The sequence below is a fragment of the Anticarsia gemmatalis genome, chromosome 16 (genome assembly GCF_050436995.1).
Source record: "Anticarsia gemmatalis isolate Benzon Research Colony breed Stoneville strain chromosome 16, ilAntGemm2 primary, whole genome shotgun sequence".
In the NCBI taxonomy this organism is placed as follows: Eukaryota; Metazoa; Arthropoda; class Insecta; order Lepidoptera; family Erebidae; genus Anticarsia; species Anticarsia gemmatalis.
In genome coordinates this window covers 2,055,727-2,334,809 of record NC_134760.1, presented here as the reverse complement: position 1 = coordinate 2,334,809, position 279,083 = coordinate 2,055,727, and the positions used below count along the sequence as shown (strand labels likewise).

At 36.4% G+C, this 279,083-nt stretch overlaps 23 protein-coding genes and 1 non-coding gene across 33 annotated transcripts; 8 read left to right on the top strand and 16 right to left on the bottom strand.

Moving 5' to 3' along the window:
- Positions 1-350: 350 nt before the first annotated feature.
- On the bottom strand, positions 351-4,631 carry LOC142979145 (glutathione S-transferase 2-like). 3 transcript variants are annotated; one of them, XM_076123919.1, is made up of 5 exons: positions 4,507-4,631; positions 3,045-3,190; positions 2,308-2,475; positions 1,861-2,000; positions 351-1,023 (listed from the first exon to the last, which is right to left on the bottom strand). In XM_076123919.1, exons 2-5 carry the CDS (start codon positions 3,184-3,186, stop codon positions 853-855), a joined length of 621 nt encoding a protein of 206 aa, XP_075980034.1. In that variant the 5' UTR covers positions 3,187-3,190; positions 4,507-4,631; the 3' UTR covers positions 351-852. The 3 variants fall into 3 exon arrangements, with proteins under 3 accessions (XP_075980034.1, XP_075980033.1, XP_075980035.1); XM_076123918.1 differs by lacking the exon at positions 4,507-4,631 and adding an exon at positions 3,796-3,951; XM_076123920.1 differs by lacking the exon at positions 4,507-4,631 and adding an exon at positions 3,801-3,898.
- Positions 4,632-7,924: 3,293 nt separating this feature from the next.
- On the bottom strand, positions 7,925-12,504 carry LOC142979152 (glutathione S-transferase 2-like). 2 transcript variants are annotated; one of them, XM_076123929.1, is made up of 5 exons: positions 12,416-12,504; positions 10,097-10,236; positions 9,680-9,847; positions 9,121-9,260; positions 7,925-8,606 (listed from the first exon to the last, which is right to left on the bottom strand). In XM_076123929.1, the coding sequence occupies exons 2-5, from the start codon at positions 10,230-10,232 to the stop codon at positions 8,436-8,438; spliced, it is 615 nt and encodes a 204-aa protein (XP_075980044.1). In that variant the 5' UTR covers positions 10,233-10,236; positions 12,416-12,504; the 3' UTR covers positions 7,925-8,435. The 2 variants fall into 2 exon arrangements, with proteins under 2 accessions (XP_075980044.1, XP_075980043.1); XM_076123928.1 differs by lacking the exon at positions 12,416-12,504 and adding an exon at positions 11,602-11,721 and having other exon boundaries at positions 7,926-8,606.
- Positions 12,505-14,670: 2,166 nt separating this feature from the next.
- On the bottom strand, positions 14,671-19,068 carry LOC142979151 (glutathione S-transferase 2-like). Of its 2 annotated transcripts, none has more exons than XM_076123925.1 (5): positions 18,954-19,068; positions 17,044-17,186; positions 16,514-16,681; positions 15,888-16,027; positions 14,671-14,886 (listed from the first exon to the last, which is right to left on the bottom strand). In XM_076123925.1, the coding sequence occupies exons 2-5, from the start codon at positions 17,180-17,182 to the stop codon at positions 14,716-14,718; spliced, it is 618 nt and encodes a 205-aa protein (XP_075980040.1). In that variant the 5' UTR covers positions 17,183-17,186; positions 18,954-19,068; the 3' UTR covers positions 14,671-14,715. The 2 variants fall into 2 exon arrangements, with proteins under 2 accessions (XP_075980040.1, XP_075980042.1); XM_076123927.1 differs by lacking the exon at positions 18,954-19,068 and adding an exon at positions 18,789-18,931.
- Positions 19,069-23,483: 4,415 nt separating this feature from the next.
- On the top strand, positions 23,484-27,513 carry LOC142979149 (glutathione S-transferase 2-like). Its single transcript, XM_076123923.1, has 5 exons — positions 23,484-23,559; positions 24,464-24,601; positions 25,543-25,710; positions 26,037-26,179; positions 26,596-27,513. Exons 2-5 carry the CDS (start codon positions 24,469-24,471, stop codon positions 26,770-26,772), a joined length of 621 nt encoding a protein of 206 aa, XP_075980038.1. The 5' UTR covers positions 23,484-23,559; positions 24,464-24,468; the 3' UTR covers positions 26,773-27,513.
- A 1,710-nt stretch (positions 27,514-29,223) lies between these two features.
- LOC142979146 (glutathione S-transferase 2-like) lies at positions 29,224-32,842 on the bottom strand. Its single transcript, XM_076123921.1, has 5 exons — positions 32,473-32,842; positions 31,792-31,928; positions 31,270-31,437; positions 30,487-30,629; positions 29,224-29,645 (listed from the first exon to the last, which is right to left on the bottom strand). Exons 2-5 carry the CDS (start codon positions 31,922-31,924, stop codon positions 29,460-29,462), a joined length of 630 nt encoding a protein of 209 aa, XP_075980036.1. The 5' UTR covers positions 31,925-31,928; positions 32,473-32,842; the 3' UTR covers positions 29,224-29,459.
- A 2,859-nt stretch (positions 32,843-35,701) lies between these two features.
- Positions 35,702-48,330, bottom strand: LOC142979147 (glutathione S-transferase 2-like). Its single transcript, XM_076123922.1, has 5 exons — positions 48,175-48,330; positions 46,867-47,003; positions 37,054-37,221; positions 36,441-36,583; positions 35,702-36,148 (listed from the first exon to the last, which is right to left on the bottom strand). Exons 2-5 carry the CDS (start codon positions 46,997-46,999, stop codon positions 35,972-35,974), a joined length of 621 nt encoding a protein of 206 aa, XP_075980037.1. The 5' UTR covers positions 47,000-47,003; positions 48,175-48,330; the 3' UTR covers positions 35,702-35,971.
- A 2,751-nt stretch (positions 48,331-51,081) lies between these two features.
- LOC142979144 (uncharacterized) lies at positions 51,082-55,629 on the bottom strand. The gene has a single exon (XM_076123917.1). The coding sequence runs from the start codon at positions 55,493-55,495 to the stop codon at positions 54,527-54,529; it is 969 nt and encodes a 322-aa protein (XP_075980032.1). The 5' UTR covers positions 55,496-55,629; the 3' UTR covers positions 51,082-54,526.
- A 2,244-nt stretch (positions 55,630-57,873) lies between these two features.
- On the bottom strand, positions 57,874-61,782 carry LOC142979150 (glutathione S-transferase 2-like). Its single transcript, XM_076123924.1, has 4 exons — positions 61,531-61,782; positions 59,796-59,963; positions 58,360-58,502; positions 57,874-58,078 (listed from the first exon to the last, which is right to left on the bottom strand). The coding sequence occupies exons 1-4, from the start codon at positions 61,661-61,663 to the stop codon at positions 57,902-57,904; spliced, it is 621 nt and encodes a 206-aa protein (XP_075980039.1). The 5' UTR covers positions 61,664-61,782; the 3' UTR covers positions 57,874-57,901.
- A 414-nt stretch (positions 61,783-62,196) lies between these two features.
- Positions 62,197-64,552, top strand: LOC142979390 (non-structural maintenance of chromosomes element 3 homolog). The gene is made up of 5 exons (XM_076124269.1): positions 62,197-62,522; positions 62,770-62,941; positions 63,278-63,390; positions 63,754-63,849; positions 64,188-64,552. Exons 1-5 carry the CDS (start codon positions 62,301-62,303, stop codon positions 64,257-64,259), a joined length of 675 nt encoding a protein of 224 aa, XP_075980384.1. The 5' UTR covers positions 62,197-62,300; the 3' UTR covers positions 64,260-64,552.
- Positions 64,553-64,907: 355 nt separating this feature from the next.
- Positions 64,908-79,917, top strand: LOC142979235 (mitochondrial 2-oxoglutarate/malate carrier protein). Its single transcript, XM_076124054.1, has 6 exons — positions 64,908-65,114; positions 66,591-66,809; positions 71,120-71,299; positions 72,485-72,587; positions 73,129-73,247; positions 74,412-79,917. The coding sequence occupies exons 1-6, from the start codon at positions 65,035-65,037 to the stop codon at positions 74,590-74,592; spliced, it is 882 nt and encodes a 293-aa protein (XP_075980169.1). The 5' UTR covers positions 64,908-65,034; the 3' UTR covers positions 74,593-79,917.
- An 860-nt stretch (positions 79,918-80,777) lies between these two features.
- LOC142979603 (mitochondrial 2-oxoglutarate/malate carrier protein-like) lies at positions 80,778-83,251 on the top strand. Its single transcript, XM_076124633.1, has 6 exons — positions 80,778-80,851; positions 81,345-81,572; positions 81,927-82,100; positions 82,317-82,419; positions 82,633-82,751; positions 83,071-83,251. The coding sequence occupies exons 1-6, from the start codon at positions 80,778-80,780 to the stop codon at positions 83,249-83,251; spliced, it is 879 nt and encodes a 292-aa protein (XP_075980748.1).
- A 411-nt stretch (positions 83,252-83,662) lies between these two features.
- Positions 83,663-87,870, top strand: LOC142979524 (mitochondrial 2-oxoglutarate/malate carrier protein-like). The gene is made up of 6 exons (XM_076124476.1): positions 83,663-83,922; positions 84,410-84,637; positions 84,972-85,145; positions 85,610-85,712; positions 86,708-86,826; positions 87,376-87,870. The coding sequence occupies exons 1-6, from the start codon at positions 83,858-83,860 to the stop codon at positions 87,557-87,559; spliced, it is 873 nt and encodes a 290-aa protein (XP_075980591.1). The 5' UTR covers positions 83,663-83,857; the 3' UTR covers positions 87,560-87,870.
- A 114-nt stretch (positions 87,871-87,984) lies between these two features.
- On the bottom strand, positions 87,985-93,934 carry Slob (Slowpoke binding protein). 2 transcript variants are annotated; one of them, XM_076124474.1, is made up of 11 exons: positions 93,492-93,933; positions 92,720-92,770; positions 91,909-92,038; positions 91,577-91,645; positions 91,246-91,348; positions 90,782-90,967; positions 90,293-90,474; positions 89,698-89,872; positions 89,099-89,215; positions 88,413-88,558; positions 87,985-88,118 (listed from the first exon to the last, which is right to left on the bottom strand). In XM_076124474.1, exons 1-11 carry the CDS (start codon positions 93,784-93,786, stop codon positions 88,070-88,072), a joined length of 1,503 nt encoding a protein of 500 aa, XP_075980589.1. In that variant the 5' UTR covers positions 93,787-93,933; the 3' UTR covers positions 87,985-88,069. The 2 variants fall into 2 exon arrangements, with proteins under 2 accessions (XP_075980589.1, XP_075980590.1); XM_076124475.1 differs by lacking the exon at positions 92,720-92,770 and having other exon boundaries at positions 93,492-93,934.
- A 1,073-nt stretch (positions 93,935-95,007) lies between these two features.
- On the bottom strand, positions 95,008-98,418 carry LOC142979602 (mitochondrial 2-oxoglutarate/malate carrier protein-like). The gene is made up of 6 exons (XM_076124632.1): positions 98,278-98,418; positions 97,241-97,456; positions 96,609-96,779; positions 96,088-96,190; positions 95,615-95,739; positions 95,008-95,203 (listed from the first exon to the last, which is right to left on the bottom strand). Exons 1-6 carry the CDS (start codon positions 98,346-98,348, stop codon positions 95,008-95,010), a joined length of 882 nt encoding a protein of 293 aa, XP_075980747.1. The 5' UTR covers positions 98,349-98,418.
- Positions 98,419-102,408: 3,990 nt separating this feature from the next.
- Positions 102,409-113,634, bottom strand: LOC142979192 (sepiapterin reductase-like). 3 transcript variants are annotated; one of them, XM_076123994.1, is made up of 5 exons: positions 113,480-113,634; positions 113,215-113,341; positions 112,670-112,843; positions 105,445-105,616; positions 102,409-103,191 (listed from the first exon to the last, which is right to left on the bottom strand). In XM_076123994.1, the coding sequence occupies exons 4-5, from the start codon at positions 105,601-105,603 to the stop codon at positions 103,084-103,086; spliced, it is 267 nt and encodes an 88-aa protein (XP_075980109.1). In that variant the 5' UTR covers positions 105,604-105,616; positions 112,670-112,843; positions 113,215-113,341; positions 113,480-113,634; the 3' UTR covers positions 102,409-103,083. The 3 variants fall into 3 exon arrangements, with proteins under 3 accessions (XP_075980109.1, XP_075980106.1, XP_075980107.1); XM_076123991.1 differs by lacking the exons at positions 102,409-103,191; positions 105,445-105,616 and having other exon boundaries at positions 111,210-112,843; XM_076123992.1 differs by lacking the exons at positions 102,409-103,191; positions 105,445-105,616; positions 113,215-113,341; positions 113,480-113,634 and adding an exon at positions 112,952-113,105 and having other exon boundaries at positions 111,210-112,843.
- Positions 113,635-116,687: 3,053 nt separating this feature from the next.
- Positions 116,688-189,866, top strand: Snoo (Sno oncogene). The gene is made up of 2 exons (XM_076124696.1): positions 116,688-117,636; positions 188,740-189,866. Exons 1-2 carry the CDS (start codon positions 116,833-116,835, stop codon positions 189,265-189,267), a joined length of 1,332 nt encoding a protein of 443 aa, XP_075980811.1. The 5' UTR covers positions 116,688-116,832; the 3' UTR covers positions 189,268-189,866.
- Positions 189,867-195,363: 5,497 nt separating this feature from the next.
- Positions 195,364-201,952, bottom strand: ScpX (Sterol carrier protein X-related thiolase). The gene is made up of 2 exons (XM_076124694.1): positions 200,602-201,952; positions 195,364-196,122 (listed from the first exon to the last, which is right to left on the bottom strand). Exons 1-2 carry the CDS (start codon positions 201,706-201,708, stop codon positions 195,619-195,621), a joined length of 1,611 nt encoding a protein of 536 aa, XP_075980809.1. The 5' UTR covers positions 201,709-201,952; the 3' UTR covers positions 195,364-195,618.
- Positions 201,953-202,507: 555 nt separating this feature from the next.
- On the top strand, positions 202,508-205,928 carry LOC142979540 (uncharacterized). The gene is made up of 3 exons (XM_076124516.1): positions 202,508-202,675; positions 203,009-205,334; positions 205,488-205,928. Exons 1-3 carry the CDS (start codon positions 202,605-202,607, stop codon positions 205,626-205,628), a joined length of 2,538 nt encoding a protein of 845 aa, XP_075980631.1. The 5' UTR covers positions 202,508-202,604; the 3' UTR covers positions 205,629-205,928.
- A 205-nt stretch (positions 205,929-206,133) lies between these two features.
- Positions 206,134-224,888, top strand: Mlf (myeloid leukemia factor). Of its 3 annotated transcripts, none has more exons than XM_076123946.1 (8): positions 206,134-206,395; positions 206,571-206,746; positions 207,180-207,265; positions 208,447-208,549; positions 217,500-217,620; positions 218,052-218,186; positions 220,009-220,107; positions 221,360-224,888. In XM_076123946.1, exons 1-8 carry the CDS (start codon positions 206,343-206,345, stop codon positions 221,448-221,450), a joined length of 864 nt encoding a protein of 287 aa, XP_075980061.1. In that variant the 5' UTR covers positions 206,134-206,342; the 3' UTR covers positions 221,451-224,888. The 3 variants fall into 3 exon arrangements, with proteins under 3 accessions (XP_075980061.1, XP_075980062.1, XP_075980063.1); XM_076123947.1 differs by lacking the exon at positions 221,360-224,888 and adding an exon at positions 220,669-220,711; XM_076123948.1 differs by lacking the exon at positions 220,009-220,107 and having other exon boundaries at positions 206,135-206,395.
- Positions 224,889-225,227: 339 nt separating this feature from the next.
- LOC142979324 (uncharacterized) lies at positions 225,228-239,787 on the bottom strand. Its single transcript, XM_076124178.1, has 5 exons — positions 239,654-239,787; positions 228,829-229,596; positions 228,540-228,744; positions 227,197-227,356; positions 225,228-225,657 (listed from the first exon to the last, which is right to left on the bottom strand). The coding sequence occupies exons 2-5, from the start codon at positions 229,094-229,096 to the stop codon at positions 225,490-225,492; spliced, it is 801 nt and encodes a 266-aa protein (XP_075980293.1). The 5' UTR covers positions 229,097-229,596; positions 239,654-239,787; the 3' UTR covers positions 225,228-225,489.
- A 6,144-nt stretch (positions 239,788-245,931) lies between these two features.
- Positions 245,932-251,476, bottom strand: LOC142979221 (uncharacterized). Its single transcript, XM_076124033.1, has 5 exons — positions 251,336-251,476; positions 248,530-249,285; positions 248,240-248,444; positions 246,921-247,074; positions 245,932-246,619 (listed from the first exon to the last, which is right to left on the bottom strand). Exons 2-5 carry the CDS (start codon positions 248,897-248,899, stop codon positions 246,446-246,448), a joined length of 903 nt encoding a protein of 300 aa, XP_075980148.1. The 5' UTR covers positions 248,900-249,285; positions 251,336-251,476; the 3' UTR covers positions 245,932-246,445.
- An 8,944-nt stretch (positions 251,477-260,420) lies between these two features.
- Positions 260,421-260,504, bottom strand: TRNAL-UAA (transfer RNA leucine (anticodon UAA)). The gene has a single exon. It is a non-coding gene; the product is annotated as a tRNA-Leu (tRNA).
- A 1,838-nt stretch (positions 260,505-262,342) lies between these two features.
- Positions 262,343-265,994, bottom strand: LOC142979417 (uncharacterized). The gene is made up of 3 exons (XM_076124303.1): positions 265,871-265,994; positions 264,665-264,831; positions 262,343-262,526 (listed from the first exon to the last, which is right to left on the bottom strand). The coding sequence occupies exons 1-3, from the start codon at positions 265,914-265,916 to the stop codon at positions 262,491-262,493; spliced, it is 249 nt and encodes an 82-aa protein (XP_075980418.1). The 5' UTR covers positions 265,917-265,994; the 3' UTR covers positions 262,343-262,490.
- Positions 265,995-267,038: 1,044 nt separating this feature from the next.
- Positions 267,039-270,292, bottom strand: LOC142979455 (uncharacterized). Its single transcript, XM_076124361.1, has 3 exons — positions 269,935-270,292; positions 268,533-268,694; positions 267,039-267,463 (listed from the first exon to the last, which is right to left on the bottom strand). The coding sequence occupies exons 1-3, from the start codon at positions 269,999-270,001 to the stop codon at positions 267,237-267,239; spliced, it is 456 nt and encodes a 151-aa protein (XP_075980476.1). The 5' UTR covers positions 270,002-270,292; the 3' UTR covers positions 267,039-267,236.
- Between the last annotated feature and the right edge of the window lie 8,791 nt (positions 270,293-279,083).

Sequence of the window (279,083 nt, the reverse complement as noted above, 5' to 3'; positions counted from 1 at the left end):
ATATTCGTATCCGGTATAGTAATCATTCCTATATTTGTATCCACCCCGTATCCGAAATTTCATATCCATAACATCCCTGGTATCCTTTAACGTGTTCTTTATGACTATCGTCCATTGACAACTGACTAGCTATTGACAAACTGTTTCTAAACTGTATGCAAAACTGATCAGTGCCCCGAGCGGGTGTTGTACAAACTAGTAGTACCGTGAATCGGGCTTTTGAATTAAAACTTATCATTCCGGCTCTCATAATCACAGAGAACAAACTTTAACCTAATCTTTCTCAAAATGCTTTCGAATTAAACTAGAAACAAAATAAGAAAAAGAAACATGAAATTAAAATCTGAGGATATTAATAAAACCATTTTTTTTCATAAATTATTTTAAGTAAACAAACATGCAAACATGAATATTTTGACTTATTTACTAACATTTCCATTCGATTTTTCTCACTGGTTAAAATAACAAAATATAAAACACTGTTTTTATGCCTTTCCAACTTTAGTACAATTCAAGAGAGACATGTAAATACTTAACTGAAAATTATTAACAAAACATTTATGAACGAGTTTTTTTTTCAAAAGTAGGTAGTTCATACATGTATTAACAAGTGAAGTAAATACGATTTCGTATCGTCGACATCGCCACATAATTTTATAATGTCCATATTTGACCAACATAAAATTTAAATCAAAATTTTGTCGTAATGCCATCTGTATAATAGAATATACATTATATACAATTTCGAAAAGGGCACATGTGTTGTATCTTCCGAATGTCACATGTGCCCTTTTCGAGCTATAGCTAGTAGTAGTAATCTTTGTAGTAATTCTGTCTTTAAGTCTATAGTAATCACCAAGGAGTCTGAACTGATTTGTCAGCCCACGCCTTAACCTTAGGGATGGAGTATACTTTATCCGCAATAGTTTTGAAGGCAGGGTACTTGTCCGTCAGGTCTGGCATATGGAAGATCATCTTCAGGTAGTCCACCATACCAGCGAAGTGGAAATCAGCCCAAGTCAGCTGAAAAAATAAAATTAAATGTTATTTAAACTTCAAGTTACGTTTTGTTGGCTGATTAAGCCCCGGGTATAATACCCAGGTCGGGCAAAGTGCTGTTGGTCTTTTTCTAATTTATATTAGACTAGCTTCCCGGAGGAGCTCGTCGCTTAGTTAACAACAGCCTCGCGATTAGATCTCTGAGGTAAAGCCACGCTTGCCGAAGTTGCATGGGTGACCATGATGTGACGGATGAAAACATATAGAGTTCCTCCGTGTTTCGGAGGGCACGTTAAATTCTAGGTCCCGGCTGTCATTTTCAAAGATCTTTGACAGTCGTTAACAGTAGTCAGAAACTTGAAAATCTGACAACCAGTCTTCCCGGAGGGTATCGTGTTGTAACCCAGGTAATTGGGTTATGGAGGTCCGACAGGTAGTCGCTCCATGTAAAACACTGGTATTCAGCTGAATCCAGTGAGACTGGAAGCCGACTCCAACATAGCTTGGAAGAAAGGCTAAGCTGATCATATTTGACTAGTTATTTCCATCCACGGAATTTCACCCCCGTTCGTATTTCCAAATATCCTCACTTAGTGCTCCTTTACAAATCGAATCTACCAAATTTCAACTTCTACGCTCAGTATTTTCATCTGCGCATTGTCCAGCTATCAGTCACTCAGTAACGGAAGAGTTTAAATAAAAACAATATACATAGATCATTTACAGTAGCAGGCTCGCGTCTTGTAACCGGGACTTACATTGTAAATGGCAAAACAAGTGTTTTTTAATACCCCTTTTGCCTACACTTTCGGGTATAACAGGCATGATATTATGTATGTATGTATGTATGTATTAAATTACCTTGCCAGCGGCCATGTGTCCATTGTTCTTCACAATAATGGCATGTAGTTTGTCTAACAAGCCGGGTAACACTTTGGCATACTCCTCCATTTTTTTCTTCTTCATTTCTTCGTCTGTGTCCCAGAATGCCATTGCAGCTCCTGTTAAAAAATACAACATTTTAGAAGAATTAATATAAGTACTTTACATTTTTATTTATAACATAAGCACTAGACTTTTCCGCTAGTAGGTTTTTTGCTTCAAATCAAGACAAATATTCTAGCAGTAACTTATGTTACATGACTATCCTACATAAGAACAATAAAAATAATGATACTGACAATCTAAACAAAAAATATAGTCAAAACATGGGAGACCCCACTTTTCTTATTAGTTCCGCTATTGACCGCAAGATGGCGCTAAACAACAAACACATTCACGGCATCTAGTAGCAGGGTAAATACTTACGGATACGAATGTCGGCAAGGAAGTCCACATTCTGGTCGATCTCGAAGGCCTCTTCATCATTGTCTCCAATGAGCCCGTACTTCTTGCCAAGGTACCGGCAGATGGCCTGGACTGTAGCTAGTTGTTTGCCGTCAATCTCCAGGATGGGAAGACCACCGAAGGGGGTTTCTGAAGTAATAATAGATGATGTCAGCAAGAAACCGATATATTTACCACTCTATTAAAAGATTCAGCTGATAAAATAATGTTCGAAGGAGCTAATTTTAAGCAAGATTTTTCGTGATTGAAATTCGCTTGTTTGGTCCAAGGAGCTTAGTACAAATACCCAGTTGAATTTCGAAACTTTAAAAATTGTTCTTAACTTTTAAACTTTCGCAGTGCATGTTTAACAAGATTGTCAAATGCGTGTTCGCGTTAATTCGCGTATCTTTTACATTTTGGAGTATTACTATCACCTAAACGGTAACTCTTAATTTAGATTGGCCAGAGGGGCTATCACGTATCTCAGTTGACAACTATCTGAAAGAATCTATGCTAAACATTGTGCTCTCCCTTAGGTTATAGTAATTAACACGTTACGTCAAAGCAGCACTGTACTGAACAGTGACCATCAATTTGACGTACACTAGTTCTCAACTGAGATACGCGATAGCCCCCTAGATGCCTTCATTGTTTGAACAACCGTCTGCCTAACAACCTGTAGTTTATAGTTCATGATTCGATCTTGAAACACTTACTTGGTTTGAATGCCGCCCATTCATCAAACTCTATCCTGCGGTCTTCAAACTCCTGTCCGCCGTACGCCAGCAGAAGCCTGACTCCTTCACCCATGGACTTCCCATTGAAGTAGTACACGGAAACCTTACCCGGAAAAGTCATGGTGCTGAAAAATATTTTAAACAAAAAATATTTAAACTTTGTATCATTCAAATCTGATTCAGGTTTAGAGTTTTAGTTTATTTATGTTCAGAAATTATGTAGGTACAATTAGTACAATATAATTTCAGTGATTCATAGCAGTGGGTAAAAAAAACATGTAACAAAACTTGCAACTCATGGTGACCGCAAAACTTCTTATCAATGACCACTTACTGAGAGTGATTGTTATAAATCATAAACCACTTATCATAATGATTTGCTTAAAATTTTCAGTAAACATGTACTAAATATATACCGATTACTTGTATACAAGTACATACTATACGACATTTGATAGAAGTAGATAAAAGTAAATAACAGAAACAATCAAGATTAAATATAAATAAATTGACAAAAATAATGATAAAGATATGTTTTTTAAAGAACCAAATATAAAACAATATCTGAATAAAATTTAAACATGCCTCAGACGACTTATTTAGTTTACCAATACTTTTAAAAGAAAAAAGTCTAGATAAAAATATATTCAAAAACCAAGTTAAAAGTTATTTTTACAGTACCCAATTGATAAATCAAATTAAAATATACTTACGAAAACTACTTAATTACCTTACCAAACTTTCAAACGAGAGAAAACACTTCAATACAGTATTTACAAACAGTATTTTTAATCTACCGCTACTATAGTTGATATAAACACAACCGGTGTCTCGGCCTTCACAGACATACACTGATAAAAACACGCTCATACAATCATTGTTGATCTTCTCTACGTGGGGGCCCCTAGTTACGAGGCAATGAACAACAATTTGCCAATTCTGCTAAGTGCTAGTAGGTGCTACTATAATGTGCAGAGAACATTGAATGTGCCAAACAATTTTGGGCGTAGTTACAATGTTAGTTATATATTTTTGGGATAGTAAAATCATGCCTGGCCTCCACCAAGTAGGCTTTCGCAGAGATTAAAGGACTGTGAATGTCAAAATAAAACTAAAAAATAAGTTCCCATTTTTGTTTTGTGTATGTATTATAATAATTATGATCCGTTTTCCCACGTTTAGATAAGTTACTTTTTGTTAATTTTTTTTTCGATATAATATGTAACTGTCAAAAGTTTAAAATTATTCGACGAATAAAATTATTTGAGTGTTTAAATTCCGACATGGAGCAACTTTTATATTGAAAAGATTTTCTGACTTAAATTTGTCACTAAGGTTTTTAATTATTTCCGATCAGAGACTCCAAAAGAAGATAATATATATTATCATTCATATTTAAAGTAAATGAATTAATTAACACTATTTAAATTACTAAACTTACCTTAAATATTGTCAGAAAAAGACACAAGTCACAAACACTGCAATTGATACGTAACTAAAACCTTAAACAGCGGTCTCCGATTTTATACAAACATATTATCAAAGCGCTTCATATTTTTGTACACTCATCATTACAGGACGTATATAATATACATAGGTAACTACACAAAATTATAATTCTTTATTTATAGCTGCTTATTAACGAAGAATAGGTAAAAACAATTGAAAATATAATAATATGTTGTGCAATTTTTAATTAGTAATAAACAAAATAGTAATTAAGTAATTACTTCATTTTTTTTAATCTTTATTTATCAATACTTATCTGTTTAAAAGTTGTAAAATTACGAAAGAATATTTTTCAAAATTTGTTAATCGTTGTATAGTTCGGACGGACGTCTTATTTTTTTATGTAAAACAAAACAACACTTGCAATAAGAATTGCTCTTATATCGCGGGGACTTTTACAAACATACAAACAACGGACAGAAAGTGCAATCAGACCCGAATAGGGAATGCAATCCCGACTCGAGATCGTCAACTCGAGATCCCTCGCGATCAGAAATATCAATCCCGCGGGATCCCGAGATTTTCGGGATCCCGTCTAGTTAGTAAAAATAATACAATTCGAACGGCTTGTTTAATGTAATATGTGTGTGATAGTGTGGTGAATGCAATAAATTATTATTTGAAAGAAAATAAAAGCCTTTATTTTTCAATATTAATAACAACGTAACATAATTACCAGGTGTAATAACATGAACATAATCAAAAAAGTAGGTGTAGCTCCAGGAGATCAAAATAAAAAGTAATCACATGGCATTTTGAAAGTAGCCTCTTAAAATACAAAGTGTATCAATAGTACGAGCTTCTAATCGGTATCTTAAGTCTATTGCAATGTAGCCAACTGCTGAAAATGCCCTCTCCGACAATCCCGAACGGGATCTCGTCATATTATGCTTCGGGATTGATCCCGAAAAAATACACGGGATCTCGCGAGATCGGGATCCCGCGAGATCGGGATTGCATTCACTAGACCCGAATCAACTCTTTATAGATCACAGGATCACACAAATAATCGCAGCGTGTAGAAATCGAATCCGTCGCAACGGTAATGTCGTGGCGACCTTAACCACTGCGCCACGGAGGTTTGATAGATAGATCTTTGTTATTTACAAGCGGGCTGGCCCGACTTCTTCCGGGTTTATTACAATTTTATACCGGAGATCAAATTCCCATGGGAATTTTTATCCTGTCGATCCCATAAAAATAGTGTCTTGTCAGTTACGGACATGTTAAAAAAAGAGTAATCCAATTTAGTTCAGTTGTTTAAAAAGTTATGCGCGTAACTATTTCAGTGGTTAATTTTTATTTATATAGATTTTAATTAATATATCCAAAAAACAAACTTTCATTGAGTCTACATTGAAGCTTTTGCTTTATAATTTACTTATAATTCGTAAGCTTGATAATCTAATACTAAGTAATAATATATCTAAAATCTCTATTATTAACAATATTTGATCAATTTTGAATAATGTTTAAAACCCTCGCGAAAGACCTGATAGTATATGTTCTGTACCATTGTCCCTCGCTAGATGGGGTCGGCACAACATGTTTTTCTCTTCCACTGATTCCTTTCGAAACCCTTGTGCTTGTTCTGGCGACTGGAACTCGTCGAGTCTTTAGTCGATTCGTGGCGAAACTCGAGAACAGCTTGTAGACGTGACTTAGGAGGCGCCTATAGCCAGTTGCGCTCACCGGTCGGTAAACGATCTGTGGGCTAAGCAACCATTGGCGTGGTCATTCCATATATAGGTGACCGCATAGTGGTATTTGGACTGGGCGTCTCCGTGCTTCGGAGGGCACGTTAAAAGTCGGTCCCGGTTGTTGTCTACTAAGATAACAGTCGTCAAAGGCCTCTCGGGCGGCTTGAACAACTTTGACACTAGGTTGAACAAAGGAACGAGATAAGTCTTTAGTTCTTTAGTAAGGTTTTGTCACCTTTTTGAAGAACAGAGCCACCACACACTCCACGCCCGTGGTGCTATGCCCTGCAATATGCTAATATGCTATGAATGACGGAATTAAAGAGACTCGCTAGTTCTTTCAGGTTTGTAGCCCCGCCTGCTTTCAGGAGCTCTGTCGTGATTCCCTCATAGACGTAGACTATATGACGCATTAACTGAATACAACATGCAAATTGACATCAACAACAATAAAAAATTAATCTTATCTTTTTCTTTCTTTTTCTTTTAATAAAAGACAAATCCTGCACTAAGAATGGCTCTTGTATCGCGGGGACTTTTACAAACATACAAACAACGGACACAAAGTACAAACAGACCTGAAACAATAATTTGTGGATCGCACAAATAATTGTTTCGTGTGGGAACCGAACTCACGACCTCCCGACGCAGTGATATCGGCTTGGCGACCTAAACGACTGCGCTACGGAGGCAGTCAAATTGTCGTTTTTTCTTTTCCAATGTGATCGATTTATGTATTCCACGTCTGATCGGAGTCTATTGTTAAAGCAAGTTATATTAACTAGTAATTAATTAGTATTGTGCCATAAAAACGCATAAGAAGACTTTTTTATAGACATAATATTGTTAAACAGCCTGAAAAGATAATTATCTGTATGTTAAGGGAAATTCCCTAGCAAGACATACACAGATCATATTGGCGATATATACGTATCTATACTAATATTATAAAGCTGAAGAGTTTGTTTGTTTGATTGTTTGTTTGTTTGTTTGTTTGAACGCGCTAATCTCAGGAACTACTGGTCCGATTTGAAAAATTCTTTCAGTGTTAGATATTATATATATCATCACTCTACGACTAATAGGAGCAGAGTACAAGTAAAAAATGTTACAAAAACGGGGAAAATTATGACTCATTCTCTCTTATGTGACGCAAGCGAAGTTGCGCGGGTCAGCTAGTGTATGATAAGTTGGAATTCCAGGAAGTACACGTCCTTGTGTCCATATGACACAGTTAATTAGTAAAATTACTTTTTTAATTATTTATCTTTATTATATAATTTTAATCTGTATTTATTGATACTTATAAAGTCAGTTAAGCAAGCCTGACGGTGTCAAAAGCTTTTGTGTGACATTATAATATATTTTTTTTAAAGTTAAATAATTATATGTATTTTATATCCAATCAAAAAAGTTAATAGTCAACACATAACCGCTTTGAGTTGATTATTGGCTTGTTTTAAATCTTTTTTCATTTAAACTATTTTATTTCTTAACCAGAACTATCTAGGTCTTAGTTAATGATTTTTAAGGAATAGGGATAAGGCACTTTCTTAATATTTTGGAAATATGTTTAAATATACTTTAAGGCACCAAAGGACTAATAACAAAACATGGAATATTTCTTTAACGGATGTATATTTTTATTTAATAAATTATAAGTAATAAACAAAAATCTTATAGTAATCTTAGGAACCAGCTAATACAATCTTACACAGCAAATATTATTTACTATTGTAGGTATGAAAAAAATGTATCATTTTGTACATTAAAAATACTTTAGAATTTAAATTTAAAGCTTTAAATTATTAAATAATTTTAGTATTTAAATTTACATTTCTAATGCATATTAATATTATAAACATTTTAAATAACAAATAGGTAGATCAATTTAATTTCCTGCAATCCAAATAGTACTATATTTTAAGATATTTTTTTACATCAAACCACGGCAACAGTTGAAGATTACGTACACGTATACGTACATAATTTGGACACATTCGTTAACAACTTTTCGTTTAATTCTATCTTGTAGATACAAAATTATAAAAATCACAAAGTATTTAGTAAACATCATTATAAAATAAACATATTTCAAAGCAAACACTTCTCATAAATGCATTGTACAAACAATCTTTGTACTCGAAGTTTATCATCCATTTTACAATTCAGTATGCGGCGCTGTTGCAGCCCAAGCTTTGACTTTAGGGATGGAGTATACTCTTTCCGCGATCTTCTTGAAGGCAGGGTACTTGTCTGTCAGGTCTGGCATCTGAAGGATCACCTTCAGGTAGTCCAACATGCCGGCGAAGTGGAAGTCAGCCCAGGTCAACTGCAAGGAAAACATTAAACCTATAACTACGCCTTCTTGTGTCAGTTACACGATGAAATGCTAAATGACTTATGGAATATTGACGAAACATTGCCTGATTCTTCTCTTTTAGTGGTTTGAAGAATTGCTCATTACCTACACTATCTTCTTGATATTAGCCCCGAATTCAGAAGCGCGATAGTCTACGCTACTATCGAGTATTGAGACTGTTATACTCCACGGTAGTAACTATATTTGCAGAGCGTAAGTTTCCTACAAAATATCTCGATAGCTAGCCGGTAGCGATAGTCCATGGTGGTAAAAAATCGCGCTAGAAAATGCTGTCTTTCACTTGTGGCGTTATGACAAAAATACTATAAAGCATCTCTCAAAATTAAATGATGTTTCGGCCCTGAGAGTTAAGAAATGTGAGGCCATTTTGGAGGCTAACTACAGTCAGTAACCACAAACCACAAGTGACACACACATAGATTATACAGATAAAGTGTATATAATTCTACAATTGATTGGTCACCTTCTTAGCGGCAATATATCCGTCGTTCTTCTCAAGCATCGCGTTAATTTTGTCCAACATGGCGGGATACAACTTAGCGTTTTCTTCCTGCTGCTTCTTCTTTATTTCTTCGTCTCGTTCCCAGTACGTCGTTGAAGCTCCTGTTGAACAAACAATCACACTTAACTGCGTTTAAGATACTTAAGAGCCCGGTACCCAACTAGTTAGAAGTGAATCTTTAGCTTATTTTGTTGTAACTTTTCGAAGATCTCTACAGGTCAATCCCGAATTTCTAACTTCATTGACTATTAGAATAGAGTAACAGTCGTTAAGCCACGTCAAAGGCCTCCAGGAGGCTTGAACAACTTTGACACAAGGTTGACCAATAACCATACAATGAGAAGAAGAAGGAATAGAGTACATTTTGTCGGCACCCATAGTGTCCCAAGCACTGAAATGCTCATATACCATTAATATCCTCTAATTTAATTCGGTGATAGTGAGCACTTCTGCAGGTACTTAGTAATATCCAGCAAAACAAAGCAAATCAAGGATTTTCTTTTTGTTACACATAACTTACTTTGACGCATGTCTGTAATATAGTCCACATTCTGGTCGATCTCGAAGGCCTCTTCATCATTGTCTCCAATAAGCCCGTACTTCTTGCCAAGGTACCGGCTGATGGCCAGGCAGGTAGCGTACTCCTTGCCGTCTATGTTCAGTACGGGCAGGGTACCGAGTGGAGTGTCTGAACAAGAAACAAATCGTTATAATCTATGATTAAAATTATGATTTAATAAAAAGATCTGTTCTTTGATGACGAAATAGAATTATGAGCAGCTCGCAGTCACTGTATAATCCATAATTGTTTGCCTATTTTAGACATCAATTGCCAGCTAAAGATATAATTAGCGTCATGGGGTACCGTTAATCTAACCCATAGCATTTAATTGCTAACAAAGTCCTGTATTCACCACTGGTAAGTGAGTCTACTTACTCGGCTTAAACTTTAGCCATTCTTCTCCGAACTCCAGCCGGCGGTCTTCAAACTCCTGTCCTCCATAAGCCAGCAGGGTCCTGATTCCTTCAACCGCTGCCTTCGCTTGGAAGTAATACAAAGTTACTTTGCTCATGATTCTGAAAATTACCAAAAGATTTTAGAATTTCATATATAGTTGTTAATTTATTTCGTGTGTAAGCCTTTAACTATAAATTCATTTGATTTTTAAACATTAACAGCCCGGCTCAGAATAAGTACTCGTGCTCATCACACAAAGATTTGTCACGGGTGGGATTCGAATCCACCACACGCCGCGCTACGGTTACGGCGAGTTGACCATGTTAAACACTGCGCCAAACGTGCAGTAAAACTACTATAATTACTGACAGATGAACCAAATACTCTTCCAATCTATACTAATATTATACTATTATACTATTATTATAAAGCTGAAGAGTTTGTTTGTTTGAACGCGCTAATCTCGGGATCTACTGGTCCGATTTGAAAAATTCTTTCAGTGTTAGATAGCCCATTTATCGAGGAAGGCTATAGGCTATATATCATCACGCTACGACCAATAGGATCAGAGTACCAGTGAAAAATGTTACAAAAACGGGGAAAATTATGATTCTCTTATGTGACGCAAGCGAAGTTGCGCGGGTCAGCGAGTTACCAAATAACAAAGTTATCTTGTCAAACTGGGAGCGTTTATCAGAACCCCATTAGTTCTCAAAATCAATATTTTCAGTTGTTGTTATGACTACACATAAATAATGCCTTGTGTACACAGAACATAATCCACAATGAGCTCGAATTACAACGGAACAGTAAACAGTGAAATATTATCTAATAGATAACAATTACTTAGATAAAGACCACATAACACCTGCTTATTATTAAGTTGATTTAAACACTGTAGGTGACACAGAAACTTACACAGAATGCAACTATACTGGTTGATATTAATTATTTATTTATATTTTCAACTATTCGAACAGGATTTTCGCAATACAGTCCTATTACTAAATAATAACATATTTTGAGTCAATTATAAATTGTTATTATATTATTACTAGCTGACCCGGCAAACGTTGTCTTGCCATATAAAAAAAAAACATTGTGTCACTTAGGTGTATCAAAAATAGATGTTGGCCGATTCTCACAAACCTAGTCAATATGCTCACAAAATTTCATGAGAATCGGTAAAGCCGTTTCGGAGGAGTATGGCAACGAAAACTGTGACACGAGAATATTATATATTAGATTCTTAACACACAAACGACAAACACATATTCGAATCCACTACCTACATACTTAATGCTCTAAACACGGGCTTCAATAGGTGAAATATTTTATACCACTTAACAGAAAAACTTCTATTTAAAACAACTCAAATGTACAGAGAAAATGTAAATATTAAAAGCAGCGTCTTGTTAATGTAATTTATCCAACAATTATAATTATCTAGAGCAAAATAAATAACAAATAAGTTATTAACTGACCTTGAAAATGTACACACCAAACAATGGCTGCTATCCGTATGAAACTAAAGTTACAAACATGTGCCGGCCGGTTTTATACCAAACAGTTTATCACAACGCCAACATAATGTGCAATCATCATTGCTACGGAATATTCGGTGAGGAAACACTATGTTAGGCTCAAATTACCTCAGGGGGGCTCTCACGTATCTCAGTTCTTTCCGATTTGAAAACCACTATGCTGTCCATTGTTTTCTCCCATAGATTATAGTGATTAATACGTTACGTCAAAGCAGCAATGTACTGAATAGTGAACATAAATTTGACGTATACTAGCTGTCAACTGAGATACGTGATAAGCCCGCAGGATTAGAAATACAAGGGTATTTTTGAATCACGATCGTTGGCAGGACCGACAGCCTATAACATTTATGTCACTAAGAACAAACTCTCAGGTAACGTCATATTACGTAATTTAGCCAGTTTCGTTCACTGTTCGGTAAACGAACGTTAAGCAACTATTAGCACGGTTAATCCAGAGATGGGTGACCGCTTAGTGGTGTTTGAACTGAGCGTCTACGTAACTTGATAAGTTGCGCTCAACTTGCTTGTCGGTAAACGATCTGTGAGAGCGGTCATTCCATAGATGGGTGACCAATTAGTGATATTTGTACTGGGCGTCTCCGAGGTCACGTATAAAGTCGGTCCCAGTAGTTCTCAACTAAAATTACTGTTGTTAAGCTGCGTCAAAGGCCTTTTGAGCGGCTTGAACAACTTTGACCACTAACTGTACAATAAAACTAACTACTCGATAAAGTAAATAAGTAAAACTTACATTATATATTTCAAATGTAGCTCTTGTCCGAATATTCACGAAGTATAGACGTCAACACATCAGCGAGCACGCAAGGACACTCAATCAAACCACCCAATTAGATAATCATTGTACCGTTGTTATTCATCTCGAAAAGGATACTACAACGACGGCTCCACATGTTGGCCCCAATATTCGTCCAACGTGTGGATCTAGAAAATGACATTGGTCCCAACGTTGGGCCGAGCGATGGTAGTTGGCCGTCTCGTGTCGGTTTCATCAAAGGAATCTGCGCCAACGCTCGCGATCTGACGGGACAGAACTAGTTTATTAGCCAACGTGTGAACGCCTCACCGAGTTTGCAGTCCAACGTTGGTACAAGCGTTGGGGCCAAAGTGTAGAGCCGGCGTAATAGTATTCACGCCAGATAGCTTTATGTGCCTGAATATAGCAACGCATCGTGGAAAAGGTTTATGGAAAAGGTGATGGAGACATTTGTGATGCGCCAACGTAAAATGGTTAAAAACATTGAGTATTGTTCGAGAATACGTAGAGTAAAAAGTTCTTTTGCAGTCGTTAACAGTAGTCAGAAGCTTGAAAGTCTGACAACCAGTCTTACCGAAGGGTATCGTGTTATAACCCAGTTAACTGGGTTGTGGAGGTCAGATAGGCAGTCGCTCCAGGTAATACACTGGTATTCAGCTGCATTAGGTGAGACAGGAAGCCGACTCTAACATAGTTAGGAAAAAGGATAGGCTGGATGATTGTAGAGTCTGGAGTTAAAGTGCCATTCTCATAGATAACTATAAAAATACAAGAAGATATTATTTTTATATTGTAGATCGCAACCTAATTGTAAATAGGTAAAATCCACCATATTTCTAGATGAAAAACTGTTAGTTTTGTAGTTTACAGTACGTCTATGATATGATCACAATCTTCGGATGATGATGTCATTAATTTACGAGTCACTGGTTAGACGTCACGCTGACCTTGTCTTATTATATCAATAATTCGTTCGCCCATAGCCAGTTGCGCTCACCGTTTGTTAAATAATCTGTGCGTTCAGCAATCTTTGGCGCGGTCATTCCATAGATGGGTGACCGCATAGTGTTATTAAATGGGTCGTCTTCGTGCTTCGGAGGGCACGTAAAAAGTCGGTCCCGGTTGTTGTCAAGATAACAGTCGTTAAGCCATGTCAAAGGCCTTCGAGCGGCTTGAACAACTTTAACACTAGGTTGACCACAATCTATACGATAAGAAGAATAATTGTGTAGTGGAAGATTGTTATCCTTCATATCATGATTAATTGCAATAAAACAAAACATTGAGCAACATTTCCCTAAATAAATTGCTTAAAAAAGCTACGTACCAATTATTTAATTATAAATAGGTACATTTTGTAATAGATAAGCCAACATTGTTTTTACTTTGATTGAAGATTGGTGCCTTAATCGAATTATTAAGCTTTATAATGATGACATTGAGTTTGGTTATTTGTGTCATATATTATTTCAGAAAAGCATAAATGTCATGTCATAATTATCACATAAAAAACAATTAAACAACTGTGTGGTGGATTCGAATCCCACCCGGGACAAATATTTGTGTGATGAGCACAAGTATCTTTTCTAAGCCAGCTGTTAATGTATCTATATAAATATGTATTTAGAAGTATATAACTAAATATGTCTATCAAGTATTTGTTTTACCATCGTATTTTGCTTAGTTTGGAATCGAATGACCGTGTGTAAGTTGTCCAATGATATTTATTTTATTTTATTTTAAGTATAGGCTTACCGTAAGCTTTATGCGACTGCCAATCACGATTTCATGATTTGGTTCCTGTATCGGGTAATGTGTAAATGTCGACCACTTTAATATTTTTTTGTATTTTTCATAGCAATTCGAAATTCGCTTACCTATAGGCTGATAAAATTATGGTAGGTAATGAACTCGCCCTTTATTATGTAGGACCAATAATGTAAATAGCGAAACACGTTTGCCTTTACCTTCAGGTATAACAAACGCACTGTTATAAAAGTATAGACCTGTGCGAACACAGGACCTTAATTAAATAGTAAAACACATGACCACATGTTATTTATTTGTAAACCTTTTTCCCAACTTAATTTTCCTCCTTTATAATTTAAACACCTACTTCATTTAATCTCTGCATCACCCAAGGTAGACTGGCAGAATATGCCTTTGGCATTAAGTCCGCCTTTATACAATTTTGTATAAAATTTTTAAATAAATAAATAAAACAAAACCTTGTATTAAAAGACTGTATTAAAAATAATCAAACTAAGCCAATTGCTTCAGTAATTAGTCTTGGGTGCGGCATCAGCGTAGGCCTTCACTTGCGGTATGGAGTACACCTTGTCCACGGCTGCCTTCAAGGCTGGGTATCTCTCATCCAGGTCTGGGATCTGTACCGTCAGTTTTAAGTAGTCGTAGGCACCAGCGAGGGAGAAGTCACCCCATGTTAGCTGTAGACGGATAAATCATATTTAATCAATCATCTCTGCGGCCAGTCTTTTGGGCACGTTTCCGGCCGACAGCGGTGCGGACGAATTCTACGACGCCCTATAGGTTTATTTTATTTTTAATTTAATTACATGTTTTGTTTTTTTTTTTGTCATTGTAATTTTTTTTTCGTCCTTGTCTTAGTATTATAGTATTTTGTATGATTTTAGTTTAAAAGTAACTGTATAATATCTGGATTACTATTAAAACCATTTAGGAATTAAAAATAATTTCTGATGAGTAAGTGATGGAGAACCCTTAAGCGGTGATTCGATAGATATATAGTACACCCAGCACTCAGCAGTTAATTGAAGTGAGATGGTGTCTTTCACGTATCTCAACAATTTGTCAATTATTCGAAAGCCACTATGCTGTACATTGCTAACTCCCTCAGATTATAGTGATTAACACGTACCTAAAGTCAAATCAACAATATACTGAATAGCGACCATCAATTTGATGTACACTAGTTGTCTAGTTGTCACAAAAACCTAGCTAAGATGACAAGTACAGTCCAGCTACTTTTGGAATACTCGTGCTCACTGACTTTTGGATTACTCGTGTACAGCGACTTCTGTAGATTTCCGGTGTAAGGACGCGTTCTCACTATGTCTTGACGACAGATAATCGTGTAGTTTTAAGTTTTATATGTTTAAATGGAGGTGTTCACATATAGAACAACACGACTTACTGTCGTCTACGACATTTTTTGCAGTGATGACAGATTACCGTGACAGAGGGGACGGCTAGATACGACAGTCACTTAACCTTAAATTTTTTTGACGACAAACAATCGTTTTAATGGGAACAGCTCGAGACGCCAGTCGTCCAACGATAAATTAATCGTTACGACATAGTGGGAACGCGCCCTAAGGGTTATTTTGTTTCCTATCCGCGACTATAGCTTGTAGCAGTTTATTATGTACATTTTGATTCTGTTCAGCGCCTTTTGGAGCTGATGTACCTTGCCAAGAGCTATGTGTCCGTTATTCTTCTGCACGATGTCGTTCAGTTTCTCCAACATCACTGGATAGCTCTTCGCGTATTCTTCTTGTCTCGACTTCTTGATCGCCTCGTCTTCCTCCCAGTATTGTGCCGACGCCTCTGTAATACAAACATTTATAAATTTTAAAAAATGCTTAATATATAACAACTTTTATAGATGTACCTACTCGTAAATGAGGCAAAGAAATACATATCAAAAATATCATTGGATAACTCACACACTGACATTTTATTTCAAAAGAAATAAATTAAACCCATCAATATTCCACTGCTGGGCAGTGGAATATTGATGGGTATAATATTATATCCCGAAATGAGGGAGCGGTTAGTCCTTGAGTCCATCATAATAGCCAAGTTGGGTTGGGGACTTTGCACACCATCAAGAACTGTTCTAAAGGACTCTCAGGCATGCAAGGTTACATCACAATGATTTCCTTCACCGTTAGATCAGATGATAATTATTTCTAAACCACAAATAACTTAGAAAAGTTATTGGTGTGTTGCCTCGGGCTCGAACCGTCGACCACTTAAACCACTCGGCTATCTTTCCAGATAAGACTATAAACAATAGGTATCTTATCTTACTAGAACGCAAGTCATGGAGGTAGTCCATATTCTGGTCGATCTCGAAGGCCTCTTCAGCATTGTCTCCAGCCAGGCCGTACTTGTTGCCCAGGTACCGGCTGATGGCAAGTGAGGTCGAGAATTCCTTGCCGTCTATAATTAGCAGCGGGAGAGTACCGAATGGCGCATCTGAAAGAAAAGAGAACTGGTTAAAATTTACTTTTTGGGTTAAATTTAAAGCTCATATTTACTTGTAGTAAGTAATTTGTAAAAATAACTGCCTCTGTGGTGGGGTCGGTAGTGCTTACGACTGAGGCGCAAGAGGTCTCGGGTTCGAATCCCGGGTCGGACCAAAGTCTTTTCTGAGTTTTCTGTTAGTAAAATCTTAAAGATTGTCTTTAACGGATACTCTAAATAGGTATGTATGAAGAAATTGGCCGTTGACATGACATGAGAAATAAGTTTAAAATACTCCGATCGTCCTCCGTTTTCTAGTCATAAACCTGGTCCATTACAGAATACTGGTCTGCAATTTTTCTTATTGTACTTACTCTTTTTAAAATCAGCCCATTCGGTGTCAAAATTGATCCGTCTGTCCTCGTACTCCTGACCTCCATACGCGAGCAACAGCCTTATAGCTTCGCCGAAAGCCTTCTCATCGAAGTAATAGTATATCACTTTGTCTGGCATCTTTCTGAAAATAACACGAATGTTAAAAGTAAATAAAAAAAGAATTTTGCAAATTAGTCCAGCCATTTATAAATAATCGCTGAACATACATTAAAAAATATATATATATCGCGACGAATTGAGAACCTCCTCCTTTTTTGAAGTCGGTTAAAACTGTAACTAAAGGGGGTTATCTTCATCTATCGAGCTAGCCTCCGCGGCGCAGTGGTGTCACGCCGCTACCATTGCGTCGGGAGGTCAAGGTTTCGATCCACAAATAATTGTTTCGAGCCTGGTTGTACTTTGTGTCCGTTGTTTGTATGTTTGTAAAAGTCATCGTGACACAAGAGCAATTCTTAGTGCGGGAGTAGTTATTATGACTGCCTCTGTGGCGCGGTCGGTAGTATATGCGACTGCGGTGCGTGAGGTCTCGGGTTCGAATCCTGGGTCGGGCCAAAAGTCTTCTCTGAGATTTTCTGTTAAGAATTTCTTAGAGATTGCCCGGAGTTAGGAAGTTGAGGTCGAAGACCTCCGTGCCTCGGAGAGCACGTAAAGCCGTCGGTCCTGCGCTTGACCTCTCACTGGTCGTGTCAGTTATCCGTCCCACCAAACTATGAGAGTGATGGAATAGAGAGTGTACCTGTGTATTGTGCACACACTTGGACACTATAAACAAAGTCCTGCACAGATGGCCAGTTTCAATGAAACTGACCGCCGTAGCCGTATATCGGCTAGGAGGATATTAAGCTATTCAACATTTGGAAATTTTCAACATTTTTCAAGCAAGTAAACATGTCCTATAACGTCTATCTAATTGATAATCAATATTATTTACACGTTAGAAAAATAATATCGATTAACGATTAGTAAGCATGCACGAAGGCCGATCGAACACTGATAAACATGATTATTACTTTTTTGTCATACAAGTAATAATAAGTTATAGTAAACCTAGATATCCACATTATCGACACATACATTCATACAGGTATACATCAAACCATGCCTTTTTTCCATGGGGGTAGGCAAAGACCAAAGATCGTCACTTGGTACGATCCTTACAAACTTCCATTGCTTCAATCACATCCACACATTTTTTCATATTTCTATAAGTTCCTTCTTCCATGCCTACAAATTTGTTAAACTTTCTCTGCTAAACTGCTATACCAATTCCAACGGAATCTAGCCTGGTTGATGAATTTGAAATTGGGTAACAATACAGTACTTGATTGAAAATTGCAATTGCTTCTATTCTGCAATTAGTTACCTATATTGTAACAAAAACTACCGCTACTACGACGCCACATAATATACACATGCATAGTTAATATTACTTTTACACTAATTTGTCGCACTGCTGGGCAAGGTTCTCTTCCCGAACGAGGAAGAGGTTAGGAGAGTCACCATTAAACAGCAAATTACTACATAATTACGTCCTTAACTTGTAGTAATACACCCTAAATATCAATGATTAATCAAAACTTCAGGCCAATTGCACAATAATTATTTTGCAAATCATCTTTACTAGTAAAAAAATAAAACTCATCTTGAGTAGAAAAAAAATTATCAACATCACTTTACCAAAAACAATCGATAAATAAGTACAATTTTACACAAAAATACTTACCTACTTCAATTATCTGAGACGTGAAAAAACAATCCGAATGCACACATTCATTCAAACATTATTCAGAATAATCTAATCTACGTATAGTAAAGGAGTTATCACGAATACACACTAAAAAATAATTGCCGTATTTTTAAAACTTCACAAATTTACAAAATATATTACCTTGCGCGCTGGTGTCCCGAAAACTATGGCACCCAGTTTCTAGCCGGTAAAAAATGTAAGCTATATCTAATGATAAGGCAAGAATTTAAAGTTGCATAATATTTTGTAACGGCTACTAAAATAGAATTTCAGAGTTCATGGGCATTTGTATTCATGGTACGACTCATTCATGGGATTTTATAAGTTCTTCGGGAAAATTGATGTGCTAATCTTTTGGGTCAATCAATATGCAAATATTATATAAAAACTGTTCCGTAACTGGGTGACTGACTGAGAGACTGATGGACAACGCACAGCCAGAACTACAAAGCTTAGAAAGTTGAAATTTGGTATGAAGATTCCTTAGGAAGTGTAATGGAGCATTGAGAGAGGATTTTTGAAAATTACCCCTGAAGGAGATGAAATTCCTCCGGGCAAAGCCGCGAGTGGAAAGTTAGTGAACTATAAATTTTGTACAGCCAATACAACAGTTTGGCCAACGGTTTAGCTATATTTGTTAATTGCTCACAGATAATTAATAATGTACTTAATAACAAGACAAATCCGTTTTAAAAAATTTTTGGTTGTACTCTTATTTTAGTGCTAGCTAAGTCTGTTTTTTAAAGGCACTTAAGTCATAAAGATAAAGTTTCACGAGCTTAGCCTAACAGCAAATATGCTAATGCCTTTTAAGCACTGATCTGACGGTAATTTAGCGCATTTTCCTTCACTCGTTGCTATTGTGTACCGAGAGTTTGGCAAAAAAACTAGTTCTAAAACAGTATTCGATGAGGCGCCGATCGTACAGCGATTCTCTACCACTACCGGCTACCGACAACCAGCTAGCTTTCGAATTATTTTGTACGAAAATCGGGGGCTATCATATCTCTCAGTTGACATCTATTTGAACTCTAACACATTAGGTGTCTTTACACACACGCTCTTTAGCTCACGCTCTAAGGGCACCACATTGTTTTCTCAATAAAATTACAGTGATTACCACGTTATGTCAAAGCAGCAATGTTTTGCATAGTGCCTATTAATTTGGCGTACACTAGTTGTCAACTGAGATATATGATAAGTCCGCTGGTCAGTGTCTCTAACGGGCGTCGTAGGAACCATATTGGCAGTACATTTTAAATGTCATACTCTCGAGACTCGATAGTACTAACTGTACAGAATAGCGCTACAAGTATTCATACAAAAATTGCTGGGTATAGTTACTCGATATTCGATAGTAGTGTGAAATCGCCCCTCTATACCAATCTTTAAGCTGCATGCGACTAGCTCACTATCTCTTTAGAATTCTTGTCTGATAATAATAATCAGTTAAGGTTTGTATTCGTTCCAGTTTAGATAAAAATGTGATTTATAAGTTCTACACTTTATTTTATCGTATAGTTAGTGGTCAACCTAGTGTCAATGTTGTTCAAGCCGCCCGAATTGCCTAACGATGTCCTAAATCCTAATTGATAACCACCGGGACCGGCTGAGCACTCCTGAGTACAGAGACCCACAGATCAAATGCCACAATGCATTCATCCATCTATGTAATGACTGTGCCAAGGGTTGCTTAACCCAAGATCGTTTACCGAACAGCAAGCGCAATTGGCTACGAACGGCTCAATTTGTCTAGTCATCATTTTCTTATCCTAATCCCACGTTGATTAGGATCGTACAACTAGTCTGAACATGTTATCTTCTTCCAATAGGGTTGCTATCCGTCCGGGTTTCCCCGGATTTGTCATAGTTTAGAGGGCTCAAAAAAATTAATAAATAAAAAAAATTGGGCCGCCCGCGAGACACACACTATGCTCGCACACCACGATCAACCAACGAACCAAGTATATTCACCGTTCCCCAACTCCACCCGTCGCGGTTGCTCTTCTTGTTGACATGTCCGGCTTTAAATTCGGACTCTAAAATCTGGGGTTGTCACGCATCTTGTCCGGTTTTCCAAATTTTAGAGATGGCAACCCTATCTTCCAATCTATACTAATATTATAAAGTCATGTATATCTATACTCTATACTATATAATATTATAAAGCTGAAGAGTTTGTTTGTTTGTTTGAACGCGCTAATCTCAGGAACTACTGGTCCGATTTGAAAAATTCTTTCAGTGTTGGATAGTCCATTTATCGAGGAAGGCTTTAGGCTACATATCATCACGCTACGACTAATGGGAGCAGAGTACCACTGAAAAATGTTACAAAAGCGGGGAAAATTTTGACCCATTCTCTCTTACGTGACGCAAGCGAAGTTGCGCGGGTCAGCTAGTTTTCAATATGACTTGAGTAAGTAGTTAAGTACTCTATGCGGTCACCCATCCATAGATTGACCGCGGCAAAGGTTGCTTAACTTCAAGATCGTTTACCGACCAGTTGACTAGAGTAATAACTCCACAATACTTCAAAGGATGAGGTAAAATATAAAAAACAACACGCTCGGTCAGTTACATGAATCATATATTATGTTGTTTTGTTACAACATAATTATCCTCACACATTCTGCTTGTCATGCTGATGCACATACAAAACTGTAATCACCTATATGCGATTTAAACCCGTTGTTAGTATTTGTAGGATGAATACGCGAATTTTGTAACTGCTGAAATGAGATCATTCTACCAGAAACTAAATACCCATATTTATATATTCGCTTAGCCTTTGTTCCAAACTATGTTGGAGTCGGCTTCCAGTCTCACCGGATGCAGCTGGATACCAGTGTTTTACATGGAGCGACTGCCTATCTGACCTCCACAACCCAGTTACTTAGGTATTAACACGATACCCTTCGGTAAGACTGGTTGTCAGACTTTCAAGCTTCTGACTAAGTTAACGACTGTCAAAGATCTTCGAAAATGACAGCCGGGACCCACAATTTAACGTGCCTTCCGAAACACGGAGGAACTCGATATGTATAAGATTGTCACCTATCCACGGAACCACCTCGGCAAGCGTAGCTTAACCTCAGAGATCGATCCGTGCGGCTGTTGTAAACTAAGCCACGAGCTCCGCTATTAATACCCATATTTAAAACTTTAAATTGAACTGCGGTCTGAGTTGAGTATATGATTACTGACCGTGAGGTTCCGGGTTCGATACCTGAGTCTGGGAAAATTGCTATCAGGTTTTCTCACTCCTCTTGAAACACGAATTATCTTATTATTAATTATTATCTTCATTAGCCGAAATAAAAAATAATTAATAAATGAAATTTAATTATTTCATATTTGTTATTTGCTTATAGTTTAGTAGACTTTTTACAATTTACATAAGGCAAGTAGGTATTTTTTTTATTTTAATGTTATTAATTAATACAATTAAAAAAAAAACATTGGAAGAATAATTTTAACTCAAAAAACAACTGCTGCTAGAGTCTGAGCTGAGTATGTGATTACTGATCAAAAGGTTCCAGGTTGGAGTCCTGGGTCGGGTAAAGTGCTATCAAATTTTATAACTCCACTTAGAATTCTCTCTACTACGTCGGGTGAATTTCATACACCAATTTGCTAACACCTTTGGGTATAGCAGGCGGCATATCTATACTAATACTAATATTATACTAATTATACTAATATTATAAATCTGAAGAGTTTGTTTGTTTGTTTGAACGCGCTAATCTCAGTCACTACTGGTCCGATTTGAAAAATTATTTCAGTGTTAGATAGCCCATTTATCGAGGAAGGCTATAGGCTATATATCATCATGCTACGACCAATAAGAGCAGAGTACCAGTAAAAAATGTAACAAAAACGGAGAAAATGTCAACCATTCTCTCTTATGTGACGCAAGCGAAGTTGCGCGGGTCAGCTAGTTATGTATAAGTAAGTTATTATTAGCCCGCACTTATTCGGGTATAACAGGCGTACAAAATAGAATAAATAAATAAACTAATTTATCTTATCTAATGACCACAAACATGCATACAACGGTAATTTGTAAGTACACTGTTTCAACACGGTGTGATAATGTTTTCAATAACTGCGTGATAAGCTATCTCTACATCATGAACCTTAAGTCTCATAAGGGCTTAACGTTTATTGGAAGGTCGTAGTACACATATCGAATCGTAAACGAATTTACAATCACTACGAAGGAAATGTTAGAGAGTCTGAATATAGCATTTTTGACGTTCTGCACAGCAGTGTCGCAACAATCAGGGCCTGTCTCTCAGCTCTCGTATCATTCGTATTCAACTTTAAGTAAAAGCAAAGAAAATATTCCGGGCTACTATTGGGGATAATTAATACGTGTAAAAAAACCGAACAACATACGACACCGGAATGAAACCAGATACAGATGATCATCTGTCCTATACACCACCTTATTATAACACAGAGGCATAGAAACACTCCGGGCTGCTATTAGGAATAATTATTCTGTTTAGAAAAGCCGAACAGCATTCGACCCCAATATATGTAAAACCAGAGATCAGTTGCCATATACACTACTTATCCCATACCAAACTAGTTCGGTGATGACAAATCCACAAGTTAGAATGTGTGCTACAGCTCACTTACCCCCCGCCGCGCCGGCTTACAAAGCCCCTGCCCTTGGCTTATATCCGGCCGGCGTGAGGCGTCAGTATTTGTTTGGACGCTCCCCAACTCACACACAATCGAGGTTAGTTCTGTTTTTATTATTGATTTGTATATAACACTGTTTCTTCCTCGTTCAAGGTTAAATTTTGTACTAAGGTACTTTATTTGTGGTCAACTATGTGTATGATTTAGTGAAAATACTGGTTTTGTTTGTATAAAATGTGACTTGTATAAAGATTCGTGTAATTATTGAGCCTTTTTTGGTGTAAGGTTATTCTAATTACAATGAAATTCGTGTTTTGTAAATGATTCGAGTGGCAAGCAAGCCTTGATTGGTGATTTTACTAAATAGAATAGAAGTATACGTGAGAAAATTTTGATGAAAATTAGTTATTATAAAAAACGGTTTATGTGATGATGAATAAGAATTAGTTATTTGTTACACGAAACAGGTTTTTATTAGTTTTTTGTTAAGTTATCTTTTTCGGCTTTTAATCTGTTGGTATTTTATTTACCTGTAATAATATTTAATATCATTTTTCCTTATGAATTATACTCTAGCTGTTAGTATAAAAATAACGAGTTAAGGACTGATTTCTGAATTATCGGATAACATTGAGTAATTTTAAATTTAATTAATTAATGGAAATGTACTGTAGTTAGTGGAATGAAGCCGCTCGTAGGCCTTTGACTAAACGATTGTTATCTTAATTGGGAATACCCAAGAACGTTTTTTTACGTGCCCTCTAAAGTACTAATAACAGTGATAATATTCTCATAGCCGGTATACGGCTGCGGCGACCAGTTTTATTTAAACTAGCCAACTGTGTGGTAATTTGTTTATAATATAGCATCCAAGTGTGACAATACACAGGTACACTCTCTATTCCTTCACTCTCACACTCTGGTGTGGGACGGATAACCGACACGACCAGTGAGAGGTCGGACATAGGACGGTTTTAACAGAATTTTCCTCATATTTTCAGTAAAAATGTCAAAGGTAGTGTTCTACTATTTCAACGTGAAGGCGCTGGGGGAGAGCGTGAGGCTGCTCCTCTCGTATGGAGGCCAGGAGTTTGAGGACAATCGCGTCGACTTCGAAGACTGGGCAGCACTGAAAGAGAGTAAGTTCTTTAATATACATACTCTTATAACTATAAAATACTTGATTCAGATCTACTAATACTTTTGTGTCTTTAGACTATATGGATGAAAACGTAGGTAGATAATTTTAAAAGAAACAAATAGCCTTACTATGTAGCGCTTGAATTTTCCGCTGCCTTTCAAGTATTATGTCCATGTTTGATAAAACCCGATTGACTTGAATATGAAATACAGACCAAATAATACTTATTAAGTATGTTTTTTTGAATGAGTAAAAAACATTAATCTACACTTCACCTAATGTTATAATGTTACCTGTGGAAATGTCAAGGTCAAAGGAAAAACAAACAGTTCGAAAATCGATGAACTAAATTATAATAATGACTAGGTTTAATGTCGTCACTGCGTAGCTTGACTAGTACCTATGTCAAAGCCCTTATAGCTGGAAATCAATAATTCCGCGCATTTTATTCATTTCTTATCGTTCCGCATATAGAAAGTGCCAAAAAGATATTAGGTACCATTTAATGTACGTAGGCACGAAAGCTTGCAATTTCCACGTCCATCTATCTTTCTGAAAACCCAGACTTTTTCATTTTATAATAACTCCTAGAGTACATTTTCCCTCTACCTGAGATCCCTTATAAATTTTGTTAACCCGTAACTGTCCCACTGCTGACCAAGGTTGTCCCGAATTGAGAGAGGTTATGCTTTGAGTCCACCACGGTTAAGTGTGGACTTTGCATGTAATCAGTAAATGCGTTAAAACATTTTTACGCCCACAATTTCATCACGACCCTGTTAATGGATACTTATAAAATCAAAATCAAATCATTTATTCATATAGGTCAAATGCTGACACTTATGATAGTCAATCATACAGAGAGTGAATTTACCGCCAGTTCGGCAAGAAAGTCCTGGCCACAAAACAAAAGGTTATATATTTTTTTGTATATTTCAGAAACTCCCTTCGGCCAGCTGCCAATGTTGGTCATAGACGGCAAACAGTACGCGCAAAGTCTGGCCATCTGCCGGTACCTGGGCAAGAAGTATGGAGTAGCTGGAGACAATGATGAAGAGGCTTTCGAGATCGACCAGAATGTCGACTTCTTGTTCGACCTTCGTGCCAGTTAGTATTTTCTACTTATTATTAATTTTACTACTTTTTCCCGCGACTATTCTCACCTAGAAAGATCCAGGTTGTCTATGCGCATTGATGGTTTATTTCGTTATTTTCTTAAAAATGTAACAAATCTTCACACATCTATTCCATCGCTTCAAATATATGGATACATGTACATATTTTAAGTATATCATAATATGGTATAGTCACAGAACATACACAGTCATATTGAACAGAACAAAGTACACGTATTTGTATGACTTACAGTTTTTCGGGATCTGGTGTGGTGTAAGTTTTTTGAAAACCCTCAACGTACTTGCATTTATCCACAGAGGCAGCATCTGTCCACTACGAGAAAGACCCTGAACTAAAGGCGAAGAGGCACGAGGACTTCACGAAGAACGTGTACCCTGGCATGCTGGAGAAACTGAACCAGATTGTGGAGAGCAATGGCGGACATATGGCTATTAACAAGGTGAGTTATATACTCAAGAAAACTTTACATTTACGTGTCTTTTTTAGGGGTTTCATCCCCTTTTCCAGCCGCTTGGAAGTCAATTTTTAAAAGACTAATACTTAGGATATTAGACTTACACCGGTCTTAACCTATTCATGCTAATTTCATCAAAAAGGTATTTGTCGTTTAGCCTTGAAAGCATTACAGACAGATACAGAGACTTTCATTTTTACAATAATGATAAACATTTAACAGCTCATGAATAAGTTTCAGATAACCTATATGCTAGATAAAGTGACAGCAACTGTGTGAAAACAACTTTCGAAATTCCTATTTGATACTTACTTGCTTATGGATAGATCTGGATACATTTCATAGGAACTTAACTAGATCTTATATATAGGAAATTGAACATTTTTTTTCCAATATTTCAGTTAAATTGGGGCGACTTCATCTTCGCTGGCTTCGTGTACTACCTGAAGGGTATGATGCAGATGCCAGACCTCCTGGAGCAGTACCCAGCCTTCCAGCAAGTGGTCGACCACGTGTACTCCATTCCTCAAGTCAAGGCATACGCTGATGCTGCACCAACCAACCCTCATGGAGTTTAAACACCCCTTTCATCCTGAGAAGCGATTTTCTACCACTATCTATAACTATCGGCAAACTTGTATAAAAAAACATGTACATTAATGACAGCAGGCTTATTCAACCAACGGTGGCCTTTTTGACACAGCTGTGTTTAAAATATACACAAAATATTTATAATCTATCAGCGCCATCTAGCGGTTTCTGTAAGAACTACTTTTTGTATTCATTTTTTATGTTTCACCACTTAAACTGTCTGCTAGTTAAGTGTAACATTGACAGTGTGTGGAGTACACTTGCTGTTATTTTATCTATCAGATAGGTTGTCTGCCACTTATTTGTGAGTCATGAAACTGGCCCTTAATATTAATCATTTGCTGCTCTATAGTATCGAGTTAGGAAATCCCTACAGTAGCGCAATTCTATACAGTCGGTACTGTCGAGTATCGAGAGTTTGACATTTAAAATGTACTGCAAAAATAGTTCCTACGTCGCCCGTTAGAGGTCGCTGATCAGATTTTCATACAAAATTTCTCAATAGCTAGCCGGTTGTCGGTAGTCGATAGTGGTAGAGAATCGAGCTACTGATATTTTTTACATGATCAAAGATTTGCAGATGCCTCGGCGTCGTCTTTTATTTTTGATTGTTAAGTGTGATATTTGATTTATTAATTTGAATTTACAGTATTATATAAACGTTTGCACGAATATTTACGATATATTTAGAAAATAAGATATAAATTATAAAATAAATGTTTAATGACCACAAATGGTGTTTGTCGTTACTAAGATGTTGATCCCGAACTACCTGAAATAAAAAATGATTAACCCCCGATTCTGAGTACATTAAGCGTGATTTATCTATTAAATAGCGTTTTTTTGTATGAGTTTAGACGCTATCGAATAGATAAACTACCGTTAAATGTACCTCAGAAACCGGGGGTAAGCAGTTTAATGAAAGTTCAAACCCGAAGCAACACACCAATAACTTTTCGAAGTTATGTGTGTATTAGAAGAAATAACGAACACTTCTTCCTGCAGTGAAGGAAAACATCGTGATGCAACCTTGCATGGCTGTCTCCGGGTTTCTGAGGTACATTTAGCGGTAGTTCTATTCAAACTCATATAAAAAAACGCTATTGATTAGATAAACAGTAATATATAGTTACTAGCTGACCCGCGCAACTTTGCTTGCGTCACATAAGGGGGAATGGGTCATAATTTTTCCCGTTTTTGTAACATTTTTCGTTGCTCCTTCGCGCCTAATGACCGTAGCGTGATGATATATAGCTTATAGCCTTCCTCGATGAATGGGCTATCTAACACAGAAAATATTTTTTCAAATCGGACCAGTAGTTCCTGAGATTAGCGCGTTCAAACACACAAACAAACTCTTCAGCTTTATAATATTAGTATAGACTAGCTGACCCGCGCAACTTCGCTTGCGTCACATAAGAGAGAATGGGTCAAATTTTTCCCCGTTATTGTAACATTTTTTACTGCTGCTCTGCTCCTATTGGTCGTAGCGTGATGATATATAGACTATAGCATTCCTCGATAAATAGGCTATCTAACACTGAAAGAATTTTTCAAATCGGACCAGTAGTTCCTGAGATTAGCGCGTTCAAACAAACAAACTCTTCAGCTTTATAATATTAGTATAGATATAAAGATAACCATACATTTATGCATATATGAACAATGCATACCTATTGACACTTCAGGTGGGGCATCATTGATATCGAAGTTACACATCACAATGACTAGTAGTATTCTATTTGATAAAATAGATATAACCTTTAATTGATATCGTATCACTTGACACAATTGTTTGCAATAAATAAAGATAAGTGACTCTTATAATAAAATGAGCTGATTAATGATGAGTAAATAAGTGTATACTTGATAGTACATTATGTACACTTGCGGATCCAGAGGGGGTATGCCTAAACATATTAACTGCCGACATGAAAAATACAAAGTAAAGATTGTTTTAGGTTTTCAATCTATCTAGTGTCAAAGTTGTTCAAGCCGCCCGAAAGGCCTTTGGGCCTTTGACATGGCTTAACGACTGTTATCTTAGTTGACAACAACCGGGACCGACTTTTTATGTGCCCTCCGAAGCACGGAGACGCTCAGTTCAAATACCACTATGCGGTCACCCATCTATAGAATGACCGCGCCGGTTGCTTAACCCACAGATCGTTTACCGACCGGTGAACACAACTGGCTATGAGCGCCTCAGGTTTTCAATCTACGTTGGTCTTACGATGTCCGAAAATTGGCCCGATCGGTTTCCAGGTTTGCGCAGAAGAGTCTGTTTAAGGTCAGGATTAAAGGTCAAAAGTGTATGTCAAAAAAGGTTCTTTATTATGTAAATAAATTACATGACCTGACGTGGTTCCATGTCTTAGAATTTGCTCTCCGATAACACATTAATGACTTCAATTCACGTAAAAAATCAAACAATAAATTATAATAAATCATTTTTATTTCAATAAAACACTTACGTTATTAACACTATTGACTTACTACAAAAAAAAAATACAATAAATGCAAACAAACTTCTACACTATATCCTTAACCATACCTTCACAAACCCTAAAAAAGAAATACCGCTATACAATCCATATGGCGTTATCCCTTTCGCACAAAGACTTAAATTACTTCACAGCCCTTAATCACCAGTGGAATAGTAAAAGGGCTTTCTTTAGATTCCATGGGGGTTAGTAGGAGCTGCATCAGCGTATGCCTTGACCCTCGGTATGGAGTACACGTGGTCCAGCACCTGCTTGAAGGCAGGGTACTTGGCTGAGACGTCAGGAACAGGCTCGTCGAAGATGGCACGCATTAAATAGTCGAACATTCCCGCGAAGATAAAGTCTCCCCATGTTAACTAGAAAAGAAAACAATATTGTAATTATTGGTAATTACGTACTAAGAAACAAACGCTTTACCTTTGTGGACCAAAAACCATTTAATCAAGGTATTATTGAATTTGCCAGAAAACCGCGCTTAGAGTCGGTGATCAGTGGGTTAAGCTACACCTAGCGCAGATGGGTAGGATCCTTTTACAGATGGGTAGCCGCTTAGTTTTTTTTAACAGAACGTATCCGTGCCTTGAAGAACGCGTAAAAAGACAGTTTTTATTACCAACCAGTTCTTGTCACAGCCTTTATTGATGGTTGTAGACGTTAAGCAATGACTATATTATAGAATTTGGCCACTTTGACACATGGTTGACCATAAACCAGTAACTTGATTCTCTACTACTATCGACACGAAATTTACACGAATTTACACGAAACTGCGTCTACCGGGCTCAAACACTCGACACTCGACCGTACCGACTGTAGGGAAATGCGCTACAGATGATAATTTATTAATTTTACCTTGCCCAGCTTGCTTGCTTGAGCAGTGATAGCCGAGTGGTATAAGTTGACACCTCCCACGCAAGTGTTCGCAGGTTCGAACCCGAGGCAACACACCAATGACTTTTCGAAGTTGTGTGTATTAGAAATAATTATCACATGCTCAAACGGTGAAGGAAAACATTGTGAGGAAACGTTGCATGCCTAAAATTTGTTTAATACATTTATTGAGGGCATGCAAAATCCCCAACCCGCACTTGGCCAGCGTGGTGGACTCAAGGCCTAACCCCTCCCTCATTACGGGAGGAGACCCTTGCCCAGCAGTGGGACAGTAATAGGTTAAATTTATTTATTTATTATTATTACCTTGCCCAGAGCAATATGTCCGTTATTCTTCTTTACGAGTTTGTTGAGCTGTTCCAACATCACAGGATATACGTTCTTAGTGAAGTCTTCCTGCATCTTCTTCTTTGCCTCTGGGTCTTTCTCGGAGTAGACTGCTGTGGCCTCTGGGAAGACAAATAAAATACAATATGGGATGGAGGGCTCTTGGCAGGTCTTATTATGCCCCAACATAAAGACTGATAGTACGAGTACGTTAGTCTCCTGTATCACACTTCCAGAACGATTTTTATATGATATGACATAAGTTACAAGGACAACTTCCATACTAATATTATAAATGCGAAAGTAACTCTGTCTGTCTGTCTGTTACTCAATCACGCCTAAACTACTGAACCAATTTGCATGAAATTTGGTACGGAGATATTTTGATACCCGAGAAAGGACATAGGCTACTTTTTACTCCGGGAAAATGACGATTATTAGCAAAATTAAGGTGGCGGACGAAGTCACGGGTAAAAGCTAGTATTTTATAATTTTAATATCTGATCTTAGTAACTTTACAAATAACTTAGTAACTCAATAAGCTATCATTATATCTTATCTCATTCGCCTTTATAAAAAAAAGATGCACCTATTGGAACAAACTGCCAGTGATAAACATTGCCTTATATATTGAGGAGACTGCGAAAAGCTGCTTAAATAGGCCAGTTAGCTTGAACGTCTCAGAATACAGAAATGTACAAAGCATAATAGATCAGTGAATTTGAATTTGTAAAAAAAACTGTGTATTGAGAGTTTACTTACTGGCGCGAATATCGACCAATAAGTCCACATTCTGATCGATCTCGAAGGCCTCTTCATCATTGTCTCCCGCCAGCCCATACTTGTTGCCCAGGTACCGGCAGATGGAAAAACTTTGAGCGTACTGCTTGCCATCTATGACTAACATTGGCAGCTGGCCGAAAGGCGTTTCTGAAATACATGATTAGTGTTAAAAATGTATTGGACAAATAAATATGAGAATTACACAAGAATAAGACTGAATTCCCGCCAGAGATTGCTTAGAGAATATTTGTCGAAAGCAAAGATAAATCTTTCGATGGAGGTTTTCCTCATTATTTAGCACTTCTCTGAAAACGAAGCCTAATCATAGATACACAGGTAAACTCACAATTAAAAATGTTTTAAATTAAATTCGCGTTAACTCATTATCTATTTTGCAACTTGTTCATTGCTACTTACCCCAAAATTAAGCATAGGTTATCTTATCATAGTTTCCTGGCTAACTTTCTTAATAGTAATTGTTCTAAAATGTAAGGTACTTACTTTCCTTAAGTTTAGGCCACTCATCAAGATCAACGCGGTGGTCTACGAACTCCTCGCCTCCATACGAGAGCAACAGCCTCGCGCCTTCACCCAGAGCCTTCACGTTGAAATAGTAGAACACTACCTTTGACATGTTTCTGTAAAAAAAATATTTTATAAAAAAACAACTCTCGCGCTAAGAATTGCTCTTGTGTCGCGGGGACTTTTACAAACATACAAACAAAGGACACAAAGTACAACCAGAACGAAACAATTATTTGTGGATTGCACAAATAATTGTTCCATGTGGACCCACGACCTCCCGACGCAATGGTAGCGGCGTGGTGACCTAAACGACTGCGCCATGGAGGTAGTCAAAAATAGAAACATTACAACTAGCTAATTATAATATAAACAGGATTCTGCTCGGGTACCAAGTATCATCCCTAATTAAATCGTTATAGGAAGATTTGAAAAAATGATTATTCTTCGTCCGAACCCCTAAACGTTAAATAAAAAAATATCCCTCTATGTTTCATCAAATTCTTAAACATTCAAAATCAGTTCTGCGATTAAACCATGAAAGAGTAACAAACATAATTAAAAGAGTCTTCATTTTAAATTAAGTTACGAACTTCATTCACAACACCGACAACCTATTTTTACGTCAGACTCAAAAAAAAAAAGTTATACACAACTTACCTCGTATTTGTGCAAAATGTAACAAGTCCTAACAAATACTGAATACAATTGCAGCCGGCAATCGAGGGGGGTAATTGCGAAAGGGAGGGGAGGAGGTTAACACTTGTTTAGTCCAATCACAGATAATATAGCTCTTATATTATTAGCTTATATTAGGGTTGCCATCCGTCCGGGTTTCCCCGAATTTGTCCTAGTTTAGAGGGCATCCGGGAAGCGTCCGGGGAAGGTTTCATTTGTAGACCGGGTTTAATAAATAATAAATAAAAAAAATGTGGGACGCCTGCGAGACACGCACTATGCTCGCACACCACGATCAACCGACGAACCAAGTTCACCGTTCACCCACTCCACCCGTCGCGGTTGTTCTTCTTGTTGAGATGTCCGGCTTTCGGACTCTAAAATCCGGGGTTTTCAAGCGTCTTGTCTAATTTTAGAAATGGCAACCCTAGCTTCTATTATACCGCGACTTCGCTCACGTGTGTTTCACGTCGCCTTCGAGTACTTTACTACGGTCTTTCTCAGGTGTGACAGTGCAAAATGTAGTATATAGGCATATCTATACTAATATTATAATGTAGAGTTTGTTTGTTTCTTTGTTTGGTTGAACGCGTTAATCTCAGGAACTACTGGTGCGAATTGAATAATTATTTTAAATAGTTGAATAGTCTATTTATATAGGATATATAACATTAGGAGCACGACAATATTTTTGTAACATTTTTTACTGGTAGAGTACCACGGTAATTTTATATCTATCTATCTATATATTGTTTAAAACTGAAAGGTGGCCGACTGAGTGACTGACATAGTGATATATCAACGTACAGCCCATAACACTAGACGGATCGGGCTGAAATTTGGCATACAGGTAGATGTTATGACGTAGGCATCCGCTAAGAAAGGATTTTGATATATTCCACCCCTAAGAGGATAAAATAGGGGACGAAAGTTTGTATGAAACTTTGTCAATTTTAAACCGATCGGGCTGAGACTTTGCCAACACAAAGTTACTTTGACGTAGGCATTCGCTAAGAAGGATTTTGATATAGGGGATAAAATAGGGTATGAAATTTTATATTAAAATTCTGTCCTAGCTCGCAAACCACGTGGACGAAGTCGCGGGCAAAAGCTAGCATAAGATAAACTCGAATATGAAATCCGCAATTTGCGTTACAACGCTAAATGTTGCTGGCTATCGCTATCAAAACACTATTTAATAAACATAGAATCCGTAGCAGATTGAAAACTATACTTAGCATGAGTATGCACTGATAAAATACCAACTTCTGCTGAACAAGGCTTATATGATTCGACACAAACTCGATATTAAGCATACATTGCATTGCTCGAATGCTCGTGTTTATCTATTCATATTTTGTTTCAATTTATCGTTAGGTACCTATCTTTATTAGGTACCGTCAGCCTTTCTTCCAACTATGTTATAGACGGCTTTCAGTCTTATCGGATGCAGCTGAACACCAGTGTTTTACACGAAGCGACTTCCCTTGGGGACTTCCACAACATTTAATCCTAACCAGTTACTTAGGGTATAACACGGTACCCTTGACGGCTTGTAACGACTGTAAAAATCTTTGAAAATAACAGCCGGGACTTACAATTTACCGTGCCTTCCTAAACTCGGAAGAGCTTGGTGTGTATGACAACACCCATCCATAGATCAACATCATTTTACTGACACATTTAGAAAATGTCGGAATCCGAGGTGTAGCACTGGATTGGTTTAGGAGCTACTTGTCAGGTAGATCACAACGAGTTAGAGTAGAGGGGCATGAGAGCAGCAGTGCTGCCTGCACGTTCGGGGTACCTCAAGGCAGTACACTAGGACCTACTCTATTTATTACTTACATCTATGACCTTTGCAATAGTGCTCTGCTTAACATGGATGTTCTTATGTTTGCTGACGACACTGTTTTAATATTCCATGATAAAACCTGGGAACAAACAGTAGAAACTGCTGAAGATGTTCTGGCAAAAGTAACAACCTGGTTAGAAGACAGCTTACTGTCTCTCAATGCATTCAAAACAAAATATTTATGTTTCAACAGATCGCCTAAAACCAACCCGAACTCTAACATAATACTTACTATCCATATGTATCCTTGCAATTGCATCGATAATATAATCGTAATTCTTGTAAATGCAAAACCTTATCCCGAGTATATCTTCTATAAGATATCTTGGTATCATTATAAACGAAATATTGGACTGGAAACAGCAAATAATAACTGTAAGTTCTAGAATAAGAAAACTGATTTATATTTTTTTAGATCTTCGACCCATAACAAAATTTTACCTCCTAATTCAAACCTATCTTGCTCTTTGTGCTGGCCTTATAAGATATTGTATATAGATACAGGTAAAAGTCACATTATTATGCTTGAGAGAGCCCAACGTTCATTACTGAAAGTACTCACGTTCCTGCCATACAAATATAATACCACAAATTTACATATATGAAAAAGCAGGGGTCCTATCTGTAAGAAAAACTTATTATAATAAAATATAAATTATAAAAAAGTATATCCTATTATAATAAAATTGATCTCACTTAATTAAGAAACATAATTGTAATGGTTTAGAGTGAGAGAGCCTGGAGAACTGTAACACAGGGCTACCCTAGTACCTACCAGGCTCCAAGTCTCTCAAAGGTTTATCTTCTATTTTTTTTATGAAATTATGTCAATAGTTACACCTTCGAGAATTCTTGCTACTTCGGTTGAAATAACATTCTAATCGTGTAATCAAATATTAGACAAGTGATTAGTTCTGATAACGTTGTTTGCTTTCATATACCACCATGATAGTTGTTACATAATGTTGATAACATAACACTTGTCCTATTTGCTGTAATAGGTAATTATATGCGAGGATGCTTGAATAGAGTCTTCGTCAAAGGGCCCTTAACTTACGAGAGAATACTTTTTTATTAGTTGCTATCCTAGAAGGTTAAGTAATAATTGATATAATTGTAATACCAAGGAAATGTAAAAATGGCAGTGCCTTAACCTTCAAGGGTCTCCTTCCCCCACACCCTATTCTACGTCTCTTTTTAATTTTTTTTGGCCTTCCATGAATAGTGGCTTGTTGCTATATTCCGATACCCACAGTTAAATGGTGCGAAAGACAATGTCAGGTTAACTAGAAGAATGAATCTATTTCGTTGATAAACTGAATCAATGTCTTGTATTCACTTAAATAAAACAAAAAATAAAAAATAACAGGTATTTATTTTCAATTCCTTATACCTAGAGTTACAATTTATAGCACGCGATAACGTAAGATTAACATAAAAATATATGCACTTTTCACTTATCCGAAAGAGACTCTGATTCAATATAACAAATTAGAATGCTTTCGAAACTTAAATCATAAAACTTTTTTTGAGATTAAAAGTTTAAATGACATGTCATTTCTGACAGATGTCAATTTTGACATCTATCAATTGTCATAGAGAATCAGAGGTATTGACGAGTGTAGTTTAAAAGCCGTAGACGGATGCTGGGGCGGCGTCGGCGTATGCCTTGACCTTGGGGATGGAGTACACGCTGTCGATGACCTTCTGGAAGGCAGGGTACTTCTCTTCGAGGTTCGGCATCTGCAGCATAGCCTTCAAGTAGTCGAACATGCCAGCGAAGAAGAAGTCACCCCATGTGAGCTGGGAAATAGAATAATACGTTAGTATAATTGTTTTGCCACTTATTTTTAATGTAATTTTTTTATGTCCAAATGGTTAGGGCTTTAACCCTAGTCGGCTGGAAATAAACTGCTCAGTAATAATAGGTTTGTAAGAAAACATATCGAAATTAAAGCTATTAGTTACTACACTAAACTTCAAACAATTATGACGACGGATGAATAATTGCCACCCCTCCACACGAAAGCTACCGAACACATTTTGATGAAAGTTGGCATATACAAGTAACACATAGTATAATATTAATAGTTACCTTTCCAGCGGCAATATGTCCGTTATTCTTGACTACAATAGCGTTCAGTTTCTCCAACAAGTCAGGGTACACTGTCTTCAAAGACTCCTCATGTTTCTTCGCCTTCAGGGCTTCGTCGGCCTCGTAGTGGACTAAGGCAGCCTCTGTAATACAACGAATATACGCTAGATTAGTTACCAAAAACTTCATTTACTGTATAGTAAATTTTCCTGTCTTGAATGTAATATAAATCACATGATTAAAGAGAATAGTGGTTAAGTAGAAAGATCTAAGTGCGTAAGCAACTAGATTTAATTGACAATCAATATTTTGGTATAAATTCCACAAAGATATTTAAAAGACCAAAATTCAAACATAGATTTAGGTTATAATATTTCATATTTATAATTTTTTTAATCCTAAATAATCAGGTTCTGTAGACGCTAGACATACATATTATATTATAATCATTTGCGATATCATTCTAAAAACGCCGTATTGCGACTAATTTAGATATATTCCCAGTTGTCCCATCTACGGTGTCACCCCGGGGTGACAACTGGAAATTTTCTTCCTACTTTTTACCTAAATTTCTGCTCAATTTTTAAATATACAAGAACAAAAGACCACTTACTGGCACGGATATCGTTGACAAAGTCCACGTTCTGGTCAATCTCGAAGGCCTCCTCAGCATTGTCGCCGGCGACGCCGTACTTCTTGCCCAGGTAGCGGCAGATCGAGATGCTCTGAGCGTACTGCTTGCCATCTATCTCCATCACTGGCATCTGACCGAAGACGGTCTCTGAAAACGAAGATAATTTCTGTTAGTAATATGAAAACTGCTTACAACAGGGCTTTTGACCTTTCGGGTATGGGACCCTAGAGTGTCTAATTAGTATGTACTAGCTGTCCCGCGCAACTTCGCTTGCGTAACATAGGTAAGAGAGAATGGGTCATTTTCCCCGTTTTTGTAACATGTTTTATTGCCTTCCTCAATAAATGGGCTATCTAACACTGAAATAATTTTTCAAATCTGACCGTTAGTTCCTGAGATTAGCGCGTTGAAACAAACAAACTCTTCAGTTTTATAATATTAGTGGTCGAGGGTTTAAACCTCAGTGAACATGCCAGTATTGATTGTCTCAACTGCTCTGTTTAGAATATTTCAATAGAAATTGGAAGAACGCAACCTTTTGCCGAATGTTGGTGCCCAACGTGGCACAGTGTGTTATAAACCCTATTTTTGTTTCGTCGTCTTTTTATTGAATTAATCGATAGAGTATACCATTCTGAGGATTAGAGTAAAACTCCGGGCTCGCTAAGACTTGTACTTTTTTCGTTATTCAGTGTCAAAGTTCCGGAATATCCGACTATTGAAAACCGAAAAAAAATTAATTACAATTTAACGGAAGTACTTATTCCAGAATTTATTTATTCTATCGAAAGAAGATATAATAGCCGACCATTCCACCAATTCCTGAAGCTTTAGCATGAATAGGTCGAGAGATATGAATTTTTTTCTCATTTTTCGTTTTTATTTTTTTATTCATCTAAACCGCCGTAGTAGGTGGTCATTCCTACATCAAAAAATTGCTAATACTTTCTTTTATTTGCAGTATTAGTTTTAAAACCTAACTCGTTGGTTTCCAGGAGATATTTGAAATTTTAAATTTTACTTAGGGTTGTCACTTTCGAGTATCCGAAAATTATATAAGATCATAAACCTTTATTTGAAAAAAAAGTTAAGGCAAGCCCCCGGCCTTAGTTCTGCACGACGTACCTCAGTCACGCTTTACTGAGGTTGTTGAAGTGCAGAGTACGGTTACGGTATTAAGGTTGACTGGCGCTCAGTCCCCTAAAATTGTTCCAACTCCAGATGGAACAACCATTGATTTTGCTTTTAGAAAAAAAATCAACAAATATAATTACATAATATGCGTATAAATTATAATAAATAAATTGTTGACGAAAATAATTTTATCGTATTTTTTAAATAAAAATTCGACACAATTGATGTACATACATGATAAAATTTCATTTAAAATTATAGATAGGTATATAATTCATGTAGATATATAAAATACATTAAAAATTATTCTGAAAATTGTTATACCACAAAAATTACAATAAAATTGATTAAAAAAAAATGGTTGTAAATCATTATAAAATATTTATTTTTAGTTAATTTATTTAATTTAACAATTAAATAAATTAACTAAAAATATTTTGAAAAAAAAAACAAAATGTTGTAATAGTACTTATGTTGAATGTTGATTTATAGGTATACTTATGAGATATCGGAAAGGATTTTCTTTCATTTACTATAAGTTGAGTCTTTTGAGTTAGAATTTATAGACAGATTCCAAATAAATGTATCAATCAACATCATACCAATTTCTTAATTTGTTTTTTAATTTCCTTTATAAAATTACCCAATCTTTGCTATTTTAAGCCACAAAATTATGATATCTTGTTATGGTCGTGATATAAAAGCTAAAACTTTATAAAAATAAATTTATTAAATTTTGATTGAAGTGGCAGCCCTATATGCGGATATTTCGTATATTACTAAACTTTCAAATATCTCCTGGAAACCAGCGAGTTAGGTTTTAGAACTAATACTGCAAATAAAAGAAAGTATTAGCAATTTTTTGATGTAGGAATGACCACCTACTACGGTGGTTTAGATGAATAAAAAAATAAAAACGAAAAATGAGAAAAAAATTCATATCTCTCGACCTATTCATGCTAAAGCTTCAGGAATTGGTGGAATGGTCGGCTATTATATCTTCTTTCGATAGAATAAATAAATTCTGGAATAAGTACTTCCGTTAAATTGTAATTAATTTTTTTTCGGTTTTCAATAGTCGGATATTCCGGAACTTTGACACTGAATAACGAAAAAAGTACAAGTCTTAGCGAGCCCGGAGTTTTACTCTAATCCTCAGAATGGTATACTCTATCGATTAATTCAATAAAAAGACGACGAAACAAAAATAGGGTTTATTACACACTGTGCGTGGGACCTAAAAATATTCTACACTAAAGATACAAATGCGAAAGTTCGGATATATGAATAAATGATTGTTACTCTTTAACGCCGAAACGACTGAACGGATTTTAATCACATTTGGCATACAGATAGCTCATAACTTGGATTAACACGTATACTTTTTAATTTAGCCTTATCACGCGCATGTCTAAACTATCATTACATAAATAAGGGATAAGAAAACGCCACGTCACTTTTCCTAAAAAACAATTATATCAGTCACACATACCTACTTATAAAATAACATAATAGACGTAATTTATAAAAAATAGTTACAACAAATACTAAATAATAACGTTAATAGATACAATGTTACCAATTAATTAATAATATGTGCCATAATAATAATATAATCCTAAATAAGTTATTTAATAGTTATGTATATCCATGTAATATCTTTATATTATGTAAACAAAAATATGGGTGATTTGCCTGAAATAAATGATTATTTAATTTAATTTAATTTAATTCCTAATCATTAATATGTCATAAGTGTTTTGTTTACGTTATCATAGCTGACAATAACAGTTTCAGTAACTATTATTATCATAATAGCACCTATAATAAAGTATTTAAGTATCATAAACTTAAGGGTGCTTTAGATATATGTAATGCACTTCGAAATAAATTGTGTCAACTCATTACTCTACGTAAGTCACATAATAATACTCCATGTGTGTCTGTATGGATCTCAGATTATTAAGTGCAAAGTCACCTTTTTTCGCTATATGGGTCCAGAATTTTTGTTCTACAAACTTTCTAATTTTTCGACAAGACGTGTAAAAGCCATGCAAATCAGATGCTTTTTAAAGGAGCCCTGTCTCCTAGGTAATATTCTCAATACCATTTCAGAGTTTGGTATTTTACTCATTATGTAGCAATTGACTTGCCCCTCACAACTTAGATGTATCCCACACCACTTAGATCCCACCTAAGCGACGCTAAACCCCTATTTCTATGAGAATATTCAATGATTTGTAGCGAATTTTTTTTTTATTTAATGGGCGATTAAAAGATTTGGCCTTAATTTCTTGTCAGCCCTTCTGTTTGGCTCTATCTTTCGAACTATATCATTGACGATCAAAAGTTTACTTGATCTATATGAATAAATGATTTTATTTTGATTCCACTTGGCCCTACCATTAGAACTACTGTATAAAAACTCTAGGGACGTTGATCAGTTCACAATCAACCTTAAAATAAAGGATAGCGAGCTCATCGTCATCGCCCCTCTGCACCCAATTTAATCTATTACCTACATGACACAGCAAGTTCATTCGCCGAGTGTTCAGCAATTGTTAGCTCATAGGATGCCAAGGTCATGTTCAATTGAACTTATTGAACAAAATTGTTTCATGTGAGAAGAACTGCGAATCTTAATTCAATACTGTCGGGATCTATTTCGTAATAGGCACATAATATTGCCAACGTCACCTTTGTTTTAAAGAGAGGTTCAGCATGTCAAGGGCTATTGTGGATACATATATGCATACACATACATAAAATCACTTCTTCCTGTAGAAGCAGGCAGAGACAAACGCCACTGGGTATGATCCTTACAAACTTCCTTTCTTGTCATACTAGTTCGAATATACGCGCAACTTAGCTTACGTCACATAAGAGTGAATGGATGAGAGTCTTCCCCGTTGTTGTATTATTTATAGTTGCTTCTCCGCTGCTAGTGGTCGTAGCGTGATGTTATACCTATAGCTTATGTCCTGCCTCGATAAATGGACTATCTAACACTGAAACAATTTTTCAAATCGGACCAGTAGTTCCTGAGATTAGCGCGTTCAAACAAACAAATAAACAAACTCTTCAGCTTTATAATATTAGTATAGATAATAGTGATAGTGCCTCCTATCCCTAAGATAGACAAGTTAACTCAATCTTATCCACAGGGAATCACAAAGAATTTACTTTTTCACACAATAATAATATGCCGATTTCGCACCATTCCGATTGTTTCTCGCTCTGAAAAGAACTAAAGACCCAATGACTTGCATACTAACTACGTCTATTTATAACTCAATAATATATTATGTATGCATTATAATAAATGCAATAAACGTAGATAAAACGGGACAGGTATGTAATGAGCACTCGTATTTATCTTAATGATGTGTACTTGTACAATTAGTATGCATAACAAATGTGTCACGTACACATTACTCGTTTTATTACTGCTTGTAGTCTTAGCACGGTCGCTATGGACTTAGTACCTAGGTTAGACTAAGCAACTACCTAGCTAGAGTAGCTTGATACCCTTACATATATACATAAGGTTGAAATTTTGGATTGAATAAAAATATATCCTTGTGTCTACCAGATTGTGAGCCGATTTTTATTTTATTTATTTGAGAAATGATTTCAGCTTTGCGAAAACATATTTCTTTATTTTTATGTACAATCATATCACTACACAATTCAGTAAAATTATATCATAACAAAGTCTTCCAACGCGTCTGTCTGTCAATATGTTGCGATATAAACTTTAAAACAACAGAATTTTCACGCAACTTTCAGCAATCGACCAAGTAGTGTTTAAGCGTAAGGTTTGGCATAATGTGTATCAGTCACTATGGTTTTGTAAATGTAAAATTTTTACAAGTAGATAAAGTAAGTCGTAGATGGTTTAGTAAACAAAAAATAGATACATAAAGTTTTGCATAAGGGCTGAAAAATAAGAAAAACTATACCGCTGTATCGTGCGGTCTGTGTCAGCATTCATACGCAAATTTATACAAACGTAACTACAAACCTAACATAACAATGGCTTTATTGCAGTTGCACGTATAATAGCACACGTTATCACCGTGTAATTGGCACCTCAAGCGCTCATTCGTTGAGTCAGGTCGAGTTACAAACACTACTACCGTTTCAAAACACATCTGTATTTATTTTACAACGTTTCATAGAAGATTCTCGAAGCTGAATTGGCTTGTTTTTATCTGCAAATTCAGTTGTGTGCGCAGCAGAATATTTTATTATGTATTGAGTAAATTTTAGAATCAGTTTCAGTGCTCATGGAGAATTACCACATAACCTTTCTCGAACATATCAAAAGTAACTGTATAAAAAAACTATCAACTTGCCTCCTGATAACTTGTTCAGAAGCGATGAAATCACGTACAAAATTTTACGCAAGGCAAGTCATTTTGGGATTAACTAAACTCTGATCATACCTTCGTTCCTGAAAATATTTACATGAACTGCCGACGATTGAAAGTCATAAACACAACCTTAATAAGACTAGAAAAAGGGCTAGCTTACGTTACAAACAATTTCAAATACGTAAAATAAAACGTAAGCATCTATTCAATTCAAAACATAAACTACATAATAAAATATGCATTGTTCATAAATCCATCATTTTACAAGCTCTATTCAAACGACACTAGTGGGTGGTACAGTTATATTTAGTAAATTGAACTCCCGCGCATTTGAAACTAAAGCTTGCTACACACTTATTCGGTTCGGAATTAATCGGCCTAGCCGGGTGGCATAACCGAATACGTGTGCATGAACGTTAGGAAAAAAAATGCCGCTCGACAACGCCGCGACTGAATGTTTCATAAGAATTGTGACGATCGGACCCGAATTAATTTCCCGATCGGCACAAGCCGGACATGTGTAGTAATTACCCGGGTCCAAACTGAGCGAGCAGCCTCGCGAGGCAATATCTCGGTCCCGCTCATTTCGATCTGAAAGAAAGGAGACCTAGCCATTGCTTCGCGAGGCTGCTTGCTTAGTCAGAACCCGGCTATTGCTTCGGGTCGGTTTTGTTGTTCGATAAATGCCGAACCGAACGTGCTAAACGCGAGTGTCTGTAGCCTAACCACGACCGGCCTTGAGCCACGCTTGTGCACGACACTGCGCCGGCGCAACTTTTATCAACACAACACTATTGTACATACAAATTGCTTCACATATCGCTTTTGTACGCAAAATTACAACTATTACGCAGTTTCTGCTTGAATGTACTCTTTTGATACACTCCGGTTTAGCTTTGAAAACTATTTGTGCGAAATTGATTGATTTTAAATAGATATTGCCTTGTGATTTCAACGAATTATTGAGAATAGTCGCCCGGTTCGTCCCGAGATATGTCTATCCTGAGCTAGTTTACTCCTAAATCGGATCAATTATTTATTCGTTTCAAAAATAAGATGAAAAAGTATAGGCTGCAAGGTTAGAAGATTAATTTCCTAAAATACGTATAAAAGAATCGCACCAAGAGGCATTCTCTGCCTACCCCTAAGGGGAGAAGGCGTGATTTAATGTATGTTTATACGTATAACAGTAAGGATTCATTTCTTGAAGCCTAAAATATTCTTCTTATAATAATTATTTTAGTTCTTTTAACCCAAATCGACCTCCGCAATCCATGAAATAAAAAACGGCTGTAATTCCTCTGAGAGTTCTCGAATTTTCGACAGTATATTTTACATCATCCAATTACACTTTTTTATCACAGCACAGTATAAAACCATATAAAATTAATTACGTGCCACGTACGTAAACTACTACACTTTGAATAAAAACTTAGATTTTCAAACAAAAAGGTTCTTAGTGTGACATCACCTGAAGGATTGCGTGTCTATATTATCCGCATCTGCATGATCTATGTACCTATTATATCAGCCTAGTATTATTTCCAACTATTTCGGAGTTAACTTCCAGTCTCACCGGTACCGCTGGATATCAGTATTTAACATGGAGCGTCAGCCTATCGGTCCTCCACAACCCAGTTACTTGGGTTGTATAACGATAAGACATCAGTAACACCTATTTTTTCTTTATTATCAAAGAAAATATTCAAGTAATGTTCTAGTAAAAATGTGTAGAAAAGCTGAATAAACGTATTATCTAATCGAATATTTTCACACTGAATAACTTATACGGTACTCATTGATAAGCAGGTGTCAATCCTTCTATGTCAGGTGACGCAACACACAATTCACATCGCGAGATAGTGTAGCATTTTTCTAGATTATATCCGAACAAACAGACTAACAGTTGATATGATTCATAAAAGTATCGTGTGTGGTGTAACTGTAGACATTCATTAAGATTTTTATCATGTACTAGGACTTAGCCCACTTTGTTTATGCCCGCGTATTCGCCTGTGTGGAAAAGAATGAGTTTAAGTTTCTTCTAGAATTTTCTTATCACTTTGTCATACTTTATCGAATTCCGTTTAGCTGTTTAGTTACGATATAGTGACAGCGACGGATAGACAGATACTTTCGCTTTTATAGGCACATACACAACCGGTGCAAGTTACTAGAATCGATTTAGCTGTTTAAACCTACCAGCCCAACAGGTGTGACTGAAAATAAATAGTCAACCTAACGTTTGTATATTCTATAGATTATATATTTTTGATTGGAATGAAATTTGTTCAAAGTAGTGTAGTTAAAAAAAACATAGTCTGGGCAAAATTTTCTTTAGACAACCCTTTTGCAATAAATTGATTGTATTTTATTGGATAAAAAATATAATTCATCCTTTATTCCCAGCTCGATAAAGGTCGTTGTATAGCGGCATCCTATGCTATATATTTCTTGTTGCGCTACTTATATAATAATGTTAATATTGAATGACTGACGTGTTTGAGTACTCCATCGTGGAAGGCACAGGATGTTGACAGTGCGTAGCTGTTCCATACAATGACTTTTCGCATGATTGTCTCTACTATATAGCAATACAGCAACGAACGTACGTAGTAACGTAGAAGAAACTGACTTTTGCCCCCGACTTCCTCCGCGTGGTTTGTAACATACGACAGAATTTTCATACAAAATTTCATCCCCTATTTTATCCGCTTGGGGGTAGATATGATCAAAATCTTTCATTAGCGGATGCTTACGTCATGACACCTACATGCATGCCATATTTCAGCCCGAATACGCTTTGTTGCAGTCAAGAAATAAATTTTAGCAGTCACATCACCTATTTTGCCTTCTCAGCATCCCTAAAGAGGTTGTAAGATACCATGGCATAGTTTTCAACAGTGATCGATTGTTAGACGTCAAAGGATCCTTTACCTTTCCAATATCTATAGATCTGGCCAACGATCTTGGACAAAGACTTTGTCCCTCTTGAGTTATTATGTCAATAGTCATGTAAACTATTATGATATTGCAACTCATGCTTACTAGTACGACATGAGATGATGATTCTTTTGTTCAACTACAGCGTCATTTTACATCGGATGATTGGCATCTTTTAAAGGGAAACGTCCGCGGTAGGAGGGCCTCTAAATCAATTAAAGGTGATTGATCAAAACTTTTTGACGAACTTCTACACGCGACTTTAGGATGAATTTCTAGTTATTAAGAGCCTTTTTATGTGATTAATTAATGAGATAATGAGTCTTTTAAAGACTCACTATTAAAATAAACTGTATTGAAAATAAGTTTCTGACGATTTGCCCTTTTTAAGCTTTCTGAAGTTAGTCACTATCGCGAAAATCCCTGGCACGGCCGAATGTTTTTTAGTATTATCATCATCAATCAAAAACCCAAAAAAATACCCATTCAAAAAAAAGGCAATTCATAAAAATTTTCCTCAATCTACACGATATTTTACTACAACACTTTAGATAAAAATAAATACGATTATTATTGAATGTTTATCAGCTGTTGTTGGTACCTCACGTGAATAATGTCGGACCATTCAGTTATTATCAAAGTAATTCTTATCTTGTTTGAACACACCGTGTAATATTTGAGGTTATCTTTTTATTTGTAATTATGGAGATGTAATGTGATTAATTGTTGCTAACCTAAAACTTAGACGAATATATTTATCGATTTTATTCGACGAAAGTCGCTTTTGATATTAGATACGCTCATTCTCTGAACACTGGTGAATGTCTGGATCTTATATTTAATCAATAGATATAAAACTCTTCCGTTACTGAGTGACTGACTGACGGACAATGCACAGTCGAAACTACTGAACGTAGAAAGTTGAAATTCTCCCGAACGGGGTGAAATTCCACCCAGGCAAAATCGCGGGCGGACAGCTAGTCGCGTCTAGTACAAACTGGATGATTTAACCTTCTGAGTACTTAATAAAAGTGAAACTGATATACCTACAGTAGCGAAAACTGGTTAGAAAAGTCAACCTAAGTCTTGCACTTTGTCCAAAAGAACACGACAACTCAGTAATTGTCCTAAGTACAAAAATGCCGTCAATTCAGCACCTGAACACTTTCCAAACGTGTTAGTTTAAGGTCCCACCGGACTATGAGAGTGTACCTGTGTATTAGGAATACATTTTGTCACTAACAACAATCTCCTACTATGTTGCTTGTATTTACGAAATTGGCTGCCGTGGCCAAATGCCAGCCATATGCCGTGGGTAGATAAATTTTATTGTACTTACTTGGCTTGAATTCGGGCCACTTCTCACTGGGGATGCGGTCATCTTCGAACTCCTGGCCGCCGTACGACAGCAGCAGACGTCCGCCCTCGCCCAAAGCCTTGCAGGGGAAGTAGTGGTATACAACCTTAGGCATTATGCTGTAACAACAAACAGTTATTATTGAAGGCATTCTCTTGTGCATAATTTAGAGTCTAAATTATGCACACGAGAAATTTGTCTCTAAATTTTAGAACCAAGTGTCTATCCTCATGTCACTTTATTCCAGGGAGAATTTTGAAGGATTTTTAGGAGAATCAATAACATTTCTAAATAGGGATGACTTTTATCAAGCCACTAACCCCCGGTTTTCGAGATATATTTAGCGGTAGTTTTAAGTGTTGATTATTCTATAATTTCGACTGACTATGGAGAAATTAAGCGACTGTAAAGACATTAAGAGTAAGAGAGACAGTAAGAATCATTAAACATGATTCATTTATGCAAAATTAACAGAGACGAATAGGCATATTCATTGCACAGTTATCACCATTCAGTTAATATTTTTACAGCTAGATTTAACACATTTCGAAGCAAATTGTAATGAATTTTAATTATAAAATATTTCTAAACCATCAAATTATTTTCCTGCATAAGGATAAAGTAACAATCATAATCATACACCATAAGTTTATTATCAACGAAAACAACTACAATAATAAACAATTCAACTGCATCGGAATATTTAATCATGTCCCGAGTTTGTCTTGCAATCGGGTTCAGTCAATGACCAGTTAACTATGTCCCGCCATGGACCGTAGCGTCCCACCATGTTGCAAGTTTATTGTTTTTATTGTCTTTGAATATGCTGCCGGTATTTTCGAGGTTACACGATGAATACTTTGTTAAAATTCTTATAAGAGTAGGTATGTATGATATTCAATATGTTCTAGAAAAATCTGACTAGTGTATCATATGCAGGTATCCTTGTTAAATTAGTGATTGGAGACAATATTAGCAAAACATGCTATTTGTAACATAGCATAAAATATTTGAATTTTAAAGTATGTAAAAATTACAACACAAATAAAATAAAAATCCAAAGCAATTTAAAAACCATCAAAACATTTACAACTCATACTTCGATTACAACAAAAAGTTTACGCTCGAACAGAATTGAATTGAGCATAACCTCCGTCCGACATTTTAAAAAACTATACGAAAATTAAAAAAAATACATTCTACACTTAAAATTCGCGGTAAAACTAATAAAATTGGGAAAAGTAAATATTATTTTAAAGTTTTTAATCTTATAACCTTTATAAAACTCACATGTGTTTTTGTCTGAGCGTGTGAGAAGTGTGGACCGAAGCGCGGACGCAACAACACTGCCGGTCTTTCCAACGAGGTTGCTAAGCCGGCCGGCTAATTTAAGTTCCGTTCATAACAAACAACGAACAGTGTGTAGAGATAAAATAGTAGTACCACAGAGCGTTTCAAACCGGCTTTAAACTACGTCAAATTACTTTGCATATCTGAATATTGCTGCGAATCTATAAAGTAATTATGAAAAGGGTTTTGAAGAGGAGTACGGCTTAAATAGAAATGTAACAACGACGGTGTCCATCCGTTCCTTCATCTGAAATACTTTCATAACCTTAAAGCATAATAATATTGAACTAGCATTAAGCTGAAACTTACTGCTTATCCATTTTTACTTGTTACAAACTCTTCTTATCAACTACTAGAAATATAAAGCAATTTTTTTTCAAAGCAGCTTCGATAACAAATTATGACATAAATTTGATTGTGACAATATCAAAAACAATCAAACAAGAAGACCATGAGAAAAAAAAATAGGAGATGTCCAAGAAGGTTAGATTGGAACCAAAAACTCTTTACTAGCTATTACAAAGTCCTAAAAAAAATATTTTCCTTTGAACCCCGTATTCATAGTAAACATTTTGTTTAGCAACGTGTTGCGGAATTTCTGGCAATATGTTGCTAGCAACACTGTGTGTTGCAGAGTTGGTAACAGCATGTGTAAACAAAGTTTCAAGCAACATTATCGCCGTTCATCAAAAACATTTATCAACTGTTGCTAAACAAATGTTTACCATAAATAAGATGTTTTTCTTTACTTCGAGTCATTTTTAAATAATAAGATTCCCTTTAGGAACCCAGAATAATGTTTATGACCATTAAATAAAAATAAATTTAACCCATTAATGTCCCACTGCTGGGCAAGGGTCTCGTCCTGTCCTGTCCCTCACTGCTTGAGTCCATCACGCTGGCCAAATGTGAGTTGGGGGCTTGGGGCGCATTGGGGTTGACCATTATCACAATAATATCCAGTTATAAAAGCATCTTATGTAATATAGGTAACGGTTATTTTAACTTCCTCCTTAATACCTATTAGGTTGGAGAAAAAGTCTTTTCGCATTTATAGTATGTACGAACTTGTAATAAAATCTTTTTGGCTTCAAGAATCACAAATGAGTACACGGTTCATTAGGTTCCTTTCAGTGAGCTCGTGAGGTACCCAAATATCGAGATTTTTTGTGTAGAGAAAAGATTTTATTACAAGTTCATACGTACTATAATGCGAAAAGACTTTTTCCCCGACCTAATATGAAAAAAATCAGAAATACCAGTTTATGCAAGTTTATTTTCAGAAAGGAAGCAAAGTTGTTCTATTGAAAAAGCATCTGCCTATCGGTATTTAATTCCGCATACTTCTGACTTTACCCATGTAGGTTTATACATAATGTACCTATATACCTATATCTATTATGCATTAACTATAGTCATCCTCGCTTGTAGCATTAGTCTGCGTTTTTGTAAAACTAATATCATATAGTCCTACAACTAAATAGAGGGTCTTTAGCAGGCGGTTGTACACTAATAGGGAACTTGACTACATACTAGTACGTCCCAGTTTCGTATTTTAATTGGTATCAATTGATTGCCTAATACCATATTTAAGTCTATGACAATTACAATTAAAACATTATTAAAGACAAAAATTACATAGTCTGAGTATTTTAGATCATATTATGCTTGTTAGCAGGGACCACTTTGTAAGCATATTAAAAACTAGCTGACCCGCGCAACTTCGCTTGCGTCACATAAGAGAGAATGAGTAAAAATTTTCCCCGTTTTTGTAACATTTTTTGCTGCTGCTCTGCTCCTATTGGTCGTAGCGTGATGATATATAGTCTATAACCTTTCTCGGTAAACGGGCTATCTAACACTGAAAGAATTTTTCAAATCGGACCAGTAGTTCCTGAGATTAGCGCGTTCAAACAAACAAACAAACAATCAAACAAACAAACAAACTCTTCAGCTTTATAATATTAGTATAGATAAAGTGTAATATTATCGTCCTGAAAATTTAAAATTTATAATCATTCGTGGACCATATTTTGACGTCAACAGACCACTGTTGATCCGCGGACCACTGGTTGGGAACCACTGTTTTAGATGAACCTTTTGCTAGTACAAGTTCAGTAATTTTTCGTTAACCTAGTCAAATACGAAGCGAAGCGCAGCCTCATGCAGCCGACGCCGATACATTACATTATTTTTGAAATACACAGAACTTTTATTTACAATCTAGATTCATCGTGCACCCCAAGACTATCAACTAAGTTGTCTTACAATAACTAGTAGTATAAATCTGTCATTTTACGTTGAATCATGAGTATACATAATGATTATCAGATACAACATGATTGACTTACAAGTTACAACAAGTCATAATATTTGCTTGTAATATTACCAATCATGCCAATTCATGTATTTTCTTGCATTTTCATCGTATCACATTTGTTTTACGGAGGTGCATCGATATCTTGCTAGGTACTTAAGACAATTTTATTATGATACTACGTCGGTTATTGTAACTTTTCAGTCCATGATGTGGGTATTAAGTTATTAAATTAAGCCTTTGTTTTGGTACTAGGAACATGAGCTATTTCTATTAAGACAACACAAAATAGAAGATTGAAATCGACTGTTTATAAGTAACTAATAGAAAATGTTTTATATTGTGTATATGCATTCCTGCCTAAGGAGGAGATATTTATGTGTATAATGTATATTTATTTCCATTTTACCATTATCATTGCATTTGTCTAGCAAAACACAGTGGTGGTTTAATACAAAAAATCTTTCTTTCTTCAATGTAGGTAGGTAAACGGGTATTTTTAAGGAAAACTTTAATCCTGTTTATATTTATAAGATATATTATTCAGGATTTTCAAAAATAAACCATAATTTGTTTCTCTGAAAACACAAAGGTTTGTTTTATTTCATACGTCTTTACAATAACAAAACAATTATCAATTTCTAACACTATAACAATTATCTCACCTGAAAACACAAAGAAACGACAATTAAAGTTTACTAATATCACTTCCTGAATTACATCGTTTCTTAAATATAATCAAATTAAATCATAAGTTTTATATCAATAAATTTGCACAAAATTATCTGACAATCATCCGTCATTGAAAACCACAGATTAATGAAATGTCATTTCATTACATCTCCCCCCCCTAAGAAAGAAAATTCCCAATAATAGTATATCATAATGTAGGTATCTATAAGTTATTTTCATATTCGTTTTCTTCAGCTTCTGTTGTGGCAGGTTGTAATTTTGTTACGTGGAATAAAGTTGATTCCGTTTTTCTGTTGCCAGTGTCAATCCTATAAATGGAGTTCGATATTTTCTCTACTATCTTGAAAGGGCCTATTCTTAATTCTTCTAATTTTTTTCTATTCAGTCTATTCCCATTTTCTACATATACACTGTCTCCTATCTCTAACTTTTGTATTTTTCTATTTCTATCAAATATTTTCTTGTTGTACTTGTGGGATTTTATTGTATTCTCTAATGCTAATCTTCTATTAGCAATCCACTTATCTTCTTTTTCTATTGTTTTAATTTCATTTGGTAGAATACTGACATTTGTACCATCTAGTAGATATTTTGGTGCAAAACCTGTAACAGAGTGTTCGGTTTCGTTATATTTCTGTACACATTCTCTTGCTACTGTTGTCCATGTTTTCTTATTATTTTTCTCATTTATTCTACATCTCATCCTATTCACAATAGTTTGATTTAATCTCTCATTCAAGCCGTTAGAGAATGGTGTATTGACAGCTGTAAAGATTAGTTTGATGTTATTCTCCTGCAAATATTGCTTAAATTCTCGTGAATTGATGCCCGGATATTGATCTGTCAAAATTATTCCAATCTCATCTGTCTCTAGGACTTTTTTTGTTAGTTTTATAAAGTCAGTTGCATTCTGTGTTTTTGAAGTCGTAATAAATGCATATCTTGTGTAGTGGTCTACTAAAAGATGTAGGTATTTTTTTGTTGACCTAGATCCTCCAAAGCCACCGATAGTATCTATTGACATTATCTCAAATGGTTTCGTTGCTGGTCCCAGATGTGACATCAATCCAAAGTTTTCTTTACATCTTGATTTATTTTTTATGCATATTTCACATGTTTTACAAATATTCATGATATTTTTTGTTAGGTTTTTAGCTGTATATATTGGACTTATTTTTTTCTGTAACTGTCTGATTCCAATATGGCATAGATCTTCATGCACCTTTTTTATAAGATTTTTGCTAAATTCTTCTGAGAGGATGATCTTTTCATGTTTCTTTATTTTTTTGTAGTAGATTTTATTTTTGTGTATTAGATTTTTTTTCTTTTCTTTTATTGCTGTATTTTTTTCTTGGTCTTCAACTATATCTTTTATTTGTATTAAATTAACTATTTTCAGTAGTTCCTCGTTGTTATCTTCTGATTCTAATACTGGGTTTCGGCTCAAACAGTCTGCTTCTACATTTTCTTTACCAGGTATATATTTTACTGTAAAGTCATATTGAGATAGGTAATATGTGAGGTCACCTAATTCTTCATCTGTCCTGCATTTAATATTCATGTTCTCTAGAGGTTTGTGGTCTGAGTAAATAGTGAATTGTCTTCCAATGAGCCAATGTTGCCAATATTTAACAGCTTCTTTCATAGCAAAACATTCCAAATATATAGCCTTTTTCCGTTTTTGAGATTCATTCAGTTTTTTTGAGAAATATGCCACAGGTTTGTCTTTACCGTCTGGTTGTGTCTGTTTTAATATTGCTCCAATACCCTCTAAAGATGCATCCGTAAATATTTTTATTGGTAAATCTTTGTCAAATATTTCCAATACAGGTTGAGAACATAAATATCTTTTTATTTGATTAAATGATTCTTCACACTTCTCTGACCACACAAACTTTTCGTTTTTTCTTAATAAATTATGTAATGGCTCCAAGATCATTGCGCTTCTTGGTATGTATTCATGGTAGAAGTTGATTTTTCCCAAAAATTGTCTTATATTCTTTTGCGTCTTAGGAGTTGGAAAATTTCTTATTGAGATCAAATTGTCCTTTTGTGGTCTTACCGAATTATTCTGAATTACATAGCCGAGGTACTTCACTGAGTTTGAAGCAAAGGTACATTTCTGAAACTTCAATCTAAGGCCTTCTTTTATTATTGCATCTAATACATTTCTTATGTGTCTTATATGTTCTTCAAAGGTGGACGAATATATCAAAATGTCATCGATGTAGTTAACAGAGTATCCTGTGAGATTGTGCTTTCTTAGAATATTGCTTAAAATTCTCTGGAAAATTGCTGATGATGTTTTCAAACCAAATGGGAGGCAGGTCCACTGGAAGTGGCCATCTTGTGTGACAAATCCTGTTTTACTTCTATCTTCCACCTTTAGTGGTATTGCCCAAAATGCTGAGTTTATATCCAGTGTAGTAAAATACTTACAATTTCTAGTTTTTATAATCAAATCATCTATTAACGGGAAAGGTTGAGCTTGTGGTACAACAATTTTGTTCAATTCCCTGAAATCTACACATAAGCGAGATTTTCTATTTTCACCTTTTTTAAATGCCAATGTCACTGGAGCGGCGAAAGGACTGTAAGATTCTTCTATTAAATTATTCTTTAGTAACATGGATATTTGCTCTTCAATTTCTAATTTATCTTCAATTGAACATCTGTATGGTCTTTTACTACAGTATTTATTTACTATTAAATCTATGTGAGCTTCGTAATCCTTAACTGTTCCTATGTCATACTTATCCTTAGCAAAAATTGATTTATATTCCTTTATAATTTTCTCTATCTCAATTTTCTTTTCATTATCTAAATGGTCTGTCACACTTACAAATTCCTCTGTTTGTATGTGTTCATTGAAATTTATTGCAAACGTTTTTTCATTATTTTTTTCATTTCTGTTATCTTTAGACATCCTGTCTATTTTATTTGTTATTGTCTTTTGTTCTATCTGCAAGTCCTCATTTTGGGTAAGTCTGAATTTCTTTATCATATCCAATCCGATTATGAAATCATCAAAATTTTCATTTTCTATTACGTATACATCCACTTGTTCTTCTAAATCAAATATATTTATTTTTATTGTTATCAAGCCATCTGTTTTCTTCACACCATTAACCGTTTTCATATATGCTATATTCACATTATCTCTTTTTTCTTTTACTTTAATCAGTCTTGAATTTATTAAAGAAATCTGTGAGCCTGAATCATAAATGCCTGTCACTTCCAGTTTATTTTCTAATAGAAGCTTGATCTTGATTAATGGTGTACTTACTCGTTTTTTGTTTCAGTGTTTATATCTACTTCAATAATGGAGTTATTATTTACATTTCTGGCTTTGAAAACCTTTTCAGATTCATTTTTATTTTTCTTGAACCAACATGACTCCTCCGGATGATATCTTATTCCTTTGTTCAAGGATTCACAAGTCTTACATGGTTTCTTCTCATTAGTTTTATTTTTATGAGGGAATGTACCACTCTTTATTATAGTTGAGTTTTTCTTGTACATCATACCTTCATATTTTCTTATCTCGTTGAACAAATCAGTAGTATCGTTGAGTTCATCCCTGTTTAACTTATTTAAGATAAACCCAGGTAAACCTGTTGCAATAAGATCTATCATTGTTTTGGAATCTATCAGTTTGTTTATTTCTAGTATAAGCCGTTCTTTTTTTATAGCATAATCAATTAACAGTCCTTCTTTATACCTGAATGTGAGAGCATATGTGACTACGTCCCATCCTTGGTTTCTAAAAGTTTCTAAAAATTTGTTTTTCCATTCATTCCATTCAGAATTTACTGTTAGTTTTATGATCATCGAGCTGTACCATTCCAAACAGGATTTTTCTAAAAATAATCTCAATATATCTATTTTTGTTTCATCTTTTGTTATATTAAAGCGCTCACACTCTTTTTCAAAAGTCTCTATCCATTGTATTGCATTAGTATTCTTGCTTGTGAATTTTTCAATAATAAATTTTTCTGAGATATTTTTTAGGTTATGTTGATTCTCTTTCTTCGCTGAAGTTTCTATTAATTTTTCTAAGATATGCTGCAAATTGTCATCTTTGGTTTTTTGTTGTATAGTGCTTATTTCTTCTAAATATTGATCATGAAATTGTAAATTACCTTCCTCGTCAATATATGTCTTCTTTAGATCTTCATCCAATTTTATCCATATTTTTCTACTTTGATGCCTTTTCTTTATGCTATTCTTTATTTTTGAGAAAGTGTTCATTTTGACAATATATGTGTGATGAATCACCGGTTCGAGTTCATCAGGTAAAACATAACATTTTCCATCTTCATTGAAAACCACAGATTAATGAAATGTCATTTCATTACATATTTACAATAAGAATAACCATAGGCACTTAAAAACAGTTTCAACCAGTTTCAAGTTTCAAATTTTAACCTTTATAAATGTTATTTTACGATATCGATTTTATTGATGTTTCTGATAAGTTATAAGAAAAATATTTATATTCGAGATCCATAATTCGGTATCGAATGAGATATGAAAGTTAAAACAACCTTTTGTTTGTTATAATTAAGATAAGTAGTATAAGTACTGTAATGTTTTATGGCATAATAATGTTCTCATAAACGAACTATTAAAAAGCACTATCTTTTGCCAGCGATATTGCCCGCTTGTAAAAAAATTCCGTGATTTTCTGACATTTTATCGTAAGAAAAAAAAATCTATGTCATTAACAAAAAAAACAACAACATGTACCTACGTTCGAACAGAAAACACTATTTTGTAAGTGGTACTATTACATACTTTAAAAACTAAATTCCACGTTACAAAATTTACTTTTTAAATAAAAATAATGAAAAATGATATAAATAATTCTTTATTAAAATGAATGAAAATTATATAATATAGGTAATTCGGCTTATTCCTATACTTCTTTCGTACACTTTGTTTCAATTCCCGAGATATTATTTTAAAGCTATTAAAGTTATGGAGCCAATATCTTAATAGTCTTGACCGTTTAAAATAAACAATTATATTAATAGTATGGGCCATCGCTTTAACGACCAGCGGACAAGTAAATATCTTATGTACACGATACACTCTTTACATGCTCTAATGAAATTGACTGAAAATAACAAGCATTTTAGAAGTAGCACTTGTACTTTGCAAAAACCATGCATTTCTTTTACTTTAGTGATGTTATTTTGGTATGGCATGGTAGTATGTATGCGACTGCTGTTCATGAGGTCTCGGGTTCTATTCCAGGTCTTTACTATTTTTTATATAATTATGTAAGCGACTATGACTCCTATTACATGCGACTAACGTTGTTAATCACGAAATGTGTTTCATACACCTCTGCTTACGCTTTCGGGCATAACAGGCGTGATATAAAGTTATATTGACGTTTCTATGTTCGATGTCGCTACTATTTGAGTCATCAAACAACCTATTTTAAATTGTTATCTATGATATGCCTTTGATAATTTTGCAACACGTAAATACCGAGTGGATACTTGACTTTCCTTCGTATATTTACACTTAGCTAATATTTATCATAAATATATCTAAACACTTATTCAGGAGATTGTTTGATAACTATTGACACTTCATAATGTCACCCAATGCCTTTAGAGTCATTTTCTATAAAGACGAAACTGTAATTTAGCTAGTGTTATATCGCCGAGCACATGGACATGAACCCACTGCTCACCAGGCCCCCACAACCCAATTACCTGGGATGTAACACGATACCCCTCGATAAGATTGGTTTTCAGACTTTCAAGTTCTAACAAAGCGTCTCTGTGCATCGCGTCGGTGCTAGATTGACACTAGGTTGACCACTAACCATAAGGTATAAAGTAAAACTTAGCAGCTTCGGATATAGTTGTCACTTTAAGTCCTTATATATAAAACAAAGGTGACTGACTAACATAGTGATTTATCAACGCACAGCCCAAGCCCCTGGATGGATCGGCCTGAACTTTAGTATGCGGGTAGATGTTATGACGATATCCCCCAAGGGGATAAAATAGGGGATGATAGTTGGTATGAAAATTAATCTCTAAGTCACGGCAAAACGCAAGGCGGGCAATAGTTAGTGTTATTATAAAAGTCGTAGTCCTACTTGTTTTGAAAATACATTCATCCAAAGCCAAAGTAGGTAATTACCTACTAGTAATGAATTCATTCACTAAGATATTTTCTGTAACGATATCAGATATAAATAAAAATCTTGTATATTCATGTGTCTGATGATTGATCGATAAATAATTGTGGATAATACTATTATTATTTGGACCCGTGATGTATGCATGATACTTATCGACAGTCTAAAGTATTAAGAATGATTGATAAATAAGTTATTCGTTTAATCTTATTACCGTTTCGATTGACGTGTAAGTAATATACTATAACGTACGGAAAATAAATAGAATAGAATAGAAAGAAGGATGTAAGTACTAAACTAATTCAATTCGCTGATTTATTATACACTGTGAGGCAAAGACTCGATCACGATTATTTTTCTTCTATAGATTGGGCAAAGTGACCTATGCCCATAAAGCCTCGTCTATAATGTTATTATAATACCTGTAATTCAAATTATAACGTCACCGGCTTTAGTCGGTTAAAAATAAAACATTTATTTTTAATAGTTTTTTTTTAATAATCGAAGTTAGACTTGGGAACGGCATCAATGTAAGCCTTCACTTTGGGTAAAGTCACAACATTGTCTTGTAGCTTTTTGAAGTTGGGGTACTTCTGCTCTAAGTCAGGCATTTGCAGCATCCGCTTCAGGTACGCGAACATTCCCGTGAGAACAAAATCACCCCACGTCAGCTGGAAAAACATTTCAAAATCAAAAATATATCTAGCTATTCTTATGGTTTTACTTTCACAACAAGGAGAAAGTATCCAGAATTCCAGACCCAATGAAGAAAGGTTTTTGTAAAACATAATTCAAATTGCTACAAGTTGTTATACTGTAATTTATTGTTCAGACCACTTTTTTATTACAGACAGATCACTATCTACTTACGTTTTTTCCTGTGGTAAGTAACTCTCCTTGAATATCGAATTCCAAAACTGAACTTAGTGATCAAATTATTAAATTATCTTACCTTTCCACAAGCCAAATGTCCATTGTTCCTCTCAACAATCTCGTTTAACTTCTCCAGAAGGGAAGGATATGTGTTTTGTAAGAAATCTTCATGCCTTTTTGCTTTTATATCTAAATCCTTCTCATAATATACTAAGGCCGCTTCTGTAATTGACAGGATTATAAGTAATTAGCTATTCCACTAACATAACACTCACGTAAATATTATAACTTCTCCAGATCCCAAAATCATATTGTGTCCAATACTATAAGCAAGGTTAGGTTGCGTCTTTTACATTACTTAAACTGTTTGACGAACTATCAGCCATACACCTGTTCCTCGCTATATATATATATATGTTACTGTAAAAGTCCGAACGGTGGTAAATCCTAAGATTTTCCGGTATAACCTAAGATTTACCAACTCGCAATGATAAAGTCCGAACAGTTCTTTTATTTCGAACTTTTACCTATGTTCACTCGATGATATCGAGATGTCGCCGGAGCCCCGCTTCGCGGGGCTCCTCCTTCTGTGTGGTTAAAAAAAAATAACCACGAAGGCTAAGGTGGGAGCTTCGCTTCGCTCGCTCCCACCTTAGCCTTCTAACCTAACCTACCCATGTCGCTTTGCCCAAAACTCCTTCTTTATAACTATGTTACAGTATATAATTATACCGTGAAATAGTTAGAAACATAGCTATGAAGGAGGATTTTTTTATATACCGTAACATAGTTTTTAAAGTCTGGCTTGTTCGGACTTTTACCATTGAGAGTTGGTAAATCTTAGGTTTTACCGGAAAATCTTAGGATTTACCACAGTTCGGGCTTTTACAGTAACATATATACTAGCTGACCCGTGCGGCTCCGCTCGCGTGAATGATTTTTTTTTACTAATACAAAGCTTAATTATTCCTAAACAACAAAATATGCTTTTTTTCACGAAAAATATTCTCAAAATTATTTATATCTCATATAACTCGCGCTAAAGCATATCCGCCATTAAAACTGTTGCCATGACAACGGAATTTTGTTAATTCAATGTCATTATGATCTTGATTATTCGCGACTTCGGTGGCGAAACTTGAATTTTCCCGGGAAATGCGTGATTTTCCCGGGGTAAAAAGTAGCCTATGTCCTTTCTCGGGTATCAAACTATCTCCATACCAAATTTCATGCAAATTGGTTCGGTAGTTTAGGCGTGATTGAGTAGCAGACAGACAGACAGACAGACAGAGTTACTTTCGCATTTATAATATTAGTATGGATATTATTTACTTGGTTCGAACAACCTTGCATGCCTGAGAGTTCTATAGAACAGTTCTTGAAGGTATGCAAAGTCCCCAACCCGCACTTGGCCAGCGTGGTGGACTCAAGGCTAACCTAACCCCTCTCTCATTACGAGAGGAGACTCTAGCCCCGCAGCAATTTATTTATTGGTTCTTGACCCACAATACTTACTAGCACGGATATCCATAAGGAAGTCAATATTCTGGTCGATCTCGAAGGCTTCTTCTTCATCGTCGCCGGCGAGGCCGTACTTCCTACCCAAGTACCTGCTGATGGCGATGCTCTGTGCATACAACTTGCCATCTATTTCTAAGATCGGGATCTGACCAAATAAAGTCTCTGAAAGTAAGAAATTTTATATGAATTTTTATAATACACTTTTGTATTGATCTGTGCCTCGCCCTGTGGGAAAGTAAAGTGATATTATGTATATATTGTCTGTGTGTATTTATATAGAAATACAGTGTTTCTAATCTGCATGGTAACTTATGTAAAAATCCATAATATAATCAAAATCCAAGGTAGTTTCTAGTTTGTTTCCTCGGCAAAATTAAATTGTTTTATAGAAATTTGGTGTAAATATGTAACATACATCATACATTGCATCTTTCGGTATATTATATGGTCCCACAACACAAAATCAAGAAGCATTCTTGCCGCCGGCATACGCACAGTGTGTAAATTTAAAATAACTATAAAAAGAATCTAAACTTCATGAAAAAGCATTTCCATAAAAATCGCACAAAAATAGCGTAAAATTTCCATCAAATATTTATTTATCTAGCTAAAATCGTCTAAGCGTGTCTATTTTTAAATGAACCACATTGAGTTAACGGCCAAGGTCGCCGACGATACTGGCTGAATACAGCCGGTACCTACATAATAATTTTAAATGTGTAACCAGCCGTGTGTTGTCGTCATAGAGGCTTGGCTCACAAAGTCCATAGAATCTTATATTGTTGTTTGTAATAATAATAAGTGCACTTTCATTATGAGGTTTTTCAGTACAAATTGATAATATCAGAGACAAATTGAGTTCTTGTGTATTAATCATCATATATTTTTTTTCAGAAATCGTCGCATCATCCACCCAAGTCTCCGAACTAGGTACTTAATGGCATTACATAAGTACATATAATACATACTAATGGCGTTCAAAACAGACCATTTTAGTTTAGCCAATCAGAATGAAGAAGGCTTTTGTCCAGCTGTGAGACGATTACTGACAAAAAATGATCAGGCATCATTTAGGTATAGGCACATTTAAATTAACTAATGTTAAATAGTGCATAATGATTTTTTGACAGAAAAATAATAATCAGATAATGCCATACAACTACTGTATAATGTACTTTATCAAGAAAACATAAAACACTTATTGCTTTATATTTTAAATTGCCATTACTTTTGGAGTCATAATGTCCGCGTTTCTCATAACATCAATATTTCCACATAATGAGTTATTGAAAGTGAAACAGACGTCAATTTATAAATACAATGAACGAGAAAGATAGTATTGTCTGCAAAGGACATAGCTTCTTTTAATCACAGGATGTTGATAGTCGGAATAACTAAACTTATTATTAAATGTGAACTCGTTTTCTCGTGCAATGAACTGAATAAAATTTATAGCAGAGTTCTGTTAGTATCACGAATGAACACTAACAGTGCTGTACCTTTTTTTTATTGTGTTTTAACTGATGATATAACTTCTTTTCTTAATTTTGTTTTAGCGGGCAATGATTTGAATCTAAATGTAGGTAGGCATTATCAACATGCGCACGAGTGACTTGTCAAGCACTCGGAACTTCTTAAACTATGGATGCTGGCGATTACTATGCTCCAATTTAACAAACTTAAGAAACTTAATTAGGTATTATATTTTAGTATTCTGGTCGATACTCACTGGACTTGTATTCCGGCCATTCTTCGAATGATATACGGTGGTCCTCAAACTCTTGACCTCCGTAGGCAAGGAGCATCCTCGGAGCCTCCCCTAATCCCTTGAGGGGGAAATAGTGGTACACTACTTTCGGCATCCTGAATGGATATATTCTTTAAGCAAACAAGTAAATTATGACAAAAGCCACACCTCCACTCTGCCTCGAAAATGATACTGGTTCTACCTGCTAATGGTACATTAACAGGTTTTATGAATATTAATTCGCGCGTTATGATATAAGCTGGTTTTACGTTCTATACATAGGAAACTGACTCTATATTATTTGCAACGTTATGGGCAACATAGGCATACATTCTTTCAGCAGACAAGTCCTCTAAGAGATTTCAAATACGTCAGTTGCTGAAACCTCCCATGCCTACAAATTTTTCATATAAGGTGACCTCATCCCATTCTCTTTCAAACTTTTTGTCTCGCGGTCATTCTCAAGCCTTCTGAAAATGAAATTCGTACAAGTATTTTTCGAACAAATGACGACCTTTTTCAAGTCATGTGCAAGTAAAAAGAATTTATTTAAAATGAAAATGATCAAATAGTCGACTAAGACTAGAAATGACTAAGAGTGGCGCTCTGCACTATGATTGTCAAATTCTAAATCAGCGCGGCAATGGCAAGTGTCACTGCTTATGTCAAATCATATGTCAAGTCAACAAAGCTGAAAGTTACCGAATTTTTAAAAACAAACCCTGAAATTGTGTAATTAATATAATAACAATATGAGCCAAAGGCGAGCAAATAGATCCAGGGGAGGGGATACTGACGACGTTGCAGGACTCGAAGATTCTATAAAGGAATGCGTTCGATTTATTTTATGTAAAGAAGGCAGCAAGATTCCGATAAAACGCGGCGAAATTTTAAAACACCTCAGTACTGTTTGCCAAACAGCAACAAATCTAGTGAACATAGTAATAATTGAAGCCAATAAAGTGTTGAAAAATGTCAGTAATATTTACTTTCGTAACAATCAATTCAATCAATTTTAAGTTGTATCAATCTCAGGTTTCTTATTCATAACATTGTTTTACCAATCCGAGTTTTAAACCAAGTGCAAGACTAAATAAGCAGTTTGGCCTTAGTGACTATCAAATAGATAGCCACATAACAAGACTGTGAGATGCACATCAACACAGAAAAAGTTCCAGAAAAGTTTTGGTCATTTAACAACTTTTTGCAACTACTTTCCAGGTCTATGGCTACAAATTAGTTCAAGTGGAAGCTAAGAGTGGTATTCAATACATAGTAGTATTGAATGAGGAATGTGAGTCACTACTATCAACAGTAACTGAAGAGCATCACAGAAAACTATTGGTTGCCGCACTCATGCACATTTTCATGAGTGGTGCACCTGTCAAAGAAGGTAATGTAAAATTTTCATACATTTAGTAAGATGAAAATAAGTAAAATAAAATGTAAAGTTCTATTCGGACTGAACCTTTATACTCTTGCTGCTAGTAGTGGAACTTTTCGACAATAAGTTGATGGGCAATAATAGGCAGTACTATGGAATAAGTTACCAGTGTTATGACCTAGTTTTTGCAGTAGGTTGGTGGAAACAGATAATGCTTATATTTAAATAGGTCTCATCATTACTTTACTGTTTTCACCAAGTTATTAAAGAATAAAATAAGTTTATTATATTCTGTGTGTCATTAGTCCCCTTACTTGTTCTATAATAAATATTCTTCCTTTACAGAAGAAATGTGGAAGTTTTTAGCAGAAGCTGGCTTGCTAGAGGAGAGTGATAATGTGAGCCGGAAGCTTCTAACAATTACTTTTACTAGACAGATGTACTTACAATATTCTAAGGTTAGTTCATTATCTGTTCTAAATTGTTTAAAATAAGATATTAAATACTGGTATTCAGCTGCATCTGGTCAGACTGAAAGCTGACTACAATGTAGTTGGGAGAAAAGCTAGGCTGGGAATACATTACCAAAGGCCTAACACTCAAAAATAAGATTTTCAACAATGTTTCATCAAACAAAATAAGCTCTTATTAGGTCTCAAAGTACCTAAAGTAAAGTTAATAGCAATATCTTAATACAAGGCTCCCAGTCTTAATACAGTAATTTAATTGTGTTGAAAATAGAAGGAATAGTCCATAATATACCTAATTTTCAATGTTGTTTTGATTTTGTTTTGTAAAAATTATAACATTAATTGTTTCAGGTTGGTGAAGGAGACCTTGCAAGGTTTGTGTTTCAATGGGGACAAAGAGCTGTTGAAGAAGTGCCTAAATTATTCCTACTAAACAAAATGGGAGAGGTAATCTTTCTGTATTCATTTTAATGCTATTAGAAATATTAGGTCAGGGAAAAAGTCTTTACGCATTATAGTATGTATGAACTTGTAATAAAATCTCTTTGGCTTCACAAATGAAAATGATTACACGGTTCATTAGGTTTCTTTCAGTGAGCTCACGAGGTACCCAAATATCGAGCTTTTTTGAGAAAAGGTTTTATTACAAGTTCATACATAATTATTATAATGCGAAAAGACTTTTTCCCTGGCCTAATAAGTACCTTGGTTAAAATTGTGAAATAACAAAAATATTCAGTTCAAAACATGTGAGCCAAATGTTAAAGTTTGTATTTTGTTTTCAGGCATTTGAGAAAAGTCCTGACCATTGGTGTGAGCAATATAAAGAGGCAACTGAAGAAACATCAGAAACATGATACATTCTATTCATAGATATAGTTCATTTATGTTATATTACTCAATTTAAAAAATGGAGTGGATTACTGTGCCTTCTAAGAACAACAGTTCTGTTATTATTGTTAGTTTGTGCCATCAAACATTTTAAGTTAGATAAAGATGGTAAAGTTATTTGTGTGCATTTGAACTTGATTCGCTAGACTAGAGAATTAATCAAGTTACGAAGTAATGTATGAACGCTAAGAATTTGTTAACTATTCCATTTTAAATAAGTGAAATTGTAAATAGAAGCAGTAAATAGTTGTTTTGATTATTTTCCTTTTTTTTTATTTAATAGCCTTTAGCCCCATTGTAATCAAGGCCTCTATTTTTATTCCCAAGATTCTAGTCGATCTAGGTATAAAGTTACTTTTTTTAAATTTAGTAAAGCATTATTTTCAGTCTTAACACAACTTAATTTACAATAAAATTATTGGGGATGCTTACAGAATAGCTTCAGTATAAATAATGTATGCTTAGTATAATCTACTAAACTGTAATAAGCTTTACTTCAGAACCAGCTGCATGCACATCCTTGATCCATAGAGTTTTCTTGCCATGGACGATTCTTGCTTATCATTTTGACATTAATGACAGTGACAGATAACAACTCAATAGACGTCAGATTGTCAAATTCAGCTGTATACTGAGCGAAGTTGTGCAGGGCACACTTTTTAAAATCAGTGTCTTCATTTCTTAGTGGCTGGACCATTTTATAAACTGTGTACATAGACTGCAATCAGTCTAATAGTTAAAATGGCACAAACAGCAGTTGCACCGCCAAAGGAGCGTTATATACCAAATGGACTGAAATTCGCGTTTGGCGGCCTTGCTGGGTAAGCGATCTTATTTTAAGATAGTTTGTCCTTCTTCGAGAACCAATGTCATTAACGGAAGTAGAAAGTTTTGATTTGTAGTTTCATTGGACTTGTGAAAACAAACCTTTGCTATATTAAGTCATAATAAAAGTTTAATATGAGAGTCCTTGCTCTCGTTCTGTACACGATACGGCTTTAATCAGTTAATTAATTTGTGCCGTGATCTGCAGGTTAAGAATTGTTATTGATTACATTATTAAGATTATGTAATAAACAAGAATTCTTCTTGTTACCGGGCCTCTCCTATAAATTATTTATGACATTTGGATGTAGTTTTATCACTTGTAACTTGATATAAAATAAAACTGGCAAAGAAGTAAATTTATATAGCCTTGTATTAAGCAGAATATTGAGGTCTGCAGCTTTTAGTTGTGAGTGATCGACATGACAATCATGATAAAATACGGAATGTAATTTTAAAAATAAAATAGTATGTCTCATACTACATTGTCCTATAATTGGTACCTGAAGCCAGGAATTAGGGTCCAAGTTGAAAGCACATGTCTCATTTAGGTTCATTATTTAATATCAAATATTCACCGATTAAATACATTGGAAGTTAACTTGACTAAAAGCAAGTATACTCAAAGACAGGAAAATCCATTCAGGGCCACATTCATGTCTTATGGTATTTTCAAAATTCTTAAAAGGTACAATATCAGCTTACAATGGAATACTTTTCAAAAACCTCAATATCTTGCATTACTCTTGAGTTAGTTTAATATAATTTATACCTACTTATTTATTAAGACACTTAAATGACATGTAGGTAATTATGAAAACTGTAAAATATTGCACCATAATTAGAAATTTCACCTTTCATACAAATAGGACATAACCATGACCTTTTTCATACGGCATTTGTGCCAATTACAGCAGAATATGTTAACGGAACTCAAGGTTGCATGAATAACATAATTTACCATAACTCAACTATGAACTATGAAGGTTATGCAATATTATAGTGAAAAAGTATTTACTCTTTCATATTTCTGCCCTTGAAAGATTAAGATCATGCAATTTTGCGCTTTTCAAAGATATAATTAAGTTATAGGTATTTTTCTACCTACCTATTTAATTTTATAGTAAACTTTACAATTTTATTGCTGTTAATGGCAAACCATTTAAAATATTTTCGGTAGCAGTCAAATCTTGTACCTTATAATAATATGTAAGGACTTACCATGGGCCCCAAGAAATTGCAATGCGACTATCTACATTGTAGACACCTACTGTAAACTTTACACTTTCCAATATAATAGGCATAATGTTATAACAAAAAAATCATACCAATCTATCAAATGGACTAGAAAAACAAATACATCTTACAAAAATGCAAACACACAATGATTTGCAAGGAAGGAAAAATATTCGTGACACGAAAATTTTCCCGCCAATGAAATGTCAATCTCACGTCAATGTTTTTTTTTTTAGCATGGCAGCGACATGCGTCGTTCAGCCTCTGGATTTGATCAAGACGAGAATGCAGTTAAGTGGCGGAGGTCGGACCTCCTTCGCGGTGGCGGGTGAAATCATCGCGAGGGAAGGATTCTTTTCTCTGTACACTGGTCTATCGGCCGGTCTTTTGAGACAGGCTACGTACACTACTACGAGGCTTGGAGTCTATAACTACCTGTTTGACTCTTATAGAGAGTGAGTATTCTTATTTCGTATTCTTAATTCGTATTGCTTTGTTTACATACTAGATTGATCAATTGATCATGCGAGTTTGTGTTTATAAAATAGAAATATTGTAAGGAATTCTGCCCAGTATTTTTCCTTGTTTGATTTTATATCCAGCTCCACTTATATGGTAATCAAGTTGCTATAAAAACTTTAAAAAAAAAACCTTTCATCAATCGTCTTCCTCATTGAAATCCTTGTTTTGTATGTCATGGAAAGGTCACATTAATCAAGAAGATTTTAGTTTTATTTGATTAAACTATATACCTACTTAATAAATAATGTAATTGTAAAAGAAGAAAAATATCCTAAAAATACTCAAAAAACTAAAATCCAAATTGCCTTACACCTAAACTATAGCTAACAAAAAAACCTGTACTGTGTACCTAAATACCAAGTAATCTTTATATTCCCGACCTACCTTACTGGATTATTCAATTTCAAACGGAACAATATAACACAGTAGCAAGGCTCAACAAGGGACATGATAATGCATTGTATGAGCTATAGATATAACGCGACTCGACCTTTTGACATCACCGGTTTAATGCACTATTATGTGGTAATATCGGTTCGATGACACCTGATCGCTTTTAGCCCTTTCCCTCACATAAATTAATATAGCATAAGCGCAAAATAATTCTATATTAAGCCATAAATATTTTAAAATAAAAGAAAAAAACAGAAATAAATGTTCCTTGATTTTTCGTACCGTGCGTTTAATAACGTCAAACTTCAAAATCTATGGCAAATTTTGACGATGACAAGTGTACGATGATATTGACACATGCACAGTAAAAAATGTATATACGAGATAGTTATAAGATATCGTATACAACAAATAAGGCACATAAATTATCTAATTGTAAACGTATTTCAATTTTGCAGTACTTTGTAAGCCATTAATCTATGAATAGGTATTGTACTATGGCTACTATAGACTGAATACCGATTGTCATAAACTAAGCCATTGTTTCGTAACCACGGCTATTATTTCATATCACCTTGGAGTGTCGAGAACGTTTAAAACCAAATAATTTCGAATAAAACACACGTACCTTTTGCTACCTATTAAAAATTCTAAAGGAATTCTGTTTGTCACGCTTTCACGGTTCAAAATGCAAAGCGATTTCGAAAAATCCGGCCAAGTGCAAGTTGGACTAGGGCGCGAAAGTTTCCGTACCATCTATACTAATATTATAAAGCTGAAGAGTTTGTTTGTTTGAACGCGCTAATCTCAGGAACTACTGGTTCGATTTGATATATTATTTCAGTGTTAGATAGCCCATTTATCGAGGAAGGCTGTATATAAACATAAACATAATATAGACACGCTACGACCAATAGAAGCAGAGTACCAGTAAAAAATGTTACAAAAACGGGGAAAATTTCGACTCATTCTCACTTATGTGATGCAAGCGAAGTTGCGCGAGTCAACTAGTCTTTTATAAAACAGTAAAAAGAATGACGTTTGTTATATGGGAACCTTTAATAATTATCTATATTTTATTTATTCTGTTATTAAGTCAGTCGTCATACCGATATCGATTATCAATAATAATGACAACTGGCTGACTATAACGATTCGTTAGATACAACCTGGTGACAGACAGACAACGAAGTCTCAGTAATAGGGTCTCGTTTTCAATTAGTACGGAACATTAAAATAAAAAAAGTTGTCTTTTGCAAAGATTTCTTTTGATTGATTGATTTGAATTCGACTCTAAATATATCGAGATGAGAATCAAAATGATATAGCTACATAACTATCATAATATTGTCTTTGCATGATGTAATCTGTATCTGCCAAAACATCAAAGATATTTGATGTTATCTTTGCAATTTGCACACGAATGCAGTCGCGACTAGAAACTAACAATAAAGAGTATTTAAATGTCTGAAATTCATAATATTCAGTTCTTAAAATAATTCTACTCCCAAGCGAAAGGGGGATTAAGCCTTGAGTCCACCACGCTGGCCAAGTGCGGGTTTGGGACTTTGCATGCCGTTAAGAACAATGTTTAAACATGCAAGGTTTCATCACGCTGTTTTCCTCCACCATTACACACGTAAATAAATGGCAAACGTAAATAATATCCAATTCTAAATATACCTACTTCAATCATAATATGTTTTATAAGAACAATATATTCTATAACAGATGTGTATTGATGCTCAGGAGTCAATGACACAAATTGCAAATAGATTGACGTGTTATTCCAATTGTTGATAACAAACATATTTACGATATTCTTATGTAACCTGTTTATCTTGCATGGAATATTTATTTATAGACTGATCGTTGCCCGCGATACCAATATCGTATTGTTTTTGCAAAAAACGTAGCGTAGTGCACGTCGTTTTTAAAAAAAATTAACCCGCCAGTCGCTAAACAATCAGTGGGTTAAGCGAAACTTTGCCGCCGACGCTCTCCAGATGGGTATCCGTTTAACAGTGTTTTAGCTGACCGTATCCAAGTTTTAGAGGGCACGTAAAGAGTTGGCCTGGGCTCGTAGCGGTAGTTTATCTATTCATTAGCGTTTAAAATCATATAAAAAACACCTCATTAAATAGATAAACTACCGCTAAATGTACTCAGAAACTGGGTAAGTAACTCAAAGATCTTCGAGCTTAAACATGAACAACTGCCAAGCTTTAAGCAAAAATCTGTTCAATAGTTACCTTTCTTTAGAGATTAAGTTACTTTCGTATTAATAATATGAGTATGAAATGTAAACGGGACGACAAAAATCTTATTACGTAGCAAGGTATTATAATTTTTATAGTTCACTAAAACATTTTATGGCGTTGCGCCGGATGTGCGAGTGGATTACAAACGTAAGATCGTTTATATGAACTATGTGTATGTAAGATGTATCATATTTACCGCAATTTGTGTCAGATTACTCTTATGGGAACACTGAAATGATAGTTAATGCTTGGATACTGCGCAAAGGACGGTCATTCTATCCGCCGAGCTTATCACTCTCTCAGATTCTTACTTAAGTACTTCACATTTCTGAGGCGCTCATAGTCAGTTGTGCTCACCGGTCGGTAAACGATCTTTGGGTTAAACAATCGTTGACGCGGTCATTCTATAGATGGGTGACCGCATAGGCGCATAGTGAAATTTGAACTGAGCGTCTCCGTGCTTCGGAGGGCATGTAAAAAGTCGGTCGCGGTTGTTGTCAATTAAGATAACTGTCGTTAAGCCACGTCAAAAGCCTTTCGGGCGGCTTAAACAACTTATAATAATGCAATATAGGGAGCTCCAGTTTATTTTTGCACCAGTACTTTACTACCAAGCTGCTCCACTGATCCTGGATGCACTAATGATCTCAAAATAGGCAAAATACCTATCATAAATTCTATACAGTATCGATGACAAAATCACCTTTCCGATCTCTTATTGTCTAGCTATCGGAAGTGCATAAGACATTCGTCTCCGCATATCAGCTCGTCAGTCAACAGTGACGTCACAGTGACGTCACAATGACGTGCGCCAACTAACCGCTGATGCTGACTTTGACCGTGTTCAAGAACAAAACATCTCGCAAAAACCCACCCACGTAAAAACACTAATGACTTTGGAATTCCTTGCTGAAAACTATTTATAATGTGAAAGTAGTTGCTGGTAATTGCTGTAAAGATTTTCACGTGTGATATGAAAAGATAATATATTCTAATCTGCATACTATCGTTAGAAAAATATAAGTGACTGGCAGATACACGCTTTTACGGATAGTAGAAAATTAATTGAGTATAAAAATAACAGTATTTAGACGAAATAATATATCGTATTTTTAGAATTCATTTAAGCAACTTTATTTCTAAATGTCATGTCCAAGGCTATATCTGTGTATTTTATTTTCTATAAACTTATTAAAATGGCAATAAATAGTTGGTGTTTTGTAATCAACTTTTTAGGAAATTAGTAAAATTATTATCATACTTACTTAACTTAACACATTCAATTTATTCTTCGGAAAGCACGTTCAGACCAATCCAAGAGTTTAAAAGGCTCGAGTAGACTTAGGATAATCCAGCCTTCAGACCTTCGAGTCCCGAGATCCAAAACCCAAAACCTTGAATGCGCCTTCAAATCGATTGAGACGAGAGACTTGAGATTAAGCTTCAATATGATCATAATTAGAGCAGCAACTTCGTCCGCAGACAACAGAAATAAACATAATAAAAGTTTTAGATATTTTTTCTGTCGCCGCTTCATGCCTTAATTCTTCTCCAAAACGGACTGTTTTCTTAAACCTATTCTTCATCAGGCGTAACGGCGGCGCGGCTCCTGGCTTCGGCACGAAGACTCTACTGGGTGTAGCGGCCGGGTCTATCGGCGCGTTCGTCGGCACCCCGGCAGAGGTGGCCCTCATCAGAATGACGGCTGACGGCAGACTGCCCAAGGAACAACGCAGGAACTACAAGAACGTTGCTGACGCTTTGATGAGGTAACAATCGATAATTTTGACTATTAATTAGTGTAATAATGTAATTATTGTCATAAGACATCCCCCGTTCGGGTGGGGAACCCTGCCCGGCAATGGGACAGAAATGGGTTAAAAAATAGGGTAGCTCCGGATGCCAATTATTAGAAATCCGCGGATGCGGATGCTATTGCGGAGATTTTATTCCAAACATCCGGATATAGATACGGATGTGAATACAAATATCCGCAACACCCCTGATCTGAATTCATTAAAAGTAAAGCTTGGAAGTTAAATGAATCGAGAAATCCTATTAGTTTCGAACTAGCGGTCAAACATGATAGATAGTTCGAAATTGAAGAACACGATTTGATGATGCTGAAAGGTAAGTGGGTTTGATTCCCACTTGTAGCAAATATTTTTACGATCCACAAACTCTTTTTACGTTCCAGGCCTGTTGTTAAGTGTTTGTTGTTTGTTTGTGAAGACCCCGCCACACAAGATCAATTCAAAGTGCGTTAATTGCCTTTTAGAAAATAGAAGATTTTTTCAGGTGAAAATCTGCTCTTGTATGTTCTCTCGTTCTAAATTATAAGCAAGAGCATTAAAAAAATAAATATAAATAGGCTCTCAATAAAAACTCAAGTAAACTTTGCTTGTAATATGTTTTTATTGCAGCATTCTTAATGGACGGTTATCTCAATAAGATAACAGGTTACAATATGTGTTAATATAAACATTATATACAAATATTGGATATTTCTTACTATACTATTCTGAGGCAGGAATAGGTACTCATGTTTTTTGCCGTTATAATAGCTGCTTCCAAACTTTTTAGAATAATGTCTTTGGATGTTTATTTTTCTCGATAATGCTTTATTACATGCCTGACCTAATTTTAGCTAGTACCTACAGAAATATATGAATATATAAACTAAGTTTATATCGTTGGGATAAGCAAATCCGCGTATATAGCATTGGATAAAACCGCGTATCTGCATTTGATCAGATTCTAAACGACGAAGTTAAAACTTGTTAATATCGTTATTTAAGAGTCATTGATTGACGATATGTAAAAGGCAAACAATAATTTAACTACATACTTCGAGAATTATTTGCTAATAGTCATATTTTGATATCGTTATTATATCAAATTACAATATTTCCGTTGTTCTTCCTATTATTTTATTCATTGTGTTAATTATACAGGATAGTGAAAGAGGAAGGAGTTCTGAAGTTATGGCGAGGCGCCATGCCTACAGTGGGACGAGCCATGGTGGTCAACGCGGCTCAACTCAGCACATACTCACAGGTATATTATACATACAGCAACTGCACGTTTGATACAGTGGTTAACGTGGTCACCTCGCCGCAATAACCGTGGCGCCGCGTGTGGTGGGTTCGAATCCCACCTGGGACAAATCTTCGTGTGATGAGCACGAGTATCTGTTCTGAGCCTGGTTGTTTATGTATCTATATAAGTATGTATTTAGAAGTGTAAAAGTGTGTTTATTAGATACTTGGTTACGTAGTACAGTCAGCTCCAAAAGTAGCTTAACAACTTCATATTTTCGAAACCTCTGTGTTACGTAACTTTAATAAATACTTGATCAAAATCAGGTAAAAGGAGTTAGAATTAAACATTTCAATCAATGGCAAATGTTTTTTTCCATGGAATAATGGCACACTTCAGTAAAAGATTGAGTATGATCACCTACTTTTAGAGCTGAATGTACAAGCTCTGCTTAGTTTGGAATTAATCGTGTGTGAGTTGTCCAATGATATTTACGAGTATTTGATTATAAAATTTATTTAGCTTATATTTTAATTAATTAATTCTCGTTGTACACCAGGCTCGCGAGGTGTTCACGGCATACGTGCCCGAGGGTATATTCCTGCACTTCTGCGCCTCCATGGTGTCCGGTCTCATCACCACCATCGCCTCGATGCCGGTCGACATCATCAAGACGAGGTAAACTATATTTTGTTATTCATATTATAGCTTTGTGAATTCATTCTTAAACCTGTGTTTTTGTGAACGAAAGTGCAGTTTATGTATTGATTATTTTTGTATGTAACCAGTGATTTAAATCTCTAGAAAGTAAATAATAGTTCTTCATGTCTTCATTAAATTGCTGGCTTACAACTGCACTGATTATTAAGAGAAATCGATCTGCTATAAAAAAAACAAATGACCATAGATTAAAACAGTTTAACTTTATAACAAATATTTTTTTTCAAAGACTTAAAAAAATATTGCTAAAATTATATTGGAAGGTTTCTATTTTATTTTTCACGGCGCATAAAATGTCCGTATGTCTAAATGTCCCGCTCACGTCTCACAAACATCATGGACATGTTAATTGTGTATATAACACACTTGTCACTTGACACGCACCTATTACATACATCGTTATGTAACACATAAGGTCCTAACGTAAATATAGTCAATGATTAAAAAGTATGACCAATTGAAATGCATCGCGGAAAAAATATGATTTTATTTTTTCACTTATACCTAATCTATATTGAAATTTAACTTTATGGAATAAAGGCTTGATCTTCACTACATTGTCATAGTATAAAGCAAAGTCGCATCCCGCGTCTGTCCCTATGTCTGTTCTATATGTATGTTTACTTAGATCTTTAAAACTACGCAACGTATTAGGTCGGGGAAAAAATCTTTTCGCAATATAGTATGTATGAACTGATAAAATCTTTTCTCTACACAAACAAGCTCGATATTTGGGTACCTCATGAGCTCACTGAAAGAAACCAAATGAACCGTGTACTCATTTGTGGTTCTTAAAGCCAAAGAGATTTTATTACAAGTTCATACATACTATAATGCGAACAGACTTTTTCCCCGACCTAATATTTTGTTGCGGTTTTATTAATCTTTAAAAAAAAATGTTATTAGGATAGGTGATTCAAGAGTAAAGTTTATGAGTAAAAGTTGTAAAGGTTTTTTTGTAGAATAACTGTTTAAACCGGGCGAAACCCTGGTGGGCCACTAGTTTTTAAGGTCAATGATATATTTTTAAATGTTTGTTTTTCCTGGCAATAGAAGATTTAAATCCAAATATTTATTCCGTCGCGAATGTTAACTTAAAATATATTTTTCTTTACTTTCCAGAATACAGAACGCGGCTAAAGGTCAAAGCCAGATGGCAGTGGTGACCAACCTTTTGAAGAACGAGGGTGTCTTCTCCCTATGGAAGGGCTTCTTGCCCTACTACGCGCGTCTCGGACCCCACACTGTTCTGACCTTCATCTTCTTAGAGCAGATGAACGCGGCGTACTTCAGAATGACATAAGTCGGTGGTGTAAGAAGTGAAGTCGGTGGTGTAAGAAGTGAAGTCGGTGGAGTAAGAAAGTAAGTCGGTGGAGTAATAAAGTAAGTCGGTGAGTTTAAGTCCATTGTGTAATGTAATGTTTCTTTTTTTATATGTTTTGTCTCATTCTCTCTTGTGAAATACGTGGGATTGTATGAGATGAAAGATTTTTTGTAATTAAGTAATTAATTGGTCGTTGTTCAATCGAAAATAATTTAATATTCTAGGCCAATTTTTTTCATAGTTACAAAATTTTATGAATTATTTTGTTTGTTTGACATTTTATGTATGTTTTCAATACATTATCTGTCAAAATATCAAAGTTATTTGTAAAAAAAAATACTATGAGGAAAATTATGCCTAATAAATAATATACGATACGCCGACTCTGTCGTCCCCAGTGCATTACACTCAAGATAAAAAGAGATACACTATCAATTATGTAAATAAACCCTATCAGAATAATTAAGGGCTATCACGTGAACACACAAAACGAACCATTATCTCGACAATCTTCCATTACCTCGCTACAATGATAATATTTGTATTGCATATTGTAAATACACGCAATGGACTGATAAACTGTTATATATTTGTAAAACGACGATCAAATGTATTGAGGAATGCTTTTTAAACAAAACTTAGACCCAACGTTAAGGCCCGGCGAAGATACTAATAATTTCATACATACATATGTACATAACAACAGCTGCACGGATCGAACTCTGAGGTTAAGCTACGCTTGCCGAGGTGTTTCTGTGGATGGGTGACCATCTTGTACATATCGAGTTTCTCCGTGTTACGGAAGGCACGTTAAATTGTGGGTCCCGGCTGTCATTTTCGAAGACCTTTGACAGTCGTTAACAGTAGTCAGAAGCTTGAAAGTCTCACAACCAGTCTTACCGAAGGGTATCGTGTTATAACCCAAGTAACTGGGTTGTGGAGGTCAGATAGGATAGTTTGGAACAAAGGCTAAGCTAATATACATATTGAAATACATACAAAAATAAATCACCCCTTTTTCCCGTAGTGGTAAGTGTGTGTGCTTCTCAACTTGTACTCGTAAACGACGGTCCTGTATGACAAGATGTATGTATGTATATGAAGCATAGAAAGTTTGTATGGATCGTACCAAGTGGCTTTCTCTGGTCTCTGCCTAACCCTATGGGAAAAAGGCGTGATTTTATGTATGTATGTATGTATGAAATGTTTTTAAAACATTCTTAATTATTTTGATCGTCGATTAAGAATAACATCATATGTTTTCACTTTACAATACTCGATAATATATTATGTTTTATAAACAGTCAGTCAAATTGTCTACAGACGATATTGAATGTGGTATAAAATTACATGCATGACACACTTCGAAACTACCTAGAAGTGATCTAGAAGTCTCTAGATCGATTCCCGGGTCGGGCAGTGCATTTTAATTCGAGCAATAATATTGCACAATATAGGCTACTAACTTTCCGCCCGCGGCTATGCCTCTGGGTGGAGTGCAGGGTTATGTAGTCACCCGCCAGAAGGGCGAACATACTCACTAAACCGCCATGTGTGTCCTCACGGCCGCTTGTGGCAGGCGGCAGCGTGCGGCGGGATAACTGCCGAAGCATGTACAGCACGCAGCACGCCGCACTGTTGCGCCAATTTAGGGGTCCCTCACAGAGGCAACCCGCGGCTATGACTGCGTGGAATTTAACGAAAATCTTCTCTTAGTGCTTCTCTACACTTTTTAAGGAATCTTCATACCAAATTTCAACTTTCTACGCTCAGTAGTATCGGCTCTGCGTTGTCCATCAGTCATGCGCTCAGTATCGGAAGAGTTTATAAGGTTTAATCAGACTGATTGAATATAATGACTTTATTGAGTATTTTTTAAAGGTGAAGATATATGAAACTCTAGCGTTATATTCCAAATGAATTGCTGTTATGTATAAATAGATATATTTTTATATAAACGGTTGGAGACAGATAAATGTTTCATTATCGTCTCGTTAACAGTGATAATGACTTGCGTAATACGATGCTGACGTAATGTATGGAGAAAACGTTTATATACAGCGTGTTTGATATTTGACATCATAAGTCTAACGTCATGTACAGAGTGTTGTTTAAAGTGTTTTACATTTTGGGTGTTTTTTTTTTATACACAAGTAAAGTATAATACTGCTTATCTCCGTAAGAGCTAAGTGTGATAATGTTTCAATTTTTGCATAAGAAAAAAAATGGTCAAGTGCGAGCTTTTTTAATAAAAAAAATCAAACTGATGTTTATCGATTTGGTCAAGCGTGAGCTTAAAATATAATGTGTAAAATTAAATAAATGTATCTATTGTCTACTCGTTATTGCATATAATATCACTCTCTATTATCCAAATAATATAAACCCATATGATCTAAATAAAAAACAAACACTCCGTATAAAACTATATTTATTTACTATAAATAAATATGAACTTTGTACGTCTGTTGTCTCCTTGAATCATGTTACTGAATAACATTTCGTTTGATATATTTAAACTCAATGACTTTGAATACATTGACATAGATTTTAAACCATCATTTTATAGGGCGCTGGCTATTTTTATATCGAAATGTGTAATACGGCTAGGCAATTCTTTTGTTGATTGCTTAATTTCCAAGTGCAAGTTTGCATGCCCCTAGAAATGTATTAAACTAACTTAAGGCATGCAAGGTTTTTAAAATTTTCATGATTTTTTCCTTCATCGTAAACAGTTCATCACCGTGTGACTAAAGACCCAACTCTTCCCTATTCCGAGAGCCAATAGCCAGGTCCTGACTGAGCGAGCAGCCTGGCGAGGCAATATCTCGGTCCCGCTCATTTCGACCTAAAAGAAAAGAGACCTAGATATTGCCACGCGGGGCTGCTCGCTCAGTCAGTACGCAGCCCAACAGTAAAACAAGCTTTTTTTATATAGTGATTAAATTTGATTTCATGTTATGTATTCATAGTCTACTACATACTCGTATTTATATACCAACATTTTATAATTCAGTCGTACGATGCTACATCATACCAATTTTGTAATAACTTATATAAGAAGCTTTAGTTTATAAGAATACCATTTATATACAAATAGCATACACCTCTATTAACACCATCAGGTATATAAATAAGGCTTATGTATTTATGTACATTTGTGTATATGAATATCATTTAATCCTTTGACCGTCACGGTCGGCTATACTCGACAAATCAGAACGTGCTCACGACCCTATATTTTTGTCGACATTTGCCGACGAAAGCGTCGTGAGCACTTTCTGATTTGTCGAGTATAGCCGACTGTGGCGGTCAAAGGGTTAAAGAAAGACATCATATACCAAATTTTGATAGCTAATGGTGCTTTTTACAGTCGGCATATAAATGTGAAAATTCATTAATCAATTTTTCTTTGGGTTATATGTAATTTTCTGTTGATAAAGTACGTACCATTTAACTTTACGTGCCTGAATATGGCTACAGGTATGCAATAAAGAAAAATAAATAAAAATACTTTACCTATACAAGCATCGATATCGCAATTAAATATATTTTGTTTATGTATACTATCTAATCTTTAAACCTCTCTAAAGTGTAATGGACATATATATCTACGATATAATTACTCAATCAATCCGGTTATTTTTTTTTATCGTGTTTGTGAAATTTTTGATGCGAGATAAACAGCGTCTAGTATGTATTTCGGTTTCGTGGATTGTTTTTGTATGAAAAATATTATATGTATACAGTAATGTATCTATTTATATTGTTCTGGTTACCGAATAAAACTTTATTTTGAGTAACACTTAATTATGTCAGTCATTTAAACGAACAGTGTGGCGGCAGAAATTTTTAGTTTTACTCAATTCAATCTTTAAAAATGTATCTCTTATGAGTTGATTTTGATCGTTTTTCGATATAAGTGTTCAATTAAACTTATGATTTACTTTGTATCTTTATACATGAACAATATCATATGGAATGATAATAATTTTCCGATAGGAAGATATGAAACTGTCAAAATATATATTTAAAAATATCACCTTTAAATAATATTTAAACAGTGTGTAATATTCCGGATGATTTAAAAATGTGTAAATGTATTTATTTCGAAAGGAAGTTTTTTTTATTTATTGTGCCAAAATGATTTTCATAGCGTCAAAGCTTAAGATTTTGGTTCTACTTCATACATTTCTTTTTAAATATAAGTACAAATATGTTTTGATATACGTTTTATTGATTTGTGAATGATTTTTCCCAGTTCGCAGTTAATTTTGTATGTACAAACACAAGGAACATTTTGAAGAATAACCTTTGCTATATAAAAGATCCCTGTAATTAAATTCTTTAGAAAGATGACAATAAAGTTGAAAAAAGTAGATTTTGAGTTAAAGAATCGACACGAAATTATTCTCCAAATACTTTTTCGAATAACTTACATTAATTTTGATTCCATGATCTATGCAGTGCCCTCTATTGTAAATCAATTGCATTAAATATTTGTCTATAACATGAAATGTCAAATTAATTTCCCGTAAATTACGCTAGGGGCGCTGTCTTTCATACAAAATTTATCGATAGTTATTCGATATTCGATAGTGTTAGAAAATCGACCCACGGCATGTGTTTTGGAAAGTTTTACAAATTAGATATAAAATGTATTTAAGAGATTAAAATATTATTATTAATTTTTTTTGGCGCGATTTTATAGACATCTCATTTTTCTTTTTATGTTTTCGTTTTGAGAATTGTTTTTTTAATTTAAATGTTTAGTGATTCACAATTGGCTTTTAGATTTATGCTTTTAAATGTTCCTTTTATTAGCTTTTAGAACGATTGCAATGTTATTTCATATACTTTTCTTGTAACTAAGTACTTTAGAAAATCTATGTTTTATCACGCAAAAGGTACGCAACTCGTACATAAGAATGGATTCGCAGAAAAAGTATTGTTTTTTGTTTAAAATAAAGAATATTGTGGATATTTCTAACTATATGTGTGTGCAAATGGATATTTGTGCAATAAAATTGGTATATTTTTATCATATACTACTGAATTTAAGCTCTGTATACAGAGCAATAAAGTTACCTTTCTAAAAATGCGCACAAGGATGTTTTTTTGCAATTTCGCTCTTATTTGTATTAGGATAATGTTGAAATCGTTCTAAACCGATCTGTATAAGTTAGGGTGCAATTGTGATAAATGCTGTTAATATTATATATTTTTATAGAGCGCTTTATTATTTGTGACTAACGAAGGAACGAAGCAATGTTGTTATAGAATAATAAAGATCATTGTTTTGAACTATTTGTTTTATTTAATACTTACTTTTTCTTTGGTCTCTGCCTACTTTTATAGGAAAAGGTGGGATATTATGTATGTGTCTACCAAATGTAAATGGACTAATCACGGACGGGTATTGGATACCAAACTGGGCAATGGTAAGACATCTGGTAGACCTATTTTCAATTGGACTTCGAACAAATATTTGTTCCGTGTGGAACTACAACTCAATGCAGACTGGACACAGTGCTGTGTTAGATATAGTAGATACAAGCAAACAGAATCTGTAGTAATTTATTATTTAATGCATTCAATAGTTTCTATATAGATGCAAAATCCCCGACTTGCACATAGCTTGGTTGAATCAATGCCTAACTCATATCTTATTTCGTAAGGAGAAATTTGGCAAATAGCGATTTCTATGTAATATATTTTGTCAATTTTTGGTAAGTATTGGTAGGTTTCCGACTTCTAGTTCCACCTATAGAGCCAAAGTGACTGTAATAAAACTTTTCTGTATCGTATTCTATGGTAACTTGACATTCAATAATATAAACTTCTTCAATACCTTCCTAGAACATTGAAAGCTATTACAAACGTCACACAAGCTGACATTTATGCTTACATGCCTTTGTACATATTTCCTTCTAAACAAATACACACACAATACATATCTCACAACACACAACAGCTAACAAAATTACAGTTTATAACCTATACAAAAAAAGGTACAAGTTTTTCGCGCCATATTTCCGTAACGAAGAAATCCGCAGAATAAAATATGAAGTGTAACTTATAATTTAAAAATACCGTAATGTACAAGTGTATTTAGGTGCTAAATAATTATTTATTTATTATATAATAGTTATAAAGTTGAAACAATGTCGAAGAAACCTGAAGAGAAACCGAGGGAGATACCACCATTGATGAACTTTGCCATTGGAGGCTTGAGCGGGTAACTTGAAACAGTAACATATCTTCTTTTTAGCTTTGTGCTAATCCCACGGTGTAAGTAAGTGTCGGCACAACATTTTTCTTTCTCAAAAATATGCTGGATCTGGCTGACGGTTTTGAAACCGGCCGCCTGCTTGACATCAACCTCCCTCCTTGGGAATATTAACCTTACGTCTAGACTAACACAAATGTAGTGATTGTAGACATTGACTTTAAACGAAAGTCCTGAAAAGACTTTGTCAAACTCATTCTGGAAGAAACAGAATCTTTACAGTCGATTTGTACTTCGTCAGTATTCGTCAGGCAGTTCTGGATCTCCCCCCTAGGTCCCGTTAGGTCATGAGGCCACCGCGCTGATGGCCGAGTGCACGTTGGGGTCATAAAATTATTAAAGTACGTAATCCCTGCTTAAAACGATTTACCCCGAATATTACCAGATGCCAAACAATGGTAAAACCTTTTATATTGATGACATTTCATTATTGTTCCTACAGAATGATGGCCACATGTGTAGTCCAGCCTATGGACTTGTTAAAAACCCGTATGCAGCTGATGGGTCCCGCCGGTAAGAACACGAGCCTGGGCAAGATCGCCGGTGACGTAATAAAGGCTGAAGGAGTGAAGGGCTTGTACAAGGGCTTATCTGCTGGGCTGTTCCGACAAGCGACGTATACTACTGGACGATTGGGGTGTTTTAATGCTCTGTTTGATATGTATAAAGCGTAAGTGGTTTTTTAAAACACTAAGAAATTGAGAGATTGTAGCTATTGGTTCTTGCAAGAATATTGACAGGTACTAGGTCCTTTCATACAAGATAAGGTACCGTCTCAGGATGTCCTGGGTCTCCTACGACAACTAGGTACTCCTCAAAATAAAGTCCCGGGCATATTTTGGAGACATCCTAGAATGGGGCCTATTGTGTGATAACTCGTTTCAGGACGTGGAAACGGCCTTATCATTGTTGTATTTTTTTTATTTCTCCTTTCGAATCAGATAAATTTTTATCCCTTTGACACAATATCGTCAGCTTTAAGTAGGAGTTGAATGCGTAAAAGAAATGCGGTCCTTTTGTTCAGGAATTATGGCGTGCCAGGCTTAGGAGCAAAGGTTTTACTGGGCATGATCGCTGGTAGCGTGGGCGCGTTCATCGGTACTCCCGCGGAGGTGGCCCTCATCAGAATGACGGCTGACGGCAGACTGCCTCCGGAGCAGAGGCGGAACTACACACATGTGTTCAACGCTCTAAGCAGGTATGCTTGTATTGTAAAAAGTATATTCATAACCTATATTTGGGCAGTATTAAACCCCTTAATGGTTAAATTATATTATAACTATATAGAGTCACAAGAAAACTCTCGTTTAATTGTTGGTCTCTTCAGTAACTAAATTTTCAGTGCCGGTTTGTTTTACACGTTTGAGTTCTATATTTCTATGCATATGGTATTCATTAAAGAATGTATCGTCAGGATAATTAGCGAAGAAGGTGTGACCGGATTATGGCGGGGGACAGGTGCTACCGTGAGCAGAGCTATTGTGGTCAACGGAGCACAACTCGGCTCTTACACACAGGTCACTACAGTTTCCACTACTACTTAAAGATTAATAGCTTGAATAGCTTCTACCGCGGCTTCATCCGCATCCCGTTTGAAAACATCTATATGTGTGCTAAATTGCATTACATTGCGAAATCCCAGAGTAGTACTTTAATGAGTATCATGCATCCATCCTTACAATCCTTACAAACTTAGTGTTAAGCCCTCATCAATGTAACTTCCTCCATAGGCTCGTGAGATGCTGCTACCGTCAATGGGGGGTGGACTCCCGTTACATTTCGTAGCCGCCATGATCTCCGGCTTCATCACTTCCGTTTCTTCGCTACCAGTGGACATTGTCAAAACAAGGTAAGCATTATTGAAAGAGGCTAGTAAATCCAGTCTTTTTGGAGAAATGAGGTTACACGTTTCGCGTGAAAATTATGATTTTCAGTTTGTTCTCCTTACCACCCGAATCCACTACTGCAAGACTGATTAATCATTATTTCATTATTTAATTTGCACGATTTTGTATCAGTCTTAGACCATCCTCAGGATAAAATGTAAGACTAGCTTAGGATTACATTGTGAATTTTTTTTGACGGCTTAGATTCAAGGCAATGTTCAGTTTATTGTACAAACTTATTGCAGGTCTAGAGTCAACCTTAATGTCTCAATGTCTTTCCAGAGTCCAAAATGCAGCTAAAGGAACAAGTCAGTTAGCAGTACTGTCCAGTGTGATCAAGAACGAGGGTATCCTAGCGTTGTGGAGTGGTCTACTGCCCACATACTTCAAGATCGGTCCTCACACTGTGCTCTGTTTCATATTCCTTGAACAACTGAACGCGTTGTACTTCAAACTGACTTGACATATGTATTTTTGTAACTCTAGTGCCTGGTCTGATGCATGTATATGCTCGAAATGAAATCGAAATTGTATGAAATTAACACTAATTTTGTCTGACGTAATTTTAATACAAACTTTTGTACTGTTAAAGTTGCAATTTAAGTGAATTTTCTAAACGAAAATAACTTTTATTACAAAATAGAGAAGTGTTTCAGTATTTTTTTGGAATAGTTGCCTGACTGGCAAAGAATCGTTGTTAACGAGGCTCTTTTTCATACTTTCAGACTTCAGGAGGTACGTGATCAATGAAATAATCAATTTACTAAATAGTTATTTGATAACTTGCCTCCTTGAAGCTTTGTTAAAACATTGCAGGCTGATAACACACGAATTGTGTATAAATAAACAAACATATTGTCAAAATATATCTTAACACAATTTACAAAACACATACCCGTCAAATAAATTACAGTTTTTTGTATTTATAAATCAAAACTTTCTGAAAAATACCTTAACGAATCCGTCATGTTACAGTGAATTTATAGAACTTGAAATATTTAACAATAAATATAAATATTTGGATGATGTTTTGTTAATTTTTGTACAGTATTCTTAGTTTTAAAGAATAATGGCAGAAGAGAAAACAAAAGAAATACCAGCTTGGATGAATTTTGTCATAGGTGGCGCTAGCGGGTAACTAAGTATTTATTTAGCAAAGAGTATTATCGTTTCCTTCGTAGAGTTGTTAATTAATTATTATAAGTAATCTAACACTGAAATAATTTTTCAAATCGGACCAGTAGTAGTAGTAAGTATAGATAAGAAATTGACTACATTAGGTAGTGAACAATCAAGTAAGATTTTTTACAGTAGTTTCGAGTATTCCACACTTACTGATTACTCTGGAGGTTCGGCCAAACGAATTATGAAAATAAACTAAAATATTGTTGTTCATATAATAGCCACCTTTACACACACACACACTCTATAGCGCATGAAACAATCGCGCGTGAAAGAGCGTGCAAGGGGAAAGGAAAGACCACGCGCCGTGCTCATCAGTCAAGCCCGCGTAGAAAATCGCGAGCGAAGACTGCTTTGCTGGGCGTAACCCTGCACGCTCCTAAAAACGTGTGTATAGGTAAAGGCGTAAAGGCGGCCAATAACTTTGCCTTTTCCACAGAATGATGGCCATATGTGTGGTGCAGCCTATGGACTTGTTAAAAACCCGTATGCAGTTGTTAGGCCCCGCCGGTAAGAACACGAGTGTGGCCACGGTCGCTAGTAATATTGTGAAGAACGAAGGAGTGAAGGGCTTGTACAAGGGCTTATCTGCCGGGCTCTTCCGACAAGCGACGTATACTACTGGACGATTGGGATGTTTTAATGCTCTGTTTGATGTGTATAAAGCGTAAGTTAGCAATTTATTACTTCAGAAAAAAACAAAACTTGATTTTGACATTTAACTTTATTCTAAAAATACCTAATTCAGAATGCTACATATTTTAAAATCGGCTCGCAATAGACTTATTTTTTAAATCCATCAACAGTGATGGATCTGGTGTTTAGTATTAGTAGTACTAGTATTACTAGTAGTACTAGTATTTTAGTTTATTTACTTTTAAAAGCATGTTACAAGGCCTAATAGTCCTTTTGTTCTGCAGATCACTAGTATAAATTATTTATGAATCATAAAATCATTCTATTTTAACCAACACAGACTGTTACCAGATGATTTTGTCCAGGAAATACGGTACTCCAGAGTTAGGAGTGAAGATTTTGCTGGGCATGATCGCGGGAAGTGTCGGCGCGTTCATCGGTACTCCCGCGGAGGTGGCCCTCATCAGAATGACGGCTGACGGGCGGCTGCCTCCGGAACAAAGACGGAACTACACACATGTGTTCAATGCTCTTAGCAGGTACCTACTAGTTTTAACGTACGTTTATATTTATGAGACGAGGAGTATCCAATTGGAGGTACCGCGTCCTGGCCACTTTATGGTGACTGTTGAAGGAACACCGTCAGGTTTTTAGTCGGTATGCCCAAATTTAAAAGCAGGAACGCCTAGCCGGCGGGAGAGCCCGACAGACCCCCGCTTCCTCCCTGGGACACGCGGTAATGCATTTTCCTGCCAAAAAATAAGGTTTATATTTATACGATGCCTTTTGCGTCTCGCATAGTTGACAGTTTTAGTTTCTAGGGTTGATTAAGGCTGCCTTTTTTGGATAAATCGGCCTTTTCTTCACTTGATACTCTTAGTATAATAGTCTTCTATACGGAGTCAACAATAGATTTAGCTTTAAATCTAATATCTATCTAATCTAATCTATTTTGGGCAAATAACAACATATTTTAAAGTGCCTGTCCTTGATTTGCTATCAGGATAATTCGTGAAGAAGGCGTGAGAGCGTTGTGGCGGGGTACAGGAGCCACCGTCAGCAGAGCTATCGTGGTCAACGGAGCACAACTCGGCTCTTACACACAGGTACTTCATTTACCTCCGTTTTATGAGGTACATTTAGCGGTAGTTTATCTATTCAATAGCGTTTAAACTCATATAAACATGACAGTTTGAATAGATAAACTACCGCTAATTGTGCCTCAGAAACCTGGCAATAGAGTTGGTACTTCTCCACAGAGATTTAACAACAATGGCGGCCTTTAGCAGCCAAATTTATACATCTCTTCTTTTTATTAGGTCGGGGAAAAAGTCTTTTCGCATTATAGTATGTATGAACTTGCGATAAAATCTTTTCTCTACACAATAGCTCGATATTTGGGTACCTCACGAGCTCGCTGAAAGAAACCTAATGAACCGTGTACCTGCCCAATTGTGATTCTTAAAGCCAAAGAGATTTTATTACAAGTTCATACACGCCTTAATGCGAAAAGACTTTTTCCCCGACCTTATATTAACAGCGTTTAAGCTCATATGAACATGTCAGTTTGAATAGATAAACTACTGCTAAATGTGCCTCAGAAACCGGCCATTAGAGTCGGAACTTACCTACGGAGATTTAACAACAATGGTAGCCCGAAGCCAAATATATTTCTTGTTTTTATGTTTCGCTCTCAGTGGCTTGTTGCTATATCCAGACAAGCAAAATAAAAAAGCGCGATATTACCAATCAAAACAGTTTCTTTTTAACCCCCAACGCAAAAAGAGTAGTGTTATAAGTTTGACGCGTCTGTCTGTCTGCCTGTGGCACCATAACTCCCGAACGGATGCAGTGATTTCAATTAAGTTTTTTGATGAAAATCGGTTGAGCCGTTTAAAAGTTATAGGGGGCGAAAGTGGGGAAGTGGGAGTTCTCAAATAGCTTCGTATGATCAGAAAATTGGTGGTAGGAGGATTAGAATGGCTTAAACTAACCTAAAGGAGATTAAAAAAAAGCACAAGGAAGTATGAAATAAAAACAATAATTTATAAAATCGAAATTTATAGTTATTTACGTGTATAAATGCGTCTTCATACCACAGGCTAGAGAGATGTTACTTCCATCAATAGGCGGTGGTTTCCCGCTACACTTTGCGTCTGCTATGATCTCTGGCTTCATCACAACTGTCGCCTCGCTGCCCGTGGACATCGTCAAAACAAGGTAACAAGTCAATGCAACTTATAAATTATTATACTTACATCACTCAGTTATTTTATTTTTTTTCTTTTAAAAAAAGACAACTCCTGCACTAAGAATTGCTCTTGTGTCGCAGGCACTTTTACAAACAACAGAAACAAAGCACAACCAGACCCGAAACAATGATTTGTGGATCGCACAAATAATTATAATTGTTCCGTGTTGGAATCGAACCCACGCAATGGTAGCGGCGTGGCGACCTAAATCACTGCCGCGGAGGCAGGCATTTGGTAGTTTCCGCACTAGGAAGAGGTCAAGATTTACTTTCTCTACAAATCAAAATCCTGCTTAATCTCATTGTAGTCCATAAATTTGTAATTTAAGTATGTCTATAATGTGTTTCTGTTTCGATTTCTATCAATTTGCGGTCCACATTCACTTGAGTCCTAAAATTCTAGGGGCTCGACCCGACTATAATAGTCATAACGATTGGAGTAGCCAAGTATGTCATCAGATTTTTTTTAACCGAAAATTGAATCCGCTTGTGTATAATACCGTGATTCAATTTTTCAGAGTCCAAAACGCAGCTAAAGGAACAAGTCAATTAGCAGTGTTAAATAATGTGATCAGGAACGAGGGTATCCTGGCGTTGTGGAGTGGTCTACTGCCCACATACTTGAAGATCGGTCCTCACACTGTCCTCTGTTTCGTCTTCCTAGAACAACTGAACGCTTTGTACTTTAGATTGGCATATTAATACCTGTTTTAGTCTCTGTACTGTGTTGTATACTTATAATACTTATGGAAAAACGAAGAATTTTTTATAGGTGTTTTTTTGAACATGGTACAAATTGTATGATGTCTATGTGGCGTTCTTTGGCGTCTGCCTACCCATATGGGAGAAGGCGTGGTTTTAGGTATGTGTTTATGTTTTGTAATATCAATTGTTATCACTGTAAATAATTGTCAATGTATTTTTTTTTTAATCATGACAATTTGTACGGAATTTTACACACGGGTGTGAGAATATTTGAAGATGTGTTTTAAAATAAATCTGACTGAGATATATTTAAAAATAGTGGCTTTATTCTGCAATTGAATAAAATGATAGCTAACCAAAGGAAAGAAACAACAAAAAAACAAAATTATGGGCTATATAAAACAGAATACCTAAATATCGCTAAAACTATCTTGTAAATCACTAAAATGAAACAATTATCTCCGGTGTAAGCTTATTTATTGTGAAGTTCTCTTATATACTAGTTGATCACCACTGCCACTCCTCGGTGAAGTCTTGTTCCATGGGGAAATGCCTCCTGAAAGTACATAGGTAACTTACTTTAGTCTTAAACAGAACCATAACAAAGACAGATACCAGTTTCTTTCTAGTTATTCCGAAAACTCAAAACTTCATAATATTTAACATAATTTAGCACATAGGGTAAAATCTTAACGGTGTATTATAAATGGTCTAATTCATAGGTTATGGCATTTAATGCGAATACTTTCCCACCGCGAGCGTGTCTCATCCTTCAACATATAATTTTGTACTGAAGAACATTTTGTAAAAGGAAAGATTTATCTAGAATATTCTAGAAAGATTGAATTACCTTCGGTGTGGCGGGGTGGCAGGTGAGGCGGGGGAGGCGGGCCCGGAGCGGCGCGGCGGCGTGCGCGTGCGCGGCGAGCCTGGAGACCGGCGCGCCACCTCGCCCAGTAGAGACAGGCACGAGCGGGATAGACGCTGACTGAAGTTCTACACAACATAACAGTTCACAATTACACAAAGAAAAACTCAAAAGATGTAATAATGCCTTGGGTTTAGTTATTAAAGGCATTATTACGCCTCGGATTTCAAGCCGTGAGCGCCCTTTTTTTAATTTAAATAGACGCTATATGTCATAGTATCTGCATAAGGGCTAAAGTCATGTCGTTGCTACACTAAAAAAAAAACCTTAATCCTCCTGAAACTGAGATGTTTTAACTACCAACGTCAAAAGGTAACACACAAATAAGTAAACCCGAAGTAGTTAAACCAAACCAGCTCCACACTGTATATCAGTGGTTCCCAACCAGTGGTCCGTGGAAGTCAAAATATGGTCCGCGAATGATATTAAATTTTTCTGGATGATTATTACACTTTATTTTTAATATACTTACATGGTGGTCCCTACTACCAAGAATAATATAAAAGTGGTCCCGGACTAAGTAAAGGTTGGGAACCCCTGCTGTATATGGAGCGAACAACTAGATGAAATAAAATATTTGATGGTGAATGATGATACAATATAGTTACCGGTAGACAGGAGCCCTTCATCTCGCGCAGGTCGATCTTCCTGAACAGTTCGCAGAGCAGCAGCTCGTGCAGGGTCGGCGTGCGGGGACCGAAGATCTGTTCTATGATCTCCACCACCTGAACATTTAGAATTACATTGGCATCTATTACAGTAACGTATCTGGGATCGTGATTTGAAGTCTTTATGGCATATAGTATTAAATGCTTTGGGCTTAATTTGGTTATTTACTTTAATTTAATAATGAACTTACATACGCCTAAGATGTGCAACTATTTCTTTAAGCTTTTTTTACCTATAAAGGTGTGAAAAAATGCATCTGCTAGATTCTACTTCACTGAAACAAAAAGGACAGCGTATATACATTATGTACTGTCTACATACATCATTTTTTATCTATTTGAAAAATGTCTTGAAAAAAGGTCAGACGCATAGCACTCGTAACCGGCTGTCCTGTATAACAAGATGTGAGTGAGGCAAAGGAAGTTGTTAAGGATCGTACCAATATGCGTTCTTTGGTCTCTGCCTACCCGAATGGGAAAAAGGCCTGATATTATGTATGTATGGTAAGGTTCAAAATAATAAACCAGTAAGTGCTTACATGAGGGTAGTTCGGCAACAGATCCGGCAACAGTGAGAGATCAATCTCTGCGCCGGCACACATCTCAAACAACACGTGTCCGAGTGACAGCGCCTCCACGTGCTCCAGCTGTGCCGCCAGGGCTATTGGACACCGAGGTAGCGCGCCGATCAGAGTGTTCTCTAGACCACATATCCTGGACAAGAGGTAAGCAGTAACACCGTTCAATCACTTGCAAAAACAATATACGACTATTGAGTATTGAGTTTTTTATTATACCAAGCGTTGGTATGAAAAAAATGCATTCCCACTTGTTATGTGGTGCAGTGGCGATAAATGAGACAGCTGAATACATCTCACTTATGACTGAGAGGATATCTGAGTCAGGCCTATACAAGATTTTCGAGGTTTTCTACCAATAAAAATTTTCATTGATGATTGTGATTACCCAGATTTAAAAAGTTGTGGGTTGTAAGCATATTAGCTCGAAAAGCACGTAAAACCGTATGTATTCCTGACATTTTACTTTGCTTAAGAGAATAAAAAGTTTGCTAGAAACCGGCAGCTGCCAAAAAACAATCTTTATTAATGTTATTGGCGCCCACCATGGGCTTACCTTGCCACACCGTTCTGGACGACAACATTGCCAGAGTGCAGGTGCCTGAAGGGTGGGAAGCCCTTCTCCTTGAGGAACATCAGACCCTCCAGCATCTGTCGTCCAAACCTGGCCACCTGCCACGCTGGCAGACCTGTACCAGCTGTCCCGTACTTACGACTGTATTCTTCGTTCCATGTACTCTGTAAAAGAAAGAGTTTTTAAATTTCCGGCATATTAAAAAAGGGTTTCATTCTTCAAATACTGTATTAGTAGTTTGACGTGTTTCGTAGCCACGAAACAAAGGAACGAACTTTCATTTTACTTCTTACACTTAAGTTCTCATTCTTGGCTTAGATATATTATTATGCTTATTTTTCTTGGTCATACCAAAAGGTATTTATAGCAATTTCACTGGTATATACGAAGTTTTTATATTCTTTCAACAGTCACGTATCAGACCACAAAATATGGCAAACACAAATACCAGCCAAAAAAACAAAACTGTACCTTATATATAAGATCCCTCAAGCTTCCCCGTGAGTTGAACGGCAGCACCGCGAGTGCATGGCCGTTACACAGCTCCAGGTCCAGCACTGGGTAGATGTATGGATGGTGCAGCGCTCGGAACAGCTCCATGATGAGCGTCTTCGAGCGCTCGCCCTGCTCTATCGGACACTTGTTTGTCAGCGGCATCTGAAGAACAACCACATTCTTAATAAGTTTTACAACCACGTTTGTGATAAGGTTCATCTATAGCTTGTTAATCCGTTAGTTCATTGATTCAATTGTTCATCAGAAAAATGTACCTATACACAAAAATACATAATTAATTTAGAGGTGGAATCTCTCCATCATCGTCATCGAGGCTGGAAGACTATCTTTCAGCAGAAGGAACTTAATACGTGCCTACATATTATTTTATTACACAATTAGCCATTGCACTTGGTAGTTGGTTAATTGTAATTACTTACCAAAGTTAGCAGTCTATCAGTTTTGATGGAGTTGTCGTGAATGGCAAACCAATGCTTGTTGGGACGTGAGCCGATCGCGCACAGCGGTGATAGCAGGTCGTATCTGAAAGTATACTCCATGTTATTGTGATAATTACAGATTTTATGATAAATATATATATCCATTAATAGTGTTTCATCAGAAACTACTTCGCAAAAACCTCTTAGTTTTTTTTAAGTGTAAAGAAGTTATAACTTATGTTGAGTTATTGTATGAAAAGTATGTTAATATGTATTTATATAATCTGAGATAAATGAAATAATGAATATTTGAAATAAATGGTTATGTTACCTGTTAGACTGCGCCAGATATTCTGTGCAGATGGCCAGCGCTGCTGAACTCTCCATTGATCGCTCGTATCTACAGCAAACAAGAAACATTATAATTATTACAATAATAAAAAATATACCCGGAAAACCAGTGGCATAAGATCCTAAACATCAATCACATAAAAAATACAAAAAACCTTAATAAAACACAAATACTTATAGGTCTGTTTCTACTTCAAATCAAGGCTTCTATAACAAATTCTAACGAAACATATGTACACCCATCTATATTTTGTGTCAATAAGTAGTTTAAGTCACCGAGACACCGGTTTGAATTCCTAGTGTAAGAGTTACCTGGGTGAGGCGGGAGGTTCCATGGGCGAGGACTTCCCAGAACCGGTGCCCATCAGCGACTTGTTGAACAACAGCTTGGCCAGCGAGTCGATCTTCTGGGCAACCAGCGGCGCGCGCTCCGAGCTCTCCTCTACGCACATCGTTACAAGTTTTATTTAATACTTATATTGAAATGAAATTAATGCCAATTTGGTTTATGAAATCTTTTGAAATTAAGATCCACATACGACAACTTAAGTTGTCCTGTTGTAAAACCTTCGATTTTAGTGAAAGAAAAAGCAAAAGAGGTAATTCTGGGCATCTTTACTCTTTTAAAATGATTATACGTATGGTGAATTCCATAATAAAAAAAAGTAAATGAAGACAGCTGAAGTGCGTGGCTACAGTTAATATAAATAACAAATAGCACTCCAGGCGACGATTGTACTGAAAATAGCAAGGTAGGTACAGTCAGCCCAGGTAGGCGAGCTTACTGTACCTACGCAAAACTATATCTAGACTAGCTTTTACCCGCGACTTCGTCCGCCACCTGAATTTTCCCATTGGAACGCGTCATTTTCCCGGGGTAAAAAGTAGCCTATGTCCTTTTTCGGGTACCAATATATCTCCATACCAAATTTCATACAAATTGGTTCAGCAGTTTAAGCGTGATTGAGCAACAGACAGACAGAGTTACTTTCGCATTTATAATATTAAGTATGGATTATATTACTACTAGTGGTACCTACAAAACATAAGTGCTACAAAGCAAGTGAAATATAAGTAAATTGTAAGCGTTTGTAAATAATAAGAAGAGATATAAAGCAGATACTTGAACTACACGCGCAAGAAGATCCTTCGCCATCGTCCAGCCGGCCGCCATCTTGCGTTAGCGGACAAAAACAAACGAAACTTATCAACCACACTGACACATAGGCAGAAGTCACGCTTAACTCATCGTCTTATTATACTTATCATAATTAACAAATATTTAGGCTATATATGACTTCCTCTCCCGGGCTTTAATTTAGATTATGCGAAAGGCCTGAAGTGAAAGGATAATTGAATGCAAAATTCAGTGAGTGTGAGCATTCCGATTACTATGTTGAGCGAAGTAAAAAAAACTTGGAGAGAAATTATAACGCTCTAGATATTAAGGTGGAACTGAAATTTCAAATAGTTATTACTTGTGCAAAAATCGCTAGAGATTCGCTCAAATGATTGAGAAAGTAGAAATTTTCAGAAACCTTCATATTATTAAAACTGAATTCGTGACAGAATTAGCTAAACTTCTGCCTAATGTACACCGTAAAACATAAAATCTAGCAACACTGTGCTTTAAAACAATTAAACCGAACACGGTATTTTAAACGAATTTAACACGATTAACTTTAACTTAGATTTTCTCACTAACAACAAAGGATGACCAAAACCTCGCAGACCATGACATATCTTCAAGTTATATGAAACTGATTAACTGAAACTATAAAGTCCCGCAAATAACTTTGATATTTATACGTCCATACATTGTGACGTGTCAGTAATTAAACCACAAATTTCAAACGGCTTTTGGTTTTGATCATCCTTTTATATTCCTCACTCACCTTCACTTTCCTCTCTATCAGTAGACACAGAACGTATTCTAAAAGCATTCCGTTTGTTCGCAGCTGCGATAGACTCAGGATTCAGTTCAGCAGCTGACTGCGCCCTTCTGCAAGCTCCACGACGTTTCTTCTTCCTATAACTGGTCCTCGGGCGTTCTTGATAAAACCTGTCGTGTCCAGTCGTCTCCGGTTCCTTCTGTTCTTTCCCCTCATTATTCGACTTCATATGTTGATACAAATTAAACATTTTGACCGTTTTCAAATACAATATCAACTTCCCAAATTTACTTTTCATACGTCATAACTTTTTTGGTAACGAAATCACAGAATTATGTAATACTGGTCCAAATTAGTGAGTAAATGTGTGTTGAGTACGAGTCGGTGAATGTCTGAGCGGTGAAGTATGTCAATAGTAACTAATTGAAGACCTACAAGTGTGGTATTAGCTGAGTACTGGCCACGTCGATACGGTGACTCTACGTAGATATACTTTCATGTATTTAATCCAATACGTATTGAAACTATCATGGGAATCATTACTTTGCTGTATTACGTGTACTTGGGAAATGTATATGAATCATCTAATTGAATACATTACTAGCCATTGCGGGCACGATATGTTTAATAACTATCATTAATTAATTTTATACTAAAACCTTTTCCGTTAATTATTTTATCTATTGGTAAAAACCGCAAGTAAATCTGTGCAGTAATTTTTGATATTAATACGAACCAACAATCAGAGTGGTAGAGTTTGTTATATAAATAAAAAAAGTAATATAAAATCATATACTTTATTTTATATTTTAACAATGAATTAAGCTATGTTTGACTTAACGTGTATTTCAGCTAACATTGCTATTTTTTTTAATAAATACAATGACATGGCATAAATTCACTAAGTAGCATCACAAAATTTACATTTTAAAACACAATACATCCCTATACTAATTAATATCCTGATTTTTTGAGTTTCTTACAGTTTCTACGCACCAATTAATTCTATGAGTCTGAATGTAACAACAAGCTGCTTTTCAGCAAGTGACAGCTAAAGACGTCACTGCGAAAAGCGGGTGACGGAGCGAAAGGGCGCCGCGTCATCGTCATTACGTGTCCGTCAAATTTAGGGTTAATTTGATAACAAAAATAAGTAAATATCTTGCACAGAGAGCTAGCTACAAGATCAATTATCCTATACTTGGTAGTTCACGCGACAATTAACAGAATTGTATCATTTAAAATAGCATAACTGACCATCCACATACCCATTTGTTTAAATTTTAAATTAAACCCTGTATTCAAAAGTCACCTTGTTCCACCGTGCATCTTTAGTTGCTTTTTTTGACCTGTACAACGGCTTGTTGCTATATTCGGACACACAGAGATAACTAACACTTCCTTATATTTTTGTTTTCGCTTGCTACACAGCAAGGCTTGTTGCTATATTCGGACACACAAAGATAACTGTCGCTTCGTAACATTTTTTGGCGACGTTACCTAATCTACTGTTTCTTTTCTAATCGTCTATAGCCAAGAAATGTTCTCTATATTGTCTGCTTAGTTCTTCAGTGAGGTAGAAAGCGAGTATGGTATAACTGGATAACCTGCAGTAGTAGGGCAGGAAAGCTCGCCAGAAACCAAACAAACCATGTTTTCGAAGCACATTTCTGAGGATTGTATGTTCGTGAACGTGTACTGTTACTGCTTGATATCTAGAAAATTAACAAAAATACTTAATTTTTATAATTACTGCATACTTTACTGTTATATTCGAAGGTATAGACGCCATAGGCGAAGGTGTGTGTAGTACAATTCTTTAATAATATTGTTATATTAAGTGTGTATTAGACGAAGACTTGTTTCGTGAAACCTTAAAAGCAGTAAATAGCGATAGAATCTTGCCTTTAAAGTATACCCAAGAACTTGCTTATAATGACCAAATCTTTGCAATTTTATGTAAGTCATTTTGTATTTTAGTTGCTCGCGGTTCAATCATAAAAAATGACAACTACGAAATACTGTAACATACAATTTGGGAATAGACACTACAATTAACGAGGTACTACAGGTGCATTTCTGCATTTTGAGCAAAGAGATACAGTAAAATGAAATAGTGTTCGTACGTTGTCTTGACGAGGTCCACAGGCAAGGAGAGTACAGCTGTGATGAAACTGGATATAAGTGACGTGTACACGTGCAAGCGGAAGTCTTTGGCTTTCGGCCGTTTTTCAGCGAGCATATCGTGGATCTGTATGTTACACAAAAAATAATATTAATTTAGCTACGCTTAAAGAAAAAATAGTAGTAGGTACCTACTTACAATAAACAGAAACAAATTTTCGTCCCAGAGTTAGTTTTGGCAAAAGAAATAGTTATAGAAATAGTTGTTTCCACCACAAAGGGGTTAATACAAAGAGGTTTTCAAGAAAGAACAGGGGTAAGAGGTGGGAAGGCTACACCTTAAGCTCCCTTGCTACTGACCGTGCGATGACTAGCCAAATGTTGTATGAATATTGTTTCATCTGGGTAGAAAACAGAACAACATCAATAGGTCACATGACTAACTATATAGTTAGTTGTTTGTAAGACGACTGACCTGTGAATAGGATCCTATTTGCACGACGGAGAAGAACACAGACCGTGTCATGGAGAACATTACACCATGCCATAGACCACGTATACCGTCTTCACGAGTTATTCTGTATAACGTAATGCAAATCAGCGATAGAATGGATGCATCCAAAATGTTCGATGACGGAAGCTATTAAAAGCCTTAATTATTTCATTCATGTATATTTTTTTATTAAAAGGCCGGCATTTTTAGAAGTCATGTGTTTCTAAATTAATATTTCAGGCGAAAATGTAAGCTCTGGAATGGTTTAAACAGATCTTGTATAACCACTTGTTCATTCAAAACAGCCCAACATGTTGAATTTTTCTCGGGCACAGGTTGCCCATCGTGTAAAGAAGGTTTCCGGGTAGGATATTCTCGGTAGATAGTAGAAGCCTGACTTTCAGTAACGTATCTAGCAAGGGACAATGGAGCTATATATATCTTTTAATTGAGGACCCAGAACTAAAAGTAACCTAATTATAAAAAAGACAATAATGACATACTTTCGAAAAGCATCAATCATGCCATGGTACCGCCTCGTGTGGACATTGGCGCCGTCAGCCATCATCCTGACGAGCACGATGTCGACCGGACAGCCCACCATAGCGCCCAGCAACCCCGCGTACACACCGTACCGCACGTTATTTACTAAGCTCGGAGTACTACCATGCTTTCTGAAAGGAAAAGAGTTAGTGAGGATATTGGTCTTTACGCTTCCTAACTAATTTACGTTAAAAACTTTAGCTTATATATGCTTCTTCTGTAATTCTTTCCCCGTGGACAAAATCATAACAATGCGACCTTATTGAAAAATCGTGTTGTGCAATGGAGAGATCTTTCACGCCATAAGAAGATTGGCAGGCTGTGTCCCAGCTGTAAACATTCTGATAAGTGATATTAAAGAATTTGCACAAATATATTTCTCGTCGCAAATGGCCTCATTTGCGAATAAAACACAATTTTTATTTGGAAGGCACTATACTTAATTTTAATCTTGATTAATTGTGCATGGGCTCTCTACTTAATTGTCGTACTATTTGTAACTTTGTCGCCTATTAAAGGCCTTTGGTACATAATATACATAGGATAGGGGAATTGACGCAAACACGTGCAACGCGAGAGTTGAAAAGCTTACTTCTCATGTCTATCATGAAGCCAGTAATACGAGCCGATCCTGGTAGACGTGTAGCATATCTGTCTCATGATCCCGGCGTGGATGCCCGCGTACAATGCCGCATAGCCTTCCCTCTGGATTATACACCTCATCAAACTCACACCTTCCACCGTTGGCCTCATCTGCATGCGTACTTTTGTCACGTCTAGCGGGTGAAGTAATGTTGTTGCTAATATACTGCAAATGTTTAAAGAAAACTTAGATACCTTATTTAAAAATGGCTACCTAAATCCTGTATGACACGATGTTTGGATATGAATGAAACAAAAGAAGTTTGTAAGGATCGTAGTAATTGGCTTTCTTTGGTCTCTGCCTACCTCCGTGTGAAACAAGCGTCATTTTATGTATATAAATTTGCATCTACAAATCTACCTAATAAGGTAATAAGGGTCCTAAAATTTATTTAGTTTGAGTGTTTCGCACCTCAAAAGCAGAAATGTCAAATTGAAAAATGGAAGACCGAGTTTTTGCCCATACTTTTACTTTAGTCTTTTTTTACAAATCTGTTTATATTAGGACTAGATTTAACCGGGACCAACTTATACACCCTCCGAAGCATGTAGACACTCAGTACAAATACCACTATGCGCCGGTCACGCATCCATGGAAAGACTGCACCAATGGGGACTTAACCCACAGATCGTTTACTGACCAACGAGCGCCCCGAATATTGGCGCAGTCGTAAACGTGGTCACCTCGTCACAATAACCGTAGCGCCGCGTGTGGCGGGTTCGAATCCCACCCGGGACAAGTATTTGTGTGATGAGCACGAGTTCTAAGCCTGGTTGTTAATGTATCTTTTTAAGTGTATGTACACAGAAGTATATAAGTATGTTTATCAGTTATTTGGTTCCCATAGTACAAGCTCTGCTCAGTTTGGAATCAAATGACCGTGTGTGAGTTGTTAAATGATATTTATTTATTTATTTTATTTAAATGACCGTGTGTGAGTTGTCCAGTGATATTAATTAATTTATTTATATTCTATAACAACTTACCCAGATATAGTTCCGATAAACACTTTAGCTCTCTTAGGAATGTATTCATAGTGTCTCCGTTTCTTAACCATGTTTCCTACTTCATTATTTTATTGAGTTTAATTTATTAATTGTGTATTGCTTCGTGAAACTTAACTATTGTTTTTGTTTGTATACATTTTGTGATGATTCTGACATTGACAGTTGACCATGGATTATTCTTTACAAACTTCTTTCAGCAAAAGAAGTGAGAATTGAAACTCTTTTTTAATAAAGAGGTTATATTAAGATCTTTGTAGTCTACGGAAGTGCATACATACAAAACATCACGCCTGTTATAACCGAAGGTGTAGGGGTGTATGAAATACACCCACGTTTCGATATTTACAATGTTGGTCCCGTGTAGGTAACAGGAGGTGGACAGCTTATACCGGGCAATTTACCAGTCTACGGGCTTCTATAGAGAAATATTCTAATATAACTTAGAAAGAACTAATACCACTTTGCCCGACCTGGGAATCGAGCCTGATACTTCATGATCAGTAGTCGGTTACACTAACTTTGAGTAAATTAGGTAGGCAGAGGCGATTAAAAAACTGTCGCATTTTGCCGTTTTCGAACTCAGTTCTATTTAATTGCCATATTCCCTTATACATAACCATAATATTATATATCATATGGCGATGTTTACATCGCAATAAAATCATAACAGCTTCCGATGACTACAAATCCTACAAAATTTCAAAACTGTCGTATCACCTATCGGATTTACTTGAAAAAGCAATTCATTTCACTATAAGGTTGACGTTGATCAATGTCTACTGATAACAGATTGTAAATTTTGTAACAGGTGTTCAAGATCATGAAATCAAGACTTGTAAGCTTCCTCATCAATACTCATCATGAGTCAGTAAAGTCTCAATGAATAAACAAAATAAGACAGCTGAGACAGCACTTTACTTGTTATCAGATAGTAAATAATACCTTGTCTCATACAAATCGTGTGTTGAACTCTATATTTCGCAATCAAAGATAAGATTTATTACATCAATTTGAGCCTATCAACGGAATAACCAACACAAGAGGAAAGGGCATGGCCCGCGTGGTATATAAAGTATGTGTAGCTATACCTATCCTGGTCTATGGCAGGTCATTTTAATTTGTAATAGTTGCCTATTCCTTTTCATATTTCAGTGTACGTTCAAAATGTCATCGGCTGAGTTTGGCGACAGCCATCTTCAATGAAATAGTATGACATGCCCTTTCCTCTTGTGTTAGTTATTCCGTGAGCCTATCTGTGAACAAAATGTTGAAATTTTTGGAAATATTATTTCTATGTCACCGTTAAATGCAAAACTAAAAGTATGGAAAAATAAAATATCGCCTGAATCAGAATTGTTTAAACTTCTGACTATAAAGCGCATCTGTAGTGGCTTAAACTACTTTGCAGAGACTTTGAGATCTGTAGCGCAATTCTCTACAGACAGTACTGTCGAGTATCGAGAGTTTGACATTTAAAATGTACTGCCGAAATAGTTCTTACGGAGCCCGCTAGAGGCGCTACACAGATTTTCGTGTAAAATTCATAGTATAAAATTCGTAGTAGAATCGAGCTACTGGTTCAAACGAGGTTTATTTCCTTAAATATTTCTTTATACCAAATTATACACAGAATCGAGTCAGGTATTTTATTTTAAAGTACTATTACAAAATAAAATAAAATTATACAAATAGGTAATAATACGTTTAATAAAACACAGCCCAGTTAACTAAAACATATTATAAACAGCAGGAAGTCGAGAATTTCACAGATATTTTATAATTACGTTTCAGTTAAAATAACAAACAAAAAAGTTGTATAGTTTCAGAATCACTCCGATAGAGGTCACTAAACAAAATTTTACACACAAACAGCTCGGGATTTTAAGATAAATAACTAATTTGATATATCTCACAAAAGTACTGAGTTCTACCTTAATGTCAAGTACATAATTTTGATTACTTTAAACGTCGCGTAAACCTAGTTATAGAGTGTTTTACCTTTTTCACTCATATACAGTTTCAAAATTGATTGAAAGTGACAAAGCTGTGGCACTAATCAGAGCTTATACGACGTTTATTAAGTAAGACAGGTTTTATGTAAAACTACATATTTTAATACTAATCACAAAAATACAAAAATCCTGAAACCACAATTTAACAAGCCGAAGCCTTCACCATAATTTCTAATTTAATTAAGTATCTATTCCATCACCCGGATTTCAAAATACTATAACTAGATAGTATTGGAATAAGTTATTTTAAAAACGGCACAAGTCTTTTGTCTATTCAATGTGACTTGTGCCCTTTTCAAAATAGATTACTTAGTTATAACTTTTAAAATTTTGCGTGCAATTTATACAAACTAACAAACCTTAGTGCATCATTCTTATACTAAAACAGGCGAATTAACAACATCCTTCTTTTTTTGAAGTTAATTAGGGAACAAACGTTTTATATTTTGATGAAGTCTTTTAAAATTAACCTAATTGATTGTAAATCTCAAATTTTGAAACATTTTTGTTCTGGTACTAATAACTAGTTGCTGATATTTTAAGTATATTGATCTATTAATATTTATTTATTCGAGACATAATCTTGATACTCGTGACGGCTCTGTGGCGCGGTCGGTAGTATATGCGACTGCGGTGCGAGAGGTCTCGGGTTCGAATCCTGGGTCGGGCCAAAAAGTCTTTTCTAAGATTTTCTGTTAAGAATTTCTAAATTAGAGATTGCCCGGAGTTAGGAAGTTGAGGTCGAAGACCTCCGTGCCTCGGAGAGCACGTAAAGCCGACGGTCCTTCGCCTGACCTCTCACTGGTCGTGTCGGTTATCCGTCCCACCAAACTATGACACACACTTGGACACTATAAACAAAGACCCGCACAGATGGCCAGTTTCAATGAAATTGACCGCCGTAGCCGTATATCGGCTAGGAGGACATTAAACATTAATTATTATTTGTGACGATATCAACAAGGCAAAAAGCAATTAATTTTAAAATGCTTTTGATTTTAGTAACTGCCAAATTGCCATTTCGGAAATATATTTTTATTATGTGACATCTACAGACCTACACTGCACTCTATGTTGTCCAACACAGTTTTATAAAAGTACTGGCCACTAATAATTTTCAAAACTTTTAGCCTAAAACTATAATTCCATAAACAATTATGGACACTGGTAACACTAGAATTTAAATAATGTTGCCATAAAGCTATCTTATTTATAAGGCAAGAACAATATCAATTTAAAATCTTTTAACACATTTTTTATTTTTAAAGTTAAATAATTTCTAACTGTAGTAGTATAGTAGTAGTAATGTTTTTTAATACTAAATTTAGTTTTTCGACATTGCACAGTTAGAAAAATACGAATAATAGCAACTTATAAGATAGACCTTTTTTGGGTCTATCCCACTAGTCCCGTTGAGTTGTCCCGTGACGGGACAACTGGCACTATTTTGTCCCAGTTGTCCCGTGGCGGGACAAGTGACACTGTTTTGGTGCCATTTGTCCCGTTGCAGAAAAATCACGGGACTAATGGGACAGACGGAAGGGTCAAAACAACTGGTTCCATTGAGTTGTTGTGTGAGAACAGGTACTTGGTACTTTGGTAAGATAGCAGATGATGAATTGTATTTGTACGCTACTCTATGAAAACTTTAAATTCACAAGAAGTTTTTTTTTCCATTTGGGCTTTTCACTTTATAATTAAATTGACAAGAGTAAAATGTAAAATGTTCATCCGAAATTACCTACTTGAAAAAACATAATGTAAGGAAACTAAAAATATATTGTTAACAGGCCCCTGGAGCAGCTTAAACACTCAAGTCAATTCAACATGTACCTAATGTAATTTCAACTTATCCACTAGAAATTAAGTAAAAATGTACTACAACATAACGTATAACGTCTGCTATCTTACCAAAGTACCAAGTACCTGTTCTCACACAACAACTCAATGGAACCAGTTGTTTTGACCCTTCCGTCTGTCCCATTAGTCCCGTGATTTTTCTGCAACGGGACAAATGGCACCAAAACAGTGTCACTTGTCCCGCCACGGGACAACTGGGACAAAATAGTGCCAGTTGTCCCGTCACGGGACAACTCAACGGGACTAGTGGGATAGACCCCCTTTTTTGCTATGAGTCATATTCATAAATATACAACATACTTTAAAACGATCTCAGGCTATCTACGACGGTTTCAATAACCTAAACTCAGTTAGGAAAGCTAACTACAATTTATTTTAAAACAGATTAAACTTTAACGTTCTATAATTTATTGAGAACGACAGTAAATAGGACATTAGATTATATACATTAGGTATATCTGGTCAAGGTTTTGATACTGAAACATTTATAAGTAGATAGAAATCCGAATATACTGTATATTATACATTATAATAAACTATACTTTTAAGTATATATCTGTTGACCGGTTACTCAAACGACACTCAGTTTTAAGTCACACTTAAGTCTGGTACTTGCACTTTTACTATGCTACAAAGGACCAGGAATGGTCGAAGTGTCAGCCAGGCATTAACTGGCAACCCCACCCCTAAGATAAGATAAGATAAGATACACCTTTACTTTGACGAGTGTTGTAGTAATATAACTTAGAAAATCACTTAAAATTGAGTGTCGCCTGAAAATTAGATTGTTACTTACGAAAATCGGATCCAAATAAATACAGCAATTTAGAACAAGTCGCGCTAGCGTTACATAGTGTAATTCCCTCATACAATTGACATGTTACATGTGAACTATAAGAGGAGGCTAGTGTTGTCACCCGTACGCGACCTCTTCCACGATGGTCTCCCAGGAGTCGGTGGACTGCGTCTCCCAGGTGCCGTCGTCCTCGTCTTGTTCATCGTCTTCTTCGTAATATGCTAGCTGTAATGACAAATGAAGATATATAAACTATTTGTTATTACGTTTTATTCATTTATTCTAGACTAGCTGACTCGCACAACTTTGCTTGCGTTACATAAGAGAGAATGGTTCAAAATTTTCCCCCTTTTTGTTACATTTTTTACTGCTACTCTGCTCCTATTGGTCGTAGTGTGGTGATATACAGGGTGTCCCAAAACTCAACGATAATCCGAGACAGGATGAAAGGCCAAGTCATACCGGTTCTAGAAAAGAAAAAAAAATCCATATCACTTAGTTCAGCAATAATAGACACTTTTCAAAAAAGTTGAAATTCCACACCCTTGGTCGCATTTTCAAGTTCTGTGATCACGAATGTCACAATTTCGCTGTTTTTTTTTAATTTCGTGATCTTAATTAAATATGCTATTAATCGTATAACAAATTAATGCACAAAACATTGTTAATTTAATAAATAAAGTTAAGTTTTAGTGAGTCATCTTTCTCAAAAATATCGTTAGTCAACTTTGACGCTTCATACTGAATAAAAAATGTACTACACTAGGCTCTGCAACGGCGTACAAAAGATTTTTTCACCAGTCAAGCAAAATTCCTTGCATTTATTTCTTCTGACGCTGTGTCAATTTTCTGGCGAAGTTCTGATAGATTTTGGATTGATTTCGAATAAACTTTTTCTTTTATGCATTCCCAGTAAAAAATATCTACTGGATTTAGATCGGGGGAACGAGGATGCCATAAAATTGTACCACTGCGTCCGATCCATTTGCGAGGATACTCTTCGTTCAAATAAAAATAACATTTTGAATGGCAAGAAAAGTGGCAAGTGTTATAACATTTTGAAATCTTGATTAAATGCGCCAACTTTTGAAATAACTTGCCAAGGGTAGTGTAGCACATTTTTTATTCAGTATGAAGCGTCAAAGTTGGCTAACGATATTTTTGAGAAAGATGACTCACTAAAACTTAACTTTATTTATTAAATTAACAATTTTATGTGCATTAATTTGTTATACGATTAATAGCATATTTAATTAAGATCACGAAATTAAAAAAAAAACAGCGAAATTGTGACATTCGTGATCACAGGACTTGAAAATGCGACCAAGGGTGTGGAATTTCAACTTTTTTGAAAAGTGTCTATTATTGCTGAACTAAGTGATATGGATTTTTTTTTTTTTTTTTTCTAGAACCGGTATGACTTGGCCTTTCATCCTGTCTCGGATTATCATTGAGTTTTGGGACACCCTGTATAACCTACAGCCTTCCTCCACAGAGAAATAATATTTCAAATCGGATCAGTAGTTCCTGAGCAAACAAACAAACTCTTCAGCTTTATAATATTAGTATAGATTCTCATGTCACAATATGCGTTCCCGTACTCCTTTGAAACGGCTCGACCATTTCTCATGAAATTTTGTGAGCATATTGAACATGTCTGAAAATTGGCCAACATCTATTTTTCATACCCCTAAGTGATAAGGAATAAGAAGATAATTGATGCAATAATAGACAGTACGCGTACAATACGCATTAGTAGTTAAGTTAGGTACATTAACAAAAGGATTAATATAATTTAGTTAGCGTGGGTGTGATAAAATTCCAGTGAGCACATGATCCTATTAGTTGCGTGGAAGGTCTGCCTGTAATCTACCAGCTACCTGCCAGCCACACACTACGCGTTATAATGGATTATCCGATTTGTTGTGTTCATCATGTTTGTGTGTGATTTAGGATCATGTTTCTTTTACTCTGTGTGGTATAACATTACAGAAAATTATTAGTGACAACTATATATTTAACCCATTTATGTTCCACTGCTGGGCAAGGGTCTCCTCCCGCAAGGGAGAGGCTAGGCCTTAAATCCACCACGCTGGCCAATTGCGGGTTGGGGACTTTGCATACCTTCAAGAACCATTTTGACTACTAATAAATATTAATTCACGACCAACAATTGGCTAGCGTGGTGGCCTTAGGATTATACCGCAGTTTTGTTTAGAGAGGAAACCGACCCAGCAGACGACCAGTAATAGGTTTATGTACCTACTACTCAGAAAAATAGCGTTTTAAAATAAAATCTGTAGCTAATTAACCAGAATTCATAACTTAGCCAACAATCCACTGGGCTGCAATTACACCATTATTATTTTTAGTTTTGTACTCTCTTAACGAACCTCCTTCCTACCCAATTTCTTCCTAACAGTTTTTAATCTTTATTTTCCCTCTTTCTTCCAATTAAAGTCTCTTACGAAGTCATACCTCATTCTCATGCAGCCTGTGCACAGTATGGACCCTGATCTGGAACATCCAGGCCCTGCCGAGCGCCGCCACGGTGCCGCTCAGCAGCAGCGGCATGCTGAAGCGACACTTCCACGCGAGGCCCATCAGGAAGATGAACAGACTCTTGCGACCAGTCATTCTTTTATACTATCTGAAAAGGACAAACGAAAAATTGTGATTAAAAATGAAAGCTTCCAAATTGAGGACTGCCTCCGTGGTGTAGTGGTTTAGGTCACCACGCCAATACCATTGCGTCGAGGGGTCGTGGTTTCGATATCCCACACGGAGCAATTATTTGTGCGATCCACAAATAATTGTCTAGGGTCTAGCTGTGTTTTGTCCGTTGTTTGTATGTATCGAATTTTTAGTTATGTCTAACAGTCTAAGTGCCTTACTTAGACAGAATCTGCCGGACCCGCCTCCGGTTTTTCATCATTTCTTAATTTATCCTTAGTCCTGGTTTATGCGTAACGCTAGTCAGCACTCAGCTTAGACTGTCTACGTCTACTTGCATCTTCATTAGGTATAGGATTCGATATAAAGTAGTGTTTGCGACTGCTGATCGTAAGGTCTCGGTTTCGATTCCCGGGTCGCGCAAAACCTATCTGTCTATCGTTTGGTTAGTGGTCAACCTAGTGTCAAAGTTGTTCAAGCCGCCCGAAAGGCCTTTGACGTGGCTTAACAACCTTTATCTTAATCGACAACCGAGGACCGACTTTTTACATGCCCTCCGAAGCAAGGAGTCGCTCAGTTCAAATGTCACAATGCGGTTACCCATCTATAGAATGACCGCACCAACGGTTGCTTAACCCACAAATCGTTTACCGACCGGTGAGCACAACTGGCTATGAGCGCGCAAAATGATATTGGTCTTCTCTAATTCATGTTTTATTTCATACACCTCTGCCTAAAAAGTCGGGTTATGCGTGATATTTAGTTTTTTTTACTTTCAATTAAACAGTCTCTATTTCTTTACTAATGAAAGCAATTAAAAAACAAGTTATAAAAAAGTGCCAAATTAATGTGCTTTTTAACATTTTTCCGTGATGATTATGATTAGTGAAACCAGATTTTACATTACACCTATTACGCAATATATTTTAACTCATTAACGATGCAGTACATTTTTTATTAATGAAACTATACCCAACATTTGACACTCAACCAGACTAAGCTTAAACAAACTAACTGTTAATAATCAAGGCAGATTTTAAAACTCAGACTTCTTTTTCGACTACAATACGTACCAAAATCATTCAAATTAGTTGCTAAGTTAGTTTTGGATACGTATCTGCTATCTATCTATGAGTATGACCTACAAACAGTAAAGTTGACACACTGCGTCCACTAACCGCAACCTTTCACTTCTACGCTCGTATTGTATCTGGGCAGTATAGAATTCGTTGAACAGAAACTGCTATAATATATTTCTTTATTTTTCGGCAATTCATTGTATCAAATTCTTAATTGACTATTAGTTTCTGCTTGCAACCTGCGTGAATATTGCCCGAGGTATAAGGAATCTTCCTTATTCATTCAAATTAATCTACTTATCTGCCAAATTACATCAAACTTTATTGAGTATTTTTTTCTTGAAAAAATAACAAGCATACATCCAATAACTATCGCAAAAATGTTCGAAATGGTTCCTATGCTACTGTAACTGTTGTTGGGTTTTATATCTCCTTCTAACTTTATATTTTTTTAAGAAAATGTCTTTCATGAGATTTAAAAAAGTCATTGGAAGTGTTCTTTAGTTAACATAATCTTAAATAATTTATGAGCAAGGGTGACTAGGTACTAGTACTATTATTTATTACGTGATAGTAGGTACAGTCAGCACCAAAAGTCGATGAACAGAATCAACTTAACAAAACACCTGTTCACAATAAAATGCCATAAGTTATAGTCGCAACTAGGAAACAAAATAGCCTGTACACCAGAAATTTACAAAATTCGTTAAACACGAGTATTTCAAAAGTATCTGTACACTAGTATTCCTAAAGTTGCTGTACACCAACAATCCAAATGTCGCTGAACATCATTGTATCAAAAGTCACTAAGCAGCAGTAAAGACAAAATTATTAGTATATTTTGAACATTGCCGTGTGTTAATCTACTTTTGTCGCTTATGTTGTTCAGCTACTTTTGGGACAGTGCTTGCTTAACCTTAATAATGTATGTTAACACGTTAGTATCTATTTCAATACTTATTCACAAAACAATTATATTTTATTGTCAGTAATCATATTAATCTATAATATGAAACATAACATAAACATAACTCTAATGATCTACGAAGCGATTATAGTGACGGTACTTGTAATTTACTTTGCGCGAACCGTAAGAATACCTTACATTTAATTAATATTTCTGTTCATATGACTTGTGATAATTTTAGTCTAGCGTATTATTGTCGTAGTCTGAAGTAAACTGTTGTAATATTAAATTAAATCCTTCTTTATCTGATGTGACTGGCACAACACTATTCAAAGTGTTACATTATTATTATGGTGTTCCATAAGCTTTTGTTTTTGTCTTTGGTATTATCTTTCAATAAAACACGTTCGTTGAACTTTCTGCTATTCTTTTAAATATTAATTTTATCATAAACGAAACGTTGTGTATGTGCATAATTGTTTATTTATATTATTGATACATCGATAAATATCACAATAATGCCGTATAATGTGCATATTACGGAGCATGAACGTCACAGAATTGTTCTCTTGAAAGAACAAGGATACAATGTATCAGAAATTGCTGCAGAATTAGGAGTTTCGGTAAGATTCGGATTTTTATTATTAAATCAAACATTTATCAATATTTAAGCACATACTGATAAGTATGGGTGCATATATATGTTTATGTCTAATCATAGCTAAACATTGTTTCAGCGCACCACCGTATATCTTTGGCTTAGGCGTTGGGATGACAATGGTCACATAAGGGAGTTGAAAAAAATAGGAAGACCTAGAAAAACATCTCGTCAACAAGACCAAATAATTGTTAACGCTTTTAGAAATAACGGATTCACTCGTACTGATGAAATAGCCATCAATAATAACTTGTCCCTTAATACAGTAAGACGCCGATTGCACGAAGCAGGTATTCATCACCGTGTACCAGCCAAAAAACTCATGTTGACAGCTAGACACAAATTGCAAAGACTCGAATTTGCGCAAAGATTTTTGAATTATGATTTTACAAATGTCATATTTTCGGATGAAAAAACATTTCATTCTACCGAAAATGGTCGTATGTCGCTCTGGCGTATAAATAATACCCGATATGCAGAGCGTAATATAATCGATAACCGTGCAAGTGGCAGAATATCTGTTGGGTTTTGGGGTTGGATGTGCTCTGGTGGCCCTGGAGAACTAATCGTAATAGGAGGTCGATTAAATAGCGCGGGCTATATAGATATATTGAACGATGTTTTGTTGCCGACGACACAAGTCATGTTGCCAGAAGAGAGGCCAATAAATTTCGTTCACGATAACGGTCCAATTCATAAAGCACGGATATGCCGAGTATGGTTTAACGAAAACACAGAACAAATTTTGGAGATTCCATTCCCGCCGAAGAGCCCGGACCTCAATCCCATAGAAAATTTGTGGGCTCTTATGGTGCAAGCATGGGATTCCGATACACCACGCACCCGACAAAATATAATAGCTCATGCAACAGAAACTTGGGAGAGATTTAGGGGCCAAAATATTTGTCAAAATATGATAGGTAATATGCGCGAACGGCTCCAGGCAGTAATAGACGCGAATGGAGGCCATACCCGCTATTAATTCTTATTTTTCAATAAAAGGCGAACGGCAGGTTTATATGAAGAATTCGTACAGCTTATAAAATGTCATGTTTAGGTTTACTTTTTGTTTTAATTGGTAGCTAATATAATAGACAAGCTTATTTTAAAATTCTTTTATTTTTAAAAGTTGGGAGGTAAAAGTTATGTCCATTTTTAGAAGCCCCGATAGTTCGCTAAATTGCTCAGATGCTGTCGAAACCACAATCCAAAACAACAGCAAAATAGCGGATGCGTAGACGTCAGACGAAAAGTGACGTCTCATGAGATTTTCTTTTTCTTTAGTTGTCAACAAATATAAGCCATAGACCAAAAAATATTATTTAAATAAACAAATACTTTCTAATTAATCCGGACTTCTAAAAATAATACTCCCAAATAAAAATAAATGACTTAGTCCCCTTAATAAGTGGTACAAATTCTGTTACGAAACAACACAAACTTTAAGCTGTACGAAATCTGCCGATCTCCTTTTGATTTTACATTAAGATTTATATTATAATATCTAAAATATTTTCATTAGAATTTTTGATTGTGCTTTTAATAAATAAATGATTACGATTTAAATCATACTTTTCTTCAGTACCAAATACTTTGTTCTAGATTAACACACGGCAACGTTAAAAATATACTTTGTTAACCTTATTTCATTAGAGATGTTTATGTTATGTTTCATATTATAGATTAATATGATTACTGACAATAAAATATAATTGTTTTGTGAATAAGTATTGAAATAGATACTAACGTGTTAACATACATTATTAAGGTTAAGCAAGCACTGTCCCAAAAGTAGCTGAACAACATAAGCGACAAAAGTAGATTAACACACGGCAATGTTCAAAATATACTAATAATTTTGTCTTTACTGCTGCTTAGTGACTTTTGATACAATGATGTTCAGCGACATTTGGATTGTTGGTGTACAGCAACTTTAGGAATACTAGTGTACAGATACTTTTGAAATACTCGTGTTTAACGAATTTTGTAAATTTCTGGTGTACAGGCTATTTTGTTTCCTAGTTGCGACTATAACTTATGGCATTTTATTGTGAACAGGTGTTTTGTTAAGTTGATTCTGTTCATCGACTTTTGGTGCTGACTGTACCTACCACTATGATAACTTAAAAAACGTTAAATAACTACAAATTTATCAATATTGTTTGTTTCTCACACGTCATAAGGTCAAACGCTTGTTTTCAATCATTAGAGATAATAGATGTTGTTACAACATTTTACATTAGTTTTAGCTAATTATTATCTTTTGAGAAGCCGACATTACGTGGCGATTGATGAATGGAAAAATACCTCAATATATAAATTGGTAGTATTATTTAATTGCTCCCAAATCGGGCTCGATAAATAGATAAAGATGGTAAATAAATTTCAGTAGGTACCTATACCACTTTCTTCACAAAAGTATTGTGTATGGAGATAAGATTTAACTTTTATTGAAATAGCTAAAAGCTAATTTTAAATATGTTTATCCTTTACTATGGATCCATTTAGTTATTATTAATATTTCAATTTCCTACTGATTCAAAACTGATTCATGGTGCTCTAGGCAATTCCTTCCCCTCAAAAGTATGTTTATCGCTTTCCAACCCCCCATACATTTCAGAATAGGCTGGGCTCGGCTACAAACGAGAATGCTAGGTCAGTCTTGGACTGTTTATAATACCAGGCTACACTCATTGAAAGCATTTTTTAATATCCAGATGCTAGTGTGATCAATTGTGTAAGAGTGTGTATTGTGTTTTGTTGCAATAACTTTTTGGATGTAAGACATAATCTATATACATCATGATTGTGTTTTTCAAAAATAAAAGTGTAGGTATAACGTACAGTCAGAGTTCTAGAAAGAAATCATGAATGTAACTCATATTATCATGAACTGAAACAACAAGGTGAGGGAAACAAAAACAAGTTTAATTTCAAGCATTTATTGTTAATATGAATTGCATTCATAGACTACTTATACATGTTAGTTCATGGAATGTTACCACTATGTTACTACACTAATTTCGATGCTGGTCACATTAAAATGTTTACTTCCACACCATAACCATAAACAAAAAAAAGTATACACTTGTATAAAAAAAACAAAGGAACATTCTGTAAAAAAAGCCGGAACATATTGCTGGTTATTTTGTCTAATAAAAAACTTATTTTTTAATATTCACATTTTACATATGACCAACATTTAATGAGTATTTCCAATGCTTGAACACAGAACACTAGTTATATAAAGTTACACATGTAAACAGTAATAAATGTAGATCAATGTTAGGCCTAAATGCACATAACTTTTTGTTAAGCCATTTGCTTATCTTAGGTTTTGTGCACACAAATGTTTAAATGGCTTAATAAAAAGTCAGTCTGTAGTGTACTACTCACATATATTGTAAATCTGAGATTCTATATACCAGAATACTGAAAGTTAGCATGTAACATAGTTTGAAATATAGATTATGTTTGACATAACACAGATACATTTTAGAAGCTATTAATCACATATAGTTTGGCAAATATTCGAGTAAGAAAGCTACTCCTAAATATTTTCGAGATTATTACTCAACATCAAAATAGTCAACATGGTCTCCGGGACCGAATTTCCCCTGTTGTAGTACAGTCAAACATTTCTTAGCTGTCATTTCAGGCTTCAGTAAAGTGCCTTGCATCTTGAACGACAGAAACACATCTCTTAAGTTGGCATTCACAGTTTCTGCCAAGACGTAATCAATCATAGAAGTTTCAACAGGCCCTGGAGAGTAGTTAAGCACTCTGATGTGCTTCTTCTCTTCAGCGAGGACTTTAAAATACATTTCCCTTGCAGCTTTGCCACTGCAATAGCTGGCCATACCACTCATAGCTTTGATAGCACACAAAGAAGTAATGTTTACAATTACAATCCTATCTTCAACCTCCTCAAAGATCTTTAGGAATTGAGTATTGAGCTTAATAACATTAAATACATTCAGATCATAATATTGCCTCATTTCATCAACATCCTCCATGCGCTCAGTTGCTACTGCCAGGTTACCAAGCGATCCGACATTGTGTAAAATAGTGGCCGTTGCAAAATCAGTGACCTTACGTCCCTCAAGGGCATTATTGATCACATCGTACATGTCTTTTGCAGATGCAGTAGACAAGTCCATGGACTGATAAACTACTTTCACATTGTCCTGTTTGGAGAGCTCGGCTGTCTTAGCCAATTCCTCCTTGTTACGTGCCAGTAGCAACATTAAAGATTTAGGACCAAGGCATTTAGCTAACTCAACAGCGATAGCTCTGCCGATGCCCTGAGAGGCTCCAGTGAGCACAACAAAGGTTGAGCCAGAGAGGTCGATACTAGAGGATGATGAGGATGCCATGATTACTTACAATGTTCTAATAGTAAGTGAAGTTAGTCCTGCAAAAGTTTTTCGTCTTCAGTGTCTCCAATCACAGGGTCCAAGTCGCAGCCTTCTCGCATCAACCGGTCAATGCAGTCTGCTCGGTACGCTGATAGATTCTCAACTACCTTGTTCTTGGATCTGATAGCCTTGAGTTTGCGCTCTGTAAGTTAAAGAAATAACACGTGATTAAAAGCACTAGTAAATATTAGCCGAAAAAGATTCATGGTCACTAATGTACTAGGAAACTAAAACAATAAAAAAATAATACCTAAAGAATTTTAATTACTACTTGTAACGTCGTATTTGGACAAAAAAGTCCAGTAAAAAATATGGTCAACGCGTCACTGCGTCGACTAGCGAAGTTAACTCAGTGAGTGACCAATAGTGAATGTCTTGATACTGAGCAGCAGCTGAATGAAATATATCATGTCGTAACTGCTCCACATTATGTCATATTGCGAAACAACCACCCGGTACTAAGCACAACTACTTATCAACTCGTTAAATTGTAATTTAATAATAATCAATTACCTAAAATAGCGAGATATTGTTCAGAATCCGATAACTTCTCGAACTCGGAGGTCGGCTCGAAATTATCTTCAAATTCTGGGATCGCCACAGAATTATCGACTTCACTGCCCCAAGGATCCATCAAACTCTGTAAATAATACACGCCCAATGCATTATCACGCAGTGCAATAATATTTACCTATGTCGTATAGTTACACTGCGCCAATCACACTTTCAGAACCAATAAGTAACGCCAAAAACTTAGTGTTTCTTGATGAAAACTTACCTAAACTTAGGCTGAACGCCTATTTTGTGGCTTCAATGACTATGGGAAAGGTTTAACAAAAAAATATAGATATCATACGGAAATGTTCTGGACTACGAACTCGGACAATCAAATCAATGACATGACAGACAATAGCAATTGCGTTCCAATAAACGCATTTATTACTATGTTTCTTTTAATGTACAAAAATAAACATAATAATTCAATTATGTAACTAAGTGTTTGCATATCCTTGGATAATGATTATTTTTTCAGGATATTTGTGTATTTTCATTATCTTCCTCAAATAAAGCCAGTAAAATTCACAAAATTATGAATATTTTAGGAGTGATATATAGATATTTTCCTTAATGTAGCACAAAGTATAGTAGAATTGTATTGTAATATGTGAAAAATCTATATTTTTTCCACGAATGCAATACAGTAGCTAAATGTCATTACTGTCAATGTCAACTATGAAATATGGCGGGATTTTTAAAACTGCCGATATCATTTTACAGATTAATATTTTAAATTAAACAACTGTGTCAAAGTTTATCGTTTATTACTTTAAAGTAATCTATTTTCTTTATAAATATGAAATGATTGTGTGTCCTGAAGATAAATTTGGCGTGCTCAAACTAGAATTTGGAATGAAGGAGTAGATCCTGAATGGCGCGTCTCGCATTTCGATGTATGTTTGGTATGAGCCGCCGCGTACTGCGCTGTACGCCGGGAAGTACGCAACGAGTGCTTTGCTGCCTCGTTATAATACGAGTGCTACGTCTTGCTCGAAGCATTTGTCTTCTTGCAAAGTTCTGTGCTAAACTTCGCGCCAAGGTTTTCGTCAAACTACACAATAACCTTTGTGCTAATGTCCGCGCTAGGTTCTTGGCTAAGCTTCGTACAAAGCACTTTGCTAGGCATCGTGCGAGGTTGCGTCTCTCCATTATTTCTTACAATATTATCTTACAGTACCTTACCAGTTTACTGCATTATTTTTAGACTTTAGGTAGGTACCTGCAATTTGTTTTGGTCTTGTGTTACTGAACAACTTGGGGACGTGGGCTTGGGATGTAGAGATGCTGATGAGTTTTTCTTACTGCACATTTTCTATGGAGCGATTTAAGTTTAGCAAATTCCGGTATGTATTTTCAGGTCATCGGAAAGGTTTGACACATTCTAAAAATAGGTGAAGGGTTCATGACATTGATGGTCGTACACACTTTATTCTTACAATTTACATTTTGAGTGAATGTAAATTTTTGTAAAAGCTTTAAATTAAAATTGGTTAGATTTTTATTTTGACTGGTAGTGTGGGCCTTCAGTTTGAGGTAAACCATAGATATTTAACTTCTTTGTCAATGAAAATGAGCAATGAGAATTTATTTATACCTATTTGATCTTAATCCCTATACGGTAAAGTGTTTTGTCTTATAAAAAAATATATTATTACGGTTTTAATAACAGATTGTAGGTACTAGGTACCTACTCTGCCACAAGGTGGTGTCACCACTGTCACCTGTGGTCTAGGTTCGATTTTCGAATAAGAATTTGATGGCACGACATGGTATCTTGTAGACGCAGTCAGAAGCTCACAGTCGTGTATTAGTGCCTAGAATAAACAAATGGATTGGGCTTAGTTTCTCATAGTACAGTAGGTACCTACCATATAGGTACCTACTCGATTCGCCCTTCCGACAAACATGAGCATAGGTCCTTATTACCAAATATGTTTTGCCGTATTTATCTAACCACTTTTCAAAACAATCAAATAAGTAGGTGACATTTAGACAAAATCTCAAAATAAGCAATGAGCGAATATTTATTTTCTTTATGAGATATGGATTTAAAAATAGTCTTATCATCAAATTAGTCTTTGTGCCAGTAACATAAAGTTTCATTTAGATCGTCCGTCCGCATGATTTACAGCAAAACTTGTCATCCGCTTTTTGAAAAACGACTTTGTCACAATGAGATAAGGTTGTGTTTTGAGTGAGTGATATTTGTAGCGATAAAAGCAGTTTTCACGGAGCTCTGTGAGCGAACTGAGTAGACGCAGCTGCCCCCGCCCCCCTTCGTCCCGCGGCGGCGCCCCCCTCGCCCCTTGTTCGCCCCGCGCGTGTCGCGCTTACAAACACTAAACAAGTATACAGAATCGCCTCGTCTGTATAGTATCTTGCCTGCAACGGTTAAACATAACAGATTCAAAAGATGTTATAATTACCTTTGGCCTGTTCTATAAAAAAGGTTTTTTAGTACGTTGCATTCACAGTAGTTTTTTGGTTTTTACCATATTATTAACAATTATATACTTTTTACCTAAATTGGTGACGTTACACTCAATAAAGAAAGTCTGGCGTCTTGTGAAAAATATTGGCAAGCATACGATTTTTTTTATACATTTCCTGTCACTGTATCTGTCGAATGATTTGTTGATAGTGGCTATATCAGCTTTCATAGAACCTACTTACTACAATAGCGACCAAGTATTATTATTCTTAGCATGCTGTTTTCAATGTTCATTTGTCTAGGGCAATGACAACTACTTAAGACAAAAATAGGAAGATCCTAAGTTATATAGGTACAATGTTTTTAAAAGTAACAATAAGCACATAATTATAGTTAGATAAAGAAAATGAAAATCAAGCATTACTAACAGTCAAAATTTCGCTACACTAGACCGGTAGACAAGGATGAAAATATTATTTGTTACTTTTAATACATTTAACTGAATTTAAGGATTATTTCCAATTAAAGTTAACTAACAGGAAATATTTTTATCCCCAGCATCAAATTCTACCGAGGTGCGCGTCTGTTAGTAGTTAGTGTATGCGGCGGGCGGTCCGCAGCTCGCGCCGCCATTCTGGATATTTTGACGGGAAGGTCGGTCACGTGACTCGGCGGCGGGCGCGGGCGCGGGTCGCGGGGCGCCGGCTAGACTCTCCAGTAGCCGAGCCATCCGTCTGCTGCTTTGACTGCGGCCGGTCGCCGGAATCCACGCCCCAGTCTCACGCGTTCGCATCTATTACGTACCATTTTGTTCCGATGCTGCGCGATTCCTGCGAGTCAAATCTGTCGTCACCGCTCGGGTTTCGAGTGTACAGTGTGTGTAGTAGCAATTTTTAGCGAAAAAGTGCGTCAGTTTAGTGTGAAACTGAGGTTATTTGCGTATTTTTTGCACGGGTGTGCGTGCGGCGGCGGGGCGGAGAAGCCGGCGGCGAGCGGTGCGCGCTCGGCCGGGCCGTCGCGACGGCACACTCGGCTCGGCAGACATGTTTCGGTCGCGGCCGGAGCGCGTCGTGCGTGCCGGCGCGTAGGCTCGCTCGTGACATGCGCCTGCCGAGCCGCAGCGACAGTGGGGGTGATCGAACATGGATGTAGTGACGCCGCACATCACCTCCGTGCTGAAGACATACCAGGCGAGCGCGCCGCGCAGCCTCCAGGGCCCCGGGTGCGGGCGCGCCGAGCCGTGCGGCGAGGCGCCGCCGCCGCCGCCGCCGCCCGCCGCGCCGCCGATCCTGCTCGCCGCCGACACGGTGCTCGGCGAGCGCGGCGAGACCCTGCTCGAGGGCGAACCCATCTCGTGCTTCAGCGTGGGCGGCGAGCGGCGGCTGTGCCTGCCGCAGATCCTCACCTCGGTGCTGACGGACTTCACGCTGGAGCAGATCAACCGCGTGTGCGACGACCTGCAGATCTACTGCTCGCGCTGCACGCCGGAGCAGCTGCACGAGCTCAAGTCGACGGGCGTGCTGCCCAAGTCGGCGCCGTCGTGCGGGCTCATCACGCACACGGACGCGGAGCGGCTGTGCGCGGCGCTGCTGCACGGGCCCACGGCGCTGCGCCCGCACAAGCTGTCGGGCTTCCGCGTGTACCACGAGTGCTTCGGCGGCGCGCGCGGCGTGTGCGCGCCCGACCAGAACTTAGTGCAGTGCTTGGAATGTCGCATGTTGTACACGCCGCGGCGCTTCGTGTGCCACTCGCACGGCGCGGAGCACCGCACGTGCCACTGGGGCTTCGACTCGTCGCGCTGGCGCCGGTTCCTGCTGGTGGCCGACGAGGAGACAGACAAGGACAAGTGCGCCGCGCTGTTGGACGAGCTCGCGGCGCGGGACTCCGCCGCCGCGAGCCTGCCGCCCGTCGCCGTCAAACCACACCTGTCCCTCAAACGGAAACAGGTATGTATTTCTGCTGCTTATTGTAAAGAAGGTGGTAACTGTTTACCGCTGTCTGTACTTATATCTATTACAACACGCGGCCCATGTATCTGTCAGTTCCCGTATAAGAAGTAATTGGCGAGGTAGCTATTGTTATTGGAAGACGTGACGTTAATCACGGCCCGGGAACATGTGAAAGGCTCATAACACCGACAATGTTACATTACATTATGTATAACATTCTGACTCCAACAGTAACGCATCGTGTGCTTATAGTAATAATCATCTCTACTTTCTTATAAGAGTCGTATTGGATTCGACTTCCGTCTATTGTAATTCTTTGATTAGTTTTGACAGACTCAAAAAATAGCAACGTTTTCATGACTGAAGCCTACCTAACTTCCTAGCACTAATCATCAAGGCTACATCGCTGATCGTGCTCTTTACAACAATTCGCTTATTCTATTGTTTGTAAACTTTATATTATAGAGCGCACTCTATCTTCATAACGTACATTAGCAATTATCTTCAATCAATAAAGTGAGACCTTCACCGTACACTTTCATTTCCTGACATAACAAAGGCACAACGCGATCACAAGCGGCCGCCATTAATTTAGTGCACTATTAGATGACACCATGTTTCCGGCACACGAGCTATACCTACCAATTATCGCACAAACACTCGTACTTGTGCTGATAAATAGCACGATAACTGTACGACTACTGTCACGTAAACATCTGAAATACCTAACTATTGTTAGGAAAATTGTATGCGCATACAACATTCATAACAGCCCATAGTCATATACGTTAGGTTACCGCGTTATCAAACCAATATCTCCCTTAATAAACTGATTGTAGTAAAAAGTAAATGAGAATAGACCTATCGAAATCGATCTAGTAGTTTCTGCGCAGTACGTAAACAAACAAACGGCTTAGATCAGCTGTAATACTATGTTTAAAGTCTAACAAAACATTGATCAAGTCACACAACATAAGCAATTTGTTGAATGCTAACATTTCTAAGAAATTCGTTTCATTCGTAATTCTAACTGCTAACACCGCATAATCAGCTCGAAGTTCATTGAATTCTTATAAATTTAAATGATGTCCTTCTTGATTCATGAATCGAATATAATATTCATGAATGAAGTGATGTGACCTCTAACATAAAGGCTTCGTCCGGGCATCAAACTCGCATTGTTATGATTACAAACATGTCGATGCAGGTTTGATGCAAATGCAGCTAAATGATGGATGTGACAGTTGATGATAAAAAAAAACGCATAATATGACAGTGACCCCAGTTTTTGAATTTGAAATTGTGGGCTTTGCATGGGTAATAAGGAACGAAGAATAATATGCAAATGTTTGCCCAACAATGGTCCCTAAATAAGCATCTTATTACAATAAGCAGGAGGTTCCCAAGTCACAGCTTGATGCGCAATTGCACATTCAAGCTGTATTCACGTATTTTTGAAACGAGAATGTTTAACGGGCAACACACCTCTAAAATTACAATAACAATGCTTGTACTCTATGAATTATCGCATCGTGTGCAATGCTAACCTTTAAACATTTATCGTGCGATGAATCAGCATTTGAAAATTGCAAATTCAGCTTTGGTTTCGATTAATTAAGCTACTCTATGTCATGACATCGATTAATCCCTATTAAAACTAGAGTAATGTAGCCAAGACCTTGGTATCCATAGAACATAGACAAGCGTTTTCCTGCACCGGTCTGACCTACTTTGAATCTAGAACGAAAGAAAAAATGACGTATTTGTTATTCCAGACAGAAAACAGGCCGACCTTTGCTCAACGACGCGATAAAAAATTGAGATAGGAATATCGATAGCGTTTTTTGATTTGTGCCTATCTTTTTATACCTAATGTTATGTCTGTGTATTTATCTACTATTAATGTGTATATTTGTGTGTGTATTTTGTATTAGCTATTGAAATGCTGTGTCATACATACATACATAAAGAAAATCAGAACTTTTTTTCCAAAGAGAGAGAGAGAGAGTTGCCACCAAAGAACGTCGCTTGCCACGATCCTTATAAACTTCCCTTGCCTTATTCACATCCGTACATCTTTTTTTAAGGATGCTTTGTCATATGTTACAAATTTTAACTTTTAAATCTAGGCCCAAAAGAGGTTTTTAGGACGGCGATGTACCCCCCTCGGGGAGTCCCCCTCGGGGAGTTTCCACCTTGTCGTGGTGAGGGGGCTCAGTAGCCGTGGCAATCCAGCCACGGTGAAGCTAGGAGGGACTCAACCCGTAAGGCCTGACGTAAGTCGGGTTCGGGGGCTGCCGTCTCTTTCGAGGTGGTGGTCGCGAGGAAGAAAACCTCTATAAAAAATTACTGTGCGTGTCTCTCTGTTTGCAGAGGACACGGGTGAAGGACGGGTGAGCCGTCAGTGGGAGGACGGGTTCGGTGTGCACTCACACTGCCCCGAGCAGACGGGGGGCCAGGCCGCCGCCGCCCTCGTCAGCCGTCGCATATCGTAATCCCGCCCATCTTGGGTGCGACCGAGGGCCTTGCCTTAACCGGCCGGGCCGCGAGGAGACAACCTCTATAAAAAATCCCCAGTAGCTTCGGCAGTGGCGCCCCCTCTTGGGGCCTTGCGTGGTCGGAGTTCACTCGCTATGCGAGTGGCTGGAGGGAATACCAGTCGCTAGCGGCCAACCCTGGGGTACCTCCCGCCCCCCAGTGGTATAAGGGTTACCGTGGTATGGTGCCTCTGCCACGGCGGACTACCCCTTGCAACCCTTCTCGTGGGAATCGTATGGATCCAATTAATTTAAATAAAACCACCAATGAGGATAGTGGGAGGGGCGAGAAGCCCAAATCTGATGAGATAGGGGGCAAAAAGCCCGGCAGTTTAGACTGCGTTGTTGCAGAGGGTCGGCGCACGTCCAGTTTTGCGCGACCCTCGTCGGTGAGGACGAGGTCCAAGGTCGCTCAGGAGACCAGTGTCGATTCCGACACTGGCTCCGATATGAGCGTGGTATCGGATGCCACCCATCCATCCGACTGCGGCCGTCTTTGGCGCAAGAGAAGACCGCGTCCCGAGTCCGAGGAGTCGGACGGGGCGCGGAAGAAGAAGAAGGCGCTCGGGAAACGAGTGTCTGGTGACGACACCGAAGGAAAATCCGCCGTCCAACTGGCGGATACCATTCTCTCCAACCTGGAGGCAGTGGTGGAGGTGGCCGACAAATCCGGCCACCTTAAGGGGACAAAGTCCTTTAAAGAAGCCGCCAGGAACATCAAACTGGCGGCATCTGAGTTGAGTAGGCGGTCTGCAACAAAAGAAAATCTTGCGCTGCGGGCCCAGAATCAAAGACTCCAGGCGGAGCTTGACCACATGCGGCGAGAAATCGCTGCTCTAAAGTCCGTGGCTAGCAACAGCCCCACCACTAGCGCCCAGCCCGAAACCAGTGGGCAGGCGCCTCCAGTCGAGCGTGCCATCGCTGACCTCCGCCTGATGGTGGACGCTCGCTTCGGGGCTATAGAGGCCCGGCTTCCGCCGGAGCCTCGCATTCGTCCACCCCTAGCGGCGGACAAGAAAGCGGCAGGGGTACCACCCGTGCCCGCCGTTAGAGCGGCGAAGGCGGTGGCACCAACTCCCGCCGCCAGAAAAGCCAAGGCCACAACGTCGTTAGCTGCGTCGGCTACCGGATCCGCCATCGCGACCACACCGCAGCCCGCAGCTGCTCAGACCAAGGGTAAGCAGGGCAAAAACCCGCAGCCCTCGTACAGTGCAGTGGCAGCCCAACCGCCGTCCTCAAACCCGACGGCTGCCAATGATTGGCAGGTCGTCGGGAAAAATGGCAAGGCAGCCAAGGCGCCCAAGGTTACCGAAACCGCGAAGAAGAGCAAAAAGAAGACGCCTAAACTTCGCGCTCCGAAATCGGCTGCAGTCACCATCACATTGCAGCCAGAGGCGGTAAAAAACGGAGCAACATATCGTGACGTCATTGGAGACGCAAAGGCCAAGATCAACTTGGCCGATATCGGAATAGGCCCCAATGACGTCCGCTTCAGAGTCGCGGCTACAGGGGCTCGAATGTTCGAGCTCCCAGGACCTGAAGGGGCTGGAAAGGCGGACGCTCTGGCTTCCAAATTGTTAGAAGTCCTCGGGGAGGACACAGTTCGAGTGTCCAGGCCCACAAAGACCGCAGAACTGCGGATTACGGGCCTGGACGATTCTGCCTCCCCGGAGGAGGTGAAGGCGGCTCTTTCAGCGGCCGGCGATTGCTCCGCCGATTCTTTCCGTCTGGGCCAGATTCGTCTCGGCCCTCACGGTGGCGGATCGGTTTGGGTCTGCTGCCCTATAGCGGCGGCCAAAAGGATTGTTGATGGCCGCCGCATCTTGATTGGTTGGGTGTCGGCACGGGTCGAATTACTCCCGCCGCGCGAACGGAGGTGCTACCGCTGCCTTCAGGGCGGACATGTTTGTGCGCGATGCACCTCCACGGAGGATCGCAGCGGTACCTGCTTTCGGTGCGGCAAGCTGGGCCACATTGCCCGGCTGTGCTCAGAAGCACCGCACTGCATCGTCTGCGCCGCGGTAGGTAAGCCAGCGGCGCACATGGTGGGGAGTAAGGCTTGTTCCCCCCCAAAAGCGCAGAAAGCGCAGAGCGGCGTCAAGAAGACCGCCAAAAGTAAAAAGAAGAAGAGGACTGTGAGGAAGGCCAAAGCCGCCTCGCAGTCCCCCGACCGGCCTGCGGCCTCCAATGCCGCTGACGCGCCGGTAGAAGTGGCGGAGATGGAGACCCAACAATAATGGCTCTCCGTCTCCTCCAGACTAACTTAAACCACTGTGCCAGGGCCCAGGATCTTCTTTCCCAAAGTCTGGCACAGTGGTCCATAAACCTTGCGGTGGCTGCTGAGCCTTATTTTGTTCCGTCCAGGGATGACTGGGCGGGTGACTTAGACGGCTTGGTAGCCATAGTCTCCCCGGCCGCCGTCGGAGTTCGGCCCCTCGTACCCACAGCGAGGGGCCATGGATATGTGGCGGTCACATGGGGGGACATCGTCGTCGTTGGCGTCTATTTCTCGCCAAACCGGAGCTTGGCCGAATTCGAGGCGTTTCTTGCGGGACTTGGAACCGTGGTCGGCCGTGATAGGTCTCGCCCCGCCTTGGTCCTCGGGGACTTCAATGCCAAATCCACGGCTTGGGGTTCCCCGTCCACAGACGCGCGGGGCAGGGAAGTCGAAGACTGGATGGCGGCCACGGGTCTTGTTGTTTTGAACCGGGGTTCTGTGAACACGTGCGTGCGCCAGCGGGGTGGGTCCATAGTGGACCTCACATTTGCCACCCCAGCACTTGCGCCCCGTGTTCAGTCCTGGAGAGTCCTCGAGGGGGTTGAGACGCTCTCAGACCACCGATATATCAGGTTCAGCGTCTCCCCGGTTACCTCGGGGGCCTTGCGTATCCAGGAAACCCCGGTAGAAGTCGGACCGCGCTGGTCCCTGAAACGCCTCGACAAGGAGGCGCTAGTCGAAGCCTCCATCGTTGACGCCTGGATTTCGCAGGCGTCAGAAGAACAGCCCGTCGACGTGGAGGCGGAAACGGACAGGCTTCGGGCAGATATGACCCGCGTCTGCGATGCAGCGATGCCCCGCGTCCGGTTCTGTCCCGGACGGCGGAGGGTATACTGGTGGTCGGCGCAAATCGCGCAATTGCGCAAGAATTGTACAGCGGCGCGCCGCCGCTACCAACGCCTCCGCAGGAGGCGTCGCCGACCCCCAGACGCGGAGTCGCAAGAGGCGGAGCTGTATGAGAGGTACAGGGCGGCGAAAAAGGCCCTGTCAACAGAGATCAGCAGGGCTAAAACCGCCGCTTGGGGCTCACTTTTAGAGACTCTGGACTCGGATCCGTGGGGGCGCCCGTATCGTTGGGTCAGGGGCAAACTTCGCCCCTGGGCCCCTCCATTAACCCAGAGTCTCCAGCCCCAGGTGGTCGAGCACGTGGTCTCCACTCTGTTCCCTCTCAGGGCGGCACACATCCCGCCGCCCATGGCTCCGCCGGCTGGGACGCTGACGACGACGATGGAAGAGGAAGAGATTCCCCCGGTGACCCGGGTAGACCTGAGGGTGGCGGTGCAACGCCTCGCGGCAAAGAACACCGCCCCAGGGCCCGACGGCATTCCTGGCCGAGCGTGGGTCCTGGCTCGAGAGGCCCTCGAGCCCCGACTACTGGGGCTCTTTAACGCGTGCATGGAGAGGGGCGACTTCCCGGCACTTTGGAAGACCGGGAAGCTCGTCCTGTTGAAGAAGGAGGGGCGCCCCGCGGACTCGCCATCCGCGTACCGGCCCATCGTGTTGTTGGACGAGGTGGGCAAGCTTTTCGAGCGCATCCTCGCAGACCGCCTCGTCACGCACTTAACTCAAGTCGGGCCGGACCTAGCGGACCAACAATACGGGTTCCGCAAAGGGCGCTCCACGATAGACGCAATTGCACGCGTTAGGGCCCTGGCGGAGGACGCAGTAGTCCAGGGAGAGGTTGTCTTGGCGGTGTCACTCGACATCGCCAATGCCTTCAATACCCTCCCCTGGAGTAGCATACGAGTGGCACTCGAATATCACCGAGTGCCACCCTACCTCCGCCGCATCATCGGGGCCTATTTGGAGGAGCGGTCGATCGTCTACCCGGGTCAAAGTGGTTGGTCGCGAAGAGTGGTTTCTTGTGGGGTTCCACAGGGGTCGGTTTTAGGCCCGCTCCTGTGGAACGTAGGATACGATTATGTCCTACGCGGTGCGCTCCCGCCGGGCGTCGGCATATTCTGCTATGCCGACGACACGCTAGTTACAGCCCGGGGGAAGACGCACCGCGACGCGGAGGTGCTGGCCACAGCTGGGGTCGCACAAGTCGTCGCTCGCATCCGGCGGCTGGGTCTGGAGGTGGCTCTCGAAAAGACGGAGGCCCTATTTTTCCACGGGCCCCGACGCCGCCCACCTCCAGGATCCAGCATAATAGTAGGCGGAGTCCGCATCGGCATTGCACCGTCGATGAAGTATCTCGGTCTTCTTCTCGACGGTCGATGGGACTTCACAGCCCATTTCAGACAGCTGGCCCCCAAACTCGTAGGTGCGGCGGGCGCACTCTCGCGTCTGCTGCCGAACCTCGGGGGGCCAAATAACAACTGTCGACGGCTGTACGCCGGGATCGTGCGGTCGATGGCCCTATATGGCTCTCCCATTTGGGCCAATGCCCTGTCGGCCAGGAACATCGCCGCGCTGCGGCGTCCACAGCGCGTGATGGCCGTCAGGGCCGTGAGAGGCTACCGCACGGTCTCATACGAAGCGGCGTGCCTACTAGCCCGAACGCCGCCCTGGGATCTGGACGCAAAGGCCCTCGCGTCACTATATAAATGGCGCGAGGAGGCTCGAGGCGGAGGCTTCATGCCGGCGCCTCAAGAAGTCGAGGCGCGCAGGGCGGAGCTCCGCCAAGACGTCCTGGCGGCGTGGAAGCGACGACTGGAGAACCCCAGCGCCGGCCTCGTCACTATCGAGGCCGTGCGGCCGGCGGTCACGGAGTGGCTGGAGAGAGGGCACGGCGCGCTCACATTTCGGCTGACGCAGGTCTTGACCGGACACGGATGTTTCGGCAAGTACCTGTGTCGTATAGGCCGTGAGCAGACGCCCAGGTGCCATCATTGTGGTGACTGCCCCGATACGGCGCTGCATACGCTGGCAGACTGCCAGGCGTGGTCGTCGCAGCGCCGTGAGTTAATCGGGGTGGTCGGGAGCGACCTCTCGCTCTCGGCTGTGGTTCTGTCCATGGTCGGGAGCGAGGCAGCGTGGTCGGCCGTCGCCTCATTTTGCGAAAATGTAATTTCCGCAAAAGAGGCTTCGGAACGGGAGCGGGAAATTAACGCTCCCCTCCCATCCCGCGCTAGACGCACCGGGCGTCGCAGGCGCCGGGACGATCTCCGGCCCCCGTGACGCGGACCTGTGGGCGGCGGAGGCGGAACGCTCCGTCGCCTGAACAGGGAACAGGTCCGAGAGGTGGGGGTGTGCTGTGTGTTCCTGGCATACCCCCTTGAAGTGGAGAGCTAGGGGGGGCAATATTCATGCCCGCCCCCGCTCGAAGGTGGGCCCGCATCCAAAGCGGGCCGTCACCGGCTAGGACGCGGAGTATCCAATCGGAGGTACCGCGTCCTGGCCACTTTATGGTGACAGTTGAAGGAACACCGTCAGGTTTTTAGTCGGTATGCCCAAATTTAAAAGCCGGAACGCCTAGCCGGCGGGAGAGCCCGACAGACCCCCGCTACCTCCCTGGAGCGGGACATGCAGTAATGCATTTTCCTGACGAAAAAAAAAAAAAAAAAAAAAAAAAAAAAAAAAAAAAAAAAAAAAAAAGGACGGCGATGTACGACGGAGTGTCTTGTATCTGTCTCTAGGGTTTAAACAATATTAATTCTTCCATGCTAAGTTCGAATAACTGAAATATTTATCTGAATTCGAGTATTTCTCAATTTCTTCACGATTTATATCGATAAATTCATCTGCGTCAAAAGTCTGATCAAGCTTATAAAAGTATCACTAACTTAGTCACAATAGGCACTAAATTCGGCAAGGGATTTGCAAAAACACTTTTATCATTTGTGACAATTGTCAGATAAAAACTACATTAATATTGAATATCAGTAGCATTAGATAGCAAGTTTTATATCCTTTTCTCGCCTCCTATTGGTCAATTACGATTACACTCGTTTTTTACGAAGTGCGCAATATATTGATTGCACTATTTTTTTACTTTCTGACAGTGATTGATGGGGTGGCACTTTGAAAAGCTATTGTAGTTGCGGCCGATAAAAAAATAGTTTATTCTATAACACAGTTTTATAATCTGTGGTTTTTATACGCTACACTTTGTCTATGGTTTGTTTTTAAAAGTAAATCATATTCTAAGCGGATATTCCTTATCTCAAAGACTATGCTACAAAATCTCGACTAATTATTAAAAATATAGCAGCTTATCTTAACAGAATTAATTGAGTGAATGAACAACGTGACGCGGCTACAGATAAAATTCGCATTGTACGGTTTAATTAGCTAATTTGTTAACCACTTGGGTGTTCCCCTACTTACGTAAGCTTTAGCCGGATATTGGCACTTCTTTTTTTATATAGGGCAATAGATAATACGAGTTTAAGGTTTTATTAAAGAAAATAACAGCTGTTAGAAGATTTTTTTTATAGATAATCAATCTTGAGAAATTTGTGTAGAATTCGAATTGAACATTATATTTAACTACATAATATTTATTACCTACATAGCAAAAGTTTTACGGTTTATCATTAGTTAGTGATAACTTCTTGAAAGCTCTATGTTTCTTAATACTATATTTTGCACTAATATTCTTAATGCAAAAGTTCGTACATATAGATAACTAATTTTTTTATCTCTCTTAAACAAAAGACTGACCCCCAGTTTCTGAGGTACATTTAGCGGAGAGCTCAGAAACCGGGGGTGAATGGATTAAGATGATTTATCTCAAAAGAAGATCGAGAACAAAATCAAGCTAGTTTTCGTCTTGACATAATTTCATTATATTAAACATCTATAATTAGGTACTTTAAGTTGTTAAACCTAATCATAGCTGACAGTCTGAAACTGAATTCTTCAAGTTTATATTCTCGTGCTTACATCATTGAACCTGACACAGTTTCGTTGCATTCCAGCGCTGTATTAAGTCAAAGTGTCGTGTAATTCTAACAGCTAATTACGTACAAACAGCTACTAAATTAACTTCGTCGTGTATTTACTTGACTACACAAATACTTATAAATAGACGCACGATGTCGCTCTTAAATCTTTGAGACGGGATTTTTAGCTTTTAATTTGCTTCTAATTTACAAAATACCTCCTTTTTTGAAGTCGATTTGTAATAAAATATGCTTCTTCTTATTTCCAAAATACCTTGTTTCTCTTAAAAATGGAGTGGTCTCTCTCAAAGTGGGCACTCAAAAAAGTAGTTAGGATTTTCGGGTTGGGATGATACATAAATCTATAATAGTCAAGTAGTCTTACTTATTTCTTAAGTTACTAAAACGTAGGTTTTAAAAGGTCCAGTGTCTACGTACCTAAAGATAATTAAAAAGCTTTCTACTTGGATGTCTAATTGGAAACAGACTACTCGTAAGTCCGCGATAATTTGACTGTTGAATAAAAGAAAAAATGGGAAGATGTCTCTTTCTAATAGCAAAAAAATATAGGTATACTTTTACACTTTTTCTCTTTACAAATAACACAAACATTCCTATTCACCCTTCACATTTTAAACTCAGTTTTGCAGTAGTACATAGTACCTCGCTATCTTCCATCAATCTACACAGGAGCAACTTAAACCGAGTATATTTAACTAAATGGTAATTGCAACTTACCACGTCCGGGCTAACGGCTACTGGAGATAACAGTTACCTGCCTCAGGATGATGCAGGCGATTCACTTGTAATTTACTAGCGTAATATCAATGGTTGTTATCGAGAAAATTATATCGATTACCATAGAATGTTTTTAACCCATTACTGTCCCACTGCTGGGCAAGGGTCTCCTCCCGAACGAGGGAGGGGTAAAGAATTGAGTCCACCACGTTGCCCAAGTGCGGGTTGGCGACTTTGCATGCCTTCAAGAAATGTGTTTAACTTTTTAGGCAAGCAAGATTTTATCACGTTGTTTTCCTTCACTGTTAGAGCAAGGGATAGTCATTTGTAACACACAGATAACTTCGGAAAGTCATTGGTGTGTTGCCTCGGGTTCGGATCATCGACCACTTGGGTGTCAACTTAAATCCTTTGATTATGGAAATAAGTAAAAAGCTAACGACGAAATGCAAGGATACTTACTTTAAGTCATTTTATTTACTAACTCATAAGTATTAGCTATTATTTTTGTGCAAGACTCTTTTCTAGAGATAGCTAGCATATCAAGAAACCATGCGAAATTTCTTCAAGATGTTACCAAAACGAAAAAAAACGATGTTATTGTGCATATTATTTCAAAGCAAGCTCTCGGATGATGGCGTATGTAAAAAAGAATATGTTCGGTGAACGCCTCATTCAACCGAGTGTACTCAAGTGGTGCCACAAATATCAATGATCACTAATGACGCTCATTATTAGGTACATTTCTTTCACTACTAATGAATCTTTAATCAAAATCATTTACGAGTTATTGAGTTTAGCGAAAGGAATTTAGGTAAAGAAATTTTAGCATTTTGTATTTTTTTGGCGTCGATTTTGAGAGATTGCCTGTAATAAAAAGTGAGATAGGTAGTCTAGCTTTCTGTCAGTGTAAGATTTTTTTTTGAAAGGCATCTCCTGCGCTAAGAATTGCTCTCGTGTCGCAACTTTTACAAAAGATACAAACACGGGCACAAAGTACACCAGACCCGAAACAACTACTTGTTCGTGAATCGCACACATTATTGTTTCGTGGCCAGCGTGGTGGACTCAAGCCCTAAATCCTCTCTCTCATTACGGGAGGAGACCCTTGCCCAGCAGTGAAACATTAATGGGTTAAATTTAATTATTAATCCATTCAGTAGTTTCGGAGATTTTCACTGACATACTATCATAAGGTTAAGATAGACTATCCCAGTAAGTAGTGTAGAAACTTATCATTACTATGTCTCGCGTATCTCCTAATAACCGGATTTTAATTAAAGGCTGATTAATGTAATCTAATCCAATGAAATAGCTCTCCATTTTATCAATTCAGTGCCAAGTTACGACTTTGGTGGTCCTAGCTTGTGACCGAGTTCCGGGTTTGATTACAGAGTTATACAAAGAATAGCTGTCGCCCGTGACTTCGTCCACACGGACGTTATTTTTCCTGTTTTCACACCTTTTTTTGCTGATATTTCAAATAGTGGATTGGCTTTCTATCTTCCAAATTTCCAAAAATCCTCTTTTACTACACTTCCTAAGGAATCTTCATACCAAATTTCAAGTTCAGGTCTCTGCATAAAGAAAGAAGGTGTGATTTTATGTATGCTTGTATACGCAAAATTGCAATTATACTCCAGATAAAGTGTGATATTCAAAGACTGTTAAGTTTGCAGACTATAAGATATTTATAACCGACTGAAAATTATCGCATTATTAAATTCACTAACACCTGGTGCAATTAGTACCACTACTTCAAAACTCCTTTCACGGCATCTGCATTCGCCCCAATATCTCATGTAATTAGACACCCTTTACAAAAGAACCCGTATAATAATATTCAAAGCGTATTCATGGATATAATACAACCCTATAATAGAAGTAAACAATAGAGGTACACGCTGTGGTCGGGACTCTTGCGCATGTCATTATTTGTATAGCAACTTAAGACGCATGCATATGCGTGGTTTGCATGCAATTTTTTTATAACGATACGAAGTTGTAGGTATATTTTTGTTGTGTTTTAAAATTACGTTAAAATGGTGTTAAAGAGTAACTAGGTCTTTGAATACTTATTGTGATAATAAAGTTTGTTGAATCTAGTGTATCTTACTAACAATACGTAATATTAAATTGTTAGACTGGTCCTCAACGCGATGAGAGTACTAAGGATTTTATTTTCGTTTTTATTTAACCTACTTCTGTCCCACTGTTGGGCAAGGGTCTCCTCCCAAACGAGGGAGGGTTAAGACCTTGAGTCCACTATGCTAGCCAAGTGCAGGTTGGAAACTATTTTAAGGTTACGATACTTTATTTATTTCAATTATGGTAACGGGCTAACTGTTATGATGGAAAACGTACTACAAAAATCACGCCTTAATCCCATGGGGGTAGGTAGAGTCCAACGCTACGTTCTCTTCAAACTGCTTTTGTTACCATTCTCACTCTTTTTCATCTCCAAGTTAATAATTCTAAAATATGGTCTTTAATAAGATACTCGCACTTATTGTACAGAACACAACAGATATTTATTTACGATTATAAATGGTATGTTTACGTCAACTTTCTGACACAATACTCATGTTATGATACTAATTCAATACACATTCATTGTTCTTTTATACCAATAATAACATTTTTATTTCTATCACACTTATGGGGACTTAGAGTCCCATCGTATAGTTGGAACAATCATTGCTTTTAGCTTGGATTTTATTAAAATAGATAGGTCTTTTTATTTACACCAATGTCTTTTCAAAGTTATACGCGTATTAGAAATTATTGTCACTTGTTTTAAAGGAGAACATTGTAAGGAAACCTTGCATGCCTGAGAGTTCTTAAAGAATGCAAAGTCTACTTTTGTCTAAAGTCTTCTAGTCGACTAAAGCCTGGTAGGCAGTGTATTATATTTAAAAATTGAGTATATCAAATGGTTTGTAGAATCCCTTTCTATCGTGTTGTATTTATATGCATTGAGCTGCGACGCTGCACGGTTATTAGGCATCGTTTCAGTTCACCACCGCACTGAGTGTTGAATGTAATTGCGTGCTTGTATTACTTCTTAGAACTTTGAGATGATTGCACCTCGTTTCAAATAGCTGAGTTATGAATATGTTTATATCTTAAACTGTAGCGTAAGAACTAGTTTTCTTTTAAAATGTGCAGCTGTCAACATCAAAATTTTGACATTGACATTTGCCAAGTAGTAAGTCTGATATTTTTTTTTTACGTGGGTGATTCTTTTAATTTTAGACCAGCATTAAAACGATGTTCTAAATATAGATTATAGAATGCTGATGCGTTATTTTACAAACTTCTTATTAACATATTGTATCCAGCCAGTACGAAGCTAAAACCTCATTGGAACGTTTTGAAACTAGCAAAACTCGTACAAAATTCCGCTAATCGATAAAAGGCGGGTGAAAGTTATTGTCTCTCGGCGAAAGAGAAAAGATACGTGTGCGTACAATGAAGACCCGACAATGGCTGAAATACTTATTCTGTTTTACTTCTAGACGAATATTATACTATCCTCTCTGTAAATATACGGAAATATAAACCTCTTTTCATATTAACTTTGTCATTAGTAGTTAGTCCAGTTGCCATTTCATATGTTTGTTTTATAAGTACGTTTAGTTTTTTTCTCTTATGATTAGTGATTCCCTTTGTGACGATCAGCTTGTGCAGCCTAAAAAGCGGAGATAATAACACAGTATTGTTAATCAACAAATATAGAATAATAGCTAATTAAAAGAAAACTTTGCTCTACCAATCAAATTCTGTACTAAGTACAAAACGTACGGTTTGAAAACGCGACAGGCATTGTTTAATAACATAAGTACTACTAAGTGTACTATCAACTACAATATAAACGATGAGGTATGTCCGTGCTGTTGTCACGCGAAGTGCAGAAGTGAACGGAGCCGAGGCCCGAGCCGCGCCTGCCGCCTCCACCAATCACGAGGCTCCATGTTCACCTTCCATAATACTTGGTCAATGTTTCAAGATCTGCATTCAATTATCATGTTGCTGAGAGAACGGCGTTACCTTGTGTTTGTGAGCAGCATTTAGGCAATAGACTATTTGAATTTCGTTGTTTATGACTGTTTTGAATGATATAAGACTGTACAATGGTTTTATTAGATACTTGTTGTCCGCCCGTGGCTTTGCTCGCTTAAAACCATTCTCGGGAAGAACTTCTGAAAATCCGTTCTTAGTGCTACTCTACACTTCCTAAGGAATCTTCATACCAAATTTCAACTTTCTACGCTCGGTAGTTTCGGCTGTACATTGCCCATCAATCAGTCACTCATTCAGTAACGGAAGAGTTTTATTTAGGTATATTGATTTAATTAATTTAATTATCAATTTTGTGTTTTACGTATCACGTAAGCGTTACAAATGGTGGTTGACGGGAAATCACAAGACTTAGAAGTGTGGTTTAATTTTCATCCTTATTTCCTTGTTAGGAACAGTAAGAGACTTAGACTCAAAGGAAGTAGTTTCTTTACGCCCAACTAATAGTACAAAGCTTAAAGTATTAGCTAGTAATTTATGAAAACTTTTTCTTACAACATTGTCGCTTAATCCCCGAATATCCGACGAGATCTTTGTCCGTCGGCTTAGCTGCCACACTTCACCGTATTTCTAGTAAAACGCGCGCGTGTAAGTAATCGACCTTCCCCCCCTCTTCACCCCCCAAAATTGACGAGCTCGGGACCCCTGGAAGGGTAGTAAACTGTCTTGAACTCAATTCGAAGTGTTCAGCCTCTAAACTTCTTACGTATAAATTGTAAATTGATCCTTATTAAGTTTCTGGGCCCTGAAACCTTGGTACGAAGCATTTTATTCCCAAAGGCGTTTAGCACTGCGTGAGTACATGATACTGTTGCCGACTACGTTTTAATATTTATGTTTCATGTTGTTATTTAACGTGTTTGGTATTTCATAGTTTTTATTCCTTAACCCGTGTATATTAATTAGTTATGACTCAGGCTTCTATTAATTCGCATGGGGGGCTATCACGTATTTTAGTTGACAATTATTTGAAAGCCATTATGCTGTACTTAGTTTTCCTCCTTAGATTATAGTATTTAACACAGAAATAAAAAGCAATTTAAGAATTAATGAGAATGTACTGTCTCAGAAGCTTTAATAAAAGCCACAAGCCGATCTACTAGCCAGGTATATCTGAACTATAACGTAACAAGGAAATAATTTTATCACGATTTAGTTGTAAGTTTCTCCTTAAGGATAGAATTTCTTTAACCACACCTATAATCTTACAATTAGAGTAATGCCTGTCTAACTGGCGTGTTTTCTAGCTAAAAACAAGTAAACTACAAGAGCACATATCCGTGAAACAGCTACTAGCGAATGATTATCAGAGTAATGGGCACAGCATCGTGCATGTTACATTGTAAGTGTTGTGCAAGCACTTGGGACCGGCAGCGACTGCCGAGGGAACAGGCGAGGCAGGGGGACCGAATATGTACGGACAACACCACAGACATACGGATAAAGACTGCTTTTTTGTTATGTATAGAGGACGAAGAGTTGATTTGATAGTATTCGGACAATTACCCAGTCTATCTTATGAAATAAAGTGATAATGAGTTCGATTTTTGTCAAAAAATCTTGTTTAGCCAAAATGAATTCTGCTTTGGAGTAAAATAGCGGGTGGTATTGATAATTTCCGGGCTTTTTACTGATAATTAGTGAGAGAAATACTAATGATACTGTTATCTGGGAGTTTGTAATAAAATCTGGTTTTCAGCATTCCTTTTCAAATGATTGGAACCTAGCCTTTAAGTTAATACAGGATTAATATTCCTATTAATTTACCTACGTATCGAGAATTTCCTCGTGTACTGATTATAGGTTTTGTGTAACATTCAATTATATTTATACCTAATGAAGAAGACTTTTGATAACTCGCTAACAATTGTGGTCTCATTGTGGTCAGAATGTGGTCGGCTAAAAATAGCAAGCAATTCGAGGCAACGTGCTATTGTGTACAACCATATCACGTATTCGCCGTAAATAGTTTCACATCCCAAACCTTATCTCAACAATAATACTATTTAACTGAACATTATGTTCCGAGTGGTTTCCCACACGGTCGAGGGCAAAAGCGCAAATATATCTTAAATTAAAAATAGTCTCTATTTAGTATGCCAACCCTACTTCAAAGCATGCAAATTGTATGCGAAACATATGAACGCGGTACATTTACTTCGTATATAACCCGCCTATTTTAAGTTTCCAGTCCGTCGCGCACTATTTTACTTACACGTTTATCTATTTGTCGTGGTCGGGTTGCGGGAACTGTGTATTATATGGTTGAATCGAGGAGGCCCGGAGTCGAAGCGACTGGCGGTATGGATGCGCGGCTCCGTGATTTAGCCGATTAGCACGCCTAGCAACAGCGGCCGTGTGGATTTGTAGATATGCTTGTTTATAGACGTGCGAGGGCGACATGCAGACCGAAGTGGCTATAGGTTTTTTTTCATTGCAAAACTGTGCGGCGGAAAAAATATTTCTAACATTATCGCTACTTTAATTACCTACTGCCACTTAGAAATAGGCGAAAAACATGAAACGGTCTAGGCGTCGAACGATTTAATTAGGCATTGTATTACACCGTTTTTATTACCTTGTGCCTTAAATTAAACCACTTTGGATTTCTAAGCGGTTTATTTACTAGTTCGTTCACTTATCTCGAAGATTCGTGTCCATTCCAGCATGGACGATTTTACAGATTCACCGAGGATTGAGAACTAAAAAGAAAGTCACAATTTATTAGTACAACTACCAATGCTAAATAAACAGCTACAAGGTTACTCTTTCATTGTTTATTAACATACTACAAATCAGCAAGGACTTACAGATTAACGGATTTTTGTAGCCAAGTAACATGTACAAATTCTGCAAGTTGGCATTACCGCCGCTCTCGTTACGTCAACGCAAGAAGTTTCTGTTTTCTAGGTCAGAGGGTGGATTAAGGAGGTAGAAAGGCTCCTGTCACAGTGCGGTGCTCTCGTAAATTATGTGACTTAACAATGTAAATTACCTAACTATGAATTGCCTCTTTATTTGAGAGGAGACAGCCAGAATGAGGGAAATTTAAACAAGCGAGATGCCAGGGAAATTGGGTAAACATAGGTCCGGCTGAGAGACGCGAAGGAGCTTTCTCTCTCTCGTAATTGACTGCATTAAATACGTAATTAGGAACAGCTTTACAAGTCCGTTATACACGCACTTGGCCTTAGATTTTCGTGCAGGAAACGCCGAATACACATTAACTCCTAAAAGGAAGAGGAAGTGTGTTTAGAGTAAAATGGCATTGCATTCTTGTACGCAGCGAGGTGCGAAGATAAGTTTTGAATCTTTTATGAGTATGCGACTCACGCCACCGCGAATTTTAAAACGAATACGTATCGTTTATGGCATCGTGCAACGAGGTGCCAAATTGACCAATGAAACATACATAACTACATATTTACGATCGTAAATACTTGTATAATAATAACTCACTGGACGCACTCAAGTCTGTTGGTGCCCGACATTTTTATGTCGCTGAATAAAACGTTAGGATTACGTGTAGCAGAGATTTTAATTACATGATACTTTGATTTTCTAGTGATTTAAAATAATTTTCAGCTTTGCCTTTTTTATAAAATGCAATCATTCAGTACGGTACACAGATATTTAACGGTAATATTTGATAACAAAATAAATAATACCTTGAAAAAATCGTTTAACATTTAATTTATATTTAGTAAGAAAATCTATTGTAAAAATAGCAGAACAACTGGCACATCCTTTTGAAAAAAGGCCCGATACTTTGCAAGTGGTTCGCGGTTCATTGCACCACAATTACCTGGTGTGGCCAATTGTTTAGCATAATAAACACTACCAACCTGATTTCACGAATACTCGTAATAAGAGATAACATTTTCTGAACAAATATCTTTATTTGTGTAAAAGGAAATCTTATTACGGTTTTTTGATAAAAGATTTCTTAGAAAACCTTTCACGAAACGTAGAGTAACCTACATCAAATCCTACATTTTATATATTATATTATCTAGCACGAAATACTTTCGTAGATATCGGATGATGATTTATCCGATTCTCAAGAAACGCTGAATATCATTTTAGTTCTTCCACTTCTAATTGTGAAGGAAACCTTGGCGAAATATGTTCAAGTTACAGACTGTTATGTTGTGTTAGCAATAAGGCACAATTTGCGCTATTGTGCGAATTATTTACCGACCGGACTCGTTTGACAGGTACTACTTTTGTAAATTAGAAAAAAAAAGTGTCAACCGCAATAGAATAAACAAGTCGGTTTTTTCGTAAATTGGATCAGAAAAATAAACTTATTACGTTCTAGCTTTCGTTTCTCAATGAAAATGCCGGGAGTTATAAAATCTGGCTGTTTTAGTTTAGTGTTCGGTTTGTTTGTGTCATTTCCTCGAGGGATAAATAATTTTATTTTGTGACTATATTGTAATTCATTTCTGGGTTAGCTAGTATCAGCTGTTTACATAAGGACGTGTCTATATGCCTGTGCTTCGCTTCGGTACCATTGACTTTTTTCTTTGACCTCTATCTTATACTAAAACTAACTCTTTTGAGTACTTAGACTATATTATTTAAATTTGGTATGTATGCAATGTCTGTATAAGATATAGACAATGCTCTTCTTGCTTTAATATATTCAAGTAATCGTTGTGATATCTGGTTGAATATAATTAGTTACACCGGTTGATTTTTCTTAAAATAAATAAATAGTGATACAAAATATATGCCGTCACGTGCCGGTGGTTTTACAAAATATTCGTCTTTGTAAAGAGTTTTGTCAGCGATATGAACCAGCTGTTTATAATAACTAATTAGAATCGTAATTATCACTGTATTACGTACGCAATATAAACATAAACTACTTATTTATGATAATATTCGTTATAATGCGGCGGCTCTTGTGTTACAAATGCTAACGTGGAAATAATGAGACATAAAACTTAACAGTTCCGTCAAGTGATGTTTCATTTAGGGCGAACCTTGTCTATATTTATTACTGAGATGCCTCATTAATGTGAACAAACCGTAACTGTATAATTGTGAAGCTTAAACTCCTAATTTTCATCATGTCGCCCTTTGTTACGTACCGATGCAGGTGCGCCGAATATTAAGGAAAATTAACTTCTCACACCTGCACTGTAATGAGACACGAAACTTTCAAGCGTTTCACTTCTATTACCTACTTCGTAGAATATTTCATGAAATACTTCAAAAAATTAAGCAATTCTAAAAAAGGTTGGTCATTTCGACGGAATTAAATCATCAAGAAAAATGTTGAGCTGTATATCAAACACGAAATCCTACAATGTTTCTCGACACGCTATTACATTGGCCATTTTTTCTTAACACTATTATTATGACTTATTTATAATAATCACGCACTCAAGACTCTGAACTAACCAATTTGGGAGATCTAATGGCTGATTAAAGCAAACGAGCATAGATATTAGACCATTAAATAACATAATAATAATGCAACTTATTAAAATTATTATAGTCAAAGCTGAATTTCAAATTTGAAATTAGCCTTTCGCAAAAAATTACGTTTCAAATTCTGCAAAATTTTGCGCGGTAATTCCAAATGTCAGTTAACTTTTTTTATTCGATCGTCTTACCATAGAGTAAACAACGTGTGTTGTTCAAACAAAAAAGTCTAGTGTCGAAATGAATTCCCTCGCATTTTGAAACAAAGCTTACTCTAATAATTGCTCAATGTGTAGGTATTCTAGAGCATTATTATGAAAAGAGATCGTAAATTTAACACGTCTAGTTGTATTGTGTGAAGTCTTATTTGTTCACGTCTCGCTTTTATAGTTCCACTGTAATTTATATGTTGGGGCATATTGTCGGTATATGTTTATGAGAATGATTAATTAATTTAATACGAAAACCTTAGTAATTGGACACACAGACGTTAATTAAGATCGTTAGTAGGTATCTCGGTAAAGTAAGTTTATTGTCCGTACATTCTGCGCGGCCTAGCTTTGACTTAGATCTAACAAAATTATATGTAATTAACTAATTATATTACAAGAATCTCAGTCCATTTGGATTTACCCAAATTGCTACACATTTGCCTCGCGTTTCGTAGATTAGACGATTATATGGATGGTTAGCAATATTTTGAGGAGAACACTTAGACAGAAGATTTACAGCGCAATTTAAATCGTGACAGGCGGCACCATCTTGTCTGTGGTATTTGAATCGCGAATATATGCGTATGCGCGCGTGTTATGCGTTACAAGGTTTGTTCATCATGTAATATTTCTAAAACTACTCCACCCGATATATAAAGTGGCAAGCTGTTCCAACATGTCTGTCAAGAGAAACAATTTTCGCGGAAATGATGCTGTATTTGCCATCTCCTAATAAGTTTTCCGCCTCCCTTCAAACCCACGTGAAACATTGTGTGTAAAACGGTTTCTAGTTATGTTGTCGTAAATTTTTCTTTGTAAATTACAACAATATCACATTTTCCAGCTAAAAGTATTGTTACTTTGGCTCTACATCAGAAAGGTCGTGCTAATGGCGTGTGCACACGTGAAAAATAACAATTCTAATGGGAAAATCGTGTTCATTCACTAAATCAAAGTTAAAAATAACCTTTTCAGAGTCCGTACTGCCGATATCCAGTCCCGCTTTGAAATTTCGAAACAAAGGGATGCACGTTTTATTTGTTTTACACTCCATTGAGCATTTTTGATGAAAACGATAGCTGATGTTTCGCAAAAACGGAGCGTTGTACACTACATTCTTGTCGACACAAACCTTTTTCATTTTCACAATTTTGTCATGTTTCTTGAAAGAGCGAGCCTCATTAATTTTAACTTTTGCAAAGTATTTCTTGAAAACATACACTTTTTCTTGGAATATCCGGGATGGAGGCGTTTTCCCTTTTGTTAGGGCAGTACTTAGAATACAAATAGGTTGATTATTGCCACGTCTATAGTTATGTTTCAATTTGCTGACATCAATATCTGGACCCGAACTGGTGATATTTTACGAAAATGTCTATCATTTGCAGAAAAATTCAAAGGGAAACTTTTTGTGAGCGTCGATAAGTGCGCTCGTATTTTGACCAGCTTATATCTTAGTGAATTATTTATGTTCCGATATTTGTTGTCGATTACGTTATCGATTATTTAGTTTTAGACAGTTGCACTTACGGAATCGATAGAAGCTGTCTTTGGCATGGTTGTTGCATAAATAGGCCATATTATTATATTCTGAACTCAGCATTTTATATAGCATATTTTTATACTAGTCCAAGTTTTTAATACACCATCTATACGTCTCATCTTTTGAACTAAATGTCTTAGTAATTCATCAACACCACGGTATATTGTTAAAAGCTAACGTAACGTAACCTTATAAGTCAAACAATGATTTGTAATGAATGAGTGAAGAACGCTTAGTACTAGGAACAAATGGAAGAGGCTGAAAGGTTCTGCAACAGTAATGGAACACCATTGTTCTGAAGACAACGACTGAAACAATGTCTGCTCACTTTTTATGAGAAAAAGACGATTGGAGTTGCCTCACTAAATACTCCAGGGAACTGTCTTACGGACTTACTTAGTAGACTTTAGAGGTTAGTTTTAAAACTGACTGGTTTTTTATGAGTTACTTTAACAAGCTGTACGGTGTATAAAGAGAATTTCCATTTACTGTTTAATTTTATATGATTCATTCAATCAGGTGGTAGAGTAAAGCCTAGTCTCATACGAGCTAATCCTACGCTCAACAGTGGAAATCGTCTAAACAAATCTAACAAATGCTTGAAATTACAACAAATATGGACCTCCATAACTCACAGCAAGCATCGCAATGATATAACATAATTCATGTACAAACGTATTGTGCTAATATATCATGGGGCCATTTTATGGTAGTTTCACAATCGTATCGAGCTATCCCATCGCAGGTGAGACCTATACACACCGTGTGTCGGGAGCAGTATGACATTTTTCATTTCCATGCCACCGCGCCGAGCTAAAATTATTATTCCCGGGTCGCCCCCTCCGCCCCCCCACTGGCCCGGTTTCTCTAAACGGGAGTGAGGTAGGAGAGAACAGGATACGAGTGACGAGCGGCTGGAGGACACCCTTTTCCACGCTCATATTTACAAAATTACACCCAACCACTAATGAGCCGTGACGTTTAATGAAGTTTTGATTACAAACATCCTCTTTTATTCAAATTAGTGTTTTTTTGCATTGAATATTTTCTGCATTTGTATGAATACTCGAATCTGGCAACAATAGAGCAAAAACCGTGATGGCGGCAACAAAAACGGAACTGTCACACCGAACGCTGGGTGAATGACATTTAAACTGCGAATGGAGGGAAGAGGCTGCAGAATGGTATACGGCGATTGTCGAGGAGTATAATACGACTCCAGCACAAAGAATAACTAATTAACTTTAGAAATATAAGTATAAAACACACTCAGACCCGAAACATAACTTAAATCATAATATATATATATCTTCCGTGTGGGAATGAAATCGATGACGTGGCGGCCATCTTACTTAGCTAGAACCGTCAACCATCTCTTATAACTTGCAGACGGGTTGGGAAAATGACTCTCGCGTCACAGCCTATGAGATGAAACGCTCTATTCGGGTCAACTAGACTAGGGCACGGGTGTTTTTTCACATGTTCCTCTCGCTGAGGAGATTCTGCTAAGAGCTGTGAAAAAAACACGCTAATTATGGTTGTTTTGTAACTAAGTATATGTTTACAACGTTCTATTTACACATTTTGGTGCAACGTTTCAGAAAGTTAAAGTTAATTCATATTAGTTTTGTTTTTGTTTTTGAAGTTTATTTCTATTTCCTTTATATTGCCTATTTTAAAACCTAGCTACAACTGTTATAAGCTTCTATAATCTGGAAGTTTGTAGGGACCATTGCTGCAGTATATTTATTTGGTCTTTGTCCACTCTCATTTACAACAACTCTATGTACCTAGTACGTATATTGAAGATCGTTTAGATACTAAGGTACTGTACTAGACGTGTCTTTCCTTTCTTACTTCATATCCAGCTGTACTCTACCAATCTCTTCTTGAGAATGAGAACAACAATACAAATCCCTTATAAAATATGTTATATTGTATCGAATTGTGTTGTAGACGGCGCCATGGTTTTCACGGCACATAAACAATAATCGTGTGTTAATATACAGTTAACGACTCGCAGATTGGACACGTGTTGTTCCACAACTCTCACAAATATCTTCCTAGAACACATATCAATGTGTTTACGACTACTTCATACTGGATATTTCATTGAGTTCAAAATAAACCTGAAAGACGTTATTATTTACCACTCGTAACTGGCGGTAGTGTATCACAAGATGGATTTGAATGAGAGAGAGGTACCAAGTAGCGTTCTTTGGTCTCTGCATATTGCTATGGAAAAAGGCGTGATATTATGTATGTTAGTATTTATTGAGCTGGAATAGCTATTGAGACGTTTAAGTATCAAAATATGTAATTTGTATTATGGGATTATGTTTTTTATCGTTTGAATTCGTAACTATACTAATGCTGGGTAAGAATTGCCTTCCTTCCTTCCAAAGTCCAACTCTCTAGACTCTTCGGAGAATTGTAAGGGATTTTCCTAATAAGTACTTCATCACTTGCAATTAAAGCGTATGATTGGTGACTAAACTTACGGAAGTAGTAGTCCGAGCTAAGTTTGCTGTTGATCAATTCTTATGAGAAATTCATCGGATTCAGTCCTGTTTCCAATGAGGAAAACCCATCGAAGAACTCGTGTTACAAAAACACATCTGCCAAAACCTTTTAGGAAACACCGTGATGTTATGATTTTACGCTAGCATTACGCAATGGAGACGCGTTGAAGGCAAGTGGAGTTTGACAAGTGGCTAATTATAAAATTTGGCACTGTGACAACTTGTTCTACAGTCGTACACGTAAATAAACTAACAAAACAACTGGCCAGTGTTAAATGGCCAGTAGAAAAAGGTTTGGACATGACTGAATGACGTCACAAGTCCACGGTGACAACTCCTTGCATACTATTATGCTCTTTACTGTCAAAATTTGCGTATATTTTTCATAAGACAGACATGCTCCTGTCAAAATAACCGTGTTTTATTTCAGACAGGCCAGCTTCTTCTTCAGCGACTTCTCGCTACAATAGTCACTGTCCAAAATAATACCTATTACTGAAAATTGCCATCTTATGTCACGTCTCGAACTAGACATAAGATGGTAGCATGGTTCCATCATTTGCAAAAGAATTGCCCATAGCTTGCAGATCTCATGCATTATTTTCCGATATAATTTGGCATGCAGCAGATGTGGACTGATGTAGCGGAAGTATTGTCATCAACTGCCTTTTCGTACAAGTTCTTGAAGTAGGATATCATTAACAGCAGTTCACTCCTAATACAATATCAAAAATATTGTGATAGAATCCCGATGATTTCTCTTCTCTCCAGTTCTGGTCATCAGATCGCTTCATTATTTTTGATTCTCAAATGTCACAAATACGGAAATAACTCGTTAGAAACCTGTACGATGCCAATTTAGGCAACATTGTTCCCCAAACATACCTTTATTTTTAGAAGGTTTTCATAAAGGAAGTGAAGCCATTGATTTAAAAACATTAAGCCCTTCAATGAGTACCAATTTTGCTGTGCTGTATTATTGCTTCAGATAATGAAAACGATCATGAGCCTCACGAGTTAGCTCACATAAATGAGATCATAGCAACAGCGTTCCTTGGTATGTAACCGCTTAGGTAATTAAATGTAGATTATAATTATCTCCACCGCGATCGAACAAGCACATCGTGAGATGTGTGCGGCGCGCGCGGGCGGCGGCGGCGCGGCGGCGGCCAGCCATGCTAATTCGTAACTTCCCGACTATGTTCCGCGACGTTTACGCTCGATAGTTACATATTACACTTTTTATCGTGTCGTGAATGCATCCAGTTTTCCTACGCATGAGGGGTTCCGTGCAAGTTGGTTCGTGACCTGGTGTGACGTCACGTCTACCGCCACCGCCATGTCGTTGCGCCGTCTGCGCCCGCGCACGCCCCCGCCCCGCGCGTCCCGCTGTCTGACGGAGAACGGCTGACCAGTGACCTTGTCGCTCCGTCTCGCTCGCACCAATTAGTCATCGCACGCGCGAGCGAGACGCGAACACACGAACCGGTATTGGAACAAGTTGTTTGTGCAAGAAAGGTTTCTTCTCTTATTTATTTAAATGTTTTCAAATTCGCTTTGTAATGTAATAATGTGGTTGAGACGTTTGTTGTTATGGCAGGGGTAATGACCTTGAATTGTAGTTCTTTTAGCAATACGCAAAATGTAGGTCGTTAAATACACACATATTCACGCACTTACAGTCACTCATCTACATAATAAACAAACGGCTAATGGAAAAGGCGATTTGGTCCAAATTTTTGGAATAGTTATACTAATAGATATTGAGTACGAATAACGTTTTTGCGGATTGTTTGTGTCGCGGCTGTTGAAAATATGAGGCTATTGTGTTCGTCGCGGCGAGGCTAGCTTGCATGTATAACACTTTAGTAGGTGTTGTTGAATGAAACGTGTCCCGCGCACCGCATTAGGTGGATGCTCCTGATTCATAATTTAATGTCCACACGGTATAACGAGCCGCATGACTAACGATCGTTCCTCAAAGTTTGACTGTGTGTTGCCGACTCGAGCGACTCTTGCCAAACACCACGCAATCTGCGCGTTACTATGTAACAATATCTCTGGAAGTTTGGCAGCCATCGCTGAATCAAGCACTCCTTACAATTTTATTGCTGATACTTCACATAAAAACTTCAATATCTGTTTTGGCTTCGTACGCATCTATACAACACAGACAAAACTGTTTGTTTTGAAGCAAACTTGAATCCTTGATTAAATTAGGAGCAGAAATTATTTCGCTATTGTTTAAAAACCACTCATTATTGCCGTCGATTTCGTGGACGTAAATATCAATTTTCTCCATTATCGCTAATGTTGTTTAGCTAAAAGGCTTTATATGTATCCGAGGAAATTCTAAGTATCTTATATAAATTGTAGATAATATGTGTGTAGGTTCATCGGCCGAGGGGCGTACCTCTTCCCGTCAGCTGTTCACCGGCCGTCGACCTCCCGGAGGGAGCCAGCGAAACCTTTTACACTCCCACCTATTAAAATTTTACGTAAATTGTGATGGATTTGTATGAGAAAAGCGTACCTCTAAATATATTTTTTGTCCTTTTTGTACGTCGAGTAAATTGTTTATTTTCGTCGCAAATGTGTTTCGTTGGATAAAAACGTCACAATGCCAGGATAACTTATTTTAGCGACTTTTGTTCGAAATATACTTTACAAGAATAATACAGACTTGCACAAAACTCGTTCGAGCATAATAACACGAGATGAGCAAATATCATCTTTCATTTTTCAAATAAATCTGTCGATACTAGAATAACACCCGTTCATTGCACCCAGATAAATACAATACCTGTTCTAGAAACTAGACTCAACTTGGACATCCAATTCATTCGCCAAACTAGAAATTACAGAAACTTTTAATTGATGTACAGACTAGCACGTAGATGTATAGACTAGCACGAGAAACAAATCATTCCAATAGGCAAAGACAATCGTAAACATAAAAAGAGGTTTGTATAATTTGTAAATAAAATTCATCTTCGGACTAATTAGTGAGGGTATGAAGTAAAAATAAAGTACAAGGGACAATAAGTGAGTTCAGTGCACCGTACAACTTGCACCGATGCACTCGTGTGCGCAACAAAATAAATTAATTGAAACGAACTTAATTTGTTACGACCTTGCCAGTTTTTCGTGTCTTTGTTGAAGGATAAAGCAATCAATTTATCCTTTGAAACTTGGGGTCGTTGTTCCCAAATGGGTGTTTAGAGTCTTCATAAAAAGCTATAAATGTCAACAGCTATTCCATTTTAAAATATGACTGTTGTTGATTGTAGAGTAGTTACAGTGTTAACATTGAAATATTCTTTACAATTATTTCTGAATAAAAAATAACAGTAAAAAGTTAATTCAATAATTTACATTTCATTTTTTTATCATAAAAGTGTTGTACGTTTCAAAAAAAGTTGGGAATTCCTTGCCAATCTCGGATTCTATTTAAAGTTTTCCTCAACAATAAAAATGAAGCAGGTTTTGCTATAAAAAGGAATAGTTGAGTGATGGTGATATGTTTTACCTCTTTTGTTGTGTGGTCAATTCAGCCAGTCTGGTGCAACGAACTATGTATTGTTTGAGGTTATTTTTATCTTCGAGTTGTCAACCCGATACACGTATTGTAAAAGCCTCCCGCATTTGCATCTTTACAAGACTAACGGGGCCATATTTGCACATTAATGATTTTCCAAAAACTCACCAGGATTCTCTACTTTGAGGTCCCTGAACCCAAAATTTGGTATTTAGAAAGCAAGGCAAAAACTAGTCAATAGATTTTAATGTGAATTGTGCAGTTCAAAAGCATATAAATCGTTTAGTAAAAAAATCTAGAATTTACTCAGTATGGTGCATCTCTTTTAAAGTTTGACATTTTGTGACAAAAAGAAAAAAGAAGTCGGCCATTTTGAATTTGAATATTCTAGAAATGGATTCAGACTTTCGTTTAGAAATCTAGACCACTAACTGGACTTGAGCGTTTGTGTTCATTGGGTAAGTGCAAAGGTTGCATAAGATATATTTCTACATAACATAATAAAACTATAAAATAAATGGATGCAACACACGTTTGCAATTTTAACAACGCTTTTTTATATCAAAAGTTGCGTACCAGCATGTTTTTTAGTTGAATTACTAGGTTTTTATTTATAAAATATCAACCGGTTGCTATTTGGAGTTTAAAACAGTGCTACTTTTCGCCACTTTTTTTAACACCATGTCAAAGTGTGTTATTTTTTCTGCCTACTGTCTAGACAGACTTTTAGAGAAAAGAATATTAATAAACGAAGCCAGGTGTTACTTTTTGAGCAAGTAGGACAAAAAACAGAGATCTTGCACCATCCGATGACAACTAGGCGGTCAATTAATTAGCTATAACGGTTTCAATTTAATTAGCACTCACGTTTAATTTCACCTGCTTTTTTTTAAACTTGCTTCGGATCACGATCGAAGTTAGGCAGCCACAGATTAAAAATACGTGACATTTTTTTTTTAATTTCTTCGCTCAAAGTCTAAATGACAGTTGAATTTGGTACCTAAAAATATTAATAGACGAGGTACATACCTACATACTTTTACTGATACTAAGATTTTTTCCGAAAAGCCTAGAAGATACAAAATGAATGTTTGTTTCAAAAGATTACGCGATATTCAGTCTCACAGATGTCTTACATAAGTTATAGTAAATCGTAGTAATACGAGTACTATTCAGTGCTAGTCAGGTTCTAAATAGTGCCTATTTTGACTTAGTTAAAATGCGAAACATGGTTCCGATTGCTTGAATTTGCACAAGTCGACCTCGAACGTGCTTGGCCCAAAATAATTCACATACAAACGACCAATAAAAATTAAGATATATGCTTTAAAAACAGAGGTCTGTAGTACCTATATGTAATGACTACAAAAAAAAACATTTTGAAAACGCTTGTTTAAAAAAATACTTAGTCGTTAGTTAAAAAATCCATCAACAATGAATTCAATCTAGTAACACGACTAAGTCTCTTTTAAAAATGTATCTACCGGATTTTCTGAAATATTAACATAAAATTATCTCATCCATAAATAAAAAGAAAAAGCAAAAATCAATATCTTTATCATCTTATAAAAATAATGCCGTACTGTTTGAGACGTTCAAATCCGAAAATGCACTCGTTTTGCTTTGCTTTGGTACTCCAAATAAGTGAAAGAGAGCTTATCAAATGGAATTCAAACAATTATTTCTCTCTCTTTATCCAGCAGATAGACTATCTGTCACTTTTAAGAACTGCGAAACTGGTCCTTATTAAAACATTTAACTGCCAGTTTTTACAAAGCACATACTTGAAGTTAGTATTTGATATGGAGCAACCATTTTAACCGTAAAAGGCAAGTAATGTCTCAAATGGCAACTCCGAGCCCCATAAGGCAATGGAACAGTTTCTTACATGCAAATAGTGTGGCAACATTTAGGTACTATACAGACTCGTTGCTTTGAAACCTCTTAAAATGGAGCTTAAGTATATATACCTATTGGGCTTCTTAAATTTAGAAAGTACATACAAATTGCTTTCACCTCTCCAGATAGCTTAGATGGATTATTGCCAGTTGTATTCTTTTTTTCTTTAGTCCTTAACTATCCCTATGGGAAGAAGGTGTGATTTTATGTTTGTATGTTTTTCATTCATTTGCTGTCACTAGCAGATACGATAACTGACACGTTATTAGCTGTGAAATTCAGCCTGAGTAAGTCTTCCCACAGGTTTTCCTGAATTAATACCAAACTAGCGGCCGCCCGCAACTTTTTACAACAATTTTAATTGCTGCTCCACTCCTATTGGTATTTAGCGTTATTTTATGTAGCCCATAGCCTTCCTCAATAAATGTGCTATTCAATATAAAAACTATCGTTCAAATCGAACCAGTAGTTCCTGAGATAAGCGCCGTCAAACAAACTCTTCAACTTCATATTATTAGTATAGTTTTACGACACATAGTTCTCAATTATCTACTATACCTATATTCTATTAGCGTAATAACTAACAATATTCAATAGATTTTCCTACTCCCGTTCAAATCGCTAATTAATACGGCGGATTCATTAAAATAATAATAAATGATAATAATTATAAATATACGCATTCAATTTATTGATGAAACAATGGTCAGTCTAATTTAGGAATTAATTATAAATATCACACTTTGTACGCAATTACTTAAACAAAATAACTCCGCTCTTTTAAGCTACAGTTTTCTTTATCTCGCTTCTAAAATATAAAATATAATATCAAACACTTTGATAGGTACATACTTACTGTTAAACTATTAGGGCGGGGAAAATGTCTTTTCGCATTATAGTATGTATGAACTTGGATACTTACTTACATATGGAACTTTTTCCCGGGCCTAATATATTGTTACAAAGATACAATAAATTTTATGAATTATTTTTTGCACTTCCTTGAATGACCAATCATCAACAAACACATTGGTATAACCGCCCACAAAATTAGGAAACCAAAGTGTTAAAATAATACTATCTCAAGTATATAACTAACTACACTACATAACAGATCCACGCCTATACTACGAAACCCAGTCATCAAAACAACTTTTTGTTCGTATTTGTCATAATCGTTCGAAGAAATCTTACCTTTCTAACCCTGTTTACAGCGTCTAGCGTAGTGTAGCCCAGTAAATACCGAAACTAATCGTGCTTTCAAAATGGAGATTTCATGTAACTATTTTGCATACATTGCCGATCTATTACGGGTCTTACGAAACTCGCACGCTTTAATGCCGCGATGTATATGGTGTTATAGTGATGGCAGGTGAATTGGTAACGGACTATAGACCCCTTGCTGTGAGTTACCGTGTCTAAAGGTGTAGCACTATATTTTTTGCCGCTGGCAACATTTTTGTGTGTACCTATTTTCCTGTTAACATGGCAACATCTTAAAAAATTCGTAAAAAATTGCAGTAGGCAAAACGGTTTCCTAAACCCATATTTTTATAGTACATTTTTCCTGCTAACGTTAATTTAAATGGTCGTATTTTTAGATAGAAGTCGTACTGGTTTCTATTTTGGAATTTGCTTTGACTTGAGCCGTTTAAAAATAAATTATTATACTGTTAAAGTTTATTAATTAATACCCAGACCTGAGTTACATATGTCTGCTAACGTTATTGTTTGGACATATTTCTTTTTTCTAAAAACGGTGACATAAGAATATTGAGTAACCATAGGCATATAACTTTTATGTAATTGCATTATCAAATTGTCGTCATTTTTATTTCGCGTAAAGAAAGGTATTTCAATAAATCTCTCAAATTGATGGCTGTGATAAATCATTATATTTATTGTGACGTTAAAATTTATTCAGTGTGTGTAATATTTTTTCACCATCGCCATAGACAATATATTTTTATTCGCGCCAAAAATAAAAGTGCGTACAATCTCTTTCGCTATAAACGATTACGTATCGATTATTTTTCGATTTGATTGCGTTCGTATTTATGTTTCTAAATACACATTTTACCCAATTCGTTATCACACAGAATTTAACGCGGATTTTACGAGATCCGAGTGTTGGAACTTGGAAGTAAACAACTTTCAATTAAATTGAACACTCGATTGAAATAAATTAACTTCAAGATTATCGATTAAGGCTGTTCGTGAGTTTAGGATTCCGTTGCAAAATTAGAAATGTATTTTTAGTAAATGCGCGAGAATTTATTACTTTATGCCTTGATTGTAAACAAAAAAATCAAAAAGGAACTAAGTAAACATTTCCTATCTACAATATCTACCTCTTACTTTAAAAAAAAAGTAATAAAATAATAACCAATAACTGAGTAAACAAAGTATTTGTAACGAATATAATCTCCACCTACAACAAATAATTATGTTAAAAATATCATCACATTTAAATTCACAAATGTCTATAAGTCATATCGATTTCGTACAGCTCATAAGTCGCCTAGCAACACGGGATAAAATCTCCTATACGTCGCATAGTGATTACCCCGTGCTTTGCCCGTTGCTCATTATTTTGAAGTACTTCCACTGGGGCGGCTCTAAATTTCTAACATCAAGTGCGTTGCGTTAATTGCTGCACCCATTCTGAACGCACCCCTATGTGCTTAGGGCGCAGTACTTATGTATAGCTCCCCTGTTAGTTGCTATGCTATCCACCCTAGTACCTAACAAATGGACCACCGTAGAGCAACATCATATTTTAGACGTCATATTTTAAAATGTTTGAATTTTAACGTCCATTTTTTTAATAAAAAATATTTTAATTTTATAGCAGCACTATAGTATTGCTAGCTTCTCCCTGGAATTTCGTCCGTGTGAAAAAAATCATGGGATAAAAAAGTATCCCTAAGTATCCAGATTATAAGCTATCTGTATACCAAATTTCATAAAAATCCATCCTGTAGTTATTTCGTGAAAGAGTAACAAACATCCATCTACACTTACAAACTTTTTCATTTACATTTTTAGTAGAGTAGTAGGATCAGGCTGACAGATTTGTGATTACGATTCACAGTCAATTAAAAAAAAAAAAACAAGCACGGCCATTGCATCCGGCCATCTTCTGTCAAATCGATTACAGTTTACTAAAATACTATTTTTAAATAACCACATGGCGAAATTCGCTTCAGTTTGCTATATACCTTTGTAGGTAAGGGAAATGAGATATTAACATGTCAGGTGGTCATAATCGTAGAGTCAATAGTAATATGGGTTAATGTGACACCGTAGGCGGTGAGACGATTACTAGTAACCTATTAAATTGTTGTTGTCATTTTCAAATGCAATTTAGCCTCGTAACTTCCGTAGTTCATTTTAAAAGTTAGTTTTTTAGTATTCTCAGCAGATTTTAGGATTGATGTAACATACGTGAAATCACGCCTTCTTCCAATAGGGATAGGCAGAGACTAGGGAACGCTATTTGGTACGATTCTTGCAAACAATAATATATTATTGAATTACGATAATTACATGTCAATTTGAATAAAACTGCTCTACAATAACGCTACCTTCCTTACGCGAAATTTAAAAAATATTACTGTCTCAAAAAAAATGTTTGAAGGAGTAACTTCCACAACTCTTAATAATTATTATTCACAATCAATTCAATGACTATAGCTCCATATTAATATTTAACACTAGCAACATTATCATTATGAAGAAAAACAACAAAAAAACAAAATACGTCCAAAAAGAAAACGCTTGAAAGACTTCTCCGCGCAATTTCCCAGCTCGTACATACAAACTAGAGTGCTTTCAATCTACACAGCGCTTGCATGAAACTTTTAACTTACTCATCTTTTGTTCATCCCCCTAGTTACTTTACATACCTCTTTGAAGTTACTATTGCAAAGAATTTTATTCCTGCAAGATTTAATGGCGCAAGAGAGACGATGTCTCATCCGTTTCGTTGTCCTAAAAAATATTAATTATACGGAATTTTTAACACTATGAAATTATTTATCGCTTGATCTAACGCTGAAGGAAAACATCGTGATAACTGAGAGTTCTTTTAAACAGTTTTTGGAGGATACAAAGTCCCTCACTTGGTCTTCGTAGACCTAGCCCCTCCTCTTCTCGTGGGGAGAACCTTACCTAGCAGGTTTACCTAACTTTTAATCCATTACTGTCCTACTGCTGGGCAAGGGTCTCCCGAACGTGGGACAAGGCCTTGAGTCCACCACGGTGGAAAAGTGCGGATTGGGGACTTACCTACCTACTAAATATTTAAATAAAAATGTCCACAGATTTGATTATTCATACATTATCTGTTAGAAAAGTCTTCAAACGTCTCCATTAAAGTCATCTGCCATTAAAAATATTAGCCCCTAAGTGGCCCCCCTAAGACACCATTAATGTTATGGGAAACCTTGTCTTGTTTCGATATTGTTGAACATACACAATTGTGTTATGATCAGTAAAATTAGAAATATTGAGCCCCGTGCGAAAGCAACTTCATAAAATACTAACGACCCGCCCAGGTTTCGTCCGGTTTTCAAGAGTTATTTTACAATAAACTTTTTCTCTTGAAACACTCTATGTATTAAAAATCCGCATCAAAATCCGTTGCGTGGTTTTAAATATCTAAGCATACATATTATTAAGATTGCTAAGAGTTTTCTAATATTGCATTTGATAGCGCATTTCTATTGGATTGATAATAAGTATTGAGTAATAAACAAAAGGCGGTCACCGAGGTTAACCTCACGCTATAATTTCTTCATAACGAAGCCAATGATATTTGTGTATTCCCGCCGAAAATAAGCCGCCATTACTTTAGAGTTGCGTTTGACAGAACTGGACCGAGAGAGTTTTGTTTTTGGCAGCGGTGCAGCGTGTTACGTCCCCATTTTTTTTTGTTAATTTAAATTCATTTACAAATGATGTACTAATATGAGAACCGACAATAAATCGTATTTCGTGTTTCACTAATTATTTTAATTCGGGAATTGGGATGGCGTTCCAATAATTTGTTTTACGATTTTGCTTTGAATATAAAAAATAAATGTGATTGTCTATGAGTCTCTTTTGAAATAAAAAACAATATGTTTCGCACAAAATTCCATTTTATTGCGTTCCTATTTGAGATGTAATTTAATAAAATTTATTTGTTCTTTTCAGGTAAATATCATATTGGCAGTAAGAATTCACCGAAATAGGTGGGTGGTAGAGAAAATGGCATTGGTAGCAATAAATCAAAGGTTTGCGTAATATTCGCTTTTATCCGTTACGTTCCAGATGTTAACTAATCCACCGTGATTCCAGCGATCTGATTGGTTCGGGTGACTAAATTAGAAGCGAACACTCCGCGTATAAATGTTCGAATATTAGGACTCCCTTTAGGGATCCATTACAAAACGTAGTTTAATTTCCATTGTGTTCCCGTCATACAGTTTTGAACCTTGATCACGAAGAAATAACGCAATGTACAGCGCGTTTTGTTTTATGCCTATGCCGACCGCGATACTACGAAAGTACTTTTAACTTGTTCAGTTTACATCAACCGTTTTTACGATCTAGAAAAAGTAATATCAATAAATGAGATACTTATATTGAGGCAGAAAAATATTTTTTATGAGCTAGATAAAAAACAATAGCAATAACTGAGATAGTTAGAGTGTACTATGATGATTTAGAACATTTTTTTGGTTTGTTTTGCTACTCGATAGTTACAACATTATTCGGTTAGTAACTCTTGTCGTAAAGGGGAAGTGTGATGCGCTTCTTTAAATTGAAACTGTTCTTCACAAACGTTCATAAAATGTTCGAGTTTCCGACATTCGGGACAATGTTATTTAAGTTACTTGATGTTAACAGTAATACTATCATCCAAATAAATAGGATATAGATTAAATAGTGGGAATAGGCTGTCTGATTTAGTCTTCAATTAGTTAATCTTACTCTCATTTTTAAAAAGTATGTAATAACAACGTTCCATATCTCCCACACGATATGAGATTAATAAAATCTCTTATCATATAAATATCTTAAACCTGAATATACCCGGGCGCCAGATCCACTCGCGAAATAGATTCCAATCTTAGAATTTCCATATCGATTTTAATATCAAACGCCATTCTATCATTTAGTAGATTACTACTCTACATACACATTATTTCTAATACACATAGTATTGTTTTTGTTTCGTAACGTATCATTATCCGACATCAAATCAAGTATGGGCTCATAATACGTCTAATCTCGTCTAACTAACGCCTACGGTGTATGGGGAAGCAAAAAGTTGTATAATGCATGTTCCGTCGGACAACGTCGGCGGCGGCGCGTCGCCACTTGCGTCACGTAGTGAAATCAATGATGGGCGCAGACCCAGTTGTAAAGTTGACCTTGGTCCGCTCTTGCCGACTGCCGACCGCGCACTGCCACGACACTACTAGCCACTACCCGCCACTGCCACCATGAAGGTCTACCGAATCCGGTGCCACGCCATTTTTGAAATTTGAATGCTATGTTTGTACTACATTAGTGTCAAAACGTCTGTCGTACGTTGTAGTATTATTCACTGGCATGGCAACACGGCTTTCAATCGCTCTCCTACATTTGTCGATATCCTTTGTTCACCAATTTCCACGGTACCTTTTGCCAAATTAAATTAATATCGCTCCAATAGCTAAAACGTGAAGAAATAAGCAAGCAAATCTAGTTCCGTGTAGATGATTTATTTCCACTTCTGGTTCATTGTTCGCTCATATATAAATTATCATGTCGTTCAAATGGTGTAGTATAAATATTTATATAGTGTATGTAGACTATGTAGTTAAGTTAATTGTGAAGGTAGGGGTCAGAAGGGAAGGTAGATCGTGTGACATTCACGTTTCTGTGAGCACGATCGATAATGGCTGCGGAGCTCTATTTTGCGAAACGCTATTTAACATAGTGGTATTAGTTTCATGTTACTCGCGCGTACTTCGTGTTATTGCTGTCATTACTCGAATCGACGGCGGTTACAGCCTCTACGTTCTAGAATTTTACTATCTTATAAGTTCAATGATACGATGTTTTGATTCACTCACATTTCCCGTTTTTCTATCTAATACGCACTTGCGAAATAACCTAGAAAATGTCCAATAACGATCTATATCTAATCTAAATCTTGTACGTATTAAGTTAGGAACCTTTTCACTATGTGGGTCACGATTACAAGTTTATTGATAGCCCAGTAGGTGTTTACGATTGTAATAAGATCGGATTTCTGTTTATTCAAAAGAAGCCAAACGTGTTTGGCAAGTATTTGCATTAAACTAAGGGCATTAACATTTCGAAATGACTATTAAGAGCGAGCAGATACCTCCTCGGGTACACGCATGGAGTAATAAAAAGAAATGAAACCCAAAACGGACGCGGAGCGACCTCGCATCGACTCGTAAACACCAAAAAAAGTGTAAAACGAAAACAATAAAGAGTGTCTGCGACGTCCGCGTCGAGTCAAGCCGAGTGTCGAGGCAGTGGAGGTGCGTGGAGGTGCGTGGAGGTGTGGAGGCGCGGGCGGCGGTCTGGGGCCGGCACAGTCACCGCGGCGCGTGGTGGCGGAGCACGGGTGGCGGTGCTCGCGGCCGAGGGCCACGCGTGACCGTGGGCGGTCAACGCATTAATATGTGCGCGCGGTCACGGGGTCGCCGCACCGCGCTTCAGAACGCACGCCGCGCCGATCAGCGTTTGAATTTTGAATTTCAAAATGGCGACGCGCGATGGCGCGATTGCGGCACGTACCGCGGATTTTATGCGTCTACTATAATTTTGTGTAATTTATATTCGTTACGCCGGCGGCAGCTAGATAGCGTTTCTATTGAAGTGTAGTCGCGATCGCGCCGTGTCCGGGTGCTCGGCTAGAATATTGATTGGTTCGATCGGCAGGATGCGTTTGCACGCCCGCTACTGCATACATGCATCACTGATTGACTTTGTTTATTTCCAAACAATGTGCATACGTGTTAAGACACTGTTTGAAAATAAACAGACGTGAGAGATACTTTTGAATATCAATCACGCGATCAGCATTCAGAATATTTAGAGGCGGTCAAATGTTTAAAGAGCTTTACGAATCAAAAGTTGCTACGTATTGTCCCAATTGAACTTCAAACTGAAACATTATTTTCCTATCTACGCTACTACGCTACGCTATTTCCTAGCTACGCCGTTACAATTAGCGACTTAAATCAGTTCGCGATATGCATCGAAGTAACCTTCTAGAAGAGACATTATCAGTACAGTACAAGTATTAATCTCCACAGACAGATTGTCAACAGACCTGCGACCTTCATATTGTGTGCGAAAATTTAACGATACACACGAGATAACGCATCAACAACATAAGACAGGGTTGCCAGACAACTTAACACTCCCGACTTTTCGCCCTAGATGCTGAGTCCAAACTGTCCCGCTTCAAATTGTCTCCAAACTGTCTCGATTCAAAATCTATGCAACAAGGACATCCTTAACCCTCGGTTTCTGAGGTTCTTTTAGTTAGCGGTAGTTTATCTATTCAATAGCGTTTAAACTCATATAAAAAAAACGCTAATTCTAAAACCACACAAATAAAACGCACTACAAACTAGAATTAAAGTAGTATTCAGTCTAGTTTGTAAAACCGGCCGTAAGATAGTGACTTGCACTTCAGTGCGGAACCAGCTTTATTTGCATTTTATCTACATATATGGCGTCTTTATGTAAACTAACTATATCATATATTTATGGGTAGCGTCTGGTTTTTGCTTCTATTAAGATACATTAGCTAGTTTCTATCATGCTAATATGTAAATATTAAAAAGTCCTAATTTATCTAAAACTTAACCTCAGTCGATGGTAAAATAATCAAGTTAAAGTTGATCGATATTTATTGATTGTTATGGTAGCTCCTCTATCTGTTGATCACGTGTCAAAATATTTCGATACTAAAATAAATAAAGAAACAATATTAACCTATTACTGTACCTTACCCAGCAAGACCTTCTTCGAGAAAGACTCCTTCATTATGGCATAATGACAAAAGAAAATTAAAAAAACCCTAAAAACAAAACCTAACGAAAATTCCAAACTCATTATTATCAATCAATTTAACTACTATTCTATTACAAAACCTTCTCAATCAAACTCACAAAATCTAATTTCCTAGATTATTACGAAACAAGGGCACCAGTATTCGGGACTTTATTTAATTAATACAATCTATTAAATGAAGTAATCAATTTGAGTAAAACACTGCCTAAAGTTTCAGGCTTTTAGCGCGAAATTTCTTTTGTACTGGATTAATGGATAATGGAAAAATTTAATGGGGTACATAAAGTACTGTGTATGGATAGGGCATTGACCTGTCGTAAATCGCGGAAATGTGTTTTTTACTCTATTGCTTCAGAAAACACTCACCTTTTCTTCTTCGAATTTTCTTTCGCTACTACGATTTTTCAAAATAATGTAGAGTCACTTTTTTATCTGCGACAAAATTGAATAATGCCTACTGATCCAGAGGAATTTATTCAAATATCTTTTACGCATACAAGGTTCTTATTTAAAGTTAAGTTTTACCCAAAATACCGACTCTATGGACGGCATGTTTTTAGAAAAAAAGCCTATATGTTCCCTGGTCACAAACTTTCTTGAATCCCATTTTAATCTAAATTCTTCTAGCCGTTCAGTTAAGAAAGCGTAACAGACGTACGGACATATTGTAGTATAGTATAGCTTGTTTGTCAACAAGTATCGACTTTGAACTACAGTAAATCATAAACAATATTCATCTCAACACATGACCTCTTTAGTTTTTCACCTCAGAAGCCAAACGTGACATTTATAAGACAAATAAGAAAATCTTCCCGCACGTTTCATTTTATCGCCATGTTTTTGATAATGGCGACCTATTTACTGTATATACTTGCGTTCGGTTATCGTGATCTATATACCTTGTTTACAATGCATGTTGTTCATTAGTTTAATTAATTATTTAGTTTGACGACTGTCTGTCTGTAAAAGTAACTACAATGTTGCAAGTACATGAGCGTACTTTCTTACTCAGACTTGTAGTTACGGATAGATAAATTTTCTTTAATATTTTTAATAAGATGTAGTAAGTTAGCATGTCTTTTTCACAGGGTCACAGTGGACAACTTTCTCTTTGACCCTTTTCTTTTTCTTTATGTCATAATGATATAATTGAAATAACATACCTACGCAGATAACTATTTTATCTATCTTTGACAAAATCGGAAAGTTTCGTTCGTCAGTTTGCACATTCAAGACCAACAAACATTAGCTAACTTTAACTTAACTTATTAATAAGACAAATATTACCCAAGACGTTTAACAAATAGCTAATTGGGACTTAAGGCCTAACCCCCCCATCGTTTGGGAGGAGACCCTTGCCCTGTAGTGGGACAGTAATGGTTAAAAAAATTGGTACTTTACAGATTCTATCCTTTCAGTAAACTATAAAAGACCGAATTTTCATCAAATAACTCTGACACTGCTCACGCGCAGATTTCCTTTGAATACTATCACCAAATCATCATTATAATGTTATTCAATACACGTAAATGATAATAAACTTTAAATAAATGTCCGTTATCTTCACAAAACTGCAGTTATTATGACTGTTACACAAAAACACTGTACACGTGTAATCATTACGTCAAGGGAATCAAGGAAAAAGAAAATGGCTGATTCTCACTGCATTTATTCGCTTGACAACTAGTACTATGATGCATTGTTTGTTGTAAATAATAGTAGAAGGATACTTCCCTGTAAGGTAGTTCAAAGTGGGTCAGTAGTTCAATTAATTTAACATATTTATCACGCTTTGTCCTATAATTAAAAACAAACATGCACTATTTTTTTTTTATTTAAAGTGATGAACAAGGTCACTGACTCTTTGCTAAGCATCGAATTTTGAAATTGCTTTACTGGCATAAAATAAATTTTCTTCAGGCGATTATTAAGAAAAATATAGCAAAAGAAAGTCAATGCTGCATTACTAACAAACCTTATACATACATAAAATCACGCCTTTCCCCCGTAGGTGGGGTAGGCAGAGACCAAAAAACGAAGCATAATTTGGCGAAATAATAAGCAAGTTTATTATAACCTATATCGGAAGCAGTACAGTTTCCGTTTTCTACATATTTCCACAGTTATTTATCATCACCCATTCTTATCAATATTTTAATTCAAGTAATAAAAACAATCGGTAACTAACCTATACTCTCAATAAAATATTTCTGAGAAACGATAAACTATAAGACAAACAAGAATTATCGGTGATTCTTACAAATAACAAAGATAAAGATATATTACCACATTATTATCTATGTGTATACTGACAAAAAACTCACCCATACGAAAACAGAAACATATTAGACTATCTTCTGCCTACGGTTTCGTCCTTATGCAAGATTTTCAAGGGTAAAAATCATAGGTATCTTCAATCATATCAACTAGTCAACTATTGGGAATTTAAAATGATTTCTTAAAAGCCCGAAGGTAATCTTGTAACTTGTTAAACCTTTATCCAATCCCCAAGCGGCCATTCATGTTCCGAATACTATAACTTTGACATATAAATGTCACAAACAACTGTCAAAATATGACAGCACGTGTGCATTGTCTATGCTATCTTGGGTTCAACAGCCTGCGCGCGCGCCGACCTCCGACCTCGCTATCTCGTCCCAATAACACCCTACACAATAATTATACACATCATAAACATATTAATAAAATATAGAAATTGTACTGTTTGATAATTTCTCTTTGTTATAGACAAGATTATAATTGTTATGAACTAAGACCTCTTGACTTAGTATTAAATGTTTGGTTATTTCTGTTATTGAATGAAAATAATTTGATTTAAATATTGAATGAAAAGCTTTAGCTCTCGTTTAAGACATATTCCTAACTTAAGGTCATCAATATTGGTACAAATTTTAGCTATCTTACCAACAAATATTAGGTCGTTATTGTTTAATTGCATGCAACTCATATGCGCAACGCATTTATATGACCATTTTTTTTCTTCTTTATTACTTTGCCATGGTGTCAATGTTCCTTTTTCTGACCATTTCGGTTTCACTGATAAAGTATTGGCTTGAATTAAATCAGGGCTTAAATTTAGTAATATGTTCCTTAGAATATTCAAATACATTTCTATAATAACAAACTACATATTCCCGCGTTCAGTCTGCGAACCTTTGCTCTTATTACGATCTATTCTAAAGCGCCTGTCTTTAATTCCACATGACATTTATCGTACGTCCCCGCTCCATGCTTATTTTAGCATTCACACTTACCCCTTTTGTAGTGCACCGACCGTTTACATGTGATATTAACGATATATTCTCTTGTTAATGTGTTAAAGACTAATGCCAGGTTTCTGAGGCATGTTTAGCGGTAGTTTATCTATTCAAACTGTCATTTTTATATGAGTACGCTATTGAATAGATACGCAAGTGGATGACGGTTCGAACCCGAGGCAACACACCAATAACTTTTCGAAGTTATATATGTATTAGAAATAATTATCACTTGTTGCAACGGTAAAAAAAGACATCGTGATGCAACCCTGCCTGAAAGTTCTTTAGAACAGTTCTTGAAGGTATGCAAAGATCGGCAGCGTGGTGGACTCAAGGCCTAACCTCTCCCTCATTATCGGAGGAGACTCTTACCCAGCACTGGCCCAGCAGTGGGACATTAATGGGTTTTTACAATTAATTTATTTGCAAAGTAAAATGTATTTGAAGGTCGCACTTACATACATACACGTGTAAGTTGTTGAGTTCTAAGTGCAATACACTACCAGTTACATTTCAGTGTAAAGTACTCCTGAAACAATGACCGTCTTGTGAAGTGCCACTCGCTAGTCACAATTACGTCTAGACGTAGTAAAACTAAGTGTTTATTACTTATTCATAATAATATATCTTGTAGAATGATTTATTTAATAATGTTATGCAATTTTATCAGTGGTAGAGTAATATCTGTGAAATACTTCCCTGTGTGACTCAATTGGGAAGTTACGGGATTTTATCAATGAAAAAAAAAGCGATTAAAGGACCCTGAATTCTCATAGCAGATTAAAACTAACTCTTTTTAAACAATGCTAGTCTAAACTCTTGATAGTCGCTTGATATGCTATTTTCGGGATAAGTGCAGAGGGCTTTCAGATTATACCCTGATATAAAGTGTTTTTCAAGAATAGAGTGATTTTATTTTTTAAATGAAAAATTAACAAAGTATACCTCTTATTTATCAGGTTTTACTAAGGTCTTCAAGACCTAAAGTTTGCCTTAGATATGTCATGACACATGAACCTAGAGAATATTGTAGATTAGTTTAAGTTTGAAAAAAATACACAAATGTATAGCCGAAACTTGCAGGACTCGGTTGACTTGTTAAATCTCAAAAAGATCTACTCAAAAGCGCCAGAAAGAATCAGTTTACCGGTCAAAAGATGTCTTCCACCTACGACAGTCAAAGCAGTCTTCAGTTCCTCAAACCTACTGACAAATCATCTACATAAGTGGGCTAGTACGATCGTGCTTCAAGCATATCAACCCAAGGTCTCATACCGTTGGCTTTTGACCTGCAGTTCAAGAGTTCATTCAGAAATATATATCTGACGGCATTCATAGATTTTGTTTTATATTTCTACTGTTTTTTTTTAATTTCGCGTGTCGCTGTCTCATCGTTGTTTTGCAGGCATTTTTCTATTAGTGCATGCAATAAGACTTCTTTTTCGAAGTTTGACTGTGATGGGCTGATAGTGGATTAATGCAATGCTCTATTTTTTCTTTCTTTCGTGCTACTTTGATGATATTTTTAGATAGATATTTCTAGTTTTAACAATGGTGACTAAATTGGAATACTAACTTGGAAAAGCTGAGGCAACCTTTACTTAATGGCAACATTTTATTTCTTTTTAAAATTTTGACAGATGTTTAAATATCGTACGTACGTCGCTTCTACAGCTGGTCGTAAAAAAAACAATTGCAACTTATATCCTAGCGCAACCGTTTAATTAAGGGCGCATGTCCACTAGTTTGAATACGAACAAGTTTAATTGTGTGACATAACGTGTCAGTGTGTGCGGTCCACGCAGGGGTCGGTACCCGCTCCGTTGGCATCGCTCCAGCTGCCCAACCGACTATTATTACAAATGCACACACTAAACAACACTATCTATGCAGACAAAATGACCCTTAAATCAACTGAGTAAGGACTTTGTTCCAACAAGTCCAATTGTTGAAACTATCTTTGCAACGCCAAAGGTAATGGATGAACGGCAGGTGATTTGAAATAAAACCATTTGTTATATTCGCGATGGCGATTATTTCGTTTTGTTTCGCAAGTATACGGTTTTAGATCAAAGTGGGGGTTTCGAAGACTGTTATGGTGAAATATGAAATGTCAAGCGGGATTGTTTAAGACGTGAATAACGCGTCATACTTGTTGGCAAATCAATTAATGCATTGCGAGAACGACGATACGGAGATAGTCGAAATAAAATCGAATAGTTTATAGAGACAATTGTATAATTCTTACTTAATTTAGCATTAATTTGCTACATGTGAAAGGTTTATAAATTGAAAAACCTTACAAAAATAGTGACGACATTTCAACCAAAAAAAAAAGGCAATCCTTCAATCTACTGAAGTTGACAAAGACCTCTATGAAAACAAAAATAAAACATAATATTTTTATAAAAATACACAGAAGCATAGACCATAACAAGCAGTTTAAACTTTTAAGTTTCGTGGCGGGAAAGTGTTTGTTTTTTTTTAATGTTTGCGTTGGCACACGCAGGCAGCGGTCGTGAGTCATTGTGCCACCTGAATTATCTTCAGTTTAATGGGAACGTACCTATTTTACGATTTGCGTTGATGATCCATGACTAATTACATAGTGATGAATGTTTCGACAAGCGAGTTTTATCGCCGGGATACGATGAATGATGTTATTCTTCAAGCCGGGTAATGATAATGATTGTACGACAAAGAAACAATTCTGTTGATGTTAAATGAGATTTTGATTGTCGTAAATAAATTTTCAATAGATTATGTTTATGCACTGCTTTCGTGTAGATGATGGTTTATTACGGTTAGAAGATTTTGCGAAACTAGTTTTTTGGATAAAACAAGATTATAGATATTTTAGCAAACACTTGTGGAATTTATTTCTGAGTGTTACAGACTGGATGAAGTTTCTCTTCCTCGACTTAGTTTTTTTATTTTATTTTAATTTTGATAACTAAACGCACTGATAGACAGAGGAAGTATAAAATACGAAATAATTGGGAAATAAAAAGAAGCACAAAGAAAGAAAAGAATATATCGTCGTATTTTTTTTGCAAAGAAATATTAAATACGTAAATTATGAACACAAATAAATACAATAAAATTCGTCTAACCGTACGTCTGTTTTTGCTTGTTTTCATTTGAAGCACAATACATGTCGTGTACGCACAGGTTTTTGACCTTTTGTCCTTCATATGTAAAATTAAGCTAATTTAGATAAAATGGCGGACTTTATCTGATATCTGGCGAATAAAAACCCGTATAGGAAGATAAGATACGCACGCGGTCACATTTGATGGCAACTTAGCACATTATTATAAAAAAATACATCTCGACAACGAATCTGTGAACCAAAGTCCAAATAGATAAATTATGTTACAGAATTCTTATCAATTGAAAATAATACTTATAAGCAATAATCAAACGTATCTTGTAAATTCCAGTGCAAAAATAAAACGTACATTAAAAACTATGTCCTCAATGAGCAATGGCGGACTTTTGGCGCGAGAACGAAGTGCGCAGAATGGTTCGTTAGCCGTTCCCGCCAATACTGGCACGCGACTGAGCAAGTGACACCAACCACTATACAGTTCCTGGAATTACAATTCATAATATTGCTTATAGGTATTTACTAAAACGTGTGAGGTATCCCAGCTTTTATGAAGTCATGATATTTTTTAAAGAGCCGAATCACGGTTTTCAATGTTCATTGATATGCATTTTAGCGAATTCAAATAGGTATTAGGTATGCATAGATAAATAAATAAATGAATTTAACCCATTACTGTCCCACTGCTGGGCATAGGTCTCCTGCCGTAATGAGGCAGAGGATAGACAGACCTTGAGTCTACCACGTTGACCAAGCGCGGGTATGCAAAGATAGTGATTAAAAATGTACAATCCGCATTTGGCGCTAGGAAATGCATGCTTACTTATCTTACAGTTTACGAAGAATGTTACTAATAAGTGTGTGTGCGAAAAAATTGTTTACGTTATCGATATTCCCATTGTCACTGTTTAATCTGCACTGTAAAGTTTTCAGTCGATATTTCATTCACAGTCTCACCGTATCCAAACTGTCTAAAGAAACATATTTTTCCCGGTATTTGTCACTTCTTTTTCAGAATTCAAATGCATTTTTTTCATAGTATTAGCAATGGTAATTTCGATTCAGCCAATTCGTTGCGAAGGTCAGTCGGTTGATGCTCTATGCTAAATACTATTTTCGAGTAGATAAACAATATCTTTTTAATTCATAAACGCAGCACATTAAATAATGAAAATTACATTTTTCAAAATTTTACATAAAAAGAAAAATAGACCATACCTATTGAATAACAAAAAAATTACGTTCATCGTTCAAAATCTGTCACTACCAAGACCTTGTAAATGCTAAAAAAACATCTTATTTTGAGCCTATCTAACAAGCGGTTTATTATCACAAAGCTAAGAAGTATTAAACCGGTATTCAAGGCTTTAAACGACATAGGCTTGTAAAAAAGCCAATTGTTCTGACCTAAGTTTATCGTAATCCTAGTCGTGCATCGAAGGCTAGACATTAGACAGGCAGCCATTTTTTTCTGTAGCCCGATAATCATCCATCAAGATAGACCGGTAGCAGTTTGCTAAAAAAAGGTACAGACAATTCTAAGTAGTTTGTAGTTGTAAGATTTTTTCCTCATAGATAGTCTACACAGGCTGAAATGTGATGTGTTCGTTTTTTAATATCAGGCCGAAAATACCAGGGTGTTATGAAATATTATGAAACAGTAACGTACTTCTTATTAATAGAAGCAAGTATCGCACATATTTTAACTTACTTACTCTTGTAATATGCTAATGCTGTTATAAATCATAACATCGTATGTTTTCTACCTAATACTGGACATATTGAAATTTATGACGCCGGTAACGAATTAATTAATTAAATATTATATTTTTTGAGGTAAAATAAAAATGTCAGAACATGTCCCTCTCACAATATTATTAATGTATGTGAGTGTGGGTAAATATAGTTGTTATAAATATTTTTTATGGCGGTATCAAGGTTGCGGCACCACGGTGTCGTTGCCAGGCCGTTTACATAAACCATCAAATGAAATCCCTTGATACTTCTTTGTGGAGTACGCTCTACCACTATACATTATTATGAATTGAAACTATAAATCAAAACAATATAGGTACTGGTAGAAATCCAATAGTTCAAGAAGCTCAGTAACCTAAATAGAGTCAAAACATTTAGGCACGGCATTGTAATAAAACATCGTTTGACGATTACTTCAGGTTACATTGCGAACAATGTCCTCAAAACGAAAAAAGAATGTCAGTCTTCGGATATTCTGGAGCTGGACTTTCGCGCTCAAAGGTTTTTATTGTCACGTTGGCAGCGCTGCCAACATTCCGGCGGGAGGAGCGAGATTCCCCGCGTGCCGCGCACGCGACAAACTCTGATTCATTAGTGAAATGATAGTGCTACAGTTGCCTCTTGCCAAAATATTTGTAGTAAACAAAATGTACACTTAACTTACACTTGATCTCATCGCGATACTGCATTACTATGAGTTTGTACAAAGGAATTCGCGCGATGCGGAGCTCAAGCCAATTTTCATTTTCTGCGTGTCATTTAAAATATTTGATACTGTTTTCCTTATTGTTCTAGCTAATGACGCTACTTTTACTATTTCACGGATATTTTATTGCTAGAACAGTAAAGTTTTCAATTAACAACGTTTATAGAGCATATGATTCGTGTTTTAACGGACACATAATTGTAGAGTACGGCTCATATATTCAAGAATTCCACTCGAAAACATTCTTCCCACACGATTCTTTTTCTTCAACTGAAATATCAATTAAAATTGGCGCGATTTTTATGTGACAACTGTCATTATGACATTGTTGAAAGATGTCGGTGAGAAAAGCTGTTGAGTATTTGCGTGAAACGTTTACGTGAAATGTCTAATAATGCCTAGTTTTTTGGCAAATGCCTCGAATTCGAGGTAATTAGCGTAATCGCCTCACTTTGTCGACGTCATCGACCGGTGTTGCCGACCCCGGAATTATTTAAGTGATTAATTGTATTTCTGTAAATTAACATCGTTAGAAATTCCGAATGTTGTAGCTCTATTTCAAACTTAATACCCAAATCATGTTAATCTAGCTATCCATTGGTATTTCCTTTAAAATATTCAGACAGACTTGAATAAAGCAACTAATTGAATTGAATCCATTTAAAAACTTCACAAGTTGAAAATATATTTTTCTATAAACTCCAGTCTATGATAAATTCAGCCATTGTTCTTATCCTGTCAATAAATAGTTCGTGATCAATCCAACAATAAAAAGTTACGAGTATAGGATGGTGATTTGGAGGCACTGTCGAGATTAGCAAATCTGCCACACTGCGGGTTCCGAGAAAGGGCTCAGACGACTGATCACGATCACGAATTGCAAACGATGCAATTGTACCTCTGTATGTAGACAACTGACTTTAAGTGTGATTGCTTTACCTTCAGATTTTGGACCGAAAATCTATCTGTTATCTTGAAAAAGCCCTTTAACATTTTAAATTTGTCTCTGCCGAGTGCCGAATAAAAGATAGCTGTCTCTACCTCTCTTAGAAAAATGCTTTGTCACAAGAAAATTATACATATTTTGGACGTCTAACATGATCCAAATGGCGATGGCTTGATGACCGTTTCAGATCTAGCCAGATCTCACCACCAGTACGAAAATGAGCCTAGGAGGTCTTAGATACAGGCCAGAAAATACTTTACCTGTATTTGGAGTAGATTGGTTCCGATTTCCATTCATTTTGTACTAGGTACCAAAGTCATAGCACGAACAATATATCCATATTGAATCCCATTAAACAGGAAAACATACTCCATGAATAACCATATAGTACAGTATGGGAAACAAGATATAAATAAAACTGTTAAACAATATTATAATGGAGGATTGTGTAAAAATAACAAGCATATGATAATAAAACACATTACCTAATAGTTATTGTTCGTCCAGACAGTGTGCCGGCTTTACACGTGCCGCCCTACAATAGTGTTGCGCAACTGTCAACACTAATGTCATGTTGATACTACTTGACAGTGAGTCACAACACTACCTGTCATAAATGTCAATTATAGAGGTGACTTTAAGTTCATCTATGCAAATTATAATATTTTCTGCCGCAAACGAAATGTATTCTGCTTAAATGCTATGGCTAAGTCTTTAAGCAGAAGAGCTTTCTGCTTTGGTTTTTGAGTTAAAGAAAAATATTGGTAGTCCTCCATCTTCTTACTTTCATTAATGTTAGCTAGTCATTCCATAACATAACATCCATAAGAATGATATTTCCACGTTAAGCTTTACTATAAATTAAAGACCAACAACTTTGTAGGGCCTTGAATGCAAGGTTCGTGGCTTGCGATGGTTTGTATGCCACAATTTTACCAGAATTTAGAACATCAGTGATCAGAAGGCTTTCTCAGCTGACTATGACCTGTTTTATACAGCTACTTGAAAATAAACAGAAATAACTACGCAAGTCGTGCATGCCAAGGCTCTCTACTAAGTTATCGCACTGAAATTCAACAGGAGGTTTTAAATAGCCCTTTCACAACGTAAATTCATGCATAATAACTGAACCAATCAAGTTCCGAACAGCATAGTTCAGGTAACAGCTAACAGGTAAACAACGCAGTAATTACGGTGACAAACAAACGCTAGTCTAGCTACAGGCTAGACCGGAGACAAGGTTGTGACGTCATAACTTAGTGTTACATAAGTGAGGTTATGTGTGTTTTTAAATATGACATCTGTGGTTTGTAGACTTGTTTGAATGTTTCTAGTGTCTTTGCTTGGATGTTATTTTGTTGTGAATATGGCGTCAAAGTTTCTTGGAGATTTTTATGTCTTTATCTCTAATTTATCAAATTATGTATTATAAATTACTTCTAATCACGCTTTATCCCATAGTGTGTAGTGGATAGTATAGAACGTGACTTGCTGCGATCCTTACGAGCTTCGCTTATTTAATAAAATCGCTACATATTGTAATACAGGACTTTCTCGTGTGACGTAATTCATATTCTAATGGGTGTTTATCCGATTCCTGATCAAAGAACAATTGAGGACAATAACAATTCTAGTTATGACTTCATCATGACTCAAGACCATATTATTGACTCTAATCTATGATCAAAACGCTCTAAGCAATCCTGCTGACAGACTAACAAAGATAAACCATTACCAATATTTACAAACATGTAACCAAACCTACGAATTCGATTCTATTGCCAACATCACAACATGAAAGAACTTGCTAAATTCCGTTCATACAGTTTCATCAATGCATACGAGAATATGCGTACAAGTTAATACTGTTGACAGAATGATCTTTGTTGCCAACACGCCGACGTCAAGCCGTCTCTACTGCACTTTGAAAATGGAATTCGATTCAAGATTGGAGGGAAATGCGTGTTGACGTGAACTATTATGTCATTGGGCTTATGACGCCATGATGGATTTTCGTTTCGGATGTTGCATAATGCATATTTAAGTTATTTTTGGGATTTTACTTTGATATAGTAAGTTTTTCAGTCGTATGGGTAGAATTTTAGAGTAGGTATCTATGCCCAATTATGTACATCTGATTCCATCGCCGTATAAAGGGACTTCTTGACTTTAAACAAAAGTTTACAGATCTTTTCTTATAATATTCTTGATATATTTATTTGGTTCTCGGAACAGTACATTGAAATAAGTTTGTCTAACAACACAAGAACCCATACCACTGTTAATAAAGCTTATTGGTTAAAATTAGACTGAAGAATTTCATAATTAAATTCCATCGGAACATTTCGTGAACGTTTCTAACTAAAACTATGCTGTAATTTATCGGTTCGTAGTGATGGGAAACTGACTTACGAGTTACGGTTTAACATCGATTCTAATATGCCTAATGTTAAATTAAGTGGTTGAGAATTTGGAATACCGTGAATGCAAAGCAATTGTATGAGCTAATTATGTAATTACAGCTTAGTTTTCAATCATAATGGAGAATGTTACTAGGTATGCCAAATCGCTTGAAATTTTGACTCAGTAAAGCCTGTACATGTACATGAAAACTAGTTTTTGTTTTAGTCAAAAATACCAAGTAGTTTTGATTTTACAAGCATTCAAAGTTTCAAAAAATATCGAGTCCCGCTAACAGCGTGACGTCATAGTACACCATGCCGCGCGGGCCGCGTCCCGCTTAATATCAAGTCTACAGCCGTAGATGTAATAGCTTATGCAGTATTTTGTTGTGTTTTCGTCTGCTTATTACATTTAAAGTGTAATAATAGTAAATATTATTAAAATAGACTATGTGAGGCAGACTTAGCGTAATGTACAATGACGTCACACCGATTCGCGCGGTTACAACTTGTTTTACTTATAAATCGGAAACTAATTGACGTATCAAAGTAATTCTTTCACTAGTATTTTTTATTTTTAACAGAGAATTTGGAGAGCTAATAATCCAAATTTGTTAACATTCTCCATTCCTTTTAGTATGAGTCTTATTTTATCGCTTCTATATAAGTGTCGGAAACTACGCTATAGTTAAAGTATCAGCGAAAATCTACCTTATGATAATCTATCCAATAGATAAAGTGTCAGCTAGTGTATCGAAAAACTACCTGATAATCTAACTGACACACAGCCAGGAGTGATATAACCTGGGAAGTTACTAGTGGTAAAAACAAAGGAGTAAATATTTTCAAATAGTTGCTTTATTAACTGTCGTCTTTATACAAATACACAGTTTCTTATTCTTAACACAGATATCTAAAAGATAACTACGAAAGGTTATAAATTATACGTTTTACTATTGCAATGATTGGTAATTCCTATGCAACAGGCGCATAACGCTCGTAGCACGACTAACAATGGCGGTGGAAACAGACCATTATGCCTATTCCTTGTTCATTGACTTGCGTTTCTGAGAGACGCTAGCTCGTAGAGAGATGTACTAACGACCAGTGGGATCAACTAATCGAGGAATATACTATTAGTCTATTACAACAGCAGGGTTTAAAGATAAAATAATGGCTTTTTGTAGCTATGAAGACTGGTGTTCACACTTGCTAGAACAGTGGAACCATTTGCATGTATTTTTGGGTCAATAATTTAACATAATTTTGCGTTTATAGAGTTTTTAACTGATTGTCTTCAATTATTTTTATAGTAAAATTTAAGTTAAGTTGCTTACCTAATATTAGTATGGATATGAAATATTTTTTTCTGATTTTTTCTCTTACTCGTAAATATCATTCAATTTGATTTTAATAAAATTCTTAGATGACATTCTTTCATATCACATACTTTTTTAATTCATAAATACCTCACGCACATTTGGCATCGTATCCAAATAAATATTATTAACACGCTTGTAACTTCTATAAGCTGTCTTACAATTTTTTATCTGTACCAATAAAAATTCTTTACGCGCGAAAAGTATGAGTAATGGCGAAATAGTTTGAGTGAAATATTGAACATACTGAAGAGGCTATAGGCTATAAAGCACATACATAGATAAAATGCCTTCTCCCCATATTAGGGGAAGGCTAAGTATCAAGAAAAAATGGAGTATACTTCACAAGTAAATAACAAAAGAAAAATTCTAATTTCAAGCACGTGCGACGTAATTTTAATTGCAATAAAGATATAATTCGTTCAGAGTAAGCTAATCTTAGCAAATAATGAGTTTAAACAATATAACATCAAAGGTTTTACCTTACCGTCATTTTTCCTGAAACTTTAAGTCCGTTTTGATTAAAGTGAAAAACATCCGGCGGCCATATTGACACGCTCGTGTTTCTAGTACTCTTTGTGACTGTCACATTTGATGTGTTGGCCACTCACCAAGATGTGATTATTTATCATAACTCTCAACGGATGTTGGGAAACGAAATATTTACTAATTGGTGAAGCGAATTCTTCAAAGTATATTCATGGGTTCTGAGATCATCGAGGGTAACAGGAAAATGTCCCATGCCGATGACATCCCATAGAAAAATCCCAAGAATTCAGAGTTTTTGTCAAAACATCGTGATTCAAACTATATTTTCATTATTTTGAACTAGAAGAGATCGTAAATTATGTCATCAAAACAATTCAAATGGTTTTTGTAACGAAGTAATCGTAAAGATAATTTTCTGAATATTTTATTCACAAGCTGTAACGCTCAGGTCTTTACGCCTTTCCCTGCTCTGCCTGGTTCTATAAACAAACTTAATTCAAACATAATAAAACAATCGAGGCATCAACTTATGAATGAATGACGAAACAACCAAAATGTTATCTACAATATTGTTATTTACAAACCACGACCATATTACAAACTAACTAACCAACCAATCAATTGAAACAAACAATATGCCCTAGTATTTAACCCTACCGTATATTATTTCGAGTGAAAACCATCAATAACTGTAAAAATACCGATGGCATAGTTCAATCGTATTTCAACCGCAATACAAAAGCGCACTATCAAAATATTTTATTAAAACCATGTCGCAATAAACGGGAAGTCTATTTATAGACATTCCGAATTTTGTTTGACTCCAAACAGTAGACAATAGAGTTTAAAAAACTTGTCATGTGCCTCTATGGCGGCCGGTTTTGTTGCCACTGGCTCTCGATATAGACCTATTTCTAGGAACAACGCTACTTTTTTCAATTATAGTTTCGCAGAAGACATTTGATGGCCAAAAGAAGACAAACAAAATAATGTAAATTTAAATTCGTCATTTGTGTTGTGGTCGGCGCCATGTGAAGTTTTCGTTTTATTTTTAAACCAACTTACCCTTTTTATACCAGAATTTATTTACATATCAAATGAAATTGTTATAAAGCCGATTAAAATATATTTTGTGAAGCGAATTTCCAGTTATTATCTGCGTTCCAATAATTTTCATCATCAAGGTCGCAGCCTTGACAAACAATTTTATGAAAACTACATAATTTCGTGGGAAATGACTCATGACGAATAAAATAATATGACTGGCAAACAACTAAATGAACAACCATAGACATTTCCTGAGAACTTGATCTTTAATAGACATTATTTGTGTTCCGGTAACTCTATGCTCATGTATAAACAAAATACTTTGACTAAAAAAGTTATAAAAAAATAAGTTCATCGTATTATGTTACTGGCCACCTCATGGCCATTTGTGTGATAAAAATAGACGCAGTGACATTTCTAAATTATGGAGTACTGTTTCGTGTCCACGTGAAAGCTTCTCGGAAACCTATTTCAATGGAACGAATAGGATCTGTTACTTCACTAATCCCGTTTGGATATACGTCGCAGCACTAGCTGGATTATCTGCTGCAAATAATGTACGCTAACTGTTGACGACATCTAGCTACTGTTTGTTTCGTGTTTGTCTGAAAACATGCTTCCATAAAAATTGTTATGAAAGCGACACGAAGGTATTTAACGAGTATGTTGTCGTATCATATGACACTGCAGGTGGTAATGTCAAACCGTACGTGACAAACGTCACCTGTCATTTGCATGTCAAACCCATCCGTCAAAAGTGGTGCCACGGAAACATACGATACAGCCAGTCGGGATCAAAACAAGACGATTAACATTCTGCAGTATCGTGTATGCAAAACATAGCGTAATAAAAATTGTACGCGACTGTTTACAGCTGTAATTACTAACACGTGGACGAGGTTCAATGGCCATGTTTGTTTTCATAATCCCACCAATCAGAGGGCCGCTCGTTATTATTATGCTAATTTGTGATTGGTTGAGTCACTAGCTCTCGAACAAAAATAAACGCATTCAATTGCGTTACTGTCATTCTATGTTGGTGAATAATTTAGGTTTCGAAGCCAAAGAGGTTCGTGTGTAATTATGTATTCTGATACGATCGTTGCATTACGAAAATATTTATCAATTAGAATATGCGTTGGATTGCTAATCAGAGCAATTGGCAAGTATGAACATGATTAAACATTCTCAAAATTTTAGAGATACCTAGCAAAAAAAAAGAATTCAGAGGTAGTATTAATTGTTATTTGCTTTTTCTTTGTCATCAGTCTTCAGTCATTCAGTCTTCAGTCATTCAGTCTTCAGTCATTCAGTCTTCATGAACTAATAAATTCGTTATCAAAACTAGCTTTTAACTCTATTAAAAAAAGTACATATGCCAAAATATACGCCAAGCAAGCATTAACATTGTAAAAATATCACAAACCGACATAACACATATCAATACTTTGTTTCAAGAATAAAAAAAAAACAAAAAATAGCGCGCCTAAAATACCCTACATGCCTGTCATATTACATAACGATACTACGCAGTACAAGCTAACCTCTTAAATGCTGAAAGCCTACGTTCAACCTAAATTAAACAAGTAAATAGATATCAGTGACATTTACCGAAAGTATATAATTCTGTAAAAACCTCAAGTCTCGCCGTAAAAAGTTGTGAGATCTATATAATACCAAGTCGATTAATCTATTTAGTCTCTACTTAAAGGACCTTCTGTCTTAAGTTATTACGTATGTTATTATCATCCCAATTTAAAAAGAAATACCTTTAAAACAAATAGACCGACCTGGCCATCGCATGATTTGATTATTAGTATGTATCACACTACACAGCACGACGAGAAGTTAATGCTCCTGAAATGTTAATGGCGAATTTGTGTTTTCTTGCGATGACCAAGTCGATCTATTTGTTTTAAAGGTATTTTTTTTTAATTGGGATGATAATAACATACGTAATAACTTAAGACAGAAGGTCCTTTAAGTAGAGACTAAATAGATTAATCGACTTGGTATTATATAGATCTCACAACTTTTTACGGCGAGACTTGAGGTTTTTACAGAATGTTTTTGATGGCATCTCACTTCTTTTTGTAGAGCGAACATAAGTCCAATTTGTATGGAAAGACGTTTTTTTTTCATAATTCAACATATTTTCTATGGGAATGTTGTTCAGTTTCATGGGCTAAACACCCTTACCCACCCTATACCCCCTCCCGTTATGCCTCATATAGTAGGTACCTATTTACACCTATTTATTTTATTTTCTACAGTAATAATAATTCATTAACTGCAAACGTAACCTTGTAATCTTATACATTTATATGGGATTACAAAGTTATTGTTGCAGTTGGTGTATTTAGAAAACTGGACCGAAATTTGAAAATATTAAATTTTTCCCATGATTAAGACACTAAACCCTATTTGTATTCTAAATTTTAAGCTTCTAAGTCTGCTAGAAGTACCTTAGACTTTTGATGATCGGTGAGTCAGTGAGTCAGTGAGTCAGTGAATCAGTGAATCAGTGAGTGACAAAATTCAAAATTTTAACAAGTTTTCGTTCTTAAACTACTGGTTCAAATTGACTGAAATTTTAAATATACCGTGTTTATACAATGACTGATTAGTTGCTGAAAATCCAGGCTTCTTGTTTTATCCACAACGAAATTATAGGGGTGTCAAAAATAGCCCGAATTGCTTCGAGAAAAGGATGTTACGGCCGTGCCGCTTTTTTTTTGCTCGACTTGCGGGGGCACTTCCGTGCCCCCAGATATCACGCCTTGTAACCGGTGTAGGCAGAGGTGTATGAAATACTCCCGCGTTTCGCCATTAACAAAGTTAGTTTAATAGATGGCGAGGCTAATTGCCATATACCGGGCCCATTACCATACTTTCGACTACTATTGAGTATAATTTAATATAAATTAGAAAAACCCACCCCTAAATAGATAGAAGGCGTATGTATGTTACAAAAATACTAAGTAATAGTACTTTGTCCGATCTGGGAATCGAAGTCGTATGCACTACCGGCAGTCTGAAAGTAATTAGGTAACATTAACCATTTCACGGGACATTGTTGTCTAAAAACTTTAATAATGTGTAAGTGAAACTTTAATAGCGAATGTTTCCTTCATGATGGAAGTGAAGAATGATTCCAAGAAGTGCCGTGATGATGGCCCCACTGGCGAGAGACGAGAGTCTGTAATCGTTTTGTGGAAACGATCAGCCCTCGGCCCTGTCGTAATGTTGGCACTGCTGTTACAGTGCCAACTGCACGGCAATTTGTATGAGTGCAGTGTTACCCGAAATTATAAGGATTGTTTAGGTTATGTACGATTTATTGTACAGATGTATGAAGTAATGTGAGCAATATAAATGGAATAATGAACTATGTTTTTGCGCTTTTCCATTGTTATTTATTTTATACAGATCTAAATAATAGTTGTTTCTGAATCTTACAAGTACTTAGCAATCTAAATTAGCGAAGACAAATACTTATATCATTTATTAAAACAAAATCTATAAATAAACGTTAATTCTTGTTTGAATTCAGTCTATTTGACATTACATTTGACAGATGTCAAAATACCATAAACATTCAAACCATGATTGAAAGACATCAAGTTTATTATCACAGTTAAAAAATAGTGGCATCAATGATTGGCATTGTGTCAAACAAGAAGAATTTGTTTAAAATATCTTTAAAACCGAGTCGAACTCTTGTCCTTTTAGTAGATGGTAATAAAAACGTGCGAACGTGCGAAAGGTCATTATACTAATACAGTGCGCTATTACTTCTAGGAAGGGAAAGGAATTAAATAAATGAGTCAACGTGTGGATTATTTATTTTAATCGTTTCGATTTGATAGTGAATAGTAAGATTTAATTCAAGGTTTAGAATATAATAAAACAAAGGTGTCAAGTTACGTGTCTACGAAGGTTTAGAATATATGTCTATGATATATAATTTGGATTTAAAAAAAATATACCATTTATAAGTTAATTGAAATTCTTCATTGAGAATACCATTAAGAAAAAATGTAATAGAATAAACACATTTTTATGTACAAAAACCTTTTTAAATATAACGTAAGATGACGGAAGAAGGATATCCAAAATCATGTAATAAATTTATTCCAAAAAGTACAGCTATTTCTAGTAGATCACTCAATAATTTTATTACAACGAATATATTTCCATTAACCTAAGGTCCTTGGACCACACCATAGACAATTTATAACGGCTACTTTCGTCTATTCTCCGGTCATTCGGTAGCGATCATTTATAACCTTAAATCCATTAGATAGATCATTATCAGTGCGTAGTGGCATTTAAAAAAAATTGTGCATCATGGTCATGTGAAAGTCTTGACATTTGAGCCTTAAGTTATTAATCGTGTCATATTTTTTATTAAACTTGTATTAGAATCTGTATTAGCTGTTTGATTGAAGTCGATATATTAAGTGCGTAGAGGTGTGCGTCGTAGAGGTTTCGTAGAGGTTCGTAGACACGTAACTTGACACCTTTGCTTTTTTATTATCTACGGATTTTGGGTAGTAGCTTATTAGTGCCTTAGGAAAGATATACATATAAAAATTGTATCGTAGTTTTTATTAAATAGAATAACATCGATAAGATAAAATTTTCTATTTTATTTTCCTTGGCAATAACTTTAACAATGATAGTACCAGCCTATTACGATGCTTGTATTCAGAATAAATTGCCCTAAAGAAGATTTCTTAGAAGCGTAGGCACTTTATAAAATGAAAACTGAAATAAATCTTATTAGGAAGGAAGGAGAGCAAGAAGAAAACGCGTAACAAACTTGTTTCTTACAAAATAACAATTTTCAATTGGCAATTTTTCACTCGGATACGAAAGTTGGCAACAATTTTTTATGGATTCTCTAACAAAGTTGTGGAAGGAAGAAACCTTTCTTATAAATATGTTCTATACCTGCTTGTTATTACTTCTATGTTTAACTAACTTTTTTTCTAGTAGCGTTTGCGTAACTAGAAAAAAAGTTCGATCATTAAATGTTAATCCAAGCAATACCTAGATCAAAATAATAATCATAAACTATCAAAAAAGCCTTGTACAAACCCTAGTTTAAGTACCTTTTTTAATCTGTTTACTATACGGCATGATAGCATGACTCATAGTCGTTCCAAACTTTCGCATTTAGAATATTAAAAAGATTAGAAGCGTAATTGTACAGTTATATTTAATGGAACTACTTTATCAATGGCGTTGACATCCGATGGGATCAATCGGTCAGTCCCACTGTCCCACGGCCATTGGCCACGGTCGCCAAATCACTATTAGCGCATTGATGCAGATAAACAAAGCCGGGTGATAATCTGATAGCCGTGACGCAATTCCCACAGAGCTTTTTTTAATGGCGGCATTATGCAGTTTATTTTTTTACGCTGGCAATTAGTGACGGGAATGCAAGCATTGTTTCAAATTAGAACGTGCTTTTTTTTTGGGACGTTCTAACTTTTTTATAATTCGAAATGGTTGTCGATTAAAAAGTATCATATTTTAATAAAATTTAATATTTATTTTTTTAAAAATGTTGATGAACAGTTTGTTATATGTTGTGTAATATAATAATGTTGTAATACGTGTATCGTATTGCAAAATTAATAGGTGTGTAGGATACGCGCCTATAATTCTGACAGTTAATTTTGAAAATGGATATTAGTTTCAATATAATACATTATTCATTGCAAATGTACTATCATTTATTATAAATTAATGGTAAAGTAAAATCATGTTCTGATAGTCGAACACTAAGGTTTTGATATAATCACGAAGATTTAATACTATGATTACTTACTTCTTACTTAGTATTATTGAACCACAATGTTGCTGAAACAATTCGAAACATGACAAAATAGCGCAAACCTGGTTGAACGTAAGGTTTTTAACTTTTTTAGTTACCATAGACAAAGACAATACAAAATGAGTCCCTACCATAGGTTAAAAAAGGTCGCATGCATCATACCTAATAGCTGCATTAAAAACTAGGTCCCAATGTCCCTGTTTCCGTCAACATACGCAGCTTGTTTTCAACTAAAATGTCACGTAAGCGAGACCGTTTCCATACATAATTCATACAACAAGGCTGAAACTCATTGATTGCCGCCGGACTACACTACACTAGTACTACGACCACTACATTCACACCCCGACCTAATACAAACCAAAACCAACCTTACTGCCCAAAAAATACGACCCAAAATTGACTATACGTGATACTGTAAGCGAATTTGAGTCTTATGTCTAGGTGTTATGGTTGGTTTTTCGCCGAAATGTGTGTCGTAGACTGTCGGCTGACCTTGGTCGGTCGAGGGGTGCTCGGGGGTGGCGTCTGGCCCCCCAACCCCTGGGCGCGATGCGTCGGCGGCTTGCGTAATAGATATTTTTACATGTTCAAGCAGAAATTTCGCTTAGTTGTCATGACAACATACACATACAGCTATATAATGCGACATTTTTAAAGTTGGGCTACTTAGCCATGGTACTAAGCTAATTCAACGTTACAATTACGAAATGTTACATCCGCATTCTGCTAGGCACTGTTCCAAAATGAGAACTACTTTAGATAACTTTATTACATTAACACGAGTAAATTCTGGAACTTGGATACAGTTATCGGCAATTCCATTGAAAATCTCTTTAGCGGTACCTACTACGCATTGATTCAGCCATTTTTTTACCTCGCCGCAAGGTCGCTTCAAGAGCACTCGTGGCAGACTTTCAGCATTGATAACCTTATCAGACTGATAGTTCAGATAGACTAGACATATTGAGAGATCTTATCAAAACATTCCTTATCACACGATAAAAACTTTCAGTGAAATAAACACCACTTCCAAGTATAGATAAAATCTTAATTATTTTTTATCAATGTTATTTGCGAGTAGCAACACTGGCAACGTGAATGACTCGATAAAAAATGATAAAACTGGATCAGTTTTGAAGCTTTAGATTATGTAAATCCTATGCATTAAAGTGGAATATCGTGTTTTGTCTGTACGTTTTTCCCTATTTATTTACATAATTTCAAAACAGATTAAGAGATAAATATCCTAGACGTAAAAAAATTGCTTGGTATAAAATTTCATATAAAACTATAATCAACGAAAAAATACGCGCCAAAATTGAAGTTTACAAATTCAAAAAGACGCATCAGTCTAGGCACAACCAGAGATTCAATTCATTCCATAAACAAAATCAATAAAACGTCCGGGAGCCTGGACCTTCGAATCGTAATGAATAAATAGTCCATTCAATAGTGAATGAACTGCTTTACAAAAAGAATGCTCCCACGCATACAGAATCCTTGAATAGTGAACATTTGTTAAGCAAAAAAACCTAGGCACACTTCAGGGTCATTCACCATGACATTTATGTTTGTGGTCGAGTCTCTATGGTACGATCTGCACAATATGGACGAAACTAGACAGCGTTTGACAAATGTTTATGATCTTAGCTGTTTTCTTGCATTTTATTTTGAGATTATGGCATTCTTTAGAGTCTGTTGAACTCAAAAATGTATCTAAAAGATTGCAAGAGTGAATTGTTTTGTTTCAAATTGAAATTTTCAACGTTTTAGGACATGTTAATCATAATGTATCGCCGAAATTTGCTCATTACGTATGTTTTAGACAAAAACAAGCTAGAATCATCTTTCATACAAGACAAATTGTAAATCGGAGCAATAAAAATAAATTATATCCATAAAGAACATTTGTACCGGACATAGGACATTTCCATAATAAGAATAAGATAACATTTTAGCGGGAAAACAATGACACACGAAGGTCACTGCTGATACACCAATGATACTTTACATAAATGATAATAATGTCTAGATAAACGTCTGATACGATATATCATTTGGCATTAGCATAAAACCGCGTTGTAAATTCCTTTGCCTGAGGACGTCATTAAAAATATGTTTATTTTTTTCTAGTCTATGGTATAATTATGTGTTGCCGCTGGTGAAATGTTGTTTTAGGCGATTAATGGCGCTCATTTTCTGTTGTCTGATTGTTATAATTTATTTATTATCGTTTGCGTGTTAGCTTTAGGTATATATTTTAAAAATAAAACTAAATATAGCATTGATTACTTCTATAACCTACTAAAATTTCCTTATCTGTAGTAAAAACCAAATGTCACTTATCTTAAATCTGGGGATTATATTTTTTATGATATTCGTACAAAATTCACTATTTATTGCATGGCAGCCGGTCTGCGCAACTTTTAATTCAATTTCATTATGATTTATTAACAAGTTGGGCCAACTCTGACTCTAGGGGAAAGAAATCACTTTGTCTTGTCGCGTTTTCGCTAAATTTGCGATTTAGATAATATATTTTAGGGAAATTTTGATTGTTTATCGTAAATTTTATCCTTCTATTGAGGATTTAATATTATTATAACTGATATATATTTTTTTAATAAGCAAAGATCTCATCAATCTTTTATTAAAATATTATTAATAAAAAATATCTCTCAAGAGTTTCGAACTCTACATTTTTGAGTGAAAAACATAATCTATTTCTATTTCCGTGTAGTAAAATGACGTCACAATTTACGTTCATAATATTTTGATATTTTCTACGCACATTTTCATAGGCCTACACATTGAAAAACAAATCACATCGGACTCGAAAACAACACATCTTTCAAACATCATCTCTGTGAAATAGAAAAGTAATATCAAGAATCTAAATTAATATTGGAACTACTAGATAGGCTTGGTTATGCAAAAAATAGTTGATATATATTTATAATCTTCTAAATAATAATATATTGTAGCAAAATGATCACGCTTAAATTAACCACGCTTGCCGAGGTTGGTTTGTGGATGGGTCTCGGCTGTCGACAGATCTTTGACAATCGTTACCAGTAGTCAGAAGTCTGACAACTAGTTTTACCGATGGGTATCGTGTTATAACCCAGGTAACTGGGCTGTGGAGGTCCGATAGACAGTCGCTCCATGTAAAATACAGGTAAAGTATCAGAGAAAAAAAAGAAAAATTACGTTTATTATTTTCCAATAGGACATAATCTATTCAGCCTCTACATAAACAAAGTGACGGGGTTTATTCTTAGTTATTTCCAACAATACAATAAAACTGCTCTCATTCAAGACGCCATATTGTTAACTGTATGCTATTATCACTGCACTGTCAACAATCATCATTTTAATTGATAGTTTAACATAAACAACACTGTTATTGCTATTTTATTATTTAAAATAACTATAGTCTCCTTATTGCGAGTGAGTAAATGATTAAACCACTTAATATACGAAATTTAATATGTCCCTGGGGATGAAAAACAAGTCGTTTCGGACTTTTGGAACAGTCAAAATCTTTGTGCCTATTTTGTCTGAATTTTAGATATTTTCTTAGCATTTGATACAATCACTCAAAATTCTATTACAAAATAGTCTTACGATTGGTAAAAGTTGTACATAATATCCCAATTCAAACCTTTTAAAAACATACGCATACAAAAACGACTCAAATTAAATGAAGTTCATAGCGTCTTCTCATCGTATTTTCACCAATTAAACCCAAGAAAAAAAGGGTTCACTAAGCAAAAACCTTAGACCAAAACTACCACAATGTAATCTTCATGTACTATAAATAAAAGCATGTATATGTTACTGTAAAAGCCCGAACAGTGGTAAATCCTAAGATTTTCCGGTAAAACCTAAGATTTACCAACTCTCAATAGTAAAAGTCCGAACAATACTTTTATTTCGAACTTTTACCTCTATTCCCTTGATGAATCCCAACCAGAAGGAGGAGCCCCGCTTCGCGGTATAAAAAAAAAGAACCACGAAGGCTAAGGTGGGAGCTTCGCTTCGCTCGCTCCCACCTCAGCCTTCTAACCTAACCTGCCCATGTCGATTTGCCCAAAATTCCTTCTTTATAACACGTTATGATTTGACTTTAACAGTTTTTACCGTGTGATTATGTAAATCCTAAGATCTATCAAGTGAAATAGTGGTAAAAGTTCGAAATAAAAGAATTGTTCGGACTTTTACCATTGAGACTTGGTAAACCTTAGGTTTTACCGGAAAATCTTAGGATTTACCACTGTTCGGGCTTTTACAGTAACATATATAAACGCGGTAATTACGTGCAAACACATGATTATTTAGTGTGGAGTTGATTTAGTAGCAGACTGGCGCATGCACGCGTCTTGCGAGCCTCCTTGTCTAAACAAACGAACTCATTGACTGCGTGTTTTTACAGGGCTGGCTAAAGAAACGATTTAAACACAGAATTTCATGATTTTGTTGCAAAATTATAATTATTATTATTGAATTGTTTACTTTCCTAACACTTATGCTTAAAGGAAAAATTACTTTTGCGATATGAAGAAGTAAATAGGTAAAATAACGATTATTGATTTTGAGAAGTGTATTAGGTAGTGTTTCGTTTTATTGCTTGAAGTGTATATGTTACTGTAAAAGCCTGAACTGTGGTAAATCCTAAGATTTTCCGGTAAAACCTAAGATTTACCAACTCTCAATGGTAAAAGCCCGAACAATTCTTTTATTTCGAACTTGTACCCCTAGTCAGTTGATCATGTCGAGATGTCACCGGAGCCGTCAGTGGAATACATTCTAAAAATGTCTCAAAATCATTTTTTTCGCTGGAAATAGAACCCAACCCTTTTTCAAGGACACCATCATCAGTTGTGAGTTGCCATTTTTCTATGTATCTATCATAACTCTTTACCTAGTATCTAGTACTTAAGGTACAGTACGCAACTAGTACATACTGTTACTAGTACTTACTACTACTACCTACGCAGACCGTTCCCCTTGAAGTTGGTCTTCAAGGCTAAAAACACTCACGTTTCAGATAATATGTCACGTTTCCAGATTATAATCCTTTCACACACGTTTGTGCGATGCGAGCAAGCAATTTAGGAGGATATAACACACATACACACTTATTATTTTCATGCGTCATAACTAATTTGCAGACTAACGTTGCTATTTTTGGTATTTAATTACTAATTAGTGAAATAGACTCGCGTGCAGACATTATAGATAAGTCAATGACAACGTAAAATCTAGAAATAATTGGAAAAGTGCTTTACCAAGGTGGACTTATCTATACTAATATTATAAAGCTGAAGAGTTTTTGTTTGAACACGCTAATCTCAGGAACTACTGGTCTGATTTGAAAAATTATTTCGGGTATAGATAGCCCATTTATCGAGGAAGGCTATATATCATTACGCTACGACCAGCAGAGTACCAGTAAAAAATGTTACAAAAACGGGGAAAATTTTGACCCGTTCTTTCTTATGTGACGCTAGCGAAGTTGCGCGAGTCAGCCAGTTTAAGTATATGGGTTTATCATTTCATTTCCTTTGCGACGTCTGCAAAACTGTTTTCGCAAACAAGTCGTTACACAAAAGGATTTTGTAATCAGTAGATAAGAATATGTTTACAAGTCTACCCGTGTCTATCGTTATTTTAAATATTTATCTATTATGAAAACAGTAAGATAATAAACAAGTATATTATACGGAATCACTACTTAATATAAAGCAAAGTCACTTCCCGCGTCTGTCTCTATGTCTGTATGTATGTATGCTTATATCTTTAAAACTACGCAACGGATTTTGATGCAGTTTTTTTCAATAGAAAGGGTAATTTGAAACGAAGGTTTTTGTGTAAATTTAAAGGTTTTCTTTTGTAAAATAACGGTTTGAACCGGGCAAAGCCGGGGTGGGACACTAGTTATTTTAAATATTTATCTGTTATGAAAACAGTTAGATAACTAGTATACTATTATGCGGAAAATATGTTATTTGTTTTTGAACTAGTCACATGTACTTACTAATCGGAAATTGACAAGGTTAAATTAAATTGAAGATTATTTTAAATAGAAAGACATTTATAATTATATCACGCCTACCATGGCCGAAGGTGTAGACAGAAATACGCCCACGTTTCGCCATTAACAATGTATATCCTATGTAATATGTAGCGAGCTTTACCGCGATTCTCTACCATTGTCTATTGACAACCGGCCAGCAATAGAAAATAAAAAAAAAACAATCGGTTCAGCGCCTCTAGCGGGCATCGTAGAAACAATTTTGGCAGTACATTTTAAATGTCTCTCGATACTCGATAGTTCCAATTGCAGAGTACTACTTATTGCCATTATAACATGTCACCAAACTCCGGACTACTATTGAGAATAATGCAAAGATTACTAGATGAAATGTTGACTATTGTTTTCACACATTTCATGTCACTTTATCTAACAGATCTTTAGGTAAACCTAATCAATTGTCATGAGTTCTGCACTCGGTTTTTGTATGAAAAGAGTGCGAGACGTGAGTGATACAGCTCTGCTTGCACCTTTGCGTATAACAAGCGTGATGTATGTTGTTATTTTAGGAAAACTATGGGACTATAAACTTGAAATCACTAAAAAAATCGACTAAAATACTTTCATGTTAGTGTCAACCCTAATGTGAATAAACTATTTCATTAGTTCATTGCCCAATTTCACTATTAAGTAATGTTAGATATAAACGTAGTCTGTAACAGTCTACAGTCTTCATCAGCTGTTTAACACAAGATTTCTAGAAGTATCTCTTATTTTCGCTATTTATTTGGAGAAACTAGAATCATGTTTGCGATTTCACAAGAAAATTATTTTGGATTTGCAATATGAAGAATGTCTTTGGATTCATCTTTATTTTTTTAATAGCTTTCACCCACGACTTCGACCGCGTGGATTGATTTTCCCAGGATAAAAGTATCCTATGTGTTAAACCAGGTTGTAAGCTATCAGTCTACAAAATTTCATCAGTATCTGTCCAGTAGTTTTTTCGTGAAAGAATAACAAACATCTGCATACATTCATACATCCTCATAAACTTTCGCATTTATAATATTAGTAGGATTAGAATATTCGTGACGGCAAAAGTTGCTGAGTAATTTTAAAAAATACAATTTTGTTGATGGTTGATATAAATTTAATTACAGATTATATTATTTTATCAATGTGCAATACAATTATCCTTCCATCTTTTGTTAGTCTACATAATTTATCAAAGTATTATAACGTAATTTACTAAATATAATTCATTACGTAATCCTTTTCCTTAGGATTAAAGGATCTCAATTTTTACCCGGAAATATTAAGTACCCCGATTTAATTTCTCCGAAATGTCAATCAAAATAACCTGGACCATCAATCTTTTGTTTCTTAATTATATTTATTAGTTAAACTTTCTTAATACTTTATTAAAAAAACTAGCTTATGCTCGCGGCTTTGTCCGCTTGGAAAAACTATTCCTGGGTAAAACTTCAATCAATCAGCTTAGCCTTTCCTCTATCTATGTTGGAGTCGGCTTCCAGTCTCATCTGAGTACCAGTATTTTACATGGAGCGACTGCCTATCAGACCTCCACAACTCAGTTACCTTGGTTATGACATGATACCCCTCGGTAAGACTGGATGTCAGACTTTCAAGCTTCTGACTACTGGTGACAACTCTCAAAGATCTTAGCAAAATGGCAGCCTTAGGGTATCCAGGGTTAAAATTATACACACTTTAAACATGTTTTGTGTGAAATTTCATGAAAATATCTCGTCTTTTTGCGCAAAAGAGTAACAAACGTTTATTTTTGCATTAAAATTTATAATATTTGTAAGATTATTGCATATAATTTTGTTTATAAATCATAATATCTTTGTAAACACAATTCAATATGTCTGCTGTCCCGATCTTTGACCTCATGCACTAACGATATGCGATTTCAATAAGATATTGCTTAGAAAATAATTTCCGTGGGACTAAACAAAAGCATTTATTATCATAACCATCTACTATGTTCTAGAAACAGATAATATGTTGAATAATATCTTGTACGTTGTAGATAACGTGTATTTTGAAGGAAACACTTTTAAGCGAACATATGGAAGGCAAAATATCTGAAAATATCCTTATTATTGAATAAAGATTTAGATATAATCCAAGTTTTAGGTCCAAGTAACAGACATTGTGTAATATTTTAGTTCTCTCGACTCTCTTTTTTGCATTTCTATGTAAAATACTGTTCAAAAGTTGTACTTTTTAAATACTTTAACTGATATCTAAATCATTTCATTTATTAATATTTTGTCAAAGTTACAGTTAACGAAATTTACTGCCAGTTCAGTAAAGCTAATGAAAATAAACTTTAGGCCACTTTTTAGCACAGTTTTATCTATAAGCTAATACCATAAACAAGCTCCACAAAGCCAGCAGCTATAAATAAACTTATTCTATAAAGACTCTTATTCCAAATGTACTCTTACTTGTGGTAAACGACCACAGTCCGTTTTCACAAACCCTCATTCATTCCATCTACTCCCTAAGGTACTCTTAGCCTCTTTCACTCCGAGGAAGGCTTAAAATAAGCCTCAAAGTACATACGTCTGTGCTTATATTAACCTTCTTTAGAGAGATAACTACAGATTTACCTTCGAGAAGGTTTTCGTCTTATTAGTCACTGTAATGATTGCCTTTCTTTCGATTCCAATTTGACATTTCTCGGTAACAATTATTGGGTTTTTTGAACGGTACTTTACATACATCAATATAATACGGTGTTGTTCGTATAAGGGTAGACAAATATGAAAGAACGCTACTTTCTACGATCCCTATAAACTTCTTTTGCTTCGTTCACATTGATACATCTTGTCTAGAACTCTCTGAAGCTTAATTATGGGTATTTTGAACATATTCATGTGTAGTTTTTTAGTTTCTTCAAAGTATATAGCGGTTCTTTATATAATGGGACTGGTATATAAATCATACTGCTACGTGACATGCCCTTGCATGACAGAGACACATTAATCTATCCATGCCATAAGCCCAACTTGCTGCGACCTTTTACTTGATAACTCCATAGTTTTCGCCGAGCCTACTTGGATTTTACGAACAGAATATCTAAGCGACGCATTCATTTTGATAATAAAGTAAAACGTGAGGTATTTCGTAGAAAAATGGATTAATTACACGCGACGTAGGATGTATGTGTACTTGTGTAGAATGTGTAGGTACACGTCGGCAGAAAAACAGTTGCTAAATTGTAGGCCGAAATATGTTAGTTGGACCGCGCCCACGCGCCCAACGTACGCTGATCCTAGAAAGCCCATTGACCTACCTACATGAAGCCCTTACAACTAAGTGATGCGTGAGGCGAGGGGCGCCGGGGGAGCTCCACTTACGCTGGTTATCTTAGCACACGTTCCGCAGATGAGTCTCGACGGAAACCCCGCCGTTCTCTCATTACGTACATTGTTTTGGAGCCAGTGTTTTGAACGCGCTCGCCGCCATTTTGACGCGATCGTTACATCGTAATTTACGGCCTATCTCGTCGCTCTAAGGTCGAAAATATAACGTGCCGACAAATAAACAATACAGACTTGTAGATTGAATGATGAGTACGTTGATAACATATCGGCATGTTTATCCACATATTTCGTGTTGTTATTCGAACATGGAATTCGAGAATGAGCAACTAAAAATGCACCGTTTCGTCGGCGGTCTTTGATTAAAATTGTAGGAAGCGATTCATAGTCTAAAACGCGGGCAATTGCGTTTTATTTGTTGTTATCTTTGGCCGAAATGATAAGTGAACAATTACGCACTTGTTCGGGTGTGAGTGGTGTCGATGGTGCGTCAGGGCAGGGCGAGGTTGGCGTCTGGGGGTCGTCTGCGGCCTGGCCACGACCTACATAGCGCCTCACACCCGCGGAGGGCGGCCCTCCCGGCGATGACGCGCACCGTCTGCCCCCGCCCGCGCCCCGCACACCCTCCTACCTGCATTATGTAAGACGAATGTGTTTTGCTGATAGCGCTGTGGTTACAATACTTTGGCTACGAGGCCGACGAGATTACATGAAACTTGCCACTCTCATTAGCGCTGCAGGGATGAAAATTCGCGTTCCGATACTTCCTTTGTTCTATTCATTTGCCTACCAACAATAGTACCAAAGTTTACAAGTATATAATCTACCCTTGTATCCAAAAAACTATATTTAGACTTATCAAATGAGACTTTGAAATCCGCAGCTATTTATCTCGTCGCAAATTCGTAATGGCGACAGCATTCCTTGTTCGCGTTTATTCAGATAAGCGTTGACGTCAGAAAATGACCCTTTGACATTAATGTATTTACGTACTTACGAGTCGGGGACACCGCCCCGGGCTCCGGGCTGCGGTACTACATCTCATTTACACAACAACACTAGGAATTCATTTCATAACGTTCTTCTGTTCAGTCGGTTCATTAAGCTTTGCTACACGTGTCGATATTGATCTATGAATAAAATAGCGACAGATTTGATTTGACATTGACGTCGGTAAATTGTACGGAATGCATTTAAATAAATAAGACTGCCTTGCCATTAGTCTCTGTCCTGCTTTTGGTTAGTCAAAAGACAATAAACTTACGGCAGTTTTTTCTAGCCACAGATTCTCTATTCCTCATCTGTCAAAACGAAAATTATCTATTATGAAAAACTCGGCCATTAGGGACGAAAAAAGCTTAATTAGCCACTTAATTAAGTTAATGATATAAAGTTACAATCGCGTCAAACTATAGATTTTCCGTAACAAAGGAAATTGTGAGGTTCTTTGTTACCCCCGTGTACTGGGAGGCAGTGTTGGCAGCTAATAGTTGGCTGATCAAGTTACAACGTAACAACGTAGACGTGCACTGTCTACTACATGCTACGTGATGTTTGACGGAAACACAATTTGGAAACTAAATTTGAGGGAAATTTTAACCTATATTGAATTACTCAACATTTTATCCTACAAAGTTATTCTCAAACAAAAGATAAAATACATATCGTTAAATTGTACAAAGAGTGAATCCACAAACTCTTTCTTTTGTTCCGTACGTACTTGAGGCTTCGTTTAATTATTCTGTTACATTACACGAGGGGAACTCGTAATGAGGGGGCTAAGCCCTGACTTAACTCACCCTGTTACGCCTACATACATTTATTTCTGCCAACTAAGAAGCCTGGGTCTTACGTATATAGCCTGAGAAGTAGCGAACCTTGTTAAAAGCACTCCTTAATAAATGCAGAGTACGTAATGTACAATAAAACCTACCGTATTGCGTAGACTCTACGAAATCCGAGCCGATTTTATATACTTACCGTCCTTTGTACAATAAAGCAAGACATACATTAAATGAGTTGTTTCTTTGATTTCAGGTGATCGAGCCGGTCGTGTGCAAGCCGGAGCCGCCCGAGTCACCGCCAAAGAAAGTGCGCAATGAAGATTACGCGACGGCAACGTACGCGCTGCTGCTGGACCCGTACGCGGCCCTACACTACCGGGCGCTGTCGGCCTTCAGGCCGTGGGACAAGAGAGAGCCGGTGCTGCAGCACCCGGAGCGCGTGGTCCGCGTCGCCGACTGCACCAGCTTCGAGCGCGACTTCCAGCCCAACGTGGCGCTGAAGCCGCTCACGCCGCCCGTGGACGACGTGACGTCGTCGACGTCGCCGCCGCCGCACAGCGACTCGGAGCTGGCGGCGCGGCTGCTGGACGCGGAGGCGCGGCTGGCGGAGCGCGCGCGGCGCCTGGACGAGCGCGAGGCCGAGCTGGCGCGGCGCGAGGCGCGGCTGGAGGCGCGCGAGGCGGAGCTCGGGCGGCGCGAGCGCGAGCTGGCGCCCGGCGCGCCGCCCGAGCCGCTGCCCGCGCCGCTCAAGCAGGAGGAGGCGGAGCCGCCGCCGTGTTGACCTACGCGCGTCATCACCCGGCTGCGCTGACAGTGACTCGCGATGAACGCTCAGTGACATTGCGTCTCCACAGTACAAAACGACGAGGTGCCGAATGAATCGCGCGACCGCACCGACCGCGCGGCCGCGTGGCACCGTGTAAATATTTTTTTCTCTACTTGGATATTGTTGATCTTCGAAACCGAGTCTGTCGAGACCTCTTTCTATTTATACTGTTTTGAATAATTTTATGCGGCGGCACCGGTTTCGTTGTCGCCGCGCGCGTGCAGATTCGACGGGAGTATCGATTTTTACCACAGATTATACAGTAGCATGATGCAGATAAAAAATAGTTGTACATAATCATATCAAGTACAGTTTTATGAAATTAGTTTTTTGTACAATATACAGTTTTTCTTGTAGTCTCTTCAACGTGTGCCATTCTAAGGTACGTCTGTTACCTTTTCATATAACCTCAACTCTGTGCTTTTCAATACCTTATTAACAAAATACTCACATATTATATAATATAGTAAAATAGTTTTAAACTACAACCATAAGCATAATTTATACAGGGTTATTTTTAAGTATTTTTTGCAATACCTGTGTACATACATACATACAATAAAACGTTTTTTTATAAGTTAATATCTCGTGTAATAAGCAATAGCATACAGTTAATACAGTTCATAGCTACATACATATTGAAATAGTAAATGCACGTCGGTACAATCTGGGGGCGGTGTTACACTATATATAAATGTATTCATAATCATGTTATTACATGTAATATCCATCGTACACGCGATATAATACACCCATCGAGTAAATCATTCATGTATTTAATAGTGTAACATCGACCCGACTCATAAACAATTTGCTTGACAACTAGTTTATTTAATTTTGTTTGAATAAATAACTCTGTATAAAACCTCAGCCATACCAAATAGTAATAATATTGACTCGTACATGCATCATACCTCTTATATGTTAAAGGTTGTATGAAAAACATGTGGACAAAATAAGGTTTTTATTCATTTACAGACACAAGCCAATTGTCGTAGAAGAAAGAGGCACATTTTAATATTAACGTTACTCGTATAAAACGTTTTGTTGTGTCGGGTCTACGAGGTTACTTATCTATGCTCACCTGTCTTGCTAGATCAAAAAATTATAAATGTTTGTTGATAGGTTCTTATTTTTTTACGGAAAAAGAAATGTGTTGTAAAGCGTTATAAAGACTATAGTTGTGAAGGCTCGCAGGTCGTAGTCGGTCGCAGTCGTTAGTAGCAGAGGTAACTAGCAGGACAGGTGCAAGCAATACTTCATACGTTATAGCTACGTCAATAATTATATTTATATAGTAGTCCAGGCCAACAAAATTATCTTTATAAGGGTGTATCCCGCAGTCTACCTCATTGTAAATAAAAAAAAAATATTGGGCTAAATTAAGAAAAACTATGTAAGACACTGATTTTCATTTATATTCTACAAATTGTTTTTTATCGAGCAATAATTTTTAAAATGGTGAATATCACTGCCTGATCGTTATCAATTTATTAGGTTTTGTATTTTCAAATAAAAAATTGGTTGTCAAACGTTGTCTTCACTCTTTGAAGTATTTAATGTAGGTGTTTATCGTTTCAAGCAACATCGAGTCACAGAAGTGTTGCTGTCACGAACTTAAAGAGACGAATACAACGTTCAGTAAATTCATTATTCTTACGATCGATACTACAATTAATTATAATGTTTAATATCACTCTGTCATCACAAGCTATAGTTTTATATTTCAAGACTTAAGTCTTTTTGTAGCATTTTAATTTATTCGAAAACTTGTGATTTTTTACGTCAATCATTTAAATTGACGTTTTCTTATTTTTTTAAACGTAAAAACTTTTAGTATTGTCTATGTCCGAGTACCGGCTGACGGACTTTTAAGATAAATGTAATTTATAAAAATGTTTTGTAATGAATTTGAGCCACGCGTTTTAGCCTTTGCCAGTAACAGTGCATTTTGATTTAGTGCATATATTTTGTGACTGAGCAATTATTATTTATGTTTATACGTGTCCACTCTGTCGAGGGACACTATACGAATGATTTACATTCGATCTTGTGTGATTTTAAGCTATGACCTCAAGGCGCCTCGAGATATTTCTTTTTCATCTGCTACGAACATTATAATTAGGCATCAGTTATAAAGTTTTTAATTAACATCATATTAACATATAAATTACTAATATCGCCTATGAGTGGCGTAGGTAATTAAAGATAGTCAGTAAATACCAGTGTTTTTTAGACTGGCAAGAAAGCTGAATACTAAAATTCAAAAAAATGTAGGTCATTTAGTATTAGCGTAAAACGAAAGTAGGTATTATATTAAAATTTGGTATTCCGAATCATTTACTTTCTCATTTATTTATTTTTCGTGATGACTGCATCTTTAATTATAATATTCGTAACAGATTTGAGGCAACTATTTTCAAAATCCCAATACATTTGTGTTATTTGTTAGTTAGCGAACTGAAAATATACTTGAGTCCGAATTTTTATTTTATAAAGCAGTAAACTTTTTTTACTATTTGCAGGCTTTTTTATAAAATTATTTTAAAATCTGATTATTATTGTAAATTTTTGTGAAACAGTACGCTAGCTAGCACTACGCCGGGGTCGATTAAGAACAACATTGTGAATTGTGAAATATAATTTCACCAAGTGACTTTGGCAAAGCTCAAATTGTAGAGAAAAAGAAATCGAAACGATTTTCCTTTTGATGATATTTTTTCCTTCAAAGAGTGCTATGTTACGTAGTTAGTTGTTATAGGATAAGAGTTCAGTTTTAGAATAGGTTATATCTCTAGTCAGAGACACTTTGAAAAAAATAAATTACCATTTACTTATTAATATATATTATTCAATATAGGTACCGTAAGCGAGTGTAATAAGAATAACTTATTGTTTTAAACATTAAATAGTGTACATTAGAAATGGACTGCATGTCATTATATTGTATAATAAGGTACCTCATATATATATTATTATATATATTTGTGAAACTTTTCTGTCAGTACTTGTTGTTGGATAATTTTGGTGCTACAATGTTTTGGCTTGGCTAACTTAGTGATTAATTGTATATATTTTAGTATTTATTGGCAAATATTTTGGTTCTACTAATATTATTTGGTTTTTTAAATGACTTATTATTTTTTTAAATTGAAAATATTATTTCGGTTTCGCGATATTAAAAATTGGATAAAAAGAAACGTGGCTAAGCCATTTTTAACGTTAAATAACGCTTTAATTATATTAGCGTAGGTATTCTATTGTATCGATGGAAAAGTTTCAACTTAACCTCTCACTGTCTTGTTAACTGCAAAATTAATATTATTATATATTATGGATGGTGCTAAAGAACTAAACGTGGCTATATTATTATCTATTAACTAAAGACACACTCAGTAGGTTGTATCCCTTTTGATTTGGTGAAGAGAGTAGCTATGTTGTGAATAGCTCTCACACGGTAAGGCAGTGAGAGTGGAGAACATGTAAATATTTGTTTTATCGTACGGTACGAAGCTGTGTATGGATGCCAGGCTGTTGTAAACTATAATAATACTTGAATTGGACGCTGTGGACTGTGTCTCTTTTACTTTGGCAGCTTTGGCTTATCGGCAGAGGACTGAGGCAAAGTATCTCGCGTAATTGGTGATTTGCCAGGGTATTAACGTGCTCTGTGATCTCATGTATGATTGTTATACATCAGTTTATAAATACGTTATTGTGAAAGTCGCAAAATCTAACATTATCAAAACTATTGCAATGTCTTAGTAGTATTTTTTTGCACCAGATGGCGCTGATTTTGATTGCTTTGCTCACTTACTGTCACTTTTAACTCGATGATGTATATTTTAAATTTTGTAAGTTCGGTTTATTGTCATTCCTGTAGGAATAGAAGAGTACTAGTGGATAAACTTGAGAGTTAACATTAATAATTATATTTTATAAATACGAATGATGTTTTGTTTTGTGCCAATAATTGTTAAAGTGCACGTCGGAACACCTGCAGGAATGCCACTAAATGTTTATATAAAAGCCAATTAAACCTCTGATTAATTTCAATATATTTTTTATTATTAAGTATTTTGGTTTTTATTAAGGCTATGATTAAACTGCAATAAATCCTCACAATAATTACCTTTGATAACTTTATAATAATCGGACAAGATAAACAAACAGCATAAGCGCCATTTAAACTTTTAATGAGATTACATCAGAAATCAACATACCCATAACCAGAATAGCTGTTTTTAAACAGAATATGTAACAGTTTTTGTACAGAATATGAGACGAGTCTCATTGTAAAGTTACAAACGATATAACTCCTGTAATCTTGCCTGTGTTTACTTTTTTAATTTCATAGACAACTGCAGTTTTAGGCAAAGGAACGTAGAACTTGTAGAGCCTATGTAAACATTATTATTTACAGGGATACGATGTAGATATATTGTTTGTAACGTTAATAACTATTTAATTATTTGCGACTATATTATTAAGGCGACATGTCTTAGAGAACCGGCCTGATTATGAATTGTGTGTGTTTATATCAGAAACTTTGTGTTTGGATACTCTAATCCAAGAATATTTGTATATTTTTTGGATTATGCAAAATATTTTTTTTTCTCAATTTGGAACAGTGAACGATCATTGTATATTGTAAAGTACCTGATAGATTAGAGATATAAGATAATAAATAAATATGTAATGTTCTGTTATGCACACACATGATCGTAACATGTGGTTTCGTAAGTGTGTTTTTACTTGAAAATAAAAAAGCTTATAAGTACCTACCTTGTGGAGCAATAAAATGAAATGATTTCCAAAAAGAAGTGTTTTATTTCGTTTTGTTTTGTTACCTGTAGCGGTGTTTGACCTGACGACTGAATTAATCTTGATTTGGTACCTGAATTTTGCTATTAAAAACGTAACGTTTTCTAGACGATTTAGGTATATCTTTCTTTTTATTTACTACAACACCCCATATTTGATAAGAAGTACTTAAATAAATCATGTTTAGTAGTAGTTAGTACCTAAGTTTAAAAATGCTAATCTTTTTACATCGTCTAGTTCAAACAACCGATAGTGCCGAAGAGGTATTCGTAGTTTGTCATGAAATAAAAGGAAAACCACTATCGAGCTAATTAAGTATAGCGAAACAAGAGGTTAAGTAAGTAATAAACGACTAGTTAGTTAACCATTTTACTTTATAACTCTTTAAAAGAAAACATATCAGTAGAAGAGCCGATCGAAGGTCAGTCTAGGTTCATTCATAGTTAATGTCTGAAACATATGGGATTTGTTTGATCTTGACCCTGAAAACATATCAAAACAAAGGCTGCAGCGCCATCTAGCAATAAATAGTAGAACTAATCTTACTCTTCTAACGCCATCTATCTATAGTATGAATAAGTGCCGTTTTAGATACTGATAAATAGATGGCGTTACTAGCCTTATTTACTCTTTACTACAAGCAAATATTATAAAGTTTATCAAAATATTTGCGATATGCGCACTATAAACGCTGCAAATCCTTTAATTATGTCGATAAGGTGAAGATACGGTGCTTCAAAACAGCTTATTACGATCGATGAGCAAATATTGAATACCTATATTTTAACCTTCACAAAATAGTGAAGTTACCGTGCAGGCGGGTAATCAAACTTGCGCAATTAAGGTCATCGTAAACGTCAGTTAAGTTGATGGCAACCTGCAGTCTGCATTGTCAGTTCTGAGGTATAACTAGTTATTTAAGAAAATTGCTGAACTATCCTGTAAAAATGCTACGAGTGGTACCTACTTAGGTATAAACAATTGGCAATATACTGCTCGTAAAAACTTGTTAACCAGCGGCAGTAACAATTTAAGAATGTTATTAAATTCAAGTATAAGCAAGTACTTATTTGAATTTTAGTATTTTAACTAGGTAAAGAACGACTATTATAATTTTTCATCTTTTTCAAATTTCTGTTGTCTAGAAGTAAGTTCACTAGGTATATTGAAATTGATGTCTACTTAGGTAGATCTTACGAAAGCCTTGAGTCATGAAAACAAACAACATTTTATACAAAAATCTGATTTATTAACAATAATAGTGCCATTCATCATTTGTAAATATCATTTGGAATGATTAAATAACTTTAACAATTAAAACTTTACTCTTAAAGTAAACCCTTTACATCATTGCACCTACAACTGTCATTTGTGTCTCCATCTTTATTTTATGATTTGTGTGATCGTTAAGTATAAAAATACCCCCTAACCTCAAAGTCCGTAACCACAGTAGTACATGCTAATACCAGTTTACAACCGGTTTTACAATTTGGAGCGGATCGCGTCGATTCTACCGGCAGCTTGTCTCTGCAGGTCGGTCAGTTTCATAGCGAGACCCATGTTGCCTTGGATTTTGATCTTGCCCTGGAAGAAGGCTTTCTGTGGGTTCAGTTTACCGGAGATTAGGTCAACAACATCGTCATCACTGATGGAGAACGTGACATCGGGTTTCTCGGAGCCGTTGTACGTCACTTTGCCTTTGCCTTCCTTGGCGTTAATGACCCAGTAACCTTCCGCACCGTTGGGGCCATTCCTCACTTTGAAGCCGTAGATTCCTCTGACCTTCTCGATGAGACCGTCAGTGTCGGTCTCCATCGCCTCCTCGAGGATCTTCATGTATTTAGCGACCTTGAAGTCATCAGGGTTGCTGGCGATGGCGGCCACCGCGTTGGGGGCGATGTCGGCGAATCCCTTCTTGTACATAGTGACGACTACTGCTCCTCCGAGTCCCAAGTTGTGTTGTAGAGCGATCTTGGCGCGCGGCACCTGAACAAGTTACACTAGAATTAATATTCACGACACAAACGATCACAATAGCGTGTAAATTAAGACTGTGTCATGTTCTATGAATGTGTAATTATTGTAATCAGTTTAAAAATGGGAGTAGTTTTAACGGTTCAATGATATAGCGGAGGAACAAAGTATGTAATGTTACGTCAATGCTTAATGGCAGAAGAAAACCTTCGTAATTAAAGTGTTAACCAAAGGTTGCTCCATAGAGGTTATTATGAGAAAACTCGTTTGCAATTTACAATGAAGACATTTTTTTCATTTTGCAATTGAATGACAAGTATAATTCTCTCACAATAGATGTATATTATAAACTCAGCAGTAATTTATCTTTCGTTGTAAATTAAATATAAAAATTAAACAAAACTAATAATTCGAGGTCAGGTAACGTGCCGTAACGTGGTAGCAATAGGCTCGCATCCTATTACATGAAACTAACATTGTTAAGTGCGAAACACAGGTACATTTCATATACCTCTGTTCTGCTTTCGGGTATAACAGTCGTCATAATATGATGTATGTATTAAACAACAATATTCAAATAAAACTGCTAAGTTTTTTATTTGAATATAAATAACACATTTGAATATAAATATAACGGTCCAAGAAATCTTTGAAATACCGTTAAGATGACCACAAACCGAGTCTTCAAGTAAAAGTAGTGAATGGATAGAGATTTACGGCCAGTTTCTTCATACATATATCTATAGTAACCACTAAAGCCATTGCCTTTTACTTACTTGACATTTGTGTAGTAAAGAAATCTGTTTCTTTACAAAACTATCAGAAAATTCTTGAAGAAACTAATTTGACTGTCATTTTTACTTTACCACTATACTTTGGCCGTTACTTTCGATGAAAAAACTGGCTGTAAATAGCAACAGTAATAGAAAAAATAAACATCTATGTAAGTACGTGTGTTCGTTGTTTCAACTCGGGTTAAAACATAGGTCATACGTATATTTATACATTTGCCGTGGGACTTACAATACGGAGTTTTCAGTACACGATATAATCTTTTTATTTTATGAATATAAATTCCGAATATTTAAGTTTTACTTTACGATTTAAGTGGGTAAAATAATGACTTTTAAACGACCTTAAACAGAGAGTGATTTTCATGAAAACTTGGTCTAAATGCAGTTTATATTATTGTGAAACACATAGGAGAAAAACTGACAAAAGAGACTATAATAAACTAGAATATTATAGTACCTAATTCAATCGTTAACCAATTGTTTTTCCAAGAGATAAACTATCTAAAAGAGATCAAAATATTTTCATATCATCGAAGCTTATCAAAAAACATTCAAACCCTATCATTATATACGTATCATATATATATTTTCCTATCATTTTGTAAAAGGGCACGTAATTTACTAAATATCAGTAGTAAAGCCATTAAAATAATAAAGCTTTGTCGTTGTGTGATAACTTAAGACCTTTGGACAGTACGACGACGCATTGATTACGAGTATAAATGAATGTTGAACAAAACTGTGTAGTCATTGTCTGTATACGTACAGAAACAAAGCGATGTTACTTTAATTATTATGAAGTTTTAAGTAGGATTGAGTGTTTTTGTTATGTGTAAGAAAATTGGTTTAACATTATAAGGCGTAGTGTCTACTGAAAAGTAATTTTGGCAACTTCTTCCAGTCAATTGGGTACGAAAAAAATATTAAACTTAAAAGGTTGGGCTTTTAGAGGCTTGGACACTAGGTTGACCACTAACCATACGATAAGAAGAAGAAGAACTAAAAAATCCTACTACTGGGTTTTATTACCCTACCCGAACTATTTCTCTTTACCAAAATAAGTGCTGACTAATTATTTCTATCCTCAGAAATATTTATGACCAAATAGACTTTGTGCGAACAATAAACAGGTATTACAGAGTTGTTATATAACCAATTAATCTCATACTTATGATAACACAATCTAAGAATATCTCAAGATACGTATTGTTTTTGCGATGTACCGAATATAAGTACATACAAACGTATTTGTCATTGGCCTTGAAGAATGTCAGTATGAGTAAAAATACTAAACTAATTTGTAGTTTAGTACCTATACTTTGTGCATCTATTATAATCCTACAACTTAGTAGAGAAACTTGAATGGGCTGGTGGAACCCGTGGAACAGACTCTCGCAAACATTACTTTTACGTAAAAATCTAGATATCATAGAATTTATGAAAGTGTGTAGTAGAAATTAGATATACCTACCTATCTCCAAAATTACCCAATCTATATATTTTATTTAAATAGAAAAATATATTTTCCTCAATTGATAAAATTAATAGGCATTGATAATATGTACCTATTTTAAATCAAGAATGATAAGGAAAAGACTGGCAGTAACTAACTATTTTACCTAAATTGTCCTACTGGCCGATTTAGGCAATGGCCAGTTTCAACAAAACTGTCCACATTGTAGGACTAACAAAATAACTTGTGATTTTATTACAAACAACAATTATGTACACCCATTATCATCTCAGCGTTTATTATTTGATTAAACTTTGTTCGTGACGCCATATTTTATTTATACGCGCCAACAATAGCCTGATAAAAAAATATAAAATTTACTGCATAATTACTAGGTTATGAAAAATTATATTGAACAATGGGGTAAAGAAATCTTAGTTAAAAAACATTACTGGGAATCTTATAGGGCTCGTTAGGCAACGATAAAGTCAAAATTACTACGCGTCTGATAAATTTATGTGATAGAAGAGCACTTTATTTTAGAAGATAATAATAATAATATCTTATGGACTTTTGAGTCAGTCGACACTACACAAGTTTGTACTCGGCTATCGCTCAGTTCCTCTAGCACAGTTTCCAATGCGCAATGTATAGTATAATAGAAGCGTTTATGATCAAAATATTGCAATAATAACACAGACTAAAGTCCAACAAACTTGTTTTTCTATAAACGAACTTTTAACGCTTGATAAGTTTAAGTTTTGCGTCATCGTAATAGGATTTTAATAACTTGACAGATCATAAAACTTGATTTTTCGTATGAATTATTGTAGAATCATTAATAACGAATATAAATATTGAAAGGGAACACAACCATTTTGAAGAATAAGATGATTTTAAGCCTCTTGTTAGCCAAAATTATTTGAAGAGAAGTTTACTTAAAATCTTTGCGAATCAAGTCTTACGTAAAATGTTAAGCACTTATAAATACCAGTAAAAAATACCTGTTACGCAAAACACGGATTTTGTACAATGCACACAATAAAAACCAAAAAAATGTACTAACCAACGAATTCTTGGCGATACAATCGCTAAACTGACTCGATTTTACTAAAGAAATCTCGTATTATCATAGTATTTTAACGATAAAATGACTTATAACCATTATCATAATTAATTTGATAAAATTAGCTTTAAGAATATTAATCCTTGAGGTAAAACGAGAACGTATTTTCGTAAGTCTAACTGGATATAGTTTTGTTTGATAAATAAGAGCAACGACCGTAAACGACAAGTGAGTGGAATTATGATAAATAACATTAAATAACATACTTGAATATGAGAGATAATATAATATGTTCACTGTTCAAGTAGTTTAATTTTATCTGACCAGACAACTAATTATACCTAGCAACAGATTCAGAACATTTTTGCCGAAAAAACTAGACATACTCTATTATAAAGAATGTAAAGTTTAATATTGCTTGGACAGACTGTAAAATATAACTGACTGACCAGACAAAAGATAAATCTCGATGATTTATTTTTTGTTTTTTCCTAGTTCAGAAACATTCGCTTTTGTTGTTGAAGTAAAAGATTCATAAAGACTGAGAAAGAAAGACAAAAATTTTTTGAACGAAAGTCGTTTGAAAATGGAACATGGGATTGTTTTTTTTCTATTTTTAAGAGATCAGGGTTATATGTATACCTACAGCCCTATAATAAATTATTATGTTACCTTGGGCCATCACAAGGAATAAGGATAAAATAATATAAATGAAGATACTTAAATCATGAGGGAACAAAGCATTGACACACAACATAATTATAAAGTACACAAGCTGAGTCATTCACAAACAAACGAGATGAGAAGAGAAAGCAAATATTCTAAGATATATTTAACTTGAAATGTTGTGTAACATAGAAAGGTGTAAAATGGTCACAGATTGTAACTAATTTAAATGAGAAATTAATTAACAAAATTTATGTAAATTTCTTGTTACCTAGCTAAAATTACAATGCTATGCTCACAAAAGCAAATATTTAATCAAAGTTATTTGCTCAAATCACATTGAAATAGTATTTTAGAGTTTTAATTTGCGGGACAATTTAGACTTGTAGACAGCACTGAACAAACAAAACACCAATAGGGTGCTTGCCATTACCAACAAATGTGCCAATCATAATGTCCTCATTACCTGATGTGAAACAATTACCCCAAGCAAAGAGAGCCGATCAACCAACCTGTCTTTCGCCAGCCTCTCCGCGAAGTTGCCAGACTAGCTCAGCACACTGGGCCAGACCGGTCGCTCCTAGAGGATGACCCTTAGCTATTAAACCTCCACTGGGGTTCACAACTACTCTGCCACCGTATGTGTTGTCACCGGCATCAATGAACTTGCCCGCTTCACCCACCCCACATAACTGCAGACCCTCGTACGTGATCATTTCATTAGCAGCAAAGCAATCATGAAGCTCTACCACATCAACCTGCTTTGGTGACACACCAGTCTTTTGGTACAAGCGCTGAGCGGCCAAGCCAGTCATGTCGTAACCAGCCACACTCATCAAACTGTTCTTGTTGAACACATCAGGGGTGTCTGTGGCCATCTCCATACCAATAATTTCTACAGCCTTAGCTTGGAGACCGTATTTGATAACAGCTTCCTCTGACATGAGTACAGCAGCACCAGCACCGTCACTAGTAGGGCAACACTCCAGCTTAGTAAGAGGACCGTAGATCTTTCTAGATTTTAATACTTCCTCAACTGTGTATTCCCTTTTACCTTGTGCTCTGGGGTTTTTACAACCGTGACGGTGGTTCTTTGCTGCTATCTTAGCAAGGTGTGTCTCTGTCGTGCCATACTTCTTCATGTGTTCAATGGCAGCATTACCAAAATATTGTGCAGTCATGGGGGCACCAGTCAGTTCAGTAATGTCAGCCATCTTTAGTGTGTGCTTGTCCAAGGGGTTGGTTCTGTCAGTGAAGTTGCTGCCGCCGAGGGCTCCCGGCTGCATTTTCTCGAAGCCCACGGCAAGGACAATGTCTGAGATGCCACCTTCGATAAGCTGTTTGGCCAGGAACAGCGCGTTGGAGCCGGTCGAGCAGTTGTTGTTGACATTGTAGATGGGGATGCCGGTCATACCGACCTGGTACAAGACTCGCTGGCCGCAGGTCGAGTCACCGAACACGTAGCCGCACACCGCTTGTTGTACATCCTCATATTTGATGCGGGCGTCGGCGAGTGCACTCAACACCGCCTCTTTGCCTAGCTCGGGATAATCGCCGCCAGTACTCGGCTTTATAAAATTCGTCATACCGACGCCAACGACGAACACTTTTCTAGGCATTTTGGAAAGTTAATAATTACCTCTTGACACAGACGACAGCTGACCCGAACTGCTGAGTTCACAGTGAATGATACAACTCACTGGCGTAGATATCAAACTCGCAGGAACAACAAGTATTTCTGATAATGATATCTATGGATAATACTAATTTTATTATCTTCAATCAACAAGACCCGAGGGAGGTGAACGGACGACGACAAAGTCCAATTCGCTGTGAATCTCGTATGAGATTTTCTGAAATCTGATTCGCTTACAGCTGTCACGTGACTGATGACACAATTGACAGCACTTAAAATAAAGCGTCGAACATATTAACCAACTCTGTTGCCCGACAAGCTGGGAATGAATTGCTTTCTTTGTGATTGTTGGGCAACTTAATCTATAACATGTTTTAGGTGGGCATTTAGAATGATGCGATGTGCATGACGGACAGCAAGTTTCTCGACGGTGTTTAATCTATTTTATTGAATATGGCGATTAGTGCTTATATGTAGGTAGATAGTAATATGAACAATAAAATAAATATATAAAAAATAAAAATAAATACATTAAATTTCCATCTTCACAAGATTCTGTGGGTCGAACTGCCCGTTAAATGCAGGGGACATAATCATACCAGTATAAGCGAAACACTTCATCTTAGGTAGGTACCTACAAGAACCTAGTAGTCCGTGTACCTACACGTAAACAAAGTATAAAGTATAATAAACTCCTTTTTATTTGCAACCTTTTTTAAATACGCAGTTTTATTTTAATTTAAATTTCCTAGAAAATGTATTTTCAGAAACAAAACACTTCATGCCAAAATTGATTTCATACATGTCGTGATGGTCAAAATTTAAGTCGGAAAATTTAGTTAAATTAGAAGTTGAAAACGATAAATTAAGGGTTGTATAATGGCTTTGGATAAGCAGAGAATATTGAATGAATTAGGTAGTGTTGTAAATCAATTGCAAAGCGCTGACTGGTGAGTTTTTGAAATCTTCACTAAACTTCCTGTAACTGTAGGGCTCATGGTTGTATTATTCTTGAATTCATGCTCATGGCTCGTCACGCTGAAGGTGCTGAACAGTCATTAGAATACAAAAGGGAAATAAATTGTGTTGCAGCTCTTATGCAGATAATTAAAGTTATTAATCTTAATAATTCTACGCACACATTTTTAATCTTTATTGCTTTGAGTTTGGGGGTAACCTAAGAACTTACTCAGTACGAATGGCGTGACAATGATCGCTTAGATGTTTTTGTCATGTAGAGAGAATGAAAGAATGTAGAAATTTATTCGTTTTATTTATTCTAGCGGCTGCATGGGAAAACTTTTCTCAGGCCCGGGTAATTCCAACGCTATGCCAGGGCACTGTGGAGGTGGAATGCAAGGTTGCTGTGGCCATGGTTATCACGGGCACAATGCACCTTGTGCGGGCGAGCCGTATTCCGGCGCCCGGCAATGTATGGGCTATTGTAACCCTCCAAAGCTCTACGCTGACACCTATAACTATCTGAATCACAATTTGATGCAGCCAGTAGTCAAAGAAGTTTACGACGATTTGAAATCTATTACTCCTGCAAACACAATAATGAACAATCCTATGGGAGCCCAGATGGGGCTTGCAGCGGCAAATAATCCAAACTCAGGTAGTATGATGGCTCAGAATTCAATGCCCGGAGGTGGGATGGGCAACCCTACGATGGACAGCATGCGTCAACCACCATCGCCGCATTTTCACTTTGGTAACTCAAATCCGAATAATACTATGCAAATGAATAACCCGAATGGTCAAGGAATGGGGCAGATGGGCCAAGGAATGGGACAGATGGCTCAAGGACCGGGTCAGATGGGCCAAGCGTCGGGACAGATGAGCCAAGGTATGGCACAAATGGGTCAAGCAATGAGCCAGATGGGTCAAGGTGTGGGACAGATTGGCCAGGGTATGGGACAGATGAGCCAAGGTATGGGACAGATGGGCCAAGCGATGGGTCAAGGAGCTAGTCAGATGAACCCAGGAATGGGACAAATGAGCCAAGGTATGGGACAGATGGGTCATGGACCTTCTGCAGAGATGCTAGGTGGAATGGGACCCCAAATTGTTAACATGATGAACAGCAGCTCGAAATCCAATAATCCTCCTAACCAGGGTATGATGTCACCAAACCCTGCAGGTAGTAATATGCCTCAAACACCTGGAATGAATCAAATGCCTTCGAATATGCCTGGGAATGCTGGCCAGGGACAGTATAATCCAGGGCAAATGCAGAATAATGCAGGTTATATGGGCGGCAACAATATGTCACCACAAGGTAATCCTGGGATGCAAACCAATCAGTATATGACACAACCGAATATGCCCGCTCAAGGCAATGCGATGCCTGGTAATATGAACCAAATGAACCCTGCAACTCAGCAGATGGGAAACGTGAATGCTAATCCTCAACAAATGGCTAATAGTTCGTATGGTCAGCATAGCGCAAGTATGGCCAAATTTAAAGAAATGTTCCCTGGGGTCTTAAAGGAAGATTTAGGATTCGATCCAATGTCTATAGCTTTTCAGATGAATCCAGCTAACCAACAAAAGTCTGCTATAGACACTATGAATAAAATGTTGATGGGTAATTCTGGTGGAATCAACCGTATTATGGATGCATCGGGTAACGCAACTCCGGCGATGAAGCCTGTCTTAAATGCCACTAACGCAGCTGTCGCTGGCGTTGCTCAGCCTCAAGTACCACCACAACAAGTTCAACAAAATATGGCTCCCGCACCTGTGCAGCAACAGCAGCCAGGTACAGCGGCTCCTATGCAAAATACTCAACAAGTATACACTGCCCTCACCGGTGCACCAGCCATGAATCAGCAGCAACTAGCACAGCAGCCGATGATGCCGCAACAAATGCAACCTCAACAGATACAACAGATGCAACAACAACAATTACAACAACTGCAGCCGGCTGGTCAACCACAACAATATCAGCAGCAACAAGAACAGCATGCAGCCAATGCTCGACCCTTGACATCGGAAGGTTTTCCGAATACAAGACCACGACAACCCGTTCACCCAGCAGCACCCTTACAACATATGTATAAAGAGCCTATTTTCCCTGCCGATACATCAAGAAACCTATTACATTCTCATCATTTTGCTAAATCTGCGAGACAGGTTCAATATAATACTCTAGGCCAGCCGATAGAAATGCAAAACCCAAGGGAATATTATACTCCAATACCTGATTTACCACAAACCCTGTCTCCGCAAACAGACCTGTCAAAAGCTAGAAATTCCGCTATGAAGTACAGCAATGTCAAAGCAACCATCAGCAAGACTTCATTGATGGGTAACCGGCCGGTTGGCAGAACTCCAAGTAGAAGTCAGCTTCAACATATTTATAACCAGTATAAAGGCTCTCAATCATTTACTCAGCAAAATATTAAACCTTCCGACCAAGGAGTTTGTTATTCTGCGGGTCACATTAGTATTCCTCAAAGTAATACTCCACGGCACACTCCCGTTGAAAGAGTCGGCGGAGATACCGCAGCTAATGTAGCACCTCCTACTCCTAAATTAGAACCTATTATGGACCAAATTGGTGACGTTCCGGTTGCCGCGAAACCTTTTGGTGATGCTGTAAAGGTAAAGCAAAAAAATGTTATTACATTTATTACCCCGTAACTTCTACTGCTTACGTTCTGCTCTTGAAATTTCCTTTAATATGTAATTGAGCGTAAATTCCATTTGTTTTCCGTCGTAATTTTATAATGATAAAAATTGGTTAAAATTAAACAGGTGGGTGGTGCAAGAAATAACCCGAGAAACGGCTTACAAGATCAAGTTTTTACATCCTCTCCTACATCGGCAAAGTGGAGTTTCCATGGAGATGGGAGAGCTGTTCCATTCTCCGTTGGATATCGGTTTAGAAATAAGTGATAGTAAAATTATCTCAGTATAAAAATATCAATGTTTGAAATTAATTAACACGTGTTGAAATTCTATCTTGGCTTGGAACAGTTTTATTTAATAATTTATTTATCAAGATAGTATTGAAACATATATTAATTAATTTTAAATGTTTAATCAACGTTTATGTATATCGTGGATTGATCGTTTTCGATTTGTAAGTGCCTCAAGAATTTATAAACGTTTATCGTGAAAATTTGCATAAGCTTGTGATTGTTGGAGATTGAAAACTTTAGAAATGTTTTGTGGAATAAAATATTTTTCTGTTTATTCCTGACTATTCATTGTAGTACCTACAGAATAGAACGCTTGAATATCCGTTTCGATATAGACTGCTTTCACGTTTATTGAAAATCAATAAATGTGCTTATAGTTGCCTTCATAATTTCTGTTATTTAACTAGGTGACTACTCTAAATAAAAATCGACTAATGTAATTAGTCATACTTTTTTGACATCTCTATCTTTGTATAATCTATGGCACAATAAGAAATGGATTTTGGATGGAAAACTTGTCTAAAGTCGAGTCTGCGATTTGCTAGAGATTTCCAGTAGATTTGTGCGTGGTTTTGAGCTACATTACACTGTTAATTTGTTTATAGATTTGTGATTTTAGCGCGATTCCTTATTTCCCAGTGATTTTGATCAATTCTGGTTTGAGATTGTTGATTTTGTGTGATTTACCATGTCTCTGTTCGGATCGTTGATGGCCGACGTGGAGGATGATCCGTTTTTCGGGTAAGTTTGTGAAAATCCGTCGAAATATAAGTACTGTGTAGCATGCATTATGAGAATGCAGATGTATTTCGTGTAAATATGGCGCTATTATATAGTAAGGATTGGCTGTTACGTTAGTTAAACAGCGTAGTCGAATGGCCTCTACATTGTGGGGTTTATTGTGATGTTGTTGTAGGTCTCACATGCGCCACATGCGTCACATGAACAACATGATGAACTCCTTGTTCTCGGACCCGTTCGGCATGCTTGGTGGAGACGGTCCACTGGCCATAATGGGCCCGCGTCGAGGTGGTGGAGCGATGATGCCCTTCATGCCACAGATGCCCTCGCTGAACAGGCTCTTCGCAGGCAGTAAGTATCAATTTTCTTCCGTTCGTCAAATCAAATTTGTAGGTGTCATAGTTAATAAATAATAAAATGTGGGTGTTTAACAAATATAAAACTTGTAGTTTTAAAATAACAAATCCTGGTAACATTTCATTATGTCCTTCATAATGTGCAACCCTTTGCTTTATCTTTTAGGGTCTAGTGTATCAATGTTGATGTGTGTAAATAGTTCATCAATAAACATTATAATGTACCCTATTTTATAAGCTTCATGTTGCTTTTATAACATTATACAAACCAGTTACAAAACAAATCAAAATTACAATCTTATCACAATACCACATCCTATTACATTTTCATGTTAGAATTATCAATCAATACCTAAAACGGTAGGGAACTATTGCAATAACACAAGTAGTAGTCAGTATAGAGGTAAAAAATTTTATATGTTTGTTAGGTCTGGATGCAGGCAATATGTCTGCAGGCAGTTCGTTCAGCAGCAGCACAGTTGTCATGTCCAGTGGCCCCGGAGGCAAGCCACAGGTTTGTATTATTTTACTCTATTTCATTTTCTGTGTATGTACTAACTGGCAGCATCCTTAGTTCCTAGAGCAGTGGTTCCCAACCAGTGGTCTGCGGACCACCAGTAGTCTGTAGAAGTCAAAATATGGTCAGCGAATGATTTTTAAGTTAAATTTCCAGGATGATTGTTACATTTTGTTTTTAATATGCTGACAAAGTGGTCCCTGCTAACAAGAATAATATAAAAGTGGTCTTAGACTAAGAAAAGGTTGGGAACCCCTGTCCTAGAGAGTAGCTTTAAAAACATTGCATTTACCCTTTAAGTTTCTGGCATAAGCATAGCAAAATTTATGTTAGTTGAAAAGTAGTTGTATGAATACTCTTTTTAATGGAAATACACATCAATTTCTTTGTCCCACTGTGGTTAGAACAATACCTAAATAATATAATTTCTATTCACTAAACATCCTTGTGAATAATAAAAGGAAAATATGGTACTTAAGCAAATTACGTATAGTATGATAATTAATATTATTGAATGAAAATGTTTTGTTTGAACAGTTTGTCTAAAATGAAGGTTGAGGTCAATGCTGAAAGTGGTTTAAATTGTATTGTATTTCAATAATAATAACCTGTACACCACAGCAGTTTTTTAGAAATTAAGAGGCTTTCAGAACATTGACAGTCTCTGTGCCACAGTTGGCAGTGTGCTTAATACATCATGAGTGATGATGATGATGATGTGGTGGGACTATTGAAATTGTTGTAGAGCCTATTGAAGAAAAATCATGGGACTAACGTTGGGAAACTGACAGAAGGGTCATTCCCACTAGTCGCATTGAGTTGTTCAGTTAGGGGATATCTTATCGGGAGTAGTGATATAGACCCAAATCAATACGGGCTGGAACAAATCTGGCTGGAGATACGTTGGGAGTAGCTTATTTATGGTCCTCGCATTAATGGAATGTGGGTAAAATGTATTTGATTAAAAATCTAAATATGTATTTCTGTGACCTTACGTTACGCAAAGAATATGTGACGTATCTTCTGTCAGATGTGTTCCGACCTTAAAGATACAACAAATTCCCACAGCTTTATTCTTTCTTCTACAAAAAGGAATTGTGGTAGTCATTTTGTTTTGAAGTTCTTTCCATTGACAAACATATGATGACTATTTTTAACATATAAAGTGATGTTTGCAGGTGTACAGCTCCACAAGCAGCACAAAGATTGGTCCTCACGGTGTGAAGGAGACATGCAAGACCATGCAGGACTCCAGGACTGGTACCAAGAAGATGTCCATTGGTGAGTACCACCAAACAACTGTTCTCTACTTTGTGTTAAATTATCTTCCAGAACTTTGCACTTAGTGGGATGAACTAAGGCCGAATTACTCTAGTCTTGAAAGATTTGTACCCATCTATAGAATAGTAAATCGTAGAGGCATTTTTGAATTTAATAATTCAAGGTTTAACAGAAAATCTGTTGAATTAAAAGCTATTACTTATTATAAAGGAACACCTCTAAAAACTGTTGGTGTACTATATGTGACTTATCGTTATGATGATAAATTGGTTCCAAACATTATTATTTGTGATCAACGTTGTGTATTTTCGTGGTGCACGCAAGACTAAACCTCTCCCAAAGGAAGGAGAGCCTTGCCCGGCAGTGTGACAGAAGATGTTAAAAAAGAAATCAATGGAATGTCATTCTCAATTAACAATAGCACTAGTTAATAAATACGTTATATTTTAGTGCAAAGTTAAAGTAGTACAATCCATATTAGGCAGACGCAGATTTTCACATGTCTGTGCTAATGTCTGCGTTGTGTTGAAACAACTTGTTACGACACTTATTGCTGTATATACAGTGTTGCTATGTGGTTTTACTATTATTTAGTCGTTTGACTATGATTTAGGTACATTACACGTATGAAAAATGCAGGTAAATAAGTTCAAAAAGAATAAGTTATTCTTTTTAGACTTCTGTTAGACAAAATTTGGACAAGAGGTAACACACTTAGTGGTTTTCAAGAGAAAATAATAATGGTGCAAAAAGTATTGAAAGTTTTGTGAGGATGGATTCATATTTCTATCTTCACAAAAAACTATGAATTAAGTTTTTATTAATGTTGATACAAAGATAGTTATCAAACCTGGAATAGCATACGAAATACCTACAGTTTATCCTGGGAAATATTCACGTGGAAGTCGTGGTCAAAATTCAGTGTTAAAAGAATATATTGCAAATATAGCACTTAATTTTGAAACAGGCACCTATCTTGGCATTTCGTATGCTTAGTTTTAAATGCAGATAAGACGTTGAAATCTTGCTAATTCATCTCATTTGTCTGTTGCGGCTAATTTGTGCACATTCTCACCTACGCTTGTCTGCGCCGGCCTTTGTACTAAGTCATTAGTGCTGTTTCTATGTTAATCTAGTCACGTTACAAATAGAGACACCTACTCAAATTGTGAACTATTTCTTTAAATATGATTTACTAGCTGACTCGCGCAACTTCGTTCGCGTCACATAAGAGACAATGGGTGAAATTTTTACCCGTTTTTGTAACATTTTTTACTGGTACTCTGCTCCTGTTGGTCGTAGCGTGATGATATAGCTTATAGCCTTCCTCAATAAATGGGCTACCTAACACTGAAATATATTTTTAAATCGGACCAGTAGTAGTTCCTGAGATTAGCGCGTTCAAACAAACAAACAAACTCTTCAGCTTTATAATATTAGTATAGATAGAACAGAAATAAAATTTAAAAATATACACTTCAAAAGAAAGGACTATGGGCGGAATCGTCCCCACCCATCAACAAAAATGAAATGTAGCTCAATTGATATATCTTGGCAAGACGATATTCTTATACTATGGCGACATTGCCCAAATGCATGGGGTTCTCATAGTATCTTACGTTTAAACAAATATCTCGTTAACGTATTATTGACGACTAATTCCAAAATACATGCTCATTTATTTATTAATTAGTGCACAGCGGCGGACGCCGCATGCACATAAAGATAGCTGGGTACAAAATAACCCCCTCCCCCCGCTCTCCAACCCACGATTTTAGATCTGATCAGATTTTAATCTGCCAGCGCATCTGTTAGACAGCATTATAATTGACGAGTAAAAATAATTATTGGAATATGAAATCAATAACATGTATTAACCATATAATGGAAATGATATAAGTATATACATATGAGTGCCTCTGTGGCGCGGTCGGTAGTATATGCAACTGCGGTGCGAGAGGTCTCGGGTTCGAATCCTGGGTCGGGCCAAACAGTCTTTTCTGAGATTTTCTGTTAAGAATTTCCTAGAGATTGCCCGGAGTTAGGAAGTTGAGGTCGAAGACCTCCGTGCCTCGGAGAGCACGTAAAGCCGTCGGTCCTGCGCCTGACCTCTCACTGGTCGTGTCGGTTATCCGTCCCACCAAACTATGAGAGTGATGGAATAGAGAGTGTACCTGTGTATTGTGCACACACTTGGACACTATAAACAAAGTCCGGCACAGATGGCCAGTTTTAATGAAACTGACCGCCGTAGCCGTATATCGGCTAGGAGGACATTATTATACATATGAGTTAGTACTGTAATATAACAATAATGTTAAAATAACTTACAAATGTAAAATAAAAATATACGTTAAATAATAATTACAAATTGTTTTTTTTTTTTAATATATATTCCCACTGATTTATCAAAAACAAAGGATTTTAATTAAATAGGGGGCACTTTATGAACACGTTGGTATCAGTTCTATGTTTGTTGGTAGGTGGGGACGGAGCCCATACATTTTTGCCCATAGTCCTTTGTGATGAAAATGTTTCTCAATGAGTTATTTTAATCGTTCTTGAAGGAATGCGAAGTTCATTACACGCATTCGATGTGGTGGACTCTAGTCGGAGCCCTTCTCTTTCAATCCCGAAAAAGACTATCAATCTATTCAATAGCATTTAAACTTATACAAAAAACGCTATTGAATAGATAAACTACCGCTAAATAAATGTACATACTCAGAAACCGGGGACTCAGCGTATTTTTTTTGATTTCGTCTGTCTAGTAAAGCCTATGACTGCTGATCACGAGGCATCATTTTCAGATTGGGCAGTGATATTCGGATTTTTTTATATTTTTAGAGTTTCGGTTGGAATATTTTCATTAGATACCCGACACTTGGTAACCTCTTTGGTATATGTCAATAAGTCTTCTTGCGTACTTCTTATTTTAAATGTTAGAAGTCTTCGTACAAGGGAATAAAGTTTGTAATAAAAACATATCCACTCTTTTCAGGCTAGTGTGTTCAGCCAGTTCCAATTATTAAAAAACAGAATTCGATTTGTCACCGCTAATGGCGACATTGTTTTTCTTTATTACACAAGTTTCGAGTTAATTGAGTTTTGTAATGACTATAATGGCTATGAAACAAGTTGATTTGAGCTGTTTTTTAATTATAAACAATTTATTAATTTCTGTTTTTTTGTTTGCGAGTGCAAAATTGATTGGTTTATTGGAATTTACAATGTCCTAGTGGGTCAGAGTTTGAGCGATTCGTATGAAGATTGATTGATCAGTAATGACTTAACCAGCTGCGTTTGATGAAGGACTATTCTATTAATATAATTAACGTGTTTATGTAACTTTTAGTCCAATTCGATAAAATCTTCGCCTTACAATTCATACACGTTTACGGAAAGCGCTTTAATACTGCTGCTAAAAAAAATATTGCTCTCTATCCGAAGCCTTGGCTGTGGACTCAGGGAGCGACGAGGAGGAGGAAAAGAGGAAGAGGAGCTCACTCAGGAGCACCTCTTAGAGCTCCTTGAGAATCCTGAGGAAATTGATCTGGACTCCCAAGAACAGGACTCCCAAGCACAGGACTCCCAAGAAATGTTTCAGTGGAGTGACGATTACTCCACGTTCACCGGTAGGCAAGAATCATTTCTACAAGAGGTTGGCCCAAAAATTGAAGGCACTTCGCCAATTGATATATTTAGTAGGATATGGGACCAAGCTCTGGTAGAAATGATTGTTGTCGAAACAAACAGATACGCATGGCAAACAATAGCCCAGGCTTCCGAAACGGGCATCTCTGCCCGGTCTAGATTAAACGACTGGGTGGAGACGTCCGTTTCGGAAGTCTACAGGCTCGTGGCTATGTTTATACTCATGAGTATTTGTTTACTTGGACGCCTTGACGAGTATTGGTCTACCGGAGTTTTAGCAATGCCAAAATTACGATCAATTATGAGCAGGGACCGCTTTCTGTTATTAATAAGATTTCTGCACTTTGCAGACAATGATTTAATAACAGAACGCGGTCCAGATAGAAAAGTTGCCAAGATAGCTCCTCTGCTAGAGCGCTTGAACAAACAGTTCCAAGCCGTTTACAGTCCTCGCAGAGAACTTGCTCTTGACGAATCGTTGCTGCTTTGGAAAGGTAGATTGAGTTGGGTACAGTGTATCCGGACCAAAGCAGCACGATTCGGCATTAAAAGCTACGAGCTCTGCGAGTCTGTAACTGGCTACGTGTTAAATTTATCTATATATACGGGTAAGGACTATAGGCTGTCACTACCAGTTGGCGGATTAACTAGCTTCAGGGCCAAGGTTGTCCTTAAACTTTTGGGAAATTATATTGGAAAGGGACACACACTTTTTATGGACAATTATTATAACTCGGTGGACTTATGTCGCTATTTAAAGCAGCGTGGCACCGACGTTGTAGGGACTTTAGACAGACGCAGGCAAAATACGCCCCCGTCTATTAAAAATATCGAAGAGCGTAAGGTGACGCGAGGGTCGGTAGTAAGCAGACACTGTGGTGACATTTCAGTGACAGCATGGAAGGATGTGAGATTAGTTACCACAGTGTCTACCTACCACAATTCCAATATGCAAGAAAAACGCCGGTCCGGGGAGACTATTATGAAGCCAGCTGTAGTGATGGACTATAATAAATTCATGGGAGGAGTAGATTTAAAAGATCAAAAGCTATCATCGTATCTCCTTGAACGCAAGCGCGGTTTAAAGTGGTATATTAAGGTTTTTAAAAGGTTGTTAAATATAAGTATTTTAAATACATATATTATTTATGTCTCCAACATTGGCGAAGGCAAAAAGTTTACACACCGTGAATTTAGGTATGCCTTGGCTGAGGAACTGATTACAAAATACGGGACCACATCGGTTCCTCGCTCGACTTATAATAATTCGGCTGCAAGATTAAATAAAATACTGGACCATTTCCCAGAGCAGCGGGAAAAAGATGGTGAGCGGAACTCAGCCAAGCAGAACAAGCAACACAGAGCACGGTGTGTGCGTTGCCTGGCTACAAACAAACGCACGATGACGAGCATTGTTTGTAGTCAGTGCAAAGTATTTCTTTGTGTTGGCCAATGTTGGAAGGAGTATCATACGTTAGAAACTTTATAAGCTTATTCTATATTCTATTTATTATATCCCTCTTAGTTTTAAATTAAGCTTAAGTTATGAAAGTTATAAAGTGTTTTGCTTCCTTCACTCCTTAGCGAAATGAATAAGAGAAAACATATTATAGTAGCTTTTTAACTAAAATAGGTTTATAGTGTGTTTATGAATATTGATTGATTGTATTCTTATAAAAACCTTTTTATATCACATCGAAAGGAGATACGAAGATGAGCCTATTTTTTACGCTAATATACGCCTTTTTGCTAGTCATATATATTAATAAGTATAGATATAAATTAGTTGTAACTAATTAAGCAGGTAGGAAGTAATTTTATAAAAAAAATAAATTTCATCAAATATTATGTCGTTTTCTTTTTTCAAAAACACTACATACAGTACAGTAGCACTGATCAGTGCTTATACAAGTGAGGGCGCGTTCCTAACGATTAATTTATCGTTGGACGACTGTCGTCTCTAGCTGTTCCCATTATAACGATTGTTTGTCGTCAAATAATGTTATCGTATAGTAACTGTCGTATCTAGCCGTCCCCACTGTCACGATAATCTGTCGTCACTGCAAACAATGTCGTAGACGACAGTAAGTCGTGTCGTTCTATATGTGAACACCTTAATTTAAACGTATAAGCCACGACACTTAAAACTACACGATTATCTGTCGTCACTACATAGTGGGAACGCGCCCTAAAGGTTTGCAACTGCCGCGCACTGACGAGTCCACTGTCTATGCACGCACACAAAGATACCCCGAGAAGTCTGATATCCTCGTCGTGTTTTTTACACATTTGTTCCCAACGAGTAACACCCTCAAATGTCACACTGTTACTCGATGGGAATGTTTTTAAGAAAAAATTCCCAACCAGTCACACTGTTACTCGATGGGAACTTTTTATTACTAATTTCCCAACCAGTCACACTGTTACTCGATGGGAACTTTTTATTACTAATTTCCCAACCAGTCACACTGTTACTCGATGGGAACTTCTTATTAGTAATTTCCCAACCAGTCACAATATTACAGTAGTTAATGAAAAGAAGAAATAAATCGGTTTTTACTTTAAAAACATTTATTCGTCATATTGCATATTTTTAATATATTTTAACCTGGTAAGAGTGTATTTGTTCCAGTTATTGATACTTTCGTTTATTCAGGTGTCGTCCAATGCTCTAAAATCGCCACCATGTTGCCGCACCGAACGGTATAGTTGCACATTCCCTTCCCGCATACGTAAGGTTAATAAATAATCGTTTTCAGCATTTCATCTTGTACAGAAGCAAATATATTCGACCAGTTAATAGTTCGAAAAGTATCGTTTGTATATTCATCCACTATTTTATTTAAAACTTATCTATCAAGTCTAACAAAATAAATAGCTTTCGTTCCAGAATCCTCATGGAAATTACCATAATTGTGTAAATACTTGTTGTATTTTGGCGCGTACGCTGGCCAATATTTACACCTGCCTTGCAAGTGAAGTCATTCGGCTAGATAGATATTATTAGACGTGGTCGGTGATGCAATCGGCCATATTTTTTGTTTATTTAACAAATTGATGAGTTTGTAGGCGGGGTTTTGTGGAATGTTGTGTCCTGGATCGTCTACTAGTAAAAGATATGTTCTTAGTCAGCTCTTTTAGGTATACTGCGAGAATTTCCCGTCCTATACAAAAAAAAAGAATAAACCACACTGTCACCTTAATAATAAATGGAACTTTGAAATTCTGTCTGAACTCAGTGGCTGATCGGAGCGAATTGGATCTTAGCCTTTTTCAAAACTATGTTGGAGTCGGCTTTCAGTCTCACCGGATGCAGCTGAATACCAGTGTTTTACATGGAGCGCTTGCCTATCTGACCTCAACAGCCCAGTTACCTGGAATTTAACACGACACCCTTCAGTAAGACTGGTTGTCAGACTTTCAAGCTTCTTCGAAAATGTCAGCCGGGACCTACAATTTAACGTGCCTTCCGAAACACGGAGAAACTCGATATGTGAGATGGTCACCCATCCACAGAACAACCTCGGCAAGCGTGGCTTAACCTCAGAGATCGATCCGCGTGGCTGTCGTTAACTAAGCCACGAGCTCCTCCTATTTCTTTCGATATAAGTATCTAACACAATACCACACTGTACCTATTTTGGGCTAAAACATGAAAATACGTTTAGTACTTTTGGAGTTTATGGGTGACGGACAGACAAACTCGGCGGTGAGGTGATAGTCACTATTACGGGAAATATAGACTAGGTAGTTTTAAATTACCATTATTCTATTCATAGAGTATCTTATTAGAAAATAAACAACTGTCGGCAAAGTGCGTTAATATATCACGAGAACATTCGCATTATATCATTCATGACAGATTCATTATTCATATTTAGTTGAGGTTCATTGACTTTCTAGATAGTTTATTTATTACTAGTAGACTGTATTGTACTCGTGACTATGAAACTGACTATGACTCGCACTGTGAAAAAACTGATGCTTTCCGTTTGGATTTGAAAATAACTACGTTTGCTCAAGGCTATAACAATCTTTTATAAAAATCAATATCTGTATGTCACTTTGTCTTTCTTTTGCTTCGGGTTAATCACCAGAGCGGCTTTGGAAGGATTGTATAAATAACAATAAAAATGAGTTAGAACTAAAAGCTATGTTTTGCCTGATAGATATCTCAGTTCTTGTTATTTTTTACTTATCGTATGGTCAGTGGTCAGCCTAGTTTCTAGCTAGCCCCAACGGGCCTTTGACATATCTTAAGAACTGTTATCTTAATTGACAACAACCGGGACCGACTTATAACCTGCCCTCTGATGCACGGAGACGTTCAGTTCAAATACCATGCATGTACACCTATACAATGCTATGCAGTATATATTAGTAACAAAAAAGGTTCACTTACGTATCGTAATCGTATTAAGTGCACTAAGTTGAATTCGCATCACCCCACAGTTTTTTTTTATTTTGCTTTTAACTTACTCATTATCGTTTACCAAAATATCACTCGGATTTCTGGCAAAGCTTTAAGAAATAAGTCCTAACATAAACACATTAAAATTTTGCAATATATACAAAATTCCAGCACACACAAATACGGTTTGTTTGGTCTGGCGCGTCCAATGATGCGAATACCTCGGGAATCTATACGTTTGTCGTTGAGGAACAAACGTAAATAAATAGTCTATACGGATGCAGTTTAAATAGTTTCTCTGTATAAAAATAGAGATTTATTTTCTCTAGTTCGGAAAATATTGGTAGATGTTTGGGTGAATGGAACTTGTAGAAATGTACGAAACAGATGACTTCAGTTCTGATTATTTGGATCTGAATTCTTTTGGAACAAGATGCGCAAAGGATTAAAAAAATATAGTTTAATTCAAAAGTAGGTTTACCACAGGCGTTTTGTCTTATCAGTATCTATTAGTGTTTTTGTTGATCTAATATAATTGTATATGTATAAGTACAAGTGTAATCAATGAGTTTTAATTAGTCGATTAACGTTGACAGAGGTAAAAGTAATCCTAAACTCTTATCTTACTCTAAACGTAAAACTTACCCGTATTTGCGCAGCGTAAATTTGTAAATACGTGACCATAGCTTAAAACATCACCCGCACTAAGAATTGCTCTTGTGTCGCAGGTACTTTTATAAACATGCAAGCAATGAACACAAAGTACAAACAGACCCTAAAAATATTTGTGGATCGCACAAATAATTGTCCCGTGAATCGAACCCACGACCTCCCAACGCTATGGTACAGAAACCAGTATATTAATGTGAATATCTCTTGTTTCAGGTCATCATATCGGTGAGCGCGCGCACGTGATTGAACGCGCACAGAACTACTACACCGGTGATGCTGAGGAGCACCAGGAGTTCATCAACTTGGAGGAGGATGAGGCTGAGGACTTCGACAGGTAACAATCATCATAACTACTGATGAAAATTGGCCTTTCGTTGTTCCCGTGACTTTATATACTATTGAGATACTTGGGTGAACCTGCGCTGTTAAACATTATCTATATCACACTTTTTGAATAGAAAATAGGTACAGGCGTATTTCCAAAATTCTGACGTCTTAGTGGACTTTAGACAAGTTTCTTATTGGTCATAATAAGTGCCTACTATATTATAATTTGTAAAAGTCGCTTGAGTTTAAAATCGTTAAGTGTCTATTAGTTAAAATTTTATATACATGTCCGTATACGTGCCTTTATAAGCCAACATATTATACGTGCTTACATGTTTGTCAACGGATACTCTTGCGTAAATGCGTGTACGTACGCTTGTATCCTATAGCCGTGTTATTCATGTCATTTATATTTTATACCTTTGCCTTCATTTTCAGAGAGTTCCAATACAAGTCGTCGGGCTCTCGTCGCTCGTCGCGGCCCGCGATCGCCGCGGCGCCGTCCCGTGACGCGGAGCCGCACAGACTGGCTCTGCCCGCGCCGCCCGCGCCCGCCGCTCATAATGTGTCCACGTGAGTTACATGAAATACACTCTATCTACTTAGCTATAAGGATGGATAATGCTTGTAAAATAGATTATATACAAATATAATTACAGCCTGTCCTTTTAGTAATAGAGTTTACTACTAGTAGATTGAAAAATGGCCAAACAATCCGGTTGGTAATTGCTTAGATTTAGAGAAAATTGTTCGCGACCTAATAAGTGATGTCATTAAATTAAAATTGATAAAAAAGGTTCCTTATTGTTTCTTAAATAGGTTGTTAAAATCAATTTTCATGTTGTACATATTGCAAAGAAATGTAATTTAGTCTACAAACTTTAAATTGGAATTGATTGACATTACCTAATAACTAAATAAATGTAGGTAAACATGTCTTTAAATAGAATTCTAAGACATACGTTATTTATGTGTACGAAAACATAATAAAAAATACCTATTACATCGTCGATGACGTCACTACTCAATAAGAATAAAAACAGGTTTTTACTAGTTATTAGTTCATAGGTCAATACACTACAGTACGTAGGTATTACGAAACTCTTTTTTTATAGATGAACTCGTGTACAGCTTGTATAGTTTCGAAATATTTTGACGGCATATATAGTTCGTAGTTCAAACTATATGTTTTACATGATGTAAATAATTTTGTCACACAAAAAGGTGATGGTTGCACAAGAATGTGTTAATGGTCAGGTTTCTCAAAGAAAATAGACATTACTAAGAGATTGAACAGATTTTATTCTTTAGAGTAGTTTCCAACTCGTACTTTACGGTAGGGTCAAAGTTTAGCACCCTCATTATGGATGAAGACCCTTGCCCAGTAGTGGATTAAATTCATTGCTATTATTTATCATTAAAGAGGAATACAATATTGCGACACATCAAGAAAAATAGTTTCTACTGAAGTTTAAAACCTATTAAAAATAATCGCAAATATTTGTGTGATCTGCATTTCCCCAACCCGCACTTGACTCAAGGCCTCACCCCTCCCTCATTACGGGAGGAGACCCTTGCCCAGCAGTGGGACATTAATGGGTTAAATTTATTATTATTTATTATCTGCACTTGGTCATTGTGGCCTCAAGCTCCACCCACCCCTCTTTCCTCGAGGAGTCCTCTATCTAGAGATAGGCTAGGAATGGGCCAAATATAGCATATTTATATGTATAAAGTAATATGCGAAACGTTCTCTTTAAATAAGTGAATAGTTATAAATGATGTACCTACTGTATGTAATTAGTAATATTAAGTGTAGTCCCTCTAGTCGCCAGCATGTATGTGTGCTATTTACTTGGTTTATTTTGGCTTTTTCTCATATTTATTCTTTTCATTTTATATTATTCTTATATTTGTTGTGAATTGGGTAGATTGATAAACAAAAAAAAAATAAAATTTTAAAAGTAACATTTGGGCATATTTTAAAAGTACCATATTATTTATTATACTAAAGAATCTTTATTATCTCGTCATATAAAACGAAATAAATGTTACAAATGATGTCTTTGAATTGATAGAATTGTTTTTGTACTTCCAATCTTTTCTAAATAGTCTATCTAAACTCATACCCCTTCTTACGAAGAAAACTTTTTTTGTGTAGTCTAAAATCTTTATTCCCGGAACCGTTTTTGACAGATTATTTTTGGACAAACCATCAAAATCTTTATCTCTAATTTAAAAAAAAAATCTTTATACTACTTATATTATACTAACATAAATTTTTCAAAATCACAAACTCAAAACTTACATCTAAATAAGCCCAAAAGTCACACCAAAATACATATCAATGTGCCCAGTTCTGTGTAGTTAGTCGGCATGTCGGTATACATTGCAGCACAAGTAGTGAGTGCCGGCGCGTGACGTCGCCCGCGCTGCGGCCCGGAGCGCGCCGCCCGCTGCGACCCACGGCCAGCCCGCTCACTACCACCTCCAGGTAACTTGTAGGGACGAGGATACTTGTTTATTAGTGTAGATATTTCTAAAGACAGCCTAAGACTTTAACAAGAAAATAATCTGACGACAGATAAATGCAAAACAGTTTTCTATTTTATTGCAACGGGTCTTATACGCGATTGAAAATTTAAAGGTTAGGATGCCTTATTTGCTGCCTAACCTTTAAATTTTCAATCGCGTATAAGACCCGTTGCTTAATAATATTATGTGTACTAGTTGTGAGAGTTTAAAAACGTTAAGCTTGCTATTTTGCCTGGCACAGTCAAAGTCGGTATTTTTAGGATCACGTATACTACAACGTGCGTATACGTGCGTGTACGTAAAACTATAAGACGATCATTAGCGAGTACCTATCATATGAGATAGTTATTATACATACAACTACACTTTTAAATAAGTATCCAGTTTTATTTTGGTTCATTTTATACAGGTATTTTGGATGTGTAAAGTTTCCTAAATAAAATATCTTAGTTTAGTGGTGATTGAAATTCTGAGTTTCCATTCCAAAATTCTTATTCCAAATTTTTCCAATCAATTGCAGATTGTGGAGGAGGCGTTACTACTATTAATCGTAATAATAATAATTATTAAATATATTTGTGGTTATAATGCTATATACATATGTTTGCTATGGATATTATGATTTTTCTTTATATTTTTATCATTTTGCTATTATAGCATGGATACTTTTAAGTATATGGCTACAGATGCATGTATTTCATGTAAATAAGGAATTTTCAAAGAATTTTTTTGTAAATATTGCTCGGCATGCATGCAATATTACAACGACAACAGGACTTAGGCTTAATTTCCTCTTACGCTGACTTCGGTCGAGCGTATGAATAAACACTATGCTTTATGAGACACTGTCATGCGCGGGAGTTGTTTCTGTGTAATATGCTATAGTCGGTGCGCTCGACCGACGTTTGCGTAAGGCTCTTCGTACACAAGGCTACACAGTCTTCGATGTTCAACGATATTAGTCTTTAAGCGACAATCCATTGAGGTTCGTACTCGAGTCGTGCCGCGGACATTCGTCCCTAGTATTTGTATGGTGGCATTCGCTTGAAGACTAAAAATGTTGAGTATTGAAGACTTGTTTAGCCTCGTGTATGAATAGTCTGAGGAAAGAACGCCTTATATTTTCAGGATATAACTGTAAATAACAGACAAAAGCAGTGAATTTAAAGTTTAATGCATTATTTTCTATTAAAATGATAATACTTCCACAGCCCGAGCGTGCGCGAAGTATACGGCGGCGCACATCCCCAGAGACACCGACACCGCCACCACAAGCATCGCCACGCGCCCAGCGACAACTAGGTGCCTCTTGCGGCCCTCCCTCGGCCCTCCCCGGCCCTCCCCGGCCCTCTCCGGCCCCGCCCGACAACACACGAGCGACTCACGAACTCACCCGAAGCGAGACGGTTACATTACTATAATATTAACGTCTTTGCTCTTTCAGTGTAAATTGGTGTATGATATAACAATTTTTCAAGCAATTATGTGACTTATTCTCAGGTTATAAAGCTTCTTTTTGCGGGCCAGTTAACTTTGTTCGTTTGAATGTAGCAACAAGGCGCTACGAAGATGATGTAAGATTGGTAGAAGAGCCACTTGTTGCTATATTCACACACATAAACTTAATTAGTGTTTAAAAGCTTTATTACTTTAGTTTAATCTATATTTGTTTGAATTTTTTGATACATCATTCACGATTTTGCACCGAAATATTGTGTATTTAGTACCTATGTTTGTAGAATATTTAAGTAGTGATTATTTTGATTTAAGTCTCTCATTTCGGTTTCGTTTCTAAATCTCGACTGCAATTTTTTAAGAAAGATTTCTTAATACAAAATACAAATACAAAGTTTTTTTGTATTCTAATACACTGTCTTCTATCTGTCTTCCTTCCTATGAACTTGTATTTTCCTATCAAATCTGTTTCTCTATTATTTAGTACATAATCTTTAAAAGTAAATAAATATTTTGTCAAACGTATGTAACCTATACTCGGCGAACAAATAATACGAAACTAGTACTAACTTTCCCCTATTTATTGATCGAAAGCCTTGATTGAATTGTTTTTTCGTACAAACAAAAATATGACGTGTGTGTATAAGGACTACTAAAACTAGGTGAAGATAAATGGGATATAAACAGCTAAAGTCAGCAAGGGTTGAGAGAAAAGTTCAAATTTTGTCTACGTATAGGTGCACGTTAAACCTTGCACGTATGCGTTTAGAAGAACGTTTCCTATATGCTTTTATATTCACATAATTACTGTCAAGGCCTTTGTTTATAGTTGCCAAGTACACAATACACTCCTCTATTCCGTTACTCTCATAGTCTGGTGGGACTGATAAACCGGCACGATATGAGAGAGGTCAGGCGCAGGACCGACGGCTTTACGTGCTCTCTGAGGTACGGAGGTCTACGACCTCAACTTCCTAATTCCAGGCCATATCTGTGAGTTTTTAACAGGAGACTCAGAAAAGGCTTTTTTGCCCGACTCGGGATCCGTACCCGAGACCTCTTGCGCGGCAGCCGCATACACTACCGACCGCGCCGCAGAGGCAGTGAAAGAGACTATAAAGTCCCATTCAAAAAGCACTACATAATAATATTACGTTCAATAACAGCACTGAATGAAATGATCTCTTAGCTTCGTGTTATTTGTTAGTCGTTCGCTCCGCGGTGTTGCCCGTATGTCTAGATATTGACTCGACGTAGACATAGTTCAATGTATTAATGTAGATAATAATTTCATATTTGTTGTCCATTATGTCATTTCATCGAACATTTGGGTGAAGCACATATTGCTATAAGAATGTATGTAAGCAAAAATGTTGCCGCAATCAATTTCAAGATAAGTATGTCTTTGATTGTGGATCATATGAACTCAAATTAGTTTTATTTTTTATTTTTTATGATTTTTGAAATAATTTGAATTTTGTGCCTAACAAATGAAATAGCAATAGTTTCCACCAACATTAAAATATTTTTAAGATCTTTCGAAAGATGAAAGTAGCCTGTATTTCTCAATATGTGCTTTATCCAATATACCGTATCTTCCACCCACCTGACAATCATTATATCTATAAGAAATAGTTATAACATTTCTATTAAAGCCTAGTAACCTAGCGTTTCTACGTACGTACGTACTAATCGTATTCGCACCGAGAGTAAATTTTGAAATGTGAAATAAAAAACATAATTTATGATCTCTGAGTGTAAATACCAGGCTTCGATGATATCTATAGACATTATGCATAGCAGACAGCACACACAACTAATGTTTAAACACCTTATGGCGGCCACCTTATGTTCCTATGTCGGTGTTGTTATGTGCTAATGTGCTTGCAGATATAAAGGAAATCTTTATCGTGCTCCTAACTACAAAAAATGTTTAAGAAAATAACGTTACTAGGCTTAAATATGTGTATATTCTGAAGTGACAAACAATGACTTGTATCATCATAGTACCTTCGAGAACATTTTATAAACGTATATCACTAAAACTGGTTCATTATTAATTCATTCTTTAAACAAACGTTCATAGTTCTCTTTCTAATGGTCATGTATAAGAAAGAGATATTAGATTCGGTGTATAATGTCATGATTAAATAAGATAGTTGATATAAACAAAAATAGTTTAAAATTCATAGTTTTAACGCAAAAAGTCCCCAATATGTAAATGTATAATCAGTAATTTAAACCAGTTTTCATCTAGCGCACTCAAATTAGAAATTAAAATTGTTAGGCTTGACGCTTACTATCGACATTGCCACGGAAAAATATCTGGTACCCATAAATATAAGCGTACGCTATTGGAAAAATGACAAATTAAGCTACGCCCAACGCATCTTTTGTCAGATGTAAACAAACCTTATAGCATTTCTAGACATCACTAAGGGTGTTGTGATATGCTAAGGCATAGTTTCCGACAGTGAAAATCGCTTGTAGGGATGCTAAACGATCCTTCTCCTTGTCAATGCCGATAATGGGCGCCAAGCCTAAGTCCTTCTGATACATTAAGTAGAATAATAATTAGTTTAAACTCATTAGCGATAAGGTTTTTGTGAAATTATTCTCGGATGTCTCGAAAAATAAATGTTTTATTTGTTAAACTTGTAATTTGACTACTATCTCTGGTAGATATTAGAAATACGTTTTGAAACAGTTTAAAAGAGGTCCACTTTGCATCTGTATCAGTGCATATTCTATATAATGCCTTGTCGGTGTCTTATACAACTCGATTTTAACCCTATTTCACGATATTTTGTCGTTTTCAAGACGTTTACAATAATACTTTACAACCTCATATCGTAAAGCTCAGCTTACAAATGCACTGGTACACATGTAAGGCTAAAATCTCTGTGTAAATTATGTACTCGGCTACAAGAATGAGGTCTCACTTCCAATTGGTGTTAGATAATCTTGAAAGCCAAAGTAAAAATACCCAAAAGTACCAAACCTGGTTACATTCAAATGAATTTCATTGTTTCCTGTGCAGCTTTCAAAGTACGATTATTATTCGGACTGATTCTTGTAACCAAGTATGTTTGATAACTGTGTTCTAAGTACGCAGGTTATGCATTGTGTCCAAACAAGACATCTTACTGGACACCGTATGTGTAAGTTCAATGACCTTAGTACTTTCCTCACGCTTTTGTTTGACAACATTGTTCTGCACAAAATGATGACGGTGCTGGACGCTAAAACCTCTCATTCCTTCAAATAAAGTAATTATTTTATTTATTTCTTTAGTTTTATTTTGTTTCTTCCTTTCTCGGGTTGCGTCCGTATTGGGTGTATGATATTTTTAGATTAATATTGATGTTAGATGTAAAGAACCAACTTATTTGTGTGAGATAATAAAAATAGTAAATATGGTCGATAGAGTTTTTATTATAGTCCTGTTTGATGAGATGTATGGATATGAATGAAACAAGGGAAGTTTGTAAGGATCGTACCAACTCATATTTTATGGTCTCTGCTTACCCTTAAGATAAATACGTGATTTTATGTATGTATGTAGAGTTTTTATTATCTTATCACCTCTGGTAACTTTAAAGGATGAAATGAAATAACTTCATGTCCTCAAATAATAATTTATTAAAAAATTAAGCGATTAAAATTAATCCAATAACCCAATTTCAAAATTAAACATTATAATGAATGTACGTTAAAACGTAAAACTACGACAATATTAAAACCATTACCCGAAAAGTAGTAAATAATCCAACGTAATGTATAATAACATTTATGTGATTACAAATTAATGGAGAAATAACTAAATTTAAGATTGGCATTTGCCTTTGGCGTCGGCCATGTTGTGTTGGCCGCCATTTTGTGTGTGTCAGAGGCACATTCGACAGATATCCTCGTTGATCTCGAGCATCTGGTCTATGAAGGACTGGTTCGACATCAACTTCGCGAGCTTGCAGATTATTGAGAGGAGCTCACCCCTTTTGTAGTTCATTTGTGAGTTACATAACTGTATCTCTTCTAATACTGATTTTGGAATCTGTGGACAAATAAATTTTACATTAGTATTAGAAATTTACACACACTTGAGTTTTAGTACATATCGTAACTCGATATTAATAAAGAATAACTATAATATTAGCTTAGTTGAGAAGTTAAGAAAACTGTAGGAACCGCTGCAGGTAGAGTAATTTCTTCTCCGCCTACCCCCATAAGAAAATGCAGTGATTGGTGACCAGCTTGAATGGTTAATTTCAATTATATACGTATTTTCTACTAAAGTTCTAAACTATCGGTACAATCTTTACTTGGAAATCGTAAAGGGTTTAAATAAATAAATAAATAGCAATTTCAAGACTACCATATTTGCAATGGTCTACCTGCTTATTACCATACAAGCAAAACGATGTCCCTACCCTATCATTACTAGGTATCTACCCTACGTATTGTCAACATATTATTTGTTCAAATATGCAAACGGGTTAGTAGGAAATACAACGAAATTATATGTTTCTATACATAATGGTAGAAAATGGCGCTTGATTATAGGCTTACTGTATGAAAGATATACTTTGGAGACAGTGAGACTGAATATGGGTGATTTACCGAGAAAAATACGTGATTTCATTGAAAAGTACATCATAAAAGGGTAAGTACATTAACATTTATAGCCAAGTTTCATTATCAGAAAACTTGTTTCTGACATGCGTTTGACCGCAAATTCCGAAATAGTTTAGCTGGAATAAGATTATCCTGTGTCAAATTTTGAATGGACTGTTTTGCGGTTTTTGTTTGATTGCATTTTGAATTGCCTACCCCAATAGGAAAAGGCGTGATTTTAGGTATGTATGTAGCAAACATCCAAAATATTTGTATGAATAAATAAAACTGTTTCTTTTTTGAAAATATTCGGAACAGAGAAATACTAGTAGGTAGTATTATTTTGGGCGAAGTAGTGACCAGAGTTTTAAGTTAAATTGGTTTGTTTTGCACTACGAAACGACTCACGGTTCGATTACAGGAAATGATTTGTAACTAATTAGCGCTATTTACACAACACGCTCTGTTAGATGTTTACAATATTGTTCGATTGCTTTACTAAACGTTTGCGCGTGTAAGCAATACATACAACAATCATTTATTTAGGGAACTAGCTAACTATTATTTATTTAGTTAGTTGAGTAAACTGGAAACACTTAATTCGATACTTGGCTAAAGCTTGAGAGATACTGAAATATTCATTTTAGAAATAACTTGCTGACTTTTGTAGTTTGCGACTAAAGAATTTGGTAAAGGATTAATATTTGAAACAGCTAACCCTTTTCCATTGCAAAATAATTAGGCACTAATAAAAAATGTCGTCAACCATTGATATAATTTCCTTTGTAATCATACTGCCAAGTTTCATGAACTTATGTGGTTTGGCTTTTATGAAAGAGACAGCTTCCTCGATAGGAACTAGTCTTGTCTTGCTGATACTTTTACAAACATACAAACAATGGACACAAATCCAACCTAAGTTGAATTTCTTTCTGTTCTTTAGTGAGTTTTAAAGGTAGTCTCATATTATTATACTCACGTTATCAGGTTCAGCGAAAGTGTTGAACTTGTACTTAGTCTTGATTTTCTCGGAGCCGTTGTCGTGGAAGAGAGTGAACTGCGCGTCTTTGCCGCGCGCGCCCACCGGGAAGTACAGGCCGGCGATCAAGTGACCCTTCTGGTCGCGCGACAGGAGACTTCTGTGAATTAAATACAAGTTTAGATTGTAAAGTAAAAGCAAATGACCCATGGTAAGTATTTTCTTGATATTTGGTGCACGGCGACGGAAAACAACGTGATGAAACGTAATAGGTATACCCGAGAAATGCCTTGAACAGTTCTTGAAAGAATGGAGGCTGGAGATCCTTTAAAGTTCTTGGCGGACTTAAGCCTTTCTAATTTGAAAAGAAGACTTGCCTATCAATGGGTCACTTTTATTTGGTTACTACCAACATTTGTTTCTCTACTTTGACACACAGATGTATGATCAGTAGTCAAAGTAAAACAGAAACTAAAGAAGCTTTTGTTTCATATTTCCTATAACCCTGCTCGCTAATTATTTATTTATTTTATTTATTTATTTAAACTTCTTATACATACATTGTATAAAGGCGGACTTAATGCCAAAGGCATTTTCTGCCAGTCTACCTTGGGGTGATGCAGAGATTAAATGAAGTAGGTGCTTAAATAATAAAAGAGGAAAATTAATTTGAGAAAGAGGTTTACAAATAAATTACAATGGTTCATGTGAGTGTACATAAATATGGATAAGTATAATTAATAAATTTTCGATCTCTCACTACAACGATAAACGTGCTAATTAGGTTGCAAGTTATCTAACCCACTTGTAGCGGGCGTGACAGCTCAAAACTGGCGTGATTGATGATAATGATGACGGGAACATTAGTTCGCTGATATCTGACCTAGAATTTATAATGAAGAATCACGACGCCTATTTGTGAATGCAGATAATTATGTGTCATCTTAATTAGCGGTTAAAATTAGATTCAAACATTGAGTTGTAATTATATTTAAGCTAGTTTAAACTGTTAGCTAAATATAAAAAGGGATATCATTAAAGATGTAAGTACTTAGTCGGTATTTTTAAGATTTCAGATTCCTATAGAATATTGAGACAACAGTTTGAAAGCTAAACCCCTGTAAAACGATTGTGTACTGCAATATATGCAGTAACCTAGCAGAGATGTGTATTATGGATGGAAACCACAAAGAAGCTTAAGAATTTGTTTATTTCACGAAGTCTGAAAGGTCCAAAGACACAGAAAGCTGCTACCCTAAATATCATGGGACTGTATTTTTTCTAAACAATGTAGTTCAGAAGACCTGTTTCTGATGTAACGGTCTATTTACCCAAGATCTTACCTGAAGTTATAGACGAGGTTCCTCCTCTCGGTGACGTTGACACCGTCCAGGTACGGCCTGGCGGCGAACACGAGAGACGTCTGAGTCTTGAGCGTGGTGCCGCGCGTCTCCCGCTCCTGCCACTCCACGTAGCCGCTGTTCGCCACGTTGAACTGGTAGTTGTACTCCTTGCGGACGCTGCCCTCGTCTGATTGAGTGAACCAGCCTGTTGGAACGAATATGTTAGTACTGCTGTTTTAAACGAAAAATGCAGTTTTGAAAGAAAGAATTGAGAGGATTATAAACCCACCAGTGTGAGGGTATGCGCGATCTGCCATAACGGTGACGATCCGGGGCACATGGTACCCGGGGTCAGCGAGCATGATGCCGGGCCGTCCGTCGACACGGATCTGGATGCCGACCATCACGTGCTCCTTCTCGGCCACCACGACGGCCTCGGGCCCCTCCCCGCACGTGACGTACTCGCGCACGTCCACCACGGCCTCCTCGCACGACAGCAGCGCGGTGGCCGCCGTCACACCCTCAAACTCCCGCTCCAGGCAGCGCCAGCGCCGCATCAGCTCGAGCCCTAACCCCACGCACGTGTGTTTCTTGGCCCGGATGGGCGGCGCGTATCGCTCGTACACGTCGTACAGCGGCTCGTCGCCGCCCTGGTACGTGTCGAACAGCGAGATGAAGTTGCTGACGGAGTCGTAGTTGTCGGTGACGAGCAGACGGCGCAGGACGGCCTCGGCGCGCGTGGCCAGCGCCTCGTGGCGCGGCAGCGACAGACCCAGCGCGCGGCGGGGCGGGCCCCAGCGCGCGCGCGGCAGCGGTGCGGTCACGTCGCGGGCCCGGCCGGCCGCCGGCGCGGCCGCCTCGTGCTCCGCCACCGAAGCGAGTCAACTCGGCCATTCGGCGCCCCAGCGGCCCACGCCGGGCCCGGCCGGCTCGGCCTCGGCCCCGGCTCCCGCGCGCTCGTGCACGCCGTCATCGCGCCGCTCCGTAGCAACCTCGACGCTCTTGACGAGCGCCTCACGCTGCTTCTCTAACAACAATGATGATGGTTTTTCACGCTCTGCAACACAATACAAACGACGCTATTAGTTCCATGTTTATTCATAGCAAGGCATTGTGATCGAGGGAATGTTGACAATTTGTTGACAAGTAGCGTGCACATGCATACATGTTGGTACGACCTTGTTTCTCGTACGTACATTAAATTCCTGGTAACCACATTTTGTTAATTAACTAATACGTTTCCAACTAACTTCAAAGTCATTTCTTAAAACTGATACAATTTGGTAAGAGTTAAATTATTCATAGCATCGAACACGTCGAATTACATCATACATATTGGTTTTACAGCTATTTATTTTTACCAAGGTTCTACTCGTCAATCGCGAGCTATTTTCAGCGTCAGACAGACGGAAGGCTTTTTAAAGATAGATCGAATGAGTTCAAAGAATTTAGACTTAAAATAGAATTCATGAGCATTCAAGTAGTTTGTCTAGATAGGAATTGTGTCATCAATCTTAGTAATGTGATGTCGTCGCTCTGACGACATACTACCATTATCATTTGGCACCGTTGATTGATCATTGAAATACCAATTTAGGATAAAACATGCGCTGTTTACTCTCAAGTCCATAACTCAAGCATCGACATTAATGTTCAACATTAGCCTGAGTACTTTCACGTTAATATTCCTAATGTACCGCTCAGTTTATTGAGACTAGTTGATGGATTATGCAGCCAAGTAATATTTAAATTACGAGTACACTGCTCTTCAAACTGAACTCGGTACTATCTCTACATTATTATAATAATGTTGAAGGCTATTTAAATAATTAATTTATTTATGGATTTTCCGTGAACGTGAAATCCATTTTCCTTCCTACAAATTCAGAGTTATATTCTGGTTATTTGACGTTTGTTGCATGCGGTCTGCGCGTGAGTTGATCTTGAAAATGTACTAAAGCACTTCGGTCGTTAACTGCTCATATATTTTTCGCGGAATCTCGCAAGATATTCAGGGAATCCGGCAGATGGCTACAGCGTACATTGTTTTAGGAATGAATCATCGAAATATGACTCAATATTTTCGCTATAGTAACACAGTTCAAAGAAAAAGAGCGAGAGATTCGATTACAAAACTAAAGGTTAAAAAAGGACAGAGTTATTATTTTGTTTTCTTTGTTTGAAAACCACAACAAACATGTTTTTGTTATTGCAATTGTTTGAGTCATTACAGCTATTGGTTTTGTTAGGTTTCTTTAGGTTAACGTCTTCGGGTGAACGTTTGATTCATGAAGGACAAAGGAGGGAAACGTTTAAAAAAGTTTTCAGCCATATAAAGGATTCTGTTTTGGGAACGTTTTTACTATAACAAAATCTCTTCTTTTTATAAAACCCAGAATATTTTTTGGAAGAAACTAGGTCTCAGTTCGATCTGCGTTCGTCAAGACACTATTTTCCGAAATCTTTTTAATTAGGAATAATAAAGAACTACTAGTTTTCTGAATAGTTATAAAAATATAAGAATAAGTCGACTACGATCCACAAAGTTAGCATAAATAATTTATGTTTTAAAACTTCAACGATTAAAAGAATTGTCTACGATAAATCTGCATAGATTATTCCGTCCCCTTTTAACAAAGAACTATTAAGTATTTATTCTTCTACAGTAGGCTTTTCTACTAAAGCCTTACCATAATAGCTAGGTAATGAGGGTAATTGTTTACTATATAGGTATAAGGTACCACTATAATAGACCTACAGGCCTATCTTTCACCTACTGTAGTCTAGAGGACTTAAGGTCGTGAACTCGGCATTTGTACGGGAGCAGGTATGAAACGTTTTAGGTTTTGTATAAATACTGAAAAGAGATGGATAGCAACAGGTTTTTACGTTAAGTATTCAAGGTTACAGGATACTGAAAAATGAAAATGAAGCTGACTTTAATTTCTGTTTAGCTTGCTGCCCCGCGCTTTTTTGATAAAGGTCCCGACTATGTTCTTCTCATGAAAATAAACTATAACCCTGTCAAATTTCATCGGAATCCCTTCAGTAATTTTAGCATGAAAAAAAGATAAAGGCACGTACGAACTTTCACACTTACTTATATTGTATAATACTAGTAAGGAATAGCTATCTATGTAACATTTAAGGCATATTTGTACTTTATGTTTAAACAAACAAAACGATAGTATATATAAATTAGCCCTGATAATATTTTATTAGTACATTTATCAATAAAATCTATAAAAACCCTCCCACTGATATCAATTTAAGATGATTATACTTTCTCTTGTCCTTGTGCCAACATTAGCACATTATATCCAATTGAGCAACCCTCAGGGCCCATAATGTGATCAGTTGGTCAGCTTGAACAGTACGTGTTGTGTCTGGCCGATTGTTAGTGAACATCGGCTGTATCCAATGGCGATCGGTTTACGTACCACCGAGAACTGGCTTTTGTTACGCGTTTATAAATTTACTCGGTTGTAGAGTTAATTTTTGTAGATATAACTTAGTAATATATTGATTTGTTAATGGAGAATTGATATTGCGAAAGTAGGTATTGGCTCTTCATTTGTCTAGAAGCCTCAATCCCGAATTTCGAGAAAAACGGCGTCTCCTGTTATATAGGGGTTAACTACAGGGGTTCGCTACATTTTAAAAACATAAAAAAATAGATAAGATCATGCCCTTTTCACCTAAGAGGTTGACAGAGAACAGAGAACAAAACTCCGTACGATTCTTACAAACTTCCCTTGCTTTCACATCCATATATCTTGTTATACAGGACCGCTTGAGTTTTAAAACATTTCTACTAATAATATTATTCGTTTCTCAGATTCAAACGAAGTAATTTGACATTGTTATTTTTCTCCCGAGACAGTTTCCGTAGTAATAACAAACGCTTTTGTTATATCGTACCAATTTTGTGCTAATATATTTTCCTGGAAAACTAGAAAATTCAAATACAATTAGGCCGAGATTGCTTTAGGGAATTGTCTTGGAAATCTCACTATAATAGAGCCGGGTCGGCTTGCGTTTTGTTGCCTAAATCCGTTCTGATTTTGACAGACATTTTAAGCGAAAATTTGGTCGTAATTAGACAATCTATTTACTAGTCGTACTTTCTATATACTTAGAACAAAGTTTTGAAGAATGGAAGAGTGGGTTGCGAGAATTTCATGGGTGTCGATCAGTGGCGAAGGGTCATTTTTTACAAAAGGTAAGCCGGAGCTATAAGTCATTGTCTAGGTATAGTACCTACATAGGTATTATGCACATCGTAAGAATGCCGACGTAAAAGTAGCGTATTACTGCATAATAACAATATGAAAGTATTATCTACATTCGACTACAGTATCTTATTTCTCTCTACAGACTAATAATACATAGGTACTTACCATGCTACCTAATCATGCTTGTTTTGTATTAAGTTACTATATATTCAGTAGTAACACGTAGGTAACACAACAGCACATATTTAAGATAACGTACATATATCGAACGATTGATGATTGTCTCGCACTGGTTGTTTAATTACATATTATACAAGCAATTTAGAATGTATTCATTAACAATAAAATATCAAACACATTATGGATAAACGCAGAACACTTTTATTGTAATGAGTTTAACCTATAAATCTGACAAAATGAAAAAGTAAAACAATTACTGTTTAATATACTGATACATTCACAATTATGCACAAACACAATTATCAAGGAATAATGTAGTAATAAACACAAATATTCTAATTTGTTATAGAGCGCGCGAAAGATGTAAACAGTAAACAAACATGACCTAATGTCAAACTTCATGTTCCACTAATACTTATGCAGGATGCTTAGCTTATATTTTCCATCTCGCTCTTGCACGCGGCTCGCACCGGGACAGAAACATGCGTAAGATCATGTGTCCGCCGCAGCGCGAGCGCTGTAGCGCGAGGCAACCCGCTCTTCCTCCGGCTTGCTCGCCACTATGCAGCGCGGTGCGAAGCGCGATCCAAAAGGTCGTAAGCGACATCGCCGCCATAGTTTTTATTGTACGAGATTCTCGATCAGCGCCTCCGGCTTTTTTCATTATTATTACTTCACGTTGCGTTTTTAGCGGAGCGTAATTTTTGAAGGGTAGGCGTTTTCGTACTGTTTCGATTAGATTAATGATTCTAGTTAAAGATTTCGGTTTAAATATTGATGATTATTAATTAATTGTGTTTTATTTGGCAATAGTAAACAATTAATTTAACACTAATATTAAGTCTGTCCAGAAAGGGAAGCCGATAGGAATCGAGTTGTATGGAGCCTTCGCCACTGGTGTCGATAAGTATATATATTAGCTAGTTCTAGGCTGTATATAGATCATAGCTATGTAAATTTGTCTCTATGATTAGAATATTTTACAAGATTGATCAGGGATCGGATCGTAGGAAGTGGCATTCCTCGCTCTCTGGTTTCTCTTACGGGAAAGAGGCGTGATTTTATCTTTGTAAGTATGGATGTACGTAACATTTTACATTGTTATTTTACTTTTGGTCTAATTACGTTTAGTTATTTCTCTTTCAACTAAACCTATCTCGTTCAAATCGTGTCTTGAGTCCTAATTTCATTTGTCTTTTAACTAACATTTTATGTTAAAGACCTTTACTAAAAAGGCTGTATTAAAGTAATGCCTTTTGTGATCAATACGTTGGATCAGTAATCCATAATCTCTTGGGAAATGTCAAGCCATTTCTTTTAACTTGCTTGGCATTTTGGCGCAGTGCCCTTTGCCTAGAAAGCTTTATCTTACAAAGACCGATCAAATAAGTAGATTATTCAAAAAGGTAGAATTATTTATATAAATTGGAAGTTTGGATGTCTGAATTAAATAGCAACAACACACTACATATTATTATTTACCTCATAAATCATACATAAACAATACATTTACAATTTTAAAGTTCACAGATTAAAAATCTAGTATGGCAATCTATCCATCTCAAAAATATTTTTTTAACAAAGTATAACTTGTTAAAAAGTTACTAAAGGCAAAAAGAAATCCTGTTTTTATTGCGAACTTCTTTCTAAATTATGACAAAGTAGGTCACGGGCAAATTGCAATGTATTGGCAATGAGCATACGTAGTCTTCAAAACCTTGCGAGTTAGGTCACGGTTCGCAAAACACCTGAGAAAGTAGTCTACATACTTTAAAGCAACTATTACGCAATTTTTTACTGGTTATTTGAATGATTATTGCGATTATGCCGGGCGTATCGATCTCTGAGGTTAAGATACGCTTGCCGAGGTTGTTCTGTGGATAGGTGACCATCTAATACATGTCGAGTTCCTCCAGTTTAGAAGGCACGTTAAATAGTGTGCCACGGCTGTCATTTTCTCAGATCTTTGACAGTCGTTAACGGTAGTCAGAAGCCTGAAATACTGTCATCATCCGGTGAGACTGGAAGCAGACTCTAACATAGTTGGAAGAAAGGCTAAGTAGCCCGTAATAAAACAAAAAATTACGTTTGCCGAGTTCAGACAAAACTAACAGAAACAAACTACATCCGGGGCAGGATTACTCTTAAGATGACTGCTTTCCTGGTAACTGGTAAAGGTCATGTATTTCCTAGCTCCGGGAAACTCAACACTTATTAAGATAGCAATAAGATAATCCCATCGTAAATATCCAAAGGTGCTTATAAATAATTACTTTCGTAAAGAAAATGACCAATAATTAACTGATTGTACAACAATGACGTCATAGTACATGATTGCAGTGAATCACGTAAGAACATCTTACTTCATGTGACTCAACCATTTCCTCAGTTATTTACTATTGTATTCTCGTTGTTAAGTAAATATTTGTACATTCTTGTAGCAACTATCATGTAATATTGTTGAAATAAACTATTTGTTATGGTAGGATCGCTTAAAACAGTTTTATACTATTATCTTCTTATATTACAAGCTTTTGCTCATGACATGAAAATATTTGGTAGTGTCAAATGTATCCAGGAATCGAATTTTAATTCGATCGACTTAGATTCGAGATAATGTCAAATCGTACTCTTAAAATTAAATAACAAACTAACGCATGATCAAATTCGATCCCGGTGAGAATTAGCCACCTGTTTCCTCGTGAAACAGTAACAAACATACTCAGTCCATCTTCACAAACTTTTGCATTTATAATATTAGTAGGATTTATAGAAAGAATGCATTTCAGTATACCTTTTTATTAGACCATAGAGCTTAAAATCATAAACTATTAAACTACATATTTAACATGGTTTGTTTTTGGTTGCTATCCATTTCTTATGCCCCGTTTCTGAGGTAAATTTAGCGGTAACTAGTTTATGTATTTAAGCTATCATTTTTACATGAACTTTAAAGTTATTGAATAGGTAAACTACCGTTAAACGTACCTCAGAAACCGGGGGCTACTTATTGAAAAGAAAGAATTACGTCAGGGTTTTTTGTTATCTACAATCTACAGTAACAATCGGTCAATAATTCATGCAATATTAAGTAGGTAATCGAATTGTCACATGCTCTAAAAGGATTATTATAATCTTTAACAGCTTTAATGGGCTTATATTATAGATAAAAAACACAGTCATTTAAGTGTCCGTGAGATTGTACTGCCATATTGATACCTACACTACGTAGTATCATGTTGACAAAAGACCTTTACTCTTCCGGCATATTGTGCTAATAGGAACGTAAGAAAAATATATCTAACTTATAAATTAGTTTAGTAATATGGTGTTTATTATTTAATTTGTTACTTGTAACGTTTGTACTTGAAATATCTTATACTGTTTGAAATTTATCGCAGAAATCCTTGTTAATATCTTTTTTCTTTGTACATTTCCCTCCTCTCCTTTTCATCCCCATAAACCATATATTTCAATTGTGATGGTTCTTTTTTAACAAAATTTAAAATTCAATAATTCAGTCATTCAAAAATTACAGTTCCGTTTAATTGGGAAAAATATGAAATGGTACTTGGAGTTGTTAAATTACTCTATAATTAACTTTAAATACCATCAGCCTATACTTTTCTAAAAGAGAATGTTATTTCCATGGACATTATGTTAAGTGCTTCTAATAACTACTGTCATTAGCCTCGCGTGCCATTATACTGGCCATATTCTATGTTATTACTGTATTGACGTACATCGTCCAATATGGACAAAATGACCCATTTAAAATATGTTTTCAACAATAGCGGAAATTGTGGTTAAATTACAACGCAAAAGGAACAATAAATGTAGATAAAATTACATGTATTTTGTTTTTAAACGTGACATTAGTTTTATATTATTGCTAGCTAAAACAAAGAAACGACGTGCCGATTTTTTTACTACGCATTTAAAAAAAAATACACCAGAGGGAGAATAAATCATCCTTATATATTATAATTTCTTTAGTAACTTTTTCTTAATTAAACATATTATGACATCAGAAAGTTGCCTAATATTACTTAAAAACAAAATTTAAATAATTACGCGCCATAATAAACACCAATTCGTAAGTAACAGTTAAAAGGAAGTGTTCAAACTAGTTCGCTTGTTCGGAGGCCAGCTGTGCAATGTGCTACATTCAGCCGCACGTGATACGTTTATCGACCTTACTATTCACGTGATACAATATTGTACAATTTGACCGCTGTTTTGTTTGATCATACATTTAATTCGTCTAGTCGAATGGGAATAATGATGAACGATCGTTTCTATTTAGGAATTCTAATTGACAGTTCAATGTTTTGTCTATGATTTTGTGAAATGTCAAATTTTCGCGCCAAAACCTAAAACACTTCATAAAAAAACTAAGAGTTTTATCTTTAATATTGTATTAAACAATCTTATGTATTATATTATTTAATAATCTTTTAGTATGTTGCTACTAGTATGAATAATTATGTTTGTTTAGTCTGTAAAGATAATTTTATAGCGTCGTAATGTTTGTTTCAGTAACGCTACAGTTCGACACACATTTCAAAGCAGAATCATTGTCTGTTTATAATGCGTCATTCGTATCATGTATGTAATGTTCCAGGAAAATATTTATTACTCATTGTACTTGAACTGGATTCTGGATTAGTCAACAATTTAACTGTAATGTAACTAATAAATACATACCTACATAAAATCACGCCATTCTCCCTTAGGGGAAGGCCAAAGAAACATGACAGTCACAATAAAATGTCTGTTTTTACAATTTGAAAAAAGTACGTATTGATTTTTTTCATATTGTAAAAAGAATAATTTTTATGGTTAAATAACGAATAAAATATTTTAATAAAAAATATAGCAGGCTGAATAAAAACATTATTTAAAAAAAGCATTCTTTTCTTTTTACATAAATTGTTTATTTGTTTATATAAATTGTTATCTGGGAAATTCAATATTTTAATAACACTAATGGTTACTAATATTTTACGACTATTATTCCTAGAACAATGTGACTAAAGCGTGGGTATACCCAGGTCTCCGGGGGTATGCAAGTGGGTTGACTGTGTGGGCGTTTTGTGACCTTTTATCAAACAATTACCGCGAATAACGACGTCACGACGTGGTAGGCGTTTATCAAGAACAAGGGTAGTGCGTGGGATTATTTTTATTTCACGATAAAACACCAATGAATTTTCGAAGTTATGTGTGTATTAGAAATAATTATTACTTGCTCTAACGGTGAAGGAAAACATCGTGATGCAACCTTGTATGCCTGAAAGTTCTTTAGAACAGTTCTTGAAAGTATGCTAAGTCCTCAATCCGCACTTGGCCACCGTGGTGGACTCGAGGCTTAACTCCTCGTTCGGGAAGAGACCCTTGCCCAGCAGTGGGACAGTAAAGGAATAAAAAAAAGAAATGTAATGATTATAATCTAATCTATGAATATAGACCGTGGAAGAGTAATTGCTATTGTTAATACAACGTAGTGTGCATAGACAATGCGAAAATAGGTCAAGATTTGTCACAAAACTGTAGCCAAAAGTACTCTGTAGGGAAGGAAAGACTTGATAACATAGAGAATTGATTATCTCAAGTTATTTTTGAAAGGTAGGTATATGATATTTTCTGTGGGTTAAGAATAACGAGAAAAAATATTATTAGAGCATAAATAAAAAAAACATTGCATAAATTGCATAATATTTTTTTTTATATTATTTTCTTGCGTTAAGTAACGTGTGCAAATTGCGTACAATTTAAAAAGTTATCTTGTTAGATAAAAGATCTATGTCTTGATTTGTAATCTACTGTCCAAAGGCTGATTCATTTGTAAGGAAACGATTAGATAAGATATTATCATTGTATCTTTTTTAATAATAACTATCAGTTCTTTATAATGTAAACGTGTTTTATGAAAATTATCTAATTTAAAAATATTTTGGTTGTTAAATTCGTATAGATTCCTATATTACCTGAGGTTTTACCTATGAGATATTGGTTCTAACAATTTTTTTAACCTATCAAAAATATTTTAAGCACTTATTTCAGGAAGCAAATAAAATATAGTTTCCTAACTTAAACTAAACTTTAAAATATTACACTAACAAAAACAGTCTCTTTGTTTATTATGATACACAAAGCCTTCCGGCTTCCACACATAACTAACTGTTAAGTCAACTCCATAACAAAAACACACGGGTCAGATCTACGTCACGAAACGAAAGTTAAATAAAGAAACGTAGGACAAATGGCACAACAGTCACGTGTGTACCTTCAAGTGAAAGTGAACACATAACAGACCTTAGAACAACAACTATTTAAAAAAAAGCCTTTAAATATGGCGTATGTTTCACACACTACGTGTATTCGAAGCTACAGGTGTAATTTTATAAGGAAAATACAATTGAACACGAAACAGATGTCGGTTTTCCTCGACACGTTTAAAAAAAACTATAGGACTTGTAAGTAAGAACAGTTACCTTCGCGCGTCAGAATTTTATGCTAAAAAAAAAAAACAAACGCCGTTTTGTTTACGTTTTGAAACAGCGCCTATGAAATTTCACACAGGATACAAATCTACATATACACGCTCTTTGTCTGAAGTACCGTTTAAAATGCTTTTACAATGACATAAAACGCATAGCACGAGATCAAAGGGAAGTATTTTTAACAAAAACTCACCCATACAACGGCTAGAAGCCAAATAAAAAAAGAAAAATAGATCGCTGCCTTCAGGCGCGCTTCCGTGCAACGTCTATCCACTGCAACCACAACAGACAAACTGATCGTTGACTAACTCCGTGCCCCCGTTAATATATTTGCGTTAACGCCGCAAGTGCTGTTGTGTAGCTGCTATTTTTATTTAACGTTATCTTGCTACTACACACTCGTATGTAGTAATGCCCGTGTTATCTAAACTACTAGTAATTTAATAAAACGTCGTTGAGATTAGATTTAATATCGTAAGTTATTACTCGCTAGTCGCGTGTATGTCATTAAAGTTAATGATTGCAACAATTTAAGAGACAAGTTTTAACTAGGAAATCGATTGGTGATAACTATTAGCAATTAGCTCTAATAATGACACAATGGGAAAAATAATGAACCAAATGAAAATTACGAATTCATTCATAATCAAACTCTGTTAAACCAATTAGCACTAATAATTATAGTTTATCCGAAAGTACATAATGGAATACAATCGACACTAATCGGCTTACACACAATCTAATCTAATTAAATGTTATTAACACAACTTCAAATATCAGAATCACCAACGTTATTTCTGCTATTTACCCAAAAACGCTATATAAAAATAGCAGTGCAGTTCGTGCAACTCGTGGCGTCATGTCATTTGCGCATGCTCGGCGCGCCCCCGCCACCATTTTGAATGACAGCTGACCACGCGTCAAGTAGCCGTTTCATTAACAAAACACGATACTACACAGAACAACGATAACAAGATCATAATTAAAGGTTTAGTTAAAAGATTTGAAAACTTTGTACCGCCTCGTGTAGCCATTGTTGTCACGTTTGCGGCAACGTGATAAATAATCACACATTTGCGTAGTGATTTTAATATTTACAACAAATTTTCTTTTATGAAAACTATTAAAAAACGAATAAAAATTAAATTTTATCGGTTATTTTGTGTCCTATATTGTATTATCGTAATATAAACTAAATATTTTTTCCTGTAAAAGATTACCTGCGCCAGGTCAAAGCCCTTTGAGGTTGCAGACATGCAGTCATTGTCCTATTGACTACTGCGAATAGGGAAAGCGGTCAGTGTAGCGCTCTACATATCTAGATACGTAAATAGCTAGATATTATTTAAATTTAGCAGTCGTGAATACATCGTGCTACATAAAAGATGATAATTTGGAAGATTTAATAAATTAAAAATCTCTCGTCTTCCTTTGTTTATCGTATGCCTATAATCTTTTTTTTTTCGCAAAACATCTCCATGTTTTGTCTCTGGCCGAGCAGACGAGTATTTTTTTCTTGGAAACAAAAAGGCCAGACAGGCAAGGAGGTTGCTAGGCGGGAGGGGAGCGTACACGTGGCACGTGCGCCCTCCCTCGTTCCCTCTTTATTCTCCCTCCTCTCCCGTTCGCGTCTCGCCAATGTTTACATTTTCCCGATAAATCACGCAAGTCCGCAAAACGTTGATTACTACGAATTATTTACAAATTGTTAATGGATGCGATTAAAAACGCTATCTTTTAATTAGTTTAATAAATAAACATGGCCATGTTGAATGTTGATGATGTTTTTGCCAGCAGCTGATCATTGTTTACGATTGTCTAAATAAATAATGAGAGCGCTGTGGCCAATATTAAGAGTTTCGTATCATTTATTAATTAGAAACATATATCTATCATGACAAGGTTTAAAATTAATTCGATAGTGCGCAACATTGTACATTACTGCAACTATAGGAATGAGCTAATACATATTTAGATTAAATTGAGACTATTTTACGGCTAACTGATAAAATGATAGGCAATCTCAAAGATAAAATGACATCTAGATTAATGTAAAGATCTGTCAAAAATTTAATCTTATCATATTTAGCAGTAAATCTGGTCCTGTCATGTTCATATATGTAACAGGCCTTGTTAAAGAAATTACCCTATGATAATAATAATATAGTAAGTAAAGGTACTACTAAACAACTTAATCACAAGTGCCATTAGTGCGGAGAGCTCTAGGTTGTCTAGGCAATCGAAGTGCAATAACTTTCGTTGTGCCTAACTTGTCCCAAGCGGACCTAAAAGTCGCTCAATAAGATGAAATCGAAATAAGGCTAAAACAGCGTATAAAGTTTCATCGCTTAATGCTACCTCCATGCTAAATTTTATCAATATCCATACCTTGTTTTTGCGTGTAAGAGTAACAAATATTCCCAAACTTTTCCATTTATATCAGTAGAAGGTTGTGTTTGTCGATTTAATTCAGCGACGCAGTAAAATCCTTGGTAATATCAACAGGTAGGACTCGTGTTTCGAAGGATATACACGGCACAAGGTTATTGCGTTTCCTCTGAGGGTTCTGTTCAAGGACTTCGAACAGCTGAAATAACTTATATAAGGTTGGACAGAAATTACATCGTATACAGGAAAATTATTAACTACGCAAATTACAGTTTACAAATTGTTATTGTGATTTTGTGTAATTTACAGTTTTCCTTATGACGTGTTTGCTAAAAATATCGTCGCAATATGGTAGTTAATGTTAATATCAGTCAAATCAGCTACTCTTTATAAAATGTCAAAAAGCCATTTTATTTAAGAGCAAGGACTAAAATCCGTTAAGACATAGTGACGTCACAATTTTGTAGATATTTAATAAGTGCCTATTAAGTATAATGTTTTATTTCAGTCAAATTTCAAGTTAAAATTAAAGTTTTTTAGTAATTTTTGTTTCACCGGCTACAGAAATAAATCATCTGCGAACATTTCAACTATCTTACTATCACGGTTTATGAGATACAACCTGGTGACAGACAGACATACAGACAACAGAATGTCAGTAATATGTAGTCCCGTTTTTACCCTTTGGGTATGGAACCCCAATGAACGTCTTAGAGAACTCCCTACACTCGATCGGTGCTAGTAATCGAAAGAAAAAAAGTTGCAATGTGACTGGCACATAAGATATGAACACGTGCGCTTGAGAATCAGTAATAAAAAAGTTCCATTCTCTCCATATTTTTATCCCCTCGAAATCCCGCCAATTTCTAAAGGATAAAAGATATTTATTCGGGTCTGGTTTGAATTAATGCATTTTTATTTTGTTTTACGTTTATTTGATAATAAATAATAATGTGTGGTTGAAAGGAAATCCCGTTTAGCTGATAAAATAGCGATATCGTTTGTATAAAAATAATAACGCGATTAGCGGCCATTATTTAGAAAATAATGTACCTACCTACTCTTATTAATTATCGACACATTTTTAATCAATTTTAGAGATTTTTAGCAATAAACTAAATTAACGAGCATAGTTAGATAACTAACATAAACATAGTTTAATTGCAAAAAAAACCCAAAAGTCATATAGGTGGATTAATGTTCCACTGCTGGACAAGAGTCTCCTCCTGAAACCAGTTAGGAGGGGTCAGGCCTGAATCCATCACGCCGCCGCGCCGGCCAAGTGCGGTATGGAGTGTTTGCATACCTTCAAGAAATGTTCTAAAGAACTTTCAGACATGCAAGGTTGCATCACGATGCTTTTCTTCAACATCGGAACAAGAGATCATTATTTCTTATACACACATAACTTCTAAAAGGCATTGGTGTGTTGCCTCGGGTACTCGCAATTTAAAACACTCGGCTATCACTGCTGCATAATAATACCTCAATTATCGCATAAAAACCCAATAGCATTTTTCACTGAGAGCTTATCAATACGTCATATTTTAAAAATAAGTTCTGCAATTAATAAAACAACTAAGTACATACGTATATAAAATGCTAAAGATTGTTTTCTTTTATTGTCGTTACGTCATACGTGCAGCCGCCATTGTTACATGACATGAGCGCGGCCATATAGCGTAATTTGTGTCAACAGTGACGCTACGAACACGTGTAGCCGTGAACAATCATCTAGGCGACACTAGGCAATCTAAATAATAGTATTTATAGATGCATTGTAACTAACTGTTCGGTATTAATTTGATTTGAAAGGTTTTTTTTAATGACAGCCATATACAGTTCAGGGAAAGTAGAATCCTTTCCACCGTTTGGGGTTTTGGGAATTTCCCAGGTCCAGTAATGAGAATTTAATGCACTGGTTTGGGGTTTCCAGATGACTAAACCAGGGATAATCCCGAAATTTTGTGCTTTATCTGGTGACTAGTCCTGTAAATTTTATACTCGTAAATCGGTTTTTACTAAGAACGAGATGTTTGTGTATTGAGTGCGTTAAGCTATATTTTTCTTGAAAATTAAAAAAAAAATTCTAGCCTCTGCCTCTAGGAATCAACAACCAATCTGGCAAACTAAATTTCACGTGAACAGTCTGTGGGTTCCAGTTAAGGAGAAAATAATAGTTTCTCTGAAACTCCGATAGAGTCGTAATCGTAAATGTCTGAATGCCTGAAAATTCACCATCACACTCATCGATGATCTGTGTATTTTCAGAAAAATATGCTTAAAGTTTACATAGCGATAAAAATATGCCATCCCCTTGTTGCACTTGCACCTAAACTTAAGCATTAAACAACATAGACAAGCAAGATTTCACCCAGAACATTGTTTTTTTTCTCTCAAATGAGTTTCAACGTACGTAGCGTGTATTTCAGCAAAGTATTGCTAAGAAAAAAGAAGTAGAGAAAATATTATAGCAATATTACTTCTCTACGTATTTTCATGAAGGCAGAAGCGAGGCTAACCAAATAATAACTTTATTTCTCTGAAATCATAAATAGGAAAATACGGCTCTATTTTAAAACAATTACCTACTATTTCCCTGAATTGTAATGAAATGGGTTATATAGAATACCCTAGATACCTCGTATTGGACCTTGTACCTCGTATAGCCGCATATAAAATTATACAGTTACTCCATAACCTTTATTAACTACTGACTTATGTGAGCGTGCGTCGTCTCTTGGTCATTTGTATTTGTCTGTTTGTATGCTTGTCTCATATATTTTCATAAGTGTACGAATAAATAAGAAAGCAAAAAATACCTTGCGAAAGAGTATTCCAATAGTAATTAGATACCAATTTGTATGTGAATTGAATTAGCGCCCTAATTGTGATTCACGAAATAATTATGTTAACGTGTGAAGCGAATACGTTTGTCAGCTATTTTTCAATTAGCTTGTATAAAGCTTTAGTCGTAAACCGGCACGGGCAGTACGAACCTTTGATTTGACATACGGTAACGTAACATTCCCCAACCTAGACTTGGCCAGCGTGATAGACTCAAGGCCTAACCCCTCCTTCGAACGGGAGGGCACCCTTGCCCAGCAGTGGGACAGTAATGGGTTAAAAAAATGTTACGTTTCGCGTTTGAGCTACTGAATAACATTCAACAGGTTCCTAAATTGTCTAAACCCTTTTGGGCACATCGTAATGTGTAGAGTATATTGTGTCGTGAGTTCGTGACTGTGAACAATCAGCGTAAGCTTGCGATGATGTTGTTCACCAATTCGACGGTAATGGATTCAATAAAGTGGTCTAAGAACTTAATTTCTGTACAATACAGGCGCCTGGAATGGAAATAAGAATCTTGGTTCTAGAGATAGTTATTTTTCTCTACATTATTTTATTCATGTTGTAAGTTACATCTCAAAGAAAAAATTGATGTGGTTATCCTACATCACCGCCGATTTCTGTTGAATATCATTATGATTTGATCACATATAATCGTACTATTGCAAACTTGCAGTTTGTGAAATTGTCGTTTGATAGGTCTTAAGTGCAATTATTTTAATAAACAACCTATCTTCATTTTGTATTTTGCTGTAGCAAACCGGAACCCGTCAGTATCAGTGATATTTGGTGCATCCATTTGTCTTAATGGCGTGAGCATAGAGAGCTGTATTTAAATGTCCATGCCAAGAGTCAAGCCATGTCATACGCATTGGTGATGCCTCGTACAGAACTACTTTGATTTTACCCTGTTGTTAACTGGAGTTACTTGCATTATTTAATGCTGTGTTGTAGTTACACCATGCTACCAAAGACGTAATTTTCTACAATTTCAATGCTCCGGCAACTTGAAACCTATAAGTTGGGTGTCTCCAATCTAACACTTTCACTTTAAAGCATTTTCTTCTCTTTGATATAATCCTCAAGGAACATGTTTCTTAGCGGCTCCTACTCAGAGAAAGTACTTGAGCTCGTATTTTTTGAGTTTATTGCATTTTTGGACAGATATTAAACTTATTAAATTGTGGGTATGCTAGAGCAGTCCCAACAATAAGAAAAATAAAACAACAGAAGTACATTTTTAAAATATTTTTTTAATTCCCAATGTTGAACCGTGTCTCGTCATAGTCTCAGTTTTATTACCTACTTCACAACTACCTACAAGTAGATATCTACTAATACTTAAGCAACATGCTACTAGATGGACAGACAACAGAAACGGGCATGAAAACTAATGACATATTATAGTAATACTTAGATAAAGACATACCTATGAAAAATTGCAAACTACAAAACAAATTTGAATAATCTGAGTTACATTGCAATTAAAAAAAGTGATTTGACTTTTAATTGACATATGAAAAAAAATATTTGACATGATTGAAATTATAAAAAAAGTATAATTTGGCATTTAATAGACATAATAAAAAGTCAAAGCCTTGTGAGTTCTCTACTACATTTAAAATAAGAACTTAATTTGTCTAACACATAGATGTTAAAAAGTGATAGAAAAATCTAATTTTAAGACGAAAATTCTAAATCGAATCCTTCAACACCTTATGACGGGCGTAGAGTTTAGATTTTGTTTTTAATTTCCAGCAGAGAGTTGTACGATCTTGTCGTTGACTGCAAGAAGTTCTGTCATGTACTCCTCGTCGGCCATGATGGTGGCAAGCCTGTTCAGGATGGACAGGAGCTCGCCGTCACGGAGTCGGAGCTGGTCATTACACTGTTCTACTTCGTCAACTACTTCATCTGGAATCTGTAAAATAAAATATTTATAATTAGTTTATTTATCTAAGTATGGGAAGTACGAAATAAAAAAAAAGAATCTAAGTATTTTTTTTTGTTGCACGTAACGCCATCTAGTTTAGAGGTTAGCTGAAGGGATGTAGTAAAAAGTTCGTGCCGTGTTCAACAGATGGCAGTATAATGTAGAGCGATATTAAATTATGGAATTATTATAAACTTTAACACGTATCGGGAATCTGGCTAACGGCCAAACTAACTACGTTATGAATGAGAAAGTACGTCATATTAAATAAAAAATAAAGCTCAATTACCTTTTGCAATTCTAAGAATGTTTCGAACTTCAACTTCTTTCTGATCTTGCCGTTATGAGAGTCAAAGAACATGGTGAATTGCTGGTCTTTGGGCTTCACTGGGAAGTACACACCGGCTGTCAGACGACCCTTGGGGTCCCTGGCGAGTAAACTCCTGAAAACAAGAAAAATAATAATATTAGGTTGACGATTCTATGAAAATTTAATAGTGTTACATTATGTGGAATATTTTAAACTTTTATTAGGTGTGATTTTGGAGGGAAAACGTGGTAGGTAGGTAATGATTATCAATGATATATCGTGTAACTATAAAAGAAGTGACTGAAACCATTTATAAAGTACCTAATTTTAGAATATAGATAGTAGCTGAAATATGCGGAAAATTATATTTTAATATAAGTTTGACGTCAATGGTAACGGATATACACGGAGCCAACATTGTTAGTAATAACCTAAAGTTGAAATTATTTCCATACATTCTATTTATATTGAAATATGAGAGATATCCAATTATTTCTAAACGTTTGGAAGTCAATGGCATCTATTTTCATAACCGTTGCTAAGCCAGAGAATAAACGAATATGAACTCTAAATTTTTCTTCATAGTTACAAACTAAAAATGTTTAATGTGACAAGAAAATACCTATATGGAAATCGTCTATACTGGCCATTATAAATGGCCTGGGTAAAACTTCATCACGAGTTGGTTCCTAAGTTTTCTTTTTTTTTGTTGCTGCTCTATGGTCTAATCTTTTTTATCTTTAAGACGCAGTCCAGTATCTTATTGTAGGTATTAAAATGTACATAATCTTGAAACGAATGCAGCCGTATCAATGCACTGTGACATTGAACGATAAATCAATAACATTGTTCAGAAACACATCTGTTTACAAATACCTATTGTGTTTTGTTAAATGGCGGGAAACTATCTCAGACGCCATTTTGTTGGAACTAATTACTTTAATTAGTTACAAGAGGCCGATGTCATGTTATCACTTAGAACTGATTAGTTCTCATTAAAAGCAGTGTATTTCTTTGTGTCTGGTAATTTGGAGATTTTCTATGAAACTCAATTTTTGTTAGTCGTGATATAGCCATAATTGGGGATAAATAGGTCCTTGCCTGCGTTCCTAATATTGTTCTCAAACTAATAGATTCAGGAATTAGTCAGACGCTTTAAAAAATAATTAAGCTGTTAATTTGACCCGTTAATTTTTTTCAAAGTAATGTGAAAGGTAAACATCATACGCTAGTTACGTATGGATACGATTGTCAAAGAGTACGTAAAGATTGTTTTTACAAGAGTCTATGATACACACCTCAGGTCCCACACAAGGTTCCTCTTCTCCGTAACTTCGACAGCTGAGAGATAAGCCCTGGCGACGTATATCAACGACAGACGTTCCTTCACGTTGGCACCCCTGCTCTCTCGCTCGTGCCATTCCACGTAGTTGGTGTTCTGCACGTTGAACTGGTAGTTGTACTCCTTGCGGCAGTGCGGCTCGTCTGATTGGATGAACCAGCCTTGAAAAAGAAGAGAAAATTATAAGAAACTGTCTTATGGTCATTTAAATTTATTGTCATTGGAAAATCGTAGCCTGTATCTTACCAGTATGAGGGTAACAACGGTCTGTCATCACCGTAACAACACGGGAGATGTGGTACCCCAAGTCTGACAGGAACATGCCCGGTCTGCCGTCAATCTTCACGTGCATCGCCATCATCACGTGGTCCTTCTCCGTCTCTATCAGGAACCCTTGAGGACCAGGGAACGACGTCGTATAGTCCTCCAAATCTTGAATGTTCTCATCGCAAGACACCAACATCATAGACTTGCTGATTCCAGGGAAGTCCTTCTCCAAAACCTTCAAACGCTTCATGACTTCCATGCCCAGACCGACACAGGTGTGCTTATGAGCACGGATGGGAGCATTGTACTTCGGGAAGTACTCGTTCAGGGTCTGGTCCGGCGCCGCCATGTACCCATCGTACAGCGATAGGAAGTTGTTGATGGAATCGTAGTTTTCTGAGACGACGAGACGGCTCAACAGCGCCTCCGCCTTCGCGACCAGGTCCTCGTATTGTCGGAGGGTGAGGTGCAGGGCGGGGCGGGAGGCCCCCCACCGTGGCGGCGGTAGGGGGTGGTCTGCCGGCCAGGAGCCGGCGGCTTTAGCATCGGAGCCGAGTCAGCTCAACCACTCGGCTCCCCAGCGGCCGACGACGCGGCGCAGGGCTCTCTCCTCGTTCGAAGTGCATACGAGAGGCGCGGCAGACCCCCCTGCTGCGTCCTCAGTGGCCTCCACGCCCGAAGGCGCTCCCTGAGACCACTCTATATCCTTACTTAACGGTTTAATAATTAACGTATCTGTAACAGAACGAAAACAAACGTTACTTTCATCAACAACACGTGATGGACGAGGGCAAGTATGTCAACAAATGTGATAGGAATTGTAAATAAACAAAGGCTCACGGCGAAACAATTTGCATACTATGACGTCACTTGATCAGCAAGAACCGGTCACCAAGCGTTAAGTGATGACACACACTTCCTTGGATACAAGTGATAGATGACTCACGAGAGACATGTAACTGTTTGCCGTATACGTCACTACATCATCCTACTCATAATGCGAAAGATTGTAATCTATGTTTATAATTATCTTTATGCTATATGCTCAATCATTACTCAAGGGATTATCTGGGAATTCAACAGACAGATAGATTACATCCTAGATTAGCTCATACGATACTTTTTACTCTGAGAAAACTTTCCGCGTGGTCGATGGCAGAAGGTAGTGTTTCATAAATTATTATGTTTATGGTATTTCCAAGACGCGGTATGTAAATACGGTGTACTGTATCATGGCAGGAAGCCAGGCCATTAACGTCACTCCCCATCAGACAGTGTTTGACCTTCTTAGCTATAAAGAATGAGATCAAAAGATGGAAGTTATTTTTAATCGTAAAGACGCGAAATGGAAAGCACATGTCGAAACACGAGGCTTACGTTTTTGGCAATCCATTGAAAGTAGAGTTAATCTAATTTTGTTACTCCAAAATATTTAAATACGCATATTTTTCGGTAACTAATGTATTACTCTTTAAATTACAAATACAAGAAAGAACGTGGAATGGCATTGATCCTAATGCAAAAGTCAAACAGGCTTTAAAACCAAGAATTGTGGAACGACCTCGCACTAATTCGTTCAAAGAAAGCCCTTGGAAAGGTTATTCGTAACACATTAACGTCAAAGGTCATAGTCAGGTTTCTAACAAAGCCTAGAAAATACAGGTGTGTTCAAGAACAAGGCCTTCAGGTGTAAGTCAATTTAATTAGGAGGGAGTCACGTGGCCGCACGCGATCCACCCATTTTACTGAACGATGACGCACATTGCAGTGGTAGAGTAATGGTACTCGAATACCTATTGGTATGAGTGGCTTTAGAAATGTTGATGGGTTGTGGAAAAATGAAGTTAAAAGATAGATGTGTAGGTAAATGGCTCTATTTTGTTGAAAAACCGTGAGTACAGTTTACATAAAATGGGTTTTTTGGAGTGTATATTGGGCGGACGTATATGAGATGTCGTTTTAAAACTAAGTACTAGAAATTTGATGAAGAATTAAGTTGTAGATGGACTTACTTAACCTAACAGAAGGTTGAGAAAAAAAAATTGAATTATTTATTTTTATTTTATAGTAATTGAGTTGAACCCACACGAATGTTGTAATTTAATGTTTAATCTCAATACATCGTCAAGAAGTAACATAATGGGAAAATCCAATTTCCGGTGATAAAATCTTTATCTGAATAATGGAGTGGAAATTCTGATTGAATAAGATTAATTTAATAAACAAGCGATAAGAATTGAGTAACAGGTGATACTATTTTTTCATTGCATAAGCGAAATAATCTTGTGAAATCATTGTATTTGTTACATCTGTACCGAAAAGGGAGCATAATATTTTAACTCTTTGTGTAGTAAAATAATGGCAGAATAAAATAAAAGGTATTTAAGGGATAGTAAAGCAAATCACCACGAAATAATCAACATTTATTGAAATAATAAAAGTCGAGAATTTTGCCAATGGAAGCCCTGTTACGCAATCAGGAGTAATTCTGCTATAACAGGACAATATGGTAGAAAAATAACTGTAAAATATGAATCATACAATTATTTGACACAGTAAGTAAATAATCAACAATATTTGATAAAGGGATCAAATAAAGTTGCCATACAAAATAAACCGTCAAAAAAAAGTTGTCGATTGAGAACTTCTTTTTTAATTGTTTTAAACATGGCAACAAAAATGGGGTCGAAAAGGACGTCCGAGTATGCAAACTATTTAACCTTTTACGGATAAAAAAATACGAAAAATGAAGTTCAATGTTACAATGATTTAAAGGTGAACGTACCCATTGTTGGCCAGAGCCGGTGACAGAAGATATTAAGCCTCTAGGAGGTGTTTGTTTGTTTACGTCTAGAATGAAACTGGTTCTGAATGCGTGAGCGCGCCGTATATAAACCGTCAATTGCGTTCTACCTCGCCCCGCACTCTCCACCCCTCACCCCTCCCGTGCGTCATCAGAAAACACTTCTACAGTATATTTATTCGGGGATTTGTATCCATGTGTGTGTTGCACACGTGCTCATGTGTTCGCGTCAAAACAAAACGCACACGTGCTCATTTTACACATGTGTGTAGTTATTTTGTGTAAACACTGATTTTAGTTTTGATCTAGTTGTTGTATCTATACTAATTTTTTAAAACTGTTGTTTGTTTGGTTGAACGCGCTAATTTCAGGAAACACTGGCGCAAATTGAAAATTTATTTTACAGTTGGGTAGCCTATTTATTGCGGGAGCCTATAGGCTATGTAACATTACGGGATTATGTAGCATTAGGGGTGGAGTAGCAACGAAAAATGTTACAAAAACGGGAAACATTATGACCCATTCTCTCTTATGTGACGCAAGCGAAGTTGCGCGGGTCAGCTAGTTAATTTATAAAACGTGATGTATATGTTTTTGTATTTAGTTATCGTAGTTTCTTACGGAAGTAGTCATTGACCTTGTTTGTATGCTCAATGACCCTAAGGGCTCATTGATGCCTTTATTGCGTCTGATTGGTTCAATATTGACCCTATTTGACCGCACGTGACTTAAACGACTGCCACTATACAACTGCTGATCACGTGGTCTGTAGCTCAATTCTCGGGATAGGAAAAGAGCTGTTAGTCTTTTCTAATCCTATTAGGTTACTAACCCCCGGTTTCTGAGGTACATTTAGCGGTAGTTTATCTATTCAATAGCGTTTAAACTCATGTAAAAAACGCTATTTAATAGATAAAATACCGTCAAATGTACCTCAGAAACCGGGGATAAGACTTTCAATAGTAGTCGGGAGTTTGGTCACGTGCCCGGTATGACAATAGCCTCGCCCCCTATTACATGGGACTAACCCCCGATTTCTGAGATTCATTTACCGGTAATTTATATATTCAATAGCATTTAAGCTCAATTTAAAATGACAGTTTGAATAGATAAACTACCGCTCAATGTACCTCAGAAACCGGGCATAATTTGTAAATTACGAAATGTTAGTATGTCATACACATGTACCTATGTATTTACACCTTCGGGTATAACAGGCGTAATGTTATGTACCTGATTCAAAAGGCCTCCTCGAGTTACGTAAGTTTTCTTGCAAGTCTAGCATTCTTTATAAACGTGTTCACTACGTCATAATGCGTCATTTAATAAACCGCACGATTCCGAGAAGGCCTGCCCCTCTCAAAGTCCATAGTAAATAAGGTCTAATGTAACTAAATAACACGTCATACATGGACTATTTAAATGTAATAAGTCGAGGGATTTTATATTTACGTAATTTGTAAATAATAATATGTTTGTGTTTTCAGTTGTTGAGGATAAAGAGTAGGAGATCTAATATTGTAATGAATAAAACCAATCATGGTCCCTAAGTAATTATAAAATATGGTCTAAAAAGTAAAATCAAGAATATTGTTTGGGTATTTTCTTGATATAAAAAGATAGGTCTATTCATTTTTTTTATCCATTACTGCCTACAGCTGGGCAAGGGTCTTCTCCCGAAATAAGGGAAAAGAAAGGGCCTGAGTCCGACACGCTGACTATTTCAAGAACTGTGTAATTTATTTTTCTTCAATACCAATGATATTACCAATCACTATATTACTAAACCCATTTACTTGTCACTTATTACATGACTACATAATAAATTACACTTGTAACCCTCTTGGGAACCCAACCCTAGACCCCGCATAACACCGAAAACTATAATTAAAATTAATCAATGCTTTCAAACTGTCTATTTACCGATCAATTGATCAAAACATGATCAATCATTGTATGGCATTATTCATACATCTTGATCAGATAGACGCTTGTCAATGAACACTGTCTACGAAACAAAGCACGTCGGTTTAATCTGTCACATTATTATTTATCTAATAGATAACTGTTGATTATTATCATTTTCTTTTTACGTAATGTCGTGATTTTTGGGAATGATAAAGGGCGTGATGGTTAGGTCATGTCCGCGAAATTAAAATAAAAAAATGAAGAGTATGCAATCAATTGAGATTCATAGAATATAAAAAATGCTTTTTTCGTTTGAATTGTGGAGAATAATCAGATACTCATTCCTCGAATACATAGAGGTACATATCTAGATTACATAGATAGTTTCTGAAAGTAACTGTTTAAATGTTTACATTTTCTTATATCTACCTAGACCTAGCTGCTTACATGGACCCAGACCGTTGATCTCGAGGTCTCATCTCCGAATTACGGCTCGGTATTTTCTAATTCCTATTGGTATATTCTCGCGAATGTAGAGTGTGTAGTACATGGCAATCTTTTTAACCTCTATTAAAACTTACATTCGCCCGCGACTTTGTCAGCGTAAAAAGATTTCCCGGGACAAAAAGTATCCTATGCCGTAATCTAGGTTATAAACCATGTGTGTATTAAATTACAATAAAATCCGTTAAGTAGTTTTTACGTGAAAGAGTAACAAACATACTTCCATCCTCACAAACTCTCGCATTTACAATATTATACTTTTACTGTATCAAACTACACCCAAGGGAGACTTGTTATTCAAGCTTATAACAAAATCTATCCATATTTGACCTTTTCAAACTTCAGGCACGACAACGTGAGCCATTAGTCACGTGGAGTCACGTCTAAATATAGAAGATCGATAGTTTTCCCGTAAACCAACTGCTAACGAACAACTATGGCGCATGGCGTCTGACCTTCACACTGTATGACATATATAAACTATGTTTGTATGTATGTGTGTTTTGTACATAAATGTAGCTGGATTTTGTCGCGACTGTTTGTTGTTCGTTATGCAATTGTTAAATGGCTTATTACTCCCATATTTGCCATTTTCGTGTGATTTCCGTATTAAAAACTATCCTATACCTATATCTCGTCTTTTAATCTGACATTGTACCAAATTTCATCCGGATCGGCTTAGGTTTAGACATGATTAAGCGTCTATAACTTTCGCATTTATAATATGAGTAGAGATGTTTGTTTGTAGGTCATGTACATAAATGTAGCTATTACTATGGAACCGCTTCGTGTTGCGTCATAGATTTTAGTAATGACATTTCTTAGTAGAATTTGTTCAGTTTTTCAGAACTGAATTGACTGTATTCTGCCGCCAAATCAAGAATGTCACTAAAGGCCAGTTTTTACCCTTACAAATAAGTGTCTGATAGCGTATTTGGCAGATAAAGTAACAATACGTACATGTGCCAAAGCAGTTCAAAATTTAATCAGTTTAGAAGTTGTTTTGGTTAAGCTAACCGATGCTTATTCAGGAGTTGTCAAACAGACCTTGTATATTATATTCCATATTATAGAGGTTAATTACCTGGAAAATATGTTAATATAATATTGTTATATCGTTTGACAGCACGTGTTCAACATGAAATCGTTTCATTTAGGTCAAATGTTGACACTTGACACTTATGATAGTCGATACTATTAGGTACTGTAATTACTGTAGCGCGATTCTGTACAGTCGGTACTGTCGAGTATCGAAATTTTGTCATTTAGAATGTACTGCCAAAATAGCCTCTAGGACACTCGTCAGAGGCGCTGATCAGATTTTCATACAAAATTTCTCGATGTCAGGCCGGTTGTCGGTTGCCGATAGTAGTAGAGAATCGAGCTACTAATTGTACTGTTCGGAACGGGATGTAGAGTTTTATGAAGAAAGTATGCTTGTAGTTAAGAAAAGAAAATAAAAGAATTATAACAAAACACGACTTATAAAGTCCTTATATACTGTAGTGCCTAGTATCCAACAAACCTACGACTTGTGTACTTGTACAGTTAAATTCAGTAGACATTCCTATAACTAAATTCTGCCCAGCAACTAATTTAATTTAATGGGTAAATAGCTAAAGAACTACTTTTTTTTAACAAGTTCAATATACAATGATATACTTGTCATACAGTATTGTCTGCGACCAAACACAATAAAAGCGCTTTAAGTCTATTTGGGTATTAATCAATTCGACATTGTGATAATGACGCAGTTTTGGGTTTCTGTGGTCTATAAACTTTGTACGGTATTCCCTATTTGTACAGGGAATTATTTAACTGCAAACTTTACCAATAACTATGTTAATATCAGTTGTAAACATCTTTTCTAACTAGACCTAGTAAGAACGTTTATTTTTCAATTAAAAAAATGTCATTTTGAAAAATAATTTGATATTTTTTTTAACATTTCTTTTAACGGTGTTGTTACATACAGCATAGAGACAGTCTATGTATAAACAAGGAAAATTATATAAAACTCTCTTCCATTCAAACATTTATCTGATAAATTATAAGTAAATACAGAAATCATATCTTTAAATCATTTTCTTTGAAATCTGTAGCCATCAAACAACTATATATCTTAGAGTATGTAAGAGTCGTGTCGAACCACGCGGCACTTGACTGCGAAATGATTACATGCTCTCATTTCTACATACATACATACATACATACACACATACATACATACATACATACATACATACATACATACATTCATACATACATACATACAAATGTGTGTGTTCATACACTTTTTAGAGCGCATGTTAAATGTGATAGTAAATACACAAATACACGCGATAGTGCACGTGTTTTGTATTATTATCAGCTGTTTTTTGTCCGTTATTGTTTGTTGTAGTACTAGTTATCGTTCGTGGCTTTGTTTGCATTAAGTTTCATTGAAATAAATAATCGTTTTATCGTCAAATAATTGTTCCGTGTGGAAATCTAACCCACGACCTCCCGTTGCAATGGTATCGGCGCCGGCGTGGCGTCCTAAACCACTGCGCTACGGAGGCAGTCAAAAAAAGGCATTTGATTCCTTTATTATTACAAATCGGTTTACAAATACTTGAGCAGCGTTATCATCAAATTAAGGTCAATAGAGCTATTGAAAAGTCCCATGGGCCATCATAGACCATTTTGTTAAATCGGTCACGAAAATAACGACGCACTCGCTCGTCATAACTGCGCACTTTCTTTATTAACATTAGTCTTAACGATTGTTAAAAATAGTATGTTGTTTTTCCGTAGTTTTAGTTGAAGCGTTTGAATAATTCTGTCTGATATAAAACAACATCAGTCTTGCCTTGCCTTTCTTCCAACTATGTTGTAGTCGGCTTCCAGTCTCACCGGATGCAGCTGAATACCAGTATATTAAATGGAGCGACTGCCTTTCAGACCTCCACAGCCCAGTTACCTGGGTTATATAACATGACACTCACACTGGGTTTCAAGCTTTTTACTACTGGTAATGATTGTCAAAAATCATCAAACATGTCAACCGGGACTCACAATTTAACGCGGTTTTCAAAACACAGAGGGACAAGAACTGTTTATATTATGGTCACCCATCTACAGGCCTCTCGTCAAGCGTAGCTTAACCTAACCTTTTACCTTTTTCTCGAATTTCAACTATTAAAAATCCAAATATTACAATTGCAGATTCAGACGTCTTCTTTTTTTATACTTATCTCAGATCGTGCATTATAACGGTGAAATAACAATTATCAGATCAGATTAGATTAGTGATACAAAAAAGACGGAAATGAGATTGTTTTATCAATTAAATACCGACTTACTCCTAAATTGTAAGAAAATAGAGCTATCTTAATAGCTTTACACGTCACGTCTCAATATAATATTTTAAAAAATGACATTAATGTCATAAAAAATGGAAATCGCGAATAAGGCAGTATACAAGCAGTATATAAGACAGAGTAATGCACTGGAATTGTACTGGAATCAAGTTGCTCGTCGCAGAAATAATGCATATTAAACCTAAATTATACTGTATTATACATATAAATATTTATCTAACCGTTTAACCTAAACTTACTCAAATAAGTAGATCAGGAATAATCATTAATGTAACAAATAGGGTTTTTAGTATTTTTCAATCTATACTTATAATAAATCTGTAGAGAGGTCAATTCTGTACATTGAATATATTAAAAAAAAAACCAATGGGGGATGTTTAGTAACGGATACTGATACCGAATCTGGAATTTATAATTTTCTTTTCTGTCTGTCTGTCTGTCTGTCTGTCTGTCTGTCCTCCGTCTGTATGTGTCGCTATCACGTAAAAACTACCGAATAGAATGCACTGAAATTTGGTATATGCATAGAATAAGTAGTGGAGCAATTTCTAGGATACTTTTTATAGCATAAAATTTCAAAGATTTTTAGAAAATTGAAAAAAATACGTAAAAATCGTTTGGACCTGCGTTTCCCTATAGAGACCATAGATGGCTTTACAATCCATTTCACAACATTCGCATAAAGTTAAGGCCCAGCGCAGACAGACCGGAATAATCCTCGCGCGGTCTCGAGCATTTTCTTTACGGCTCGCGGATGCTCGAGCATGCTCGCGACTGCTCGAGCCTGCGCGAGGAAAACTTTCTAGGTTACCATTCTTCATTAAACAGGCGGCGACGCGAGGCCGCGCGAGGATACCCGCGCATCCTCGAGGACGCGCGAGCATCGTACGAAAAATTTCAATGTTGTTACTGAGTTTAAAGAGAGAGAACGTCATTTTTATTCTTCTTCAGTCAAAAGAGCAATTATAATCATGGCCCAATCTACCATCGTTGACGAATTTTCACGAAAACTGGCCTGTTTAATGAAGAATGGTAACCTAGAAAGTTTTCCTCGCGCAGGCTCGAGCAGTCGCGAGCATGCTCGAGCATCCGCGAGCCGTAAAGAAAATGCTCGAGACCGCGCGAGGATTATTCCGGTCTGTCTGCGCTGGGCCTAACGCGGCGCCCGCCGTATCGATACCTGTTGTTCGCACCAACCAATAGATGGCGTTATAAACCGCAACAAAGCATGTTTTTTCTAATTAATTTATTTTAATGGCTTTATTGTAAAAAAAATACCTTTGAAACATGCTATACATTTATAAGATTTTAAAACATAAATGTTGTATGATATATTACACAAAAATGTTGGTTTACGTGGGTCCGGTGCGGTCGGGATATCCTAGATGGCAAATCGAGTAATTTCGTTTGCTGTCGTTGTTCGTCGCAACTAACAGATGGCGTTGTTGTTCGAAACACATAACCAAATTAATTGGTTGCATTTTGGAAATAAATTGGATAGCTATGAAACAGACTATGTGGTAAGTTTTAAAAAATAATATGGATGGATGATATATAAAAAATAATTACGGGTTACGCGGTTTCGGACGTATCATCGCAAGTATACATTATTACGCGTGTGAAGAGCTCCGGCGCAGATAGGTCTGTCTGTAGCTATAATAATATTCTGAATCCAGACGGGTAAGCAATGGTCAGTCTATAATAAGGTATTATATTTTACACTGTAAACTGGTACGGATACAGACGAGAGCGGAAAAGAAGGTAACCACAGGAAATCAGGCCTACCTGAGCCTGTGTCACATTGTGTGCCCTTCGGGTCCCTTTCGTAAATAACCATTAGATGACAAAAGAGTTGTTAGCATTTTTATGTGTAGGTGTATCGAGCGCTTCGCAATTCGCTTGCTCAAACGAATAAGCAACAGTACGAAATTCACGCGAGCGGAGCCGCACGGGTCAGCTAGTTTAAAAATAATATTCTACTTAGGTACTATTAATTTATAATTTAAAGGGTCACATATTTTTAACTGAATCAAGGTGACCATATTCGCTACTTTGCAATTTGTTGTCAATGACGCTACACACACATACAAACCAACAAAACAAAACAAACACACACATGGAAGCACACATGTGTGGGTAAATATTGAATCAAATGTCGAATGTGTGAGTGATCTGGAAAATAATCGTAACAAACTACGATTGAATTTAAACTTTATTTTTTTAACGTTAAGGTGGATTTTGGTTTGTAGTGTGTACAGATAAGTTGCGTTCCAGCCCACCGAGGAATTTTCCAAAGAGATTTGTTTACATAACAGTATTGTAGGATTAGACTAGAAACTGCGCAGTTGTGGTTTATTAAATTAGCAGTACAGTGAAACGTTAAGGTCAAAGGTTTAAGGCCTAGGCAATGAACACTCACGTTTCTTCCGATAATGTAGGTACTCGTAGTAATTTATATTTGCATGTATTTATGCCATAAATAGACATTTTGAAGGGTGTTTTTATCGAAGAAAGTTTATTTCGCGGCATTTTTTGTTTCATACTCCTTTTATAGTTACTCCCCATGTAAAATACTGGTATTCAGCTGCATCCGGTGAGACTGGAAGCCGACTACAACAAAGGTAGTTGGAAGAAAGGCTTAGCTGATCGAGGCAAAATGCTTTAGGACTTTCTAATAATCTTTATAGTTTTGTTAAGTTTTTTTACCTATGTATCGGTATAGGTCGTATAAGAATAGCTACTGTTAAGGTTGATTATTTTTTATATTTATTGCCTGAATAAATAAGATGTTTATTATCATATTTAACTCAAAGAATAACACGTAAAAAACTTGTACTAAGAATTATTTATTTATTTGGTAGATTACCAAGAAGCATCCAATCTATTGGTTACGAAATTATAAATGACACAAACAACACTATTTTAAAACTAAAATAATGTTAACAAAAAATATACATTAAAAGTTAGAATAAATTCAAATTCAAATTCAAATTCAAATTCTTTTATTTATATAACAAAGCAATTAGTTTACGTCCCTATTATATATTTAAAAAATAGGTGCTTCTCCTGTAATGTAAGGATTTAAAATTGTTTCTCTTTCGAAAAAAAAAATCTCGGAAATCGGTCCAGTAAAACTCAAAAAATTTTAACATTCATAAACTAAATATTATTATATAGGTTTGAAACAAAAAACTACTCCTTTTTAAGAAGTCTGTTGAGTATCTAAGATATTTAACAACGAAACTAAATAAAATTTTAGTACGGAGAACAAAAAGAGATTTACGGTGATCTCATGTCAGGTGTGGGGTTCGAACCCACGCTCCCTCTCGGGAACCAGAGCTTAAATCTGGCGCCTTAGACCACTCGGCCAACCTGACTTGCTTTGTAAGGGCAAAATTTACGATCATAATGTGTTATACTTGGCAAAATGCCTATTATTTGATTAAAAATTAATACAAAGAGCAGTTGGCACTTAATTACTTTAATTATTACTGCAACGAATCTTGTGTATAAACCTAAATACAATATTTTAAAAAATATTGTTCAAATCTATCATTTCTGCAGTCATAAGCTCCACCGTACAATCGAGTATCATTACAAACTATATTTGTTTGTATTCGTTTTATCTTCAAATATTTTATTTAGATGGTTTTTTATAATAATCTACAGGAAAATTCATTTATTTCCAAAAAATATCCTTTGTCCGGTAACGGCGCCACCTGTTCACTCTTGCATGAACTAAATTAAGACTTCGGGTGTCCGGACAGAAATATATGAATTAGTACAACAAGAAAAATATAGATGGCGCTGTTACCAATGTTACTAACTGCTGATACTTTTAGGTTGTAACGAAGTACAAGTTAAACGAGATGTCTGGCTTTTAACATTGACCTCTATTGAAATGGCATTGGAGTGTTAAGATAACTGGTAAATTCTGCTGTTATTTGGTTCAAACAGTGGGCCCGCCCGCGTCATTGTCATTACAGGTGAGTAATACAAATATGGCGGCAAAGAGACCATCAGGGCTATTTATGATTCATTCATGGTATTATCACGTTATAATAGTAACAGGATGTGTACAGCTTCCGTTTTTTTTGTAATTATTGCATTGTTACAACAGTATTGTTATAATAAGTGTTAGTTGTCAGTTGTCACCTATGGAATTCTATTGATATAAGTATAATATTGTAAGGGGCCTATGATCATAATCGAGGGGAACAAATTGGTCGAGGGTTCGAACTCAAGGCTCATCTGATCTGATCAATGGACAGTATTTTATATTTTTTATAATTAACGCCGATGATGAATTTGATAGAGCAGCATTTATGGCGGGTAAGGCACAGATGAGACAAGATTTCGAAGAAAAGCGGGGAGGCCTTTGCCTAGCAGTGGGACACATAAAGGGGTAACAAAAAAAAATTGGTAATATTGTAATTGATTTTTATGGTTAGAGATCTGAGAGGGATAGCTTTAAACCAGTTATTGAAGGATGTAAAGTTTAAAACCTAACCAGCGTTGTGAACTAAGCCTATCAATTATCAAAAATTTACTGATGTCAGCCTATAATTAAGCATCTATCTACTCATGGACGCACTAAGTACCATGAGACTGTTCTTCTATTAAGTTTAATTGTAGTCAATGTTGAAATCATCTTCCTTATTTCTAATTTTCATCAGAGATTAGGTAAATGATAGGTAATTAGGAAATGCTGACTATAATACATACATGATAAAGTTCACTTGATATATTTTAAACCATGTTAAAAATACCTGAAAAATAATTGTTCAAACGGAATTCGCTGGTCTGTCATTAGTGGAAGTGGAAATCGTGCTAAGCTGTTTAGGGTAACGCTTTTATCTACTGCATACACAGTTAACTTCATCGTGTATGTATTTATTGACTTCATGGACAAAAGTTAATATGCTGACATAATGCCTTAGGCGTTCTCTAACAGTTGACCTTTGATTTTCAGAAAAAAATCGTAACACATCTGTATGTATATTAAAAATGTTAAAAATGTATCAAAAACAAAAAAAAAAGAAAACCTCTCTCTCTTTCTCTCTTCCATGCTATCAATCCTATATGGTAACGGGGTCAGCTTTCCTAATCTTTCTCCCCCACTTCGCCCAACCCTGGGTCCTAGACATGGTTAAAAAGAAAAAAAAGCACCATAAGCAAATAAATAATACTTTATTTCATAACCACCAAACTGACAGCCAATGCTGCCAACATAGCAGCACTGCTCATTACAATGTTGGCACTATTGCACTGGTTTTCGAAGCATTGGCAGACAGTCTCCAGATGGTCCTCATTGTCTGCCTTGTAACAGTCGCGGTGGTGGCGCACCCAGCCGCAAGTGCGAGTCACACGGACTTCAGGCTCGTAGTGTTTATGAAGAACTGGGGAATAAAGAGAGAAATTTATTATATACTAGCTGACCCGCACAACTTCGCTTGCGTCACATAAGAGAGAATGGGTCAAAATGTTTCCCATTTTTGTAACACTTTTTACTGTTAGGTACTCTGCTCCTATTGGTCATAGCGTGATGATATAAAATATGCTTTTTTTTTTCACGAAAAATATTCTCAAAATTATTTATATCTCTTATTATAACGAAGTCGCGCTAAGGCATATCCGCCATTAAAACAGTTGCCATGGTAACGGAATTTTGTTAATTCAATGTCATTATAATATTGATGTTTCGCGACTTCGTTGAATTTTCTGAATTTTCCCGGGAAATGCGTCATTTTCTCGGGGTAAAAAGTAGCCTATGTCCTTTCTCGGGTATCAAAATATCTCCATACCAAATTTCATGCAAATTGGTTCAGTAGTTTAAACGTGATTGAGTTGAGGCGCCCGTAACCAGTTGCGCTCACCGGTCTGACATAGATCTGTGGGCGAAGCAATCGTTGGCGCGGTCATTCTATAGATGGGTGACCGCATAGTGATATTTGAGCTGGGCGTCTCCGTGCTTCGGAGGGCACGTAAAAAGTCGGTCCCGGTTGTTGTCTACTAAGATAACAGTCGTTAAGCCATGTCAAAGGCCTTTCGGGCGGCTTGAACAACTTTGACACTAGGTTGACCACTAACCATACGATATGAATGAATGAACGTGATTGAGTAGCAGACAGACAGACAGACAGACAGACAGACAGAGTTACTTTCGCATTTATAATATTAGTATGGATCTTTCTGAGTAAGTCAAGAGGAGCTTATAGCTTAGTTAACAACAGCCGCGCAGATTTATGTTTGAGCTTAAGCTTCGCTTGCCGAGGTTGTTCTGGGGCTGATATCATCTTATACATATCGAGTTCCTCCGTGTTTCGGAAGGCGCGTTAAATTGTGGGTACCGGCTATCATTTTCGAAGATCTTTGACAGTCGTTAACAGTAGTCAGAAGCTTAAAAGTTTGAAGACCAGTCTTCCCGAAGGGTACCGTGTTATAACCCAGGCAAGGGTTGTGGAGGTCCGATAGGCAGTCTCTCCATATTAAACACTGGTTTTCAGCTGTATCCGGTGAGACTGGAAGCCGACTCCAACATAGTTTGGAAGAAGGGCTAAGCTGATATATATCTTTCTGAGTAAGTGCTAGTAACAGTAGAGACAGCTGAGGGGTGGTCGAGGGTTTGTACACGAGGCAACACACCAATAACTTTTCGAAGTTATGAGTTAATTAGAAACAATTATCACTTGATCTAATTGTAAAGGAAACCATCGTGATGCAACCTTGAATGCCTAAGAGTTCTTGATGCAAAGTTCCCGCACTTAGCCAGCGTGGTGGACTCAAGGCCTAACCCCTCCCTAATTCTGGGAGGAGACCCTTGTCGTGGCGTGTTAATTTGTGTATGACGAAGTCATGAAGATGAATTTAAATTAATTTGATTAATCTACCCTTAAGACACATTTTAAGGTCATGAGTCAATTACAATTCTAAGAAGTGCTTAATAACACAAATTTGACCTACATTATATGACCGATATTGTTATCACAAGGTCACCAGTTTATTCATACAGAGATGCGTATTATCTTTTAAGAAACTGTGTTATTTTACAATAATATGACGGAAATAATGATTCAATCCCTAATAATAAAGAATGCGAAAGTCTGTCTGGCTCTCTATTAGGCTATCACAGCTAAAATAGTTAAGGCACAGAACCAATTTTAACGAAATTCGGAACGTAGTAAATTAGTTTAAGTTAGCTTACTTATTATCCGTATTCTGAAAACTTATTTAATTCCCTGAAATACTTAAATGAGATTTATCACAAAATAATTAATTAGGTACCTAATACATCGATGAGAGGAAGAGACCAAACAACCTGGTACAATCCTAACAAACTTCCCTTGCATCATTCACATCCATACATCTTGTCATACGATAACTTATGACAAGATAAGTTATAAAAAAAATATATTAGAAATTAAATACAATTTTCGGATTTTTATGCGTAATCTTTAAAAACGAATTAAATTGATAAATTAAGCAATTACTTACTTAATTATTTCTCTCATGTTGTAACTAATCTGCAAATACTTACTAGTCTGTATAATCTACAAAAGAACTCATGTTGGTTATTGGAGTGTATTCCTTCACCACAGTTGGTTAGCGGTAGAAAGTTCCTCAACGTCTCCTCGTCGTAGCTCGCCGGGTCCAGGCACATGGAATTGTTCTGACTCGAACATTCGTAGCATTGGATTGCAAACGCTGCGAAAAAAACAATTTTATAAGCATAACTTTACAAAGCATTATTTTTGCTATACTCTTTCCATCAATGAATTATAAAAATTTATTGACTTAAAAGACTAAGATTTGTTTGTTTAAATGCTTTTCTTAATATAAAACTTAAATTAGCTACTAATTTACCCATGAAAATCCGTCTGCAATACTTTTCATTTCAATTTTCACCACCAAAACGAGCTCAACTACCGTTTCCAAATCAGAAGCTAGTTTTAGCTTGTTTTATTGATTTCACACACTTTTCAAAAGAAAAACATTAAGAAGAAAATGAAGTTGCAACAATAACTGCAGATAATTATTATAATTGCATTAGTTCATCCTTAGTTTTCTTACTATTACTTATTCTGTGGTTTTGTGGGACTTTTTTACGTTCGACATATAGGAAAATAAATTTTCTAAAACAAGACAAATTCAAGGTGCAAGCTATGTATTTGTTTATAATGTGCAGTTCACTAAGACCCTTGTACAGATAATAAATTGTTTTTCAAAACATACACATTAAGATAAAAATACATATAAACATACTGAGATAGGTCAAGTTATATACCGTCGGGAAGCCTTGACACATGATTAAAAACTTTTTTGCAATTGCGAAAGGCCCGTAGTGTGTCACATTTATATATTCTTGTGTCGTAGGTTTGATTCCCGCCATGTATTAAGAAAAGAGTTATAATGCTTATAGGCCAAAATATGTATTTCTGTTGTTAATATACTAAGCATCTAGTCTATATGGGAATTGTCCCATATAGACTAGATGCTTAGTATTTTTTAATGTCTCATGCAGATTGCTGCATGAGACATTAAAAAAGACAGGCGAAGAAAAGTACCAGAAAAATTTTGTCTAGAATCCATACTTATATTTCAATTGTCTATGTCTGTCAAATCTAAGTAGATACACTTCCCATCTAAACTTATTGAACCGATTAGGATTTTTCCTTACAGGGTCAATACCTAAATTAAACATGGACATGACTTGTTATTTTTAATAACTAAAATAAATACATACCATTCTTAAAACAGAAAACGAACACAAACAAAGCTATATAAAACATTATAGTAAATAAATAAAATAAATATATTTTATCGGAGGAGGTCTGCAGTGGCCGGCCGATGTGTGACTGTTTACAATCAGCCGGGGCATTAAGTTGTGGAGCACGGAACTATTCGGAACGATAATTACGATATTGATGAGTTGACTCATGGGCGCTTGTAGCATGTACCTAATACTGCAACAAAGTTAAGAAAGGGCGTCTGTAGCTCGATTTTATATCACTATTGACTATCGAGAACGTACCTACTGCCTATGGAGAAATTAGAAAATCTGATCAGCGCCTCTAACGGGCATCTTAGGAATTATTTTGACCATCCATTTTAAATAAATACTGCGTTCGCTACTTAGTTTAGTTGCTTCACGAAAAAATGAAAAGTGCTGAAGCATGCAGGTCCACAACCTCAACTTCCTAACTCCTTACAATCTCTGAAAAAAAATCACAGAAAACTCGGAGAATACTTTTTGGATCGACCCGGGATTAGAACCCGAGACCTCCTGCACGGAAGTCGTATACACTACCGTCCGCGCCGTAAAGGCAGTCAGGTCCTATATTACGCTACATGATACACCACACTGTGTACTCCACTATGCAATTAACAGTTAGCGATAAACTACAATTGTTTAATGAACTTCCAATATATTTGATTAAAGAAACTTCGTAGCCTTGAAACCAATTAATCTAAGAGTATCAATAAAAACACCTACTACATCTTGGATCTGTTGCTAGGAGCAAAGAATCTTCTAAAAATGTATAGTAATCCATATGGACCAAGTAAAATAACTTATATTGCTTGAACATTGGATTTTTCTTGCTATTACGAGTGTCTGAGATTGCTTTTACTTTGTAGAGAATATAAAGGAAACTGAAAGTGAAAAAACTCTAGACTTTATATTTTATTGAAATTTTGAATAAATGAAGAGTATTGTATCAAATATTATGAATAAATTCTCGAGGAGCCAAATTTCTTTACAGAGTGCTTTTGAGAACGAAAACACAAGCTAGCGATAAATAAGGTAAGGAGTTTGAAAAGCTCTAAACAGACATTTTGTTTTCATCACAGAGATGAAACTGAGAATCAGAATAAGACTCTACACTACACAGATCATAATAAAACAAACAAAACACGTTTGTATAGATACATTTATTCAGTATAACGATTATTGTAAGTAACTGAGGTAAATCTGTCGCGATAACCCTCTGGCTCACACAGAAACATAATAAACTCGATTAATACACTAAACAAATACTAATTTCAACATATACAAGTCCGTTAAACACACAACTTAGAACAAAAACAGTCTTAAAATTCACTATTTTAATTTAAAAACCCCGCCATGTTTTGTATGCGGCGAGAAGAGCGGCAACAGTTTGTAAGACTGTCATTTTGACGCGTTGCAGCGACGTTGCCGCGTTGCAGAGGTCTCCGAAACATTGGCAGACGGTCTCCAAGTGGTCCATGTTGTCTGCCTTGTAGCACTCTCGCTTGTGTTTGACCCAGCCGCAGGTGCGCGTGATGCGGACTTCAGGGGTCTTGTCGACGTGTAAGACTGAAAAAAGAAGAATATTTAGATGCTTGCAGAAGTATGCTATAGAAAGTTTTTTCGCACAGAAGTAATAGTCAAAGAACTTTAACATAAAATGGAGCCCACAGGCAAAAGATTTCTAATCTCGTAAGACTAGTCTTAAGTACCCTTCTAGCCTTATTTTAACTTGACATCTAATCTCGGCACTTATCTAACGGGAACCACGGTCTCATTGAGAAATTTTAGAGTCTTAGAAAATAGGGTATTGTTCCCTATCGCTGATTGACAAATTACACGGTAAACCTTTGCCATCTCAAAGAACCTATGAAAATAGGTTCTCCTATCTTTTCAGCTAGTTACAAACTCTGTTTTGGCACACAAAGTCCATCCAAACTTTACTTTAAATCCCTATTGCTAAAATTATGAGCGCTAAAATAAATATAATTCGCATCCAAAAAGCTAAATATCCGGAATAAGGCCGCCTACACGCACTAATAAACACGTCTGTATTATTTAATCACATAATGGCAAGGTATTGTGCTCTCTGAATTACTCTCAATTATGCAGGTGTACCATTACACTGCCTCTATGGAATTGTATGGATTCGCCAATTTCAGCCTTTTTAGTATATGTTTTGACGGGAAAGAAAGCTTCATTGTTTTCAATTCAATTCAGCAGTGCTATCACCGGTATTTGGCATTTGCCTCTCTCGCAATGGTCGAGAATTTAACACCCAGGCAAATACTACGAGGTTGGGTTTTGGAAATATTTATCACTGAATCTAAAACATTTCTTTAACTATTTTTGAAACATGCTAAATCCCCAATCTACACGTGGTTTGAGTGGTGGCAAAACCCCGCCTCTTGTATTCTGGAGGTCTGTGCTAAGAAGTAGAAGAGAAATACGACTATCGTACTCATTTTTGTAAATAGGATACTTTGTAATTAAGGCTGTACGTTTGTTATAGTCTCACACAAAAACTAATCCATAGATTTTCACGAAATTCGGCACACATGTAGCTTATAACCTAGATTAGCATATAGGATATTTTAACCCGATTATTTCTAGAAGTGACACTCAGAAGATATCTTACTCGTCTGTGTAATCTTTCTGCAGAAGGCTTCCTTGTTCTTATCACTGGGGAGTGTCTGCGCGCAGTCCACGACGGGCACGATAGCGTTCATTTTAGGGATGTGCATCTCCAAGCAAGCGGAGTTGTTTGCGCTGTTGCATTCGAAACATTTGATTGCGGTACCTGGAATATTGGCAAATAGTTAGACTTTTTAGGGGTAGATGTGTCGAAATCTATACCAATATTATAAAGCTGAAGAGTTTGTTTGTTTGTTTAAACGCGCTTATCTCAGGAACTAATGGTCCGATTTGAAAAATACTTTCAGTGTTAGATAGAATAGAGGCTATAAATCATCACGCTACGACCAATAGGAGCAGAGTACCAGTAAAAAATGTTACAAAAACGGGGAAAATTTTCACCCATTCTCTCTAATGTGACGCAAGCGAAGTTGCGCGGGTCAGCTAGTTGTAGATAAATGATGAATGTGTTGACAAGAAGAACTAAACAGAAGGATTGAAATAAATGACGATTCTCTATCAATTAATTAAGTGTTTCTAGTCAAAATACTCATACATTGCGTTTTTACTGGCCTAAAACTAGCCAAAAATTCTTTTTTTACATTGCTAGCCATTAGTAAAAGATTAGTTAATGTATGTACAGTAAAACAAACTATTGATATCCTAAACTTTTGCAAATATAAGCCTACTTAAAAATGAGACAACAATGTATGTCTTTGTAATAATTTAAAGTCATCAGTAACTTTATTAAGGTCCAAGGAATGAATAAAAGACTGTGTGAATAATGGATATAAATTTATAAGAAGCAGTGATAGCCGAGTGGTTTAAGTTGGCACCTCCCACGCAAGTGGTCACAGGTTCGAATCCGAGGCAACACACCAATGACTTTTCGAAGTTATGTGTGTATTAGAAATAATTATCACGTGCTCCAACGGTGAAGGAAAACATCGTGAGGAAACCTTGCATACCTAAAAATTTGTTTAATACATTTATTGAGGGCATGCAAAGTCCCCAACCCGCACTTGGCCAGCGTGGTGGACTCAAGGCCTAACCCTTCCCCCTCGTTTGGGAGGAGACCCTTGCCCTGCAGTGGGACAGATATGGGTTATTAAAAAAAAAAAAAAAAAAAAACTCTATGTTTCTGATTAGCCATTCTTTATGTAAAGCCAGTAGATAATCCGTGATAACATTTTACACAACGAATTCGTTTTTTTAAGTCTAAGCTTCATTATGAAATGCATTATGCATGTCTTGCATGTATCTGTGTTATTCATCGACAATAAGCGAAAAATCAAACAAAGGATCTCATCACTTAGCGACGGAGCAATGAATGAAATGATTTGCATGACGCCCACTCCACCTAATAGAGGTCATTGAACTCATACTACTCAAGATAATGTACTCACATGTATTAGACAACATTATAAACAACACAACACATAAAACAATATTATTTAAACTCCAAAAAGCCATAATTAACTAAATTGAAACGCCTGCCAAAATTGTGTAGGCAATCAATTTCTAATCGACACTGTTGATTGCTTTATTGAACGGCGCTTAGCATTTATTCGTTCCAATTACAATTCACTTTTGTATTAATAAATTAAATAAAAATAAACTTTTCTTTGTATAAATTCGTTGTGCTTCTACAGGGAGCTGTTACAAACTGTTTATTCGTTCGTTTAACTTGAGTTTATAAGTCGGTCAGCGATTGTGTATCTCATGTGACACACAAAGGGTACAACTGGATAAGTTCGGATCTAATCCTCGTCGTAGAAAGGTGCTCAGGGTTGAAAGGAAGCTTCAATAAAGATAACGGCATTATGGTGCAGTGGCGAGTTCTTGAAATAACTGATTTTATACTCGAGTTTTTCCTAGTTTGTTAGTCTTGTTTACAAATCGTTTAGTGTGGCTGGGACGCATCCTGTATTCTTATTTGCATTCAAGTTCTCTTTAAAATGAAGTAGTCATTCTTCTGAGTAAAGTGTTGACACGTTATTTTTCATTAGACTCTTGTATTAAGTAAGGTCTCAGTTAAAAAGAGCGGTATTCCTTAATCGTATTTTTGTCAAATTAATGAGAGTATCATGAGTCAAAGGGAATCGTATTCATTGACTTCAAATCGTCTGAGTATTGAGAAATTTTACAGTTACTGTACGTTTCACTACTAACGAATCAGTTTCAGATAGCTTATCAGATAGTGGTTTAGCAATTGTTTTCAAATATTTGCTATCACTCTATCTAACCATAGTAGTAGTATGGCTAACCCACATGGGTTATCTGAAACTTATTGATACACTGAATCTGACCCTCAGGATTGTAAAATAAGGTATCCAAGTACGAACGGTACGGTTTTGCGAGATTTTAAAATATCTCGAAAAACATATTCAGATCTAATTACTAATGGAAATCATTGAAAAATTTTAATAAACCAAAGTACGAAATCCATAGGTACATCTCAATTGCGAAATGTTTAATATCAAACCGAAGCACTGAATTTTTTTTGCTAAGCGCTAAACACAATAACGGCTGAACCGATTTCATAAATTATTTTTTTGTAGTATTCCTTGAATTACGAGGATGGTTTTAACGGAAAGAAAAATAAAAAAAAATGCAAAATATAAATTAAATTAAAGAATCAACCGTAAGGCGGTACGAAGTTTGCCGGGTCAGCTAGTAGACTATAAAAATCTTTATTTATCTATTGTAATAAAATCTCGCTTGTTGTCTGTCATCCCGTGTAAGAGTGCGATCAGTTTAACGAAGTAGGTTATTGTGTGCATCTAAATCATGCGCTTCCTTCGCGAGATGAATGGTCTGATGTGTAGATTGTATGCAGGAGATCTTATGCACTTACGTTGGTTACTAGGTGTATAGGTCTTTGGGAAGATTCTGGACTTATAGAGGTCACTTTTAAGGTAACTTAAAAGGAAAAGTAAGGTTTAAACTGAAATTACGATGTTTAGGGTTTCTAGTATCCCAAATTATTCGCGTATTAGTAAATAATAATATAAATTATTTGTTATCTCTCTCAAAGGTAGGACTTAAAACTAGAACTTTAGTGGGAGATGGAGTCTGTACTAGGCTTGACACTCCAGGCCCTCCTATCCAGTTACAAGAGTTAAATGGCATAGATTAATACAATAAGGTACATAGTTATACATCTATTTCCGAAAAATGAAGCCATTTTCTACTGAGCAATAATGCAGAGGTTAGTGTGAGTTCCACGCCGCTATATTACACTACGTCCAGTTGCCATCCGGTTGCCGGTTTTTTTCAGTGGAAAAAATGGTTGTGCTCTCCACAAACACATGACTGCCATGGCGCAGTGATTAAGGTCGCCACGCCGCTACCATTGCGTCGAAAGGACGTGAGTTCGATACCCACAAGGAACAGTTAGTTGTGCGCTCCACAAATAGTTGTTTCGGTTCTGGTTGTACTTTGTGACCGTTGTTTGTATGTTTGTAAAAGTACTAACTTACAAGAGCAAATCATCAATATTGGTGGTAATTATTTGCTGATAATATGTTTGTAAAATTACTCGGAATACAGGGTTATAGCTGCGGGAGTTTTTTAGCATCTAATACGTTTTGTTTGTCATTCATAAACAATAATACACACAAAATACAAGTATAAATACTATAAACACCCAGAAGTAATCAAATGAAGCCTTAGAAGGTTGCGAGTTTAATTATGACCATTGAAATCGTTATAACTGACATTTAATTATGTTCTCTATAGTTGTATGGCAAAAATCTTGGTTTTTAGATCTTTGATTCAAATTTTATTAAACAACTGTACATACTCCCTTTTGTTTATATATTGTAAATTATTGTAGTAAATAATATAATTTAATTTAATAATATAATTAATTATTATAGTTTAATTTTGTTTCTTTTTAGATTAAGTTTAGAGAATAATTCATTTGTGATTAGGATGTTGATTTCTACATATGGTAGAATAGAAGAACTCTACATTACTTTTATAAGAAGAGCCATTAAAAATGAAATATCAATAAAATAAACTAAGATCGGTAAAGATTCGGTAAGACTGGTTGTCAGACTTTCAAGCTTCTGACTACTGTTAACGACTGTCAAAGATCTTTGAAAATGACACTCGAGACCCACAATTTAACGTGCCTTCCGAAACACGGAGGAACTTTATATGTATAATATGGTCACCCATCCTCAGAACCATCTCGGCAAACGTAGCTTAACCTCAACGATCGATCCACGCGGTTTTATTAACTAAGCCACGAGCTCCTCTAAAAAAGCTAGTCTAATATTAGCAAAACTTTGCCGTAGCCTCGACCTTTCATCTCCACTGCAATTCATTCTCAAATAGCCATTAAAACGATTCCTACCTTGGTAAGCTCATTAACGTAATTTCTCGGTTCAAATACATAACGCGGTTACTCTCCGTCCCGGATTCGTCACGCTGTCGTGGACCTTATATTTAGACTTTATGATTTACACGTTGTACAGTTCATGGGAATTGTTTATACGTGTGGGTGAACGATTTTAGATATAGCGTAAGTTCTTAATATATGGGAATTTTAGCTTGCAAATTTATTTTTTGCGATAGTGCAGAGAGTTTTTGGTAATGTATCAGCCTATATTTATATGTTATTTCTAGGTCAACTTAAAGTATAGACCGGAAAATATGAAGGAAAATAGAGGAATCGGATATAAGGCACTCTAATAAACTGTTGGATTATAGGAATCTTATAGCCTTAAAGAAACTGTTTTACATAATAGTTACTTTTTTGACAGAGTTCCAATCACTTATTATTAAGCTACAAGTATCTTCCATAGATAAAAACGAATATTTTAATGATATGCAGCTACATACAGAAACAAACAGATACTATTGAAAAGACAGATCACTTAACTTTTTGAACAGGTATATAATGATGTAATGTAAAACTTTTGAGACAGTTCCTAAGATTTATAAGATTATTCATTTGCGTAATTTTTACAAACCTACTAAGAGAGAAAATTTTGTAAACCAACATGGATTTTAAATAGTTGTAAGATACTTTCTTGATTACATTCGTCCGGTGTATATTCTCAATTGTCGCGTGAGCCTAATGGTCCAATACTATCATTTTCTATCACGTGCTAACTGCTATCGCTTCCCGAAGAGATGTTATCTACGTGTCACAAGTGACGAGATGATTGCTCATCTCCTGTAGACAGTCCTGACTCCATATAAACGGGAATTGTAAATGCCTAGAGTAAACTTCAAGTGATTAGATTTGGAGAATTTCATAGTGAAAAATATATTGTTATATCGCTGTGTCCTTACAACTTACGGATATATTTCGAATGGCTTATCTTATTGATAAAATAATGGAAAATGTATATAAGAAATTGATGAAATCCTACTTATTATTCTATTAATTACTTTAGTGATGAGTACAGTTTTAATCTTTGTTTTAAGGAAAGCCTATTATAAGTTTGTCATTAGCTTCAATATAGCAGCTCCAATTATTCAGATCTCTAGAAACAATCGTATTATTTTCCGAGATATCGTCTTGCTTAACGTAACTAAAACTTATTCAGTAGTTTACAGCTGAAAGCATAGTAGACAACATTTTGTTTTCCAATATTAGCAAATCCTGTTTTTTTGTGAAACTTAGATCTTTACCTCGAGGTATAGACTTAACCATCTCAAATATTCTAAAATCGATCCAGCTATTTAGATCTGAAAAATTACATTTGTTTTTCATATTTCATATTCCTGTATCCAACAGCATATACTGCTTGTTCCATACACGATATGTGGTGTTGTGTAACAAAGGAAGGTGTTCGTGCCTGCGGCCGGACAGATTGGCCGGATGACACAATTGCGGCCCGCGCTCCCGGTGAGGTAACTGCCACTCTTCGTGTACACGTGTTAGATGCACTGGATCTTGGGAATGTTGCTTAATACTAGTTTTGTCTTAAGGTTTTAATCTCGTTTATAGTGAATTCTCTATTCTGGAAGTCGATAGTGATCGAAGAAGTGATACGCCCCCTATTTTTTTGTGACTAGCAACTTTGCACGAGGATTTTTGTAACGATTCTTAATTTCCTATAAGGTTGTTTAGAGTTAATAGAACTAGTTTGAAAGGTTTCTGGTGATATGATCATACATGTATATAGAAGACTGTTTACTTTACATTTGACTTTCTTTTCTTGTTAACTTCTTTGATGACATAGAAAACGAAACTGAAAGTATGTTTAAGTTTTTCTTAAAGTAGAATTTGTTCTAGAAAAGTCCAACATTAATTTTGTGACTTCGTACCTTGGTGATAGAATATAGTATCTCATTTACCCATATGAACTATTAAAGCAATAGAGCTCCTATCTTCTCTAAAATATGCACAGAGCAGTTTCTCAATATAGTAAAGTAAAGTAGTCTTTCTGCTTTTTGCAACCACTGTCTATTGATTGGTATGATTAGGTAACATTGCGACTTTACTAGGCCTTACAGAATTACATAAGTCTTCAGCACTGGTTGCCATGCGAAGGTTTATGACTGCCGCAATGTAAAGATCGCAGGGAAACATGAAAATATTTGCTTGAATAAAAATACATTGAAAACAACGGGGAACTACAATACAAAATAACGACCAAGAAAAACAGTCCTACAGGTCTTTGTAAGGCTTTTTAAAGGGTTTTATAGTTATACATTTACATATATACATATAGTTGTATGTGTATATTTGTTTATAGAATAAACAGTTTAAGTTTATAGAGACGAGTTTTTAGTTCCTCTGAAATGAACTACACCGCACAGCTGCACTCATAACTAAACCGACGCGCGAAATTGCGAAAAAAGCTGAACTAGGTTCTTTCGAATCAACAGTCATATCCATGAGTAAGTAAGTATATTTATTAATGACAAATTTTAAGATTCAATTCAATTCAATTGCACGATGTACGAAAGAGCTCAAAAATTAAGGGCTTCAGATTGTGCGTAGTTTTGCTATACTCTTACTTGCTCCACTCTTACCTACAATATCAAAGATCATCCTATACTAAAAGACATCAAGTACAGTCTATTTGAGTCTATAATATCAAAGTACCGTGAACTACCGTCAATACGCGTCTCATTACGAAGACACGGACGCCGTCCCTCCAGTGAAATAACGAGGGTGTGTTTGTAGGTTAATGGGGGTCTACACCCTCTGCCGTCTGACACCTTGACTTATACATATGTATATATAGACTTATGTACTTTCTGTGAAGAAATATGTATGTGATTTGTTTAGTCGCCTTCCATTATAAGCTGAAGTAATCACTAAATAAATGGTTTGAGAGGAAAATAACATATTATATAGTACAGCACTTTAATGTTTTATGATTAGGTATAAGTATAGTGAATACATAGCAAATAACAAAGTTTGAAAGTAATTTTGTTTTATCAAATAAAACTGTCCTCTATGAAAGTTATTCTTCTCACTAGGAATAAGTAAACATAACGAAAAATACCAAGAAAATGTAACAAAAAACCAACTTATTTTTTTATTAATAAAAAAATACGATTCCTCGTTTTATACCTATTTTCACTACATGAGTGGAACAAAGAAGTGCTTCGTCAACCTAAAGCATGTAATTTTAGTTAATTGGTCATAAAATTCATGTAGTAATAATGTTAAAACCGGACATCACACTAAAAGCTGTAGGCTACGCAAATTAATTAATTAGTGAAAGTTTTTAGCGTCACTACGCGGTAGGTCTACCTTGCTATCAATAAGCAAAGTAACCAAAAATACTCGCAACAATGTTAGAAGGAAACTAAAAGTGACAAACTCTTCTTACTTAAGATTTTTCTTGACTATTTTACTAAGAAATACCTACCTACGTACTATCAGCGACTAGTGGGCCCTTAGACAAGTTGCGCAAACCCATACTAAAACTATCATTTTATATTGAATTTTCATGTCTTCAGTCTTTATGTGTATTTTAACGAATCGTTGACTAAAAATCTTTCTTGGGAACGACATTTTCTCTACACAAAAAAACTCGATATTTGGGTACCTCACGAGCTCACTGAAAGAAACCTAATGAACCGTGTACTCATTTGTGATTCTTGAAGCCAAAGAGATTTTATTACAAGTTCATACATACTATAATGCGAAAAGACTTTTTCCCCGACCTAATACATACGTAGTTATTATAGGTGGGAAATATTGAATAAATATGATATCTTTTATATATTTTAAAAATATAATAAATAAATAATATTCTATGTAGAGTGAACGTGTCATGTGCGTGTGCGCAGGATACGATCAATGGTAAGTGCGGCGCGGGCGGCGCGGAGGCGGCAACGACGCACCGAGATCTCTACCTACCTAGTACCTACTTATAACTAGGTACACCAAGTACATTATGACGTACATTTATCTAATTACAGCTTCATATTTACTTAATTACCTCTAATTACTGTATTCTTAAGAAATTGTCTTGAAAAACAATACTCTACCTAGGCACCGCGAGAGCCGAAAGAAGATGCGATCGATATAGTACCATTTTAACTTATTCAGTAGTATAGCTGAGAGGGCGATAAGATGATTGAAGACTGCCGGGCCAACTCTTAAATTTTTGTCACTGAAATTGGTAGTAAACCAAAATAAGACTATAACATTTACTTTAGCATTTTATGTACGTAGCTTGATAGACCGGAATTAAATTTTAAGTGTTTTTTAGAACATGAGTCGTTCACATTCTCCCTTAAAAGATAATTCTGGTCTAGAACTTTCGTCAAACAACTAACCTTGTATTAATGTCTGCTGTACATCTTCAGTCAAATCCTTCAGGTGTATGGTTTCAAGGTTCAACAGCATCTCGGGTTTAAATGACTAACTCCTATTAATTCACCCACTAACTTTAAAGACCTTGCTCTTATTTATAATTCGAAAATGTTAATCTAATCTTGTCTCCAGAATAACATTGTCCATTCAAGACATTCATACAAACATTCATACAAATCACGTTATGAAATGAATTGCTGCATTTGCACTTTCCTGAAAAGTATCAACAGTCCGATGAGATCAGGAATCAAACCCATATCTTTAAAGTACCTACATTCCGTTTCAGTAGTGTGAATTTAAAACTGGTAATGCCAAGAAAAAAAGGCTATTAGTGTCATCAGTTAAATCTATAGACGTGTAAATTAATTGGCTTCTAAGATGGGTAAAAGGTAAACCATGACCAATTTTAGAATTTTTATGTTTAAGTTGCTTACCGTTATATACAAATTAAATACTAAAGTATTTTACTGTTCAATACAAAATCCAAAAATTCATCAGATTTTAAGACAATTTTCCGAAGATAACATTTTCTCGTACTGCCCAATAAAAAATCTCCATAATTTCCTTTAAAAATCAAAACTCTTTTCTTGTATCTCTTATAATTTGGTACTCTCTCATACTCTCTAAAAAACTACGACATGTTTTTAAATACGCCATCAAACAGTGTAGTTTCGCAACAAAACCTTTGAGCCACAGTACACAGTGGATCAGGTACAGAGTGGCTACAACAGGTGCTATTCTGGGCCCTGTAACAGCTTCCGCTCTATTCAACTGATCCGGTCCATTCAGACTGATGACACTTGCTTCAAGGTGTATAGGTCAGATCACTGCAATCAACAACGATGTTATATACTAGTGGTTTAACGCGGGCCTACCTGTCCGTGAAAGAAAATTGGAAAAAGGAAATGCAGTTTTGTAAATTTTAGATTATTAAAAGTGAGAGATTTATATAAATATCAAATATTCACTGTTTTGTTCTTTTTAATATTTTTATTATTTAAGACTGTTGAATGAAGAACTATAGGAAGCAATAAGAAAATTATCGATTTAAAGTATTTACTGTACCTACTTACATCTTTCTATTTACGAAATATTCTGAGTTTTCATTCAAGACCAGTATTGTAGATATTCTTTATTATTTAATTTTGAGTAAACTGAGCCCGTAGTCAAAATATTTCTTTCCCACGGTGATAAAAAACGTCAACGAATTTTAAATTATTTTTTCATAGAGAGCATTTTTCTTATGCCTACATATTCAACATAACAGTATGTTTTTTATTTCATTCCATGAGTTACAAAGTCTGGCATATTTTGCCGACGTATCGTAAAACCTGTGACAGGGGCGATCAATTTCTTACATAATTGTACGAGTTTTGTACCCCTGATGTTAAACTACCCCTAATCATGCGATCTACCCTCCACATAGAAACTAACCTATTTTTGTGTAGACTCTAATGTTACGAAAACAAAAGTCTGTCTGTCTATTACACTTTCAATACAAGGTTATATGACTGAACAAATTTTGATGAAATTTTACAAAGTGATAGTTGATAAAGGGTTCGAACATAGAACGTAACGTAAAATATACCATTTGGATAGAACTGAGGGCTGAAATATAGTAATTTTATGAATGCTAAAGTCTGTCTGTTCAGTTTTCACGCTGAAAAGTTAAACTGATCATGATGAAATTAACCATTGAAGTAGTTGAAAAATCGGAGATTAAGCAAAGGCTACGTTTTTTAAAAATGAATCTCT

Excerpts from the sequence above, each read along its gene's own strand:
- LOC142979145 (XM_076123918.1), bottom strand. The coding sequence starts at position 3,935 with ATGAGCGTGTTTTTATCAGTGTATGTCTGTGAAGGCCGAGACACCGGT. Across the intron at positions 3,191-3,795 it reads TCGTTTGAAAGTTTGGTAAG|CACCATGACTTTTCCGGGTA; the intron begins GTAATTAAGTAG and ends AATATTTTTCAG. Across the intron at positions 1,024-1,860 it reads GACACATGGCCGCTGGCAAG|CTGACTTGGGCTGATTTCCA; the intron begins GTAATTTAATAC and ends TTATTTTTTCAG.
- LOC142979152 (XM_076123929.1), bottom strand. The coding sequence starts at position 10,232 with ATGAGCAAAGTAACTTTGTATTACTTCCAAGCGAAGGCAGCGGTTGAA. Across the intron at positions 9,261-9,679 it reads TATTACAGACATGCGTCAAA|GAGCTTCAACGACGTACTGG; the intron begins GTAAGTTATGTG and ends TTTGTTCAACAG. Across the intron at positions 8,607-9,120 it reads GATATATTGCCGCTAAGAAG|TTGACCTGGGCTGACTTCCA; the intron begins GTGACCAATCAA and ends TTTTCCTTGCAG.
- LOC142979151 (XM_076123925.1), bottom strand. The coding sequence starts at position 17,182 with ATGCCAGACAAAGTGATATACTATTACTTCGATGAGAAGGCTTTCGGC. Across the intron at positions 16,682-17,043 it reads ATGGGCTGATTTTAAAAAGA|ATGCGCCATTCGGTACTCTC; the intron begins GTAAGTACAATA and ends CTTTTCTTTCAG. Across the intron at positions 14,887-15,887 it reads GACACATAGCTCTTGGCAAG|CTAACATGGGGTGACTTCTC; the intron begins GTACATCAGCTC and ends ATCCGTCTACAG.
- LOC142979149 (XM_076123923.1), top strand. The coding sequence starts at position 24,469 with ATGTCAAAGGTAGTGTTCTACTATTTCAACGTGAAGGCGCTGGGGGAG. Across the intron at positions 24,602-25,542 it reads CTGGGCAGCACTGAAAGAGA|AAACTCCCTTCGGCCAGCTG; the intron begins GTAAGTTCTTTA and ends TGTATATTTCAG. Across the intron at positions 26,180-26,595 it reads GACATATGGCTATTAACAAG|TTAAATTGGGGCGACTTCAT; the intron begins GTGAGTTATATA and ends CCAATATTTCAG.
- LOC142979146 (XM_076123921.1), bottom strand. The coding sequence starts at position 31,924 with ATGTCAAAGGTAGTGTTCTACTATTTCAACGTGAAGGCTCTGGGTGAA. Across the intron at positions 31,438-31,791 it reads GTGGCCTAAACTTAAGGAAA|AAACGCCTTTCGGCCAGCTG; the intron begins GTAAGTACCTTA and ends CATGTATTTCAG. Across the intron at positions 30,630-31,269 it reads ATTGGTCGATATTCGCGCCA|AGGCCACAGCAGTCTACTCC; the intron begins GTAAGTAAACTC and ends TTGTCTTCCCAG.
- LOC142979147 (XM_076123922.1), bottom strand. The coding sequence starts at position 46,999 with ATGCCTAAGGTTGTATACCACTACTTCCCCTGCAAGGCTTTGGGCGAG. Across the intron at positions 37,222-46,866 it reads GTGGCCCGAATTCAAGCCAA|AGACCGTCTTCGGTCAGATG; the intron begins GTAAGTACAATA and ends CTTCGTTTTCAG. Across the intron at positions 36,149-36,440 it reads GACATATTGCCGCTGGAAAG|CTCACATGGGGTGACTTCTT; the intron begins GTAACTATTAAT and ends TCTATTTCCCAG.
- LOC142979144 (XM_076123917.1), bottom strand. The coding sequence starts at position 55,495 with ATGAACACTTTCTCAAAAATAAAGAATAGCATAAAGAAAAGGCATCAA.
- LOC142979150 (XM_076123924.1), bottom strand. The coding sequence starts at position 61,663 with ATGCCGAAAGTAGTGTACCACTATTTCCCCCTCAAGGGATTAGGGGAG. Across the intron at positions 59,964-61,530 it reads ATGGCCGGAATACAAGTCCA|AGACTTTATTTGGTCAGATC; the intron begins GTGAGTATCGAC and ends TCTTACTTTCAG. Across the intron at positions 58,503-59,795 it reads CCTTATGGATATCCGTGCTA|AAGCGGCCTTAGTATATTAT; the intron begins GTAAGTATTGTG and ends TGTCAATTACAG.
- LOC142979390 (XM_076124269.1), top strand. The coding sequence starts at position 62,301 with ATGAGCCAAAGGCGAGCAAATAGATCCAGGGGAGGGGATACTGACGAC. Across the intron at positions 62,523-62,769 it reads CCAATAAAGTGTTGAAAAAT|GTCTATGGCTACAAATTAGT; the intron begins GTCAGTAATATT and ends ACTACTTTCCAG. Across the intron at positions 62,942-63,277 it reads TGGTGCACCTGTCAAAGAAG|AAGAAATGTGGAAGTTTTTA; the intron begins GTAATGTAAAAT and ends CTTCCTTTACAG.
- LOC142979235 (XM_076124054.1), top strand. The coding sequence starts at position 65,035 with ATGGCACAAACAGCAGTTGCACCGCCAAAGGAGCGTTATATACCAAAT. Across the intron at positions 65,115-66,590 it reads GCGTTTGGCGGCCTTGCTGG|CATGGCAGCGACATGCGTCG; the intron begins GTAAGCGATCTT and ends TTTTTTTTTTAG. Across the intron at positions 72,588-73,128 it reads AACTCAGCACATACTCACAG|GCTCGCGAGGTGTTCACGGC; the intron begins GTATATTATACA and ends GTTGTACACCAG.
- LOC142979603 (XM_076124633.1), top strand. The coding sequence starts at position 80,778 with ATGTCGAAGAAACCTGAAGAGAAACCGAGGGAGATACCACCATTGATG. Across the intron at positions 80,852-81,344 it reads GCCATTGGAGGCTTGAGCGG|AATGATGGCCACATGTGTAG; the intron begins GTAACTTGAAAC and ends TTGTTCCTACAG. Across the intron at positions 81,573-81,926 it reads CTGTTTGATATGTATAAAGC|GAATTATGGCGTGCCAGGCT; the intron begins GTAAGTGGTTTT and ends CCTTTTGTTCAG.
- LOC142979524 (XM_076124476.1), top strand. The coding sequence starts at position 83,858 with ATGGCAGAAGAGAAAACAAAAGAAATACCAGCTTGGATGAATTTTGTC. Across the intron at positions 85,713-86,707 it reads AACTCGGCTCTTACACACAG|GCTAGAGAGATGTTACTTCC; the intron begins GTACTTCATTTA and ends TTCATACCACAG. Across the intron at positions 86,827-87,375 it reads GTGGACATCGTCAAAACAAG|AGTCCAAAACGCAGCTAAAG; the intron begins GTAACAAGTCAA and ends TCAATTTTTCAG.
- Slob (XM_076124474.1), bottom strand. The coding sequence starts at position 93,786 with ATGAAAAGTAAATTTGGGAAGTTGATATTGTATTTGAAAACGGTCAAA. Across the intron at positions 91,349-91,576 it reads TATCTGGCGCAGTCTAACAG|ATACGACCTGCTATCACCGC; the intron begins GTAACATAACCA and ends GTATACTTTCAG. Across the intron at positions 89,216-89,697 it reads TGTTGCCGAACTACCCTCAT|GTGGTGGAGATCATAGAACA; the intron begins GTAAGCACTTAC and ends CTAAATGTTCAG.
- LOC142979602 (XM_076124632.1), bottom strand. The coding sequence starts at position 98,348 with ATGGTTAAGAAACGGAGACACTATGAATACATTCCTAAGAGAGCTAAA. Across the intron at positions 97,457-98,277 it reads TTTATCGGAACTATATCTGG|TATATTAGCAACAACATTAC; the intron begins GTAAGTTGTTAT and ends AAACATTTGCAG. Across the intron at positions 95,204-95,614 it reads GTGGACCTCGTCAAGACAAC|ATATCAAGCAGTAACAGTAC; the intron begins GTACGAACACTA and ends TTAATTTTCTAG.
- LOC142979192 (XM_076123991.1), bottom strand. The coding sequence starts at position 112,659 with ATGGCATCCTCATCATCCTCTAGTATCGACCTCTCTGGCTCAACCTTT.
- Snoo (XM_076124696.1), top strand. The coding sequence starts at position 116,833 with ATGGATGTAGTGACGCCGCACATCACCTCCGTGCTGAAGACATACCAG. Across the intron at positions 117,637-188,739 it reads TGTCCCTCAAACGGAAACAG|GTGATCGAGCCGGTCGTGTG; the intron begins GTATGTATTTCT and ends CTTTGATTTCAG.
- ScpX (XM_076124694.1), bottom strand. The coding sequence starts at position 201,708 with ATGCCTAGAAAAGTGTTCGTCGTTGGCGTCGGTATGACGAATTTTATA. Across the intron at positions 196,123-200,601 it reads GAGAGGCTGGCGAAAGACAG|GTGCCGCGCGCCAAGATCGC; the intron begins GTTGGTTGATCG and ends TAACTTGTTCAG.
- LOC142979540 (XM_076124516.1), top strand. The coding sequence starts at position 202,605 with ATGGCTTTGGATAAGCAGAGAATATTGAATGAATTAGGTAGTGTTGTA. Across the intron at positions 202,676-203,008 it reads CAATTGCAAAGCGCTGACTG|CGGCTGCATGGGAAAACTTT; the intron begins GTGAGTTTTTGA and ends TATTTATTCTAG. Across the intron at positions 205,335-205,487 it reads CTTTTGGTGATGCTGTAAAG|GTGGGTGGTGCAAGAAATAA; the intron begins GTAAAGCAAAAA and ends AAAATTAAACAG.
- Mlf (XM_076123946.1), top strand. The coding sequence starts at position 206,343 with ATGTCTCTGTTCGGATCGTTGATGGCCGACGTGGAGGATGATCCGTTT. Across the intron at positions 207,266-208,446 it reads GCCCCGGAGGCAAGCCACAG|GTGTACAGCTCCACAAGCAG; the intron begins GTTTGTATTATT and ends TGATGTTTGCAG. Across the intron at positions 220,108-221,359 it reads CCGCTCACTACCACCTCCAG|CCCGAGCGTGCGCGAAGTAT; the intron begins GTAACTTGTAGG and ends ATACTTCCACAG.
- LOC142979324 (XM_076124178.1), bottom strand. The coding sequence starts at position 229,096 with ATGCGGCGCTGGCGCTGCCTGGAGCGGGAGTTTGAGGGTGTGACGGCG. Across the intron at positions 227,357-228,539 it reads AACCTCGTCTATAACTTCAG|AAGTCTCCTGTCGCGCGACC; the intron begins GTAAGATCTTGG and ends TTTAATTCACAG. Across the intron at positions 225,658-227,196 it reads CTTTCGCTGAACCTGATAAC|ATTCCAAAATCAGTATTAGA; the intron begins GTGAGTATAATA and ends ATTTGTCCACAG.
- LOC142979221 (XM_076124033.1), bottom strand. The coding sequence starts at position 248,899 with ATGGCGGCGCCGGACCAGACCCTGAACGAGTACTTCCCGAAGTACAAT. Across the intron at positions 248,445-248,529 it reads CCGTTGTTACCCTCATACTG|GCTGGTTCATCCAATCAGAC; the intron begins GTAAGATACAGG and ends TTCTTTTTCAAG. Across the intron at positions 246,620-246,920 it reads CATTCTTAGAATTGCAAAAG|ATTCCAGATGAAGTAGTTGA; the intron begins GTAATTGAGCTT and ends TTTATTTTACAG.
- LOC142979417 (XM_076124303.1), bottom strand. The coding sequence starts at position 265,916 with ATGTTTTATATAGCTTTGTTTGTGTTCGTTTTCTGTTTTAAGAATG. Across the intron at positions 264,832-265,870 it reads CGTTTTCTGTTTTAAGAATG|CGTTTGCAATCCAATGCTAC; the intron begins GTATGTATTTAT and ends TTTTTTTCGCAG. Across the intron at positions 262,527-264,664 it reads TTTGTAGATTATACAGACTA|TTCTTCATAAACACTACGAG; the intron begins GTAAGTATTTGC and ends TTTATTCCCCAG.
- LOC142979455 (XM_076124361.1), bottom strand. The coding sequence starts at position 270,001 with ATGGCTTTTTGGAGTTTAAATAATATTGTTTTATGTGTTGTGTTGTTT. Across the intron at positions 268,695-269,934 it reads TATAATGTTGTCTAATACAT|GTACCGCAATCAAATGTTTC; the intron begins GTGAGTACATTA and ends CCAATATTCCAG. Across the intron at positions 267,464-268,532 it reads CAGAAAGATTACACAGACGA|TCTTACACGTCGACAAGACC; the intron begins GTAAGATATCTT and ends TTCTTTTTTCAG.